Genomic DNA, 288,358 nt, shown 5'->3' on the forward strand with positions numbered 1-288,358 from the left:
CTGAATGCCCATTGCCCCAGGTGTATATAATAACTCAAAATACAATCTAACATGATTTTCCACCTACCTTGGCTGTGGTTGATTAAAGAATACAGTTTTGTTTTGTTTCCTTTCGACACTTAATAACCATATTTTGTTACTCTTAGCATTCTCACTAACGCTTATCATTAAACTGTTCTTGTGCCTGTATAATAAACTCTAATTACTTTTGGAGTAACATTTTATTATCATGTTGTTACATAATACTTTGGTAATTGCATCCTAATTGCATAGCAATGAGCTGAGAGTTTTTTTTAAACTACTGTACACGAGGAATAGTGACTGTTCCTTATTCCACTTCTGTAATAACACCATTATGATGCAATTATAAAGCAATTTCCAAAGTCCTATGCAACAACAATGTTGCTATTGTAATAATCAGAAAGTATAACATGTATAAGAACTTGATGTCAAGAGTTACAGTATTACCTTGTCACTCATTATGAACATATATTTGTCAGCCATTTTGAAGCTGCAGAAGGGATCTACTCTAATGCTGAGGGGATTCCATGTCCTTCATGTCATGTATTTAATTCAATCTACAGGCTATATTAAGATTACTATCTGAGAGCCCTCCAAACCATGTGCGTATGGTCATATATTTAGACTAATTCAACTAACTCTTCTAGTTTTTGTTCTCCATCAAATATTTGGCAGCCATCAAATAAATACTTTTTTGTTTTCAAATAACTTGCATATTGTTTTATAAAATACAATTATATTTGGTTTTCTGAGAGGTATTTAAAATACTTTCAAATATTATTAGTTTTTCTGAGTCCTGTATTTGAATATCAAAGAAACTAGTTTGAAACGCTTTATCAACTAAATTCGACTACCTTGAGTATTTGAAAAGTTGGTATTTTCAAATAAACTACAAAATACAACTGTTTTGTGCCCAGGTCTGCAACACATTACTGATGTCACTGAAATCACAATACTGATACAGACTGGGAAGAGGAAAGCCAAGACAGTCAGTGCCTGCATCTCAAATTGGAAATTACCAGAATTATGCAACCCTGTGAACAACACTACCTCCTGCTGTTACGACTATCCCCTCATATCTTCCTACCTCCTGCTGTTGCGACTATCCCCTCATATCTTCTTACTTCCTGCTGTTACGACTATCTCCTCATATCCTCCTACCTCCTGCTGTTACGACCATCCCCTCATATCCTCCTACCTCCTGCTGTTACGACTATCCCCTCATATCCTCCTACCTCCTGCTGTTACGACCATCCCCTGATATCTTCCTACCTCCTGCTGTTACGACTATCCCCTGATATCCTCCTACCTCCTGCTGTTACGACCATCCCCTGATATCCTCCTACCTCCTGCTGTTACGACCATCCCCTCATATCCTCCTACCTCCTGCTGTTACGACTATCCCCTCATATCCTCCTACCTCCTGCTGTTACAACTATCCCCTCATATCCTCCTACCTCCTGCTGTTACAACCATCCCCTCATATCCTCCTACCTCCTGCTGTTACGACCATCCCCTCATATCCTCCTACCTCCTGCTGTTACGACCATCCCCTCATATCCTCCTACCTCCTGCTGTTACGACTTTCCCCTCATATCCTCCTACCTCCTGCTGTTACCACCATCCCCTCATATTCTCCTACCTCCTGCTGTTATGACTATCCCCTCATATCCTCCTACTGTTACGACTATCCCCTCATATCCTCCTACCTCCTGCTGTTACAACTATCCCCTCATATCCTCCTACCTCCTGCTGTTACGACCATCCCCTCATATCCTCCTACCTCCTGCTGTTACGACTATCCCCTCATATCCTCCTGCCTCCTGCTGTTACGACCATCCCCTCAGATCCTCCTACCTCCTGCTGTTACAACTTTCCCCTCATATCCTCCTACCTCCTGCTGTTACGACCATCCCCTCATATCCTCCTACCTCCTGCTGTTACGACTATCCCCTCATATCCTCCTACTGTTACGACTATCCCCTCATATCCACCTACCTCCTGCTGTTACAACTATCCCCTCATATCCTCCTACCTCCTGCTGTTACAATTGTCCCCTCATATCCTCCTACCTCCTGCTGTTATGACTATCCCCTGATATCCTCCTACCTCCTGCTGTTACGACTATCCCCTCATATCCTCCTACCTCCTGCTGTTACAACTATCCCCTCATATCCTCCTACCTCCTGCTGTTACAACTATCCCCTCATATCCTCCTACCTCCTGCTGTTACAACTATCCCCTCATATCCTCCTACCTCCTGCTGTTACGACCATCCCCTCATATCCTCCTACCTCCTGCTGTTACGACCATCCCCTGATATCCTCCTACCTCCTGCTGTTACGACCATCCCCTGATATCCTCCTACCTCCTGCTGTTACGACCATCCCCTGATATCCTCCTACCTCCTGCTGTTACGACTATCCCCTCATATCCTCCTACTGTTACGACTATCCCCTCATATCCACCTACCTCCTGCTGTTACAACTATCCCCTCATATCCTCCTACCTCCTGCTGTTACAATTGTCCCCTCATATCCTCCTACCTCCTGCTGTTATGACTATCCCCTGATATCCTCCTACCTCCTGCTGTTACGACTATCCCCTCATATCCTCCTACCTCCTGCTGTTACAACTATCCCCTCATATCCTCCTACCTCCTGCTGTTACAACTATCCCCTCATATCCTCCTACCTCCTGCTGTTACAACTATCCCCTCATATCCTCCTACCTCCTGCTGTTACGACCATCCCCTCATATCCTCCTACCTCCTGCTGTTACGACCATCCCCTGATATCCTCCTACCTCCTGCTGTTACGACCATCCCCTGATATCCTCCTACCTCCTGCTGTTACGACCATCCCCTGATATCCTCCTACCTCCTGCTGTTACGACTATCCCATCATATCCTCCTACCTCCTGCTAAAATCCCCAGATCTCTGTCTATCTTTCTCTCTATTTCTCTCTCTCCCTCCTCCTCACATCCACAGGTCCTGACAAGGTAGTAAAAGAAGACAGTAAATCATGAAGCCTGAAGTCTACTTTAGTCCAGGGGGGTGGTCCCTACAGGACTGGCTGGATGGGGTTTCTGGCCTGAGAACAGGACTGTCAGTGTAACATCTTTATTCTGAATCATGTTTTATAGGTCAAACACACCATGATGACGAACAGCTAAAAGCAGAGCGGGGCCATCCAATCCCAGTCTTGGACTGTTTTTGCATTCAACAACAGCAAATGAGGAGGCTATAGGAAAAACACACTGGTACCCAGGCTATAGAAAGGTTGAAGAGAACTTAATATATCATCCATTTATCAAATTGTCAACCGCAAACTGACTGCTGTTAAAACCAGCTGACTGATCAATGCGTAGAGATGAATGTGTATTTCTTGGCTAAGGCAGTGTGTATCAGTTTCTAGAGTTACATAATATAGTTTTTCTCTAACTGGGTTTGTTAATCTTAGTTTATTCAACGTGAATAATAGAGTTAGATTGATTCTTCAGATGTGAACATAACTCATAACTCTCAGATGGTCCAAACTCAGTGAGACTATATCCTGTTTCCTACATCTATCAACACTTAACCTCTCTCTCTCTCTCTCTCTCTCTCTCTCTCTCTCATCTCATTTAGAGAGTAGAGGACCTTGTAGTCCCAAGATGTGTAAGCGAGTTTGGGATTAGGCAAATGTAATGCTTCAACTCCCCTCCTCCTCCAGACTGAATGGAAACACACAACAACGCCTTTAACAGATATGTGTGTGTGTGTGTGTCTTTCTGGTCTCTCGTGGCTCAGCAGATGTTGTTTACGGATGTAAAACACATCCATTTTAGTTCTAATGAAGTTGTTTCCTAAAATAAACTATTCTATGGGATGTTATTTAATGTCACGTTACACCACATTATGGGATATTATGGGATGTTATTTAATGTCACACCACATTACACCTCATTATGGGATACTATGGGATGTTATTTAATGTCACACCACATTACACCTCATTATGGGATACTATTGGATGTTATTTAATGTCACACCGCATTACACCTATCTATGGGATACTATGGGATGTTATTTAATGTCACACCACATTACACCATATTATGGGATACTATTGGATGTTATTTAATGTCACACCGCATTACACCTATCTATGGGATACTATGGGATGTTATTTAATGTCACACCGCATTACACCTATCTATGGGATACTACAGGATGTTATTTAACACCTCTCTATTTTATAGTTATTTAAATGGCACCTCATTACTGGATGCTGTGTTGTGTTGCTGACAGAGGGTTTCCAGAAATCCCAGTTTGAAGATTCCTGGAACCACAGGACATCTGGAATCCTTCAACCAGAATTTATGGAAAACCTGGGAATTTTGGGAAAGTTACTGGAGTTTTGCTATCTTATTATTGACATCTGGAGTTACTTACTGGTACCTTCTCTCCTGGGGATGTGCTGCAGAGGGATCTTATGTCTCACTGGAAGCTGAAGAAGGTTCTGGATTTGTGGTTCCTCTCCTTTCCTCTCCTCCTCTCCACTCCTCCTCTCCTCCTCTTCCTCCTCTCCCCTCCTCTCCCCTCCTCTCTGTCCGCTCTTCCTCTCCCCTCCTCCTCTCTATCCGCTCTTCCTCTCCCCTCCTCCTGTCTGTCCGCTCTTCCTCTCCCCTCCTCCTCTCTGTCCGCTCTTCCTCTCCACTCCTCCTCTCTGTCCGCTCTTCCTCTCCCCTCTTCCTCTCTGTCCGCTCTTCCTTTCCACTCCTCCTCTCTGTCCGCTCTTCCTCTCCCCTCCACCTCTCTGTCCGCTCTTCCTCTCCCCTCCTCCTCTCTGTCCGCTCTTCCTCTCCACTCCTCCTGTCTGTCCGCTTCTCTTCACTCCTCCTCCACACCTCGTCCCCCCTCCTCCTCTCCATCTCTCCCTCCTCTCTCCTCTCCTCCACAGACTGTGGTTTTGCCCCCTGTTGAGGACGACCAGGCCGGGGGCTATCCTGTCCTCTCTCCCCCAGCCTCCTCTTCTCCTCCTGGGACTGAGAAGGAGGCTGTGTGGGGTGGGGAGGTGGATGTGGAGGCTGTAGTCTTGTCCTCGTCCTCCTGTCTTTGGTGTGTTTTGGCTGAGAGTGGGGTTGGGGTTTGGGCTGGGACTGGGACTGGGGCTGGGGCTGAGAGAAGGTTTGGGGTTGGGGCTGAGGCTGAATGTTAGCCTGAGGCAGGGGCTGGTAATATGTCTGGGTGTGTCCGGGCTGGGTCTGGGTGTCCTGTCTTGGGCTCTGTCCTCTGGAGGCCTGGGTCCTCCGTGGGGGTACTGTATCCTGGGGCGTGAGGTTGGAGGTGAGAGGGTCTCCTGTCCTCTCTGATCCCCTGGAAGAGACTCCATTCCCCTGTAGTAGCTCCCCCAGCCTCCCTTCGAGCCGGCTCATCCGGAGATCCTGCTCCCTCAGGGACTCCTGGAGACCTCTCAGCCCGACCAGAAGCTCCTCTCGCTGGGCTTCCAGGGAGTGGAGACGCCCCTCCTGGCTGTGGAGCGCCAGGGTGAGGCTGGAGAGAGACTCTCCCTGCTCCTGACTCCGTCTCTGGGTCTGCCTGCTGCTCTGTGCAGAGGAGAGGAGAGAGAGGAGAGGAGATAGAGGTGAGAGAGGAGAGGAAAGAGAGGAGAAGAGAGAGAGAAGAGGAGAGAGTGGAGAGGAGAGGAGAGCGAGAAGAGAGGAGAGGAGAGGAGAGGAGAGGAGAGGAGAGGAGAGGAGAGGAGAGGAGAGGAGAGGAGAGGAGAGGAGAGGAGAGGAGAGGAGAGGAGAGGAGAGGAGAGGAGAGGAGAGGAGAGGAGGAGTGAGAGGAGAGAGAGGAGAGAGAGGACAGGAGAGAGAGGAGAGAGAGGAGCGAGAGGAGAGAGAGTGTACCTTGCCCTGTCTCTTGTTGTTTAGAGTACCTGTCCCTGTCTGCTGTTGTTTAGAGTACCTGTACCTGTTTGTTGTTGCATAGAGTACCTGTCCCTGTCTGTTGTTGTTTAGAGTACCTGTCCCTGTCTGTTGTTGTTTAGAGTACCTGTCCCTGTCTGTTGTTGGTTAGAGTACCTGTACCTGTTTGTTGTTGCTTAGAGTACCTGTCCCTGTCTGTTGTTGTTTAGAGTACCTGTCCCTGTCTGTTGTTGTTTAGAGTACCTGTCCCTGTCTGTTGTTGTTTAGAGTACCTGTCCTTGTCTGTTGTTGGTTAGAATACCTGTCCCTGACTGTTGATGTTAAGAGTACCTGTCCCTGTCTGTTGTTGGTTAGAATACCTGTCCCTGACTGTTGATGTTTAGAGTACCTGTCCCTGTCTGCGTCTCTCCAGCGAGGCCAATCTTCCCTCCATCCTCTTGTTCTTCTTCTGTAGTTTACTGCTCCAGTCTTTCAGGCCGTTCAGCTCCTGTTTTTTGGTAAGATTTTTTATAAATGTTCCCCCACACAAAAAAACTACAGAAAGTGTTTTAAACAAATCAGAACAGCAACAAGATAAACAACGACAAGACAGGACCCAAATTAAAACAAAATATAACCATAATAATAATATTACCATAATATACACTGCTCAAAAAAATAAAGGGAACACTAAAATAACACATCCTAGATCTGAATGAATGAAATCATCTTATTAAATACTTTTTTCTTTACATAGTTGAATGTGCTGACAACAAAATCACACAAAAATTATCAATGGAAATCAAATGTATCAACCCATGGAGGTCTGGATTTGGAGTCACCCTCAAAATTAAAGTGGAAAACCACACTACAGGCTGATCCAACTTTGATGTAATGTCCTTAAAACAAGTCAAAATGAGGCTCAGTAGTGTGTGTGGCCTCCACGTGCCTGTATGACCTCCCTACAACGCCTGGGCATGCTCCTGATGAGGTGGCGGATGGTCTCCTGAGGGATCTCCTCCCAGACCTGGACTAAAGCATCCGCCAACTTCTGGACAGTCTGTGGTGCAACGTGGCGTTGGTGGATGGAGCGAGACATGATGTCCCAGATGTGCTCAATTGAATTCAGGTCTGGGGAAAGGGCGGGCCAGTCCATAGCATCAATGCCTTCCTCTTGCAGGAACTGCTGACACACTCCAGCCACATGAGGTCTAGCATTGTCTTGCATTAGGAGGAACCCAGGGCCAACCACACCAGCATATGGTCTCACAAGGGGTCTGAGGATCTCATCTCGGTACCTAATGGCAGTCAGGCTACCTCTGGCGAGCACATGGAGGGCTGTGCGGCACCCCAAAGAAATGCCACCCCACACCATGACTGACCCACCGCCAAACCGGTCATGCTAGAGGATGTTGCAGGCAGCAGAACGTTCTCCACGGCGTCTCCAGACTGTCACGTCTGTCACATGTGCTCAGTGTGAACCTGCTTTCATCTGTGAAGGGCACAGGGAGCCAGTGGCGAATTTGCCAATCTTGGTGTTCTCTGGCAAATGCCAAATGTCCTGCACGGTGTTGGGCTGTAAGCACAACCCCCACCTGTGGACGTCGGGCCCTCATACCACCCACATGGAGTCTGTTTCTGACCGTTTGAGCAGACACATGCACATTTGTGGCCTGCTGGAGGTCATTTTGCAGGGCTCTGGCAGTGCTCCTCCTGCTCCTCCTTGCACAAAGGCGGAGGTAGCGGTCCTGCTGCTGGGTTGTTGCCCTCCTACGGCCTCCTCCACGTCTCCTGATGTACTGGCCTGTCTCCTGGTAGCGCCTCCATGCTCTGGACACTACGCTGACAGACACAGCAAACCTTCTTGCCACAGCTCGCATTGATGTGCCATCCTGGATGAGCTGCACTACCTGAGCCACTTGTGTGGGTTGTAGACTCCGTCTCATGCTACCACTAGAGTGAAAGCACCGCCAGCATTCAAAGGTGACCAAAACATCAGCCAGGAAGCATAGGAACTGAGAAGTGGTCTGTTGTCACCACCTGCAGAACCATTCCTTTATTGGGGGTGTCTTGCTAATTGCCTATAATTTCCACCTGTTGTCTATTCCATTTGCACAACAGCATGTGAAATGTATTGTCAATCAGTGTTGCTTCCTAAGTGGACAGTTTGATTTCACAGAAGTGTGATTGACTTGGAGTTACATTGTGTTGTTTAAGTGTTCCCTTTATTTTTTTGAGCAGTATATATATATGACATAATAATATAACATAAATATAAATATATATTTATATATTTTAAAATAAAATATAACATCATATATAACATACATGTAAATATAACATAATATATATATAACCAAAATGATATGAATAGTAACCTGTGTGGTGGTGTCTCTGAGTTGTGTTAGTTCCTGGGTGAGGTTTCTGTGTTGGTCGGACTGGGTCTGAACTCTGACCTCTAGGGAGGTCGACACGTTAGACATCTGGGACAGAAACTCTAACCGGCTCAGGGTCAGTTCCTGGAATCGACGGAACTGAGAAACACACACACGTACAACACAAGTTCTTGGACATACACTATATATACAAAAGTATGTGGACATCCCTTCAAATCAGTGGATTCGTTAATTTCAGCCACACCCGTTGCTGACAGGTGTATAAAATTGAGCATACAGCCATGCAATCTCCAAAGACAAACATTGGCAGTAGAATGGCCTTACTGAAGAGCTGTGATTTTAACGTGGCACCGTCATAGGATGCCACCTTTCCAACAAGTCAGTTCGTCACATTTCTGCCCTGCTAGAGCTGCCCCGGTCAACTGTAAGTGCTGTTATTGTGAAGTGGAAACGTCTAGGAGCAACAACGGCTCAGCCGCGAAGTGGTAGACCACAGAAGCTCACAGAACGGGACCGCCGAGTGTTGAAGTGCGTAGTCTGTAAAAATCGTCTGTCCTTGGTTTCAACACTCACTAGTGAGTTCCAAATGGCCTCTGGAAGCAACATCAGCACAATAACTGTTCGTCAGGATCTTCATGAAATGAGTTTCCATGGCCAAGCAGCCGCACACAAGCCTAAGATCACCATGCGTAATGCCAAGCGTCGGCTGGAGTGGTGTTGTAAAGTGGTTGTCCCACTGGCTATCATAAGGTGAATGCACCAATTTGTAAGTCGCTCTGGATAAGAGCGTCTGCTAAATGACGAAAATGTAAAAAATGTAAATGTAAATGTGTAAAGCTCACCGGCATTGGACTCTGGAGCAGTGGAAATGCGTTTTCTGGAGTGATGAATCACGCTTCACCATCTGGCAGTCTGACGGACGAATCTGGGTTTGGCGGATGTCAGGAGAACGCTACCTGCTCCAATGCATAGTGCCAACTGTAAAGTTTGGTGGAGGAGGAATAATGGTCTGGGGCTGTTTTTCATGGTTCGGGCTAGGCCCCTTAGTTCCAGTGAAGGGAAATATTGGCATTCTAGACGATTCTGTGTTTCCAACTTTGTGGAAACAGTTTGGGGAAGGCCCTTTCCTGTTTCAGCATGACAATGCCCCCGTGCACAAGGCGAGGTCATACAGAAATGGTTTGTCGAGATCGGTGTGGAAGGACTTGACTGGTCTGCAGAGAGCCGTGACCTCAACCCCATCGACTATGAGCCAGGCCTAATCGCCCAACATCAGTGCCCGACTTCACTAACGCTCTTGTGGCTGAATGGAAGCAAGTCCCCTCAGCAATGTTCCAACATCTAGTGGAAAGCCGTCCCAGAAGAGTGGAGGCTGTTATAGCAGCAAAGGGGGGACCAACTCCATATTAATGCCTATGATTTTGGAATGAGATGTTGGACGAGCAGGTGTCCACATACTTTTGGTCATGTAGTATACCTTACTTATGGATATATATTACTCTCTTGGAAACATTTACATTTCTTGGACATCTTTTAACTTCGAAAATGATATTCTATTTTTTTTGTTTTCTTGTAATAAAACAATAACACATCAAGGGTGACACACACAGACAGACAAACAGACAGACAGACAGACAGACACACACACACACAAACACCCAGCCACACACACAAATAGACACACACACACACACACACACAGACACACACACACACAGACACGAACAGACACACACACACAGACACGAACAGACACACACACACAGACACACACACACACACAGATACACACACATGAACACACACACACACAGACACACACACACACATGAACACACACACACACACAGACACACAGACACACACACAACCATACACACTGACCTGATCGTCTAGTCGTCTGAGTCTCTGGTAGATGGGCTTCCTGAGCTCAGCAGCACCCTGTCCCCTACAGGCCTGAAGCTGAAGGACAACCAGGAGAATCAGGGCCAGGGCCCTCCGGCCGGCTCTGAGGCTGGGCATAGCGCAGCGTGGCTGGGTTAGGGAAGGGCCGGGGTCTGGGTGTCTGGAGGTCCGGAGGTTGTTAGCTCTGAGAGCTACCGAGGCTAACTAATAGAGGTAAAAGAGAGAGAAGAGGTAAAAGAGAGAGAAGAGGGGCGGTGCAGGATGGGAAGCCCCCTCATTGCTGTACACACACATCTGTTTTTTTCCCACAATGCATCACTGGCAGGGAAGCATGATGTCTTTACCAGAGACCTCTCTCAGCCACACACAGACACAAACACACAAACACACAAACACACACACATGAAAACAAACACACGCATGAACACAAACACACCATTCAAAAAGACGTTAGTGAAATAAACTCAAAACAACAAAAGTACTAAGTAATTAATTAATTATATTTTACAAATCTAGGTCAGATTTTCTATTTTTCCATCGTAGTCGGTTTAGCTGTAGTTGTATGGATAGATATTTACATTTTAGTCATTTAGCAGACGCTCTTATCCAGAGCGACTTACAGTTAGTGAGTGCATATATTTTCATACTGGCCCCCCGTGGGAATCGAACCCACAACCCTGGCATTGCAAACGCCATGCTCTACCAAATGAGCTACACGGGACTACAATATTAGTCAGTTAGATATTAGTCAGTTTAGCTGTAGTTGTATGGATATATATTAGTCAGTTTAGCTGTAGTTGTATGGATATATATTAGTCAGTTAGCTGTAGTTGTATGGATATATATTAGTCAGTTTAGCTATAGTTGTATGGATATAAATTAGTCAGTTTAGCTGTAGTTGTACTGATATATATTAGTCAGTTTAGCTGTAGTTGAATGGATATATATTAGTCAGTTAGCTGTAGTTGTATGGATATATATTAGTCAGTTTAGCTGTAGTTGTATGGATATATATCAGTCAGTTTAGCTGTAGTTGGATGGATATATATTAGTCAGTTAGCTGTAGTTGTATATATATATATATATATATATATATATATATATATATATATATATATATATATTAGTCAGTTAGCTGTAGTTGTATGGATATATATTAGTCAGTTAGCTTTATGGATATATATTAGTCAGTTAGCTTTATGGATATATATTAGTCAATTTAGCTGTAGTTGTATGGATATATATTAGTCAGTTTAGCTGTAGTTGTATGGATATATATTAGTCAGTTTAGCTGTAGTTGTATGGATATATATTAGTCAGTTTAGCTGTAGTTGTATGGATATATATTAGTCAGTTTAGCTGTAGCTGTATGGATATATATTATTCAGTTTAGCTGTAGCTGTATGGATAAATATTAGTCAGTTTAGCTGTAGTTGTATGGATATATATTAGTCAGTTTAGCTGTAGTTGTATGGATATATATTAGTCCGCTTAGCTGTAGTTGTATGGATATATATTAGTCAGTTTAGCTGTAGTTGTATGGATATATATTAGTCAGTTTAGCTGTAGTTGTATGGATATATGAGAAAGAGTCTACAACCCACACAAGTGGCTCAGGTAGTGCAGCTCATCCAGGATGGCACATCAATGCGAGCTGTGGCAAGAAGGTTTGCTGTGTCTGTCAGCGTAGTGTCCAGAGCATGGAGGCGCTACCAGGAGACAGGCCAGTACATCAGGAGACGTGGAGGAGGCCGTAGGAGGGCAACAACCCAGCAGCAGGACCGCTACCTCTGCCTTTGTGCAAGGAGGAGCAGGAGGAGCACTGCCAGAGACCTGCAAAATGACCTCCAGCAGGCCACAAATGTGCATGTGTCTGCTCAAACGGTCAGAAACAGACTCCATGAGGGTGGTATGAGGGCCCGACGTCCACAGGTGGGGGTTGTGCTTACAGCCCAACACCGTGCAGGACGTTTGGCATTTGCCAGAGAACACCAAGATTGGCAAATTCGCCACTGGCGCCCTGTGCTCTTCACAGATGAAAGCAGGTTCACACTGAGCACGTGACAGACGTGACAGTCTGGAGACGCCGTGGAGAACGTTCTGCTGCCTGCAACATCCTCTAGCATGACCGGTTTGGCGGTGGTTCAGTCACGGTGTGGGATGGCATTTCTTTGGGGTGCCGCACAGCCCTCCATGTGCTCGCCAGAGGTAGCCTGACTGCCATTAGGTACCGAGATGAGATCCTCAGACCCCTTGTGAGACCATATGCTGGTGTGGTTGGCCCTGGGCTCCTCCTAATGCAAGACAATGCTAGACCTCATGTGGCTGGAGTGTGTCAGCAGTTCCTGCAAGAGGAAGGCATTGATGCTATGGACTGGCCCGCCCGTTCCCCAGACCTGAATCCAATTGAGCACATCTGGGACATCATGTCTCGCTCCATCCACCAACGCCACGTTGCACCACAGACTGTCCAGGAGTTGGCGGATGCTTTAGTCCAGGTCTGGGAGGAGATCCCTCAGGAGACCATCCACCACCTCATCAGGAGCATGCCCAGGCGTTGTAGGGAGGTCATACAGGCACGTGGAGGCCACACACACTACTGAGCCTCATTTTGACTTGTTTTAAGGACATTACATCAAAGTTGGATCAGCCTGTAGTGTGGTTTTCCACTTTAATTTTGAGGTGACTCCAAATCCAGACCTCCATGGGTTGATACATTTGATTTCCATTGATAATTTTTGTGTGATTTTGTTGTCAGCACATTCAACAATGTAAAGAAAAAAGTATTTAATAAGATTATTTCATTCATTCAGATCTAGAATGTGTTATTTTAGTGTTCCCTTTATTTTTTTGAGCAGTGTATATTAGTCAGTTTAGCTGTAGCTGTATGGATATATATTAGTCCGTTTAGCTGTAGTTGTATGGATATATATTAGTCCGTTTAGCTGTAGTTGTATGGATATATATTAGTCAGTTTAGCTGTAGTTGTATGGATATATATTAGTCAGTTTAGCTGTAGTTGTATGGATATATATATCAGTCAGTTAGCTGTAGTTGAATGGATATATAATTTAGTAATGTTGTGTGTAATGTTGTCTGAGTGGTACAGGCTACTTTGATGATGGCTATCGTACGGTAGATTTCCTGAACTTGCTTCGTCATTGGAAAAAACCTCAGAACACACACACAAATACGCATGCACACACGTATGCAAACACACACATAAAGAATGCTAATAGCCCTGTTGTGGAATGCAGAGAACATAAAACAAAGTTTGGTCTGGGCTTAGGAATGTAGTTGATCAGGCCGAACGGCAACACACACACACACACACACACACACACACACCTTGCCTGAGTATAGGACCACACCTGCAATGACAACCAGGTCAGAACAAACATCCTCCACGTCACTCACACAAACCTTCTGATGGACCTCACCCTGTTCCCTGGGAGTGGTTGGGGGCTGGTGGGGAGAAGGGGAGAGGAGGGGGAGGATGGGAAGAGGAGGGGGAGAAGGGGAGAGGAGGGGGAGGATGGGAAGAGGAGGAGGAGGGGGAGAAGGGGAGAGGAGGGGGAGGATGGGAAGAGGAGGGGGAGGAGGTGGAGAAGGGGGGAGGAGGGGGAGGTTGGGAAGAGGAGGGGAGGAGAAGGGGAGAGGAGGGGGAGGAGGAAAGAGGAGGGAAAGGGGGGAAGAGGGAAGAGGACGGGGGAGAAGGGGGAGGAGGGAAGAGGACGGGGGAGAAGGGAAGAGGAAGGGGAGGAGGGAAGAGGAGGGGGAGGTGGGAAGAGGAGGGAAGTGGAGGGGGAGGAGGATAGAGGAGGAAAGAGGAGGGAAGAGGAGGGAAGAGGAGGGGGAGGAGGGAAGAGGAGGGGGAGGAGGGAAGAGTTTTGGCCTGCCTGGTGACATCACCAATTAGTTACTAGACCAATAAGAAAGAGCTTTCCAAACCTTTCTCCCAATCACAGCTCGACACCACTCCCAGACAGTCCTAGCTAAAAAATTGCTTGTGTCATTTTAATTAAAAACAAATCACAGCAAGGTACTTCATTGTTGCCCAGAAATGATTTGATATTGAAATAAAAACAGCTGCATTGTACCTTGAATCTGATTCTGGGAGACAGTTTTGTAGAAATCCTCTTACTAGACTGGTCACTCTAAAGGTCTCTAGCTTGTCTTCCTACTATCTAACTAGACTGGCCACACTAAAGGTCTCTAGCTTGTCTTCCTACAATGCCACCGTCCAGGGGTCTTCTGAAACAACATAGCACCAAGGGTCAAATCTTTGTTCATAGACATTATGTAGAGAGAGAGTGAGAGAGAGAGAGAGAGAGAGACAGAGAGAGAGAGAGAGAGACGGAGAGAGAGAGACGGAGAGAGAGAGAGCGAGAGAGAGAGAGAGAGAGAGAGAGAGAGAGAGAGAGAGAGAGAGAGAGAGAGAGTGAGAGAGAGAGAGAGAGAGACGGAGAGAGAGAGAGAGAGACAGAGACAGAGACAGAGACAGAGAGAGACAGAGACAGAGACAGAGACAGAGACAGAGAGAGAGAGAGAGAGAGAGAGAGAGAGAGAGAGAGAGAGAGAGAGAGAGAGAGAGAGAGAGAGAGAGAGAGAGAAAGAGAGACAGAGAGAGATAGAGAGAGAGAGAGAGAGAGAGACAGAGAGAGAGAGAGAGACAGAGACAGAGAGAGAGAGAGAGAGAGACAGAAAGAGAGACAGAGAGACAGAGAGAGAGAGAGAGAGAGAGAGAGAGAGAGAGAGAGAGAGAGAGAGAGAGAGAGAGAAAGAAAGCATCTGTCATCCTGTCACATTCCAAGGTAAAGGGAAGTGTCTCGGTTGGGACGAGTAGTCAAGTAAGAATGTGTGTGTGTGTGTGTGTGTGTGTGTATACAGTGCATTCTGAAAGTATTCAGACCCCTTCCCTTTTTCCACATTTTGTTACATTACAGTCTTATTCTAAATTGGAATAAATTATTATTTTCCCTCATCAATCTACACACAATACCCCATAATGACAATGCGAAAACAGGTTTTTTTAAATGTTAGCAAATGTATTACAAATAAAAAACAGAAATACCTTATTTACATAAGTATTCAGACCCTTTGCTATGAGACTCGAAATTGAGCTCAGGTGCATCCTGTTTCCATTGATCATCCTTGAGATGTTTCTACAACTTGATTGGAGTCCACCTGTGGTAAATTCAATTGATTGGACATGATTTGGAAAGGCACACACCTGTCTATATTAGGTCCCACTGTTGACAGTGCATGTCAGAGCAAAAACCAAGCCATGTGGTTGAAGGAATTGTCCGTATAGCTCCCAGACAGGATTGTGTCAAGGCACAGATCTGGGGAAGGATACTAAAAAATGTCTGCAGCAGAGAAAGAATGGGAGAAACCAAGCATATAGCGTCATACCCAAGAAGACTCGAGGGGGGGGGGGGGTATATGTAAAGTTTTTACTTTGTCATTATGGGGTGTTGTGTGTAGATTGATGAGGGGAAACAACAACAATTTAATCCGTTTTAGAATAAGGCTGTAACGTAACAACAATTGGAAAAAATCAAGAGGTGTGCATACTTTCCAAATGCACTGGAAGTGTGTGTGTGAGAATGCCCTCTAAGTGTGGACTAGTAGTCAGAGTATGTTATGGGTGGCTAGAAACAGGTTATCATGAGAGTAGAGTACTGCTGAGAAACAGGTCCAGCCCTACTGACACAGCATGCCAACAAACACAAAACCCACAGAAACAAAGAACACACAGAGAAAACAGACTGATCTGTATCCCAAATGGCACCCTATTCCCTATATAGTGCACTACTTTTGACCAGGGCCCTGGATGGAAAAGGGATGGGCCCTGGTCAAACGTAGTGCACTATATAGGGAATAGGGTGCGATTTGGAACGCACTCTGAGACAGTATCATCCACCCAGGAAGATTCCTATGACATATTAATGAAGGGGTGGGGCTTGGGAGTGGGTAAGGGGGCGTGGCCTGGGAGTGGGTAAGGGGGCGGGGCCTGGGAGTGGGTAAGGGGAAGAGGGAAGCAGAGAGAGAGTTCTCAGTACTTTCAACAGCAGCTACAACACATATCTACACAGCTAGACAGGTAAGAATCTCTACTGAATTATGTTCATTATTATGGTTGTTAGACAGGTAAGAATCTCTACTGAATGACATTCATTATTATGGTTGTTAGACAGGTAAGAATCTCTACTGAATGACATTCATTATTATGGTTGTTAGACAGGTAAGAATCTCTACTGAATGACATTCATTATTATGGTCGTTAGGGTTGACCTGTGGCTTTCAGGTGATTTCAGGTGTAAGGTTCAGGAGATTTGATAACTTAGAACTTACCCACTGGGCAAAAACTGGTTGAACCAACGTTGTTTCCACGTAATTTCAACCCCAAAAAAACATTGTGATGACTGAATCAACGTGGAAAACTGATTGTATTCGCATAAAGTAATCAACATAAGGGCATTTCATATTTTTTTCACCCAACTTTTAACCTAAATCCAGTGACATTTGTTGTTGATTTCACGTTGAATTCCATTAGTTGACAACTCAACCAAATATAAATCAAAACTAGACGTTGAACTGTGTAGTTTCCATAGATTTCACTGAAACAGTTGTAATTGGTGTAATGTTGTTTCAAATCTGAGACAAGCTACAAATGTTGAAATACTAATCTTTCACTATCCACCTGTGAGACATAACAAGATAGAGATGAGGTGTCAAGGTGTGTGATGTCATTAGGGTTAGGGAGTTGTCTCTCTGTCATATGGAGTAGGTGTCTGGTCTAAGGGTTAAAGAGCGACTGCCTTTAAAAAGCAACAAATCCCTTTGAAAACGGCCTATGGGGCATCAATATGAGTCAGAACCAGTTATTCTAGTATCTACAAAGTGTAAATAAGATAATTTTGGTCATAAAGCCAGTCTTGTCTAAAACTGAGTTTGGAACATCCGTGCATCACAACGGGTAAATGAAGGTTGGGTTTTGATTTGATGATGTCCATTTGCCCACTAACATGGGGTGAACAGCTACGGTGATTGCTCTCTATCCAATTGCACAGACCTGCTCAGCAGCGCCGATGGCTTGCATGAGACAACACGTCACACCATTTTTTTACTTGAGAAATACTGCACCAAACACCTTAGTTCATGTAAAATTGCGCAACTAAAACATCCTCGACAAAAACGTCAAAATTATTTACAGATTTATTGAGTTATCTTAGATTCATTCTGGGGATTTTGAGGAAGTGAAATAGGCTACAGTGTCTCATTTGGACAAACATCATTAACCAAAAACAGAATCGGTCAGGAAACACACCTCTAAGACTAAAGTCTAGTTTTTCTAATAAGGAACAGAAAAACACACGTGATCAGTGGCTCTATAAGGGTTCATTATAAACTAGGTGGTTTGAGCCCTGATTCTGATTGTCTGAAAGCCATGGTATATCAGCCGTATAACACGGGCATGACAAAACATTTATTTTTACTGCTCTGATTATGTTGGTAACCAGTTTATAATAGCAATAAGGCTCCTCTGTGGTTTGTGATATATGGCCAATATACCACGGCTAAGGGCTGTGTCCAGGCACTCTGCGTTGCGTCGTGCATAAGAACAGCCCTTAGCCGTGGTATATTGGCCACATACCACACCTCCTCGGGCCTTATTGCTTAATTATAGTCTACCCTGACTTTCTCTGTTTCCTATTTCCATCATGTTAAATATTAGCCACTAACAGTATGGACCTTCAGTAGGCCTAATAACACTTATTCAACTGCCAATTTCCTATTAGTTCCCTTCAGTTGGTATAACCTACATTATCATTCCATTGTTTCATTTACCTTCATTTGCTTCCTCGTTAAACACACTCATTGCCATGTGGTTGTTGCTGAGGATCGTTAGTAACATTTACATTTATGTATTTTTTTTAACTAATATTGAGGCTAATAAAATCTGTCACGAGCAGAGCACAGGACGAAGTCGTAACAGTTTGAACCTGACGCAGGGCCCAATACTTGGCTGTGTCGTCAACACAATCTCACACTCAATTCGTGCAAATAAGTACAACAAGTTTTTCAGCAGATTTCGTGTGTTTCGTGCGTTTTTTGTGTGGCTTAAGTCGTGTGAAAATACACACATTTTCAGAAGAATCTTTTGAAAGTTATTGGAGCAATGCATTTTGGGCATTGGTGTTCTACACTGTCTTTTTGTGTCCCACATTTATTTATATATATTTTTTAAACGTGTTAACAACCCAATATTGTTAATCAACCAGGTTGTCACCGAAATATTTATAACATAATAGTAGCCTTACGTTTTTGTATTATTATTGTTCATGCCAATGCTGTTTTCTATGCTTGTTTTCACTTAATACTTTGGGATAATGGTGCTATGTCAGATTTTATGAGGGTTGCCAGATTGGAGTAAAAAAGCTGTGTTTGTCTTTTTTTTTGTGATATCAATTAAGATATTTGATTAGGGAATGGGAATACATTTTCATGATAGAAAATTAATTCATAAATAAATGTAGGGAAACAGAAGACCTGCAAAAGAAAATCTGTTTGGCTTAAATTCCCCTGTTGCAACTGCATGGTATTTGCAACTATAACAAGTCTGGACTATGATCAATTAAGCCATATCAATGCAGTTAAACAGGTTAATGTAAAATAATGAATTATGTTGGCTTACATTTATGTCACTACCAAGGCCGTTTTATGATGATTATTACGGTCGTGTCAATCATGTTATATATTTAGGCTATTGTAACAAGGCATATGCCAGCATTGTAGGCCTCTGCCCAGAGGCCTACTAGGCTTTCATGGCAACGGTCGTTGCAGCTTTCTTCCGCTACATCGGTGGCAGCGTTGGGATCACGTCCAGCTCACATCTAGTTATGTGATCTAGTGGTGGGAAGCATTCTGTTTTTTAATATTGGGTTGGGTGTAATTGTGTTGATATATGTAGTGAAGAATGGATATGCAACAATGGGCGTGACGGATAGAAGTAGTCACTACAGGTGTGATCAAGCCTTACATCAAAGTTGCCTGAAGCTGAATGGAAAGTGCCATGCCCTGACCAGTTATTCAGAAGAATATCCTCTGTGACTGTCTAATTTACATAAGTTAACTTACCAGTATGGACCCAAAACAAACACATTTACAAACGACCTGTTTAATGTATTATTACAACCACAGTGTTAATTTTGTTACTGAAGCTTATATATCAAATAACCTGACAACTATCCACAGCATAAGGGTAGACAAATAATGTAAGTGTGTTATGCAGCAAAACACAACTATCCTTTTTTTAGGATGCAAAACAGTAATATGTTGATCCATCCTGTTCTGATCTAATGAGATAATTTTTTATGATCTAATGAGATGGATGTAGGATTTTCTACGGCCTAGAATCGAGGCCTTTCCCAGTCCTGAAGGACAAAGCTAGGCCCCTCTTGGTTCTCATTGGCGAAGACTGAACTCTCCTATACTACAATGCCCAACATGTTATACTCCAGAGGTTGTAAATAAACGCTTTTTAAGGTGATATAACTTGTATCATTATTATAGGGTTGTGAAACCCATAGCCGAATGGCTTCAGACTGAGCATTTCTCACATTTATTTACGGAGAGCAATTTCCATTTTATAACAGCTAGTGTCCATTTATTTATAGTAGTGTGTTGATTAATTATTGCTTTCTTCAGTGGAAATACAGAATATGTATAAAAATGCCACATATACCAAAAGCTAAATCAAGCAGAGATTTACGACTATTTAACCATGTTAATCATTACTGAAACATGCAAACTACAAACATTTAACCAGTTAAAGATAATGAATACATGACAACTAGATACAAATACATGATTAAAAATAATTAATACAAATGTCAAAAGTTGGTTATAACATAATTACAAACAAAGTGAGTGTATGTATATATGTGTAAGTGTTTGTGTGCGTGTGTGTGTATTATGGTGTGTATTATAATTTTCCATCATAAAAATCTATCCCCATTCCCCAATGAAATACCTTCACCGATACCACAAAATAAATATATATATTTTTCCACCAATCTGGCAACCCTCATAAAATTCAACACACAGTAGCTTTGTATTAAATGCATTATGAAAGAAAAGGTGTAATGTAGGCTCCACGAAATATGAAAGGCGTTATGAGGAATATAGTGTAGGTCTACTGTTGGAGAATATAGTGTAGCCCTACTGTTGGAGAATATAGTGTAGGACTACTGTTGGAGAATATAGTGTAGGACTACTGTTGGAGAATATAGTGTAGCCCTACTGTTGGAGAATATAGTGTAGGTCTACTGTTGGAGAATATAGTGTAGCCCTACTGTTGGAGAATATAGTGTAGGACTACTGTTGGAGAATATAGTGTAGCCCTACTGTTGGAGAATATAGTGTAGGACTACTGTTGGAGAATATAGTGTAGGACTACTGTTGGAGAATATAGTGTAGGTCTACTGTTGGAGAATATAGTGTAGCCCTACTGTTGGAGAATATAGTGTAGGTCTACTGTTGGAGAATATAGTGTAGCCCTACTGTTGGAAAATATAGTGTAGGACTACTGTTGGAGAATATAATGTAGCCCTACTGTTGGAGAATATAGTGTAGGACTACTGTTGGAGAATATAGTGTAGGTCTACTGTTGGAGAATATAATGTAGCCCTACTGTTGGAGAATATAGTGTAGCCCTACTGTTGGAGAATATAGTGTAGGACTACTGTTGGAGAATATAGTGTAGGACTACTGTTGGAGAATATAGTGTAGCCCTACTGTTGGAGAATATAGTGTAGCCCTACTGTTGGAGAATATAGTGTAGCCCTACTGTTGGAGAATATAGTGTAGGACTACTGTTGGAGAATATAGTGTAGCCCTACTGTTGGAGAATATAGTGTAGGACTACTGTTGGAGAATATAATGTAGCCCTACTGTTGGAGAATATAATGTAGGATTACTGTTGGAGAATATAGTGTAGCCCTACTGTTGGAGAATATAGTGTAGCCCTACTGTTGGAGAATATAGTGTAGCCCTACCGTTGTAGAATATTGTGTAGGCCTACTGTTGGAGAATATTGTGTAGCCCTACTGTTGGAGAATATAGTGTAGGTCTACTGCTGGAGAATATAGTGTAGCCCTACTGTTGGAGAATATAGTGTAGCCCTACTGTTGGAGAATATTGTGTAGGCCTACTGTTGGAGAATATTGTGTAGGCCTACTGTTGGAGAATATAGTGTAGGTCTACTGTTGGAGAATATTGTGTAGGCCTACTGTTGGAGAATATAGTGTAGGTCTACTGTTGGAGAATATTGTGTAGCCCTACTGTTGTAGAATATTGTGTAGGCCTACTGTTGGAGAATATTGTGTAGGCCTACTGTTGGAGAATATTGTGTAGCCCTACTGTTGGAGAATATAGTGTAGGTCTACTGTTGGAGAATATAGTGTAGCCCTACTGTTGGAGAATATAGTGTAGCCCTACTGTTGGAGAATATAGTGTAGCCCTACTGTTGGAGAATATAGTGTAGCCCTACTGTTGGATAATATAGTGTAGGCCTACTGTTGGAGAATATTGTGTAGCCCTACTGTTGCCTACACGAAAAAAGGGCCTTTCTGACTACAAGAGTACCAGTATCCCAAAGTTTTAAGCAAAAACAAGCATGGAAAACAGCCCTGCTAGAGTTGCCCCGGTCAAATGGAAGTGCTGTTATTGTGTAGTGGAAATGTCTGGGAGCAACAATGGCTCAGCCATGAAGTGGTAGACCACACTAGCTCACAGAACGGGACCGGCAAGTGCTGAAGCGCATAGCGCGTAAAAATGGTCTGTCCTTGGTAGCAAAACACTCACTACCGAGTTTCAAACTGCCTCTGGAAGCAACATCGGCACAAGAACTGTTCATTGGGAGCTTAATGAAATGGGTTTCCATGGCCGAGCAGCCGCACACAAGCCTAAGATCACCATGCGCAATGCTAAGCGTTGACTGGAGTGGTGAAAGCTCGCCGCCATTGGACTCTGGAGCAGTGGAAAAGCGTTCTCTGGAGTGATGAATCACGCTTCACCATCTGGCAGTCCGACGGACGAATCTAGGTTTGGCGGATGCTAGGAGAATGCTACCTGCCCAAATGCATAGTGCCAACTGTAAAGTTTGGTGGAGGAGGAATAATGGTCTGGGGCAATTTTTCATGGTTCAGGCTCCTTAGTTCCAGTGAAGGGAAACATTAACGCTATAGCATACAATTACATTCTAGACGATTTTGTGCTTCCAATTTTGTGGCAACAGTTTGGGGAAGGCCCTTTCCTGTTTCAGCATGACAATGCTCCTGTGCACAAAGCGAGGTCCATACAGAAATGGTTTGTTGAGATCGGTGTGGAAGAACTTGACTGGCTTGCACAGAGCCCTGACCTCAACCCCATCGAACACCTTTGGGATGAATTGGAACGCCGACTGTGAGCCAGGCCTAATTGCCCAACATCAGTGCCAGACCTCACTAATGCTCTTGTGGCTGAATGGAAGCAAGTCCCCGCAGCAATGTTCCAACCTCTAGTGGAAAGCCTTCCCAGAAGAGTGGAGGCTGTTATAGCAGCAAAGGGGGGACCAAATCCATGTTAATGCCCATGATTTTGGAATGAGTTGTTTGACGAGCAGGTGTCCAAATACTTTTGGCCATGTAGTGTATTTAGATGGCTTTCTTCCATTGATCCCTAATATTCTGAACCACTTCTCTCGATATATTCTATTGAGTCTGTCTACAAAATTCGAACTAAAATGAACACAGTATTTAACCCTTAGCCTACCATGGTCGCGTCCCTGCGGAAATCGAATTAACCTCTTTTTTAAATCCCCGTCAAAATCCATCTGATTAAGATAGAGATATCTGTTTTTGCATGGGCTGCGTCTCAATTCACCACCGCATCCTCCTATATCTCCCTTACGCATCTGCGTGAAAGGTGGCAGAGCTAGAGTGGTGTTTGTCAGACCATGAGACATCCCGAAAATCGGTCTTCTCACGAAATCGTATGTGGCGTCCAAACAGTTTGGCCTAAAAATTATTATGACCACTCTATTGAAAGCTGAGACTCTCACAAAGGTTTTGCCCAAAAGCCTCACAAGACTAGTCTGAAGGTCCCCAGTACCAGTTGTAAAAATGTATGGAAGTGTATTATGGAGATAGCTTAGTGCCTAAAATAAGGGGATAAATACATGTAAAAAAAAAAATTGTTTCCTGATCTTTCTTATCTCTCAGTTATAGGACACATACTTCAGGACAAACTTCCTTTAGTTTTTTTTTGGGACTATGTTGTTCCATGTAGTGAATCTGTTATTCAATTAATAATATGCATGTCAATCTCTCCTGGCTCAAAGTGGAGGAAAGATTGACTTCATCACTACTTGTATTTGTGAGAAGTATTGACATGTTGAATGCACCGAGCTGTCTGTTAAAACGACTAGCACACAGCTCAGACACCCATGCATACCCCACAAGACATGTCACCAGAGGTCTCTTCACAGTTCCCAAGTCCAGAACAGACTGTGGGAGGCGCACAGTACTACATAGAGCCATGACTACATGGAACTCTATTCCACATCAAGTAACTGATGCAAGCAGTAGAATCAGATTTTAAAAACAGATACAAATACACCTTATGGAACAGTGGGGACTGTGAAGCAACACAAACATAGGCACATACACATGCATACACACACATGATAACATACGCACTATACACACACGTACACATGGATTTTGTGTTGTAGATATGTGGTAGTGGAGTAGGGGCCTGAGGGCACACACTTAGTGTGTTGGGAAATAATGTTTTTTAAATTGTATAACTGATCAAAAGTAACAAGCGCAATGTGATAATGTTTAACAATCAAAGCGTTAAAGCAAAGCTGTAGAGATGTACAGTATATGTTTACCTTGTACCTTGTACCTTCCTCGTTTAGGGCCTGATCCCGACTTTATCCTACGCACGCCTTTCCTACGCACACCTTTCCTACGCACTTCTCAGTATTTGGCATTCAGACTTCCCTTTTTTAGTTGTGTAACGCGTTCTGAATACATTTCATTCAACCGCTGAAAACCCTCCCACTTGCTGGCTAACACATTTTGTCATGGAGTTTTCAAAAAATTTGGTTTTTAGTACATTTATCTTAAGCCATCCCTTTAAATACGGGGAAGCATCCTGCAGGACACCAGAGGAGACCGACAGGAAAGGGAAGCATCCTGCAGGACACCAGAGGAGACAGACAGGGAAGCATCCTGTAGGGCACCAGAGGAGACAGACAGGGAAGCATCCTGCAGGACACCAGAGGAGACAGACAGGGAAACGTCCTGCAGAGCACCAGAGGAGACCAACAGGGAAGGGAAGCATCCTGCAGGGCACCAGAGGAGACAGACAGGGAAGCACCCTGCAGGGCACCAGAGGAGACACACAGGGAAGGGAAGCATCCTGCAGGGCACCAGAGGAGACAGACAGGGAAGCACCCTGCAGGGCACCAGAGGAGACACACAGGGAAGGGAAGCATGCTGCAGGGCACCAGAGGAGACAGACAAGGAAGGGAAGCATCCTGCAGGGCACCAGAGGAGACAGACAGGGATGGGAAGCATCCTGCAGGGCACCAGAGGAGACAGACAGGGAAGGGAAGCATCCTGCAGGGCACCAGAGGAGACAGACAGGGAAGCATCCTGCAGGGCACCAGAGGAGACAGACAGGGAAGGGAAGCATCCTGCAGGGCACCAGAGGAGACAGACATGGAAGGGAAGCATCCTGCAGGGCACCAGAGGAGACAGACAGGGAAGGGAAGCATCCTGCAGGGCACCAGAGGAGACAGACAGGGAAGCATCCTGCAGGGCACCAGAGGAGACCGACAGGGAAGGGAAGCATCCTGCAGGGCACCAGAGGAGACAGACAGGGAAGCATCCTACAGGGCACCAGAGGAGACAGACAGGGAAGCATCCTGCAGGGCATCAGAGGAGACAGACGGGTGTATCTGTTCTACGGGTGTATGCCTGTCTGTCTGTGTGTGTGTGTGTGTGTGTGTGTGTGTGTGTCTGTAAGCCTTTGGTCTCCACCCTATTTAAGATAGTCATCCCTCATGTTGCGTATAATCCCACTGACAGCAGATGACTGAGTGACTGACAGTCAAAGCTCTCTGTCTGTTCCTTGTATGATGGATGGGTGGGCAGTGTGTGTGTGTGTTTGCAGGTATATGAAAGGTTACAGGCAGGTTACAGTGAAGGCGTAGCTCAGCTCTAGAAAAGGAGCTTGTCCGTATGTCTCAGCCAGGGGTAGAATTAGATTTGGGTAGTTCCATCTCAGGTCAGGTTTAACAGGTATAGGATAGTCCAGCGTTTCCCAAACTCGGTCCTGGGGACCCCAAGAGGTGAACATCTTGGTTTTTGTCCTAGCACTACACAGCTGATTCAAATCGTCAAATCTTGATGATGAGTTGATTATTTTAATCAGCTGTGTAGTGCTAGGGCAAAAAACAAAATGTTCACCTCTTGGGGTCCCCAGGACCGAGTTTGGGAAACGCTGCGATAGTCCGTCTTCTGGCTTCCGAATGGAACCCTTAGGGTTACAACATTCTCAACATTTGTCTCAGAATTCCCTGCTTTGCAGAAGTCCTGGTTGCAGGATTCCAGATTTAGCAGCAACACAACACTGAGCCAGTATTGCGATGAGATTTGGTCGCTGTAGAATAAGAAAAGCTCATCTCACAATATAATGTTCTGGCATTTGTGGATTGGGATCTGATACAGTGAGCTCCAAAAGTATTTGGACAGTGACACATTTTTTGTTGTTTTGGCTCTGTACTCCAGCACTTCGAAATGATATAATGACTATGAGGTTAAAGTTAAGAGTGCAGACTGTCAGCTTTAATTTGAGGGTATTTTCATCCATATCAGGTGAACCGTTTAGAAATGACAGCACTTTTTGTACAAAGTCCCCCCCTCCCCATTTTAGGGGACCAAAAGTATTGGGACCAATTCATTTGTATGTGTATTAAAGTAGTCCAAAGTTTAGTATTTGGTCCCATATTCCTAGCATGCAATTATTTTGATGATTTTTCTGAAACAACACCCTGGACTGCAGTGACACATCCATAATGTTTGTCAATTAATGTTTCTTCTTTGTGGAATTCCAGAAGAGTAGCTGTTGCCATAGGAAACCAAATAAATGTGCATATAGACAACATAGTTCTCTAATTTACAGTGACTCATAACCAACACAGTGGAGCACTATTCTGGGTACCAGTCTATTTAGCTGTCATTCCACTCCTTGACACTCCTGTCATGCTAAACATCTGACATGGAATCCAAGGACTGGAATGTCAGCTAAACAGACTGGTACTGAGACGAGTGAAGCCCTGCCTGTAACCTTGAAAAGACACAAGACGACACTCCCTAATCAACTACAGGACAATAAGGTTCTCAGCTCATTCTTACCATGACTATTAGAATGTGGAGGATGCCGAATGACAGGTTTCAGCTGTAGTGTGTGTGTGTGTGTGTGTGTGTGTTCTCCGTAGCTGGGGTTATAGCACTTTCTAGTGACTGAATAGAGAACTATGTCAGAGTTGGACTTGCATAGTTTTAACAACGGCAGTGGCACACATTTGAGAGGGGCTGACTTCATATCTAAGGCCTCACTTCAGCACCACTTTAAACCAAGTACAACTTATAAAGGCTTTATACAGCCTACAGAGGCTTCATAAGCACTACATAAATGCTTCACAAATCATCTATATGTGTACGTAATCCTCTATAGATTGTGTTTAAACATAGCTCTTTGTCACATTTGGCAATTGAACTGTAGTGTCGAGTTAAATGTTGCTAGTCATTGCTGTAACAAAGGAGTCCGCTCATACTGAACCTTGATCATAAGTTTATTCATATCACAAGCTTTCAGCATGAGTTTACAGATGTCATGATCACCCGGAGAGCAACGTCCCAGATTGCAATGGCTGCTCTAACCTCTTCTTCGCTTTTTACCCAGTATATATAATCTTCCCAAGATGTGGGTGGCTCCCTCTACTGTCCAATCCCCTGTCTACAACACACTCCGTGTCTGTTGTATGTGGCATTACACTAAAACATTCCCTCTTGATACTAAAATAAACATCCTCAAAGGTTCCACTTAAACCCATTAAGAAAGTCATAATCTTAATACACTACAGAACCTATAATGGTAATTATGTCACTCTTTATATACAATTTATAGAGGTTGACATGCGCTTATAGATGATCTGTGAAGCATTTAGGTAGTGCTTATGAAACCTCTTCCTCCAGCCCTGCACTAACACACCTGATTCATGTCTTGATTGGAGATTATTTGTTGATTCAGTCCTTATGAGCCTGGCTTGCTCCAGAGGACGATGTTGATGTTATAGCGCGTATGGTAGACACACCTAACCCTTGACCCCTCTCACAGGAAGCCCAGCAGAGGAGAATGAGTGCAGATGGAAAAGACCCGCCCCCCTACATCATACCAGGTACGTCAACATTATGTTGTTCGCTGTAACATGCGGACAATAAAGTTGTATTGTACTGTACTATTACATCCCAGGTTGTAACTATACTGTACCTGTGTATCATATAGGTTACGTCCCAGGTTGTATCTATACTGTACCTGTGTATCATATAGGTTACGTCCCAGGTTGTAGCTATACTGTACCTGTGTATCATATAGGTTACGTCCCAGGTTGCAGCTATACTGTACCTGTGTATCATATAGGTTACGTCCCAGGTTGTAACTATACTGTACCTGTGTATCATATAGGTTACGTCCCAGGTTGTAGCTATACTGTACCTGTGTATCATATAGGTTACGTCCCAGGTTGTAGCTATACTGTACCTGTGTATCATATAGGTTACGTCCCAGGTTGTAGCTATACTCTACCTGTGTATCATATAGGTGCCAGGTGTCTCTCGCTATAGATTGTACTCAGTCTGTTTTACATATTGGAGCCATCTAATCAACTCTCTCTCTCTCTCCCTCCCTCCATCCCTCTCTTCCTCCTCCCCATCTCCCCCTCCATCCCTCTCTGACTCCCTCTCTCTTCCAGTTGAAGGGCAAGGTGAGGATGGGGTGAAGGTGTATCATGTCCATACCCCGTTCAACCCTCCTTCCTCCACCATCCCCTCCAATAGCTTCTCTATGTCTCAGTCTCAGGCCAAGACAGGTAAGCACTTCCTGTCTCAAGTCTAATTTATACCTTACGCAAGCACGCAACACCAGAACTGTAGCAACATCAGCTAGCTCATCTAGCTAGCTAAAATTACATCTCATTGGTTGAAGAATTGTTCTGACTTCAAAAGTACTTGAACACAATCATGGCGTATTTATAAGTGGTAAATTCCCAGGTTCCAAGGAGGCATCTGAAGGCATCACACGTCTCTCTCGTGTCTACCCATTAAACCATCTTTCTTTCCCTTGTTCCTACTATACCAGCAGTGTTGGAGCCAGCCAAAATATAACTTGTCCTCTCCCTCCCTCCCTCTCCCTAGTGTACACCAGTGGAGGTGGTGGTATTGGAGGAGGTGGTGGAGCTCCTACTCAGAAGTTTGTGAGTTATGAGACAGAACTGGGCCGTTCAGCGGGTATGACCACCTGTACTTCCTGTCAACAACAGGTGATGACTAACGTCACCTATAAAGTCGGGGCCTTCGCCTGGCTCATGTGCATCCTCTTCATCCTCTGTGGGTGAGTAAAGAAGGGGGGGCGGGGGAGAGAGAAAGGAAAGCTGGAGGAGTTATAGAATGTCTTGATTCTTTTACATTTACATCATTTAGCAGACGCTCTTATCCAAAGCGACTTACTTTTGAGGAAATTAGACATGTCTAAAATCAACTGAACACCGTGTCTCTCCCACCCCTCTCTCCCAGGTTGGTAGTGGGCTGCTGTCTGATCCCGTTCTTCGTGAAACACTTTAAGGATGCATACCACTCCTGTCCTCGCTGTAACCGCATTCTCCACGTGGACAAGAAACGCTGCTGCTGACCGCCTTAACCCCACCCACCACTAGGGGAGCTGCTGCTGACTGCCATACTACCAGCAGGAGTGCTGTGGCTCTGACCTGTCTGACCTGTCTGACCTGTCTGGCCACACTCTCAGTCTGGGCTGGATTCCATTAGACGTTTCAAGTTTTAATGTCACGTGCACTAGTACAGTGAAATGCCTTTCTCACAGAAAACATGCTCCTTTTCCTTCTTGCACCCACAGCTCTGTATATGAATTTGAGAGTGGTTATATTTATCCAGCCACGTACCAATGCAGTGGCGGAGTCAGGGTGACCGTTTCGTTGTTCTTTGAATTGCAGATTGCCCTTTTAAATTTCTGTCTCAGAAGGAGTTTCAATACTGCTCTTATCCACACTCTTTCAGAACAGCGAAGGAGAGGAAAGGGGGAATGTTTTCAGAATGGAATCCAGCCGAAAGGAGAGAACAGAGCAGCAGCCCCACAGAAACCTACAGGATTACACAGTCATAGTATGAATCCCAAATGGCACCCTATTCCCTATATAGTGCACTACTTTTAACCAGGGATATAGTACAAAAATAGCGCACTATATAGGGAATAGGGAACCATTTGGGACGTGACCTTAGTTTAAATGCAGATCTAACTTACTGTACCAGAGGGTTGTAAATAGTATGAATCTGAGAACTATTTTTATAAAAATTCACAAAGTTACAAATGCCGACAAGCGAGCAGATGAAGACGTGGTAGAGCTGATCCTGGGAGCAGGTTTGCACAATTCTAGTAACTTTCCCAGGTTTTCCACAAACCCAGGTCGGAATATTGGAATCAGGAGGGAAGAGGCTAGCCTGGGTACCAGTCTGTTTAGATATCGTTCCACTCTTTGTTATGCCAAACATGACTGGATTTCTCCAGGCTAGGAAGAGGCAGAAAATCTGGGAATCCGCCAACCGGGCATTCTGGTTGGTTACCGGACTATTGCAACCTGTTGAGCAACCTCATACAGAACATTCAGATAGAAATGTCTTGTGTAGCACAGACATGTATACATTACAATCTATATGTTTTACAATCTATATAAATTACAATCTACAGTCTCTTGAATAAGGCCCTGGGTTGACCAACTGGCAGACAATGAACCCAATATTCAGATCATTATAACTACGATTCCTACACCCACTGGAATGACTGTTGTTTTGAAAACAAACTAGCACTGCTGAAGTTCACCCCTGACCTCTAGTTTATATATATATATATATATATATATATATATATATATATATAAAATTCTATAAGTCAGTCAGAACCTAGGCTTGACTGTGGGTTTTGAGTTCCAAATAGCACCCTATTTCCTATATAGTACACTAGTCTTGACCAGGGCCAACAGTCCTGGTATAAAATAGACGTGCAGGGGACCATTGGGCTCTGGTCAAAAGTAGTGTACTATATAGGAACTAGGGTGTCATTTGGGACTCACACCCACGTCTTCCCCCTTTTCAGAAAGCTGTAATGGACACAAAGGACTGAACTGGGGGTGTTTTTACGTTATTTTCGAGTAAACCGAAGATGATTTTATTGACAACACTAATCTGTCTTAACTCTCAACTACAATGATGTGTAATACCTTACAGCTGACTAGACATGATGGAGTTCTGATATATTGCTTATATAGATTATTATATGCCTCTAATAAAATGATATATATTACATGTGTTGTGGTGTGGTTATTGTTGCATTAGACAAAGTTTGTTGTATTACATTTGTTGTGGTGTGGTTATTGTTGCATTAGACAGGAAGTTTGTTGTATTACATTTGTTGTGGTGTGGTTATTGTTGCATTAGACAGGAAGTTTGTTAAATAACATGTGGTGTGGTTATTGTTGCATTAGACAGGAAGTTTGTTATATTACATTTGGTGTGGTTATTGTTGCATTAGACAGGAAGTTTGTGGTTATTGTTGCATTAGACAGGAAGTTTGTTATATAACATGTGGTGTGGTTGTTGTTGCATTAGACAGGATGTTTGTTAAATAACATGTGTGGTTATTGTTGCGTTAGACATGAAGTTTGTGGTTATTGTTGCATTAGACAGGAAGTTCAGAGTAAATGAGTGGGTTCTTAACTGACCCTCCTGGTTAAAATAAATACGTTATTTGAGCTAAAGACAAAGGTATATTATATATACACACACATGCAATGCATTCGGAAACAGCTCAAGGATGTCGATAAATCAAGGATGATCAACGAAAACATGATGTCCATATAAACCTATGATGCCATATAACCAACATTCAGAAAGTATTCAGACCCCTTCACTTTTTCTATATTTCGTTACAGCCTGATTCTAAAATTGATGAAATTGGTATTTTCGCCCCTTCATCAAATCTAAACAAAATACCTCATAATGACAAAGCAAAAACAGGTTTTTAGAAAAGTTTGCAAATGTATTACAAATAAAAAAACAAAAATATACATTTACATAAGTATTCAGACCATTTACGCAGTACTTTGTTGAAAGACCTTTGGCAGCGATTACTGCCTCGAGTCTTCTTGGGTATGACACTACAAGCTTGGCACACTTGTATTTGGGGAGTTTCTCCCATTCTTCTTTGCAGATTCTCTCAAGCTCTGTCAGGTTGGATGGGGAGCGTCGCTGCACAACTATTTTTAGGTCTCTCCAGAGTTGTTAGATCGGGTTCAAGCCCAGGCTCTGGCTGGGCCACTCAAGGACATTCAGAGACCTGTCCCGAAGCCACTCCTGCGTTGTCTTGGCTGTGTACTTAGGGTCGTTGTCCTGTTGGAAGGTGAACCTTCGCCCCAGTCTGAGGTCCTGAGCGCTCTGGAGCAGGTTTTCATCAAGGATCGCTCTACTTTGCTCCGTTCATCTTTGCCTCGATCCTGACTAGTCTCCCAGTCCCTGCCGCTGAAAAACATCCCCACAGCATGATGCTGCCACCCCTATGCTTCACCGTAGGGATGGTGCCAGGTTTCTTCCAGGCGTGACGTTTGGCATTCAGGCCAAAGAGTTCAATCTCGGTTTCATCAGACCAGAGGATCTTGTTTCTCATGGTCTGAGAGTCTTTAGGTGCCTTTTGGCAAACTCCAAGCAGGCTGTCATTTGCCTTTTATTGAGGAGTGGCTTCCATCTGGCCACTCTACCATAAAAACATGATTGGTGGAGATCTGCAGAGATGGTTGTCCTTCTGTAAGGTTCTCCCATCTCCACAGAGGAACTCTGGAGTTCTGTCAGTGACCATCGGGTTCTTGATCACCTCCCTGACCCAAGGCCCTGTTCTTGGGGACTTTCAATGCTGCAGAAATGTTTTGGTACCCTTCCCCAGAGTTGTGCCGCGACACAATCCTGTCTCGGAGCTCTACGGACAATTCCTTCGACCTCATGGCTAGGTTTTTGCTCTGACATGCACTGTCAACTGTGGGACCTTATATAGACAGGTGTGTGCCTTTCCAAATAATGCCCAATCAATTGATTTGACCACAGGTGGATTCCAATCAAGTTGTAGAAACATCTCAAGGATGATCAATGGAAACAGGATGCACCTGAACTCAATTTCGAGTCTCATATCAAAGGGTCTGAATACTTATGTAAATAAGGTATAATTTTTTAAATTTGTAATACATTTGCAAACCTGTTATCGCTTTGTCATTATAGGGTATTGTGTGTAGATTGATGAGATTGTTTTTAATTTAATCAATTTTAGAATAAGGCTGTAACGTAACAAAATGTGGAAAAAGTCAAGGGGTCTGAATACTTTCCGAATGCACTGTACATGTCAGTACATACGCACAAGTAGGTCACATGGGGGAGAGGCATTGTGCCATGAGGTATTGATTTATTTGTTTTTTTTAAACCAGGTTTGCTGTTCACTTGCTCTATATAAGGTGGAAGGGAGTTCCATGCACTCATGGCTCTGTATAATAATGTACGTTTCCTTGAATTTGTTCTGGACCTGGGTACTGTGAAAATGCCCCTTGTCTGGCATGTCTGGTGAGGAAAGTGTGTGTGTCAGTGCTGTGTGTAAGTTGACTATGCAAACAATTTGGAATTTCCAACACAATGTTTCTTATAAAAAGAAGAAGTGATGCAGTCTTTCCAAATGTTTTGGTACCCTTCCCCAGAGTTGTGCCGCGACACAATCCTGTCTCGGAGCACTACGGACAATTCCTTCGACCTCATGGCTAGGTTTTTGCTCTGACATGCACTGTCAACTGTGGGACCTTATATTGACAGGTGTGTGCCTTTCCAAATAATGCCCAATCAATTGAATTGACCACAGGTGGATTCCAATCAAGTTGTAGAAACGTCTCAAGAATGTTCAACGGAAACAGGATGCACCTGAGCTCAATTTCGAGTCTCATAGCAAAGGGTATATATTACTTATATAAATAAACTATTTCTGTTTTTTATTTTTTATAAATTAGCAAACATTTCTAAAAACCTGTTTTCGCTTTGTCATTACGGGGCATTGTGTGTAGATTGTTGAGGATTTTTTATGTATTTATTTTAATCAATTTTAGAATAAGGCTGTAACGTAACAAAATGTGGAAAAAGGGAAGGGGTCTGAATACTTTCAGAAGGCACAGTATACAAACACCACAACTACATTATATTTTCTCTCCAAATATAATATAAACTGGTATATTTCTGGAAGTAGGCCTACAAGATGACTTGTTAGTCCTGATGCTGTCCATCTCAGCATTGTTTTAACACATACATATAGTATATACATAGACGCACACACTGAGTGTACAAAACATTAGGAACACTTGCCTAATATTGAGTTGTATCCCCACCCCCCCTTTTGCCCTCAGAACAGCCTCAATTCGTTGGGTATGGACCCTACAAGGTGTCGAAAGCATTCCACAGGTATGCTGGCCCATGTTGACTCCCAATGTTTCCCACAATTGTGTCAAGTTGGCTGGATGTCCATTGGGTGGTGGACCATTCTTGATACGCACAGTTAACTGTTTAGCATGAAAAACCCAGCAGCATTGCAGTTCTTGACACAAACCGGTGCACCTGGCACCTACTACCATACCCCGTTCAAAGGTACTTCAATCTTTTGTCTTGCCCATTCACTCTCTGAATGGCACACATACATAATCCATGTCTCAATTGTCTCAAGGCTTAAAAATCCTTCTTTAACCTGTCTCCTCCCCTTCATCTACACTGATTGAAGTGTATTTTTTAACAAGTGACATCAATAAGGGATCATAGAATTCACCTGGTCAGTCTATGTCATGGAAAGAGCAGGTGTTCTTAATGTTATGTCCGCTCAGTGTCTATATACTTGCTCCATATAATACAGGCCTGGTTTTAACTTTGATCAGATGGACTAGCAGCGAGTGGACAGGTTTTTATAGAAAATTTTATTCAACATACATTTCCCAGCAAAAAGGCAATATACAGGAGTAGTTTGTGGTACACTGCTGCTACACGGACGAGCATCAACTGGGAAAATACCAAATCAAGGAGGAGCAGGGGTGTGATCAGGACCGTATCCACAAAGTGTCTCAGAGGAGGAGTGCTGATCTAGCATCAGTTTAGACTTTTAGATCATAATGAATAAGCTTGTACGGACAGATCATAGGTCGGCACTCCTACCCAAGACCCTTTGTGGATACGAGCCCGGATCTCATCTAGGAATTCCAGTAACTTACCCAAAATTCACTTGTTTTCCAGAAATCCCTGTTGGAAGATTCCCGGAATCAGAGGAGAACAATCAGGTAGTCTGGAATCCTCCAACTGGGATTTCTGGAAAACCTGGGAATTTTGGGAAAGTTACCGGTCCGTACCGCAGCTCGTCATCTTAAACTGAACCTTAACATCACTATTAGAACCAACTGGTGCCATTAGTTCAAACAGAAAGGAGAAAAGAAAACTGAACTAAAAACAACAAGAATCTAAAGAATCAAGGAACCCTGAAAAAAAAATATAACAAGGAATATGAACACCTGAATCTTTTCAATTTGTAGCCAACCAATAACAAAAGTTCTGTGTTTTCCATTTTACATGTTTGTTTTTTTTAATGTTTTTTTTTTATATACAATTTCAAATCTCTTCACAAAGCCAACTATGATGGCCTTTAAGGGGGGGGGGGCATTCCACCTGTGCTTAAGAAAAATTCAGTGTGTTTGTTGTTCTAATAATAATAATTATAGCAACACTGGTTCTGCGTGTATATACGGTGAAACCAGATGGCTTGTTAATGGCCAAGGCTTCCTACTAAAGCAGCACTGCTCAGTCAAACTCACCCAGCACAAAACACCAGAGGATATACACCCCATCACAAACCCTCAGGGAGAGAGGGATGGAGGGAACGTAACAGGACAGGAAAACAGGAGGGAGAGGAACAGGAGGAGCAACGTAAATCAAAAAGTACAACCAAAGTTGACATTTACCAGTCCTGAGAAATGTCAAAGCTTTGATATGAAGTGTCAACGTGCAAGATGAAAGTACAGACGACTTACTCTTTTTACATTTATTTTAAACAGATGCTGTGGTTTTTTATTTTATTATACAAGAAGATATTGCAGAAAAAGACAAAAACGTATTTATTTTAAAGATGGAAACAGTTTGACTAGTTGACTAAAGGGGAGGGGGGGATATGAAGGGCACCACATCAGGACAACTAGTCTCAAGCCTCAACCCATCTGCGCTGGTTCTCTTCTTTAAAAAAAAAGACCTAATCACCCTTATTTTCTGCAAATGACAACTTCTATCTTTTCTTTGCCTCGTCACCCGCCACTATATGCAGCAGCGCTCTTTACTTTTCGTAACAACTCTTATTATTAAAAACAAAACAAACAAAACATAAGTCTAGTAGTTCATCATCCTGTCCAGTCCTTTTTCTCCAAAGTCATTTATTTCTCCCAGACAAAAACAGGCAGTCAGAGTTAGAGAAGCCAAAAACCTAACAACCTCAAAAAAAGTAGAAGGGGGGTGGTGGTGTGGGGGGAGAGAGAGGGGTTTGGGGGAAGGAGGGGTGGGTGTGGTGTGGGGGGAGAGAGAGTGGTTTGGGGGAAGGGGGGGTGGTGGTGGTGTGGGGGGATAGAGGTTCGGGAGGAAGGGGGGTGGTGGTGGTGTGGGGGGAGAGAGGTTTGGGAGGAAGTGGGGTGGTGGTGGTGTGGGGGGAGAGAGGTTTGGGAGGAAGTGGGGTGGTGGTGGTGTGGGGGGAGGGAGAGGGGTTTGGGAGAAAAGGGGAGTGGGGTGGTGTGGGGGAAGCGAGAGAGGTTTGGGAGGAAGTGGGGTGGTGGTGTTGTGGGGGAGAGATAGATTTGGGAGGAAGGGGGGGTGGTGGTGGTGTGGGGGGATAGAGGTTCGGGAGGAAGGGGGGTGGTGGTGGTGTGGGGGGATAGAGGTTTGGGAGGAAGGGGGGTGGTGGTGGTGTGGGGGGAGAGAGGTTTGGGAGGAAGTGGGGTGGTGGTGGTGTGGGGGGAGAGAGGTTTGGGAGGAAGTGGGGTGGTGGTGGTGTGGGGGGAGGGAGAGGGGTTTGGGAGAAAAGGGGAGTGGGGTGGTGTGGGGGAAGCGAGAGAGGTTTGGGAGGAAGTGGGGTGGTGGTGTTGTGGGGGAGAGATAGATTTGGGAGGAAGGGGGGTGGGGGTGATGTGGGGGGAGAGAGAGGGGTTTGGGAGGAAGAGGTGGTATAGTTTCATCATCATCATCAGCAGCCTGCTAATGGATGGATGGATCCATGTGACAGAGACATCACGGTGTCTGTCTGTAGGGAGGTTAGAGCTGGAGGACACACACTTGGTTGGTTACAGTCTGTGGTTATGGTGGGTTAAGGAGGAGGAAGAGGAGGGAGGAGAGAGAGGAGAGAGGGAGGGAGGGTTGCTCAGTTGTGGATCTTGATAGCTTTCTCCAGGTAGGTGTAGCGCCCTCTCTTCGGGGCTTTGTTGAAGTGGTCCAGGCCTAACCAGGGTCGAGGGTGGGACATGTTACCTAGAGGGGAGAGGAGGAATGGTAGAAAACCATAGAACATAGTTAATATTCTGAGAGAGAGAGAGAAAGCGTGGTGGTGGTAGTATTAGTAGTAGTAGTAGCTGTAGTAGTATTTAGTAGTAGTAGTTAGTAGTGGTAGTAGTAGTAGTTAGTAGCGGTAGTAGTAGTAGTAGTGGTGTTGTCACAATACCAGATGTTTTACTTTGATAGCGATACCAGGTTTAGTATTATAATATGCGATACCAAAACAATACTCAATACCAAAATGATACTCAATACCAAAATGACACCAAAACGATACGACACCAAAACGATACTCGATACCAAGTCACAGAATAACCACTGGGCTAATATGTTGATAACTGGTAGAACAAATAAAATAAGACATAGAATATCTTGTTATATATTAAATGCATTGCAAAAATAAAACACCATATTGAATAACAGAAAAATACCTTACATTTTCCTGATGCAAAACCATATCAGAAACTCAGCAGACAATTTTACAACTACATCTAAACTGTTTTAAAATGTAATTTGAGACATAGGGTTAATAATATTGGGTCAAATTACATTAATTAGATCTATAATTCATTATAGCTAAATAATTGAATGTATTCAATTAATAGTTTAGTGACAAAACACACATTGAAACTAATTTCTGAAGCTTCTATATTGCAATAATCTACTCTACATGTCATAGAACTACAATCTAATTTACACAGCATACTACGATTCCCAGGGTGCATTTCATTTCCCAGGGTGCAATGCTCTGCCCAGGGCTGCTGGCTGGCTAGTGGCTACTGCTAGGAAGTCCAGACAAACGTGAAGTAGTCTAAATATACTGCGGTCAAGTTATGAGTGCATTTCACCTTACTTTTGGGTTGGGTAATCATATTATAATGCTCACATGTTCATGTCATGCTGAATATATGTTCATGTCATTGTCACCAAAAGAAATCTTCAAATTTAGTAGAATAATGACAACGTTACAATGTGATGTGTAAAATATTTTTATGTTGTCATTTTGGAACTAAACCTCCCTTGCACTGCACTGCTTTGTTCCACCTTTTATTTAGGTGGGCTGGACCTCGTCATCTGCTCTGTAATCAAAGTATTCCCATAGTTCACTTCTGCAGACATTTTGTCAACAAGCTGCAGGCGTGGAGTTTATGTTTTCATTTGAAGAAGCCATGCTGTCTACTGCCCCCTTGAGAAGACAAGTAGCCTGGCTAGCTACTGCCCCCTTGAGATTCAAACAAATTACTAGACAGACTGGATCCTCTCAATCCGTACATGACACGAGACATTTGACAGAAGTGTAGTACCGAACCGTTTTTCATGTTCTAGTCTCAGTTTTGGTATAGTAGTACTCAGTAGGGTACCTGGCTGTGGCTGGAAGTCTTTCAGGTTGACCTCGTACTCATCCTCAGTGATGTACTGATGCCGGCCCATCATCACTATCGCAAACTTGAACTGCAGACAAAACAAAGAACACAGTGAGTATTCATAAAGCAGTTTATACTCAACCCTCCTGGTTATAACTGCTCATCAAACAGGTCATAAAGCAGTTTATACTCAACCCTCCTGGTTATAACGGCTCTTGTTATGAGGAACAAAGCAATACTGGGGCGGTATTCATTATGCCAAACAGTAGCAAAACATTTTAAAAGGGAAAACTAAAACGGAAAACTGAAACAAGCGGTCCAGGTAGTCTCTCCCCGCTTCAGTTCGTTAAGTATCTAATGAACAGGACCCAGGTGTAAAGAGAGGTGAGCGAGAGAGAGAGAGAGAGAGAATCTGCAGGTTCCATGAAGTTGAATTTAAGACTTTTTAATGCCACTTGGAATGCAATTTAAATGCGCCACACACCTGCTAATATTCCTCTCCAGAAGTCAGCTCATGTTGGTGAAAAGTAGTAGTTTAGTGCTGGCCCTTTCACCAAAAGGCTACAGCCTACATGGCTCATATTATAAGGCAGGTGTGTCGTTATAGCAATGAGCCTTCTCCTGTAGCCTAATGGATATAGTAGCATAGTGGCCAGGCTATGGATGGCTGATGGATGTAGTAGCATAGTGGATAAGCTATAGATGGCTGATGGATATTGTAGCATAGTGGATAGGCTATAGATGGCTGAAGCATGGGGTTGCCCATCTGCATTTCTTTAGGCTACCCCAATGGGCTAATCATTAGCTAGATCACACTCTTAAGTGTTCAGAATTTTGGAATCGATACCAATACCAGCTTAGTATAATGATAGTTAATACCATAACGATACCACTGGGAAAAAAATGCCTTAAAGCACTGCTCAAACACATCCGAGTCAGCTTAACAAGGTCCTGTTGAGCAGTTGATTTGCCCAAACACATCTGAGTCAGCTTAACAAGGTCCTGTTGAGCAGTTGATTTGCCCAAACACATCTGAGTCAGCTTAACAAGGTCCTGTTGAGCAGTTGATTTGTAGAATCTGGTGTTAAAGTAGGGCTGGAACAAAAGCCTACACACCAGGTAACTCTCCTGGAGATCTTATACTAGAACATTAGACTACAACCAAGAAGTCTAATAAAATAATTCCCTCATTCAGTGAATTAGGTATCAAATGGCTATACTTAGCAGCGAGGTAGCTAAGCAGGAAGGTTCTAGACTGACTTACCAGTGCCAAGTAAGACATTAAAGAAGTTAGCTATTTAATCTAACATGTTCTGGGAATGTATGATGGATATTTTGATGTGCAACATGTCAAAATAGGATCCCGGATAATCAGATATTTTTGGCTCTTTAGAGGTTAATGTGCCTGCATGTTTTTAGTGAATATTGTCCTAGCCTATATGCTACATCATTCACCACCTGAGGAACTGGGAAATCAAAACACATTAGCTGTATTGCTAACTGTAAATATGATATCGCAATTACATACTCCGCTAGTAAAGCGGTGTTATTTCCTTTATATTGACAGTTGAGAAATAAATTGTTATACTCACATAAAGCTGAAACTACTATTTTTTTAACAACACTAACAGTAGTCGTTTTAACAACGGTATTTCCTGCAATTACATTCCCAAATTTTTTTCTCAACTATCAGTATGCTTGCGTGTTTCAAAACGCTCCCTTCACTCCTTGTGCAAAGTGGGGAGAGGGAGTGAGAGCCAGCAGCATCCCAGCCTTAGCTGGTGGACACCATGGAAAGAGAGAGAGCAATGAAGAGGGAGGAAGGAGAGAAAGAGAGAGGGAGGGAAGGAGAGAAAGAGAGAGGGAGGAAAGGAGAGAAGGTGAGAGGGAGGGAGGGGAGAAGGAGAGAGGCAGCGAAAGAGAGAGAGAGAGAGACTGAGGAAGATGAGGGAAGAAAGTACTGACCTTCTCAAACTCTTTCTCCTGGATTTCCAGCATGCTCTGAATCCTCCTCATCACATCCCTGAACGGCTCACCCTGAGAACACAGAGTTAGTCAAAGACACACGTGAAAAACCCAGCAGCGTTGCAGTTCTTGACACAAACCGGTGCACCTGGCACCTACTACCATACCCTGTTCAAAGGCACTTAAATATGTTGTCTTGCCCATTCACCCTCTGAATGGCACACATACACAATCCATGTCTCAATTGTATCAAGGCTTAAAAATCCTTCTTTAACCTGTCTCCTCCCCTTCATCTACACGGATTGAAGTCGATTTAACAAGTGACATCAATAAGGGATCATAGCTTTCACCTGGTCAATATGTCATGGATAGAGCAGATGTTCTTAATGTTTTGTATACTTAGTGTATATCAGTGGTCACCAAAAAAATTTTAAGAGTCAAGATCAATTTGAGCCAAAAAGCAGAGATATTTTTTGTTTTCTCCCCAATTACGATCTTGTCTCATCGCTGCAACTCCCCAATGGGCTCGGGAGAGGCGAAGATGGAGTCATGCGTCCTATGAAACATGACCCGCCTAACCACGCTCCTTAACACCCGCCAGCTTGACCCGGAAGCCAGCAGCACCAATGTGTCGGAGGAAACACTGTTCAACTGGCGACCGGGTCAGCCTGCACGCACCTGGCCCACCACAAGGAGTCGCTAGAAGGCATGAGCCAAGTGAAGCCCCCCCCAGGCCAAACCCTCCCCTAACCCGGACGACGCTGGGCCAATTGTTCGCAGTCCTATGGGACTCCCGGCCACGGCCGGTTGTGGCACAGCCCGGGAATGAACCCGGGTCTGTAGTCAGAAATATTTTTAAACATGACTTATAAAAATGTAAGCCTATGCAACATTAACCTAATAAAAGAAAATCACAACATTACTAGGCTATGACCACTAGTATTATTATAGCTAGTAATATGATCATGTTTCTGATTCCCATTGTTCTTAGAATTATTACTATCATTAGTAGTATCATCATTATTAGTAGTAGTAATTGGTGAGGATCACAACCGAATAGTCGGTAAGATCCTAGTGGTGATTAAGGTGGCGAGGATGGTTATGGTCCTTACCAGCATTGGTATTTAGCCTATTTATTTTCCAACAGCAGTAACGGCAATCACTTGTCATTATTAACGTTATACTAATTATTCTTATTTTGTCTGTTATTTGGCTAATTTACAAATAGGAGCACCTCTCTTGGTCATGCCATAGGCTTAGGTTTTTGGCTGGGCAACAATGTAACAGGATTCATGGGACAGTCCATCTTTTTTTGGGCCTTGCCAAATCTGGGTTTTTAGGACGGTAAAGGAGCGTTACTGATAGTCTCAGGGACTACAGCCCTTTCTGGCATGGGGGAGGTTTTCACAGGAGGGATATTGGAAGACAATTGGAGTTTTACTTAGTCAGTTGCATCTACAGTGTGTTTAGAAGTGCATATATCATGGTACTGCTACTGGGAAAGAGGTCAGGTATTGATTCTGGGAAATATGGATAACAGCTTGGGCATCAAGGTGTTTTATTTTTGGTAGCAATTATACTGGCATGTATTATGGTAAGAATAACTGAAACGTACGTGTCTTTATGGTAAGTGGTGAAATAAGTATAGCTAGTTAGAATTGTAATGTTTAGCAGATTATAAAAAAGAATCAGTTACTTGGCTAAAAGAGGAATATCATATTTATTGTTTACACAGGAAACCCACTCCTAACCTAGTGAGATATACATGGAGGCTTAATCAAGCTAGTAGTCTTGACTACTTTCTTGTGTTCTTCTTTCTGGCACCAAAAGTTTAAAAGCGTTGATAGGAGACAGAACACGACCGGACCACCATCTAATTGGTATCAACATAAAACGTAAAGAATTTCCACGTTGGCGGGGAAATTTGAAATGCAATCAACTGGATGACAATCTGTTCTTAATAATTTCGAACTTACTTTTTCCCCACACGACATTGGTACAGCAGATCCCCTTATTGTATGGGACACGTTTAAAATGTTCTTTCAGAGGCCATTCAATACAATACCCATCATTAGGTCAAAAGAGATTAGACTATCAAACGAAAATAGAGGAGCCAACACCACAGGTAGATAGCAATAAAAACTGTCCCATAGAGGCACAAAACAAGCTAGAAGAAAATCTTATTCATGTTTAATTTATTACAAAAATAAAGGGAACAGGATGGAAAATCGTGAAAAATGCACCCATTTTCTTGAACATTCAACGTATAAATGCTACCAAAAAGAACTTGCAGAAACTCGTTACAAATGACAGAATCATCCATGATTCACCTAATTATATTATGAAAGAAGAAGCTAAATATTTTAGGCATATGTTTTCTTTTCAGATTCCTCTATGTCCGCTAAATTATGCTTCCTGTAAATATTTTTCCTAATAATAAAAATTTAAAATTAAAAACTGTACAGAAAGAATTGTGAAGGCCACATTACAGAGGAGGAACTTCTTGAGGCAATTAAATCCTTTCAGTCCGGAAAAACCCCTGGGCTTGATGGCATACCAGTAGAGGTATATCAAACCTTTGATCTACTCAAAATATCCATTATTAGCATGTTTTAACCACTCCTATTAAAATGGTAAGACTATCAGGTATTCAGCAAGAAGGTCTGATTTCACTATTACTGAAACAGGACCCAGGTGGTAAGTATAAAGTTCCAATCCTTAAAATAAAACTGGATTCCCCTTACACTTCAATGCTGTGATGCAAAAATCCTGGCAAAATGAATAGTGAATAGAATTAATAGCAGACGTCAAAAAGGCCTTTGATAAATCTTGGGGAATCTCTTGCACAATAGGTTAAAGTCATGTATAGCAACACCAGATGTAAAATAGTAAATAATGGTTACTTTTAAACTGCCCAGAGGAGTTAAACAAGGATGTCCATTGTCTCCATATTTATTTGTTATGGCCATTGAAATGCTCTCTTAAGATCAGATCGAACAATAACATCAAGGGTTTAGAAACCCATTGCCTAAAAACAAAAGTGTCAACGTATGCAGATGACTCAAGTTGATCTATTTATGAAAAATAAAATAAAAACACACTGATTAACTCCAATCATATCACAGTTTACGTATTTACTTACGGCGCTGCCTACTCCAGACGACGCGTCTTTCAAATTATATGAGCAAAACATATTTACATTTACTTGTAATGGTAAGCCATACTAAATTAAATGTGCTTATTTATATAATGAATATGTTTGGGGGACTGAAACGTAAATATTAAAGCATTTAACATCTCACTAAAAGCTTCACTAACACAAAAGTTATACTTGGTTCTCCAGCAGCAACATTTGTAGTTAATCCACAACACAAGACAGCATAACAGACATGCTTCAGTATTAGGCTGTCAGTCAACACACAGACACACATACGAAACACACCAGATCCAGTCAGACATAACAGTCACTCACACCAGATCCAGCCAGTCAGACAGAACAGTCACTCACACCAGATCCAGTCAGTCAGAACAGTCACTCACACCAGATCCAGCCAGTCAGTCAGAACAGTCACTCACACCAGATCCAGTCAGAACAGTCAGTCACACCAGATCCAGTCAGTCAGTCAGACAGAACAGTCACTCACACCAGATCCAGTCAGTCAGACAGAACAGTCACTCACACCAGATCCAGTCAGAACAGTCACTCACACCAGATCCAGTCAGAACAGTCACTCACACCAGATCCAGTCAGAACAGTCAGACACACCAGATCCAGTCAGTCAGAACAGTCACTCACACCAGATCCAGTCAGTCAGAACAGTCACTCACACCAGATCCAGTCAGAACAGTCACTCACACCAGATCCAGTCAGAACAGTCACTCACACCAGATCCAGTCAGTCAGTCAGACAGAACAGTCACTCACACCAGATCCAGTCAGTCAGACAGAACAGTCACTCACACCAGATCCAGTCAGTCAGAACAGTCACTCACACCAGATCCAGCCAGTCAGTCAGAACAGTCACTCACACCAGATCCAGTCAGAACAGTCAGTCACACCAGATCCAGTCAGTCAGTCAGACAGAACAGTCAGTCACACCAGATCCAGTCAGTCAGTCAGACAGAACAGTCACTCACACCAGATCCAGTCAGAACAGTCACTCACACCAGATCCAGTCAGAACAGTCACTCACACCAGATCCAGTCAGAACAGTCAGACACACCAGATCCAGTCAGTCAGAACAGTCACTCACACCAGATCCAGTCAGTCAGAACAGTCACTCACACCAGATCCAGTCAGAACAGTCACTCACACCAGATCCAGTCAGTCAGTCAGACAGAACAGTCACTCACACCAGATCCAGTCAGTCAGACAGAACAGTCACTCACACCAGATCCAGTCAGAACAGTCACTCACACCAGATCCAGCCAGTCAGTCAGAACAGTCACTCACACCAGATCCAGTCAGAACAGTCAGTCACACCAGATCCAGTCAGTCAGTCAGACAGAACAGTCACTCACACCAGATCCAGTCAGTCAGTCAGACAGAACAGTCACTCACACCAGATCCAGTCAGAACAGTCACTCACACCAGATCCAGTCAGAACAGTCAGACACACCAGATCCAGTCAGTCAGAACAGTCACTCACACCAGATCCAGTCAGTCAGAACAGTCACTCACACCAGATCCAGTCAGAACAGTCACTCACACCAGATCCAGTCAGAACAGTCACTCACACCAGATCCAGTCAGAACAGTCACTCACACCAGATCCAGTCAGAACAGTCACTCACACCAGATCCAGTCAGAACAGTCACTCACACCAGATCCAGTCAGTCAGTCAGTCAGACAGAACAGTCACTCACACCAGATCCAGTCAGTCAGACAGAACAGTCACTCACACCAGATCCAGTCAGAACAGTCACTCACACCAGATCCAGTCAGAACAGTCACTCACACCAGATCCAGTCAGTGAGACAAACATGAAACGGAGTAAGACAACACACACCTGTCTGATCTTCAGCAGGAAAGGGATACCGAACGTTCCAAAGACCTCCTTGTGGAAATGTGCGACGGGAATCAACATCTCAGTGTCTTTATCCAGGTCCACCTGGTCCAGAGGAAGTTCCTAGAGAGAGAGAGAGAGAGAGAGAGAGAGAGAGAGAGAGAGAGAGAGAGAGGAATCAACATCAGTGTCTTTATCCAGGTCCACCTGGTCCAGAGGAAGTTCCTAGAGAGAGTGAGCGAGCAAGAGGTTAGGAGGAGAGGAGGAACGTACCTCTATTCTGAAGGTACGGCTGGCGGCGGGAGATAAACATTCTAACAGCTCGTCCTCCTGGTGAACCCCAATGATCTTATAGCTTACTATCTCCAACAGCCTGGAGAGAGGGAGGGAGAGAGGGAGGGAGGGGGGAGAGAGAGGGAGGGAGGGGAGAGAGAGAGAGAGAGAGGGGGGAGAGAGAGAGAGGGGGGAGAGAGAGAGAGGGGGGAGAGAGAGAGAGGGGGGAGAGAGAGAGAGGGGGGAGAGAGAGAGAGGGGGGGAGAGAGAGAGAGGGGGGAGAGAGAGAGAGGGGGGAGGAAGGGGGAGAGGTTAGAGGCAGGGTGGAGAAAAGTAGAGAACAGCAGCAGTCTTGTATAATAATAGCATTGAATAACCACTGGATGTAATACAGGCCTGACCACCAGAGGGCAGCACTGTTGTGACACTGTCACTCGCACCCTCTCTCTGCTTACCGGAGCTTCTCTGATCCTTTGTCGGAGAGCTCCACAGCTTTTTTACATTCCTCCAGCAGGTCCCGGACACAGCCGTGTTTATCTGGGTAGAGAGTGATCTCCTGGAGGGAGAGGTAGTTATGAAAATCCTTTATTCACCATCACGGTCAAAGGTTAGAAAGCATGTGTGAGATCAAATTTTTCATACGAGGTAACAGTACAGAATGTCACCTTTTATTTGAGGGTATTTTCATACACATCTGTTTTTGAAATGAATGTACTTTATACATCTTGTCTCCCCATTTAAAGAAGTCATAAGTATTGGGTCAAATTCACTTGTGTATTAAAGCAGTCAAAGTGTAGTATTTGATGTATTAAAGCAGTCAAAGTGCAGAATTTGGTCCCATATTCCTAGCACGTAACGACTACATCAAGCTTGTGACTACCAACTTGTTGGATGAATTTGCTGCTTGTTTTGGTGAAACATAAAAGAAAAGATCATGCCCCGACCCCCACCTCTCACCATTACCAATAACAGGGGAGCATTTTGGGGGGGTATGTTCTTTACCCATGATTTTGGGGGTATGAGTGATCATTATTATTCATGATTCATTCATGATTATCCATAATCATGGTAGCATCCACATTAATGTAGTTTCGAAACATATAATATTGTTATTTACAATAAAAATGACACAATACATGATTTACTCTTCAGTTGCTATTGGGAAAACAAGCAGCAAATTCATCCAACAAGTTGGTAGTCACAAGCTTGATGTAGTCATCGCGTGCTAGGAATATGGGACCAAATACTACACTTTTGACTATTTTAATACACCAAATACTTGACACCTTCAAATGGGGGGACTAGATACATAAAGAGCTTTAATTTGTTAACGGTAAAACAGATATGTATGAAAATACCCTCAAATAAAAGGTGACATTATGTTCTGTTGCCTGAGAAAACATTTGATCTCAAATTCAAAATGCTGGAGTATATAGTCAACTTAAAAGTCTTAGCTTCACAGTCTATATAAATAGGGAGGAGAGTGTGTGTGTGTTACCTCTTCTCTGTATTGGCTGTTGAGCAGGGAGGGGAGTGTGTGTGTGTTACCTCTTCTCTGTATTGGCTGTTGAGCAGGGTTGAGCAGGGAGGGGAGTGTGTGTGTGTGTTACCTCCTCTCTGTATTGGCTGTTGAGCAGGCCGGGGAGTGTGTGTGTGTTACCTCCTCTCTGTATTGGCTGTTGAGCAGGGAGGGGAGTGTGTGTGTGTTACCTCCTCTGTATTGGCTGTTGAGCAGGGAGGGGAGTGTGTGTGTTACCTCCTCTCTGTATTGGCTGTTGAGCCATATGGACTTGAAGCTCCTCCTGTTCTCAAAGTCTGTGATCTTCATCTTCAACTGAGAGGAGAGACAACATTAACAGTCAGTACACACACAGACACAGGTACACACACGATGTCAACCTTTGTCCTATCATGATTATGTACCCAGAAAACATTGTGATATGCCATCGCCCCCTATTGGACAACCCAATTTATTTTTAATTTATTTTTTATATAGTAAAAGATTAAGCTAAAACAACAGTTGGGCTATAGCGCGAAATCGAATGCAACTGGACGAATCATGACGAAATATAATGTTGAATGACTGGACGAATCATGATGAAAGATAATGTTGTTGACAGCCTGGGCGAATCATGAGGAAAGACAATGTTGTTGACAGCCTGGGCGAATCATGAGGAAAGATAATGTTGTTGACAGCCTGGGCGAATCATGAGGAAAGAATGTTGTTGACAGCCTGGGCGAATCATAAGGAAAGAATGTTGTTGACAGCCTGGGCGAATCATGAGGAAAGATAATGTTGTTGACAGCCTGGACAGAGGCTGAGTGCAGCCACATCTTCTCTAATATCCCTTTCTGGTGGAGGAGCTTCAGCATGGAACAGGTGTGTGTGTGTGTGTGTGTGTGTGTGTGTGTGTGGCGCACTGTGATGGAGCAGTGATGAGGGACGGGCCATAAGCCATCAAGGAAATGCTTCTTTTGAAATCAATGAAAGCTGCTTTATTGCCCGTGTTGCGCTCGAGTTGCGTCACGTCCAGTGTCCAAGCTCAAGAATCGGCGAGGTTCAATTCTCGATGGCTGACGCACACATTCATTCCATCTTGTGAATTGAAGTGAGAAATAAAGTTGATTTTGGTTGCATATGGCCTCCACCAGCCACCACTGGCTATGGCCTCCACCAGCCACCACTGGCTATGGCCTCCACCAGCCACCACTGGCTATGGCCTCCACCAGCCACCACTGGCTATGGCCTCCACTGGCTATGGCCTCCACCAGCCACCACTGGCTATGGCCTCCACCAGCCACCACTGGCTATGGCCTCCACTGGCTATGGCCTCCACCAGCCACCACTGGCTATGGCCTCCACCAGCCACCACTGGCTATGGCCTCCACTGGCTATGGCCTCCACCAGCCACCACTGGCTATGGCCTCCACCAGCCACCACTGGCTATGGCCTCCACCAGCCACCACTGGCTATGGCCTCCACCAGCCACCACTGGCTATGGCCTCCACCAGCCACCACTGGCTATGGCCTCCACCAGCCACCACTGGCTATTGTACTACAATTTATGAAGTCAAGAAGCTACTACTACTAGCTAGATATATTGATCAGCTAGGTTCACATTGTAAACAAAAGCAACTTGTGTAATTAGAGGATAATTGAGTCCAACCACTAGCAACAATTTAATGAGTACCTGCTGAAAACTCTCCCCTTTGCTCCTCTCTCAAAACAACACGCTCTGTGTAGCAGGTAAAACACCCCACTACCACTATCAGATTAGAGCCATGAGGGAGACTAGGCATCTACCACTATCAGATTAGAGCATAAGGGAGACTAGGCATCTACCACTATCAGATTAGAGCATAAGGGAGACTAGGCATCTACCACTATCAGATTAGAGCCATAAGGGAGACTAGGCATCTACCACTATCAGATTAGCGCTATAAGGGAGACTAGGCATCTACCACTCTCAGATTAGAGCCATAAGGGAGACTAGGCATCTACCACTATTAGATTAGAGCATACCACTATCACTATCAGATTAGAGCCATAAAGGAGACTAGGCATCTACCACCCCACTACCACTATCAGATTAGAGCCATCAGGGAGACACAGCATCTACCACTATCAGATTAGAGCCATAAGGGAGTCTAGGTATCTACCACCCCACTACCACTATCAGATTAGAGCCATCAGGGAGACACAGCATCTACCACTATCAGATTAGAGCCATAAGGGAGACTAGGCATCTACCACCCCACTACCACTATCAGATTAGAGCCATAAAGGAGACTAGGCATCTACCACTATCAGATTAGAGCATAAGGGAGCCTAGGCATCTACCACTATCAGATTAGAGCATAAGGGAGTCTAGGCATCTACCACTATCAGATTAGAGCCATAAGGGAGACTAGGCATCTACCACCCCACTAACACTACCAGATTAGAGCCATAAGGGAGACTAGGCATCTACCACTATCAGATTAGAGCATAAGGGAGTCTAGGCATCTACCACTATCAGATTAGAGCCATAAGGGAGACTAGGCATCTACCACTATCAGATTAGAGCATAAGGGAGACTAGGCATCTACCACTATCAGATTAGAGCATAAGGGAGACTAGGCATCTACCACTATCAGATTAGAGCCATAAGGGAGACTAGGCATCTACCACTCTCAGATTAGAGCATAAGGGAGACTAGGCATCTACCACTATCAGATTAGAGCCATAAGGGAGACTAGGCATCTACCACTATTAGATTAGAGCATAAGGGAGACTAGGCATCTACCACCCCACTAACACTACCAGATTAGAGCCATAAGGGAGAATAGGCATCTGATAGCCACTATCAGATTAGAGCATAAGGGAGACTAGGCATCTACCACTATCAGATTAGAGCATAAGGGAGACTAGGCATCTACCACTATCAGATTAGAGCCATAAGGGAGACTAGGCATCTACCACTACCAGATTAGAGCCATAAGGGAGCCGAGGCATCTACCACCCCACTAACACTACCAGATTAGAGCCATAAGGGAGACTAGGCATCTACCACTATCAGATTAGAGCATAAGGGAGACTAGGCATCTACCACTATCAGATTAGAGCCATAAGGGAGACTAGGCATCTACCACTACCAGATTAGAGCCATAAGGGAGACTAGGCATCTACCACTACCAGATTAGAGCCATAAGGGAGACTAGGCATCTACCACTATCTGATTAGAGCCATAAGGGAGACTAGGCATATACCACTATCAGATTAGAGCATAAGGGAGACTAGGCATCTACCACTATCAGATTAGAGCATAAGGGAGACTAGGCATCTACCACTATCAGATTAGAGCCATAAGGGAGACTAGGCATCTACCACTATCAGATTAACTGATTGACTATGCTACCTCTCACTGGTCAGCGTGTGAAGCTGGGCTCAGTTTGACTAGGCTACCTCTCACTGGTCAGCGTGTGAAGCTGGGCTCAGTGCTCAGTTTGACTAGGCTACTGATATTGCCTAGGGGATGTTCTCCATGCAAAATAACTTGTAGATCAATGACGGTCAACACAGTGACAGGTTTAGTTCCACACTGAAGGACACATCAGCTGTCACAAAAGATGAGGTATAGAATGTAATATGAGCAAAAAGTATATATATGATTCGGAACGTTTGAATGGATTTTCTGACCGATGCATGCTACATTTGGACGGGTTTGGGGTCCGCAGAACGATTAACTTGTATCTTAAACATTTGAATGGGGACCGAAAGGGAATGTGACTTGTGTGCTGCTCTGCTGTGCACTGAGAGACGCCGTTCTACACTGTGACGCCCCAGTCAAGTTTAAATAGGCTCAACCATCCGCTGTCACATCACTATGTCATCACCATCGATGATGACTGTCAATCATATCGCCCTACAGGTACACACACACAGACCTGTTGGTAGTATAGTTTCTTGGGCTGACGTGGTTTGAAGAACTGCAGCAGATCTCGGAGAGTTCCTTCATAGTTGTGTCTGAGAGGATTCCCAGGTCCGTCTCTGTACCTGCCCAGAGAGGACAGGAGAGGGGGAGGAGAGAGGAGGAGTAGAGAAGGAGGGGAAGGAGAGAGGGAGGAGGAGTGGAGAAGGAGGAGGAGAGTGAGGGACAAGGGGAGGAGGAGGAGAGACAGAGGGGACAGGGGGAGGAGAGACAGAGGGGGACAGGGGGAGGAGAGACAGAGGGGGACAGGGGGAGGAGAGACAGAGGGGGACAGGGGGAGGAGAGACAGAGGGGGACAGGGGGAGGAGGAGGAGAGACAGAGGGGGACGGGGGAGGAGGAGGAGAGACAGAGGGGGACGGGGGAGGAGGAGGAGAGACAGAGGGGGACGGGGAGGAGGAGGAGAGACAGAGGGGGACAGGGGGAGGAGAGACAGAGGGGGACAGGGGGAGGAGGAGGAGAGACAGAGGGGGACAGGTTACTCAACAAGTCAACTTGGTGCTTCAAAGGTTTATACCTGTACTGACTCAGTCTGGCACAGGTGAAACAGGAGTGTGTGTCCGTGTTTGTCCGTCCATGTGTGTGTGACTGCAGTCCTACCCCTGGGATTTGAAGAACTGAAGGAGCATGGGATCTGTGTTCAACCTCTGAGCCACCGTCTTCGCCACCTGACAGACAGACACAATAAAGAGAATATCCAGTACTGTTGTATACTTTATAGCCAGTAGCTCTGAAAGTAGCACTCATGAGCCAGAAGTGGTCCCAGAAAACTACGTCACTACGTGCACCACGTCATTGCTCTCTCTCTCGCTACTGTGTCCACTGAGCCCGCCCTGCAACCGCATTGGATAACACTGGGCTGGCCTCTTGCTAGCTGTCACTCAAATGCGAGGGGCGGAAGCTCATTGGCTAGAACTCGAAATACTAGGGAACTGGCCCATGGGGTGGTAGGGAATATGGTGTGGCACAGCTTCAAGAAAACAGTCACTTTCAAACTAGGGATTTCGTGCCTAATTGAGGTAAGGCAGTAATTCTGCTCATAGATTATGCATGTATGAACTACACATTGACACATCCAGTCCAAAGCAGGAGGTAAAAAAAATACTTTCTTAGTTGCCAAAGTACCAGAGCATGTCTTTAACTCACACTAGCTCTGTTGAACAATACCCAAATATTGAAGGAACAGTCACGGGTAAACTAACGCAGATACAAGATAGTGCGACCTCTTGCTGACCTGGAAGTAGTTCATCCTGTTGGAGAGTGTGACGACGAAGCCGGGGTCGTTGTGGATGGTCTTGTCACAGAAGATGACGTCCACTCTGTGGTAGAGGTCTCGGAAGTAGTCTTTGGCTGTAGGCAGCTCACTGCTGTCGTTCTCTGGGTCATCTCTGCAGGGAGGGAGGGAGAGAGACACAAACAGACAGACATTAGCTGGGAGAGGCTCGTCAATACGGTACGGAATTCTCCAAACACAATTGATGGGTGTGACGAGCATTACATTTTCTACAACAGGGCTCTCCCAACCCTGTTCCTAGAGAGATACCCTCCTGTAGGTTTTAACTCAAACCCTGTTCCTGGAGAGATACCCTCCTGTAGGTTTTAACTCCAACCCTGTTCCTGAAGAGCTATCTACCCTCCTGTAGGTTTTTGTTAGATTCCCGGGACCACCCTTATGTAAAACATTTATGCACGCATGACTAAGTGGCTTCGGATAAAAGTGTCTGCTAAATGGCATCATTGTCAAGCCTTTTGATTCATGTGTGTGTTAGTGCTCTAAGGGGCTAGTGCTCTAAGGGGCTAGTGCTCTAAGGGGCTAGTGCTCTAAGGGGTTAGTAGTCTAAGGGGTTAGTAGTCTAAGGGGTTAGTGCTCAAACGGGTTGGCATGTTGGATGAACTTACTTCTGGAAGACTATGATATCTCCATCCATGAGTTCGTCCAGGGCCTTGTCCAGTGACACGTCGTAGTCCTGTATCCGCTCTGTTAAATTAGGCTTCACTTCCTGGAACACAGACACATGGGAGATAGAGGATGTTAGACCTGTGTGTGTGTGGATAAGTGTTAGACCTGTGTGTGTGTGTGGATAAGTGTTAGACCTGTGTGTGTTTCTCACCTCATAGAGGATAAGGTTAGTCTCCTGTTGAAACCCTGCTCTCTCACACATGACAGGCAACAGGTCTCCTGGTAGAGAAAACAGCATACATTTAACACTGCTTTACATACACACACACCCCATTTCAACACTCTGATGCTACTCCACATGCACCACAGGGTTCTCCCCAGAAGGAGGTGCTGCTGAGTAAGGAGGGGGAGGCCTGGAGGGACCCCTTTAGGAATCACATTAACCCCCCCTAACTGCCCTTTCCTGCAATCTAGAGCCTTAAATGATAACAGATTAAGTAGTTACATAGTGGCGCAACCAGTCCACAAGGTGGCACAGCACCCCACTTACGTATTGTTAGAGGAGGACCCTGCACCATTCAGCCCAGACACAGGAGGGTCCTGACATATTTTTAGGGGAGGACCCTGCACCATTCAGCCCAGACACAGGAGGGTCCTGACATATTTTTAGGGGAGGACCCTGCACCATTCAGCCCAGACACAGGAGGGTCCTGATATATTGTTAGGGGAGGACACTGCACCATTCAGCCCAGACACAGGAGGGTCCTTACGTATTGTTAGGGGAGGACCCTGCACCATTCAGCCCAGACACAGGAGGGTCCTGATATATTGTTAGGGGAGGACCCTGCACCATTCAGCCAACACACAGGAGGGTACTTACGAATTTTACAGGAGATAGCTGTGTAGATATGTCCACAATAATTTAAGCTTCTGCTTTTTGGATCATACATCTTCAAGAACAACATGACGTCGTCTGAAAGAGAAGAGAGAGATGGAGGATGATCATTAAAAATGACTATTTTTACTTGACCAAAGTTACGTGAAAAAAACATGTACATTTCTTTCACACGACTTCTGATTTCATCTACAAAAGCAAAACGTCTTTAACTAGCTGCTTGTACTGACTGAGGTGTTAGCCCCCAGTCAGAGGGAGGTGTTAGCCCCCAGTCAGAGGGAGGTGTTAGCCCCCAGTCAGAGGGAGGTGTTAGCCCCCAGTCAGAGGGAGGTGTTAGCCCCCAGTCAGAGGGAGGTGTTAGCCCCCAGTCAGAGGGAGGTGTTAGCCCCCAGACAGAGGGAGGTGTTAGCCCCCAGTCAGAGGGAGGTGTTAGCCCCCAGTCAGAGGGAGGTGTTAGCCCCCAGTCAGAGGGAGGTGTTAGCCCCCAGTCAGAGGGAGGTGTTAGCCCCCAGTCAGAGGGAGGTGTTAATCCCCAGTCAGAGGAAGTTAACCCCAGTGTCCTAAACAACCTGGGAATAAAGGAATATCAGAACAACAGTCTTTGATATCAGTAATAATCTGTAAAATAATGTCTAAACTCACGGTCTTTGTCAAACTTGGGTAACGTTGCGCCGCTGGCGGCCATCTCAGGATCCACCGTCTCCAGAAATATAGTCCAGGGGTTCTCATTGTCACTCAAGTCTATCATCTGGGGAGCACACACACACACACACACACACACAGGGTTACAAACACACACACCAGTCCCTCTATGGTCCACCAAGTTGAGACTATAGGACAGTTTCTAGGTCAACCCGATGGTTATGTTACTCACCGACTTGTTGCAGTCTGCCTCATAGTCCAGCATGGCAGGTCTCTTGGTGCCATTACTCCGGGCCTGCATGGGCCACAGCCTCATCTGGTCCTGTGGGAAACCCTGCAGAACATCAATACACACTGTCAGACTGGGCTACAGCCTCATCTGGTCCTGTGGGAAACCCTGCAGACATCAATACACACTGTCAGACTGGGCCACAGCCTCATCTGGTCCTGTGGGAAACCCTGCAGAACATCAATACACACTATTAGACTGGGGCGACACACACAAGCATGGTTCCTCTCAAGGTTTCTTCCTTTGGCATTCTATGGGAGAAGTAGAACAGTGGTCAAACACCAGGTTAAGGGTAACAGAACAGAAATGAGGAGAGGACAGCAACACACAAAGAGAGAGAGACTCACCATAGTCTGGGAGAGATTCTGGACAAACTCCTGCAGCGTGGAGCTCTTCAGGACCTTGAAGACAGTGTACTTCACCTTCTCCTCATCATACATGTCATTACCCTGGTGACCACAGAACTGGTCCTCTGTCACAATCTGGGAGGGGAAGACACAGAGAGAGGAAGAGTGAGAGAAAGAAAGAAACAGAGAAAGAAACAAAGACACAGAGAGAGAGATAAGTGATTCATAACACCAACATTCTCCAAAATATGTTCTATTAGCTGGACCTCTGACTGGGGGGGGGGCTCCAAGCCTTACCTGGACCTGCATGTAGAGATGGGCCTCCTGACGCTCCTTCCTCTTCTGCGCCTCCACCCTCTTCTCCTCCTGAAGCCTCTCCACCAGCTGCTGGGGGATGTCCACGTCGTTCACCGCCAGCAGCACCTCACCTGGGGGGAGACGGGTAAATACAGGCTTATCTAACAGTAGACAGTGTTAACTACCATGTGTTAAGGTAGTATAAGGCTTCATAGCATTGACCTACTGAGTTATAAGGCTTCATAGAGTTCTAAGTCATCATATCCTGACTTACTGAGTTTAGACTCGCGGATGTACACCAGCATGTAAGCGTTGGTACAGTGACGTACTGATAGGTCATCGTCATGGCCACCATAGTTGTGTTCGATGGCCTCCTCCTTGGTGCACCGTGATACCACGTCATCATCAAACTTACACCACTGGAGGGGGGAGGAGACAGAGAGAGAGAGGGAGAGAGAGGAGAGAGGAGAGAGGGGGGAGGGGGAGAGAGAGAGGGGGAAGGAAGAGGAGAGAGAGAGGGAGGAGAGAGAGACAGACACAGAGACAGAGAGAAGAGAGAGGGAGGAGGAGAGAGGGAGGTGGGAGGAGGAGAGAGGGAGGTGGGAGGAGGAGGAGAGAGAAAGAGGCACAGATGTACCTTATTAAGACAACAGTTTGTGTAGTCATTTTATAATTTCTCAGGACACACAGAGTGGCTGGGCAGTGTTGGCAGCATATTATGACATCACTTCCACTCACTACGTTAATAAAACTACAAAACACCTTTCAAGTTTACAATATAACAGTAGTTCTTACGCCACATTAATTATCAAATATACTACCACCACCAGTACATTTAACTGACTGACTGGTTGGTTGGTTGGTTGGGGGACTCACGATGGGTTCCTTGACGCTGACTTTGCCGTCTCCTTTGGGGTTGAGGTAGACGACATAGTGTCCTCCATGGTTGTCGCCGCTGTGTACCAGCACGGCATGCAGGATGTAGTTGGCCGGGTCCTTAGAGTCAGTCTTCTGGAGGAACTCATCCAGGGGAAGCTGCTCCGGAAACTCAAACCTGGAAGGGGGAGGAGAGGGGAGGGAGGAAAGAGGAGAGGGAGAGAGAGAGAAGGGGGGAGAGGAAGAAAGGCGTTTTTGTGATCAGTATTATTGTGCCCATGTTCTTCCGGTGTTGTAGCTTCAATGTGAGCTCCATTCAGGACATCAGACTCCCTGGTGAAGCAGACAGGTGTGTGCTGTGTTACCCCAGTGGGGCTTTCAGGAAAGTTACTATGACCTACACTGAGTGTACAAAACATGAAGAACAAGTGCTCTTTCCACAACATAGACTGACCAGGTGAATCTAGGTGAAAGCTATGATCCCTTATTGATGTCACTTGTTAAATCCACTTCAACCAGTGTAGATGAAGGGGAGGAGACAGGTTAAAGAAGGGTTTTTAAGCCTTGAGACAATTGAAACATGTATTGTGTATGTGTGCCATTCAGAGGGTGAATGGGCAAGACAAAATATTTAAGTGCCTTTGAACAGGGTATGGTAGTAGGTGCCAGGTGCACCGGTTTGTGTCAAGAACTGTAATGCTGCTGGGTTTTTCATGCTCAACAGTTTCCTGTGTGTATCAAGAATGGTCCACCACCCAAAGGACATCCAGCCAACTTGACACAATTGTGGGAAGCATTGGAGTCAACATGGGCCAGCATACCTGTGAAACGCTTTCGACACCTTGTAGAGTTCATGCCCCAATGAATTGAGGCTGTTCTGAGGGCAAATGGGGGTGGAACTCAATATTAGGAAGGTGTTCCTGATGTTTGGTATACTCAGTGTACTTTTGGAATCAACATGTTAAGACAGGTGTGTGTTACCGGTTGTGGATCTTAATGTTTTGGTCGGTCTGAGGGTTAGGGGTATGTTAGGGGCGTGTGTGTGTGAGCTCAGTGTGTTGGTGTGTTTCCAATGGTTGATATTTATGTTTAGTTCGGTCTGAGGGCTAGGGGTATGTTAGGGGTGTGTGTGTGTTACCTAGGTAGCTATCTGTGTGTTTGTATGCCAGGTGTGTGTGTTAGCATGTGTGTGTTACCTGTCGTTGATCTTGATGTTTTGGTCGGTCTGAGGGTCGTACATGAACCTCATCAGCTGCAGGTGCAGGATGGGAGGGAAAGTCAGGAACTTCACCCCCTTCTCCGCTTCCTGAAAACACACACGGTAAGAGTACTGACTCATCATCTATGTGCAGTACCGCTAACACAGGGCTGGTAAATGGTCCCACAGCGCCTCCCTGAGCACAGAGATAGAAACTACACTACCTCCAAACAGACCACTGGGTTTTGTGATAGAAAACACTCCAGGTCTAAATCTAGATAGAACGTATGTGTAGATTATAAATGGACCCAGAGATGTTCAAATAACTGGCCCTTTTCTGATCCACAAATTTATTTTGATGAACAAATCCGTCCGAAGAATTTTGAAATCCCGATGTGGCCCTCAAGCCAAAATGATTACCCACCCCTGTTCTAAAGCCTCACCTGTAGGCCATGTTCATAAAGCACATCTATACCCATCATGAAGCTGCTATCCAGCCTGAGTGTTTATAAAGCAGCTATAACTCCACATGCCCTTTATAAAGCCTGAATAAGGCCTCATCTGTAGTCTAATAAAGCATCTATAAACCCTATATAAGCCCTTTATAAAGGCTGAATAAGGCCTCACCTGCAGGCCGTGTTCTCCTGCGTCGTATTTGTTGTCTCCGTCAAGCTGCTCCACAGCTACATAATCCTTAAACGACTCAAAGACTAGAGAGAGAACAGAAAGAGTTCAGCTAAACACACAGTCACCAACTCAGTAGCCTTCTGGTTAGAGTGTCTGCCCTGAGATCAAAAGGTTGGGAGTTCGATCCCCGGCCGAGTCATACCAAAGACTGCAAAAATGCGACTTGAAGAGTCTCTGCTTGGCACTCAGCATTCTGGAAATTGGGAGTAAAGGTCTTCCGCATGCCCAACTCGGATAATCCCTTAACACTAGAACCGCCTGGCCTTTCAGCATACTAGTACCTGCTAGAGAACGTTGCCGGGCATCATAAATAGTGCATAAACTATTGTAAATTATTAATTACATTAAGAAATATATCAATAAAAAAAATATATCAATAATAGTTATTTGTTTAGCTAGTCAAGGATATGTTTTTCTATAATTCTACAAAGTCCTAGAATAATTGTAGGCCTGTAGCCTATTTTCGTTTTTCCCTTACAATAAAAATATTACAGTGTAATCCATTTTATCAACTTTATTCGTAGATTTGATTAGTAATACAGTTATAGTAATGAAAAGTCCAGTTACAGCTTCTAATGACAAAGTAGAAACTAAAAAGACAATAATAATAAACAACAACAACAACAATAATAATACCAATAATAATATAACCAGCCAGGTGCGCAGGTGAAATGATTTGATGTATTCCTAAACGAAAACCCCAGTGCATGAACAACTGTAAAGGATTAATAGTGGAAATATATTCATGACAAGATATAAAAACAGTCATTTGTTGATCGTATCAGACACTGTATTGCCTTTACACATGAATCATGCTTGGGGTCCACAGTCAGCACACAGCTTCAGTCTTCTCTTTATGATTGGGGTCAGCACACAGCTTCAGTCTTCTCTTTATGCTTTGGGTCCAGTCAGCATATTTTATTGTATTTTTTTTTATTTTACCTTTATTTAACTAGGCAAGGCAGTTAAGAACAATGACTTATTTACAATGACGGCCTACACCAGCCAAACCCGGACGATGCTGGGCCAATTGTGCGCCGCCCTATGGGACTCCCAATCAGGGCCGGTTGTGATACAGCCTGGAATCGAACCAGGGGGTCTGTAGTGACGCCTCAAGCTCTGAGATGCAGTGCCTTAGACCGCTGCGCCACTCGGGAGCCCCCATAACGTTGGGGCTTTGTGTGAGCAAGCCCCACAAACAAACCGGTTGCACTGCACACAGTTTTCATGGGCCTTGTTTCATGTGCACCTGCCCCCACTTGACATTGTGTCTTATTTTTCCTGAGTGGGAGCTGTGGTGCTTGGGGAAGAGGGAGAGCAGGACCTGCATGGTGGCTGTAGCTTCTTTCTTGGTGTTCATGTGGTTCTCATGAAGCTCACATACCAGACCCAGCGGGACGCATGGTGCTGAGGATGGAACACTTATTTATTTTACATCTGTACACCGTGAGTGTCGCTTTACCACTCTCCATCACACCGTGAGTGTCGCTTTACCACTCTCCATCACACCGTGAGTGTCGCTTTACCACTCTCCATCACACCGTGAGTGTCGCTTTACCACTCTCCATCACACCGTGAGTGTCGCTTTACCACTCTCCATCACACCGTGAGTGTCGCTTTACCACTCTCCATCACACCGTGAGTGTCGCTTTACCACTCTCCATCACACCGTGAGTGTCGCTTTACCACTCTCCATCACACCGTGAGTGTCGCTTTACCACTCTCCATCACACCGTGAGTGTCGCTTTACCACTCTCCATCACACCGTGAGTGTCGCTTTACCACTCTCCATCACACCGTGAGTGTCGCTTTACCACTCTCCATCACATCGTGAGTGTCGCTTTACAGATGTGGAGCACAGCTCTGCTGGTATGTTGTTTTGCACAGAGGGGGGAGCTTTACATTTTAGTCATTTAGCAGACGCTCTTATCCAGAGCGACTTACAGGAGCAATTAGGGTTAAGTGCCTTGCTCAAGGGCACATCAACAGATTTTTCACCTTTTTTTTTTATATATTTTTTTTATTTCACCTTTATTTAACCAGGTAAGCCAGTTGAGAACAGGTTCTCATTTACAACTGCGACCTGGCCAAGATAAAGCAAAGTAGTGCAATAAAAACAACACAGAGTTACATATGGGGTAAAAAAACATAAAGTCAGAAATACAACAGAAAATATATATACAGTGTGTGCAAATGTAGCAAGTTATGGAGGTAAGGCAATAAATAGGCTATAGTGCAGAATAATTACAATAGTATTAACACTGGAATGCTAGATGTGTAAGAGATGATGTGCAAATAGAGATACTGGGGTGCAAAAGAGCAAAATAAATAACAATATAGGGATGAGGTAGTTGGGTGGGCTAATTTCAGATGGGCTGTGTACAGGTGCAGTGATCGGTAAGGTGCTCTGACAACTGATGCTTAAAGTTATTGAGGGAGATAAGAGTCTCCAGCTTCAGAGATTTTTGCAATTCGTTCCAGTCATTGGCAGCAGAGAACTGGAAGGAATGGCGGCCAAAGGAGGTGTTGGCTTTGGGAATGACCAGTGAGATATACCTGCTGGAGCGCAGACTACGGGTGGGTGCTGCTATGGTGACCAATGAGCTTAGATAAGGCGGGGATTTGCCTAGCAGTGATTTATAGATGGCCTGGAGCCAGTGGGTTTGACGACGAACATGTAGTGAGGACCAGCCAACAAGAGCGTACAGGTCACAGTGGTGGGTAGTGTATGGGGCTTTGGAGACAAAACGGATGGCACTGTGATAGACTACATCCAATTTGCTGAGTAGAGTGTTGGAGGCTATTTTGTAAATGACATCGCCGAAGTCAAGGATCGGTAGGATAGTCAGTTTTACGAGGGCATGTTTGGCAGCATGAGTGAAGGAGGCTTTGTTGCGAAATAGGAAGCCGATTCTAGTTGGCTCGGGGATTAGAACCAGTGACCTTTCGGTTACTGGCACAACGCTCTTAACCACCAAGCTACCTGCCGCCCCAGTCTTCTCTTTATGCCCACCTTTGTTTGTTCACTGTTCCTAGCAGGCTAGTCTTCTTTGTTTGTTCACGGTTCCTGCCATAGCCAGTATACACTTCCTCAAAATAGTCCGAATTAAATCAAAGATAACTCAAGAAATCTGTCAAACGTTCACTTTTTTTAAACTAAGAGATCTTAGCAATTTGACATCCAACTAAGAGGTGTTTTTTGTAACATCAGAAAATATCATCATACTATATGCACAAACTGTTCCAAACTGTTTTGGACGGGAAGCATAGACTAGCATCCTGTCCGGGGGGGGGGTGTACTTGTACATCAAGCTGTCTAACACTGCTTAGGTGGCCTAGTGGTTAGAGTGTTGGGCCAGTAACCGAAAGGTTGCTAGTTTGAATTCCTAGGTGAACATTCTGTCGAAGCAGTTCACCCCCCGGCAACAACAGCTCCCTGGGCGCCCAATGTGGTTGAACCTTGTGCGCAATTGACGGAAAAAAAAGAAAAAAGTGTGACCTTTTAATATAATCCTTTATAGCTATAGTCTTAGCTGCCATTATAGTCTTAGCTGCCATTAATGCATTTTTTTTTCGCCCCACCTACAGTAAGTCCAAACATTTCGGGATGGAGAAACACTTTCAGTGTAAACTTAAGACTAAAACCATATTTATTTATAATAATCTTTGAGAACTAACAATCACCAAAATAAAAGCTAGACAGTCAGGGATAATTGAAAGTTCCAAAAACAATGAATTTAGCAGTAATGATTTAGTTATTATGTTTGAGCAAAATAACAGTATTAGCCATGGCAAAAATAACAGATTGAGAGAATTTGCTTTAAAATTGCAACTTTCTCTCTCAGCTCCATTGCAGAATCGCAGGAAATTAGCTGCAAAACTACAAAAATGTCTCTCAGCTACATGGAGCAAATTTGTAGAATTGCAGGAAATTGGCTTAAATTTGAACATTTGTCTACACCGCCAAGATACAGTGGGGAAAAAAAGTATTTAGTCAGCCACCAATTGTGCAAGTTCTCCCACTTAAAAAGATGAGAGAGGCCTGTAATTTTCATCATAGGTACACATCAACTATGACAGACAAAATTAGGGGAAAAAATCCAGAAAATCACATTGTAGGATTTTTAATGAATTTTCAAATTATGGTGGAAAATAAGTATTTGGTCAATAACAAAAGTTTCTCAATACTTTGTTATATACCCATTGTTGGCAATGACACAGGTCAAACGTTTTCTGTAAGTCTTCACAAGGTTTTCACACACTGTTGCTGGTATTTTGGCCCATTCCTCCATGCAGATCTCCTCTAGAGCAGTGATGTTTTGGGGCTGTCGCTGGGCAACACAGACTTTCAACTCCCTCCAAAGATTTTCTATGGGATTGAGATCTGGAGACTGGCTAGGCCACTCCAGGACCTTGAAATGCTTCTTACGAAGCCACTCCTTCGTTGCCCGGGCGGTGTGTTTGGGATCATTGTCATGCTGAAAGACCCAGCCACGTTTCATCTTCAATGCCCTTGCTGATGGAAGGAGGTTTTCACTCAAAATCTCACGATACATGGCCCCATTCATTCTTTCCTTTACACGGATCAGTCGTCCTGGTCCCTTTGCAGAAAAACAGCCCCAAAGCATGATGTTTCCACCCCCATGCTTCACAGTAGGTATGGTGTTCTTTGGATGCAACTCAGCATTCTTTGTCCTCCAAACACGACAAGTTGAGTTTTTACCAAAAAGTTCTATTTTGGTTTCATCTGACCATATGACATTCTCCCAATCCTCTTCTGGATCATCCAAATGCACTCTAGCAAACTTCAGACAGGCCTGGACATGTACTGGCTTAAGCAGGGGGACACGTCTGGCACTGCAGGATTTGAGTCCCTGGCGGCGTAGTGTGTTACTGATGGTAGGCTTTGTTACTTTGGTCCCAGCTCTCTGCAGGTCATTCACTACGTCCCCCCGTGTGGTTCTGGGATTTTTGCTCACCGTTCTTGTGATCATTTTGACCCCACGGGGTGAGATCTTGCGTGGAGCTCCAGATCGAGGGAGATTATCAGTGGTCTTGTATGGCTTCCATTTCCTAATAATTGCTCCCACAGTTGATTTCTTCAAACCAAGCTGCTTACCTATTGCAGATTCAGTCTTCCCAGCCTAGTGCAGGTCTACAATTTTGTTTCTGGTGTCCTTTGACAGCTCTTTGGTCTTGGCCATAGTGGAGTTTGGAGTGTGACTGTTTGAGGTTGTGGACAGGTGTCTTTTATACTGATAACAAGTTCAAACAGGTGCCATTAATACAGGTAACGAGTGGAGGACAGAGGAGCCTATTAAAGAAGAAGTTACAGGTCTGTGAGAGCCAGAAATCTTGCTTGTTTGTAGGTGACCAAATACTTATTTTCCACCATAATTTGCAAATAAATTCATAAAAAATCCTACAATGTGATTTTCTGGATTTTTTTTTCTCAATTTGTCTGTCATAGTTGACGTGTACCTATGATGAAAATTACAGGCCGCTCTCATTTTTTTAAGTGGGAGAACTTGCACAATTGGTGGTTGACTAAATACTTTTTTCCCCCAATGTAGGTGCCTCTAAATTTCTCTAAAATCCAGCCGCGCCGACAGGACGACTACACACACCACATAAGACCTTTTCAAAGCAGAAAACCTCTGCATTAAGGACAGACTGGAGCGATTAGACACACAGAAATCAAATAACCCAGAGAAGTAAAGGGATTGATACTCACTGTTTTTCTTTCCTTTGATACTGAGCTGGATATCGTAGTAATCCTCTATCCGCTCTGACCGGTAGTCAACGTGCTTACACTGGATATAGGACTGGAGAGCGAGAGATACAACACATAGTTACACTGGATATAGGACTGGAGAGAGAGAGACAGACTGTGACGGGAGAGAGACAGAAAGAGGGGGAGAGAGACAAAGAATAGAGAACGTGAACGTACCACCATCTTTCCTCTGAACAGTTTGGGGATGGTTCCCTCCACGCAGGTGCCTTTCATTTTGTTCTCAACGTTGTCCAGGAGCTGAAACACACACATTAAGAAACAAACACACACACACATTAACATTTTACATTTACATTTTAGTCATTTAGCAGACGCTCTTATCCAGAGCGACTTACAGTTAGTGAATACATATATATTTCTTTTTTATACTGGCCCCCCGTGGGAATCGAACCCACAACCCTGGCGTTGCAAACGCCATGCTCTATCAACTGAGCTACATCCCTGCCGGCCATTCCCTCCCCTACCCTGGACGACGCTGGGCCAATTGTGCGCCACCCATGAGTCTCCCGGTCGTGGCCGGCTGCGACAGAGCCTGGATTCGAACCAGGATCTCTAGTGGCACAGTTAGCACTGCGATGCAGTGCCTTAGACCACTGCGCCACTCAGGAGTATTAAGAAACAAACAAACACACACTCATATTAATAAACACACGCACATTATGGAAGGAACAGAGTGTGTGAGCGGAGCGAGGAGCGTGCCCAATTTGACTGGAGCGCAGATTCCCAAAGGCTGGAGTGTTGGCCTTCTCGCCCGCTCCAATTTGGCTCCAGTAGTGCTCCAGTGGCGCTCACTTCACAAGCTCAGGGCATGCCCGGCCCAGCATGCATTTGTAGTCTACTTGTGTGCTGCTATAGCCCCTTGCTTTAGCTACTGTCACGGAGTTCACTACATATTTTCATAAAGAAACTGATAAAACAAACAAGTGCTAAATCAAGGTGACTTACAAAGATGAGGACCAAGAGCAAGAGAGGGAGAGTGATGCTGTAGTGTCCACAACTAAATAATCATTGTGGAATCTAAAAAGACACGTATCCCCGAAAGCATGATGGTGTACTTACTACGTGCACATGCTAACAGAAAGGAACAAGGTGGATAGATAACTAAGTGTGTCATTGTAGCAAAGCATTTATAAACTAAACATCAGATCTATTAAATGATTGGTTCATTTTCATTCTATTATCTATACAAAAGGCCATAATTGATTTTGGCACAATAGGCCTGTCAGATTCCTACGTTCAAGGAGCTTTCCGTTTTGATTGGGTTATTTTGCCTAAAAACCTTTTGGGCCTACCTATAGAAAAATAACAAAATAAACTCTGCATCTCTGCCCAGCCTGGCAAGAGTGAGGAGAAGATATTCTCCGCTCCTGGCCTGCTCTCCAGGCATCATCTCATGAGCCTGAAGCCACAGACTGGTCAACCTTGTGTTTCTAAAAATGAATTCGAAAAGGCACTAATATGTAATTGTTCTTTTAATTTGTATTTAATTCTAAGTAAGTCACAGCCTATATGCGTAATTTATATACTATTTATTTGTTTATTTTTTATTTAACCTTTATTTAACTAGGCAAGTCAGTTAAGAACAAATTCTTATTTACAATGACGGCCTACCCCGGCCAAACCCGGACGACGCTGGGCCAATTGTGCGCCGCCCTATGGGACTCGCAATCACGGCCGGTTGTGATACAGCCTGGAATCGAACCAGGGTCTGTAGTGACGCCTCTAGCACTGAGATGCAGTGCCTTAGACCGCTGCGCCAGTCGGGAGTCCGATTTAACACAAGTTAATGTTTAAACGCTGAGTCCTTTACGTCCCTACCAACTGACTAGGTATCCCCCTTTCCCATGTGGGGGCACAGACAGAAAGGAAAAGGGATGTCTTCTTCAGGAGATCAATGATCACAGCAATGAATGAATAACTGATCTCTTTACAAACCTGACGCATCACAAACCTGACGCTTTTAAAGAGACAGTGTACAATTGAATGTAATGCATCTCAATGGGAAAATTGTTATTTCACACTATGTAAAAACCTAATATTCCATAAATGACTGTCATTTCAATGACAGGTATTTGTATCAACATTTTAGCTTTTATAATAAACTAATGTATTTACAGTAGTTTCTAGGGCACAGCATGTGCTTCAAAAGTAGCTAGAATTTGTATAGGCCCAACATAGGCTATATCTAAATCAACTTAAAAGTGCAATATGCAGAAATCGCTCCGCCATTTCTTGGTTGCTAAAATTCAAAAAGTTTGCCTAATTTCAGTTTGTGACAAAACAAGCAATGTATAGTGTAGAGAATCATTGTACCTCGTAAAACTGACTATCCTACCGATCCTTGACTTCGGCGATGTCATTTACAAAATAGCCTCCAACACTCTACTCAGCAAATTGGATGTAGTCTATCACAGTGCCATCCGTTTTGTCTCCAAAGTCCCATACACTACCCACCACTGTGACCTGTACGCTCTTGTTGGCTGGTCCTCACTACATGTTCGTCGTCAAACCCACTGGCTCCAGGCCATCTATAAATCACTGCTAGGCAAATCCCTGCCTTATCTTAGCTCATTGGTCACCATAGCAGCACCCACCCGTAGTCTGCGCTCCAGCAGGTATATCTCACTGGTCATTCCCAAAGCCAACACCTCCTTTGGCCGCCATTCCTTCCAGTTCTCTGCTGCCAATGACTGGAACGAATTGCAAAAATCTCTGAAGCTGGAGACTCTTATCTCCCTCAATAACTTTAAGCATCAGTTGTCAGAGCACCTTACCGATCACTGCACCTGTACACAGCCCATCTGAAATTAGCCCAACCAACTACCTCATCCCTATATTGTTATTTATTTTGCTCTTTTGCACCCCAGTATCTCTATTTGCACATAATCTCTTGCACATCTAGCATTCTAGTGTTAATACTAATTGTAATTATTTTGCACTATAGCCTATTTATTGCCATACCTCCATAACTTGCTACATTTGCACACACTGTATATATATTTTCTGTTGTATTTTTTGACTTTATGTTTTGTTTACCCCATATGTAACTTTGTGTTGTTGTTTTTATCGCACTGCTTTGCTTTATCTTGGCCAGGTCGCAGTTGTAAATGAGAACTTGTTCTCAACTGGCTTACCTGGTTAAATAAAGGTGAAATAAATAAATAAATACCATCTAAAAATCGCTTTGAAATATTTATTCAATAACCAAAAATATTGTATTTTCAGCTGGTGTACAAGACCTAAAGTAAAAGACGCAAAAAGTAAACCTAACACCTGGTCCGGTTGCCCAAAAAGTGACATATTGCTGCTTTTAAAAAATCGTATTTTCTGGTGCTCCTAAATGTAATGTCGTGCAACCTACCTTTTAAAAAAGTTAGGAATTTTTTTAATTTAGAGCCCTGCACACACATATTATGGAACGGACACACACACATTTATAAAACGAACACACACACACAGAAAAACGACTTACCACTCGGCAGAGCTCCTGAACGTCGTGTTGCATGAAGCTGTCTAATGTCTCCCACCTACACAGAAAACAACACGCTCACAATCACTGTCAACTACTGTCACATTTCCCACTATGTTTTAAACACTTTTACTGTCAACTACTGTCACAAAACCACCATGTTTTAAACACAATAACTGTCAACTACTGTCACAAAACCACCATGTTTAAAACACAATCACTGTCAACTACTGTCACAAAACCACCATGTTTTAAACACAATCACTGTCAACTACAGTCACAAAACCACCATGTTTTAAACACAATCACTGTCAACTACTGTCACAAAACCACCATGTTTTAAACACAATCACTGTCAACTACAGTCACAAAACCACCATGTTTTAAACACAATCACTGTCAACTACTGTCACAATACCACCATATTTTAAACACAATCACAGTCAACTACTGTCACAATACCACCATGTTTAAAACACAATCACTGTCAACTACTGTCACAAAACCACCATGTTTTAAACAACATGGCCACAATCACAAAACACTTCATTTCGGTCACAAAACCACCATGTTTAAATCATTGACCCATAATGGAACATGATGCAAAGCTTCACATGTTCAGGACAATGTGACTTATTACCAGTGTCCATCACATTATTCATTAGTGCACACCGTAGCAAAACATTTAGCAACGGAAAATGAAAATGAGTCAAGACAACATCAGGTAGTCCCTTCCAGTATCATCAATCAATCAGTTCCTTTCTCCAGTAGTGCTGCTAGCTGAACGGTCCTGGCACCTACCCAAAGGACTTGGTGAGTTTCTTGGTGCCGACGGGCTTGTCGCTGTGTTGCAGCTCATAGAAAACCCTCTGTAGAGCCAGCGGAACACTCTTAGACGAGTCGTCTCCCTCTGTAGGCATCATGTACACCGCCTGGTAGAGGAGAGGGGGGGGGGGGGGGGGGGGGGGGGGGGGTGGTTAGACACGCAAACACTCACTCCCTCTCTTAGAAGAGTCGTCTACCTCTGTAGGCGTTATATACACCGCCTGGCAGGCACAGAGGAGAGCGTAGTATGACAGAGTGGTAGTTAGTTGTCTCACTGACCCTCCGTAGCTGGTTGGTGAAGAACAGGGTCTGTAGGAGGCTGTTCATATAGCATGTAGCTCCCTGGTTCTTCAGGCCCACGTAGCCTGTGTGTTTCTTAGAGTCCCACCTGCACACACAGGACAGCAAGGGGTTAACCCAGCTACACTGGGGGGACAGGGGCAAGTTCACAACCACAGATTGATGTCAGGATCACAGGATCTATGCTCAGTTCACTAGAAGTTAAACATTCTTAAATGAAGCTTTAAAAAAAATGATAGTTGAAATTCAAGACACTGCCGAACAGAACTTGTTCAAGGTATTGTGTTAACTCATTGCAGCTGTTATTCCAAACATCTGGTGAACTGGCCAATGGTGCCAAAACACAGAGCTGAGAGAGGACAGAAGACAGAGACAGAGACAGAGACAGAGGATAAGGAGGGAGAGAGAAGAGAGAGAGGATAAGGAGGGAGAGAGAAGAGAGAGAGACCGGGGGTATAAAGACTTACGCCACTCCGTGGGGAGCATCCGCCTGTACGTAGACTTCAAAGGAGACTTTATCATCCTCCACAAAGCCTCTCTCTGGATCAGTCACATCCTGGAAACACACATGGTAAAATCATGTTGGGTGTGTCTGTACCGATGTGTGTGTATACACCGGTGTGTGTGTATATAATGGGGTGTGTGTGTGTATATATATCGGTGTGTGTGTATACCGGTGTGTGTGTGTGTATACCGGTGTGTGTATGTATGTATGTATACCGGTGTGTGTGTGTATGTGTATGTATACCGGTGTGTGTGTGTGTGTATACCGGTGTGTGTGTGTATGTGTGTGTATACCAGTGTGTGTGCGCGCTACTCACGCTCCAGGACATGAAGTTAGAGAAGCCCCAGTCGTTCTCCTTGTGGAAGAAGAGGTGGCTGATTCTGCGGCTGAACGACTTCTCATCGTCCTTATAGTTGATGATCTTTAGCATGGCCTGAGCATGGCATGACCACGACCTAGCAGGGGGACACATTTACACGTTACACCAGGAAACAACTTCAGCATGGCACGACCAGGACCTAGCAGGGGGGCACATTTACACGTTACACCAGGAAACAACTTCAGCATGGCACGATCTAGCAGGGGGACACATTTACACGTTACACCAGGAAACAACTTCAGCATGGCACGACCTAGCAGGGGGACACATTTACACGTTACACCAGGAAACAACTTCAGCATGGCACGACCTAGCAGGGGGGCACATTTACACGTTACACCAGGAAACAACTTCAGCATGGCACGATCTAGCAGGGGGACACATTTACACGTTACACCAGGAAACAACTTCAGCATGGCACGACCTAGCAGGGGGACACATTTACACGTTACACCAGGAAACAACTTCAGCATGGCACGACCTAGCAGGGGGACACATTTACACGTTACACCAGGAAACAACTTCAGCATGACACGACCAGGACCTAGCAGGGGGGCACATTTACACGTTACACCAGGAAACAACTTCAGCATGGCACGACCAGGACCTAGCAGGGGGACACATTTACACCAGGAAACAACTTCAGCATGGCACGACCAGGACCTAGCAGGGGGACACATTTACACATTACACCAGGGGGACACATTTAAACGTTACACCACGCACACACACACATCATGAGCGGAGGCAGTTTCCGCTTAAAAAGTCCAAATAAAAAGTCTGATGGGGAAAGTAATCGTGTGTGTGTTTGTAGTGGAGGGGAGTTCATCGCACCCTGCTTACAACTTCAAAAACAGTGTCACCCTCGGCCCAAGATGAAATGTCTTCTTGTCCTAATGAATGGTAAAGTTGGTTTCCCCAGGGGGAGACCGGGGTTCAGATCCCACCAACGACGTGTGTATGTATCATTTGACTTACATGGAGTCACCAGGATACAAATACCATGAGATAGGCCCCGTCTCTACCGACTAAGAGAAATGAAGCAATGCTGTGTTGCGCTCTCTCTCTATATGTGTGTGTGTGTGTGTGTGTGTGGATCAGCGTCTCTGCGTTAGGGGCCTAATGATTAAGGCATTGGTCCCGAGTGGGCTACCAGGGTTTAGATCCCACCTGTGATGTTTGTGTGTATCTGTGTGCATGTATCATGTGACTTACGTGGAGTCGGAGTCTGCGTTGCACTGCAGGAAGAAGCCAACACTCTTCTGGTGCGGCCGGTCCGGGTAGAAGCGAGGCATCACCATGATCTTCCAGGGCAGGTTCCTGACGAAGCAGGACGGGCTGAGAACAGACTCACTCAGCCGGCTGAACCTCTCCACCACAAAACGGCACGTCGCCTCCGACCGCCAGCTGGTGTCTGGATACACACATACACACGAGAGGTGGGTCAGTGTGTGTGTCCATCAGTGTGTGTGTGTCCATCAGTGTGTGTGTGTGACTGTAGGTGTCCATCAGTGTGTGTGTGTGTGTGTGTGTGTGTGTGTCCATCAGTGTGTGTGTGTGACGTGTTCTCCACACCGTCAGATGTGCGTCCATCAGTGTGTGTGTGTGACGGTGTGTGTGTGTGTGTCCATCAGTGTGTGTGTGTGTGTGACGTGTGTGTGTCCATCAGTGTGTGTGTGACGGTGTTCTCCACTCCGTCACATGTGCGTCCATGAGTGAGTGTGTCCATATCAGAGTGTGTGTGTGTGTGTCCATCAGTGAGTGTGTGTGAGATCCTCACCATCCTCCATATCCTCCTCTGTGTTGTGTCCGTCTGCCATGGCAACGTTCCCGTTGATCACCGGGTTGGCTGGGATTCTCGGGGGGTCGTCTGTGTCCCCAGCTGCACACACACAAGGATAAACAAAGAAATCAGGTCTGGAAGATACCAGGATGGAGATATTCCTTAGTATCGTGGCATGGAAACAAAACACCAAGCGGATTTCACTTCTTTAGGAAAACAGCCCTAATGTTGGAAACAAACATCATTATGTTGTCATCCAGGAGTCTTTTAATCTCTCTCACACACACACAGCAGGTTTTTAAAGGACCAACGAGTTTGGTCTGCTTCGTGTTTTCATTTTTGCCATGACAAAAATATTGCGATACTGGCATTTTCCCGGCCCGAACAGAAATGTTGTTTCTTACTGGTATCATGATGATCAAATGAATGGGAAGACACACAGTCCACTAGCTAGGAAATATCTCCCTCAAATAGAGGCTAAGCGTCTACCAGTATGTTATTTCCGCATGATGCCCAACAACGATACAGCGCAAACGTCCGTAACTAGAAAGAGGTGCACAGAGGAACATTTTGGTTCCTGAAACATCAGCGTCTTCTCATCATGGAAGTTATGATGACTGTGTAAAGTCATCCTGACTGGGTCACTTTAAAACACTGATCTGTATGGAGGTTTCATCGTGATGTCTGTGTTTCCTCTTTAGCAGGGAAATTAACTTCTGTTCCATCTAAAGACGCTGGTTGCGTCCCAAATCGCACCCTATTTCCTATATAGTGCACTACTTTTGACCAGGACACTATGGGAATAGGGTTCCATTTAGGATGCGGTACTGTCGTCACAATTTAACCATCAGGAAGAACACTTTAGTGCTGAGGCAGTGTTGCAGCAGCAGCAGCAGTCGACTACAGCAGTCTGGTCATTAGTAACAATGCAGGATTAAGCTGTGAGCTCCTCTGACACACAAGCTTGTGTAGCTGGTTTAAGAAGGGGACAGGAGAAAATCAGGCAGGTAATTACACAGACAAAAGAGCCTGGGACTAGTCTCATGAATCACAACATACCCAAAACAAAGAAGTCTACTGAAGAACACAGTAAGTCTGTGGCTCAAATGGAACCCTATTCCCTATGTAGTGCACTACTTTTAAACAGGGCTCATAGGGAAGGTGTATAGAATAGGGTGCCATTTGAGGGTCAGATTAAGAGTGTGAGAGTCAAGTGAACTATACCTTCTCTCCGTTAACAATTCTACAGTCAGTTTGAATGACAGAAAAGCATCAGTATGTGTGTGTGTGTATCCTTGCCTATCCTAGCAGTATGCGCATCATCTCTTCCCTGCTCATGCCCTCCTATGGCTGTGTGCGAGAGCCTGGTTGCATGTACGTGTGTGTGTGTACGTACGGAGCCCCAGTGAGCCACGCTCACGAGACTGACCTCATTTTCCCAAGTGGATTACAGGCAGCTAACGGCATGTGTCACTTCACTCAGCCTGCGTCCCAAATGACACCCAATTCCAGGGATCATCAACTAGATTCAGCCGCGGGGCCATTTTTTCCTTCAGCGGATGGTCAGTGGGGCCGGAACATACTTACAAATAATTTGTAGATTGCAAATTGACCGCAAGAAGCACAAACAGATATATTGTTTGATGAAAACAATCATTTCAAACCTTGCTTATACATTTGTATACCATCACGTGTCTCTCTGTTATGCGTGGGAATACTTGGGAACAGATGTCTTAAAGTAAAATTTACTTGGAGCTGACTTCCTGGTGTTTTTACAGTATTTTATGTCCAACAATGAAAATAAAAAATATATATAAAATAAAAATATCTGGAAACTTGGGAGGCCAAATAAAACCAGCAGTTGGGGAACCTAGGGCAATACTTATGCCCACGTCACATGGTCCAATGGGCCAATAGATTTTGCTACGAAAAGATAATCATTCGATCATTTATTTTGGTATTGCCCCCATGTAGCTTGTTTCTGGTCACAGATTCAGGAATGGCTGAAAATCACAACATTTATCTAAAATTAACCCTACAAATAGCACTGTTGGGAGATTCGGAAAACCATAATCAACTAACAATATAATAATTTTAGTAAAAATATTTATCTTTAACTTACAATCTGTAGATACTATGTGATTAAAAAAATGTAATGATTAGACAGGTTCAGAATTTATATATATGAAACATCACAGCACAATTGAAAAATATATGGCACATGGAAATCACAAGAGGGCGGTTTACGGATAGGTGGGATGGGGAATAAATGCAACTTTTTGGACCACCAGCCACCTTGGCAGGTAGATTAAAAATTACGCGATTAATTTAATAGCTATGAAACAAAACAGCAGAAATACTTTGAAAACAGCTACTGCAGCATTTATTTTTCTACAGTGAGGGGGAAAAGTATTTGATCCCCTGCTGATTTTGTACGTTTTCCCACTGACCAAGACATGATCAGTCTATAATTTTAAATGGTAGGTTTATTTGTACAGTGAGAGACAGAATAACAACAACAAAATCCAGAAAAATGCATGTCAAAAATGTTATAAATTGATTTGCATTTTAATGAGGGAAATAAGTATTTGACCCATCTGCAAAACTTGATTTAGTACTTGGTGGCAAAAGCCTTGTTGGCAATCACAGAGGTCAGACGTTTCTTGTAGTTGGCCACCAGGTTTGCACACATCTCAGGAGGGATTTTGTCCCACTCCTCTTTGCAGATCTTCTCCAAGTCATTAAGGTTTCGAGGCTGACGTTTGGCAACTCGAACCTTCAGCTCCCTCCACAGATTTTCTATGGGATTAAGATCTGAAGACTGGCTAGGCCACCCCAGGACCTTAATGTGCTTCTTCTTGAGCCACTCCTTTGTTGCCTTGGCCGTGTGTTTTGGGCCATTGTCATGCTGGAATACCCATCCACAACCCATTTTCAATGCCCTGGCTGAGGGAAGGAGGTTCTCACCCAAGATGACGGTACATGGCCCCGTCCATCGTCCCTTTGATGCGGTGAAGTTGTCCTGTCCCCTTAGCAGAAAAACACCCCCAAAGCATAATGTTTCCACCTCCATGTTTGAGGGTGGGGATGGTGTTCTTGGGGTCATAGGCAGCATTCCTCCTCCTCCAAACACGGCGAGGTGAGTTGATGCCAAAGAGCTTGATTTTGGTCTCATCTGACCACAACACTTTCACCCAGTTCTTCTCTGAATCATTCAGATGTTCATTGGCAAACTTCAGACTGGCATGTATATGTGCTTTCTTGAGCAGGGGGACCTTGCGGGCGCTGCAGGATTTCAGTCCTTCACGGCGTAGTGTGTTACCAATTGTTTTCTTGGTGACTATGGTCCCAGCTGCCTTGAGATCATTGACAAGATCCTCCAGTGTAGTTCTGGGCTGATTCCTCACCGTTCTCATGATCATTGCAACTCCACGAGGTGAGATCTTGCATGGAGCCCCAGGCCGAGGGAGATTGACAGTTGTTTTGTGTTTCTTCCATTTGCGAATAATCGCACCAACTGTTGTCACCTTCTCACCAAGGTGCTTGGCGATGGTCTTGTAGCCCATTCCAGCCTTGTGTAGGTCTACAATCTTGTCCCTGACATCCTTGGAGAGCTCTTTGGTCTTGGCCATGGTGGAGAGTTTGGAATCTGATTGATTGATTGCTTCTGTGGACAGGTGTCTTTTATACAGGTAACAAGCTGAGATTAGGAGCACTCCCTTTAAGAGTGTGCTCCTAATCTCAGCTCGTTACCTGTATAAAAGACACCTGGAAGCCAGAAATCTTTCTGATTGAGAGGGGGTCAAATACTTCTTTCCCTCATTAAAATGCAAATCAATTTATAACATTTTTGACATGCGTTTTTCTGGATTTTTGTTGTTGTTATTCTGTCTCTCACTGTTCAAATAAACCTACCATTAAAATTATAGACTGATCATGTCTTTGTCAGTGGGCAAACGTACAAAATCAGCAGGGGATCAAATACTTTTTTCCCCTCACTGTATAAATGTGATCATAATTGACTATTTTTACTCACAAATGCAAGTGAAATGCTCACACTGTGGAGCCTTGACCTCCCGACAACGTGGCTGGTGAAATAGACATCTTACCTGCCAATGCCAAAATCTACCCGCATTTGGCAGGTGTTAATTTTAGGCCCTGGACGGGATGGACAGAGTAGCTGGGGGGGCGTTCTATAACAGTTATGACTGAAAACACAATGTATAACGTATAAGTACTATCTATCTAGATGTAATGTATATCAAAATACTTTATTCTTGCTATGTAATTACTGAAAAAATAAAGTGCCATGTATGTAAAATGTGTGTAGAATGTACGTGACAACAAAATAAAAAAACTGTAATAAAGTTTATATTGTCCTCCGAAAAGATTTTGTTTTTGCCATTTGGGACTCAGCCGTAGCTAGAGCTAGTAGACCACTTCCTGTCCCGCATCTCAGAGTAGGAATGCTGATCTAGGATCAGGTTGGCATGCATCTCAGAGTAGGAATGCTAACCACCGGTGTTAAGTTAAGTACATTTAGTAAGATGGATGCAATTAAAATGTTATACGAATGACAAGGTGCCAATGTAAACCACCTGGTTGTAATGTATGGCTATTACAGTGAAAGGCCTCTTGTCCATGCACCTCAGCTAGACTTGAATCTGCTGATCCAAACATCAGTTGTGTAAATAAATCAAACAAAGAATCTATCAATTGGTCTGATGCACCTGTGGTAATGATGAATTATGTGTAATCTCAATTTTATCATATGCATTACAATTTATCATAATGCTAAAGAGCATGCTATTGACGAAAATATTGCTAAACGGTCAGACATGTTGTTGACTGTCCCAACAAATGGGGATAATTAAAAATGGCGAGCCACGCGCGTTGTGTCTTCAAACAATGAAGCAGCAAATCCACGCGCGCTGGCTGTGTCGATGCAACATAAACCCTGCACTGCCACCAGCCTCGAGTTCCCATGTTGGCTAAATCCTAAACGTGGCTAAACACAACATAGCTAGCTGTGCTCCAATAAATATTTCCGGCCATCTTTTGGGCACTGGTGCTTATTTCACTAACTTTCGTTCGCTATCTAGCTTAGACTATAGTTGATGTGTGGCAAAACAAATTGACGCATCTGTGTTGATTAACTGAATTGTTAGCTAGCTAGTACCTCTATGCTAGCTAATGAAATAGGTATTTGAGCTTGCTATCACCACTGCTAAATTAGTTATCCATCTAGTTAGCTACATTATTATTTCCTGTATCGCTAGCTCGTTTGATCATCACAGAAATGACATGCGAGTCTAAATAACGATGATGCAAACCCTTCCTTTATAAAACGTAAACAAACATGTAAGGCCTTGCTTCAAATTGATCGCTGCAAAATACTAGCTAGCTAAGTATCCACCATCTTGGAATATAATCGCCACACACCCCCGTCCACCGAGAGGCCTATGACGTTAGCTAAGATCTAGCTAACGCGAACAATTTTCAGTTAACAATGATAATAAAGTAAAACAATATTACCAATAAAAGTTATTAAATTATACATATATTTTTTACAACAAAACTGAGTTACGCGATTAATGTGGACCACTGACTGATCTCATCTTGCTAGTTAGCTACTGTAGCATGGCTAACGTTAGCTGATTCGCGGCTAAGTAGAGCTGACGTTAGTTAGCTAATTACAAATACATTACCTACTCGGGTTGACTAGCTAGCAAGCAAAATAGTAAATGCACAGTAGCCATGAGAACTGTCAAATACCTAACTATCAATTGGTCAGTCGAAAGTGTAAGTAAATAGCAGCAACATTTGCCTAATACTGCTGGGTCATTAATTGTCATTGTTAAAACTGCATGCGTAGGCTCAAGAGTCAAGTGAAACAAGCTAACTTTAGCTAGGTGGGCTAGTGTTTACAAACATGAACGGGGGATGTAACATCCAGACTAAAATTGTGATAACGTAACCCTTGTGACCGTGCACAAACGATCGATTTTGTAGCGGGAGTGAGCTATTGAGTCGGTTTATTTGGCAACTAGCAGGTTGGCTAGCTAACCGAGATGAATGAATGATAAATGCTACTGCAAACTAGCCAACTGATCAAAATATAATCAATGTATCTTGTTAGCTTGTTAGGTGACAGTCAATATATGGCGGTCGTAAATATACTGTACAATATGTGGTGAATGTAATCTTTCACTCAAAAGTTGGATTACGTTAAACCAAAACGGATGTTTTGACCATCGGTAGCCACCAAGTTGACTGCGCCACGTTTATCACGCTAACTTGGCTAGCTAGCTAACGTCAGACAGTGAGAGTGCAATAAATCAGACATTGTTAATGCGCTAACCTGCCAGTTGCATGTGGGATGTAGCTAGCAAGCCTCAGCTAGTTACCGGGTTGTACAACGTTACCTAACTAGCTACATCAATGACGCTTGTAGTTGTCAACAACACTAGCTAGCTAACGTTGGCTACTGGCTAAACGAGCGAACGAGGTCAGCAGTACCGATGATGCTGCAATGGACGCATCATCAGCAAAATTACAGTTATGAACAGACTGGCAGGCCTTGATGTTTACAGTAACGATAGATCAGTTCACGCTAGCTAGATTACCACGGCCATGCACTTTGCCAACTATATAAAAAAAAAAAAAAGATTAAATTGTTTTTTTCGTCTCTGCCCGTGGCTTTTTTCTTACCTTCCATCTCCATATCCTCGGGCTCGCTAAGTTGTTGCTCGCCGGCTTTCTGCTGCTGTTGCTGAGTGTGGTGGTGGTTCATGTTGGCAACTGTTGTGATGGGATGATGCCTGTTGTCTTTGTTCCCCTCGAACGTGTCTGTTGCTGGTTCCGTGGGGAGCCGGTTTCTGGGTTGTTGGTGAGGTGTTTGAAGGTGAGGAGGTGGGATAGACAGGTCGAGCCTTGGCGGCTGGGCCTGTTCTAAAACAACCTCGGCCTTTTCTCTCGTCAGCGCCGGGGATTGAGGGGGAGAGTTCGGAGGGGGCGCAGGCAGAGAAACGCGGACGTATTTGCTTGCTATTCGCCCAATCTCGGCGCCTTGATGGGTGCAAGTCGCTGACTGTGGTGGTGACTACGGCTCCAAAAAGGGAGACCCGTTGAATTAAATAAATCCGACTTTACCCCAGGTAACTGTTAACATGGAGCAATTGGCGAAGTGAGAAAGACAACTCACGACCTAGAGCCGGAGAAACAAATACTGTTGCCCTGTTTTAAAGCCAACTGGCACAATGCAGCCAACTAACGAAATTAGGGAAAACAAAGGTTCATAAACTATCGATACACACTGAAATACAACTTTCTCTTAGATATTCCCAGTCCGTGTGTTCCTCCGATTGTCCCTCGTCTGGGGGAGAGTAGAGAAAAAAGCTATCCATTCAAACCTGCTTCTAATTTGGAATCGCACTAATTTAGAAGTTTAGGGTGATAGCGATGCCACAGCCCGATATCGACTTTCCAACACATTAAACCACCGTATTACTATTAGCAACAAAATTCTGCACCTTGTCGCATTTCAAACGTGTGTTCAATTAAGAAATGTGCCCGGTCACAGCCAGAGCTTCTCACCCGCTCCCTTGGTTTGTGATGTTGAGTTTGAGGTAAAACTCAAAATGGCGGTCGCGCTCTTCTCTGAAATGTCACATCCGCATGGAGATCTAAACACTCCGCACACAGCACAATGCTCTCTAGCTGGGTCGCTCGCTGATTGACTGTGGATATTCATTCATCAAAATACTGCTCAGCAATCATAGGCTACAACTCATGGCAGCAAAAAATAGAATTCTAGCTAATATTATACGTTAGTTGGTATAACGGGTTATAGCAGAGGTGTCAAACTCTATTTGCTCCGGGAGCCGCATTCGGTCTTCAACGAGGTCGGGAGGGCCGCACTGAAAATTGGTTATATTTCCTCGCCATCAAAATGTGCAAAAAAATTGTCCTCTATCCATCGTTTTTGGAATTTTCGATGCTCCCTGACTGTCTAGCTTCCATTTAGCTGGACACAGTCAAGAAACTGTATGAATGTAGGTCCATTACAATTTACACAAAGTTTCGATTTGGTTTTAGTAATTTTAAAGTAAGCCTATATTGAGCCCCCCCCCCCAAAAAAAAGCACACATAGGCCGGATTTTGACCCCCCATGGTTATAGCATTTGCCAGAAATAGGAGTGAACTGGACGCACTTAAAGGGACCATTTTATTTTCTAAAATGTGCAACAAGACACTGCAAACACAACATTAATTTTATTCTCCAGTGCTGTGGATATGAGTTGTGTAAATTGTATTATTTTCCCCAGCTTTGGAGTATATTCTGTTTTAAGGATATATGATGAGGCAATAACGCAGTGTAATACTGAGTGAAAGGGCCCAACATCATTTTTGTCTCTAAACTTCAATTTTCCAATCCAAAGAAATTCTCTGGTACATAACTGGACAACTGAACATTGCAACATTCTGACACAATAGGCTGATACAAAACTGGTGTTCGCTGCACCGTTTACTGCATTATTATGTGACTGTTGTAAAATGCAGTGAACTTGAAAGGTTCACAGGAATGAAATTATATCTCAAGCCTCGTAGTGGACCCACACACTCATACTGAATTTGTTTAGGAAGTTTTGAATACATAGCTATTATGTTTATTATTGTTGGAGCTATTAGCTACAATATGAAGAATATCCTTCCCTCCTATCCTGGATGAAGCAAAATGAACTGAGTGATGAGAGATGTGCTGTTTGTAGGAAAATAGTGCCCTCTAGTGGAAAGATATGAGAAGGGCTTGTCCTGCGCTGAAAGTTGCTGTGGTTTGGTCCCACAGCTTTTCAGCTGACTCATCCGAAGCTATTGGAACGTCTTGTTCACCCCCCTCCACCCTCCACCCCGGCCGCCCCCACACATGAACACACACACACACACACTGGCCTAAACCAGTCTTGACCAACAAGCTGCCATGATTACCATAGACATCATACCAGACACATCACTGGTAATGTCCTGCTGTTTAAGGAAAGTGGCCTGTTAAATTACTCTATAGCCACGTTGTGAAGAAGTTCCTTAAACTTTTTCTTGTTAACATAGCTGAGCTCCTAAAGGTTTTAATTAATTCACTTAACACTCGGTCCATGTTGTTACACAAACTGGGGTTTCCTTTACTTGAGGACAGGTCCCCTAGCAGTTCCTGAGTGGCGCAGTGGTCTAAGGCACTGCATCGCAGTGCTAACTGTGCCACTAGAGATCTTGGTTCGAATCCAGGCTCTGTCGCAGCCGGCCGCGACCGGGAGACTCATGGGCGGCGCACAATTGGCCCAGCGTCGTCCAGGGTAGGGGAGGGAATGGCCGGCAGGGATGTAGCTCAGTTGATAGAGCATGGCGTTTGCAACGCCAGGGTTGTGGGTTCGATTCCCACGGGGGGGCAGTATAAAAAAATTATGTATTCACTAACTGTAAGTCGCTCTGGATAAGAGTGTCTGCTAAATGACTAAAATGTCAAATGTAAATGTAGTAGCTCAATTGGTAGAGCATGGCGCTTGTAACGCCAGGGTAGTTGGTTCGATCCCTGGGACCACCATACGTAAAAATGTATGCACACATGACTGTAAGTCGCTTTGGATAAAAGCATCTGCTAAATGGCATATTAACATATTATTCACACCTGTCTGTCTCCAGCCTTGAAGGTGGTCAATCAGCAATGAGCTCAGCCCTGGGTCATGTTCATTACACACCAAACAGAAGGAAACAGGGAGTGCAGAGAAAATGTTTTAACCCCTTAGGATTTTCACATTTCAAACCTAAAATGTTATTAGATCTTAATCTAATAATAGATAAAGATTTAACAAATTGCACAAAAACATGATACTTTTAAAACATTTATTTATCCACAAATAATTCAACGTTCAATATCCCTGTGTGAAAAAGTATGTGAACCTTTAGATTCAGTAACTGGTGGCACCCCCTAAGTGTTTCCTGTAACTGCTGGCTGGTGTGTTTACGGACATATTCAATCTCTCCCTTTCCCAGTCTGCTGTTCCCACATGCTTCAAGATGGCCACCATTGTTCCTGTACCCAAGAAAGCAAAGGTAACTGAACTAAATGACTATCGCCCCGTAGCACTCACCTCTGTCATCATGAAGTGCTTTGAGAGACTAGTCAAGGATCATATCACCTCTACCTTACCTGTCACCCTAGACCCACTTCAATTAGCTTACCGCCCCAATAGATCCACAGACGATGCAATTGCCATCACACTGCACACTGCCCTATCCCATCTGGACAAGAGGAATACCATGTAAGAATGCTGTTCATTGACTATAGCTCAGCATTCAACACCATAGTACCCTCCAAGCACGGGACCGCAGTGGAGAAGATGGAAAGCTTCAAGTTTCTTGGCGTACACATCACTGACAAACTGAACACATCACTGAAATGGTCCACCCACACAGACAGTGTGGTGAAGAAGGCGCAACAGAGCCTCTTCAACCTCAGGAGGCTGAAGAAATTTGGCTTGGCACCTAAAACCCTCACAAACTTTTACAGATGCACAATTGAGAGCATCCTGTCGGGCTGTATCACCGCCTGGTACGGCAACTGCACCGCCCGCAACCGCAGGGCTCTCCAGAGGGTGGTGCGGTCTGCCGAACGCATTACTGGGGGCAAACTACCCGCCCTCCAAGACACCTACAGCACCTGATGTCACAGGAAGGCCAAAAAGATCATCAAGGACATCAACCACCCGAGCCACTGCATGTTCACCCCGCTATCATCCAGAAGGCGAGGTCAGTACAGGTGCATCAAAGCTGGGACCGAGAGAATGAAAAACAGCTTCTATCTAATTTTATTTGAACTGGTGGCACCTCCTAAGCGTTTCCTGTAACTGGTGGCAGCCCCTAAGAGTTTCCTGTAACTGGTGGCACCCCCTAAGCGTTTCCTGTAACTGTTGGCACCCCCAAAGCGTTTCCTGTAACTCGTGGCACGCCCTAAGCGTTTCCTGTAACTGGTGGCACCCCCTAAGTGTTTCCTGTAACAGGTGGCACCCCCTAAGTGTTTCCTGTAACTTGTGGCACCCCCTAAGTGTTTCCTGTAACTAGTGGCACCCCCTAAGCGTTTCCTGTAACTGTTGGCACCCCCAAAGCGTTTCCTGTAACTTGTGGCACCCCCTAAGCGTTTCCTGTAACTGGTGGCACCCCCTAAGCGTTTCCTGTAACTGGTGGCACCCCCTAAGCGTTTCCTCTAACTGGTGGCACCCCCTAAGCGTTCCCTGTAACTGTTGGCACCCCTTAAGCGTTTCCTGTAACTGTTGGCACCCCCTAAGCGTTTCCTGTAACTGGTGGCACCCCCTAAGTGTTTCCTGTAACTGGTGGCACCCCCTAAGCGTTTCCTGTAACAGGTGGCACCCCCTTAGAATTTCCTGTAACTGGTGGCACCCCCTAAGCGTTTCCTGTAACTGTTGGCACCCCCTAAGCGTTTCCTGTAACTGGTGGCACCCCCTAAGTGTTTCCTGTAACTGGTGGAACCCCCTAAGTGCTTCCTGTAACTGGTGGCACCCCCTTAGAATTTCCTGTAACTGGTGGCACCCCCTAAGCGTTTCCTGTAACTGTCAGTCACATCGGTTTTGAGGAATTTTGCCCCATTCCTCCTTACAGAACTGCTTCAACTCTGTGACATTTGGGGGCTTCCCTGCATGGATAGCTCGCTTCAGGTCAGGTCCTGCCACAACATTTCCATGGGGTTTAGGTCCAGACTTTGAATATAGGCCCTGATAGAGAAAACCTACAAGAGTTTGGAAATGAGGCCTACTTCTCCAGAGAAGCACACCTATATCGAGGAGTGATGTGAGCAGATTCCTTCTATGAAAAACCTTTAGGAAATAAAAAGCAAAAGGTCGCAAAAGTGAGAATGAAGTTAGAGAGTGACTTTTAACTCAAATTGTTTTTGTTTTACATGCATTCAGTAGCAATGACTTGCAGTAGCATAGCAAAAATGGTGCCAGGTGTTTCTCTCTCTATCAAACTCCCAAAATAATTGTAATCATTATTTAAATCATTGTATTTTTGTTATGTTACACTACTATACTGAACTGGCACATCATTATATAGCTAGCTATGTGAATATGACTGCTTTGAACAGTAAGAGCTTGGTCGTCACTAGCTTCTATAGCCACAAAGTCACAATTATGGCTAAACCCCGCCTGTTTCTACAATTTATCTTATTAAAATGTGATTTTAAATCTAACCCTAACCTTACCCCTAACCTTAACCACACTGCTAACCTTATGCCTAACCCGAAACTTAAATTAAGACCAAAAAGCTAACTTTTGCTTTCATGAATTTTTAAGATATAGCCCATTTTTATGGAAGCCAATTCCCGCCACCCCAAATAAATGTCAATGTTGATACAATCTAAAAAAATTGAGATACTATCACTTTTTTTTTTACATAGTAATAAATCAGCTGTAAAATAGTTTTATATGGGCTATGATGGGACCAGAGTTTTTCTAATCATGGTTAAACGAAAACTAGACAACAACTGTGATTGGACAATAGAACTAACAGGGCTGAGCTGGCTGTATGCAGGGTTGCATCATGTAGGCCTTTGCATCTGTAATTAAAAAGTCACTCACATTGTATGTCATCACTGTGTTGATTGATTAATTGATAAGGGATTGATAAGGTCTAGGTAGCCTACCCACCCGAAGTTTGAATATAATTTTTTTTCTCTTAACACAAATAAATAGGCCTATTTTAGGCTATAAATACATGACGTTACCGCTTTCTTTCCCCTGGCCACAGGGAATCAGAGCTCATAGGCTTCTCCAGGCTACCCGGAGCTGTGGTTGTAGCTTCTCTAACATCAGATATGTACAGTGCGGTGTCCCTCCGGGCAGTTGCCTTGGGCCGTTACTCTTCTCAATTTTTACAAATGATTTAGAGCATGGCGCTTGCAACGCCAGGGTTGTGGGTTCGATTCCCACGGGGGGCCAGTATGAAGAAAAAAAATATGTATGCACTCACTAACTGGAAGTCGCTCTGGATAAGAGCGTCTGCTAAATGACTAAAATGTAAAATGTTGTTATCAGTAGGCTACAGTTGATCAGACTTTAGCACAGATTTATTGTGCACGAGTTGACAAATCATGAGGCAAATTAGTCTAAACAACAGTACTTTGTCCCTCTTTTCAACACTTTTCTGTTAATATTTTTTTATCCCATATTTTGGGGCAAAGGCCAGTTTACTACACATTTGCCAGCAGCCCTGCAGTGCTGATCTCTGCAACGTGGGTATATGGAAACCGCCATATAATGCTACAAATGAAGAAACATATCCTATATGTATGTTCTACTATCTCGAAATGTCGAGTTAGTATCTCGAATTATTTTGAGTTAGTATCTCGAAATGTTGACTTACGTATCTGGAAATGTTGACTTAGGTATCTAGAAATGTTGACTTAGTGTCTTTAAATGTTGAGATAGCATCAAAAAAAAATTTGATAGCATCGAAAGAAATGTAGCTAGTTTTTATTTTATTTTTTATTTTACATTTATTTAACTAGGCAAGTCAGTTAAGAACATATTCTTATTTACAATGACGGCCTACACCGGCCAAACCCGGACGACGCTGGGCCAATTGTGCGCCGCCCTATGGGACTCCCAATCACAGCCGGTTGTGATACAGCCTGGTATCGAACCAGGGGGTCTGTAGTGACGCCTCAAGCACTGAGATGCAGTGCCTAGTAGCTCGAAATGTTTCGAAAGTATCAACATTTTAAAATGTTTTTGGTGGCGGGAATGGGCTTCCATAAATTTTGACTGGCTATAAATTCTAGTGGAAACCTAACATGCTGACCAAACTGCAAAATAAATGTACACATACATGTTTTTCAATCATTGTACCCACAGCGGTCGCGCACGTCATTGAGCGTCTGTGTAGCCAGGCGCTAAAATAGAACTTGGTTCTAAAAGAGGGAGATGGTTTGTTAAAGAAGAATGGTAGAAAGTATAAGCAGAGTGAGCTGAAGACAGGAGGAGAAATGGAAGTGAATGAGGGCGAATTATCGGAGGAGGTAGGTGTGGTAAAGTTCTTGGAGCCCGAGGCTAGCACCGAGGGTCAGGATAAAGATGAGTCTGTGACAGTTGGAGTGAAGTTTTTGGAAAAGGTGGAACCTTGTCTTTTGGCTGATCCATTTTTGGTTTCAGGGTGGGTGAAAACAGAGTTGGGTGCTGTGGAATCGTTGAGGGTAACCAGAAGTGGTCTTGTGATAATTGTTTGTGTTTCTACTCGTCAGAGGGAGCAGGCGCTCCGCTTTAAACGAATGGGGGCAAGACATGTGAATTGTTTTGCGCTCAAGAAAAGGCTGCCATTGAAAGGAGTGTTTACTGGGGTAGCAGTAAATGTAAAAGTTGACCAACTGAAGGGGAAGATTCCCGGTGTTTGTGATGCTCGTCGTTTGTTGCGACGCAGACAGGGCGGCGTGAGTGGTGAAACAGAAGAGTCATTGTCTGTTCTTTTGAGTTTTGATGTTGAGTCTTTGCCCGACAAAGTAATGTTAGGATATATAAGTTATCCTGTAAGAGCTTTTGTGCCGAATACATTACGTTGTTACAGGTGTCAAGCTTATGGGCATGTGGCAGCAGTGTGTAGGAGGGAGGTTCCTAGGTGTGAGAAGTACGCAGAAGGGCATGAGACAAAGGAATGTGTAGCATTGGTGAAAGTAGTGGTATGTGTTAATTGTAGGGGTGCCCATGGGGCTGGGGATCAGAAATGTCCTGTGTGAGAGAGGCAGGTTGAGGTTTACAGGGTAAGAGTAGTGCAGAAGTTGTCATATGCTGAGGCAGTGAAGAAAGTAGAGGAAGATGGGTCAAGGGGGAGGAGTGGTGTGAGTAGTAGATCTGTACCAGTACCAACAAACCAACAAGTGATATATGTTTCAGTAAGATTGGATGTTTAGCATTTATAGCAGTGGGTATCAACTGTACTGCAGGGATGGAACGTAAGTCGCAGCAAATTGAGGTTGTGGTGGCAGCTGCAGAGAGGTATTTGAGTGTGCGAGACTTGACATCATAAGAGTTACAGGGTGTGTAAGTGGTGGTGTCCAATCCTTTCAGGTTGTTGGCCTGAGGTAGGACTAAATAGATTTAAATAGTGGAGTAGGGTGGTGTTATTTCATTATTATTATTATGACTTTTTTTGTGAGTGTAGTGTTAGATGGTAGGGTATTTTTTTAGTAAAAGTATAAGGGAGTTTAGTGTCAAAGTATACCCCAAGGAACCTGAAGGACCCCAACCCCTCCAAGTTTCTCCCATATAACCTCAAGCATACCTCATCTCCCACCTTCCTCCTGGTAAAGAACACTGTTTGAGTTTTCTCTACAGAGAACCTGAAACCCCATATTAATGCCCACCGCTCTACCTCATCAATTGCTTCCTGTACCTTCCTGACTATGTATGGCACATTTCTTCCCCTCTTCCATAAGGCCCCATCATCTGCAAATAACGACCTCCCTATATCCTGCTGTACCTGAGAGTAAACATCCCTGATCATGATTGAGAACAACAGAGGACTAATCACGCTCCCCTGTGGTGTACAGTTATCCACCAAGTAGCTGCCTGATAAAGACTTCCCCACCCTCACCTGGATAGACCTTCCAAACAGGAAATCCTTTATCCAGTTGTATGTTCTTCCTCCTACCCCCATAATCAAACTTGATTAACAACCCCTCCTTCCACATCATATCATACGCCTTCTCCACATCAAAAAAGACAGCTACAACAATGTACTTGTTCACCTGAGCCTTCCTGACCTCTGCTTCTAAGCAGAGCACTGGATCCATAGTTCCCCTACCCTTCCTGAACCCACTCTGATGTGGCGTTACTAGCCCTCTGCTCTCCAGGAAGTAAGTTAGCCTCTCGGTAATGATACGTTCCATAATCTTACATACATGTGATGTTAAAGCTATTGGCCACAGCTTTTTACTTCTCACACAAGCTTAAGTTGCTAAGAATTTTCGTGGCGTTCCTTTGTGTCATTTCTGTGACAGATGTTTCTGTGGTCCACTGACATTTTCAGCACAAAACCGAAGCCACGCCCCATCGCCATACTAGCCAATCACTGCTGACTATTTCAAATAGAGGCGGAGTAGAAACGACAACACGGTAGTATGACTTTTATATAGGCGGACGTCGGCAACGTCAAAAAAATAGTTGCAGAGTCTTTTCAGACTGGAGTAGTTGGTTTGAGAAACAGCTACCAAGTAATAACAAAATTAATGAATTTACTAACGGATATTTATTCGCATCGCGAAGTAATTTATTAATCGGCATACTAAAGCTGTAATCTACCTGAGGTTTTAGCGTGGTAAATGGAGGAGAAGAAGAAAGACGGAGACCCAGAGATTCAGGAACACGGACCCGAACATTGGTTCTCAAAATGGGAGCGGCAGTGTTTGGCCGAAGCCGAGCAAAGGGAGTCAAACGAGGAGGAGGCCGATAATGACCAGGATAAATTGTGGCATCTCTTCCAGAATTCCGCCACTGCTGTGGCTCAGCTCTACAAAGGTCCGAGACAAGACCAGAACTAGCTACCTAACTTACGTTAGTCGGCTGCCACCCCTGCGCCTTGTTACTTAGCTTGCTATGTTAGTCAGTCACTTAGTGGCGGTGGGAACTAGCTAATGTTAGCTACCTAGCTAGTAGCTAACTTAGCTAACTAGCTAGTTTACCAGCTCAGCTGATCAGCTGGTTAGCTAGCTACTGTTGCGTTGCCACTGTTTGCCATCTAAGTCAAGACAATCCGTAATTATAGATAGTTTGCTCGTTTTTTGTGTTAGTAAAACAGATCATCTAAATGTATATTTATGAAAATAAATGATTGCTTAACGTTACAGTAGTTTGCTTTGGCTGTTGTTCGCCGACGTTTACCTCTTAGCTACTACCGTTAGCTAACGATAGCTGCCAACCAACAAAACCAGCCAACAAACTTTTGGTAGATAAGTTAGTTGAATAGCTAACTAACGTTAATCCAGTCTTTAAACTAATATGGTTTATGGTGTTAGTAAGTTAGTTAACCATCTGGTTAGAGAAACTGCGAGTCCGACAATGTCAGTGAACAAGTAGCTAACGTTAAACGCTGTTGAGTGCATGTATTAAAGAAACAAAATGGCGATGGAAACAACAATCATCGCTACGCGACATTACCCTGTGACAGATTGCATCTTTCAGTGTTTTATTTTTGTTAGGTCTGTGGGGCTAATATTACTTTCCATAGATATACATTAAAGTTATATAATACATTTCGTTGCAGTTTTGGTTTAAGTCTACAATCAACGAATAGTCCGAGTTGTTTTATCAATGCATACTGAAAATTTAACAAAATGGCGAAGATTTACTATATTGGCTTTGGGGTTATTGAGAATTCTTACCTGCTACTGTAATACTTCTCATAGATATACTGAACTATCGTAACAATTTCTTTAGCCAGTGTTTCTAATTTACGACTGCAACGTTCCTGCTGAAAGGGCAATTTAGTTGGTGCGTTATGCACTCGTGCTTCTAAACTGTCGAGTTGGCCATCTAGCGCTGGCTGACAGTTATTTATATTCCAAAGCCCGCCTGCAGCTCTAGATGCAAGACAAAATGGCGAATGAAAGTATCCTGTAATCAAGAAGCTTTCAGTCTCAGATGTGTTGCCATATTACCATATAACGTGCCTTGTATCATGTACTAAAGTGTACTACAAAAGTGGGAATACTGTTTGAATTGGGGTCTAACTTGCTATTTATGTAAACTGTTGTCAACCAGGCTATCTATTCCAACAAACCTGTAATGTTTTTGGTGGTGTGTGTTGTCTCGACAGACCGAGTATGTCACCAACAGGGGGGGCTTTCTTTGTGGGTGCCGTTTCAAAACGCTGCCACAGCCGTAACCAACCTGTACAAAGGTAGGTGTCAGGGATACTCGAAGTGTTTTCAGTTTCTTCTGTCTTCTCACCTGCTTTCACAACAATATAAGATCGGACAGTATAGGATCATCATAACAGTCCATAGGCTTTTTCTTTATCATTCTGCTGTAGTCTAAATGTGTATTGGTTTGCACAGTAGCTGTCAAGGTACTTGGCCTATCCACAGGGGGTAGGGTACTTGAGAAGACTCATTAGAGGATAGTCCGGACAGAGCAAAATGTACAGTAACCAAAAAAGGTTGAGAACCAAAGGCTCATCATAAAAGTCCAAAGGATTTCCTTTGTCATTCTGCTGTAAATGGGACATGTATTGATTAGTAGATCGATAGAAACTTGTAAACAATCATGGGCCTCTTCTAGTCACATGAATATTGACAATCTCACAGTTTACAGCCATCCTCTCCAGTTCTGGTCCTGGAGTGCACAGCAGGGTTTGACTCTCAAACTCTAGGCAGCATTCTGCCTTCTCCCTACAATTTTCAGCCGTCAGCTTCGCCAACGACTGGCTCATGTGAACTACAATCCTGACACTGTTTTAAGGTTTAGAAATGTCAATAATCATCGCTTGGGTACGGCTTTCAGAAACATATGGCCCTTTTCATCAGCGAGGGGAAAAAAATAAACACTTACTGTAGCAGTTACAGATCCACACAGCTATGGGTGCCTCATCAAATGAAACTACACTTCCACTGCACTTCCCGAGTTACGCTTACACACAGGTGTTCGGAGCACATAGCTAATTAGCACAGGTGATTGCCCTTGTTTTCCCTTAACAAGCGCTGTAACATGGAGATATGGCTGTGTGGGAACACTAAACCTATAAAGGTGTGTATCAATTTAACCGTTTTGTTTTTTGAAAGTTATTTCTTGCTGTTTTGAAAGAAGGTACTTATGTTTCCAAAACTTTACCACAATTGATGCGTGTTAATGTTCAGAACGGGGGGGGGGGCTATAGTTCTGTAGTGAACTGTCAGCTGTTAGTCACACATTTCACTCAGGCTACACAAAGGAACCTTCAACCAAGTCTCCATCACACGTTTCTCTCTCTCTCTCTCACACACACACACACTTTCTCTCTCACACGTACTCACTCACTGTCAGACGTACAGACTCTCTCACACACACTTTCTCTCTCCCACGTTCTCACTCACTGTCAGACGTACACACTCTCCTTCCTCTCTTTCTGCCCCCAGAGTCTGTGGAGGCTCACCAGCGTAGCTACGACCTGGGTTTACAGATCAGCCACCAGCGTCGCAACAAGGATGTGCTGGCCTGGGTGAAGAAAAGGAGGAGAACCATCCGGCGGGAGGACCTCATCAGCTTCCTGTGTGGCCGGGCCCCACCCCCCCGGAGCTCCAGAGCCACCCTCACCCCAGGACACAGACTGACCATGGTTTCCCCTAACCGGCCTCCCCCGGCCCCAGAGACTGACTCCTCTGTGGAGGCTGACCTCCAGCCCTTCAGAGAGGCCATCGCACTGCATGGTAAATACACAGATATACAGTGGTTTCCAAAATTGACAACCTTGATAAAGGTGAGAAAAAATGACTGTATAAAATCAACAATTTGAATACTGAGCTATATTATATGGTTTAGGAAATTATATAATTTTATTCTAATACAATTGTGCAGAGAGATTTTATTCAACAAGTAATTGTTTTCTCTCAGGGGTCAAAATTTGACACCCCTGTTTTCTATACCTTTCAATACCTCGCCTTGCGAGGATAACGAAACTGAGCCTTTTCCTGATATGTTTTATGAGTTGGGGTACACATTGGGAGGGATCTTAGACCATTCCTCCATACAGAATCCTTCCAGATCCTTTATCCTTCATCTGCAATTATGGACTGCCCTCTTCAATTCAAAGCACAGGTTTTCAATGGGTTTCATATCCGGTGACTGAGATGGCCATTGCAAAATGTTGTTGATGTGGCCATTCAACCATTTCTTTGTGGATTTAGATGTGTGCTTGGGCTGTAACTTGGCTGCAAGTCAAATCAGTCAAATACAATTTTATTCATCACATGCCTAAAGTCACTATGCATACAGTGGGGAGAACAAGTATTTGATACACTGCAGATTTTGCAGGTTTTCCTACTTACAAAGCATGTAGAGGTCTGTACTTTTTTATCATAGGTACACTTCAACTGTGAGAGACGGAATCTAAAACAAAAATCCAGAAAATCACATTGTATGATTTTTAAGTAAAACATTTGCATTTTTTATTTCATGACATAAGTATTTGATACATCAGAAAAGCAGAACTTAATATTTGGTACAGAAACCTTTGTTTGCAATTACAGAGATCATACGTTTCCTGTAGGTCTTGACCAGGTTTGCGCACACTGCAGCAGGGATTTTGGCCCACTCCTCCATACAGACCTTCTCCAGATCCTTCAGGTTTCGGGGCTGTCGCTGGGCAATATGGACTTTCAGCTCCCTCCAAAGATTTTCTATTGGGTTCAGGTCTGGAGACTGGCTAGGCCACTCCAGGACCTTAAGATGCTTCTTACGGAGCCACTCCTTAGTTGCCCTGGCTGTGTGTTTCGGGTCGTTGTCATGCTCCTGAGTGGCGCAGTGGTCTAAGGCACTGCATCGCAGTGCTAACTGTGCCACTAGAGATCCTGGTTCGAATCCAGGCTCTGTCGCAGCCGGCCGCGACCGGGAGACTCATGGGCGGCGCACAATTGGCCCAGGGTAGGGGAGGGAATGGCCGGCAGGGATGTAGCTCAGTTGATAGAGCATGGCGTTTGCAACGCCAGGGTTATGGGTTCGATTCCCACGGGGGGGCAGTATAAAAACAAATATGTATTCACTAACTGTAAGTCGCTCTGGATAAGAGCGTCTGCTAAATGACTAAAATGTAAATGTAATGCTGGAAGACCCAGCCACGACCCATCTTCAATGCTCTTACTGAGGGAAGGAGGTTGTTGGCCAAGATCTCGCGATACATGGCCCCATCCATCCTCCCCTCAATACGGTGCAGTCGTTCTGTCCCCTTTGCAGAAAAGCATCCCCAAAGAATGATGTTTCCACCTCCATGCTTCACGGTTGGGATGGTGTTCTTGGGGTTGTACTCATCCTTCTTCTTCCTCCAAACACGGCGAGTGGAGTTTAGACCAAAAAGCTCTATTTTTGTCTCATCAGACCACATTACCTTCTCCCATTCCTCCTCTGGATCATCCAGATGGTCATTGGCAAACTTCAGACGGGCCTGGACATGCGCTGGCTTGAGCAGGGGGACCTTGCGTGCGCTGCAGGATTTTAATCCATGACGGCGTAGTGTGTTACTAATGGTTATCTTTGAGACTGGGGTCCCAGCTTCTTTGCACCCGGACAATGCAAATAGTCCGGGTAGCCATGATTAGCTGTTCAGGAGTCTTATGGCTTGGGGGTAGAAGCTGTTTCTAACAGCTAATCATGGCTACCCGGACTATTGGACCTAGACTGTTGGACCTAGACTTGGCGCTCTGGTACTGCTTGCCGTGCGGTAGCAGAGAGAACAGTCTATGACTTGGGTGAAGTCTTTGACAATATTTAGGGCCTTCCTCTGACACCGCCTGGTATAGAGGTCCTGGATAGCAGGAAGCTTGGCCCCAGTGATGTACTGGGCCGTACGCACTACCCTCTGTAGTGCCTTGGGGTCGGAGGCCAAGCAGTTGCCATACCAAGCGTTGATGCAGCCAGTCAAGATGCTCTCAATGGTGCACCTGTAGAAGATCTGAGGGCCCATGCCAAATCTTTTCAGCCTCCTGAGGGACCATCATCGTGTTGTCGGCAAACTTAATGATTGCTTTGGAGTCGTGCCAGGCAACGCAGTCGTGGGTGAACAGGGAGTACAGGAGGGGACTAAGTTTTGAGGGTCAGTGTGGCAGATGATGTTGGCTACCCTCACCACCTGGGGACGGCCCAGCAGGAAGTCCAGGATGCAGTTGCAGAGGGAGGTGTTTAGTCCCAGGGCCCTTTGCGATGAGTTTGGAGGGCACTATTGCATTGAATGCTGAGCTTTAGTCAATGAACGGCATTCTCACATAGGTGTTCCTCTTGTATAGGTGGGAAAGGGCAGTGTGGAGTGCAGTAGAGATTGTGTCATCTGTGAATCTGTTGGGGTGGTATGTGAATTGGAGTTGGTCCAGGGTGTCTGGGATGATGGTATTGATGTTAGCCATAACCAGCCTTTTCAAAGCATTCCTTAGCTACAGATGTGGGTGCTACAGGGCGATAGTCGTTTAGACAGGTTACCTTGGCATTCTTGGGCACAGGGACTATGGTGGTTTTTATTTTTATTTTTTATTTCACCTTTATTTCACCTTTATTTAACCAGGTAAACCAGTTGAGAACAAGTTCTCATTTACAACTGCGACCTGGCCAAGATAAAGCAAAGCAGTGCGATAAAAACAACAACACAGAGTTACATATGGGGTAAAACAAAACAAAGTCAAAAATACAACATAATATATATATATATATATATATATATATATATATATATACACATACAGTGTGTGCAAATGTAGCAAGTTATGGAGGTAAGGCAATAAATAGGCTATAGTGCAAAATAATTACAATTAGTATTAACACTGGAATGATAGATGTGCAAGAGATGATGTGCAAATAGAGATACTGGGGTACAAATGAGCAAAATAAATAACAATATAGGGATGAGGTAGTTGGGCGGGCTAATTTCAGATGGGCTGTGTACAGGTGCAGTGATCGGTAAGGTGCTCTGACAACTGATGCTTAAAGTTAGTGAGGGAGATAAGAGTCTCCAGCTTCAGAGATTTTTGCAATTTGTTCCAGTCATTGGCAGCAGAGAACTGGAAGGAATTGCGGCCAAAGAAGGTGTTGGCTTTGGGGATGACCAGTGAAATATACCTGCTGGAGCGCAGACTACGGGTGGGTGTTGCTATGGTGACCAATGAGCTAAGATAAGGCGGGGATTTGCCTAGCAGTGATTTATAGATGGCCTGGAGCCAGTGGGTTTGGCGACGAATATGTAGTGAGGACCAGCCAACAAGAGCGTACAGGTCACAGTGGTGGGTATTATATGGGGCTTTGGAGACAAAACGGATGGCACTGTGATAGACTACATCCAATTTGCTGAGTAGAGTGTTGGAGGCTATTTTGTAAATGACATTGCCGAAGTCAAGGATCGGTAGGATAGTCAGTTTTACGAGGGCATGTTTGGCAGCATGAGTGAAGGAGGCTTTGTTGCGAAATAGGAAACCGATTCTAGATTTAACTTTGGATTGGAGATTCTTAATGTGAGTCTGGAAGGAGAGTTTACAGTCTAACCAGACACCTAGATATTTGTAGTTGTCCACATACTCTAGGTCAGACCCGTCGAGAGTAGTGATTCTAGTCGGGTGGGCGGGTGCAAGCAGCGTTCGGTTGAAGAGCATGCATTTAGTTTTACTAGTGTTCAAGAGCAGTTGGAGGCTACTGAAGGAGTGTTGTATGGCATTGAAGCTCGTTTGGAGGTTTGTTAACACAGTGTCCAATGAAGGGCCAGATGTATACAAAATGGTGTTGTCTGCGTAGAGGTGGATCTGAGAGTCACCAGCAGCAAGAGCGACGTCATTGATATACACAGAGAGAAGAGTCGGCCCAAGAATTGAACCCTGTGGCACCCCCATAGAGACTGCCATAGGTCCAGACAACAGGCCCTCCGATTTGACACATTGAACTCTATCTGAGAAGTAGTTGGTGAACCAGGCGAGGCAGTCATTTGAGAAACCAAGGCTATTTAGTCTGCCAATAAGAATGCGGTGGTTGACAGAGTCGAAAGCCTTGGCCAGGTCAATGAAAACGGCTGCACAGTACTGTCTATTATCGATCGCGGTTATAATATCGTTTAGTACCTTGAGCGTGGCTTAAGTGCACCCATGACCAGCTCGGAAACCGGATTGCATAGCGGAGAAGGTACGGTGGGATTCGAAATGGTCGGTGATCTGTTTGTTGACTTGGCTTTCAAAAACTTTTGAAAGGCAGGGCAGGATGGATATGGGTCTGTAACAGTTTGGATCTAGAGTGTCACCCCCTTTGAAGAGGGGGATGACCGCGGCAGCTTTCCAATCTCTGGGGATCTCAGACGTTACGAAAGAGAGGTTGAACAGGCTAGTAATAGGGGTTGCGACAATTTCGGCGGCTAGTTTTAGAAAGAAAGGGTCCAGATTGTCTAGCCCAGAAGATTTGTAGGGGTCCAGATTTTGCAGCTTTTTCAGAACATCAGCTGTCTGGATTTGTGTGAAGGAGAAGCGGGGGGGGCATGGGCAAGTTGCAGCGGAGGGTGCAGAGCTGGTGGCCAGGGTAGTGGTAGCCAGGTGGAAAGCATGGCCAGCCGTAGCAAAATGCTTGTTGAAATTCTCGATTATTGTAGATTTATCGGTGGTGATAGTGTTTCCTAGCCTCAGTGCAGTGGGCAGCTGGGAGGAAGTGCTCTTATTTTCCATGGACTTTACAGTGTCCCAAAACTTTTTGGAGTTAGTGCTACAGGAAGCAAATTTCTGTTTGAAAAAGTTAGCCTTTGCTTTCCTAACTGCTTGTGTATATTGGTTCCGAACTTCCCTGAAAAGTTGCATATCGCGGGGGCTATTTGATGCTAATGCAGTACGCCACAGGATATTTTTGTGCTGGTCAAGGGCAGTCAAGTCTGAGGAGAACCAGGGGCTATATCTGTTCTTAGTTCTGTATTTTTTGAATGGGGCATGTTTATTTAAGATTGAGAGGAAATTACTTTTAAAGAACAACCAGGCATCCTCTACTGACGGAATGAGATCTATATCCATCCAGGATACCTGGGCCAGGTCAATTAGGAAGGCCTGCTCGCTGAAGTGTTTTTGGGAGCGTTTGACAGTGATGAGGGGTGGTCGTTTGACCGCGGACCCGTTACGGACGCAGGCAATAAGGCAGTGATCGCTGAGATCCTGGTTGAAGACAGCGGAGGTGTATTTAGAGGGTAAGTTAGTCAGGATGATATCTATGAGGGTACCCATGTTTACGGATTTAGGGTTGTACCTGGTAGGTTCGTTGATAATTTGTGTGAGATTGAGGGCATCTAGTTTAGATTGTAGGATGGCCGGGGTGTTAAGCATATCCCAGTTTAGGTCACCAAGCAGTACGAACTCTGAGGATAGATGGGGGGCAATTAATTCACATATGGTGTCCAGGGCACAGCTGGGGGCTGAGGGGGGTCTGTAGCAAGCGGCAACAGTGAGAGATTTATTTCTGGAAAGGTGGATTTTTAGAAGTAGAAGCTCAAACTGTTTGGGCACAGACCTGGATAGTATGATAGAGCTCTGCAGGCTATCTCTACAGTAGATTGCAACTCCACCCCCTTTGGCAGTTCTATCTAGACGGAAAATGTTATAGTTGGGGATGGACATTTCAGAATTTTTGGTGGCCTTCCTAAGCCAGGATTCAGACACTGCTAGAACATCAGGGTTGGCGGAGTGTGCTAACGCAGTGAATAACTGTGCAAGGTCTGCTTGAAACATGTAGGTATTACAGACTGGGTCAGGGAGAGTTTGAAAATCTTAGTGGAGACACTTGCCAGCTGGTCAGCGCATACTCTGAGTCCAAAACAGCTGGTGCTCTCATGCATGGTTCAGTGTTGCTTGCCTCGAAGCGAGCATAGAAGGCATTTAGCTCGTCTGGTAGGCTTGAGTCACTGGGAAGCTCGCGCCCGTGTTTCCCTTTTGTAATCTGTGATGGTTTGCAAGCCCTGCCACAACCAACAAGCGTCAGAGCTAGTGTAGTAGGATTCGATCATAGTCCTGTATTGATGCTTTGCCTGTTTTGATGGTTAATTATGCGAGAAATGGTGGTGAAACGCCTTAATGCGCAAATATTTATATAATAACCATCATATCGAAGTTAACTTGGAGTCACGCGATGATATGATACTCCGGAAAAGCATTCAGTTTATTAGGCTACCAATGAAATACGTGATGAATTTCACAGGGTGGTGAAAGTGCACGGTGATGAGCTTGATGCTCCTTTCCAATAAATATTGAGGTTCTTATTCTGGTGACATGATGATCGATGCTTGACTGCCATTCGACAAAAAACAACAACCGCACTCTTATCCATAAGAATCTCATGTAGACGAGCCTCACAGCCTAACTGCACTGTATCTACAGAACCAAAACAACAACAAATGTGTCGCTGTCCAAGTACTTCTGGACCTCACCATATGTTTTACATGTAGAGGCCATTGCACTGCAAAGTAAATACACAGCTATATCTGTAGTTCTAATGGTTAGGGTCAGAGAGGACAAAGCACTGCACAGTAAATACACAGCTATATCTGTAGTTCTAATGGTTAGGGTCAGAGAGGCCATAGCTCTTCATAGTAAATACACAGCTATATCTGTAGTTCTAACGGTTAGGGTCAAAGGCCATAGCACTGCACAGTAAATACACAGATACAGTGCATTCGGAAAGTATTCAGACCCTTTGACTTTTTCCATATTTTGTTACGTTACAGCCTTATTCTAAAATGGATTAAATAATAAAATGTCCTTATCAATCTACACACAATACCCCATAATGACAAAGCGAAAACAAGTTTTTATATAAATGTTATTTTATTTATTTATTTAAAATAAAAAACATACCTTTATTTACATAGCCTAAGTATTCAGACCTTTTGATATGACTCAAAATTGATCTCCAGTGCATCCTGTTTCCATTGATCATCCTTGAGATGTGTCTACAACTTGATTGGAGTCCACCTGTGTTAAATTCAATTGATTGGACATGATTTGGAAAGGCACACACCTGTCTATATAAGGTTCCACAGTTGTCAGAGCAAAAACCAAGCCATGAGGTCGAAGGAATTGTCTGTAGAGCTCAGAGAGAAAGGGTACCAAAACGTTTCTGCAGCATTGAAGGTCCCCAAGAACAAAGTGGCCTCCATCATTCTTAAATGGAAGAAGTTTGGAATCACCAAGACTCTTCCTAGAGCTGGCCGCCTGGCCAAACTGAGCAATCTGGGGAGAAGGGCCTTGGTCAGGGAGGTGACCAAGAACCCGATGGTCACTCTGACAGTGCTCCATAGTTCCTCTGTGGAGATTGGAGAACCTTCCAGAAGGACAACCATCTCTGCAGCACTCGACCAATCAGGCCTTTATGGTGGAGTGGCCAGACGGAAGCCACTCCTCAGTAAAAGGCACATGACAGCCCGCTTGGAGTTTGCTAAAAGGCACCTAAAGGACTCAGACCATGAGAAACAAGATTCTCTGGCCTGATGAAACCAAGATTGAACTCTTTGGCCTGAATGCCAAGCGTCACGTCTGGAGGAAACCTGGCACCATCCCTATGGTGAAGCATGGGGGTGGCAGCATCATGCTGTGGGGATGTTTTTCAGCGGCAGGGACTGGGAGACTAGTCAGGATCGAGGGAAAGATGAACGGAGAAAAGTTCAGAGATCCTTGATGAAAACCTGCTCCAGAGTGCTCAGGACCTCAGACTGGGGCGAAGGTTCACCTTCCAACAGGACAATGACCCTAAGCACACAGCCAAGACAACGCAGGAGTGGCTTCGGGACAAGTCTCTGTATGTCCTTGAGTGGCCCAGCCAGAGCCTGGACTTGAACCCAATCAAACATCTCTGGAGAGACCTGAAAATAGCTGTGCAGCGACACTCCCCATCCAACCTGACAGAGCTTGAGAGGATCTGCAGAGAAGAATGGGAGAAACTCCCCAAAAACAGGTGTGCCAAGCTTGTAGCTTCATACCCAAGAAGACTCGAGGCTGAAATCGCTGCCAAAGGTGCTTCAAGAAAGTACTGAGTAAAGGGTCTGAATACTTATGTAAATGCGATTTTATTTCTAATACATTTCCCCAAAAAATTTAAAACTTGTTTTTACTTTGTCATTATGGGGTATTGTGTGTAGATTGAGGGGGGAAAAACAACATTTAATCCATTGTAGAATAAGGCTGTAACGTAACAAAGTGGAAAAAGTCAAGGGGTCTGAATACTTTCCGAATGCACTGTAATAATAATAATATGCCCTTTAGCAGACGCTTTTATCCAAAGCGACTTACAGTCATGCGTGCATAAATGTTTTGTGTATGGGTGGTCCTGGGGATCGAACCCACTACCTTGGCGTTACAAGCACCGTGCTCTACCAGCTGAGCTACAGAGGACCACCTGTAGATACACACCTGTCCTCTGGCAGAGCAGCTCTGCAAAATAGGCGTGTGTATGTTTGCGTTTTTCTTTGTGTGTGTGAGGGCCTCTGAGCTTTGTTAGTGGACCACATTATGTTGAAAACCATACTTCCCAAATGCCACGATGCTGGTATCGTCACAGCCCTACTTTTGACTAGACCCCTACGAACCCTGCTCAAAAGGATCAGCATTCGTCATTCAGAGGCCGTGTCCTAAATTGCACCTTATTCCCTACATCAGGGTGGGGGCCAAAACAAATCTGAACTCGTCATGAGGGGCCGCAGTTTCTCGCTGGTCTTCGTACCCACATCAATATCCCCTCACACACACAATTCTATACTTTGCCCATGGGGGTGTAGAATTTTTTTTGTCTTTTTAAAGCAAGTTTACTGCAGTTCTACACATTTTGCCATGGGGTTTTCATAATATATTTTGAGTAATTCGACCATGATAAGTTTAGGTAGCTGGCTGCAAACTAGCTTAGCAATAAATAAATAAATAAAAATTGTAGCTGACATGGTCTAATTGACTCAGTGACTTACATAGCAAGAGAAAAATGGCTGATGCACAATCACATTTTGAAATTGCACGTTGTGTATTCTACTATTCTAAGTTGAGATCCTTAATTTGTTGTTGATCCGAGGGCCTTCATGTGGCCGGAGGGCCGCCTGTTGCCCATCCCTGCCCTACATGGTTCACTACTTTTGACTAGAGCCCTATGGATCCTGCTCTAAAGTAGTGCACTATATAGGGAATAGGGTGACGTTTGGGGGATGCACAATTGTGCCCCATGGCCTAAATGAGTCTGGGGGGGAGACGACTTGTCTTCTGAGTTGAGTCTGGGGGGGAGACGACTTGTCTTCTGAGTTGAGTCTGGGGGGAGACGACTTGTCTTCTGAGTTGAGTCTGGGGGGAGACGACTTGTCTTCTGTTTGACCTTGTGGTGATCTTTTTCTTTCCTCCCCCCCCTCTCCAATCTGTCCCCTCCTCCTCCTCTCCAATCTGTCCTCTCTCCAGGTCTAAGTGGGGCTATGGCCAGCATCAGTGTCCGTTCCGGTACCCCAGGCTCTCCTACCCACGTGGGGGGTGCTGGTGGGGGTGGGTCGACCCCGGTGGGGCGTCGGCGTAACGGCCTCAACGATGTGGACCTGAACACTTTCATCGCTGACGAAATGGCCCTGCACCTGGACGCTAACCCCAGGAAACGCAGCTCCGCCCAGTGCAATGACGTCATAACAGACTCCCCCACCCATAAACGCAACCGGATGATCTGATTGGCTTGCGGCCCAGCCCCAGGGAGGGCTAAGAGCCTTTTGTGGGAGGGGGTGTGTTCTTGAGACAGACTGACTGAAGGATTTATGGCTGTGGAGTGAACCGGCGTTGAGGACTGAGGAGGCCTTCCATTTAGTTGAGTGGGTGGTGTTCTCCTGTCCTTGCCTCCTTTCGTAGTTGAGAGCACTGGTCTAAAATGAAAGCATGCGTGTTGGAAACCTGTCATCAATCCTTCACAACCCCATTAGGCTGCATTTACACAGGCAGCCTAATTCAGATATTTTTCCACTAATTAGTCTTTTGACCAATCAGATCAGTTCTTTTGCCAATAATTGGGCAAAAGAACAGAATTGGGCTGCCTGTGTAAATGCAGCCTTAGTGATCAGCGCTCGTGACCGAGAGGATGCGAGGACAGAAAGGCATCAAGGAGGTTGGGACGCAGCCCCCTTTCAGAGGAGAAATGCACTGTGCTGATTTTGAAATCAATAAAAAAAGCCACTTGATCCTCTACACTTGTCGCCCCACCCTCTCTCCTCTCCCATCCTCACCCATCCTCCCTTCCTAATGAAACGAGGGTCATGGAAAACATCTGTCTTACTCAGTGAACTAGAGAATGGTTGATGCCGGAAGTAGTTCTGTTGGAGAGACTACAACTCATTTCTTTCTGTTATTCATCCTGCTCAGTGGACATTGATGCTGTCTGTGATGAAGATGAGGAGGAGGACATCCCTCACTGGAGCTTCCCCGTCTGTGTCCCAAATGGCACCCTACTATATTACCACATAGGGCCCTGTTCAAAAGTGGTGCACTATATAGGGGATAGGGTGTTATCTGGGAGCAGCCCCGCTGTCTCCTGTGTCTAGTTCCATGGCTGTGGGTCTGATGGTTGATTCCCCCCAATAGCAGGCTGTTGATGTTTGATTATGTAGGCTACCTTCTGTCTGACAACTGTGCTTCAACGGTCATTTTAAGTTTGAGTTGCAAGTGCAACCACCCCGCAGGGTTAGCGTCCCAAATCGCACACTATTCCCTATATAGAGTGCCCTAATAGGGCACTCTGGTCAAAAGTAGTGCACCATGTAGGGAAGAGGGTGCGATTTGGAGCACTAACCCCAGTGTTCATTTTCAGGTTACAATGCCTCTGCTACAGTTAGTTCATTTATTCACCACCTTGCTTTTTGTGTTGGGCTATTTAAAAGTTCAGGAACCACTCAGTGATACCAACTGCTTGGTTAATATCTGACTGTTGCCAGACTGACCCCCCCCAGTCAGTGATGTAGTGTGAAAACAAATAGGAAGGTGAACTCTGATCCCAGTGAGTAAAGTAACACTCCCTGTACTTTCAATGCGTATTTCTGCAGAAGGTGTGACAGGTAAACGCTCAAGCAACATAAAGTGTGAACGGCGTTAACCTGCGTTTCTCGTCTTCTATTCTGTATCTGCTGCTGTTCTGTGGGGTTGTGTGATGACCATATTACCAGAGTTGCAATAAGGATGTTGCACTTAAGCTTCTTTCACATCTAAACTCATGCAAGTTGATCTTCCATCAGAACCAACTAGGCAGTCGATCCTCCACCTAAGGTATTCAATCAAACACCACCACCTTCACCTCCCCACCCCCTGGAAACTGGGTGGTGTTAATCCGCCACCAAACGGAAGAGGAACATACTTTAATGTTTTGCTACGGTGTGCCGTAATGAACGTGCCCCAAACCAGAAGAGAAACTTTGTTTTGTTTGTTTTAAGTTGCCAAATGTTTTGCTATGCTGTGCCGTACTGAACACCACCCAGATGAAGAGACGTGGGAGGAGCGAAGGTGGACCTCCCGGAAACAAACTATCACAGAATTGTTCTTTCAGTTGCCGAGGGCCTAACATCCCAATGTCCACACGACTGTTTAGTATGCCGTATGCATGGCCAATCCAGTGCATCGCTCCATACTAACAGGTGATATTGTGACGTAGCCTCAGTCTTCTAATGGGTGTGCGTTAATGAGTTGATGTGAAAAGCTGCAGTTGGCTGACTATTAAAACTGAAACGGGATAGTTTACCCAAATTATAAAATGCCATTGGTTTCTGTACCCTGTATAGACAAGGAATACAGCAATCCATGCTTTGGTTTAGTTTACCTGTGCTGCGTTTTAGTACATAACGTAATAGAATGTTCAATTGAACTGAGACAGTGCTGTACCAGTTTCCAGTTGAAAAACAGGGAGTGTTTTGGTTGTGGGTTCAAAATCCCCTGCTGCCCTTTAAATACGTGACTCATTGCTTCAAGCCACACCCCGGCACACCCAACGAACACAGTAAACCTATCGCAAAGTCTGTTCAAGAACGTAAAAGTACAGTACAAACCGTTCCACAACACCGGAAACGTTCAAGTGAACTGAACTCCCCACTGGCCGTGGTCTCCAAATGCTAACTTTTGTAGCATTTTTGTCCAAACCCAATGCAAGCAAGTCATTATCCCTGATATTAGCATTTTTTACATTTCATGTCGGACAGATTTAGTAATTTGGGTGAACTATCCTTTTAATGACACAGATTGAGGTTGTACCAACGCTCTGATCTAGGATCAGCTAACATTAACCACAGTTTTAACCCTAATACAGGGCTCTACAGTGCCACCATTTTACTCGCATATGCGCCTATATATTTTGCTGTGCGACCTGGATTTTTTTTATTTAGGAGCACCAGTGAGCATTAAAAAAAAAAAGATTCTAGCTTCATTACCTAAAATATTTTTGATTGTGCTCCTAAATTTCTTTGTGTTCGCCTACATTTTTCAACTTAAGCGCATATGTGCTCCTTGTAAAAAAAGGTCAGCTTAGAGCCCTGGCTTAACCAATAGGAGGTCAGAAAGCAGGACCTGTATTCACAAAGTCAGAGTAGGAGTGCTGATCTAGGATCAGTTTGACCTTTCAGATCATAATGGATACGATTCTAGAGACTGGGGGGCGTCTGATCGTAGATCAACACTCATGCTCTGAGACACGTTGTGAATACAGAACCTGGTCAGAGATCAGTTCTTAGGGCCACTTCATCCTATCCTGGTTGCTTATTCAAACCAAGAGGGAGCACAGTTAGTGTGTATCCCAAATGTCACACTATTCTCTTTGACCAGGGCCCATGGGGAGGTAGATATGGTCGAAGAACTACCTTTTGACCAGAGCAAATGGGGAGGTAGATATGGTCTTAGAGACATTTTGGACGTAGGTATGGGGTGGTCGCGCCCCAATAATATCTCCTTTCTCTTGAAGTGTACGCTCGTTCACTCCCTTCCCACAAATATAAAAGCATTGTACTGGTGGAGACATCGGCTAGTGGGAGATTCCACCATATTTCTTATACCAGTCATTTCCTTTCAAATCAGTGAAGTGAACAAGTGCACACTGGGAGGAAGGAGAGATAATTGGGACATAACCATGGGCAGAATCTCAATTGTTTTTCCTTAATTCTTCGTATCCTCCCCTCTCGCCGCCTTCTCGAACCCCATTTGGATGAGGAATCAAGGAAATGCAATTGAGATTGTCCCCATGTTCTCCTGCCATGCAGACTAGGAGGTCCTTCTGTACAGCTCTGTACGTTACAGTTCTCCCTGCGGCGTTCAGCCCGCTGAGTAGACCTCTTGACATTAGAATGTAGACCGGTTGACGTCAGAGCCCAGTACACTAACGTCCCACATAGCACCCTATCCCCTAAGTAGTGCCGTATATAGTGAATAGGGTGTAATACTTTGAGGGCTCTGGTCAAAAAGCCTTATGTAGGGAGCAGCGTGCCATTTGGGACAGGTCTTATTCCCGGAGGCATTTCTTGTAGAGCTGAAAGAATGTGATCGGTAATACATTTACAGCATATTGCTTACACCTATCCAATCCATTCAGCTCAACACAAGTGTTTTAGAGGTGGGGTGTATTCAGTGAAGGGGAAACGCTCTAAATGGTTCAGATAGAAATAGAATGAATAGAGCTGACACGATTCCCTATTTCTATCTGACAGAATCAATCCTATCCGAACGCGCCGTTTTACGTCCTCCTGAACTGCTGTCTGGGCGGGGGGCCGAAGTTCTGTCAATCTACCAATGAACGGCATCCATCCTTACACCCCGCATCACGTGACTAGAGAACCCTATGGCTGCGTCCCAGATGGAATCCTATTCCCTGTGTAGTGCAGTATGTAGGGTGCCATCTGGGATGCAGGTCCCCCAAGTCGGCTGCCTCTTGTGGTCCATCTCTATAGAGCCAACACTACTATCAAATGTTTCCTGATACTTGATGAATGGCTACTCTATATAGTTAACATGTAGGTGTTGGTATGATCCCTGTGGTTCACATGACTCTATATAGTTAACATGTAGGTGTTGGTATGATCCCTGTGGTTCACATGACTCTATATAGTTAACATGTAGGTGTTGGTATGATGCCTGTGGTTCACATGACTCTATATAGTTAACATGTAGGTGTTGGTATGATGCCTGTGGTTCACATTGGAAAAGGAATACAATAAATCTTTCAAATGCAATTGATGTACTACGTTTCATAAAAATAAATAAACACACATGCTTTTACATTTTGGGTATTCTCTCTTTCTCAAGGTATCCTTCAAGTTTAATGTATTTCCCATTTCTAAGTCTTAGATGAGCTCAATTGTGAAAAGGTTACATTTGGAAAACTCCAAGCGGGCTGTCATGTGCCATTTACTGAGGAGTGGCTTCCGTCTGGCCACTACCATAAAGGCCTGATTGGTGGAGTGCTGCAGAGAAGGTTGTCCTTCTGGAAGTTTCTTCCATCTCCACAGAGGAACTCTAGAGCTCTGTCAGAGTGACCATTGTGTTCTTGGTCACCTCCCTGACCAAGGCCCTTCTCCCCCGATTGCCCAGTTTGGCTGGGCGGCCAGCTCTAGGAAAGTATTCAGACCCCTTGACTTTTTCCACATTTTGTTACATTACAGCCTTATTCTAAAATGGATTAAATTAAAACAATTCCTCAGCAATGTACTGAAACGGAAATACCTTATTTACATAAGTATTCAGACCCTTTGCTATGAGACTTTAATTGAGCTCTGGTGCATCCTGTTTCCATTGATCATCCTTGAGATGTTTCTACAAATTGATTGGACATGATTTGGAAAGGAACACACCTGTCTATATCAGGTCCCACAGTTGACCGTGTATGTCAGAGCAAAAACCAAGACATGAGGTCGAAGGAATTGTCCGTAGAGCTCCGAGACAGGATTGTGTCGCGGCACAGATCTGGGGAAGGGTACTAAAAAATGTCTGCAGCATTGAAGGTCCCCAAGAACACAGTAGCCTCCACCATTCTTAAATGGAAGAAGTTTGGAACCGCCAAGACTCTTCCTAGAGCTGGCCGCCCGGCCAAACTGAGCAATCTGGGGAGAAGGGCCTTGGTCAGGGAGGTGACCAAGAACCCAATGGTCACTCTGACAGAGCTCTAGAGTTCCTCTGTGGAGATGGAAGAAACTTCCAGAAGGACAACCATCTCTGCAGCACTCCACCAATCAGGCCTTTATGGTAGTGGCCAGACGGAAGCCACTCCTCAGTAAAAGGCCATGACAGCCTGCTTGGAGTTTTCCAAAAGGCACCTAAATGACTCTCGGACCATGAGAAACAAGATTCTCTGGTCTGATGAAACCAAAATTGAACACTTTGGCCTGAATGCCAAGCGTCACGTCTGGAGGAAACCTGGCACCATCCCTACGGTGAAGCATGGTGGTGGCAGCATCATGCTATGGGGATGTTTTTCAGGGACTGGGAGACTAGTCAGGACCAAGGGAAAGATGAACGGAGCAAAGTACAGAGAGATCCTTGATGAAAACCTGCTCCAGAGCGCTCAGGACCTCAGACTGGGGCGAAGGTTCACCTTCCAACAACACAATGACCCTACGCACACAGCCAAGACAACGCAGGAGTGGCTTTCGGGACAAGTCTCTGAATGTCCTTTGTGGCCCAACCAGAGCCCGGACTTGAACCCGATCTACCATCTCTGGAGAGACCTGAAAAGAGCTGTGCAGCGACGCTCCCCATCCAACCTGACGGATCTTGAGAGGATCTGCAGAGAAGAATGGGAGAAACTCCACAAATACAGGTGTGCCAAGCTTGTAGCGTCATACCCAAGAAGACCTGAGGCTGTAATCGCTGCCAAAGGTGCTTCAACAAAGTACTGAGTAAAGGGTCTGAATACTTACATTTCCTTTTTTTTTTTTATACATTTGCAAACATTTCTAAAAACCTGTTTTTGCTTTGTCATTATGGGGTATTGTGTGTAGATTGATGAGGAAAAAAATAATTGAATCAATTTTAGAATAAGGCTGTAACGTAACAAAATGTGGACAAAGTCAAGGGGTCTGAATACTTTCCGAATATTCTGTATACTAAATAAATACAGTATCTGATAGTAGGCAACGTCAATATATACTACATAAATACTTTTTCCCTGACAACCAAAAGTACTCGTTCAATTTTGAGTGCTTAGCAGGACAGGAATATTGTCAAATTCATGCACTTATCAAGAGAACACGTGGTCATCCCTACTGCATCTGGCCTGGCGAACTCACTAAACACAAATGCATCTTTTCTAAATAATGTCTGAGTGTTGGAGTGTGCCCCTGGCTATCCATACATTTTAAAAACAAGAAAATGATGCCATCTGCTTTGCTCAATATAAAGAATTTTAAATGATTTTTACTTTTACCTTTGATACTTAAGTATATTTTAGCAATTAGTTACTTTTGATACTTAAGTATATTTAAAACCAAATACTTTTAGACTTTTACTCAAGTAGTATTTTACTGGCTGATTTACACTTTTACTTGAGTAACTTTCTATTAAGGTATCTATACTTTTACTCAAGTATGACAGTTGGGTACTTTTTCCACCACTGCCTTTAGCCTTTATCCTGAATTTGGCATAACAGTTAAGGTGATGGCTTGACAGTCTTTGAACCCGGGTTCTAGTCCCGGTCGGGGATACCCACCAAATTCGCTACAATATAAATAACTTCCATGGGGGGTGCCGCTATCATTGTATCTCCCCTTTAAAGCTGGAATCCTTAATTGAAACAACAACAAAGCGGCCACCCCACCTGTGTTTTGGTAAAAAGCTGAGGGATGGGCCTGGAGAAATGTAGCCACTCTTAATAAATTCAAAGCAAGAGCTATGTATGCATGATATAGGATCTCCCGAGTGGCGCAGTGGTCTAAGAGATCCTGGTTCGAATCCAGGCTCTGTCGTAGCCGGCCGCGACCGGGAGACCCATGGGGCGGCGCACAATTGGCCCAGCGTCGTCCAGGGTAGGGGAGGGAATGGCTGGCAGGGAGGTAGCTCAGTTAGTAGAGCATGGCGTTTGCAACGCCAGGGTTGTGGGTTCGATTCCCACGGGGGGCCAGTATAAAAAATAAAAAAAAATATGTATGCACTCACTAACTGTAAGTCGCTCTGGATAAGAGCGTCTGCTAAATGACTAAAATGTAATGATATCAAAATGATAGTTTTAACCATGTTTTTAGGATATACAGTGTTTGTTTCCATTGACTTTTTGACAAACATTGGAGTATAACAAGCTGATATTTGGGGTTCAGATGGGGAACGACAGTTGAACCAATAGTCAAACATACATTAGTATCTAACTATGTACAACGACTGACCTTAACAAATACAACAAGTCATCAGTCCTTGACCCTTTAGGACAGTGTCCTCGAAGTAACCTGTAACCAATCCCTGTCAAGCAACCCCCAGTTTGTCAGTGGGCAAGTTCGTTTTGCATGGCCCGGTGCCCCGGGTTGGTAGAGGTTTTTTAAGGACTAATGGAATGGTCTAAAATGTGCAAACTCCGCACCCAGGGCACCGGGCCTTGTTAAACGAACTCGCCCAGTGTGGTTGATAGTCCGGCAGTCTGATAGGGGGAAACACGTTTTTAACACCCACAATCCACCTACAGTCACGGCGTTCAGATCCAATCAGATACAAATACTGATATGTTGGCCACGCCTCCTTTGTAATGCCTCATCCAAGGCAGAAGACAAGCTGCAGTGTGACGTGTGTGTCAACTTGACGAGACGAGATGGCAAATGCGTTGAGAAATTCCGCAAAATTCGGCTTTTCAGGTATGTGAACTTAACTGCCATTGAATAAGAACAGCAGGAAGAGTTCAATGGCTAATTCTCATGAGTGCTGATGGCCCATTTCGCGAACAAACAAGAATATCAGTGGTTAGCTTGCATGGCTAAGTAGTTACCTAGCTAGCTAGCCTGCCCTTCGCTGGCCAAAACTTTCAGAAACTAGAGCAAAGTTCACGGAACGCTTGAGTCTGTCCTTATGTCGCGTAATGACACCTTATGTCAGTTTGCGTGGGCTATCTAGGAACTATCAAGTAGCTAACAATATCAACTAACTAATATATCGTAGAGCGGTGTTGTTGTATAAGAACATCTCTAACAATGATTACAGAAGCACAAATATCATACCACCCACCCAAGAAAAATGCTAACCTACCCTGTTATTGTAATGGTGAGAGCATGTCTTGGGGGTGTGATATTTGTGTCTAACTTTCTCACTCATTATTCACGCTTCATTCAGGACTATCCATAATCATGGTAGCATCCACATGAATGTAGAAGTGTTTAAAAACAATATATTATTATTTACAGTAAAAGTGACTCCAAAATGTCTCAATACATTTTTTAAACTTTTATTTAACTAGGCAAGTCAGTTAAGAACAAATTCTTATTTACAATGACGGCCAAACCTGGACGACGCTGGGCCAATTGTGCGCCGCCCTATGGGACTCCTGATCACGGCCGGTTGTGATACAGCCTGGAATCGAACCAGGGGGTCTGTAGTGACACCTCAAGCACTGAGATGCAGTGCCTTAGACCGCTGACTCGGGAGCCCAAGTATTTACCATTCATTTCTATTGGGCACAAAATAATCTGAAACACAACCTAAACAAACAGCAAATGCATCCAACAAGCTTGATTTGGTCCTTGCGTGCTATGAATATGGGACCAAATACTTTTCACATATAAGTGAATTTGTACCAATACTTTTGGTCCCCTAAAATGGGGGGGACAGTGTACAAAAAGTGCTGTAACTTCTAAATGGTTCACCCAATATGGATGAAAATACCCTCAAATTAAAGCTGACAGTCTGCACTTTAACCCCAAAGTAATTGTATAATTTCAAATCCAAAGTGCTGGAGTACAGATACAAAACATAAACTGCCACAATACTTTTGGAGCTCACTGTATATAGTGAGTAGGGTGCCATATCAGACACAGCCGTCTTCTTATAATACAGGGTCACAATGTCAACTCAGGGGTGTAATCATTAGTCCAAAACGTTTTGCAACGGAAACCGTTTACTCCAAACGGAAAGAGTTTTGCACAGAAAACAAGAGTTTATTAGGACAAATTCAGGTAGGTCCCTCCCTGTTTCATTCCGTTTTTGGTTCAGTTTGGTTCCTAGTGAGGCTGAAAGTAGGTTTCATTTCTTCCCGGTATCGGGACCTCCTATGTGTGTATGTGCTTTTTAAAAAATGTGCCTAATCATAGAATTACATATAGAATCCCTATTAATTTAATAGGATCTCTATGTGCCTAATCATAGAATTACATATAGAATCCCTATTAATTTAATAGGATCTCTATGTGCCTAATCATAGAATTACATATAGAATCCCTATTAATTTAATAGGATCTCTATGTGCCTAATCATAGAATTACATATAGAATCCCTATTAATTTAATAGGGTCTCTAGGTGCCTAATTATAGAATTACATATAGAATCCCTATTCATTTAATAGGATTTCTATAATAATAATAATAATAATAATAATATGCCATTTAGCAGATGCTCTTATCCAAAGCGACTTACAGTCATGTGTGCATACATTTTTACGTATGGGTGGTCCCCGGGATCGAACCCACTACCCTGGCGTTACAAGCGCCATGCTCTACCAATTGAGCTACAGAGAACCACATGGGCCTAATATTAAAGATTTGTCGTTTAACTTTACATTTATTAGCCTACATTTTAATGTGGTATAAATACAACCAGTCATGATGTTTATCTGATTGTTAAATAATTACTTCAAAATGCTAATGTAGGCTACCTGTGCATGTTACTCAGGGATGGCTGAACGATGGGCAACAAAAAAAAAAAACGTTTTTAACACTCATTTAGATATTTTTCTGCTTATAATTTCTGACATTTAGTAGGCTAGTCAACTTATCTATAATTAAAAACATGCAGCTGATCTGTCATTGCTTGATGCTTGTCTAGAATATTAGATAAAGCCTAGCTCACCAGAATGATGTCATAAATTGATAGAATGAATGCATCATCAACAATCTAGTTGACATTGGTAAAGTCTACATTTCTGCTTCGGTCATAGAGCGAGGACGTTTAGGGACCAGGGAGATTTCCAAATGACATCAGTTTGACCAGTTTAAAGGAAATGAAAAGCTGTGAAAACAATCCAACATGTTTCTGATAGTATTTCAGTTTGTCTTGGATGCATATTTTATGTGGTTGAAAATTAAATACTGTCAGCTTTTATGTCGCTGTCAGAAATTGCGCATTTAGGCTACACAACAGGTCCCTAAGCGTGCAATCGCATTCTCTCAAGATGCTGAAAGAAAAATAAATCCTATTTCTCCACACCTGTTCCCGAGACCTGCGGTCAGTGTTCAGACTTCAGTTAATATTCCAACTATTATGCTACTCCGGCATCCATACAATGACATTTGATACAGTTGTTAGCAAACTATATTTTCGGCAAGTCGGTTAGACCATTACTAATTATCACTTGTTAACCATCAGTTATTCACATTACTTTAATACAATATTTTAGTTGTTGGGGCGGCAGGTAGCTTAGTGGTTAAGAGCATTGTGCCAGTAACCGAAAGGTTGCTGGTTCTAATCCCCGAACCGACTAGGTGAAAAATCTGTCAATGTGCCCTTGAGCAAGGCACTTAACCCTAATTGCTCATGTGAGTGGCTCTGGATAAGAGCGTCTGCTAAATGACGTAAATGTTGTGTATATTCCATTAGTTTTATTTGATCATCTCATCTCTATAGAGCAGCTGCCTATGCTGTCTGAAGTAAATAAGGCATACTTTTATGACTGCTGAATACCAATACCTCACGAAGCAACTTCTTTCTATGTATCCCCTCTTGATCACGCATTCTTCTCTCTTCTGTAGCAGGCGTAAAAGAAACACAGAGCGGACAAGTAGCTGCGCAATGGATTATGGTCATTGTAGTTAATTATCACGTTTTTCTGCGCTAAACTATGTAGAAAGTCTGTTGGAAACTACAAGTCCCTACTACATTGCACAGTTCGGGCATGATCTGATTTATCTCTAGAGAAACTGCCGCTCAATGACAGAACGAAAATGGAATTCAAATAATTGAACCGACGTCGGTCAATTCGTTTTTTTAAAGCTGAAAAATAACCGATATTTCGGTTAATCGCTGTAGACATGAGTGTGTTATATTGTTATATATTGTTATATTATATTTTTATTGTTTTATACCATAGGTCACTAACAGGCGGACCGCGGTCCGGATCCGGACCCAGAAGCCGTCCCATACGGACCCGGACCAAAACAAAAGATTATGAATTAAAACCTGACGGGGCGCTTCTATTTTAATATGCACAGCTTTTGTAGTCTTTACGGTACTCGTTTTGTGAATGAGGAAACTCACCGACCAATTGCATGTGAGTTAAGCGATCCCACGTGATACCACTCAGCCAATGAAGTCTTTGCATTCCTGGCGGTAAACATTGGGACTCTACAGTGCAGACAGATGAGAGTTTTAGAGGCAAGTTACCAAGGAAAAGAAAGTCGGATTAAAAAGATAGCGATATATGTAGAAAACAAAGGGAGCGAAAACAGACGAATGAGACGGAGAAAGGGAACGAAACAGACGAGTGAGAAACAGACGAATGAGACGGAGAAAGGGAGAGATACAGACGAGTGTGCCGGAGAAAGCTGAGGAAAATACGAGTGAGACGGAGAAAGTTGACGAAAATATGAGTGAGACGGAGAAAGGGAGCGAAACAGACGAGTGAGGCAGAAAAAGGGTAACAGTTAGAGAAAATAAGGAACAAATGGCACTCTCCAAAAAAAGAAAAGTGGACAATGAAAACAGCATTTAATCCAGAATGGACAGACTCATTTCTGTTCATACTTCCCAATGGGAGCACTAAACCAGTGTGTCTCATATGTGCAGAAACCGTGGCACTTATTTAAAGTGGCAATGTGAAACGCCATTATGAGACAAAACATAAAGGTTTTGAACAAACGTACCCACTCAAATCTGAATTGAGATCACAGAAAGTAAGTAGTCTCAGAGAGCCCAATATGACCAGTCCACCAGGATCCTGAGCAACACATTCACTGCCCAACAACGTGCTCTTGAGTGTTCCCTCAGAGTTTCTTGGATTTTGGGTAAACACAAAAAGCCATTTACACAAAAGCCATTTACAGATGGAGGGGTTGTCAAAGAATGCATGAGTGCAGTAGCTGAAACACTACTTGAGGGAAAACAAAAAAATGAGCTTTGTGATAAAATAAAGCAAATTCCCATGTCAGCATCATCTGCCACAAAGAAAAGTGAAATATTAACTCAGGATGTGCTAACCCAGCTAGATGAAGCCATGCATAAGGCACCATGTGTAGGCTTAGCTGTGGATGAGTCCACTGACATATGTGACAATGCTCAGCTGTTAGTGTTTGCCAGGTTTTTCAACACAGCCCAGAAAACATTCTGTGAAGACATGTTAGGTGTCACTCCCCTTCAGACCAGTACAAGAGGAGAGGATATCTACCTGGCCATTAAGGAGATGTTAACAAAAAGAGGAATAGAGCCAAAACAAGTGGTTTCAATAACCACAGATGGAGCCCCTTCTATGATAGGGAAAGAAAAAGGAGCTGTAGCAAGACTGAAAGGGGACAATCCTGAGCTTTTATCTTACCATTGCATCATTCATCAATCTGTCCTCTGTGCCTCCCTGTCAGATGAGCATGCTGAGGTGATGAATACAATGATGAAAATGATAAATTTTCTCAGGGCATCCTCTTCCTACCAGCATCGCATGCTTAGGGAATTCCTCAGAGAAGTTGATGCCAATGCTGATGATCTTTTGCTGCACAACAATGTGAGATGGCTCAGCAAAGGCAGGGTGCTAGAGCGCTTTTGGTCCATCAGGAGGGAATTAGCATCTTTTTTGGCAGAGCTAAGCAGTCAGAAGGCAACACAGTTTTCTCTCTTTTTAGAAAATGAGAAATGGATGGATAATGTGGCCTTTTTGGTTGACATCACGTCACATCTGAATGAACTGAATTTGAGGCTACAGGGCAAGGACAATTCAATTTGTGAACTGATGACAGCTGTTCGCTCCTTTCAGAGGAAACTTGAAGTGTTCAAGGAAGACCTGCAGGGAGACTGTGTACACTTCCCAGCAGTGCAGGAACCGGTTCAGGGACAGAGAGATTTGTCTTCTTTTGTTGATTTTATTGATAAGCTGATTGTAAACTTCAGCAACCGTTTTGACAGCTTCAGCTTTGGAGAGCAGCTCACCATGTTCATTCAGAACCCATTTCTGATCACAGATGTCAGGGGGTTCTCAAAGGAAGTCACACAGCACTTTAAATGGGTAAATGCTGGGTCTCTCCAGATGCAATTGGTTGATCTCCAAGCAGATGTGGCCCTGAAAGAGCAGTTTGTAAGAACTGACCCTTCCACTTTCTGGTTCCAAATGGTCCCTGAGACTGCTTTCCCGGGTCTGAGGAAAGTAGCCCTATACATCTTGACCATGTTTGGCTCCACATACAACTGCGAGGCAGCTTTCTCCACAATGAACATAATTAAAACTAAATATCGTTCCAGGCTCACCAATGAGCACCTTCACATGTGTATGAGAATGGCCCTGACTCCATTCAAGCCCAGGTTTAAAATTCTGGCAAGACAGGCTAAAGCTCAATTCTCTCACTGAGCAAAAACATGGTGGAGTGGGATATGAGGGGAAGAAAGTGATACTCTAAAACTGTTCAATTGTTAAGATCTGTTGAGATTTATTATTTGTAAAATTGGTTGAGACTGTTGAGTCAAGATGTGAAACAGAAAAGGGGAAATTCAAACTTTTCCTCCCTTTATATTATTTTTCTGAAGTTAAGCACTTTTTTTGAAAATGCACAATTTTCACATTTTATTTATTTTCTCTTATTTTGACATGCAGCCCTAGTTTTATTTAGTTAATTAATGAGAGCACATTGTACATATCTACAGTCATACATATATGTTCAGTAGGGCTGCCCCTCTTAGTCGATTAGTCGACTAATCGGTCGTTTTGGTCTTAGTCGACTAAGGTTTCTTTAGTCGATAAGTCATTTTTTATGCTTATTCATGCTTAATTACTCATTTCCAAGTAACTTATGAGAACATTTCTGGTGAACACGAGATTTAAAGTGGTGCTTTTGCAGGATTAATTTCGGAGAAACTCAGTTTTACAGATGGTTAATTAACTACATTTATATTGCGCTTTTCTAGTCTTGCACAGCTCTGTCGATTAAATCAACTAATCGATTAGTCGACAAACTCATATAAGTGTTAGTCGACTAAGAATTTCTTTAGTCGAGGACAACCCTAATGTTCAGTTCTATGTTTCGTGATAATAAATATTGTCAACAAGTTTTTGAATTGTACTGAATTAATTTGATTAGACGGTCAGTTATTGATTACATTCAGAACTACTAGGCTACTTAAATATATATACCACTAAATTGTTAGACATTATGATCTTCTGGACCTTTGCTTCAAAACATTTTCTCTAACTGGACCTTTTTTAAATTTTGTTGAATACCCCTGTTTTATACCATGGCATTGTTGAATACTCCTTTCTGATTGGCTTGAAGGGCATTCTAGAGTGTGCATTATTCCCTATAACGCACTTTATATTGTTATGTTATATTATAATATTGTTAGTGTTATAATATGATATTGTTATAATATGATATTGTATTGTTATATTATTAAATGGTTGTTCTTGGCAGGTGTGTTGTCCCAGTTGTCCAGCCACAGTAGAAATGGGAGAGTGTGTGTGTCACCGTGCTTCTCTCTGCAGCGGAGGAACAACTCTACCTCACCTAAGATCAAGGTGGATCTGGACAGCAGTACAGGTAAACCCCTGCAGAGCGTCTTTCACCTGTCCCAAATGGCACCCTATCCACTACATAAGGGGAAGACAACCCTGGTCCTGGAGGGCAACAGGTACTGTCTACATCAGGGGTAGATAGCCCTGGTCCTGGAGGACAACAGGTACTGTCTACATCAGGGGTAGATAGCCCTGGTCCTGGAGGACAACAGGTACTGTCTACATCAGGGGTAGATAGCCCTGGTCCTGGAGGGCAACAGGTACTGTCTACATCAGGGGTAGATAGCCCTGGTCCTGGAGGGCAACAGGTACTGTCTACATCAGGGGTAGATAGCCCTGGTCCCGGAGGACAACAGGTACTGTCTACATTTTACATTTACATTTACGTCATTTAGCAGACGCTCTTATCCAGAGTGACTTACAAATTGGTGCATTCACCCTATAACCAGTGGGATAACCACTTTACAATTATTATTATTATTATTATTTTTTTTTTTAAGAGGGGGGGGGGGGGGTAGAAGGATTACTTTATCCTATCCCAGGTATTCCTTAAAGAGGTGGGGTTTCAAATGTCTCCGGAAGGTGGTGAGTGACTCCGCTGTCCTGGCGTCGTGAGGGAGCTTGTTCCACCATTGGGGTGCCAGAGCAGCGAACAGTTTTGACTGGGCTGAGCGGGAACTATGCTTCCGCAGAGGAAGGGGAGCCAGCAGGCCAGAGGTGGATGAACGCAATGCCCTCGTTTGGGTGTAGGGACTGATCAGAGACTGAAGGTACGGAGGTGCCGTTCCCCTCACAGCTCCATAGGCAAGCACCATGGTCTTGTAACAGATGCGAGCTTCAACTGGAAGCCAGTGGAGTGTGCGGAGGAGCGGGGTGACGTGAGAGAACTTGGGAAGGTTGAACACCAGACGGGCTGCGGCATTCTGGATGAGTTGTAGGGGTTTAATGGCACAGGCAGGGAGCCCAGCCAACGGCGAGTTGCAGTAATCCAGACGGGAGATGACAAGTGCCTGGATTAGGACCTGTGCTGCTTCCTGTGTAAGGCAGGGTCGTACTCTCCGAATGTTGTAGAGCATGAACCTGCAGGATCGGGTCACCGCCTTGATGTTAGCGGAGAACGACAGGGTATTGTCCAGGGTCACGCCAAGGCTCTTCGCACTCTGGGAGGAGGACACAACGGAGTACATCATCAGGGGTAGATAGACCTGGTCCTGGAGGACAACAGGTACTGTCTACATCATCAGGGGTAGATAGCCCTGGTCCTGGAGGACAACAGGTACTTCATGGTTTTGATTTAACCGACCTGGAAGACCAGGGGTGTGGAATTTAGGCAATCACTGAACTGATCAATTATTTATATTGTTGTGCACTTGCATTAAAGGGTAACTACACCCATAAATCTACATTTCTTAGATTTTTCCCAGACCTCAAAAGTGGTCTCCTGATGTTGTTTAAGCATTGTGGACTTCCAATTGTGTTGTTTTTCTATAAAAATAAAAATAAAGTGATTTTAAGAGTGAAAACCTGAAAAGACGGAAACCTGGAAAAACAAAAATGGAATCAGTCAAAAAATAAAACCTATTTTTATAGGGCCCTACACCCTATTCCCCACATAGTGTACTATTTTTGACCAGAGCCCTATGACCAAGTCTGCATCCTAAATGTCAGCCTGTTCTCTATGTAGTGCAGGACATTGAGAACAGGCTGCCATTCGTTGTCTCTCTCTCCCTCTCCCCTCATCCCCCTCTCCCTCCCCTGCATCTCCCCCACCACCTCCTCCCTCTCTCTCCCCTGCATCTCCCCCACCACCTCCTCCCTCTCTAGGTGTAGCAGTGTTGAAGATGCAGAGTCCCCCTGTCAACAGTCTGAGTCTGGAATTCCTCACTGAGTTCTGTATCAATCTGGAAAAACTAGAGATGGACAAGAGTTGTAGAGGCCTAATCCTCACCTCGGTCAGTACACACACACACACACACGTCCTGTCACAAAAACATGATCGACACCATAAATGTGTAACTCACCCCGTGTGTGTCTTTGTGGCGTTCCAGACCCTCTCCAAGGTGTTCTCTGCAGGGCTGGACATCATGGAGATGTATGGGACAAGTCCGGAGCGCTGTGGAGAGTTCTGGAAGGCTGTTCAGGAGATGTGGCTCAAACTCTACGGATCCAACATGGTTACCATAGCTGCCATCAACGTGAGTCAGCACACCCAGCCGTGTGTGTGGTTCCATGTGGCTCAAACTCTACGGTTCCAACATGGTAGCTGTCCTGTCTATTGGACGTTACTATAGGATCATGGTTGATAACCACCTCTATCTCTCTCTATATATATAGGGCTCTAGTCCAGCAGGTGGTTGTCTCATGTCTATTGGATGTGACTATAGGATCATGGCTGATAACCCTCGCTACAGCATCGGACTCAACGAGACTCAGCTCGGCATCGTAGCTCCCTTCTGGTGAGAGACACACACACACACACACACACACACACACACACACACACATACTGTATATACACACTAATACATACACACACTAATACACACCGCTTTTATGTTGTACTGGTCTGAGTGTCGATGTGTTGAATCTGCGTGTGAGAGGTGCTGAATGTGGTTCTGTTATGGTCATGTTGCGGTCCAGGTTTAAGGACACGTTGGTGAACACGGTTGGTAACCGGACAGCGGAGCTGTCGTTGGAGCTGGGTCAGTTGTACAGCGCTCCTGAGGCCCTGAAGATCGGACTGGTGGACCAGCTCGTACCTCAGGACCAGGTCCTCTCCACTGCACAGGACACCATGTCCAAGTGGCTGGCTATACCAGGTCAGAACACTGTGTCTCTCACACACACACACACACAGTTGTACAATATACATTATAGTTTATCATCCTAGATATCTTTCTCCTGCCCCCAGACCATGCTAGACAGATCACTAAGTATCTTATAGAACATAACTATCTATATACATTATCCTAGATCTCTCTTCCAGTCCATGATGTGAAAAGATCTATCTCACTGTCCATACATTATCCTATATGTTATCCTGTATTTAAACTAATATATACATTATCGTATATGTATAAACTAACCTATAGATTATCCTACATATACACTGACATATACATTATCGTGTGTATGTGTATATATATATATATATATATATATATATATATATATATATGGGGGGAAAAAAGTATTTAGTCAGCCACCAATTGTGCAAGTTCTCCCACTTAAAAGGATGAGGCCTGTAATTTTCATCATAGGTACACGTCAACTATGACAGACAAAATGAGAAAAAAAATCCAGAAAATCACATTGTAGGATTTTTTATGAATTTATTTGCAAATTATGGTGGAAAATAAGTATTTGGTCAATAACAAAAGTTTCTCAATACTTTGTTATATACCCTTTGTTGGCAATGACACAGGTCAAACGTTTTCTGTAAGTCTTCACAAGGTTTTCACACACTGTTGCTGGTATTTTGGCCCATTCCTCCATGCAGATCTCCTTTAGAGCAGTGATGTTTTGGGGCTTTCAACTCCCTCCAAAGATTTTCTATGGGGTTGAGATCTGGAGACTTGCTAGGCCACTCCAGGACCTTGAAATGCTTCTTACGAAGCCACTCCTTCATTGCCCGGGCGGTGTGTTTGGGATCATTGTCATGCTGAAAGACCCAGCCACGTTTCATCTTCAATGCCCTTGCTGATGGAAGGAGGTTTTCACTCAAAATCTCACGACACATGGCCCCATTCATTCTTTCCTTTACACGGATCAGTCGTCCTGGTCCCTTTGCAGAAAAACAGCCCCAAAGCATGATGTTTCCACCCCCATGCTTCACAGTAGGTATGGTGTTCTTTGGATGCAACTCAGCATTCTTTGTCCTCCAAACACGACGAGTTGAGTTTTTACCAAAAAGTTCTATTTTGGTTTCATCTGACCATATGACATTCTCCCAATCCTTTGAGTCCCTGGCGGCGTAGTGTGTTACTGATGGTAGGCTTTGTTACTTTGGTCCCAGCTCTCTGCAGGTCATTCACTAGGTCCCCCTGTGTGGTTCTGGGATTTTTGCTCACCGTTCTTGTGATCATTTTGACCCCACGGGGTGAGATCTTGCGTGGAGCCCCAGATCGAGGGAGATTATCAGTGGTCTTGTATGTCTTCCATTTCCTAATAATTGCTCCCACAGTTGATTTCTTCAAACCAAGCTGCGTACCTATTGCAGATTCAGTCTTCCCAGCCTGGTGCAGGTCTACCATTTTGTTTCTGGTGTCCTTTGACAGCTCTTTGGTCTTGGCCATAGTGGAGTTTGGAGTGTGACTGTTTGAGGTTGTGGACAGGTGTCTTTTATACTGATAACAAGTTCAAACAGGTGCCATTAATACAGGTAACGAGTGGAGGACAGAGGAGCCTCTTAAAGACGAAGTTACAGGTCTGTGAGAGCCAAAAATCTTGCTTGTTTGTAGGTGACCAAATACTTATTTTCCACCATAATTTGCAAATAAATTCATTAAAAATCCTACAATGTGATTTTCTGGATTTTTTTCTCTCAATTTGTCTGTCATAGTTGACGTGTACCTATGATGAAAATTACAGGCCTCTCTCATCTTTTTAAGTGGGAGAACTTGCACAATTGGTGGCTGACTAAATACTTTTTTCCCCCACTGTATATGGGAGAACAAGTATTTGATACACTGCCGATTTTGCAGGTTTTCCTACTTACAAAGCATGTAGAGGTCTGTACATTTTATCATAGGTACACTTCAACTGTGAGAGACAGAATCTAAAACAAAAATCCAGAAAATCACATTGTATGATTTTTAAGTAATTAATTTGCATTTTATTGCATGACATAAGTATTTGATCACCTACCAACCAGTAAGAATTCCGGCTCTCACAGACCTGTTAGTTTTTGTTTAAGAAGCCCTCCTGTTCTCTACTCATTACCTGTATTAACTGCACCTGTTTGAACTCGTTACCTGTATAAAAGACACCTGTCCACACACACACTCAATCAAACAGACTCCAACCTCTCCACAATGGCCAAGACCAGAGAGCTGTGTAAGGACATCAGGGATAAAATTGTAGACCTGCACAAAGCTGGGATGGGCTACAGGACAATAGGCAAGCAGCTTGGTGATAAGGCAACAACTGTTGGCGCAATTATTTGAAAATGGAAGAAATGCAAGATGACGGTCAATCACCCTCGGTCTGGGGCTCCATGCAAGATCTCACCTCGTAGGGCATCAATGATCATGAGGAAGGTGAGGGATCAGCCCAGAACTACACGGCAGGACCTGGTCAATGACCTGAAGAGAGCTGGGACCACAGTCTCAAAGAAAACCATTAGTAACACACTACGCCGTCATGGATTAAAATCCTGCAGCGCACGCAAGGTCCCCCTGCTCAAGCCAGCGCATGTCCAGGCCCGTCTGAAGTTTGCCAATGACCATCTGGATCAGGGGTGTCAAAGTCAAATGGACGGAGGGCCAAATAAAAAATTTAGCTACAAGCCGAGGGCCGGACTGTTCGAATGTTCATTGAAATTTTTTTAAATGACGCATATAGTCTAGTGAACCTAATTGAACCTACTGAAAACCTAACAAATATATTCCAATATGATCAGATAAATAAAGCAATATTTTCTTATGGCTCTGTCAGTAATCTTTAATTTTCAACAGACACAAAAGACAAATTTCCTTTATATAAAAATCCCCATAACATGAACATTAAATGAAAGAAACCGGTATTCAAGGCACCATCAGTAGCCTATATTTTCTATTTTAGCAAAAGTGGGCTAAATTTACTTCAAAGAAAAAAACAATAATAGCAATTTTCTATCATCCACTCAACTGAAATATTTTTAAAATATAATTGGATTGAAATACAATAAAATAAAGTGCAAAAATCTATTAATCAAAAACAACACTTTGTTTAAGGAGAAGTAACATGCAGTGAAAACAAATATTAAACTTTAACTTTTAAACTTGAACTGAGTAAAAACTCTAAATATGTGATTGCACAGTAATGTTCACTTGTTTGAGGTTGAGGGTGATACTTGGTGGTGTCCCATCTTTTCCACAAGTTCATCAATGTTCGGGGTAAGGCTCTGAGCTGAGGAAATCCTCAGAATTGAGTGGAGGTGTTCAGCAGTAAGTCGACTTCTGTGTGATGTTTTGTTCAGGTTCATCAAAGAAAACAGTTGTTCACACAGGTATGTGCTGCCAAACATAGACAACGTTTGAGCAGCCTGGATGCGCAGCTGGGGCATTGTGTCGGGGAGGAAACGGGCGAACTCCGCAGCACCCACTGCCGCATATTTTGCCCTCAGTGCATCATTGCATTGGAGGTCAATCAACTCCATTTGGAGGTTTGGTGGTGAGCTTTCCACGTCAACAGCAAATGGGTTACCGAGCAGTTCCAACCTGCTTTTTTGTGCTTCAAAGTCAGCAAATCGGCGTCGAAAGTCAGCGGCAAGCATACCTATTTTATCAGCCAACTGTGCGCTCGGGAACGCACTGGTAGAGAGCTTCTCTTTCATGGTCTGGCAGCTGGGAAAGTGGCTCAAATTTTCTTTCCGCATCTGCGTCTCCCACAGAGTCAGTTTGGTTTTAAATGCCTTCACTGTACTGTACATATCAGAGATGACATGATCCCGACCCTGCAGCTGCAAGTTCATTGCATTCAGATGACTCGTAATGTCACACAGAAAAGCCATTTCACACAGAAACATTTCGTCTCGGAGTTGTGTTGTGTCTTTCCCTTTGCTGTCCAAGAACAGACAAATCTCCTCACGAAGCTCGAAACATCTTTGAAGCACCTTTCCCTGGCTTAGCCATCGCACCTCTGTGTGATAAGGCAAATCACCATGCTCCGTTTCTAACTCCGTCAGAAATGCCTTGAACTGGCGGTGATTCAAACCTTTGGCTCTGATAAAGTTAACTGTGCGCGTGATGATGCTCATTACATGCTCCATTTTCAAGGCTTTACCGCACAACGCTTCCTGGTGTATGATACAATGATAAGCTGTCAGCTCACCTGTCGCGTTTTCCTCTTGCATCTTTTCCCGTATCTTCGCCACCAGTCCGCTCCTGTGTCCACACATCGCAGGTGCTCCGTCGGTTGTCAAACCCACGAGTTTTTCCCAAGGCAGCTCCATCTCATTTACACATCTTGACACCTCTTCATACAAATCATGCCCCGTAGTTGTGCCATGCATAGGACGTAAAGCCAAAAACTCCTCTGTCACGCTTAGGCTGGAGTCCACTCCGCGGATGAAAATTGACAACTGGGCAATGTCAGAAATGTCGGTGCTCTCATCCACAGCCAAGGAATATGCAATGAAATCTTTTCCCTTTTTCACAAGCTGCTCTTTTAGATTGATGGACAACTGGTCTACTCTCTCGGCAATGGTGTTTCTGCTCAGACTCACATTTAAAAAGAGTTGCCTTTTTTCTGGGCAAACTTCGTCACAAACTTTAATCATGCAGTTTTTGATGAAATCCCCCTCCGTAAATGGCCGGGCTGATTTAGCGATCTCTTCTGCCAAAATAAAACTGGCCTTGACAGCAGCCTGGCCTTGTGATTTGGCTTTTTTGAACAGAGCCTGTCGAGATTTGAGGCCTCGTTTTAATTCCTCTGCCTTTTGTAGCCTTTGTTCCATGTCCATATTCTTGTTTTTGTCCGCGTGTTTCGTTTCATAATGTCGTCTCAGATTATACTCTTTCAGTACCGCCACACTTTCTCCACACAGAAGACACACAGGTTTTCCAGCTACCTCCGTGAACATATACTCCGACTCCCACCTTGTTTGAAACCCCCGGTTCTCAGTGTCCACCTTCCGTTTTGCCATTTTTGATGGGTATCTGAAAGTTAATTTTACTGTGATGCTGACGACTGCTGTGCCAATAAATATTGAAATGAAGCAGCCTACTGCTCGGTGCGTCACCGTTGCATTGTGGGAAATGTAGTATTGGTGCGTGTAAAAGATCTGCGGGCTGCCGGCTTGCTGCGGTCTGCGGGCCGGTTCTAATAATAAATCAAGATCATCCCAGGGGCCGTAAAAAACCTTCTCGCGGGCCGGATGTGGCCCGCGGGCCTTGACTCTGACATATGTGATCTGGATGATCCAGAGGAGGAATGGGAGAAGGTCATGTGGTCTGATGAGACAAAAATAGAGCTTTTTGGTCTAAACTCCACTCACCGTGTTTGGAGGAAGAAGAAGGATGAGTACAACCCCAAGAACACCATCCCAGCCGTGAAGCATGGAGGTGGAAACATCATTCTTTGGGGATGCTTTTCTGCAAAGGGGACAGGACGACTGCACCGTATTGAGGGGAGGATGGATGGGGCCATGTATCGCGAGATCTTGGCCAACAACCTCCTTCCCTCAGTAAGAGCATTGAAGATGGGTCGTGGCTGGGTCTTCCAGCATGACAACGACCCGAAACACACAGCCAGGGCAATTAAGCCGTAAGAAGCATCTCAAGGTCCTGGAGTGGCCTAGCCAGTCTCCAGACCTGAACCCAATAGAAAATCTTTGGAGGGAGCTGAAAGTCCGTATTGCCCAGCGACAGCCCCAAAACCTGAAGGATCTGGAGAAGGTCTGTATGGAGGAGTGGGCCAAAATCCCTGCTGCAGTGTGTGCAAACCTGGTCAAGACCTACAGGAAACATATGATCTCTGTAATTGCAAACAAAGGTTTCTGTACCAAATATTAAGTTCTGCTTTTCTGATGTATCAAATACTTATGTCATGCAATAAAATGCTAATTAATTACTTACAAATCATACAATGTGATTTTCTGGATTTTTGTTTTAATTCCGTCTCTCACAGTTGAAGTGTACCTATGATTAAAAATGACAGACCTCTACATGCTTTGTAAGTAGGAAACACTGCCGATGCAGATTGTTCTCCCCACTGTGTATATATATATATATATATATATATATATATATATATATATATATATATATATATATATGTGTGTGTGTGTACGGTACCGGTCAAAAGTTTGGACACCTACTCATTCAAGGGTTTTTCTTAATTTTAATATTGTAGAATAATAGTGAAGACATCAAAACTATGAAATAACACATATGGAATCATGTAGTAACCAAAAAAGTGTTAAACAAATCAAATATATTTGAGATTCTTCAAAGTAGCCACCCTTTGCCTTGATGACAGCTTTGCACACTCTTGGCATTCTCTCAACCAGCTTCATGAGTTAGTCACCTGAATTGCATTTCAATTAACAGGTGTGCCGCCTTAAGTTAATTTTGTGGAATTTCTTTCCTTCTTAATGCGTTTGAGCCAATCAGTTGTGTTGTGACAAGGTTGGGGGAGTATAAAGAAGATAGCCCTATTTGGGAAAACACCAAGTTCATATTATGTCAAGAACAGCTCAAATAAGCAAAGAGAAACGACAGTCCATCATTACTTTAAGACATGAAGGTCAGTCAATCCGGAACATTTCAAAGTTTCTTCAAGTGCGGTCGCAAAAATCATCAAGCGCTATGATGAAACTGTCTCTCATGAGGACAGCCACAGGAATGGAAGACCCAGAGTTACCTCTACTGCAGAGGATAAGTTCATTAGAGTTACCAGCCTCAGAAATTGCGGCCCAAATAAATGCTTCACAGAGTTCAAGTAACAAACACATCTCAACATCAACTGTGTGAATCAGGCCTTCATGGTCGAATTGCTGCAAAGAAACCATTACTAAAGGACACCCATAAGAAGAAGAGACTTGCTTGGGCCAAGAAACACGAGCAATGGACATTAGACCGGTGGAAATGTGTCCTTTGGTCTGGAGTCCAAATTGGAGATTTTTGGTTCCAACCGGCGTGTCTTTGTGAGACGCGGTGTGGGTGAATGGATGATCTCCACATGTGTATTTCCCACCGTAAAGCATGGAGGAGGAGGTGTTATGGTGTGTGTGTGCTTTGCTGTTGACTCTGTGATTTATTTAGAATTCAAGGCAGACTTAACCAGCATGGATACCACAGTATTCTGCAGCGATATGCCATCCCATCTGGTTTGGGCTTAGTGGGACTATCATTTGTTTTTCAACAGGACAATGAACTAACACACTTCCAGGCTGTGTAAGGGCTATTTTACCAAGAAGGAGAGTGATGGAGTGCTGCATCAGATGACCTGGCCTCCACAATCCCCTGACCTCAACCCAATTGAGATGGTTTGGGATGAGTCGGACCGCAGAGTGAAGGAAAAGCAGCCAACAAGTGCTCAGAATATGTGGGAACTCCTTCAAGACTGTTGGAAAAGCATTCCAGGTGAAGCTGGTTGAGAGAATGCCAAGAGAGTGCAAAGCTGTCATCAAGGCTGTCATCAATGTATGTAGTTCTGTCCTTGAGCTGTTCTTGTCTATTAATGTTCTGTATTATGTCATGTTCCATGTTCTGTGTGGACCCCAGGAAGAGTATCTGCTGCTTTTGCAACAGCTAATGGGATCCTAATAAAATACCAATACCAAGGCAAAGGGGGGCTACATTGAAGAATCTCAAATGTAAAATATTTTGTTTTGTTTAACACTTTTTTTGGTTACTACATGATTCCATGTGTTATTTCATAGTTTTGTTGTCTTCACTATTATTCTTCGATGTAGAAAATAGTGAAAAATAAAGAAAAACCCTGGAATGAGTAGGTGTGTCCAAACTTTTGACTGGTACTGTATGTAAATGTTATATTTCAGTTTATTTTTATTTTATAAATTTGCAAGAGTTTCTAAAAACCTGTTTTTGCTTTGTCATTATGGGGTATTGTGTGTAGATTGAGGAGGGGGAAAAAACAATTAAATCAATTTTAGAATAAGGCTGTAACGTAACAATGTGGAAAAAGTCAAGGGGTCTGAATAGTTTCCAAATGCACTGTGTATACACTGACCTATACATTATCCTATATATACACGGACCTATACATTATCATATATACACTAACCTATACATTATTGTATGTATACACTGGCCTATACATTGTCCTATATATACAGTGACCTTTACATTATCCTGTATATACGCTAACCTATACATGATCCTGACCTATATATTATCCTATATACATTAACTTATACACTATCCTATATATACACTAACCTATACATGATCCTGTATATAACCTATATCTCTGCTCTCCTTCCAGACCATGCCAGACAGACAGACCATTGTGTTATATCTGTATGTTTATATATACAGTGGGGAGAACAAGTATTTGATACACTTTCAATTTTGCAGGTTTTCCTACTTACAAAGCATGTAGAGGTCTGTAATTTTTATCATAGGTACACTTCAACTGTGAGAGACGGAATCTAAAACAAAAATCCAGAAAATCACATTGTATGATTAAGTAATTAATTTGCATTTTATTGCATGACATAAGTATTTGATACATCAGAAAAGCAGAACTTAATATTTGGTACAGAAACCTTTGTTTGCAATTACAGAGATCATATGTTTCCTGTAGGTCTTGACCAGGTTTGCACACACTGCAGCAGGGATTTTGGCCCACTCCTCCATACAGACCTTCTCCAGATCCTTCAGGTTTCGGGGCTGTCGCTGGGCAATACGGACTTTCAGCTCCCTCCAAAGATTTTCTATTGGGTTCTGGTCTGGAGACTGGCTAGGCCACTCCAGGACCTTGAGATGCTTCTTACGGAGCCACTCCTTAGTTGCCCTGGCTGTGCGTTTCGGGTCGTTGTCATGCTGGAAGACCCAGCCACGACCCATCTTCAATGCTCTTACTGAGGGAAGGAGGTTGTTGGCCAAGATCTCGCGATACATGGCCCCATCCATCCTCCCCTCAATACGGTGCAGTCGTCCTGTCCCCTTTGCAGAAAAGCATCCCCAAAGAATGATGTTTCCACCTCCATGCTTCACGGTTGGGATGGTGTTCTTGGGGTTGTACTCATCCTTCTTCTTCCTCCAAACACGGCGAGTGGAGTTTAGACCAAAAAGCTCTATTTTTGTCTCATCAGACCACATGACCTTCTCCAATTCCTCCTCTGGATCATCCAGATGGTCATTGGCAAACTTCAAACGGGCCTGGACATGCGCTGGCTTGAGCAGGGGGACCTTGCGTGCGCTGCAGGATTTTAATCCATGACGGCATAGTGTGTTACTAATGGTTTTCTTTGAGACTGTGGTCCCAGCTCTCTTCAGGTCATTGACCAGGTCCTGCCGTGTAGTTCTGGGCTGATCCCTCACCTTCCTCATGATCATTGATGCCCCACGAGGTGAGATCTTGCATGGAGCCCCAGACCGAGGGTGATTGACCGTCATCTTGAACTTCTTCCATTTTCTAATAATTGCGCCAACAGTTGTTACCTTCTCACCAAGCTGCTTGCTTATTGTCCTGTAGCCCATCCCAGCCTTGTGCAGGTCTACAATTTTATCCCTGATGTCCTTACACAGCTCTCTGGTCTTGGCCATTGTGGAGATGTTGGAGTCTGTTTGATTGAGTGTGTGGACAGGTGTCTTTTATACAGGTAACGAGTTCAAACAGGTGAAGTTAATACAGGTAATGAGTGGAGAACAGGAGGGCTTCTTAAAGAAAAACTAACAGGTCTGTGAGAGCCGGAATTCTTACTGGTTGGTAGGTGATCAAATACTTATGTCATGCAATAAAATGCAAATTAATTACTTAAAAATCATACAATGTGATTTTCTGGATTTTTGTTTTAGATTCCGTCTCTCACAGTTGAAGTGTACCTATGATAAAAATTACAGACCTCTACATGCTTTGTAAGTAGGAAAACCTGCAAAATCGGCAGTGTATCAAATACTTGTTCTCCCCACTGTATATATATATATTATATTAACTCTAACCTATACACCTCTCCCCTCCCTCCAGACCATGCCAGGCAGATCACCAAGTCCATGATGAGGAAACAGACCATTGACAAGCTGCTGTCCAACAGGGAAGCTGACATCACCAACTTTGTGAGCTTCATCACTAAAGACTCCATCCAGAGGTCCCTCCGCATGTACCTGGAGATGCTCAAGAGTAGAAAAGTCTGAGACCCAAACTGCACCCTATTCCCCACAGGGCTTCTAACTGCACCCTATTCCCCACAGGGCTTCTAACTGCACCCTATTCCCCACAGGGCTTCTAACTGCACCCTATTCCCCACAGGGCTTCTAACTGCACCCTATTCCCCACAGGGCTTCTAACTGCACCCTATTCCCCACAGGGCTTCTAACTGCACCCTATTCCCCACAGGGCTTCTAACTGCACCCTATTCCCCACAGGGCTTCTAACTGCACCCTATTCCCCACAGGGCTTCTAACTGCACCCTATTCCCCACAGGGCTTCTAACTGCACTGCTATTGATCAGGGTTCTGTATAGGGAATAGGGTGCTACGTCCCAATTATCTCTCCTTTCTCCCGTGTGAACTTGTTCACTTCCCTTCATAGATTTGAAAGGACATTTGTGGGGAGTGCACGCTTCAGGAGTTAAGGAGAGGTTATTGGAACGCAGCCATCCTTGAAGAGGATGCCTTCTGATGCCCAGGCACACATGTGAAAGTAACCTGAGGGTGAGTCTCAATAGTCTGAAGTGGATCCCTCGTCTCCAGCCACTATTGAGAGACACCCCCCGGTTGCATCCCAACTGGCACCCTTTTCCCTATAGAGGTCTATGGGTCCTGGTCTAAAGTAGTGCACTACGTAGGGAATAGGGTGCCAGTTGGGACACTACCCAGCCTCAAGCCATTAATTATGGGGGAAGTGAACCAGCCTTGTCACTCTTACAGTGGGTGGGAACAGTGACTGGATCCACCCAATGACAGCTCACTCCCCTCCACTTTTAAAGAGTTTCCATTGGTCAGCTCAGTGTGTGATTGACAGTATATGGTTTTCCCACCCATTGCTGGATTAAACACGGGGTCTGTTCAGGAGGATATAACGTTACAGGACGTTGAAATAGAAATGTAATGTGTAGAAAATAAATTATTTCTGTCATATATAATAGGACATTTTGTCGCTATTTCATTCTATTTCTGTCTGCAACCTTCAGAACGTTTCATGTCACTGAATACACCACAGGGGTGTGTTCGTTAGTGCAGACTGTAGCGAAACATAGTGCAACAGAAAACGAAAACAAGCGTTTCTTAATGGACAAAATCAGGTAGTCTGCTCCCAGTTTTGGCCCGTTTGGTTCCTAATGAACACACCCCCGGCCTTATTCCCCCTGCCACAACTTTTGACTGAAACACACAGCGCTGTTACGATGTCGGCGATTGTACAGTTATCGTGCTCTTGCCTTTGTCTGTGAACATAATGTTTGTTTTCGTATGATCTTTTCCTGTACTGTTGGTTTGCAAGTAAACATCTTTAAAATACCTTCCGTGGAATGTGTGTGTTGAGTTTCATGTTCCATGATGTCACTGGTTTAGGGCAGGATTTCCCAAACTCTCTTTTTTTAAATATACTGTATATTTGTAAGTCTTTGTTTATTGGATAGAGAGAGGAGAGTGATGGAAGAGCGCTAGGCTGGATTCCAACCCATGCTGGCAGCGGTACATTGTTCATGTGCTCCAGAGGCAGCGGTACATTGTACATGTGCTCCAGAGGCAGCAGCTTGGACCGCTAGATCACCCCAAGCCACCTTTTTAGATTGTTGGGACAGACAAAACCTGTAGAGAAGAAATCTTATAACCTTCAAATGGTGGTCTGGGTTTAATTGATCAAACTGTAGCCATACGTGTTTAATATGTGTATCTGGTTGGATTTGACGTCATTCCACTGATATCTCAGCTGTTACTGAGGGGCTTACAGAACGAAACTCCAAAAGGAATATAGAATTCATTGCAAATCATATGCGCTCTTCCATCTCTTATAAAGCACTTGTTTCAGCTTGGATGTTGGACACAAACAATAAACAGGAGCACAGTTTGAGTTTTATTGAAACAGGTCATGTTGATGATACTCAACTGGCACCCTATTCCCTATATAGTGCACTACTTTTGACCAGTGCACTATAAAGCGAATAGGGTGCAATTTGAGTGTCTGAACCGTCTGAACACTTCCTGGAGGCGTGGTCAGGCAGCAGGGGCGTGACCAATCAGCTTCACCTCAACAGGGTAGTGGTCGCTGACAGCCAATGCCTGAGAGAGTAGAGATGTACCAGTAAGACACTATTACTCAGGGGTGTCAATTGGGTATGGCGACTCTACCTAGGTCAACACCAACAATTTAAAATAGGCTACTAAAATCATTCCAATCCCGATTAGAAGGCAAATGCAGTTTAGCGGATTAAAGGGCAGACTTTAGGACCATGCGGACGCCTGGTAGTGGGAGGGAAGGCTGTTTGTATGGCTGGCTGGCTTTATGAAGAGCAGAGATCTGTATATAATGACGAGATATTCATGTCTCCACCCTGACAACGGGAGTCGTCCCAAAGGTGGGAAGGCTGGCGACAAAATAAACCCAAATTAAGCCCATTACACGCATTGGTTTCTTTTGGACAGATTGTGGTGACAGTGAAACCTCATTTTTTATAATAACGCTGTGTTCAAAACAACTGGGAACTCGGAAATCTCCAACTTCCGACTTCAGTGCGTTCAAGACAACTGGGAACTTGGAAAAAACTTGTTCTGACTGGTAAAAATATTTTTGAATGGTCATCCGACATGGAATTCCAAGTCGGGAACTCTGGCATCATTTTCGAGCTCTGACTTTACGACCTGAAGATCACTGACGTCATGATTTGACCTCGTTTTTTTAAGGGCGGCAGGTAGCTTAGTGGTTAAGAGCGTTGTGCCAGTAACCGAAAGGTCGCTGGTTCTAATCCCCGAGCCGACTAGGTGAAAAATCTGTCGATGTGCCCTTGAGCAAGGCACTTAACCCTAATTGCTCCTGTAAGTCGCTCTGGATAAGAGCGTCTGCTAAATGACCAATTATTTAATTATTATTATTTTGTTGTTGTTCCCAGTTGTCTTGAAAGCACCATGACCATCAGATGCAGGTACCATCAGTTCAGTAAAATTAAAAAGCTAATTATTTGCAAATTACCTACACCAACTGATCTATTTTGTTATCAAAGCTCGAGTTTTGAAATATAATATGGTCTGAGAATAACAATATTGTCAGGCCAGGCATATAGCCAATATGCTGTGATAATGTATTAGGCCTACGGCACAAACCTCATTACTACACAACTGTTTTTATTAGGTTAACGTTACATTTTATAAGTCATGTTTAAAAAAAAAAAAAAAAATCTGAGCGGTATATCTCCGCTTGCTTTTTAACTGCGAATGTGATCTTGACTCAGAAAAGGTTGGTGATAACTGGGTTAGAGTGTTGGACCGGTAACCGAAATGTTGCTGGTTCGAATACCTGAGCTGACAAGGTGAAAAATCTGTCGATGTGCCCTTGAGCAAGGCTTTTTTAACTTAATACCTTTTTTATTTTACTTTTTTATTTAAAAAACTGCATTGTTGGTTAAGGGCTTGTAAGTAAGCATTTCACTGTAATGTCTACACCTGTTGTATTCGGCGCATGTGGCAAATAAAATATGATTTGATTTGACATACATACATATAAATACATAAATATATATACATATCCTTTTTTAATTTCCCTTTATTACTTTCCAACCCCACCACCTCTTCCCTAATTTGAGTAAACTAGTGAACAACAATGCTTAGGCCTCTACTTCCAGCTTATACATACTCTATATACATCTTTAAGGGTTAAGAGTCGTTACCATGCTGTGGCTGAGCTTCAGTTGTGTCATGTAGTTGAACACCTCAGCCGACCCAGGGACCACTGCTCTCATCATCTCAGTGGTAGCCACAATCCTTCACAACCAGACCAACAGTTAGTCTGCGTGCGTGTGAGTGTGTTTGTGTGTGAGTGTGTGAGCGTGTGTCTGCTAGGTCTGACCTGTCGTGGGGGCAGTTGGTGTGTGTGTGTTGAACATGTGTGCGTAAATGTGTGTGTGGATGCATGGGTATACGTGCATGTGTGTCTCTGACCTGTCGTAGGGACAGTTGGTGCTAGAGACGGTGGTGTCAGCGTGGTCAGGTATCAGCCAGTGGTATCTGCTGTCTGTGAAGAGGCGTATCTGCTGCCAGTCTGATCTACTCACATAGCTACAGCCTGCGTTGAAGTCCCCCAGCAGCACTATGTCCTGCCAATCAATTCATCAATCAACCAATCAATCAATCAAGTTTTAATGTTATGTGCACAAGTACAGTGAAATGCCTTTTTTGTAAGCTCTAAACCCAACAATGCAATAATCAATATCAATGTAGCACTATACTGAACAAAAATATAAACGCAACTTGCAACAATTTCAAGTTCATATAAGGAAATCAGTCAATTGAAATAAATGAACCTGTACCTCTGCACATTGACTAGGTACCGGTACCCCCTGTATATAGCCTCGTTATTGTTATTTTTACTTTTTATTTAATTTTTTACTTTAGTTTATTTAGTAAATATTTTCTTAACTCTATTTCTTGAACTGTATTGTTGGTTAAGGGCTTGTAAGCAAGCATTTCATGGTAAGGTCTACACCTGTTGTATTCAGAGCATGTGACAAATAAAATTTGATTTGAAATTCATTAGGCACTAATCTATGGATTTCACATGACTGGGAATACAGTTATGCATCTGTTGGTCACAGATACCTTAATAAAAAAGGTAGGGGCGTGGATCAGAAAACCAGTCAGTATCTGGTGTGACCACCATTTGCCTCATGCAGCACGACACATCTCCTTCGCATAGAGTTGATCAGGCTGTTGATTGTGGCCTGTGGAACGTTGTCCCACTCCTCTTCAATGGCTGCGCGAAGTTGCTGGATTTTGGCGGGAACTGGAACACGCTGTCGTACACGTCGATCCAGAGAATCCCAAACATGCTCAATGGGTGACATGTCTGGTGAGTATGCAGGCCATGGAAGAACTCTGTCATTTTCAGCTTCCAGGAATTATGTGCAGATCTTTGAGACATGGGGCAGTGTATTATGGAGACACTCAAGTTTTTTAATCCTGTATCTCTCGACACATTCATGAAAATAGTAATGGCCTCTAAACCTTCAAGCTGCATACTGGACCCTATTCCAACTAAACTACTGAAAGAGCTACTTCCTGTGCTTGGCCCTCCTATGTTGAACATAATAAATGGCTCCCTATCCACCGGATGTGTACCAAACTCACTAAAAGTGGCAGAAATAAAGCCTCTCTTGAAAAAGCCAAACCTTGACCCAGAAAATGTAAAAAACGATTGGCCTATATCGAATCTCCCATTCCTCTCAAAAATTGTTTTTAAAGCTGTTGCGCAGCAACTCACTGCCTTCCTGAAGACAAATAATGTATATGAAATGCTTCAGTCTGGTTTTAGACCCCATCATAGCACTGAGACTGCACTCGTGAAGGTGGTAAATTACCTTTTAATGGCGTCAGACCAAGGCTTTGCCTCTGTCCTCGTGCTCCTAGATCTTAGTGCTGTGACAGAGCCTGGACTCGAACCAGGATCTCTAGTGGCACTGCGATTCCTTAGACCACCACTCAGGAGGCCCTCTGACAATTAATCTTGATGGTTCGTCTCAAATAAAACTGGGAAGGACCTCGGCGTTACTCTGGACCCTGATCTCTCTTTTGACGAACATATGAAGAATATTTAAAGGACAGCTTTTTTCCATCTTCGTAACATTGCAAAAACGCAGGTCTCCTTATTGTCCCTAGAATTTCTAAGCAAACAGCTGGAGGCAGGGCTTTCTCCTATAGAGCTCAATTTTTATGGAATGGTCTGCCTATCCATGTGAGAGACGCAGAGACGACCTTTAAGTCTTTATTGAAGACTCATCTCTTCAGTAGGTCCTATGATTGAGTGTAGTCTGGCCCAGGGGTGCGAAGGTGAACGGCAAGGAACTGGAGCGACGAACCACCCTTGCTGTCTCTGTCTGGCCGGCTCCCCTCTCTCCATTGGGATTCTCTGCCTCTGACCCTATTACGGGGGCTGAGTCACTGGCTTACTAGTGCTCTTCCATGCCGTCTCCAGGAGAGGTGCGTCACTTGAGTGGGTTGAGCCACAGACATGATCTTCCTGTCCGGTTTTGCGCCCCCTCAGGGTGTGCGGTGGAGGAGATCTTTGTGGGCTATACTCAGCCTTGTCTCACGGTAGTAAGTTGGTGGTCTGTTGATATCCCTCTAGTGGTGTGGGGGCTGTGCTTTGGCAAAGTGGTGGGGTTATATACTGCCTGGTTGACCCTGTCCGGGGGTATCGTCGGACGGGGCCACAGTGTCCCCCGACCCACCCATGTCTCAGCCTCCAGTATCTATGCTGCAATAGTCTATGTGCCGGGGGGTAGGGTCAGTCTGTTATATCTGGTGTAATTCTCCTGTCTTATCTGGTGTCCTGTGTGAATGTAAGTATGCTCCCTCTAATTCTCTCTCTCTCCCTCTCCCTCCCCTCCCGGAGGACCTGAACCCTAGGACCATGCCTCAGGACTACCTGGCCTGATGACTCCTGGCTGTCCCCAGTCCACCTGGTCGTGCTGCTGCTCCAGTTTCAACTGTTCTGCCTGCGGCTATGGAACCCTGACCTGTTCACCGGACGTGCTACCTTGTCCCGGACCTACTGTTTTCCACTCTCTCTCTCTACCACACCTGCTGTCTCGACCTCTGAATGCTCGGCTATGAAAAGCCAACTGACATTTACTCCTGAGGTACTGACCTGTTGCACCCTCTACAACCACTGTGATTATTATTTGACCCTGCTGGTCATCTATGAACGTTTGAACATCTTGAAGAACAATCTGGCCTTAATGGCCATGTACTGTTATAATCTCCACCCAGCACAGCCAGAAGAGGACTGGTCACCCCTCAGAGCCTGGTTCCTCTCTAGGTTTCTTCCTAGGTTCCTGCCTTTCTAGCCACCGTGCTTCTACATCTGCATTGCTTGCTGTTTGGTGTTTTAGGCTGGGTTTCTTTATAGCACTTTGTGACATCTGCTGATGTAAAAAGGGCTTTATAATGAAATTTGATTGATTGATATTATCATGCTGAAACATGAGGTGATGGCAGCGAACGAATGGCACAACAATGGGCCTAAGGATCTCGTCACGGTATCTCTGTGCATTCAAATTGCCATTGATAAAATGCAATTGTGTTCATTGTCAGTAGCCTATGCCTGCCCATACCATAACCCCACCGCCACCATGGGGCACTCTGTTCACAACGTTGACATCAGCAAACCGCTCACCCACACAACACCATACACGCTGTCTGCCTTCTGCCCAGTACAGTTGAAACCGTGATTCATCCATGAAGAGCACTTCTCCAGCATGCCAGTGTCCATCAAAGGTGAGCATTTGCCCACTGAAGTTGGTTACGACGGCGAACTGCAGTCAGGTCAAGACCCTGGAGAGGACGACGAGCATGCAGACGAACTTCTCTGAGACGGTTTCTGACAGTTTGTGCAGAAATTCTTCGGTTGTGCAAACCCACAGTTTCATCACCTGTCCGGGTGGCTGGTCTCAGACGATTCTGTAGGTGAAGAAGCCTGATGTGGAGGTCCTGGGCTGCGGTTGTGAGGCCGGTTGGACGTACTCCCAAATTTTCTAAAACGACGTTGGAGGCGGCTTATGGTAGAGAAATTAACATTAAATTATCTGGCAACAGCTCTGGTGGACATTCCTGCAGGCAGCATGCCAATTGCATGGTCCCTCAAAACTTGAGACATCTGTGGAATTATGTTGTGTGACAAAACTGCACATTTTAGAGTGGCCTTTTATTGTCCCCAGCACAAGGTGCACCTGTGTAATGATCATGCTGTTTAATCAGCTTCTTGATATGCTACACCTGTCAGGTGGATGGATTATCTTGACAAAGGAGAAATGCTCACAAACAGGGATGTAAACAAATGTGTGCACATAATTTTAGAGAAACATGCTTTTTGTGCCTATGGAACATTTCTGGGATCTTTTATTTCAGCTCATGAAACATGGAACCAACACTTTACATGTTGCGTTTATATTGTTGTTCAGTCTGATTTCCTTATATGAACTGTAACTCAGTATAATCTGTGAAATTGTTGCCAGTTGCGTTTATATTTTTGGGTCAGTTCTAATACCATATTTACAATGTGCAGGGACACTGGAGTGATAGAGGTAGATACTGTATGTATATGGGTAAGGTGACTAGGCATCAGGATATATGATAAACAGAGTAGCAGCAGTGAGTGTACAAAACATTTCCATGACAGACTGACCAGGTGAATCCAGCTATGATCCCTTAATGATGTCAATATTAGGAAGGTTCTCTTAATGTTTTGTACACTCATTGTATATGATGGTGTGTGCGTGTGCGCACGTGTATCTACGTGTGTGTGAGTGCACGTGCGTGCCTGTGTGTGTGTGTGTGTGTGTGGTATAGTCACATTGGTGTTCCAGCGAGCTCTGACGTCAGTGGCCACATCGAACAGAGCGTCAACCTCCTTCACTGCCGAGTCTGGAGACGTGTGTTGAGGAATCAGAACAAAGTTTCTCACAGCTATAAGAAGAGAGGGAGAGAGAGAGGGGAGGGAGGGAGAGAGGGGAGGGAGGGAGAGAGAGAGAGAGAGAGAGAGAGAGAGAGAGAGAGAGAGAGAGAGAGAGAGAGAGAGAGAGAGAGAGAGAGAGAGAGAGAGAGAGAGAGAGAGAGAGAGAGAGAGAGAGAAGAGAGAGAGAGAGAGAGAGAGAGAGAGAGAGAGAGAGAGAGAGAGAGAGAGAGAGAGAGAGAGAGAGAGAGAGAGAGAGAGAGAGAGAGAGAGAGAGAGTTTGCTTCTTGAAATTCCAATATCTTGAAAACTTGCCTGCTGACATGCAAAACTATCAACAGAGGACTAATGAAAAAAAATACACAAATATGTTTTTTGAGTGAATTATTTTTTTATGTAAAGGAACCACATATTTTCTCTCACACACACACACACACACACACACACGGAATCTCTCTCTCACTCTCATTCCCCCTCTCCCTCCCCCCTCTCTCACACCTCTCCCCATTACCCTCTCTCCCCCATCACCCCCCTCCCTCTCTACCTGTGTAGTTAGAGGAGAACATGACAATGAAGGGTTCTCTGATGAAGGCATCTGTACCGCAGGGCTCACAGCCGTCATCGTACGTGTAGTTCTTAGCCACAGAGACCGTCTCCTCTCTATCATATAACAGCAGAAACAAGCTTTAGGAGATGGTTTCAGTGTTTAGTACAGAACAGAGCAGAACCGAACAGAACCTGTACAGGTAGAGGTATCTCTCTGTATATTACCTGTACAGGTAGAGGTATCTCTCTGTATATTACCTGTACAGGTAGAGGTATCTCGCTGTATATTGCCTGTACAGGTAGAGGTATCGCTCTGTGTATTACCTGTACAGGTAGAGGTATCTCTGTATATTGCCTGTACAGGTAGAGGTATCTCTCTGTATATTACCTGTACAGGTAGAGGTATCTCTCTGTATATTACCTGTACAGGTAGAGGTATCTCTCTGTATATTGCCTGTACAGGTAGAGGTATCTCTCTGTGTATTACCTGTACAGGTAGAGGTATCTCTCTGTATATTACCTGTACAGGTAGAGGTATCTCTCTGTGTATTACCTGTACAGGTAGAGGTATCTCTCTGTATATTACCTGTACAGGTAGAGGTATCTCTCTGTATATTACCTGTACAGGTAGAGGTATCTCTCTGTATATTGCCTGTACAGGTAGAGGTATCTCTCTGTGTATTACCTGTAGAGGTATCTCTCTGTATATTACCTGTACAGGTAGAGGTATCGCTCTGTGTATTACCTGTACAGATAGAGGTATCTCTCTGTATATTACCTGTACCGGTAGAGGTATCTCTCTGTGTATTACCTGTACAGGTAGAGGTATCTCTCTGTATATTACCTGTACAGGTAGAGGTATCTCTCTTTATATTACCTGTACAGGTAGAGGTATCTCTCTGTATATTACCTGTACAGGTAGAGGTATCTCTCTGTATATTACCTGTACAGGTAGAGGTATCTCTCTTTATATTACCTGTACAGGTAGAGGTATCTCTCTGTATATTACCTGTACAGGTAGAGGTATCTCTCTTTATATTACCTGTACAGGTAGAGGTATCTCTCTGTGTAGGTACTGCGGCCCAGTTCCTCACTGACAATGTGACGGTACCTATAGGGAGACAAGCCTCTGACAACGAACAAAACATACATTACAATATCATTATATAGTTATTAGAAAACACACATTACAAAGTCTTCACATTGGGAGGGCTGTCATTGGTTAGTGGATGTAATATTGTTTCAGGGCTGTGATTGGTCTTACTTGTTGACGTGTTGCATCAGTTTGTTGGTTGCTGATAGGTCGGTGTCTCTCACTTCCTGGATCAACACGATATCATAACGGTGCACTATCTAATACATAAAAAAATCATAATATAATTTAATAACAATTAAGCATTTATTGTGGCTGGTTTCCCGGACACAGGCTATTCTTGGACGAAGAAGTACTTTCAAATGGAGAATCTACAAACGCTTTTAGGCCCAGGACTAGTGTTTACTAAGACCATCTGATGCTATGAGACATATTATAGATGATGATGCTATGAGACATAGTTTCAAAGACCATATCATGTTATGAGATAAAGCTTTATTGTTACACACCGGATAGGTGCAGTGAAATGTGTTGTTTTAGAGGGTCAGTCATAATAGTATGATAGGTGCAGTGTAATGTGTTGTTTTACAGGGTCAGTCATAGTAGTATGTTAGGTGCAGTGTAATGTGTTGTTTTACAGGGTCAGCCATAGTAGTATGATAGGTGCAGTGAAATGTGTTGTTTTAGAGGGTCAGTCATAGTAGTATGATAGGTGCAGTGTAATGTGCTGTTTTACAGGGTCAGTCATAGTAGTATGATAGGTGTATTGTAATGTGTTGTTTTACAGGGTCAGTCATAGTAGTATGATAGGTGTAGTGTAATGTGTTGTTTTACAGAGTCAGTCATAGTAGTATGATAGGTGTAGTGTAATGTGTTGTTTTACAGGGTCAGTCATAGTAGTATGATAGGTGTAGTGTAATGTGTTGTTTTACAGAGTCAGTCATAGTAGTATGATAGGTGTAGTGTAATGTGTTGTTTTACAGGGTCAGTCATTGTTACGCCCTGATCGAGAGAACTCTCGTTGGTTGGGTCAGGGTGTACGTTTTCTGTTGAGATCTATGTTAGTGTATTTCTATGTGGTAGATCTAGGTTGTATTTCTATGTTTGGCCGGGTGTGATTTCCAATCAGAGACAGCTGTCGCTCGTTGTCTCTGATTGGGGATCATACTTAGGTAGCCTGGTTGCCTACCTTAGTTGTGGGATCTTGTTCCGTTTAGGCTTGTATGTGTATAGCCTGAGGACTTCATGTTACGTCTTGTTTTGTTTTATGTTTATTGAGTTAATAAACATGTACGCTTTTCACGCTGCACCTTGGTCCGACCCGTCTCTCAACGATCGTGACAGTCATAGTAGTATGATGGTGTAGTGTAATGTTTGTTTTACAGGGTCAGCCACAGTAGTATGATAGGTGCAGTGAAATGTGTTGTTTTACAGGGTCAGTCATAGTAGTACGGCGCCTCTGGATCAAATGAGGGTTAAGTGCTTTGCTCAAGGGCACATTGACAGGTTTTTCACCTTCTCGGCTCGGGTATTCAAACCAGCGACCTTTCGGTTACTGGCTCAATGCGCTAACCGCTAGGCTACCTGCTTCCCCCTACCTGCTACCTACCTACCTGCTTCCCCCTACCTGCTACCTACCTACCTGCTACCTACCACCTGCTATCTATCTACTTGCTTCCCTCTACTTGCTACCAACCTACCTGCTACCTACCTACCTGCCGCCGTTGCATTATGATGTTATGAGGTAAAGCGTTGCATTACGATGTTATGAGGTAAAGCGTTGCATTATGATGTTATGAGATAAAGCATTACATTATGATGTTATGAGATAAAGCATTACATTATGATGCTATGAGATAAAGCATTACCTGAGTGATGATGTCCATGAGGGTCGAGTTGGAGGACTTCTTGTCTCCGAATGACTTGATGTTGAAGGCTCCTAGCAGCAGACAACCTCCCAGCTGCACCAGGGCCAATAGGAACAGCACTAACGGACAGGCCACACGCATCCTGGAGGTCAGGGGTTAGAGGTCGGGGGTTAGAGGTCAGGGGTTAGAGGTAAGATATTACAGGCCACACGCATCCTGGAGGTCAGGTGTTAGAGGTCAGAGGTTAAACTTCACCAGGGCCAATAGGAACAGCCCTAACGCACTGGCCACACGCATCCTGGAGGTCAAGGGTTAGCGGATTAGAGGTCAGGGGTTATAGGAACAATCTAAAGATACATTGAAACAGCACTGACTGATATCCAGACAGCTGAGTTCTCCTTATTCTATCTGTGGAGATCTGTAGAGAGAACTTCAGCTTTCTACTCTCCCTCTAGTGACAAATTAACCCAGTAACACCTCTCTATCTCACAATTCAAGGAGAATCTAGCTGGTGCCAAATCACTCCCTACCCTTCACTCTTGTCCCTAGCCCTTGGTTCAGGCCCGGCTCCAGGCATAAACAACATAAGTGGTCGCTCGGCCAGGGGCCCCCGACCAAAAAAAAGGAGCTCAGTTCTCTGGGAACTCAGAAGTGGTCTCAACTTACAGTACTGTTGAGAGTTAGAATAGTAGAATACACAAGGTGCAAGTTCAACATTTGGTTGTGCACAAAGCAGTTTTTCTCTTGTTTTGTCATTCACTGACAATCACTCAATTTGCCATGTCAGATATCTATTTTTAAGTTAGTCTAACCTGTTATCTAAATTCGTTGTAATCATGGCCGAATACAGACTGGCATGCAGGGTGATAGGCGGAGTCAGGACTTCCACTACTTCCTGCTGGTTATCTGGTGTTAGGCGGAGTCAGGACTTCCACTACTTCCTGCTGGTTATCTGGTGTTAGGCGGAGTCAGGACATCCACTACTTCCTGCTGGTTATCTGGTGTTAGGCGGAGTCAGGACTTCCACTACTTCCTGCTGGTTATCTGGTGTTAGGCGGAGTCAGGACTTCCACTACTTCCTGCTGGTTATCTGTTGTTAGGCGGAGTCAGGACGTCCACTACTTCCTGCTGGTTATCTGGTGTTAGGCGGAGTCAGGACTTTCACTACTTCTTGCTGGTTATCTGGTGTTAGGTGGAGTCAGGACATCCACTACTTCCTGCTGGTTATCTGGTGTTAGGCGGAGTCAGGACTTCCACTACTTCCTGCTGGTTATCTGGTGTTAGGTGGAGTCAGGACATCCACTACTTCCTGCTGGTTATCTGGTGTTAGGCGGAGTCAGGACATCCACTACTTCCTGCTGGTTATCTGGTGTTAGGCGGAGTCAGGACTTCCACTACTTCCTGCTGGTTATCTGGTGTTAGGCGGAGTCAGGACTTCCACTACTTCCTGCTGGTTATCTGGTGTTAGGTGGAGTCAGGACGTCCACTACTTCCTGCTGGTTATCTGGTGTTAGGTGGAGTCAGGACATCCACTACTTCCTGCATAACATGTCACGGTGGAGGGTTCTTTCTGGCCCATTGGCGCTCTTGGACTTCACCACAAACATTGGGATGTCATCTGATATCTTCCGCACCACAATGTGCACTTCAGACTCCAAGCTTTCAGATAACTTGAGTTTCCCTCGAATGCACTTGTTCCTGACCAGCACTCTGTCACCTTCAGTGATTGTAGAAGCTGTCACTTTTGAGTCCCATTTGTATTTGTTGGCCATCTGACTCTTCTCTGCAGATTTCACAGCCAACTCGTAAGCGTACTTCAGTCGTCTTCTTAGCTGTTTAGTGTAGTTCTGATGCGTGGTTGCATTATTGCCAGCAGGACTCACATAATACCTCCACTCCACTAGGGGTTTCACATAATGCCTCCACTCCACTAGGGGTTTCACATAATGCCTCCACTCCACTAGGGGTTTCACATAATACCTCCACTCCACTAGGGGTTTCACATAATGCCTCCACTCCATTAGGGATTTTACATAATAACTCCAATCCATTAGGGGTTTCACATAATACCTCCACTCCATTAGGGGTTTCACATAATACCTCCACTCCATTAGGGGTTTCACATAATACCTCCACTCCATTAGGGGTTTCACATAATGCCTCCACTCCACTAGGGGTTTTACATAATATCTCCACTCCACTAGGGGTTTCACATAATCCCTCCACTCCATTAGGGATTTTACATAATAACTCCACTCCACTAGGGGTTTTACATAATATCTCCACTCCACTAGGGGTTTCACATAATCCCTCCACTCCATTAGGGATTTTACATAATAACTCCACTCCATTAGGGGTTTCACATAATGCCTCCACTCCATTAGGGGTTTCACATAATGCCTCCACTAGGGGTTTCACATAATGCCTCCACTCCACTAGGGGTTTCACATAATGCCTCCACTCCATTAGGGGTTTCACATAATACCTCCACTAGGGGTTTCACATAATACCTCCACTCCACTAGGGGTTTCACATAATGCCTCCACTCCACTAGGGGTTTCACATAATGCCTCCACTCCACTAGGGGTTTCACATAATGCCTCCACTCCACTAGGGGTTTCACATAATACCTCCACTCCACTAGGGGTTTTACATAATACCTCCACTCCATTAGGGGTTTTACATAATACCTCCACTCCATTAGGGGTTTCACATAATGCTTCCACTAGGGGTTTCACATAATACCTCCACTCCACTAGAGGTTTCACATAATACCTCCACTCCATTAGGGGTTTTACATAATACCTCCACTCCACTAGGGGTTTCACATAATGCCTCCACTCCACTAGGGGTTTCACATAATGCCTCCACTCCACTAGGGGTTTCACATAATGCCTCCACTCCACTAGGGGTTTCACATAATACCTCCACTCCACTAGGGGTTTTACATAATACCTCCACTCCATTAGGGGTTTTACATAATACCTCCACTCCATTAGGGGTTTCACATAATGCTTCCACTAGGGTTTCACATAATACCTCCACTCCACTAGAGGTTTCACATAATACCTCCACTCCATTAGGGGTTTTACATAATACCTCCACTCCACTAGGGGTTTCACATAATGCCTCCACTCCACTAGGGGTTTCACATAATACCTCCACTCCACTAGGGGTTTTACATAATACCTCCACTCCATTAGGGGTTTTACATAATACCTCCACTCCATTAGGGGTTTCACATAATGCTTCCACTAGGGGTTTCACATAATACCTCCACTCCACTAGAGGTTTCACATAATACCTCCACTCCATTAGGGGTTTTACATAATACCTCCACTCCACTAGGGGTTTCACATAATGCCTCCACTCCACTAGGGGTTTCACATAATGCCTCCACTCCACTAGGGGTTTCACATAATGCCTCCACTCCACTAGGGGTTTCACATAATACCTCCACTCCACTAGGGGTTTTACATAATACCTCCACTCCATTAGGGGTTTTACATAATACCTCCACTCCATTAGGGGTTTCACATAATGCTTCCACTAGGGTTTCACATAATACCTCCACTCCACTAGAGGTTTCACATAATACCTCCACTCCATTAGGGGTTTTACATAATACCTCCACTCCACTAGGGGTTTCACATAATGCCTCCACTCCACTAGGGGTTTCACATAATACCTCCACTCCACTAGAGGTTTCACATAATACCTCCACTCCATTAGGGGTTTTACATAATACCTCCACTCCACTAGGGGTTTCACATAATGCCTCCACTCCACTAGGGGTTTCACATAATGCCTCCACTCCACTAGGGGTTTCACATAATGCCTCCACTCCACTAGGGGTTTTACATAATACCTCCACTCCATTAGGGGTTTTACATAATACCTCCACTCCATTAGGGGTTTTACATAATACCTCCACTCCATTAGGGGTTTCACATAATGCTTCCACTCCACTAGGGGTTTCACATAATACCTCCACTCCACTAGAGGTTTCACATAATACCTCCACTCCATTAGGGGTTTTACATAATACCTCCACTCCATTAGGGGTTTCACATAATACCTCCACTCCATTAGGGTTTCACATAATACCTCCACTACATTAGGGGTTTCACGTAATACCTCCACTAGGTGTTTCACATAATGCCTCCACTCCACTAGGGGTTTCACATAATATCTCCACTCCACTAGGGGTTTCACATAATGCCTCCACTCCATTAGGGGTTTTACATAATACCTCCACTCCACTAGGGGTTTCACATAATACCTCCACTCCACTAGGGGTTTCACATAATACCTCCACTCCACTAGGGGCTCCACTGTTCTTTTCTCTTGACACTCAGTATGCCTAACATGTCCTATGGAAGCGCTCAACAGGATTACCATGAGGGTGGTAAGGGGGTTATTCGTGATTTGACACCAGTAATGGAGCATATTTCCGCTATCAACAGACTTAACGTTGACCACTTGGTCATTATGCATCCTCTCAGGAAATCCATAATGTACAATCCAGTTGTCCCAAAGTGCTCTGGCTACTGTCTTTGCGGTTTGGTCTTTAGTCCGGATAGCTAAAGAGTATTTTGTCAAGTGATCTGACATTTTTGTTGTGTCTGAACTGTTAGGTTCAAGTGAGATCAAATCTATACAGACTAGCTCTGGTGGACGGTTTGATATTCACGAGGTCAACACAATACTCTACCCTTGTAGAGTTACAACACAACAGTCTACCCTTGTAGAGTTACAACACAACACTCTACCCTTGTAGAGTTACAACACAACACTCTACCCTTGTAGAGTTACAACACACTACCCTTGTAAAGTTACAACACAACACTCTACCCTTGTAGAGTTACAACACAACACTCTACTCTTGTAGAGTTACAACATAACACTCTACCCTTGTACATCACCTCAGACATTCTCTACACTTCTTGTTCACTTGGAACGCCATTCTAGGCCAGTAGAAGAGGGCCCTTGCCAGGCCATTCTAGGCCAGTAGAAGAGGGCCCTTGCCAGGCCATTCTGGGCCAGTGAAAGAGGGCCCTTGCCAGGTCATTCTAGGCCAGTAGAAGAGGGGCCATGCCACATCTGATACAGGGCTGCACCAAGGCCTGAGGTGCTGGCTTCAGTATGGAGCATATATGGAATCCTCCAACCTGCAAATGCAAGAACAGGTGCAGAGGTGAGCCTCTCAAGGACGGTCTCAAAAGTGATCTGGCAACAATCACCACATTGTCCTGCAAGTAGTGGGCTCCTCAGGGGCCTCTTCAGTTTCCCTTTCTTCTTCACGGAGGAATCTCAGACTAGAAGATAATTCAGTGGCCTGACAATCCTTGAATAATTCTGAACAAACCTTCTGTAATATCCAGAAAAACCAAGGAACGCCCTAACTTCCTTTGTAGTCCTTGGATTATCAGATTCCTCGATGATGTTGGCTTCAATTAGCTCATAAAAGTGCTGCTTCAGATCGTTGAAATCGGCCGGGGACACACGACGAGTGTGCTCCTTGAAAGGCACATCAGTTGACACTTTGATCCTATGTTTCACTCCAGATATACACTGAGTGTACAAAACATTATGAACACCTGCTCTTTCCACTACATAGACTGACCAGGTGAATCTAGGTGAAAGCTATGATCCCTTATTGATGTCACTTGTTAAATCCACTTCAACCAGTGTAGATGAAGGGGAGGAGACAGGTTAAAGAAGGGTTTTTAAGCCTTGAGACAATTGAGATATGGATTGTGTATGTGTGCCATTCAGAGGGTGAATGGGCAAGACAACATATTTAAGTGCCTTTGAACAGGGTATGGTAGTAGGTGCCAGGTGCACCGGTTTGTGTCAAGAACTGTAACGCTGCTGGGTTTTTCATGCTCAACAGTTTCCTGTGTGTATCAAGAATGGTCCACCACCCAAAGGACATCCAGCCAACTTGACACAACTGTGGGAAGCATTGGAGTCAACATGGGCCAGCATTCCTGTGGAATGCTTTCGACACCTTGTAGAGTCCATGCCCCGACAAATTGAGGCTGTTCTGAGGGCAAAATGGGGGGTGAAACTCAACATTAGAATTCACCGGAGACTTCAACAGGTTTCCCTTTGAGAACAGAGACAAGCTTGCTGTTGTTCACTAGTAACTGCCCTATCGGTTCATCCATGAAAGAAGCAGTGACTCAATGACAAACAGCTCACAGTACATGGGCAAAGTCTTCTTGAATAGTGAGTTGGTGACAATCACTTTCACACTTGGAAACCCCTGCTTTAGCAGTTTGATCACTGACAGTTAGCTTGCCAGATTATGCAAATGCTCTTCTTTTTTTTTAAAGAAGCCTGCTAGTAAAATAGATGCTGGTGTAAAAGAAGCCTGCTAGTAAAATAGATGCTGGTGTAAAAGAAGCCTGCTAGTAAAATAGATGCTGGTGTAAAAGAAGCCTGCTAGTAAAATAGATGCTGGTATAAAAGAAGCCTGCTAGTAAAATAGATGCTGGTGTAAAAGAAGTGTCATGGGCCTCTCACTCCACCGGGTTACCACCTTAATTTTCTTCCACTCTGCTCACCACTCTCTCTACTCAGCCTAACTAGCTCCACCTGTCCCTGCTCTGCTCTGCTCTAATTACTCTGCCAGCTGCGCTGCATTACCCACTACCTCTCCCAGTATTTAAGGCCCTGTCTTTCAGCTCTCCGGTGTCAGATCGTCTGCAAAGCTCACACCCGGAACCTGTTTGCTCGCGCTTCTGGCTCACCCTGGTTTTGTGACCCCGGACCTGCCTGTTTTTTGGATACTCTTCTGCCTCAGGAGATCCAGACCTGCTTCTGCCATTACGACTCCTGACTACTCTTCAATCCCGGTAACTCTGACCAGCCTTCTGCCTTGCTACTACGTATTTTGGATTTCCCTTGAACTGTACTGCTGCCTGGTTTCATTCCGCCCTGTTGTGTCTGTGTCTCCCCCCCCAGGACTTCTGGACCACCCACCACCGGCTTCATAGGACGCATCGCTGCCACTGGGGGGGGCACAGACCCAGCGCATTGGACGGGATCCCTGTTACCCCTGGAGCCTTCATTCACTCCCTACTTCCCTTTTCCCTTAAGTTTAATAAACTTTCTGGTGTGACGCAATTGTGGTCCTCTGGTCGTCTGTCTGAACCGTGACAGTACGATCTGACCATTATGGACTCAGCGCACACTTTCCCCGACATGGAAACCGATGAGCATGAGCAGCAGTTCCAGCAGCAGCAACAACAACTCGCCATGATCATTCAACTCCTCACCAACCTTACCCCAGCCAGTCTGCCCACCAGCCCAGCCCCCGAGTTACCTGCCCCGGTCATTGCAGCCGCTGCTCCGGAACCCAAGATTGGAAACCCCGAGCGGTTCAACGGCGATTCAACCCAGGTCCGGCCATTCCTGACTAGCTGCCGACTTCAGTTCTCCTTGCAGCCAAGGACCTTCGCCACGGAGGGGGCTAAAGTTGGGTATGCCATCACTCACCTGACGGGCCGAGCTCGACTCTGGGGAACAGCAGAGTTCGAACGTCAAACCCCCGCATGTGCAACCTTCGACCTGTTTGCTGAGGAGATGCTGAAGGTGTTTGACCTGGATTCACCCACCGCAGAGGCGTCTCGTGAACTGTTCAGTATTCGACAAGGCAGACGTACAGTCGCAGACCATTCCATCGACTTCCGAACCCTGGCTAGACGAAGTTCTTGGAACACACCATCGTTGGTGGACGCGTTCTTCCATAGTTTGGCTGACTATATCAAGGACGAGTTGGTCTCCCATGAACTGCCTTCCACTCTTGATGAAGCCATCGCACTGACTGTCAGGATCGACAGAAGGATACAGACCCGTCGTCGTGAGAGGGGGCGCCAAGGTCCACCTACTACCGGCATTCGGAGAGATCCGACTGGGCTCCTGTCATCTACTGCCACTCACCCAGGTCAGCTTGATCAGTCTGAGCCTATGGAGATTGGGCGAGCCTCCCTCACTCCTGCAGAGCGCCAGCGCCGCTTCACCTCAAACCTCTGCCTCTATTGTGGAGGTGAGGGACATCGTGTGGTAACCTGCCCTTTAAAGGGCCGAAGCTCACCGGGCATAGGGGGAGTCCGGTTGAGTTCAATGACCATCCAGTCCTCCGACCGCAAACCCCTGCTGCAAGTTCACCTCCGCCTCTCTGACTCAACTCACACCCTGGCTGCTCTGGTGGATTCTGGCGCCGAAGCCAACATAATGGACATCAAGCTGGCACGCCAACTGGGACTGGAGAACCTCCGTTTGACACCTCCTATTCCTGCCCGGGCACTGGACGGACACTTACTCGGATCGGTCACTCATGTCACGGCCCCGGTCTCGATGGGTCTGTCCGGAAACCATCAAGAAACTATCCAGTTTCACCTGCTCCCCTCTCCAGGCCAACCCCTCATCCTGGGTTACCCATGGCTCCGCCGGCACAACCCTCAGCTCGACTGGGTGACCGGGGTGATCAGGGAGTGGGGAGAGGACTGCCACCGAACCTGCCTGCTTGCTGCCGCACTACCCCCTCGGCCAGTACCTACTAACTCCGCTCCTGACCTCTCCAATGTCCCAGAATGCTACCATGGTCTCAGAGAGGTGTTTAACAAAGCAAGAGCCACATCTCTGCCCCCTCACCGTCCGTACGACTGTGCCATCGACCTCCTCCCTGGAACAGCTCCTCCAAAGGGTCGTCTTTATTCGTTGTCTGCTCCTGAAAGAAAGTCCATGGAGGACTACATCAATGGCTCTCTGTCCGCAGGATTAATCCGTTCATCTTCATCTCCTGCTGGTGCTGGCTTCTTCTTTGTGGGGAAGAAGGACGGATCTCTTCGCCCCTGCATCGACTACAGGGGACTCAACGACATCACAGTGAAAAACCGTTACCCTCTGCCTCTGCTCACCTCTGCTTTTGAGTTGCTCCAGGGAGCCACTGTTTTTACCAAGTTGGATCTCAGAAACGCTTACCACCTAGTGCGGATCCGGGAGGGAGATGAATGGAAAACCGCATTCAATACACCAACAGGCCACTACGAGTATCTGGTTATGCCTTTTGGCCTCACCAATGCTCCTGCTGTGTTCCAGGCTCTAGTGAATGATGTACTGCGGGACATGTTAAACAAGTTTGTCTTCGTTTACCTGGATGACATCTTAATCTACTCCAGAAACCTGTCTGAACACACCCGCCATGTCCAGCAAGTCCTTCATCGTCTTCTGGAGAATTCCCTCTACGCCAAGGCAGAGAAATGTGAGTTTCACGTCAAGACAGTGGCCTTCCTGGGGTACATAGTGGCAGAGGGAAGTATCCAAATGGATCCTGCCAAAGTATCAGCAGTCACTTCATGGCCTGTTCCGGAGAACAGAAAGAAGCTGCAACAGTTTCTGGGGTTTGCTAACTTCTATAGGAAGTTTATCCGGAACTACAGTACCGTTGCTGCCCCTCTCACTGCTCTAACCAGCACCAAGCAACCCTTCACCTGGACCCCAGCAGCCGACAAAGCCTTCAGTACCCTCAAGGTGAGGTTCACCTCCGCTCCCATCCTCCAGATGCCTGATGTGGACCGGCAATTCATTGTGGAGGTGGACGCCTCGGATGTGGGAGTTGGTGCTGTGATTTCTCAGTGGGCTGCGGAGGATAGGAAGCTCCATCCCTGTGCCTTTTTCTCACGTCGGTTGTCCCCCACTCCTGGTCGCAGCAATTGACATGGGTGGAGTACGCACACAATTCTCTGACCTGCTCTGCCATCGGTATGTCCCCTTTCCAATGTGTTTATGGATACCAGCCTCCTCTATTTGCCAGCCAGGAAGAGGAGGTTACTTGCCCATCTGCACTTGCTTTTGCCCGTCGATGTCGCCGCACCTGGTCCCAAGCCCGAGCCACACTCCTCAGATCCGTTGCCAGCTACACTACCGGGGCCAACCGTCGGAGAATTCCTGCTCCCACCTACCATGTTGGTCAAAGGGTGTGGTTGTCATCGAAGAACCTGCCACTCAGGGTGGAGTCGCAGAAGCTGGCACCTCGGTTCATTGGCCCATTCCCTATCATAAGAGTGATTAGCCCAACTGCTGTCCGGCTCCAACTGCCTAATTCCCTGAGGGTGCACCCCACTTTCCATGTGTCTAAGATTAAGCCCATCCATGAGAGTCCGCTGGTCCCTGCTGCGCCTGGTCCTCCTCCTCCACGGCTCGTCGATGGTGGTCTGGTTTACACCGTCCGCCGCCTGCTTCGGTCCAGACGGAGGGGTAGGGGTCTCCAGTACCTCATTGACTGGGAGGGCTATGGACCTGAGGAGAGGACCTGGGTGCCAGCTAGTCGGATTGTGGATAGGACTCTCATCACCGCTTTCCACCAACGGCATCCTGATCAACCTGCAATCCGTAGGGGCCGCCCCAGAGGGGTCCCTAACCGTCCGGCCCGCTCGGCTTCCTGTCCTGTGCCTGATCCTGTCTCGGGACCTGTCCCATCTCCCGACCACGGCCCTCCGGCTTCCTCCGAGGATGAGGACGTTCACTCGGACCGTTCGGAGGAGTTCTAGCCCTCCTCCGGCTCCCCTCCTCCCGCCCGGCGTGGTGTTGCTCTTGGGACTTCTGGGGCCGTCCCTTGGGGGGGGGGTTCTGTCATGGGCCTCTCACTCCACCGGGTTACCACCTTAATTTTCTTCCACTCTGCTCACCACTCTCTCTACTCAGCCTAACTAGCTCCACCTGTCCCTGCTCTGCTCTGCTCTAATTACTCTGCCAGCTGCGCTGCATTACCCACTACCTCTCCCAGTATTTAAGGCCCTGTCTTTCAGCTCTCCGGTGTCAGATCGTCTGCAAAGCTCACACCCGGAACCTGTTTGCTCGCGCTTCTGGCTCACCCTGGTTTTGTGACCCCGGACCTGCCTGTTTTTTGGATACTCTTCTGCCTCAGGAGATCCAGACCTGCTTCTGCCATTACGACTCCTGACTACTCTTCAATCCCGGTAACTCTGACCAGCCTTCTGCCTTGCTACTACGTATTTTGGATTTCCCTTGAACTGTACTGCTGCCTGGTTTCATTCCGCCCTGTTGTGTCTGTGTCTCCCCCCCCAGGACTTCTGGACCACCCACCACCGGCTTCATAGGACGCATCGCTGCCACTGGGGGGGGCACAGACCCAGCGCATTGGACGGGATCCCTGTTACCCCTGGAGCCTTCATTCACTCCCTACTTCCCTTTTCCCTTAAGTTTAATAAACTTTCTGGTGTGACGCAATTGTGGTCCTCTGGTCGTCTGTCTGAACCGTGACAAGAAGCCTGCTAGTAAAATAGATGCTGGTGTAAAAGAAGCCTGCTAGTAAAATAGATGCTGGTGTAAAAGAAGCCTGCTAGTAAAATAGATGGTGGTGTAAAAGAAGCCTGCTAGTAAAATAGATGGTGGTGTAAAAGAAGCCTGCTAGGAAAATAGATGCTGGTGTAAAAGAAGCCTGCTAGTAAAATAGATGGTGGTGTAAAAGAAGCCTGCTAGTAAAATAGATGGTGGTGTAAAATAAGCCTGCTAATAAAATAGATGGTGGTGGGGCGCTGGTCTAAAGTAGTGCACTATGTAGGGAATTGGGTGCCATTGTATTTGGGACAAATCATTCACTAAACCCTAAACCTCAATTAAATCTTGTAATAAATAATGTGGAAATTGAGCAAGTTGAGGTGACTAAACTGCTTGGAGTAACCCTGGATTGTAAACTGTCATGGTCAAAACATGTTGATACAACATTAGCTTAGATGGGGGGGGGGGGAGTCTGTCCATAATAAAATGCTGCTCTGCCTTCTTAACAACACTATCAATAAGGCAGGTCCTACAGGCCCTAGTTTTGTCGCACCTGGACTTCTGTTCAGTCGTGTTGTCAAGTGCCACAAAGAGGGACTTAAGAAAATTGCAATTGGTTCAGAACAGGGCAGCATGGCTGGCCCTTAAATGTAAACAGAGAGCTAACGTTAATAATATGCATGTAAATCTCATATGGCTCAAAGTGGAGGAGAGATTGACTTCATCACTACTTGTTTTTGTAAGAAGTGTTGACAATCTGAATGCACCGAGGTGTCTGTTTAACCTACTAGCACACAGCTCGGACACCCATGCATACCGCACAAGACATGCCACCAGAACAGACTATGGGAGGCGCACAGTTCTACATAGAGCCATGACTACATGGAACTCTATTCCACATCAGGTAACTGATGCAAGCAGGGAATCAGATTTGAAATAAACTGATAAAAATACACCTTATGGAACAGCGGGGACTGTGAAGAGTCACACACACAGGTACATACACACGCATACGCACACAAGCGCTAGCACACACACTCTACACACACATACATTGTAATATTGTTGTATGGTGGTATTATACATTTTGCATTGTAGATATGTAGTGGTGTAATAATGTTATATGATGTACTGTCTTATCTTTTGTTTTATGTGTGATGTAAGTGCTTTAATGTGTTTGGTCCCCAGGAAGAGTAGCTGCTGCCTTGGTAGGAAGTAATGAGGATCCATAATAAACCCCAGGAAGAGTAGCTGCTGCCTTGGCATGAACTAATGGGGATCCATAATAAATACTAATGTGGGACGTAACCATAGTGAAACATGCTAGGGTAGAAGAAGAGTAACTTACCTGCTAGTGTTGGTTGGTTCAATATAGTGTGGGTCCCCTGCCTCAGTCTGAAGGGAGAGGAAGCCTGCTATTATAGAGAGAGGACAGAGCTCTCTGTGTGTCCGATCTCACAGTCTACTGTAGTACCTTTGATACAGAAGCCACTATCTGGTCCCCCACCCCCAGCTTATATTCACCTGGGCTGGAGGCTGGGACTGTGGGAAAACATCACGTTTAACCAGTTAGGTCCACGGAGGGAGGAGGGGGAGGGGGAGGGAGGGAGGGAGGGGGGAGGGGGAGGGGGAGGGAGGGAGGGGGGGAGGGGGGAGGGAGGGAGGGGTGAGGGAGGGAGAGGGAGAGGGAGGGGGGGTGGAGGGGTGAACCCATATTACCTCATGATGTTGTCACCACATGTACTCTACTGTAGGCTACAAGACACACATACAGACGACTATAACTGAGATCAGTTGAACCGTACAGGACACATACAGACTACTATAACTGAGATCAGTTGAACCGTACAGGACACATACAGACTACTATAACTGAGATCAGTTGAACCGTACAGGACACATACAGACTACCATAACTGAGATCAGTTGAACCGTACAGGACACATACAGACTACTATAACTGAGATCAGTTGAACCGTACAGGACACATACAGACTACTATAACTGAGATCAGTTGAACCGTACAGGACACATATAGACTACTATAACTGAGATCAGTTGAACCGTACAGGACACATATAGACGACTATAACTGAGATCAGTTGAACCGTACAGGACACATATAGACGACTATAACTGAGATCAGTTGAACCGTACAGGACACATATAGACTACTATAACTGAAATCAGTTGAACCGTACAGGACACATATAGACTACTATAACTGAGATCAGTTGAACCGTACAGGACACATATAGACGACTATAACTGAGATCAGTTGAACCGTACAGGACACATATAGACGACTATAACTGAGATCAGTTGAACCGTACAGGACACATATAGACTACTATAACTGAGATCAGTTGAACCGTACAGGACACATATAGACGACTATAACTGAGATCAGTTGAACCGTACAGGACACATATAGACGACTATAACTGAGATCAGTTGAACCGTACAGGACACATATTGACGACTATAACTGAGATCAGTTGAACCGTACAGGACACACATAGACTACTATAACTGAGATCAGTTGACCCGTACAGGACACATACAGACTACTATAACTGAGATCAGTTGAACCGTACAGGACACATATAGACGACTATAACTGAGATCAGTTGAACCGTACAGGACACATACAGACGACTATAACTGAGATCAGTTGAACTGTACAGGACACATACAGACTACTATAACTGAGATCAGTTGAACCGTACAGGACACATATAGACTACTATAACTGAGATCAGTTGAACCGTACAGGACACATACAGACGACTATAACTGAGATCAGTTGAACTGTACAGGACACATACAGACGACTATAACTGAGATCAGTTGAACTGTACAGGTCACATATAGATTACTATAACTGAGATCAGTTGAATTGTACAGGACACATATAGACTACTATAACTGAGATCAGTTGAACTGTACAGGACACATATAGACGACTATAACTGAGATCAGTTGAACCGTACAGGACACATATAGACTACTATAACTGAGATCAGTTGAACTGTACAGGACACATATAGACTACTATGCTACAGATGAGATTTTATATTTTACATTTTAGTTATTTAGCAGACGCTCTTATCCAGAGCGACTTACAGTTAGTGAGTGCATACATTTTCATACTGGCCCCCCGTGGGAAACGAACCCACAACCCTGGCGATGCAAGCGCCATGCTCTACCAACTGAGCTACACGGGGCATATATAAATCAAATCAAATCACATTTTATTAGTCACAATCTTCGTAAACAACAGGTGTAGACGTTCAGTGAAATGCTGATGGGCCATTCCCGCCTGGTATAGAGGTCCTGGATGGCAGGGAGGTTTTCAGTCCCAGGGTCCTTAGCTTAGTGATGAGCTCGAGGGCACTATGGTGTTGAACGCTGAGCTGTAGTCAATGAACAGCATTCTCACGTAGGTAGTCCTCTTGTCCAGGTGGGAAGGGCAGTGTGGAGTGTAATAGAGATTGCGTCATCTGTGGATCTGTTGGGGCGGTATGCGAATTGGAGTGGGTCCATGGTGTCTGGGATGATGGTGTTGATGTGAGCCATGACCAGCCTTTCAAAGCATTTCATGGCTACAGATGTGAGTGCTATGGGGCGATAGTCATTTAGACAGGTTACCTTGCATGGAGTTATATTAGTATAACTCCAGATATAATATACTAGCTGTTTTTCACACCTGACATGGCCCCGCCCATCTTAGAATTAAGCCTTCAGAACATTCCCACCTAGCCTACTGGTCAATCAGCTCACAGATGTCTGAACACATTCCTATGTGCAGTGCAGGTCAGTCATATTTCCTTCTCATTTTCATATCGAAAAAATTCAACTTATCATATGCCTACATTTATTATATTGATAATTCGATTCTATAGAGCAAATTGAAAGAAACATAATTATTGCAAGGTTGAAATAACTTTTCTTTATATGTTAACGTTTTTAATTGATTAGTTAATGTATTAGTAGGCTTAGGCCTATGGATGACATTTTTGAAGTTATTCGCCCAACCTTGTTGTGTTTATTCTGTCGAAAAGGAAAGCAACTAATGCTGCACATTTGTATTTATTTATTTTATACAATATTCTGCCCATATGAATGAATGTATATACAATATTTTGCCCATATGAACACATTTATTTCAGGGCATAAGTGAACCAATAATGAGAGCCTTCAGGTTTAAAGGAGTTTCCTCACGGAGCCTCCAGTCAGTCGTCTTTCCACAGCTAATCGCGGACACGAATTGTTTCCCAGACTATATCACGCACACGCAGGCGTACACGCGGACGAAAGAGTTGCAGACAAAGGAGTCCACTTCTGCTGCGGCCTTCGCTGTAAAATATAAAGTGTTGAGGAGGTGCTTCGCAGACCAGATAAGCGGTCCTGTAGTGTTAGTTAGTGTTTGTACTGGGTGTGAGAAGGGACCAGGTGTCTTCAGTGAGGTGATAAGACAAGGTTAAACCTGAACTAGGTAGAGCGACGGAGCAACGTGTTTGACTGGTGCTTCCATATAACTTCATTATGGGGAGGGGGTAACTTTCCATGCCTGTGAGTCTCAGGAATGACACAGCATATCTGTATCCACATGATCAATACATGCGTCCTAAATGGCACATGTGACCATATTCCCTATATAGTGCACCACTTTTGACCAGAAAAAGTTATGTTGATGATTATATATCATTTGTTATGGGAATAGGGCTTAAGCCTTCAGAAAATATTCACACACCCTTGACTTTTTCCACATTTTATTATGTTACAAAATTGATTTACATTTTTTGTCAAGGCTAAAAGGTGAATTAATCTCCCAGTGTCTGTTGGAAAGCAGACTGAACCAGGTTTTCCTCTAGGATTTTGTCTGTGCTCAGTGCCATTCCATTTATTTTTTATCCTGAAAAACTCCCCAGTCCTTAATAATTACAAGCATACCCATAACATGATGCAGCCACCACTATGCTTGAAAATATGGAGAGTGGTAGTCAGTAATGTGTTGTATTGGATTTGCCCCAAACATAACACTTTGTATTCAGGACAAAAAGTTATTGCTTTGCCACATTTTTAGCAGTATTACTTTAGTGCCTTGTTGCAAACAGGATGCATGTTTTTGGAATATTTGTATTCTGTACAGGTTTCCTTCTTTTCACTCTGTGAATTAGGTTAGTATTGTGGAGTAACTACAATGATATGTGATTGTTTATCTACCTTAGTTAAATGCACTGACTGTAAGTCACTCTGGATAAGAGTGTCTTTTAAATGACCAAAATGTAAATGTGAAAATGATCAATTGCAAAGCACACTGGGTATTATTATTGGCCTTGTATCGGGTGTGGAGCTCATTAGAATAATACTCAGTGTTCATTTTACATTGACATTTTGGTCATTTAGCAGACACTCTTATCACACCATAGTGCCATCAGACTTCTGATACCAATGCAGGGTGAAAGGTGGCCATAGAATTGTGACCCACTATAAAAAAAATAAACGGTATAAATACAAATGAAAGGTATGTATGGGGCGGCGCACAATTGGCCCAGCGTCGTCCAGGGTAGGGTAGGGTAGGGGAGGGAATGGCCGGCGGGGAGGGAATGGCCGGCGGGGAGGGAATGGCCAGCAGGGATGTAGCTCAGTTGGTAGAGCATGGCGTTTGTGGGTTCGATTCCCACGGGGGCCAGTATGAAAAAAAAAAATGTATGCACTCACTAACTGTATGTCGCTCTAGATAAGAGCGTCTGTTAAAATGACTAAAATGTAAAAATGTAAAATGATGTATCTCGTTACAAAATTCATTGGATTGTAGTTCGGGACAGTGTCAAAAAAAATACAAACATACTCAAAAGTAATTAAATACGTATTTCAAAGACATGTAACAGAAATACTGCCGATCTCTAATTGTATAGTATGTATGTTACAATAATTTGGGGGAAATTAAACTACAAAGCCAAATCCCCGAGAAACTACATTTCCGCACACAAAACTGAGAATAAGGCTGAATGACTTCTGGACTGTGACACACACACAGGACGAAGCCGATTCGGCTAGTTGTCAAATTAGCAAAGCTGACTAGCCAGCTAATGTATTGGTGGGAGACCAGTGTCAGTGGTTTTCTGAATAGAGAGCAAATTTGGGTTTTATCATGGTGTTTCCACTGTAGAAAACACTTCAAACGACACCCAAGGAATTTCCCCCCGCACGTTCCTCTTGCTCGAGCGCATAAACAAGGTAGGTTACAAAATATTCGAGCTAGCTACCAAGCTAGGTTAGCTTGTCGGTCAGCTAGCAAGAGACCTTGCTAGCTACCCAGCTAATTGTATCCATTCTCCTCTACTAACTTTTGAGCTGACATAGCTAGCGAAGTGTTGTCCAGTTATACTTATATTTCGTTTAGTTATTTTGCCTAGAATCGTAGCTAACTAGGTCGCTACATCAGCTAGCTAACCCACTTAGAAATAGAAAGCAAGCAAGCTAGCTAACTACCTAACTCTCTTGTTTTGACAACCAGTCAAGTCTAAATATCTAGCTGAAGGGGGAAGGAATTGGCTAATAATGAATCTTGTTTAGCTGAATTTACTGTGGTATGTCAACCAAACAACAGAGATGTCAGCTTGCTTGCGGTGTTAGCTAGCTTGATAACATAGCACCTTACTAGGGCAGCTGACTAGGTTGTTTTGGCATTTAACTTAGCTAGCTACCTAACGTTAGCCAACTAACTAGTTAGCGTCATAAAGCATGTTCTCTTCATAGAGCACAGCAATTCTGTCCAAATGTAAAGCTCTGGTTTTGTCCTCAGCGATGACAGTTGCTACAGCCACCAGGGGCAGACTAGAGAGGTATTGAGAAGTTTGTTTGCCTGTCTAGCTATCATTCCCCGTCCCTCTCCATCCATGCAGCATCCCAAATGGCACTCCATTCCCTTTATAGTGCACTACTTTTGACCAGGGCCCAGGTCGAAAGTAGTGCCATTTGGGTCCCTTTATAGTGCACTACTTTTGACCAGGGCCCATGTCGAAAGTAGTGCCATTTGGGACGCACACCATCTCTCATATCAAGGACAGTTGACCTGGCAGTTTATTAACCAGCTGACTAAACATTTTAAAAGTTGTGTATAAATATGTAGATTGATCAGTGTGATTGGTGTGTGTGATCTCCTGTGATTGGTGGGTTGTAAGTGGGAATGACTACCTCTCCTCTCATTGGTGGGTTGTAGGAGTGAATAACTGTATCTCTCCTGGCATTGGTGGTTTTCTAGGTGTGAATGACCGACGTGGTGCCCCCCACTGCGCTCAGCGAAGTCCAGCTCCGCCTCCTCTGCCACGATGACATAGACAGCGTCAAGCTGCTGTGCGGCGATTGGTTTCCCATCGAGTGAGTAGTGCGCTACGCGGCCAATAGCAACACAGGATCGTATTGTGTTTAGTAGGGAGAAAACTGTGTGAAACTGTAGTGGTACTTTCAGATTTTCGCTTTCGGTTTCAAAAACTTTTGCTATGTTGTGCCCCAGTGAACACGACCCAGGGCACCTGTCCTCACCTATCCCCTGTCACCTTAATACAGCTGAAGTCTACATCACCTGTCCTCACCTATCCTCTGTCACCTTAATACAGCGGAAGTCTACATCACCTGTCCTCACCTATCCCCTGTCACCTTAATACAGCTGAAGTATACATCACCTGTCCTCACCTATCACCTGTCAAATCAAATCAAATCAAATCAAATTTTATTGGTCACATGCGCCGAATACAACAGGTGCAGACATTACAGTGAAATGCTTACTTACAGCCCTTAACCAACAGTGCATTTATTTTTAACAAAAAAAGTAAAAATAAAACAACAACAAAAAAAAGTGTTGAGAAAAAAAAATGCAGAAGTAAAATAAAGTGACAGTAGGGAGGCTATATATACAGGGGGGTACCGTTGCAGAGTCAATATGCGGGGGCACCGGCTAGTTGAGGTAATGTGTACATGTGGGTAGAGTTAAAGTGACTATGCATAAATAATTAACAGAGTAGCAGCAGCGTAAAAAGGATGGGGTGGGGGGGCAGTGCAAATAGTCCGGGTAGCCATGATTAGCTGTTCAGGAGTCTTATGGCTTGGGGGTAGAAGCTGTTGAGAAGTCTTTTGGACCTAGACTTGGCACTCCGGTACCGCTTGCCGTGCGGTAGCAGAGAGAACAGTCTATGACTAGGGTGGCTAGAGTCTTTGACAATTTTGAGGGCCTTCCTCTGACACCGCCTGGTATAGAGGTCCTGGATGGCAGGAAGCTTGTCACCTTAATACAGCGGAAGTCTACATCACCTGTCCTCACCTATCCCCTGTCACCTTAATACAGCGGAAGTCTACATCACCTGTCCTCACCTATCCCCTGTCAGCTTAATACAGCGGAAGTCTACATCACCTGTACTCACCTATCTCCTGTCAGCTTAATACAGCTGAAGTCTACTCATTCTATTTGCCACCTGTCCCTACCTTATAACATATTAGGCCTATAAGCCATTTAGCAAACGCCTTTATCTGAAGTGACTTAGTCATGCATGCATTTTCCGTATGAGTGGCCCCAGCAGGAATCTAACCTCCGACCCTTACCTGTCTCCCTGCAGGTACCCAGACTCATGGTATAATGACATCACATCCAACAAGAAGTTCTTCTCCCTAGCCGCTATCTTCAAGGGAGGCATCGTAGGAATGATCGTAGCTGAGATCAAGGGCCGGACCAAAGTACACAGAGAGGTACGGGTGCTGGGGTAGAAATGGTCCTGATTGACTGACTGACAGACAGTTCACAGAGGGGTACGGGTGCTGGGGTAGAGATGGTCCTGACTGACTGACAGACAGTACACAGAGAGGTAAGGGTGCTGGGGTATAGATTGTCCTGACTGATTGACAGTACACAGAAAGGTGCGGATGCTGGGGTAGAGATGGTACTGACTGACTGACTGACTGACTGACAGACTGACTGACAGACAGTACACAGAGAGGTACGGGTGCAGGGGTAGAGATGGTCCTGACTGACAAGACAGTACACAGAGGTACGGGTGCTGGTGTAGAGAATGGTCCTGACTGACTGACAGTACACAGAAAGGTGCGGGTGCTGGGGTAGAGATGGTCCTGACTGACTGACAGTACACAGAGAGGTATGGGTGCTGGGGTAGAGATGGTCCTGACTGACTGACTGACTGACAGTACAGAGGAAGGTACGGTTGCTGGGGTAGATATGGTCCTGACTGACTGACAGTACACAGAGAAGTACGGATACTGGGGAGAGATGGTCCTGACTGACTGACAGACAGTACACAGAAAGGTATTGGTGCAGGGTAGAGATGGTCCTGACTGACTGACTGACAGTACACAGAAAGGTATTGGTGCAGGGTAGAGATGGTCCTGACTGACTGACTGACTGACAGTACACAGAAAGGTACGGGTGCTGGGTAGAGATGGTCCTGACTGACTGACTGACAGTACACAGAAAGGTATTGGTGCAGGGGAGAGATGGTCCTGACTGACTGACTGACAGTACACAGAAAGGTACGGGTGCTGGGTAGAGATGGTCCTGACTGACTGACTGACAGTACACAGAAAGGCATTGGTGCAGGGGTAGAGATGGTCCTGACTGACTGACAGACAGTACACAGAGAGGTAAGGGTGCAGGGGAGAGATGGTCCTGACTGACTGACTGACAGTACACAGAAAGGTATTGGTGCAGGGTAGAGATGGTTCTGACTGACTGACTGACTGACAGTACACAGAGAGGTAAGGGTGCTGGGGTAGAGATGGTCCTGACTGACTGACTGACTGACAGTACACAGAGAGGTAAGGGTGCTGGGGTAGAGATGGTCCTGACTGACTGACTGACAGACAGTACACAGAGAGGTAAGGGTGCTGGGGTAGAGATGGTCCTGACTGACTGACTGACAGACAGTACACAGAGAGGTAAGGGTGCTGGGGTAGAGATGGTCCTGACTGACTGACTGACAGACAGTACACAGAGAGGTAAGGGTGCAGGGTAGAGATGGTCCTGACTGACTGACACGACGATTAAACATGTTTTCAGAAAATATGTCCATTATAGACTGAATATACCCCATATTGAACATGTTGTTGGAAGCTGAATGTTTTGACTGAATATACCCCATATTGAACATGTTGTTGGAAGCTGAATGTTTTGACTGAATATACCCCATATTGAACATGTTGTTGGAAGCTGAATGTTTTGACTGAATATACCCCATATTGAACATGTTGTTGGAAGCTGAATGTTTTGACTGAATATACCCCATATAGAACATGTTATTGGAAGCTGAATGTTTTGACTGAATATACCCCATATTGAACATGTTGTTGGAAGCTGAATGTTTTGACTGAATATACCCCATATTGAACATGTTGTTGGAAGCTGAATGTTTTGACTGAATATACCCCATATTGAACATGTTGTTGGAAGCTGAATGTTTTGACTGAATATACCCCATATTGAACATGTTGTTGGAAGCTGAATGTTTTGACTGAATATACCCCATATTTAACATGTTGTTGGAAGCTGAATGTTTTGACTGAATATACCCCATATTGAACATGTTGTTGGAAGCTGAATGTTTTGACTGAATATACCCCATATTGAACATGTTGTTGGAAGCTGAATGTTTTGACTGAATATACCCCATATTGAACATGTTGTTGGAAGCTGAATGTTTTGACTGAATATACCCCATATTGAACATGTTGTTGGAAGCTGAATGTTTTGACTGAATATACCCCATATTGAACATGTTGTTGGAAGCTGAATGTTTTGACTGAATATACCCCATATTGAACATGTTGTTGGAAGCTGAATGTTTTGACTGAATATACCCCATATAGAACATGTTGTTGGAAGCTGAATGTTTTGACTGAATATACCCCATATTGAAGATGTTGTTGGAAGCTGAATGTTTTTACTGAATATACCCCATATAGAACATGTTGTTGGAAGCTGAATGTTTTGACTGAATATACCCCATATTGAACATGTTGTTGGAAGCTGAATGTTTTGACTGAATATACCCCATATTGAACATGTTGTTGGAAGCTGAATGTTTTGACTGAATATACCCCATATAGAACATGTTGTTGGAAGCTGAATGTTTTGACTGAATATACCCCATATTGAAGATGTTGTTGGAAGCTGAATGTTTTGACTGAATATACCCCATATTGAACATGTTGTTGGAAGCTGAATGTTTTGACTGAATATACCCCATATTGAACATGTTGTTGGAAGCTGAATGTTTTGACTGAATATACCCCATATAGAACATGTTGTTGGAAGCTGAATGTTTTGACTGAATATACCCCATATTGAAGATGTTGTTGGAAGCTGAATGTTTTTACTGAATATACCCCATATAGAACATGTTGTTGGAAGCTGAATGTTTTGACTGAATATACCCCATATTGAACATGTTGTTGGAAGCTGAATGTTTTGACAGACAGTAGTTGTCAGTGGGGTCATTTTATTGTCATGGTTGGAGTCAATTCCATTAAAATGTTGGTCAATTCAGGAAGAACACTGAAATTGGAATTTGTATTACTATCTGAATTGACAGGGATTTAAATGGAATAGTGCCCAACCCTGATTATAGTAGGTATGTTTCCAGTAGTGTAGTTAGTTCAATATCCCTGTCAGTCAGAGTCGTTAGGAACAGTCTGAAATGGAACACACTGACATTCTACATTCTGTTTATAGTCTCCTACTAATTAGACCTGAAGCAGCCAGAGGGAAGAGGAGGGTGGAGGGGAGGAGGGATGGAGGGGAGGAGGTGGGTGGGGACAAGGGGGGACGAGGGGTGGAGGAGGGGAGATGTGGAGGGGGGACGAGAGGAGGAGGAGGAGGGGGGTGGAGGAGGAGGGGGGTGGAGGAGGAGGGGGGTGGGGTGGAGAGGAGGAGGGGGTGGAGGAGGAGGGGGGTGGGGTGGAGAGGAGGAGGGGGGTGGGGTGGAGAGGAGAGGGGGTGGAGAGGAGGGGGTGGAGAGGAGGGGGGAGGAGGGGGGTGGAGAGTAGGGGAGGAGTGGGGTGGAGAGGAGAGGAGGGGAGGAGTGGGGTGGAGAGGAGGAGAGGAGGGGGGAGGAGAGGAGGGAGGTGGAGAGGAGAGGAGGGAGGTGGGGAGGAGGGGGGAGGAGAGGAGGGAGGTGGGGAGGAGGGGGTGGAGAGGAGGTGGGGAGGAGGGGGGAGGAGAGGAGAGGGGGTGGAGAGGAGGGGGTGGAGAGGAGGAGGGGGGTGGAGAGTAGGGGAGGAGTGAGGAGGAGGGGGTGGAGAGGAGGAGGGGGGGAGAGGAGAGGAGGGGGGAGGAGAGGAGAGGGGGTGGAGAGTAGGGGTGGAGAGTAGGGGAGGAGTGGGGTGGAGAGGAGAGGAGGGGAGGAGTGGGGTGGAGAGGAGGAGAGGAGAGGAGGGAGGTGGGGAGGAGGGGAGAGGAGGGAGGTGGGGAGGAGGTGGGGAGGAGGGAGGTGGAGAGGAGGGGGGTGGAGAGGAGAGGAGGGAGGTGGAGAGGAGAGGAGGGGGGTGGAGAGGAGGGGGGTGGAGAGGAGAGGAGGGGGGTGGAGAGGAGAGGAGGGAGGTGGGGAGGAGGAGGAGGGGGGTGGAGAGGAGAGGAGGGGGGTGGAGAGGAGAGGAGGGAGGTGGAGAGGAGAGGAGGGAGGTGGGGAGGAGGAGGGGGTGGAGAGGAGGAGGGGGGGGTGGAGAGGAGGTAACTATAAGCAGTAGAATCAAATTTAAAAAAAAAGATAAAAATACACCTTATGGAATAGCTACTTCTTTGCAAATGTTGTTGATCAGTACAATAAAATAAGTCCCAAATGGAAGGGAAACAGATTGTTTGTCATCTGTAGCCACATTAAATCAGCCAAAAACAAGCTGAATAACTCAACGCATGACACACTCCTAATGAATATGCATTCCCCTGTATTACAGATAGGCGGAGACTGCATCTTTCTTTACCCAGTTTATCAATAGACATTTACCTTTCAAATAAATGATTACCATTACGTTGTTGTGTGGTTAGATTGGTTAAAACAATGTCAGATTGATTGTATTATTGATTCATTAAAAACGTTGACGTAAAACATTTCAAATGTATTGATATTGGTACTCAAAAGATGGCCAACCATTGAACAGAGCAGTAGCTTGTCTGGATCAAGTGGCATTCTGGGACTTGGGCTGATATGCTTTATTTGACAAGGCTTTTCTTTTGTAATTGTTCAGGTGTCCGGTATCTTTGTACTGAACCTGGTATCGATATCGAAGTCACAATTCTGGTGTCCTGACAACGCTAGGAGGGGGGATACAGGGAGGAGGAGAGGAGGAGGGGGTGCAGAAGAGATGAGGGGGACGGGGGAAAGGAGAGAGGTGGAGGGGGTGATGAAGGAATGGAGGAGAGGAGATGGAGGGTAACTCATTTCCCTGATGAGTATTTGTGTTAATAATACCACCCTGTTGTTAATCAGTGTTTTATAGCTGTGTATAACCTCTCCCCTCTGCAGGATGGAGACATCCTTGCCTCTAGATTTCCTGTGGACACCCAGGTGGCTTACATCCTCAGTCTGGGGGTGGTGAAGGACTTCAGGAAACTTGGAATAGGTAGGTACACTCACTCACTCACTCACTCACTCACTCACTCACTCACTCACTCACTCACTCACTCACTCACTCACTCACTGTCTTCTGCTGCTCCTCCCTCCCTCCCTCCCTCCCTCCCTCCCTCCCTCCCTCCCTCCCTCCCTCCCTCCCTCCCTCTCCTGCTACTCTTCCTTCCCCCCCTCCCAGGCTCCTTGCTGCTGGACAGTCTGAAGGAACACATCTCCACCACGGCCCAGGACCACTGCAAGGCCATCTACCTCCACGTGCTGACCACCAACACCACGGCTATACACTTCTACCACAACAGGTAGGTTGGGACCACTGTGGAAATAAGTCATTGACTTTATTGTGTTATCCTGAGGAAAAATGTACTTTATGACTGTGATGTCTGTATTTTGTAAAACTGTATTTTTTTTAAAATGTAGGTACTGGGTGTATATGTATTTTTTAATTGTCATAAAATGAAGGAATGAATCTCAACAGAGACTTCAGGCAGCATCACTACCTACCTTACTACTACTCAATACGAGGGGTGCTGAAAGACGGCTTCACATACGTACTGTACATCAACGGAGGGCATCCGCCCTGGACGCTCTTATATCCTTTATTACAAGGGGGGTGGGAGGGGTCGGGATTGGTGGGAGGGGTCGGGATTGGTGGGGGGGGGGAATTTACTTGCAATTGAATTGGAATTGCAGCAATCTTTAAAAGTTTAATTGTAAAAGAAAATCATTCCTGGAATTGAACAAGAACCATCCTTAAAATATACTTCAAATGTAACCCTTTATGCCAATACATTCCATATCATAAGGCTATACCTCAACAGCCTAGTTTTACCCCAACACAGTGGTCTGAAACTCCTGGTTTGCAGGCCACATCAGGCAAGTCACATTATGCTGGCTTGTAAAGTGATATGTAATTCCTATATGAATGTAGGTAGGGGTAAAGTGACTATGCATAGATAATAAACAGCGAGTAGCAGCAGTGTAAAAACAAAGGGCGGGGGGGTCAATGTAAATTGTCCGGGTGGCCATTTGATTAATTGTTCAGCAGTCTTATGGCTTGGGGGTAGAAGCTGTTAAGGAGCCTTTTGGTCCTAGACTTGGCGCTCCGGTACCGCTTGCCGTGCGGTAGCAGAGAGAACAGTCTATGTCTTGGGTGACTGGAATCTTGGACAATTTTTTGGGCCTTCCTCTGACACTGCTTAGTATATAGGTCCTGGAAGGATCTGGGGACCCATGCCAAATCTTTTCAGTCTCCAGAACCTTCTTCACGACTGTCTTGGTGTGTTTGGACCATGATCGTTTTTTGGTGATGTGGACACCAAGGAACTTGAAACTCTCGACCCGCTCCACTACAGTGCGACTACATAAGTCACACTTTAACATTTCCACATATTCGAAGTCTCTGCGGCCTACTGTCCGACCGTGTATTGGGCTTGCATCTGTCCTATGTCTGGTGGCTGATGGAATGAAACTTACCTTGCTCCTATTCTTGCTGAACTTAATCTACTTCCGGAGGCCAGCAGCTCAAAATATTGGGCCAGATTGTGTGTTGGGTCCTCTATGATGCGTTTGGCCTTGTCCCTTGCCCGTTTATCATAGAGGTCCTGAAGCACCCTGCACTGCAGCCCGCAGAGCTTTGACCCACTGACAGCCCACCGTACCAGGCCACTGACAGCCCAACGTACCAGGCCACTGACAGCCCAACGTACCAGGCCACTGACTGCCCACCGTACCAGGCCAGGAAACAGAAAGTCTGCACACTCTCCAAATGGCCGGTGTAGTAGTTGGATACTATCCTGGTGTTGACATTCAGTTGTCTCATTCTGGTGTAGTAGTTGGACAGTATCCTGGTGTTGACATTCAGTTGTCTCAGTCTGGTGTAGTAGTTGGACAGTATCCTGGTGTTGACATTCAGTTGTCTCAGTCTGGTGTAGTAGTTGGAGACTATCCGGGTGTTGACATTCAGTTGTCTCAGTCTGGTGTAGTAGTAGTTCTGAGGGTTGGCGTTATAAAAAACATGAGCTGGAGCGTGCGTAGAGGTGCTGACTATCGGCGAATTAACTGTAAGCTATCAAAATAAATAAAGAAGTCCCAGTGATGCCGAAACGTTGGTGTTTTACCCAATAAATTACTGGGAGTTTATATATACTGAGTGTTGGCATTAAAAGAGTGTGCTGTCCATGATGGTTCCCAGGTACTTAAAACTCCCCACTCTACCTGTTCACCACCCAGGACTATGTGGCTCACTGGGTCTGCCTTCCTCTGGAAATCAATGAGCTGTTATTTTATTTTGTTGATGTTGAGTGTGAGGTAATTGTTATTGCACCAGTCATGAACCCTGTTTACTTCTGGTTGGAAATGCGGTGTGTCATCTGAGAGGTCAACAAGGTGGCGTCATCTGCATATTTCACTGCCAAGCAGTCTCTGTCGTAACGTCTCAAGTCATTGGTGTATATGGAGAATAGTACTGGAGAGATGACAGTTCCTTGGGGGGATCCGGTAGATGAACACAGAGGAAGGGATGTTGTGTTGTTGAACTTGACGTACTGCCCCCTGTTCAGCAGGAAGTCCACAAGGTGATGCTGAGTCCACCTGCAGGTGGGAGAGTTAGTCACAGACAAGGTAATGCTGGGTCCCCCTGTAGGTGGGAGAGTTAGTCACAGACAAGGTGATGCTGAGTCCATCTGCAGGTGGGAAAGTTAGTCACAGACAAGGTGAGGCTGGGTCCACCTGTAGGTGGGAGAGTTAGTCACAGACAAGGTGAGGCTGGGTCCACCTGTAGGTGGGAGAGTTAGTCACAGACAAGGTGAGGCTGGGTCCACCTGTAGGTGGGAGAGTTAGTCACAGACAAGGTGAGGCTGGGTCCACCTGTAGGTGGGAAAGTTAGTCACAGACAAGGTGAGGCTGGGTCCACCTGTAGGTGGGAGAGTTAGTCACAGACAAGGTGAGGCTGGGTCCACCTGTAGGTGGGAGAGTTAGTCACAGACAAGGTGAGGCTGGGTCCACCTGTAGGTGGGAGAGTTAGTCACAGACAAGGTGAGGCTGCATGCAGTTAAAAGCAGAGGAGAAGTCCAGGAAAAGGATGCACACATAAGAGTGAGGCCTCTCCAGGTGTGTCGCGGCACTGTGCAAACCTGTCAGGACTGCATCCTCCACTGATCTGTTCTTCCTGTATGCAAACTGCATTGGGTCAAGGGCGCCATCCACATGAGACGTGTGAGTATCAAGCGCTCAAGGCAACTTCACAATGACTGATGTTAAGGCCACTGGACAATAGTCATTCAGCTCCACTGGGGTGTTCTTCTTTGGAACTGGTTGGATCTCAGAGCTCTTCCAGAGAGGGAACCATGTGTTCTGATAGGGAGGATCTGAGCTCTTCCAGAGAAGGAACCATGTGTTCTGAAAGGGAGGATCTCAGAGCTCTTCCAGAGAGGGAACCATGTGCTCTGATAGGGAGGGTCAGAGCTCTTCCAGAGGGGGAACCATGTGTTCTGATAGGGAGGATCTGAGGTCTTCCAGAGGGGGAACCATGTGTTCTGATAGGGAGGATCTCAGAGCCCTTCCAGAGAGGGAACCATGTGTTCTGATAGGGAGGATCTCGGAGCTCTTCCAGAGAGGGAACCATGTGTTCTGATAGGGAGGATCTCAGAGCTCTTCCAGAGAGGGAACCATGTGTTCTGATAGGGAGGATCTCAGAGCTCTTCCAGAGAAGGAACCATGTGTTCTGATAGGGAGGATCTCAGAGCTCTTCCAGAGAGGGAACCATGTGTTCTGATAGGGAGGATCTCTGAGCTCTTCCAGAGAGGGAACCATGTGTTCTGATAGGGAGGATCTCTGAGCTCTTCCAGAGAGGGAACCATGTGTTCTGATAGGGAGGATTTCAGAGCTCTTCCAGATAGGGAACCATGTGTTCTGATAGGGAGGATCTCAGAGCTCTTCCAGAGAGGGAACCATGTGTTCTGATAGGGAGGATCTCTGAGCTTTTCCAGAGAGGGAACCATGTGTTCTGATAGGGAGGATCTCAGAGCTCTTCCAGAGAGGGAACCATGTGTTCTGATAGGGATTATCTCAGAGCTCTTCCAGAGAGGGAACCATGTGTTCTGATAGGGAGGATCTGAGCTCTTCCAGAGAAGGAACCATGTGTTCTGAAAGGGAGGATCAGAGCTCTTCCAGAGGGGGAACCATGTGTTCTGACAGGGAGGATCTGAGGTCTTCCAGAGGGGGAACCATGTGTTCTGATAGGGAGGATCTCGGAGCTCTTCCAGAGAGGGAACCATGTGTTCTGATAGGGAGGATCTCAGAGCTCTTCCAGAGAGGGAACCATGTGTTCTGATGGGGAGGATCTCAGAGCTCTTCCAGAGAGGGAACCATGTGTTCTGAAAGGGAGGATCTCAGAGCTCTTCCAGAGAGGGAACCATGTGTTCTGATAGGGAGGATCTCAGAGCTCTTCCAGAGAGGGAACCATGTGTTCTGATTGGAGGATCTCTGAGCTCTTCCAGAGAGGGAACCATGTGTTCTGATAGGGAGGATCTCAGAGCTCTTCCAGAGAGGGAACCATGTGTTCTGATAGGGAGGATCTCAGAGCTCTTCCAGAGAGGGAACCATGTGTTCTGATAGGGAGGATCTCGGAGCTCTTCCAGAGAGGGAACCATGTGTTCTGATGGGGGAGGATCTCAGAGCTCTTCCAGAGAGGGGACCATGTGTTCTAATGGGGAGCTGTTAAAGAGAGTGCAGAAGATGTCTGCCAGCTCATTATTCCTTCAGTAGCCGTCCCTTGATGTTGTCTGGTTCAAGTGCTATGTTGGACGTGACTCTCTTGAAGACCCGCCTCGTGCTCCATGGTTGGCTCCTCCCCTCCTGCTCCATGGTTGGCTCCTCCCCTCCATCCAGGGCCTGGCGCTCCAGTTGTTCCCTCAGGCTTTCTGTTACAGTGGAGAAGTCTGAATGATCAAAACCGCAGTAAAAAGTGTAAATTGACCAACTGTTCCTCCTTCTTTATGTTTATCCCTTGGGTTTTCTTCTTGGCTTGCCCGGTGAGGGTTGCCAGCATAAGATATATCAATCAGTCAATGTGCATGCAAAATCACAGATGCATAAACACAAATATTGAAATAAACAATTTTTAAAATCAACCTGCAGTAAAGCATGCTGGGAAATATGATAATGATGGGCGGGGTTTTGAGTCTGAGTGTTTTACTCTACACAGTCAAAATGACACAATCACCTCTGGTTATTAACGCCAACACTCAGGTCTTTACAACGCTGAGTGTTCATTTAACTCCTAAATTAATAAACCTCTCATACATTTTATGGAGAGTGGAATTCCACTCTACCTTTTATAGTATTTTTGCGTTAGACAGACACAGCATGATCGGTGGAGACGGGAGTCGAACCCTGGTCTCCGGTGGGGAAGCACATATTTGCTTGTTGCTGGCAGTGTTGCCCACATGACCACGGCTCTGGACCATCCTCTAATTTCTATCATGGATGTTGTTTCGAACAATGCATTTAAGCAATTGACAACGTGTAAGTGTTACAATTATTTTTGTTGAAATATAAAAATTGTATAGCAAATGTGTTTAGGTGTTTCCCAATCTCATAAAAAAAGGTTTTGGGATTATTGTAATTGTTTTTAGAGCATGAAGCTTTGTTCCCCACAATGTGCCAAACCAATTGGAAAAAAACGGAATAACGCAATAATGGATAGAGTACAGTACAGTAGTCACTACAGAGTGGAATTAGAGTATTGAGCATTTTCAGAATTATTTCATGCTGTTCATATTTAACAGCTTCAGCAGCTATGATATTCACTAATTTGATTGGTTATATTTAGGATAATGTTTTACATATTTGATTGTATGTTTTAATATGAAAAGCTAATTCCCCAAATTCCTGAAAGTTTTCAGAATTCAGGGTACATTTAGAGGTTTACCAAGAATATTCCCTCTTAAGAGGTTGAGTTTGTCTGGAATTCGAGATTAGTTGAATTGACTCTAAATTGAAGAACCGCTATAGAATATTAAATTGACAGAATTTATAGGGAGAGGGAATTGAATTGGAATTGAATTTGTGTAATTGACCCCAACCTTGCTACATCAAGCCTATAGTCCTTGACGGTCCCCCTGCACTGACTACATCCAACACATTGGCTCGACCCTGGCCAGCCTCAGTCCCTGCTCCATCCCCCAGAGACTCTACAGACAGGCCCAGTCTCTGCTCCGCAGCCTAATACCCTGGTCCGGCATCGCATCCAAGACTGGTATACAGTACAGCAGGACCATGTGACAGTAGAGGTGTGTATATGGGAGAGGGGGGAGGTGTGTGTGTGTTAGGGGGAGGTGTTTGTGTGTGTTAGGGGGGAGGTGTGTGTTAGGGGGGAGGTGTGTGTGTGTTAGGGGGGAGGTGTGTGTGTGTTAGGGGGGAGGTGTGTGTGTGTTAGGGGGGAGGTGTGTGTGTGTTAGGGGGAGGTGTGTGTGTTAGGTGGGGTGTGTGTGTGTGTGTTAGGGGGAGGTGTGTGTGTGTGTGTGTTAGGGGGAGGTGTGTGTGTGTTAGGTGGGGGTGTGTGTGTGTTAGGTGGGAGGTGTGTGTGTGTTAGGGGGAGGTGTGTGTGTGTTAGGGGGAGGTGTGTGTGTGTTAGGGGGAGGTGTGTGTGTGTACAGTATGTGTTTGGCCTATCTGTTGTTGATTGACTTTGATTTAACTCCATACTCTCTCCCCCCTCTCTGTCTATCTCTCCGCTCTCTGTCTCTGTCTCTCTCTCTCTCTCCCCCCTCTCTTTCTCCCCCCTCTCTGTCTCTCCCCTCTCTGTCTCTCCCTTCTCGGTTTCTCTCTCTCTCCCCTCTGTTTCTCTCTCTCCCCTCTGTTTCTCTCTCTCCCCTCTGTTTCTCTCTCTCCCCTCTGTTTCTCTCTCGCCCCTCTGTTTCTCTCTCTCTCCCCTCTCTGTTTCTCTCTCTTTCCCCTCTCTGTTTCTCTCTCTCTCCCTTCTCGGTTTCTCTCCCCCCTCTGTCTCTCTGTCTCTCTGTCTCTCTCTCCGCTCTCTGTCTCTCCCCCCTCTCTTTCTCCCCCCTCTCTGTCTCTCCCTTCTCGGTTTCTCTCTCTCTCCCCTCTGTTTCTTTCTCCCCTCTCTGTTTCTCTTTCCCTTCTCTGTTTCTCTCTCTCTCCCCTCTCGGTTTCTCTCTCTCTCCCGTCTCGGTTTCTCTCTGCCATCTCTGTTTCTCTCTCTCCCCTCTCTGTTTCTCTCTCTCTCCCCTCTCTGTTTCTCTCGCTCTCCCCTCTGTTTCTCTCTCTCTGCCATCTCTGTTTCTCTCTCTCTGCCATCTCTGTTTCTCTCTCTCTCCCCTCTCTGTTTCTCTCTCTCCCCTCTCTGTTTCTCTCTCTCTCTCCTCTCTGTTTCTCTCTCTCTCCCCTCTCTGTTTCTCTCTCTCCCCTCTCTGTTTCTCCCTCTCTCTCTCCCCTCTCTGTTTCTCTCTCTCTCCCCTCTGTTTCTTTCTCTCTCCCCTCTCTGTTTCTCTCTCTCCCCTCTCTGTTTCTCTCTCTCTCCCCTCTGTTTCTCTCTCTCTCCCCTCTCTGTTTATCTCTCTATCCTCTCTCTGTTTCTCTCTCTCCCCCCTCTCTGCTTCTCTCTCTCTCCCCTCTCTGTTTCTCTCTCTCACCCCCCTCTGTTTCTCTCTCTCTCCCCCCTCTGTTTCTCTCTCTCCCCCTTCTCTGTTTCTCTCGCTCTCCCTTCTCTGTTTCTCTCTCTCTCCCCTCTGTTTCTCTCTCCCTCCCCTCTGTTTTTCTCTCTCTCCCCTCTGTTTCTCTGTCTCGCTCTCTCTCTCTCTCTCTCTCTCTCTCTCTCTCTCTCTCTCTCTCTCTCTCTCTCTCTCTCTCTCTCTCTCTCTCTCTCTCTCTGTCTCTCTCTCTCTCCCCTCTCTGTTTCTCTCTGTCCCCCTCTCTCTCTCTCTCTCTCTCTCTCTCTCTCTCTCTCTCTCTCTCTCTCTCTCTCTCTGTCCCCCCTCTCTGTTTCTCTCTGTCTCTCTCTCCCCTCTGTCTCCCTATCTTTCCCCATCTCTCTCTTTTCTCTCCCTCATCTCTCTCTCGCTCCCCCTCTCTTTTTTCCTCCAGGGTCTTCCCCTGTGTTCTTCAGGACCCTCTGACCCCACCTGAATACCAAACCAAACCACCCAGCCCACCAAACCAAACCACCCAGCCCACCAAACCAAACCACCCAGCCCACCAAACCAAACCACCCAGCCCACCAAACCACCCACCAAACCAAGCCACCCACCAAACCACCCAGCAAGCTACACACCAAGCGTCTCGTCTCTCCCTGGCTGTCCTACAGCTCTTACAGAGACTATGTATTATAGCTGTACATTATATATATCCTCTAATATATAAATACATATATACTGTATATACAGTGGGGAGAACAAGTATTTGATACACTGCCGATTTTGCAGGTTTTCCTACTTACAAAGCATGTAGAGGTCTGTAATTTTTATCATAGGTACACTTCAACTGTGAGAGACGGAATCTAAAACAAAAATCCAGAAAATCACATTGTATGATTTTTAAGTAATTAATTTGCATTTTATTGCATGACATAAGTATTTGATCACCTACCAACCAGTAAGAATTCCGGCTCTCACAGACATGTTCGTTTTTCTTTAAGAAGCCCTCCTATTCTCCACTCATTACCTGTATTAACTGCACCTGTTTGAACTCGTTACCTGTATAAAAGACACCTGTCCACACACTCAATCAAACAGACTCCAACCTCTCCACAATGGCCAAGACCAGAGAGCTGTGTAAGGACATCAGGGATAAAATTGTAGACCTGCACAAGGCTGGGATGGGCTACAGGACAATAGGCAAGCAGCTTGGTGAGAAGGCAACAACTGTTGGCGCAATTATTAGAAAATGGAAGAAGTTCAAGATGACGGTCAATCACCCTCGGTCTGGGGATGCTTTTCTGCAAAGGGGACAGGACGACTACACCGTATTGAGGGGAGGATGGATGGGGCCATGTATCGCGAGATCTTGGCCAACAACCTCCTTCCCTCAGTAAGAGCATTGAAGATGGGTCGTGGCTGGGTCTTCCAGCATGACAACGACCCGAAACATACAGCCAGGGCAACTAAGGAGTGGCTCCGTAAGAAGCATCTCAAGGTCCTGGAGTGGCCTAGCCAGTCTCCAGACCTGAACCCAATAGAAAATCTTTGGAGGGAGCTGAAAGTCCGTATTGCCCAGCGACAGCCCCGAAACCTGAAGGATCTGGAGAAGGTCTGTATGGAGGAGTGGGCCAAAATCCCTGCTGCAGTGTGTGCAAACCTGGTCAAGACCTACAGGAAACGTATGATCTCTGTAATTGCAAACAAAGGTTTCTGTACCAAATATTAAGTTCTGCTTTTCTGATGTATCAAATACTTATGTCATGCAATAAAATGCAAATTAATTACTTAAAAATCATACAATGTGATTTTCTGGATTTTTGTTTTAGATTCCGTCTCTCACAGTTGAAGTGTACCTATGATAAAAATTACAGACCTCTACATGCTTTGTAAGTAGGAAAACCTGCAAAATCGGCAGTGTATCAAATACTTGTTCTCCCCACTGTGTATATATATATATATATATATATATATATACCCTGTCAGTAGCTGCCCTGTCTTCCACTCTACTGTCTGAGCCAGTGGTGTAGTGGAGGGTCAACACGTGGACGCTGTTCACGCACCTTTTTTTTTACTATTGTGGAAAAATGCATTGGGAGTGAGCATTACCTTATTCACTAGAATGGTGTGGACCGGGTTGGGGTCAACTCTGCTTTCAACTGGACCAGGGTGAGATTCAGTAGGGTTGGGGTCAACTCTGGTTTCAACTGGACCGGGGTGAGATTCAGTAGGGTTGGGGTCAACTCTGGTTTCAACTGGACCGGGGTGAGATTCAGTAGGGTTGGGGTCAACTCTGGTTTCAACTGGACCGGGGTGAGATTCAGTAGGGTTGGGGTCAACTCTGGTTTCAACTGGACCGGGGTGAGATTCAGTAGGGTTGGGGTCAACTCTGGTTTCAACTGGACCGGGGTGAGATTCAGTAGGGTTGGGCTCATCTCTGGTTTAAACTGGACCGGGGTGAGATTCAGTAGGGTTGGGGTCAACTCTGGTTTCAACTGGACCGGGGTGAGATTCAGTAGGGTTGGGGTCAACTCTGGTTTCAACTGGACCGGGGTGAGATTCAGTAGGGTTGGGGTCAACTCTGGTTTCAACTGGACCGGGGTGAGATTCAGTAGGGTTGGGGTCAACTCTGGTTTCAACTGGACCGGGGTGAGATTCAGTAGGGTTGGGGTCAACTCTGGTTTCAACTGGACCGGGGTGAGATTCAGTAGGGTTGGGGTCAACTCTGGTTTCAACTGGACTGGGGTGAGATTCAGTAGGGTTGGGCTCAACTCTGGTTTCAATTTAGACAATTCAGGAAGACAATTTGAAATGCTATTTGTGAATAATCGGACGAATCCACATAGAAGAATAATTTGTTATTTCAATACAATCATTGAAGTCCTGAATCCTGAGTTGAGATCGGCACATGAACTCACATTTTTGCACAAATCTTCCATTGACATCAACGTATGATTTACACGGAAGTCTAATTTAATTGTGCACGGAGATCTCTAGGATTAGGATTCCTCCCAGATTGAGTTTCAGTTCACTTTGGGTCTGATTCAGATTTGAGATAAGTACACTTACAGTAAATCAAATCCACGTTTAGTCAACTTATCTCAAGTCTGAATTGTGCTGTTCCTGACCTAATTTGATCTGAAATGGGATTTGACCTGAAACCTGCTGTCTGTCTGTCCCCTTCATGGCTGTCTGTCATTCTGCTACTCACGTAGACAACCAGACAGTCTGGTTTTAATCCAGATGTTTAACATAGCTGACATTAGATTTGTATGTCCGCCTGTTTTTTATTACGAGATTAAAAATATAACGTGGTAGAAGTTGCTCCCTCTGTGAGATTCCCCCAGTACCCCCAATATCTCTCTCTCTCTCTGTGTGTGTGTGTGTGTGTGTGTGTGTGTGTGTGTGAATGGTTGCGTGTAAAAGTTGTCCCTAAGCACTGATGTAAAGTCTGCTTTGCTTTCAACCCCCTTACAGTCAAGGGGGCTCTAGTCAAAAGTAGTGTACTATGTAGGAATAGGGTGCTATTTGGAATGCAGCCAAGGTGTTGCTAAATTAAAGAAGCGTTTCTAGATATTGTTTTAAAGAGGAGAAGTATGTATAGGGTTGCAGTATTCCGGTAACTTTCCCAAGTTTTCCAGAAATCCTGGTTGGACGATTCCTGGAATTACGATGGAATAAGCAGGAAATACAGGAATCCTCCAACTAGGATTTCTTAAATACTAGTTGGGAAGGTTACCAGAGTTTTGCAACTCTTAAGTGTGTAGATAAAAGTTTTTTTTAAAGAGGAGGGTGTATTGAAGTAATACTGAATGTAGTGTTGATGACACCAGTTAACTGATTGACCAGTCTGATCTTAGGAAGAAACAACTCACTCTGGAGCCAGATCCTAAATTGAGATGTATTCACATCAATACAGCATTAGGGTCACATTTTTCTAGTGCAAAAGCAATGTGCAAAATTGACTGTAAAACTTGTTATAATCTGGAAGTGGGATTTCATTTGAAACTTTTCTTCAACAATGTGTTATAAAGAGAGGTCTATTCATGCATTGCTCCGTTTACTAAACTCTAGTTAGGTAATCACCTCTTTATAGCGCACATTTTTGAAGAAAAGTTTCAAATTAAATCACACTGCCAGATTATAATGAGGTTTATGGTTAATTTTAGCATTTTGCACAATGAAAATGGGAAACCCTAAATCTGGGTCTGGGAACCCTCTGCTATAGATGTTGATGAAATGGAACGGAGTGGGTCTCGTAGAAACTGTCTTGCACCCCAAATGGCACCCAATTCCCTATTTAGTGCACTACTTTTTTGACCACGAACCAATGTAAGGCTCTGGTCAAAAAGTAGTGCACTAAATAGGGAATTCCATGCCGCTTGGGGACCCAGGCACTTTTATTTGGTCAGGTGTTTTTATTTTTATTTTTTTGTGTTTGACAGCCTTCATCCAAAACGGGGACGCAGGTCACGTTTGTGTCTTAAAAGACTGTGTGCATGTCCCAGATGGCACCCTATTCCCTAGGTAGGGCACTACTTTAGACCTTAACCACGGAGGGTTAGCCACTATGTGCTCTGGTTAAAAGTAGTACACTACGTAGGGAATAGGGTGCTATTTGGGGTTGTACTTCATCTGGTTGTAGGGTAGTTTCAATACAAAATATATAATGTCATTTTTTTCAACAGCAGAAGAATTGATGTTAAAAAAAAAAACGAATGTCTGTGATTGCGACTTGAGCTGGTTTTCCAATTTTGTTATAAAAATGTTTTTTGCCCTCATTACTTCCTGTTGATCTGTTGTCTTTTATATGGACAGGGACAGGCTCATTACTTCCTGTTGATCTGTTGTGTTTTATGTGTACAGGGACAGGCTCATTACTTCCTGTTGATCTGTTGTGTTTTATGTGGACAGGGACAGGGACAGGTTCATTACTTCCTGTTGATCTGTTGCGTTTTATGTGGACAGGGACAGGCTCATTACTTCCTGTTGATCTGTTGTGTTTTATGTGGACAGGGACAGGCTCATTACTTCCTGTTGATCTGTTGTGTTTTATGTGGACAGGGACCGGCTCATTACTTCATGTTGATCTGTTGCGTTTTATGTGGACAGGGACTGGCTCATTACTTCCTGTTGATCTGTTGTGTTTTATGTGGACAGGGACAGGAAATATACCTTTTGATTTGGTTTGCTAAAGAAGTATTTTCACTACATTGTCTTGTCTGTCTTCAGATTTTCAATACGTTTTGTTTTTCAATAAGGGACAACCTTGTAACGTTATAGCTGATTTGACTATAACTTCAAATAGATACTTTTCTCCATTGTGAATGAGAAACCACTTTTTCAAGTTGACCTGCAGCCTCGGTTCCAATACACCTTTATACAGACCAAATTATAACAATTCAGATGGGGACTACTAGTTAGAGATTATGACACAGTATACACATTACATGCATCCAGTATGAAATGTATGTTTTATTCTGTGTTACAGAAATTAATCACTTTTCTATACTGTGGAGGTTACCAGGGTTGGGGTCAGTTCCCTTTAAATTCCAGTTCCAATTCTCTTCAATGCATTTCAATAAGGAACATTTTGAATTTGGTTTACTTTGTGAATTGAAATGGGATTGACCTCCACCCTGATATCTAATTTATATTACTGTGTTTACTGATAGGTAGACTATGCTGTACAATCCTTTCCCCAACCAATGTAAAAATTGTTGTGGTGCCCTCTGCTGTTTAATTGAATTAGTGCAGCCTAATGTCCCACTTCATATTTTCACACACCTGGGTCGTGCTCATTAGTAGCACACCGTAGCAAAAAGCTTTACAACAGAAAACGAGCATTTCTTATTGGAAATGTTCAGGTAGTCCCTCCCCGTTTCAGCCTGTTTGCTTCTGTTTGATTCCTAATGAATATGACCCTGTCCTGTGGTGTATTCATTCTGTTTGATTCCTAATGAATATGACCCTGTCCTGTGGTGTATTCATTCTGTTTGATTCCTAATGAATATGACCCTGTCCTGTGGTGTATTCATTCTGTTTGATTCCTAATGAATATGACCCTGTCCTGTGGTGTATTCATTCTGTTTGATTCCTAATGAATATGACCCTGTCCTGTGGTGTATTCATTCTGTTTGATTCCTAATGAATATGACCCTGTCCTGTGGTGTATTCATTCTGTTTGATTCCTAATGAATATGACCCTGTCCTGTGGTATATTAATTATGTTTGATTCCTAGTGAATATGACTATGTCCAGTGGTGTATTCATTCTGTTTGATTCCTAATGAACATGATCCTGTCCTGTGGTATATTCATTTGTGCACACTAGCAAACCGTAGCAAAGTGTTTTGCAACAGAAAACGCTTTGCAATGAAATTGAGCGTTTCCTAGTGGACAAGTTCAGGTAGTCCTTCCCCGTTTGCTTCTGTTTGGTGCCTAATTAATACAACCGTGTCCTGTTTCCTGCATCTGGTTGAGTTTGATTACAGCTGTGTTCAGTTTCCTGCATCTGGTTTAGTTTGAATATGACCGTGTTCTGTTTCCTGCATCTGGTTTAGTTTGAATACAACCGTGTCCTGTTTCCTGCATCTGGTTTAGTTTTTTATTTCATACATCCAGTACCAGGGCTGTTCCTTACTTGTGTTGATTTCAGAACATGTCTTCACGGCTCCTGTTCCTCGGGTTTATAATCATCACTTATACTATCAACAGACATGCATTCACACACACACACCCCAATGTTCAACATGTTTGTACCAACAGCTCAGATGAAAATAAATGAATTTACAATGTCATGCTGTGGGGTCCCTTGATTGAGTGTTTTGTTTGTTAGGACATGTTTGAGTGTTTTGTTTGTTAGGGCATGTTTGAGTGTTTTGTTTGTTAGGGCATGTTTGAGTGTTTTGTTTGTTAGGGCATGTTTGAGTGTTTTGTTTGTTAGGGCATGTTTGTGTTTTGTACAGATATCATGCTTGCAAACAAATTCTAGAGTTCAAAAACCATATTAATACTAGATTGCTTTTCATGAATATTGTTTTGTTATATTTAACTGCCGAAAATGCTGTTATCAAGGTTATTTCCTTAGTAGGTGATATCAGAGGTCAGCATGTGGGGGCTCAGGATGATAGACTAGTTTCCCACTAGTAATTACCAGGATGTCCCTCCAGTCCTATGTGGTAAATTCCCACTTCCCAAACGGAAGCAAACAGGAGGGAACGGGGAGTGACCTCTGTGAATTTCCCCAATAGAAACTCATTGTCGTTGCAAGACATGCACTAATGGATACACCCCAGGTTAGTCCCTCCCCGTTTGGTTCCTAGTGAATACCACCCACTTGTAGACCACAGGATAACAGTTTGTCCATTCCCCTAATGGTATTTCTATGGTTGTAGCCCTGTCACAGTTTGTCCATTCCCCTGATGGTAGGTTAAATCAGGGTTTCCCAAAGTCAGATTGCTATATCATATGATGTGATTTGCTGATATAAATACCTAACCAGACATTGTAAGATCTGGCATGCGTCTGCAATGTAGTGAGGCAGGAACTCGACCAATGGCCTGGTAGTCTGAGCCTAGATCTGTGGTTAAGGTCAACCCTTTACTGTAGGCTCATGTTGACATTTGAACTTGGGGACTATTTTTTGGCGTTCTAACCCGCCCGCATGGAGAGAGCTGGACGATCAATATCGAGTGCCACTGAAAACATGGAGCTCCGTGGTGGGAGTTTAGAATCAGATCTCTTAGGGGTGTTACGGTAATGACAACTCCGTGATGATGTCATCATTAGATGAAAGCCAGTTGGTCACGCCCATCGAGACTCGCACTGAAACGAACCGAGAAACGAACCCACCTTCACTGCTGTCGTGTACTTTACATTTCCTATCTATTCCAAAAAAAGTATTTAGTTGTGAGAAAAGGTTACGAATTGATTGATTCCTATCTCAAACTGTAGGGAGTTAGTTTCATCCATTGCCTGCTGCTCGACCTCAAAAGGAAAGTGTTTTTTTTCTCCCCAGAAAAGTTCGGAAAAGGTGAGTGGTGACGCAATTCACTTCAATGCTTTGCGCAAACATGATTGATTCATAAACACGATTCATATAATGCTTACACCATTCATATCATACACCAGTTATAAACATTATTGACACAGTTGAATGAAAATCAGTGCAGTCGCTCCATACAATCAAAATAACTGTGTAGTTGGCTATTTTACTATAGATTTTTCATAATTAAGACTAAATCATACCCATTCATGATTGATTAACTGATGGGGATTCAAAACGAAGTGAAGCATATTTTTAATTTCAATATTTGTAGTTTTTGACGTTGGGGCGGGAGTGGGTTGCGTGGGGGCGGGGTAGTTTAGGGGGGCGAATGGGTGGGTTTGTTAAGAGTCAAAGACTGTTGTAAATCCACGTTTTATTCTGTTGAGTGTTGTCAATATGAATGGTTGTAGGCGGCTAGTGGTGTTGTCAATATGAATGGTTGTAGAAGGCTAGTGGTGTTGTCAATATGAATGGTTGTAGAAGGCTAGTGTTCTGTTGTTGTACAACATGATCTGTGCTAATGGTCCCTAGTGGGCAATAATACGATAATAGGAGGGGAGAGAGATGGGGGAGGGAGGTATGGGAGAAAATAACATGATAATAGAAGTGGAGAGAGAGGACGGATAGAAAAGGGAGAATGAGGGAGGGAGAGAGAAAAGATGGAGAGGGGTGGGAGGGAGACAGAGAAGAGGTGAAGAGAGTAAGGTTGAATGGGGAAGTAGCTGTGTGTCTCTACCACTCCAAGGTCTGGGAATGGGGAAGTAGCTGTGTGTCTCTACCACTCCAGGCTCTGTCGTAGCCGGCCGCGACTGGGAGACCCATGGGGCGGTGCACAATTGGCCCAGCGTTGTCCAGGGTAGGGGAGGGAATGGCCGGCAGGGATGTAGCTCAGTTGGTTCGATTCCCACGGGGGGCCAGTATTTAAAAAAATAAAATAATGTACAGTGGGGAAAAAAAGTATTTAGTCAGCCACCAATTGTGCAAGTTCTCCCACTTAAAAAGATGAGAGAGGCCTGTAATTTTCATCATAGGTACACGTCAACTATGACAGACAAATTGAGAAAAAAAAATCCAGAAAATCACATTGTAGGATTTTTTATGAATTTATTTGCAAATTATGGTGGAAAATAAGTATTTGGTCACCTACAAACAAGCAAGATTTCTGGCTCTCACAGACCTGTAACTTCTTCTTTAAGAGCCTCCTCTGTCCTCCACTCGTTACCTGTATTAATGGCACCTGTTTGAACTTGTTATCAGTATAAAAGACACCTGTCCACAACCTCAAACAGTCACACTCCAAACTCCACTATGGCCAAGACCAAAGAGCTGTCAAAGGACACCAGAAACAAAATTGTAGACCTGCACCAGGCTGGGAAGACTGAATCTGCAATAGGTAAGCAGCTTGGTTTGAAGAAATCAACTGTGGGAGCAATTATTAGGAAATGGAAGACATACAAGACCACTGATAATCTCCCTCGATCTGGGGCTCCACGCAAGATCTCACCCCGTGGGGTCAAAATGATCACAAGAACGGTGAGCAAAAATCCCAGAACCACACAGGGGGACCTAGTGAATGACCTGCAGAGAGCTGGGACCAAAGTAACAAAGCCTACCATCAGTAACACACTACGCCGCCAGGGACTCAAATCCTGCAGTGCCAGACGTGTCCCCCTGCTTAAGCCAGTACATGTCCAGGCCCGTCTGAAGTTTGCTAGAGTGCATTTGGATGATCCAGAAGAGGATTGGGAGAATGTCATATGGTCAGATGAAACCAAAATAGTAAAAACTCAACTTGTCGTGTTTGGAGGACAAAGAATGCTGAGTTGCATCCAAAGAACACCATACCTACTGTGAAGCATGGGGGTGGAAACATCATGCTTTGGGGCTGATTTTCTGCAAAGGGACCAGGACGACTGATCCGTGTAAAGGAAAGAATGAATGGGGCCATGTATCGTGAGATTTTGAGTGAAAACCTCCTTCCATCAGCAAGGGCATTGAAGATGAAACGTGGCTGGGTCTTTCAGCTTGACAATGATCCCAAACACACCGCCCGGGCAACGAAGGAGTGGCTTCGTAAGAAGCATTTCAAGGTCCTGGAGTGGCCTAGCCAGTCTCCAGATCTCAACCCCATAGAAAATCTTTGGAGGGAGTTGAAAGTCTGTGTTGCCCAGCGACAGCCCCAAAACATCACTGCTCTAGAGGAGATCTGCATGGAGGAATGGGCCAAAATACCAGCAACAGTGTGTGAAAACCTTGTGAAGACATACAGAAAACGTTTGACCTGTGTCATTGCCAACAAAGGGTATATAACAAAGTATTGAGAAACTTTTGTTATTGACCAAATACTTATTTTCCACTATAATTTGCAAATAAATTCATTAAAAATCCTACAATGTGATTTTCTGGATTTTTTTTCCTCAATTTGTCTGTCATAGTTGACGTGTACCTATGATGAAAATTACAGGCCTCTCTCATCTTTTTAAGTGGGAGAACTTGCACAATTGGTGGCTGACTAAATACTTTTTTCCCCCATTGTATGCACTCACTAACTGTAAGTCGCTCTGGATAAGGGCGCCTGCTAAATGACTCAAATGTAAAATGTTAAATGTAAAGGTCTGGGAATGGGGAAGTAGCTGTGTGTCTCTACCACTCCAAGATCTGGGAATGGGGAAGTAGCTGTGTGTCTCTACCACTCCAAGGTCTGGGAATGGGGAAGTAGCTGTGTGTCTCTACCACTCCAAGGTCTGGGAATGGGGAAGTATCTGTGTGTCTCTACCACTCCAAGGTCTGGGAATGGGGAAGTATCTGTGTGTCTCTACCACTCCAAGGTCTGGGAATGGGGAAGTAGCTGTGTGTCTCTACCACTCCAAGGTCTGGGAATGGGGAAGTAGCTGTGTGTCTCTACCACTCCAAGGTATGGGAATGGGGAAGTAGCTGTGTGTCTCTACCACTCCAAGGTCTGGGAATGGGGAAGTAGCTGTGTGTCTCTACCACTCCAAGGTCTGGGAATGGGGAAGTAGCTGTGTGTCTCTACCACTCCAAGGTCTGGGAATGGGGAAGTAGCTGTGTGTCTCTACCACTCCAAGGTCTGGGAATGGGGAAGTAGCTGTGTGTCTCTACCACTCCAAGGTATGGGAATGGGGAAGTAGCTGTGTGTCTCTACCACTCCAAGGTATGGGAATGGGGAAGTAGCTGTGTGTCTCTACCACTCCAAGGTCTGGGAATGGGGAAGTAGCTGTGTGTCTCTACCACTCCAAGGTCTGGGAATGGGGAAGTAGCTGTGTGTCTCTACCACTCCAAGGTCTGGGAATGGGGAAGTATCTGTGTGTCTCTACCACTCCAAGGTCTGGGAATGGGGAAGTATCTGTGTGTCTCTACCACTCCAAGGTCTGGGAATGGGGAAGTAGCTGTGTGTCTCTACCACTCCAAGGTCTGGGAATGGGGAAGTAGCTGTGTGTCTCTACCACTCCAAGGTCTGGGAATGGGGAAGTAGCTGTGTGTCTCTACCACTCCAAGGTCTGGGAATGGGGAAGTATCTGTGTGTCTCTACCACTCCAAGGTCTGGGAATGGGGAAGTAGCTGTGTGTCTCTACCACTCCAAGGTCTGGGAATGGGGAAGTAGCTGTGTGTCTCTACCACTCCAAGGTCTGGGAATGGGGAAGTATCTGTGTGTCTCTACCACTCCAAGGTCTGGGAATGGGGAAGTATCTGTGTGTCTCTACCACTCCAAGCTTCCTGCCATCCAGGACCTCTATACCAGGCGGTGTCAGAGGAAGGCCCTCAAAATTGTCAAAGACTCCAGCCACCCTAGTCATAGACTGTTCTCCCTGCTACCGCACGGCAAGCAGTACCGGAGTGCCAAGTCTAGGTCCAAAAGACTTCTCAACAGCTTCTACCCCCAAGCCATAAGACTCCTGAACAGCTAATCATGGCTACCCGGACTATTTGCACTGCCCCCCCACCCCATCCTTTTTACGCTGCTGCTACTCTGTTAATTATTTATGCATAGTCACTTTAACTCTACCCACATGTACATATTACTTCAACTATCTCAACTAGCCGGTGCCCCCGCACATTGACTCTGCACCGGTACCCCCCTGTATATATTGCCTCCCTACTGTTATTTTATTTTACTTCTGCTCTTTTTTTCTCAACACTTTTTTTGTTGTTGTTTTATTTAATAAATGCACTGTTGGTTAAGGGCTGTAAGTAAGCATTTCACTGTAATGTCTGCACCTGTTGTATTCGGCGCATGTGACCAATAAAATTTGATTTGATTTGAATGGGGAAGTAGCTGGGAATGGGGAAGTAGCTGTGTGTCTCTACCACTCCAAGGTCTGGGAATGGGGAAGTAGCTGGGAATGGGGAAGTAGCTGTGTGTCTCTACCACTCCAAGGTCTGGGGAATGGGGAAGTAGCTGTGTCATCATAGAAATTGCTTAACTAGATCCGTACAGTAGATCCTGTGTGTTTCTCAGTGTCCGGGTAAACGTGTACAGTCCTGTTGTTTTGGACTGTGTCCCAAATGGCACCCTAATCCCTCCATAGTGACTGGAGCCTTATAGGCCTTGGTCAAAGTAGTGCAAAACATAGGGTGCCATTTGGGACGCAATCCTGGGACCCTTGCCTTTGTCCTGTAATTATTATGACCGCTCACTCACACTAAGCGTGTGTGTATATAAAACACACTTGCTGTATTATCATGTCATTTCTGCTGTTGGTGAATATGATGTCAGGACCCATAATGTTTAGAATGATCTTGACAGACAGAGCTGTTTGAATATGATGTCAGGATCCATAATGTTTAGAATGTTCTTGACAGACAGAGCTGTTGGTGAATATGATGTCAGGAGCCATAATGTTTAGAATGATCTTGACAGACAGAGCTGTTGGTGAATATGTTGTCAGGACCCATAATGTTTAGAAGGATCTTGACAGACAGAGCTGTTTGAATATGATGTCAGGACCCATAATGTTTAGAATGATCTTGACAGACAGAGCTGTTTGAATATCATATTCAGGACCCATAATGTTTAGAATGATCTTGACAGACAGAGTAGAAGTTTTGTGTTACAATGTGGATGGATGGGAGGGCAGGCAGTCAGACAGAGAGACAGGCGGTCTGAGTGTTAGTGTGTCTGCATGTCTTTCTGTGTTTTCTTAGAGAGCACTGTGAGTTGGCTACTTCCTTCCAGACTCCCCTCTGTGTGTTGTTGAACAGGCACAAAGACATGGACACACCTGCTGCCCCCTCTGTTGTTGAACAGGCACAAAGACATGGACACACACCTGCTCCTAGCTATTAGCCGCTAGCCATTAGCTGTTAGCCTCTCGCTCCTGTTAGCCTGACAGTGGTGTTATGAAACTGTTAGCATTAGCGTTGTTAGCTGTTAGCCGCTAGCTCAGATCAGTCTGACCCACAGCATTGTAACCCACAATATTTCTGAGTCTGTGCCCCATGCTTTTAAATCAAATGTAATTTTTCACATGCTTCGTAAACAACGGATGTAGACTAACAGTGTAATGCTTAAAGCCCCTTCCCAACAATGCAGAGATAAAGAAAATTGAGAAATAATAGATAAGTAAAACACGTAATCATAAATACACAATGAGTAACGATAACTTGGCTATATACACGAGGGGAGGGGCTGAAGTGGGGGGAGGGGTGGAAGAGAAGGGGGGAATGGGAGGGGTGGAAGAGGAGGGGAGGGGCTTGAGGAGGGGAGGAGGGGTGGAGAGAGTATATGAAAATACAACATCTGATTCAAAGGGGGTGTGGCAGATATCAAAACTCTTCCTGGTAGGATACGCTTGTGCTTCCTCGCCAAAAGGAGGCTATCGAAGAGGGGAGGACTACTCTCAGTCATATATATATATATATTCAAATAAAAGTGTTTTATATACCCTAAAAAACATGTTTGAATCCAGCGATAGAAAGATGTTTTTGATATTTTTGTTTTAAGCCTATCCCAAACCTTAACCATTTCAGAGTTAATGCCTAAACTTAACCTTAAACACAAAATGTGACATTTGGAACAACTTCTAAATGTTACGTTTGAGAAACATGGATGGATGTGTAATTCTGACGTGAGACTGAGAGAGCTGGTAGGACAAACACAGACCAGAAAGAAAGGGAAGGCTTCAGTGTCCACTACTAGAACCAACTGGATCTTCTCCATTATGTCAACCTGTTGTTGTTGTGTGTTGCCAGAGCCAGTTATTGTGAAGAAGAGAGGAACATTCTCTCGCTTTGAAGTTCACCAACGTTTCGGCTGCAAGCTTCATCAGGCTTTTAAAAAACTGAGCTGTAGTGTTTGCTGCAGGTTAGCGGCTACCAGTGGTGCGCGGGTCAGCTGTTTGTTCACCCGCACCCTCCCGACTACTGTATATGTGATAAAGTGAAGACCTGAGGCCTGTACCCGACCCTAACCCGCAAATATAGAAAATGCGCTGCAGGCTACAGTCAAAGATGGCAGAATGATTTTTTTACAGGGGGTGCATGATTTTTTTGGGGCCTGATTTTAGATATGTTTCTGCTTATAATTTCCGACATTTTGGTAGGCTATTTGTTAGTCAACTTGTCTATAATTTAGATACATGCAGCTTCTCTTCTGTCATTATATGTTGCCCTTGAAGACTAAATAAACCCTTACTCACCAGAATAATGTAAAAGATTGATAGAATGAATGCTTCAATCTAGTTGACATCAGTAAAGTTTTCTCTGTCATCTTTCACAGAGCGAAGACGTTGAGGGACTGGGGAGAAAATACAATAAAGCAAAAAAAATAACTAAAATGTCCAAATGGCATCAGTTTGACCGGTTGTAAGGAAAAAGAAAGCTTCGAAAACGACCCAACGTGTTTCTGATAAGATTTTAGTTCTGCTTCGATGCATATTTTATGTGTTTGAAATACTATCAGCTTTTATGATGAAGACAGCACCTCTACAGATGGTATCTAACTGAGCATTGCATTCTCTCAGAAAGAATGCAGAAAGAAAGAAATCATATTTCTCCACTTCTGTTCCCGAGTATACATTTAGCCTGCATTTGGTATATAATTTTACTGCAAGAAATGCTTTATTCTGCAGGAGTTTATTATTAAGGCTATGTGAGAGGTTATAGACCTATGACTCGATCACACCGACAGCTTTATTGCGCAAAATGGTACCCAGCATCATCTAGATAGGTGTGCAACAAAAGTTCAACATTCACCTTCTGCTACCGTTTCTGTCAAGCCGTCTACACATACAGTTTGACGCATACGTTCGATAAATCCAACGTATGCACCACACAGAACACACTGCAACTGCCTCTTCAACACGATGCTGCAGGGCAAACACAGCGTTCCATTGGAAATGAATGTACTTCTGGTGTACCAAAACGCAATGATGCTGTCGGTGTGATCGAGGCGTAGTCAGTGTCCAGATTTCAACACCAGCACCAATCTCAACAGTAGGCTACAGTTCCCTTGACGTGCCATAGACCTATTTGAAGTCCCGTCTTATGACTGTGGAATTTTGTATAGAGCCTCTCAATCATCACACATAACATAGCCGGCTATCATCCTCTACCACTTCACCAAATCTTTCCCAAACATGACTTTTCTGGTCCTCCCTTCTCTTTTATCTTCAACTCTCCTTTCACAGTTTTTCTCTTATTGAATTAAACATCGACATTGTCCTTTTTGCCTCCGTGGAGTGACATGAACTTTTTTCTGGATTGACGTTAACTTTTTCTGCCCGTTCCCAAAAGCATTATTTGGTGATTGGCTGTGTAGGCTATTTGGCGCGTTTCTAGTTAAGTCCCAAAGTTTAGGCTTATGTAGTAATACCAGATAGCCTCAAATAATGAGAGAAAAACCTCCATGCAGCCTATAGATAGAAATTGCACAATAATTATACATTTATGGATTTTCTAAGGTATTGTTTTCTCTTTATTCAAACCGCCCGCCTCCCACCTGCCCTTCGTCCTTACAATATTTAATGGCCCCTAAACCCACCCGCCCCGTGGATATAACCGCGGCGACTGCGGGTTAGGAGTCAACCCGCGCATCACTAGTGGCTACATACTATTAAACAGTGATTCACTGGTACTGGACCGTAATTCAGCCTCTCAAGTGGATACACTGCATTTAGAATCATGGAGGATAACAACAACAACAAAAAGTGTTTCAACGTATTTCCATTGTAGTGTATAAAAAATATAAATATTTTTATTTATTTTATTAGGGGACACACACACACAATGAAGTCAATGAGGCTGGGTAGTGTTTGGGGTGGTTAGAGACCTTTGTATAGAGATCAGCGTTGGTCTCTGGTGGAATATTCCATGGGTCTGATCACTACTGAAACCAGCCAGTGTCAGCAGGTGTGTGTGTGTGTGTTGTGTAATATCCACACACGACAACCAGATGAACTCAATGGAACCATCTCCATTGCAGCCAGAGGAAGAGTGTCAGTTTATACAGGGAATGTATCCCAAATGGTACCCTATTCCCTATATAGAGATCCCTGTGGCACCCTATTCCCTATGTAGGGAACCATATAGTACCCTATTCCCTATGTAGAGAACCATATAGTACCCTATTCCCTATGTAGGGAACCATATAGTACCCTATTCCCTATGTAGGAAACCATATAGTACCTCTATTCCCTATGTAGGGAACCATATAGTACCTCTATTCCCTATGTAGGGAACCATTTAGTACCCTATTCACTATGTAGGGAACCATATAGTACCATATTCCCTATGTAGAGAACCATATAGTACCCTATTCCCTATGTAGGGAACCATATAGTACCCTATTCACTATGTAGGGAACCATATAGTACCCTATTCACTATGTAGGGAACCATATAGTACCCTATTCACTATGTAGGGAACCATATAGTACCCTATTCACTATGTAGGGAACCATATAGTAGCCTATTCCCTATATAGAGAGCCCTGTGGCACCCTATTCCCTATATAGAGAGCCCTGTGGCACCCTATTCACTATGTAGGGAACCATATAGTACCCTATTCACTATGTAGGGAACCATATAGTACCCTATTCACTATGTAGGGAACCATATAGTAGCCTATTCCCTATATAGAGAGCCCTGTGGCACCCTATTCCCTATATAGAGAGCCCTGTGGCACCCTATTCACTATGTAGGGAACCATATAGTACCCTATTCACTATGTAGGGAACCATATAGTACCCTATTCACTATGTAGGGAACCATATAGTACCTCTATTCCCTATGTAGGGAACCATATAGTACCCTATTCACTATGTAGGGAACCATATAGTACCATATTCACTATGTAGGGAACCATATAGTACCATATTCACTATGTAGGGAACCATATAGTACCCTATTCCCTATGTAGGGAACCATATAGTATCCTATTCCCTATTGAGCCTGGTCAAAAGTAGTGCACTATATGAGTGATTCCTCACGAAAGGCAAAAATAGTTTGGGGATTTTCAGGAAACCCAGACCCCAAAAATAGGGCAGGGTTTTGTTATTGATAGCAGTCAAATACAGACCGTCTGGTGTATAGAGGAAGTACCCTCACTGTTGTGTGTGTGTGTGTGTGTGTGTGTGTGTGTGTGTGTGGTGTGTGTGTGTGTGTGTGTGTGTGTGTGTGAGTGAATCAACAAAGTTAGTGCTGGTAGGAAAAGACAAGTGCACGTTTGTTTTGAGAAATAAGACTGACTGAGATGTCTTATTTAAGATACTCTTTGAAGTGGTTGAAGTTCAACATGTTTTCGGAAGATGGTCAGGGACTCTGCATCAGGGGGAAAGGATCACATAATTCCATCCAGGTCATCAGGAGCAGTATTGGGGGGTAACGCGTATTTTAATGAGTAATATATCAGAGTACTGTTACAATTTGAGTAATAACATTACAGTTACTGATCAAAGCAAGTCCCTGCAGCAATGTTCCAACATCTGGGGGATTAGGCCTGGCTCGCTGTTGGCATTCCAGTTCATCCAAAAGGTGTTCGATGGGGTTGAGGTCAGGGCTCTGTGCAGGCCAGTCAAGTTCTTCCACACCGATCTCGACAAACCATTTCTGTATGGACCTCGCTTTGTGCACGGGGGCATTGTCATGCTGAAAGAGGAAAGAGCCTTCCCCAAACTGTTGCCATAAATTTGGAAGCACGGAATCGTCTAGAATGTAATTGTATGCTGTAGCGTTAAGATCTCCCTTCACTGGAACTAAGGAGCCTGAACCATGAAAAACAGCCCCAGACCATTATTCCTCCTCCACCAAACTTTACAGTTGGCACTATGCATTGGGGCAGGTAGCGTTCTCCTGGTATCTGCCAAACCCAGATGGTGAAGCGTGATTCATCACTCCAGAGAATGCGTTTCCACTACTCCAGAGTCCAATGGCAGCGAGCGTTACACCACTGCAGCCGACACTTGACATTAAGCATGGTGATCTTAGGCTTGTGTGCGGCTGCTCGGCCATGGAAACCCATTTCATGAAGCTCCCGACGAACAGTTCTTGTGCTGACGTTGCTTCCAGAGGCCAGTTTGGAACTCGGTAGTCAGTGTTGCAACCGAGGACAGATGATTTTTACGCACTTCAGCACTCGGCGGTCCCGTTCGGTGAGCTTGTGTGGCCTACCACTTCGCAGCTGAGCCGTTGTTGCTCCTAAACATTTCCACTTCACAATAACAGCACTTACAGTTGACCGGGGCAGCTCTAGCTGGGCAGAAATTTGACTAACTGATTTATTGGAAAGGTGGCATCCTATGACGGTGCCACGTTGAAAGTCACTGAGCTCTTCAGTAAGGCCATTCTATTGCCAATGTTTCCTATGGAGATTGCATGGTGGTGTGCTCGATTTTATACACCTGTCAGCAACGGTGTGGCTGAAATAGCCGAATCCACTCATTTGAAAGGGGTGTACATCAATACATTAAAATATACAATAATACTAAATGTAATACAACAACAAAATAAATACTAAATGTGATTCTCTGGAGCTCGGTTGGTAGAGCATGGCGCTAGCAACGCCAGGATATTGGGTTCGATTCCCGGGACCACCCATACGTGAAATGTAGGCACGCATGGCTAAGTTGCTTTGGATAAAAGCGTCTGCTGAATGGCAGATATAAAATGTGTTCTACACGTTGCATTTATATCTGAACGTTCTGTAACGTTAAACCCTCCTGAACAGGCCCCATGGGCTAGAACCTGGCAGCTCTCTGATTGGTGTTGCCATGGTGAAGAGGGTTCTTAGAATGTCCTAGGGAGGGCACTGATTGGACAGCCAGGGTTTGGAGTGGGTGTGGGTGTGTATGCAGTCAGGCTAGTGCCTATGTAGCTGAGTGACAGTTTTCAGTTTGAGTCTAGGGAAGAAATAGCCTGGTCCCAGATCTACTGATCTATCACAGGAGAGTGGAAATAGCCTGGTCACGTCCCAGATCTGTTTGTGTATCATGCTAATACTTTTTGTCATGTCAAACAGTGGCATGATGGCACAAACAGACTGGTACTCAGGCTAGAGAAGAAACATACTGGTACCCAGGCTAGAGAAGAAACAGACTGGTACCCAGGCTAGAGAAGAAACAGGCTGGTACCCAGGCTAGAGAAGAAACAGGCTGGTACCCAGGCTAGAGAAGAAACAGACTGGTACCCAGGCTAGAGAAGAAACAGACTGGTACCCAGGCTAGAGAAGAAACAGACTGGTACCCAGGGTAGAGAAGAAACAAAATAAATCTCCTAGACAGTGGAAAGGAAATGAAAGAGATGGACGGGCTAAGAGAGGGAGAGATAGGAGGGAAGGACAAAAATGATCCCTATCTCTTATTATTCTCTGTAGTCACGACAACCACCTCTCCTCTCTCTCCTGTCTATTGTAAACTGTTTAGAGGGTCCCCTCCTCTCTCCTGTCTATTGTAAACTGTTTAGAGGGTCCTCTCCTCTCTCCTGTCTATTGTAAACTGTTTAGAGGGTCCTCTCCTCTCTCCTGTCTATTGTAAACTGTTTAGAGGGTCCCCTCCTCTCCTCTCTCTCATGTCTATTGTAAACTGTTTAGAGGGTCCTCTCCTCTCTCCTGTCTATTGTAAACTGTTTAGAGGGTCCTATCCTCTCTCCTGTCTATTGTAAACTGTTTAGAGGTCCCCTCCTCTCTCCTGTCTATTGTAAACTGTTTAGAGGGTCCCCTCCTCTCTCCTGTCTATTGTAAACTGTTTAGAGGGTCCCCTCCTCTCTCCTGTCTATTGTAAACTGTTTAGAGGGTCCCCTCCTCTCCTCTCTCTTCTGTCTATTGTAAACTGTTTAGAGGGTCCTCTCCTCTCTCCTGTCTATTGTAAACTGTTTAGAGGGTCCTCTCCTCTCTCCTGTCTATTGTAAACTGTTTAGAGGGTCCCCTCCTCTCCTCTCTCTCATGTCTATTGTAAACTGTTTAGAGGGTCCTCTCCTCTCTCCTGTCTATTGTAAACTGTTTAGAGGGTCCCCTCCTCTCTCCTGTCTATTGTAAACTGTTTAGAGGGTCCTCTCCTCTCTCCTGTCTATTGTAAACTGTTTAGAGGGTCCTCTCTCTCCTGTCTATTGTAAACTGTTTAGAGGGTCCCCTCCTCTCTCCTGTCTATTGTAAACTGTTTAGAGGGTCCCCTCCTCTCTCCTGTCTATTGTAAACTGTTTAGAGGGTCCCCTCCTCTCCTCTCTCTCATGTCTATTGTAAACTGTTTAGAGGTCCCCTCCTCTCTCCTGTCTATTGTAAACTGTTTAGAGGGTCCCCTCTCTCCTGTCTATTGTAAACTGTTTAGAGGGTCCCCTCCTCTCTCCTGTCTATTGTAAACTGTTTAGAGGGTCCCCTCTCTCCTGTCTATTGTAAACTGTTTAGAGGGTCCCCTCCTCTCCTCTCTCTCATGTCTATTGTAAACTGTTTAGAGGTCCCCTCCTCTCTCCTGTCTATTGTAAACTGTTTAGAGGGTCCCCTCTCTCCTGTCTATTGTAAACTGTTTAGAGGGTCCCCTCCTCTCTCCTGTCTATTGTAAACTGTTTAGAGGGTCCCCTCCTCTCCTCTCTCTTCTGTCTATTGTAAACTGTTTAGAGGGTCCCCTCCTCTCTCCTGTCTATTGTAAACTGTTTAGAGGGTCCTCTCCTCTCTCCTGTCTATTGTAAACTGTTTAGAGGGTCCTCTCTCTCCTGTCTATTGTAAACTGTTTAGAGGGTCCCCTCCTCTCTCCTGTCTATTGTAAACTGTTTAGAGGGTCCCCTCCTCTCTCCTGTCTATTGTAAACTGTTTAGAGGGTCCCCTCTCTCCTGTCTATTGTAAACTGTTTAGAGGGTCCCCTCCTCTCTCCTGTCTATTGTAAACTGTTTAGAGGGTCCCCTCTCTCCTGTCTATTGTAAACTGTTTAGAGGGTCCCCTCCTCTCCTCTCTCTCATGTCTATTGTAAACTGTTTAGAGGTCCCCTCCTCTCTCCTGTCTATTGTAAACTGTTTAGAGGGTCCCCTCTCTCCTGTCTATTGTAAACTGTTTAGAGGGTCCCCTCCTCTCTCCTGTCTATTGTAAACTGTTTAGAGGGTCCCCTCCTCTCCTCTCTCTTCTGTCTATTGTAAACTGTTTAGAGGGTCCTCTCCTCTCTCCTGTCTATTGTAAACTGTTTAGAGGGTCCCCTACTCTCCTCTCTCTCATGTCTATTGTAAACTGTTTAGAGGGTCCCCTCCTCTCCTCTCTCCTGTCTATTGTAAACTGTTTAGAGGGTCCCCTCCTCTCCTCTCTCTCCTGTCTATTGTAAACTGTTTAGAGGGTCCCCTCCTCTCCTCTCTCCTGTCTATTGTAAACTGTTTAGAGGGTCCCCTCCTCTCCTCTCTCTCATGTCTATTGTAAACTGTTTAGAGGTCCCCTCCTCTCTCCTGTCTATTGTAAACTGTTTAGAGGGTCCCCTCTCTCCTGTCTATTGTAAACTGTTTAGAGGGTCCCCTCCTCTCTCCTGTCTATTGTAAACTGTTTAGAGGGTCCCCTCCTCTCTCCTGTCTATTGTAAACTGTTTAGAGGGTCCCCTCCTCTCCTCTCTCTTCTGTCTATTGTAAACTGTTTAGAGGGTCCTCTCCCCTCTCCTGTCTATTGTAAACTGTTTAGAGGGTCCCCTCCTCTCCTCTCTCCTGTCTATTGTAAACTGTTTAGAGGGTCCCCTACTCTCCTCTCTCTCATGTCTATTGTAAACTGTTTAGAGGGTCCCCTCCTCTCCTCTCTCCTGTCTATTGTAAACTGTTTAGAGGGTCCCCTCCTCTCCTCTCTCTCCTGTCTATTGTAAACTGTTTAGAGGGTCCCCTCCTCTCCTCTCTCCTGTCTATTGTAAACTGTTTAGAGGGTCCCCTCCTCTCTCCTGTCTATTGTAAACTGTTTAGAGGGTCCCCTCCTCTCCTCTCTCCTGTCTATTGTAAACTGTTTAGAGGGTCACCGCCTCTCCTCTCTCTCCTGTCTATTGTAAACTGTTTAGAGGGTCCCCTCCTCTCTTCTGTCTATTGTAAACTGTTTAGAGGGTCCCCTCTCTCCTGTCTATTGTAAACTGTTTAGAGGGTCCCCTCCTCTCTCCTGTCTATTGTAAACTGTTTAGAGGGTCCCCTCCTCTCCTCTCTCTTCTGTCTATTGTAAACTGTTTAGAGGGTCCTCTCCCCTCTCCTGTCTATTGTAAACTGTTTAGAGGGTCCCCTCCTCTCCTCTCTCCTGTCTATTGTAAACTGTTTAGAGGGTCCCCTACTCTCCTCTCTCTCATGTCTATTGTAAACTGTTTAGAGGGTCCCCTCCTCTCCTCTCTCCTGTCTATTGTAAACTGTTTAGAGGGTCCCCTCCTCTCCTCTCTCTCCTGTCTATTGTAAACTGTTTAGAGGGTCCCCTCCTCTCCTCTCTCCTGTCTATTGTAAACTGTTTAGAGGGTCCTCTCCTCTCTCCTGTCTATTGTAAACTGCTTAGAGGGTCCCCTCCTCTCCTCTCTCTCCTGTCTATTGTAAACTGTTTAGAGGGTCCCCTCCTCTCTCCTGTCTATTGTAAACTGTTTAGAGGGTCTCCTCTCTCCTGTCTATTGTAAACTGTTTAGAGGGTCACCGCCTCTCCTCTCTCTCCTGTCTATTGTAAACTGTTTAGAGGGTCCCCTCCTCTCTCCTGTCTATTGTAAACTGTTTAGAGGGTCCCCTCTCTCCTGTCTATTGTAAACTGTTTAGAGGGTCCCCTCCTCTCCTCTCTCTCATGTCTATTGTAAACTGTTTAGAGGTCCCCTCCTCTCTCCTGTCTATTGTAAACTGTTTAGAGGGTCCCCTCTCTCCTGTCTATTGTAAACTGTTTAGAGGGTCCCCTCCTCTCTCCTGTCTATTGTAAACTGTTTAGAGGGTCCCCTCCTCTCCTCTCTCTTCTGTCTATTGTAAACTGTTTAGAGGGTCCTCTCCTCTCTCCTGTCTATTGTAAACTGTTTAGAGGGTCCCCTACTCTCCTCTCTCTCATGTCTATTGTAAACTGTTTAGAGGGTCCCCTCCTCTCCTCTCTCCTGTCTATTGTAAACTGTTTAGAGGGTCCCCTCCTCTCCTCTCTCTCCTGTCTATTGTAAACTGTTTAGAGGGTCCCCTCCTCTCCTCTCTCCTGTCTATTGTAAACTGTTTAGAGGGTCCCCTCCTCTCCTCTCTCTCATGTCTATTGTAAACTGTTTAGAGGTCCCCTCCTCTCTCCTGTCTATTGTAAACTGTTTAGAGGGTCCCCTCTCTCCTGTCTATTGTAAACTGTTTAGAGGGTCCCCTCCTCTCTCCTGTCTATTGTAAACTGTTTAGAGGGTCCCCTCCTCTCTCCTGTCTATTGTAAACTGTTTAGAGGGTCCCCTCCTCTCCTCTCTCTTCTGTCTATTGTAAACTGTTTAGAGGGTCCTCTCCCCTCTCCTGTCTATTGTAAACTGTTTAGAGGGTCCCCTACTCTCCTCTCTCTCATGTCTATTGTAAACTGTTTAGAGGGTCCCCTCCTCTCCTCTCTCCTGTCTATTGTAAACTGTTTAGAGGGTCCCCTACTCTCCTCTCTCTCATGTCTATTGTAAACTGTTTAGAGGGTCCCCTCCTCTCCTCTCTCCTGTCTATTGTAAACTGTTTAGAGGGTCCCCTCCTCTCCTCTCTCTCCTGTCTATTGTAAACTGTTTAGAGGGTCCCCTCCTCTCCTCTCTCCTGTCTATTGTAAACTGTTTAGAGGGTCCTCTCCTCTCTCCTGTCTATTGTAAACTGCTTAGAGGGTCCCCTCCTCTCCTCTCTCTCCTGTCTATTGTAAACTGTTTAGAGGGTCCCCTCCTCTCTCCTGTCTATTGTAAACTGTTTAGAGGGTCTCCTCTCTCCTGTCTATTGTAAACTGTTTAGAGGGTCACCGCCTCTCCTCTCTCTCCTGTCTATTGTAAACTGTTTAGAGGGTCCCCTCCTCTCCTCTCTCCTGTCTATTGTAAACTGTTTAGAGGGTCCTCTCCTCTCTCCTGTCTATTGTAAACTGTTTAGAGGGTCCCCTCCTCTCCTCTCTCTCCTGTCTATTGTAAACTGTTTAGAGGGTCCCCTCCTCTCTCCTGTCTATTGTAAACGGTTTAGAGGGTCCTCTCCTCTCTCCTGTCTATTGTAAACTGTTTAGAGGGTCCTCTCCTCTCTCCTGTCTATTGTAAACTGTTTAGAGGGTCCCCTCCTCTCTCCTGTCTATTGTAAACGGTTTAGAGGGTCATTTGGAACTGTGATGCTGATGCCATTATCAGGTGTATTAGTATAACGACTAAACTGGGTTTCTCCTCTTCTCTCCTGTCTGTCTGTCTGTCTCTCTTTCTATCCGTCCGTCTGTCTACTCTAGGTGTTTGTCACGACTACCCTTCCTCCCCCAATGTCTTCCGAAGCCACGCCCATCCAGGGGTCAGTATCCCCATGCTCTATGACCCCTCCCCTGACCTCTAGGTCGCCTGGCTTCCCGGTCTCCCCGGTCTCTCCGGTGTCCCCTGGGTCCCTGCGCCCGCCAGGCTCCCAGCACCGAGACCGCTCCCCCTCCCCCATGAGAGGTTACCTCATACCCAGCCCCCTGCCCACCAGACGTACTAGGACCTGCTCAGCGTGAGTACTGCGCACACACATACACACACACACACACGTAAATACATTCAGCCTGTACACACAGATGTTCAGACACACATACAGACTTATACACACACGCATAGCCTGTACACACACACACACCTAGTTAAACTTGTTATAATGCAACAGTTATGAAACTGCTTAACTAGCCTGCTGATATTGTTGCACGTGTTATGTCTAGGGGTCTTAGTCCTAGTTACATGGTCTGTAACCTGACTCATTATGTCTAGGGGTCTTAGTCCTGGTTACATGGTCTTTAACCTGACTCATTATCTCTAGGGGTCTTAGTCCTGGTTACATGGTCTGTAACCTGACTCATTATGTCTAGGGGTCTTAGGCCTAGCTATGCCGTGACCATTTGTGGTAGATGGTGGCAGATTGTGGTAAATTGCGTCATTCTGTCATTGCACCACACTATCACAAGGGGGAGATAGAACGCTGATCTACCGGGAGTGTAAACTGTTGCACAAATTGGGGGATTTTTTACACCTAGCCGAGCTATTAGACCAGGGTTCCCCAACTGGCGGCCCGCGGGTGGTTTTATTTGCCCCACCCCCTGCAAGTACTGAGCAAAAAAAAAAAAGTGTTGAATTTTCATTGTTGGACATAAAAGACTATAAAAAAAACACCAGGAAATCAGCTCCAAGTGATTTTAATTTAAGAAATCTATTCCCACGCATAATAGAGTCACGACGTGATCGTATACAAATGGAAGCAAGGTTTGAAATGATTTTGTTTTGGTCAAACATTATTCAAGTGGGTATCATAACACTATATACCATATTTCGGCTTCTTGCGGTCAATTTGCAATCTACAAATTATATGTAATTATGTTCCGGCCCCCCTGAGCATCCGCTGAAGAATTAATCGGCCCGCGGCTGAATCTAGTTGATGATCCTTGTATTAGACTATCCTTGTGTAAGTTAATGGAGGTGTGAATGTTTTAGTCTGAGTCTCTCTTCAATGGCACTAGAGTCCTGCATCAGGCAACAACAACAAAAATAGCTGGCGGGTGGTCCTGGAGTTGAGAGAGAACTTTGGTAAATACAATGGCGCAATTACACTTGACATGTGGACTGACGAATTTGGAAAAATAAGCACAGTGGGCTTTTGGTTTCTCTCCCTCTAAAAACAGAAATAAATAATTCTAAATAACAAACTGGCTTTATTTACCACAGTGTGAAAGAGTGATAAGCCCCTCTATATAAAGTGAGTTTGTGAAACACGGAGTCCTTCTTTGCTGATGTGAAGAAGAAACGTAATGAAAGAGTCCAGCGAGGAGAGGGAAGGGTGAAAGGTTGCCCATATTTTCAAGACCTGAGCTACTTCATTTATTTATGAAATGTACTAGTTTATTTAGGCATTTTAATATATTTGTTTAGGCTTGGCCTATTTAATAGGCTATTTGTCAGCATAAAGCTGAGTGACTCACTCATTCCTGGCTTTGGATCAAAATAAATAAGTACCAACATTCTTTCTGATCGTCTTTAATAAATAAATGTTTTGACCAAGTTATTCTGCTCATGTTGTGTGTGTTCAATTATTTGTGACGTGGTTACAATGGAGAATGAAAAAACGAAATAAATCAAATACATCCTGTTCATAATTAATAATCTTATGTGTGTTGCAGTCATCTTTCCTTTTTAACATGTTGCCTGCCTTTATTGTGTGTGTGTGTGTGCCTGTTTTATGTATGTATGTGTGTGTGTGCGTGCGTGTGTGTGTGTGCCTGTTTTATGTATGTATGTGTGTGTGTGTGTGCGTGCGTGTGTGTGTGTGTGCCTGTTTTGTGTGTGTGTGTTTAGGGCGGAGCGTGCAGCGGAGGGTCCGTCGTTCAGCGGCGTATGTAAGTGTTTCTCTCGCACTAAAGGACACGGCTTCATCACACCAGCCGACGGAGGCAGCGACATCTTTGTCCACATCTCAGAGTAAGTGTGTGTGTGTGTGTGTGTGTGTGTGTGTGTGTGTGTGTGTGTGTGTGTGTCACAGCCTCAACACACATTAAAATAATGCCAGCTCCCACTCACCCAGTCACACAAGCAAGCACCCAAGTTTCACTATGTGTGATGAGGGCGGTGACGAGGGGGTACGGTCTGCAGTTCACTGTGCGTCCTCCTCCTTTTCGTGGCGTCATTAGTCCCTGAGGTCCTAGTGCCTGTCTTTAGAGAGGGGATTTCCTCTCTCCTTCAAAAGCAGGCTATTCAAGTGGTCCCCGTATCAGAAGTACAGAGAGTATTGTCCTATCGGGATGATTGGCAGGTTGTTAGCAGAGTCGAGGGAACAGGTGGAGCTCCACGCTGGTTTCCCATATTCAGTCTCTGGGTTCATAGTGAATCTCTGGGGTTCATAGTGAATCACAAAAAAAGTTGTTTGACTCCGGCTCAGTGCGTTCAGTTTCTGGGTCTCGTTTTGGACTCGGTTCTGAATCATGCGATTTTGTCCCAACAGAGCATTGCATCTCTCTATGGCATGGGTTCAGCAGGGACACACTTTTTTCACTTGTGCTTGCTGTTATTGTGTCTGACGGTCTCTATGATAGCTGTGGTGCCTCTGGGACTTCTGTTAATGCATCTGTTTCAGCCTGTGTTTGTGTATGACGGTCTCTATGATAGCTGTGGTGCCTCTGGGACTTCTGTTAATGCATCTGTTTCAGCTCTGGGTGATTGCTACGCGTCTGGACGCATCTCGCAACTGCCATCGGTTGCTAACGGTATCCCCGTTGTGCCTGAGGGCGTTGACTCCTTGAAGAGACTGCTGTTGCAGGGTGTTCCCATAGGCCGGGTAGTGTCCTGCAGGGTGGTCACGACAGACTCATCCTTACTGGGATGAGAGTGCTGTGTGTGGGCTACTCAGAAAGAGGGATTTGGTCAACAGCGCAACGGGTGCTGCATGTCAATTACCTAGAGCTACAGACTGTTTTGCTGAGGCGTTTCCTTCCGATGCTGTAGGGCCAGCATGTGTTGGTAAGGTCCGACAACAGGACGGTGTTGGCTACTTCAACAGGCAAGGAGGTACTCAGTCTCTCTCTCTCCTAAACCTGTTCCGGTATATGCTCGTATGGAGCAGTGCACATTTCTTGTCGCTCAGGGCGACGTATCTCTACGGAGTGCAGACAGATGTCTCAAAGTGGGTGCTGATCTACTTTCCAGGTGGGGTTCTATCTCTACGGAGTGCAGACTGCACGCCTCGGTGGTGGCCCAGATATGGGATCAGTTCAGCAGGGCAAACGTAGATCTTACGCATCGCAAGAAAACGCGCATTGTCATCAATTCTTCTCAATGAGGGATCTGGGCGCTCCGTTGGGAATGGATGCTTTGGCATATCAGTGGCCTCGGACCCTGCTTTATGCATTTCCTCCGGTGGACATGATTTAGGCCACCATGGAGAGGGTCCGTCAGGAGGTTACATCCTAATGCAGTTGCTCCCAAGGTTATGTCTGTCTTACAGGGTTAGGGTTCGGTTATGTCTGTCTTACAGGTCTAGGGTTAGGGTTAGGTTATGTCTGTCTTACAGGGTTAGGGTTAGGTTATGTCTGTCTTACAGGTTTAGGGTTAGGTTATGTCTGTCTTTTAGGGTTAGGTTATGTCTGTCTTACAGGTCTAGGGTTAGGGTTAGTGTTAGGTTATGTCTGTCTTACAGGGTTAGGGTAAGGTTATGTCTGTCTTACAGGTCAGGGTTAGAGTTAGGTTATGTCTGTCTTACAGGGTTAGGGTTAGGTTATGTCTGTTTTACAGGGTTAGGGTTAGGTTATGCCTGTCTTACAGGGTTAGGGTTAGGTTATGTCTGTCTTACAGGTCTAGGGTTAGGGTTAGGTTATGTCTGTCTTACAGGGTTAGGGTTAGGTTATGTCTGTCTTACAGGTCAGGGTTAGGGTTAGGTTATGTCTGTTTTACAGGGTTAGGGTTAAGTTATGTCTGTCTTACAGGGTTAGGGTTAGGTTATGTCTGTCTTACAGGTCAGGGTTAGGGTTAGGTTATGTCTGTCTTACAGGGTTAGGGTTAGGTTATGTCTGTCTTACAGGGTTAGGGTTAGGTTATGTCTGTCTTACAGGTCTCTGGCTTTCAAGCTTTCCCTTTCTCACCTCCTCCGTTTGCTTCCAGTGAACACAGAGGTTGAATGGCCTGTGTTATGCATGTATATGGACAGGAACAAGGATGTCCACGTTGTGACCGGTCTTTTGTCTGTTTTCGCTAATCCAGCTCGGGGTTTCTAAGCAGAGTCTTTCCCATTGGCGTATGACAGCAGAGGACAAGGGTAGCCAAGCGGTGGGTTTAGATTAAGCTGAGGACAACCCTATTTCTCTGTCTGCTGGGTTCTATAAGAAAATAAAGGGAAGCCTGGATGTTGAGGTCAGTAGACTGGTAAAATGTGGGATGGATGTTGAGGTCAGAAGACTGGTAAAAGGTGGGATGGATGTTGAGGTCAGAAGACGGGTAAAAGGTGGGATGGATGTTCAGGTCAAGGTACTGTAGATAGAGAACACTCATGTTTCAAGTTGTAGTAGTCGTATGTACAGGATACACATGGTATACACCGTCCAACAAAATTCTTACTTGCAGGTTCCCTCTTGATAATGCAACAACAATAAGAAATAACACAACATTAGAATGAAACATTAAATGGCTCAGTATAATAGAATAAAACTGTTAGCATCAGTATAAATACAGGAGGCACAACAATTTATATTACAATATTTACACGTGTCGGGCGGAACACGAGAGCAAGTGTTTAAATTGTGTAGTATTTAGTAGTGATGACGGCAAAAAATCAATACAGTTACATATCGCAATATTATTTTGGATTATATTATATTGATACTTTCACTCCAAGTAGCGATATTTATTTTAATTTTTTTTGTAAAATGTAATCGCTAGGTAGCGTTCATTAGCGCTAATCGGCTTTACCTGCGCCAAAACGCCAGTATTTTTTATCCTATAGCTTGTTTTTCCATTTCTTTTTAAATAGTGAGCCAACATGTTTTCAGCGTTTATGCCCATGAAAAAAAATCACAATAAATTGAATCGCAATAAATATAAAATCATGAAAATCACAATACATAAAGAATCGGCACCTAGGTATCGTGATAATATCGTATTGTGAGGTCCCTGGCAATTCCTAGCCCTAGTGTTTAGCAAATATAGATAAAGGTCTAGTAGCAGCAGTCATAGTGTAGGTGTGTAGCAGCATGAACGTATATGGGTGTGTGTGTGAGTGAGTGCATAAGGTGTGGAGAGTCAATGCAGGTGGTGGTTATTCCAGTTGAAGTGTTCAGCAGTTTGATGGATAGAAACTGTCTCTGAGAATGTTGGTCCGAGACCCGATGCACCGATACCGTCTGCCCGACGGTAAGGGAGTGAACAGTCCGTGTGTGTGGGGTCCTTGATGATGCTGTGGTACTTCATCAGCCACCGTTTCGTTTCGATGTCCTGAAAGGGTGGAAGCAGTCTTCACCACCCACTGGAGGGCCTTGCGGTCGTGGGCGGAGCAATTCCCTTACCAGGCTGTGATGCAGCTGATCAGGACGCTCTCGATGGTGCAGCTTTAGCATTTGGAGAGGACCTGGAGTGGCATGTTGAATTTCTTCAGCCTCTTTAGGAAGTAGAAGCGCTGTTGGAGCGGCATGTTGAATTTCTTCAGCCTCTTTAGGAAGTAGAAGCGCTGTTGGAGCGGCATGTTGAATTCCTTCAGTCTCTTTAGGAAGTAGAAGCGATGTTGGAGCGGCATGTTGAATTCCTTCAGTCTCTTTAGGAAGTAGAGGTGCTGTTGGAGCGGCATGTTGAATTCCTTCAGTCTCTTTAGGAAGTAGAAGCGCTGTTGGAGCGGCATGTTGAATTTCTTTAGTCTCTTTAGGAAGTAGAAGCGCTGTTGGAGCGGCATGTTGAATTTCTTCAGTCTCTTTAGGAAGTAGAAGCGCTGTTGGAGCGGCATGTTGAATTTCTTCAGTCTCTTTAGGAAGTAGAAGCGCTGTTGGAGCGGCATGTTGAATTTCTTCAGTCTCTTTAGGAAGTAGAAGCGCTGTTGCGCTCTCTTGACAAGAGTGGTGGTGGTGTTGTTGGGCCATCTCAGGTTCTTGGTGATGCGGAGGAACTTAAAACTGCTGACACTCTCCCTGTCAATGTGGATCGGCGTGTCCTCTCCTCTGATTCCTGAAGTCAACAATCAACTCCTTTGTTTTGCTGGCATTAAGGTAGAGGTTGTTGTCCTGGCACCACACTGCCAGTTCACTTACCTCCTCCCTGTAGACTGACTCATCGTTGTTAGTGATCAGGCATACGACGTGGTGTCATCAGCAAACTTGATGATAGAGTTGGAGTCATACTTAGCCATGCAGTCGTGGGTGAACAGGGAGTACAGCAGAGGACTGAGGACACACCCCTGGGGGGGCCCCCTCTGTTAAGAGTCAGTGTGGAGGAGGTGTTGTTACCAATCCTCACAGCCTGTGGTCTGCCTGTCAGGAAGTCCAGGATCCAGTTGCAGAGGCTGGTGTCCAGACCCAGGGCTCTGAGGGTGTCGAGCTTGGAGGGAACAATAGTGTTGAATGCTGAACTGTAGTCAATGAACAGCATTCTCACATAGGTGTTCCTCTTGTCCAGATGTGTTAAGGCTCTGTGAATAGAGATGGAAATGTCATCTTCAATGGATCTGTTGGACCGGAAGGCAGATGGGAGTGGGTCCAGTGTCCCTGGAATGCTAGCCTTGATGTGGGCCATGACCAGCCTCTCTAAGTACTTCATGATGACAGGGGTGAGTGCAACGGGGCGATAGTCATTTGGGTATGTCACCTTGGTTTTCCTGGGTACTGGGACGATGGTGGTCTCCTTGAAACAAGTGGGGACTACAGCCTGGGACAGGTTGAAGATGTCAGAGAAGACGCCCGCCAGCTGGTCAGCGCACACTTTGAGGACGCTGCCAGGGATGACATCTGGGTCGGCGGCTTTGTGAGTTTTTCTCACGTCAGCCTCTGAGAGCGAAAACACCTGGTCGTCCTGATCAGCGAGAGCTCTCCTGGATGGCTCAGTGTTGTTTGCCTCGAAGCGAGCATCGAATATGTTAAGCTCGTCTGGGAGGAAGGCTTCAGTGGGCACCACACAGCTGGATTTGCCTTTGTAGTATGTGATGGCCTGTAATCCGTGATGGCCTGTAGTCCGGGATGGCCTGTGGTCCGGGATGGCCTGTGGTCCGTGATGGCCTGTAATCCGTGATGGCCTGTAGTCCGGGATGGCCTGTGGTCCGGGATGGCCTGTGGTCCGTGATGGCCTGTGGTCCGTGATGGCCTGTGGTCCGTGATGGCCTGAGGTCCGTGATGGCCTGTAGTCCTAGCTACATGGGTCACCAGTGATTGATTCAAGTTTGAGTCTGTATTTTATTTTTTTCCTAATGGATTTGCGGAGCTCGTACCTGCTGGCCTTGTACAGCTCGTACCTGCTGGCCTTGTACCTTGGGTAGGTCATCAGGGCTCGTTCTGCAGACATTGAATGCTGCGGTACGGGCTCTCAGCATGTTACGAATTTCTCCGTTCATCCAGGGTTTTTGGTTGGGGTTTGTCCAGATTGTTATTGTGGGTACAACATTAACACATTTCCTAATGAAGCCTGTGACTGTTGATGTATATTGCTCAATGTTGATGGATGAGTCCTGGGTGGATGAGTCTTTAAACATATTCCAATCAGTATTCTCAAAACAATCCTGCAGCATTGAGTCTGCCTCCTCTGTCCAGCGCCTCACTATTCTCTGTGTTGGAGGCTCCCTCTTGAGTTGCTGCTTGTAGGCGGGGAGTAGGAACAGAGAGACGTGATCTGATTGGACGAAGTGAGGGTGGGAGATGGTTATTTACGCGTTCACTCTCCCCTCCTATCCTCTACAGTATCTCTCTCTCCCCTCCTCTCCTCTACAGTATCTCTCTCTCTCCCCTCCTCCCTCTATAGTATATCTCTCTCACTCCTCCTCACTCTACAGTATCTCGCTCTCACTCTCCCCTCCTCCCTCTACAGTATCGAGGGGGAATACGTGCCAATGGAAGGAGATGAGGTGAGCTATAAGGTGTGCTCCATCCCTCCCAAGTACCAGAAGATCCAGGCGGTGGATGTCACCATCACCCACCTCAACCCAGGATCGAAGCACGAGACCTGGGGTGGGGCGCTGCTCAGCTCCTCCTGAATCCTGGAGGTTCCTAGAGGGGAGAAATGTCAACAGGGAGAAAAGTTGTGGTTTTTGTCCCTTTTTTTTTTTTAAGGGACATATGGGTTCATGCTTGTTGTGGGAGGAAATGGAAAGGTTGGTATTTGAATGGGAAGACATGTATCATTAGACAGGAAGGTTTATCAAATAAATCTGTATTACTGCAACAATATATGGTTCTCTAGTTTTTATTCATGGTTTGAACTAATATCACTGAGATCTGGTGTTCAATTGGATTAAATTCCATAGCGCCTGTCGACAATGTGACATTTCAAGCATCTGCAGCGTTGTAGAGTTAATGCAATCTCTGCGAACATGGTAACATTGCCTTTAAAAGCTGCATCGTCGACAACGCCTGATCAGATTGAATCTCGGCCTACTTGTCAGTGTGACTGTTGAGTAAAACATCGCCTGATCAGATTGAATATCGGCCTACTTGTCAGTGTGACTGTTGAGTAAAACAACGCCTGATCAGATTGAATCTCGGCCTACTTGTCAGTGTGACTGTTGAGTAAAACAACGCCTGATCAGATTGAATCTCGGCCTACTTGTCAGTGTGACTGTTGAGTAAAACAACGCCTGATCAGATTGAATCTCGGCCTACTTGTCAGTGTGACTGTTGAGTAAAACAACGCCTGATCAGATTAATTTATTTTGCCTGGATTTTATTTGTAGTTGAGCAATATAAATAAATATGTAATTTTCTTGTGTATCGTCTTATCACCTGAAAGACATAATCAGTAGGGGATGTTTTGGCTCCACCTGCTAACTGTTAGTGGGTTTCAATTTCAAGTCTCATAGCAAAGGGTCTGAATACTTATGTAAATAAGTTATTTCAGTTTTTTATTTTTTATAAATTTACAAACATTTCAAAAAAACAGTTTTTGCTTTGTCATTTTGGGGTATTGTGTGTAGATTTAGAATAAGGCTGTAACGTAACAAAATGTGGAAAATGTCAAGGGGTCTGAATGCTTTCCGAATGCAGTCAAGGGGTCTGAATACTTTCCGAATACACTGTAGCCCTAAAGGCCGAGACAATAAGAAGACACAGTGGCAGAATAAATTCAACCACACATTCTTGTTTTATCACAAAACTGGAGAGAAACCTCTATCCGGTAAAGTCCACAAAGCATATTGCATGTAACAAACAGTTACATGACCTACAGCATGGTCAAGCAAGTTGAAGTTTCAGAAATGTTCAGACTACTAAACAACTATTGATTTAGAACACTGGAGTTACTGAAAGTCGCTAAGAAAACAGGAGCTGCCTCCACTATTCCAGCACCATTTCAACTTCAACATCATCAAATCACCTATGCTCAGTCTCATGCAGTGACAACTAAAAGATACCAAAAACAATTTAGTCCAATCAACATAAGCTAAATATGATGTGGCTGTCCATGGTTCTGATTTCTGTGTGCGTAAGTAGAAAAAACATGTTGACTCACCCTACTCTCATACATGTTGTCTAAACAGACTTTCACTCTGTCATACAGTACATGCTTTTAGTTTTTGTTGTCCTAGGCTACCTGGCTAAAAAGCTTCCTCCCTACTACATCTAGCTACATGTTGAACTTCCATCCTCTCAGGCCAGGGGCACAATGTATGAATTTATGGTTGGATCAGAATCGCAGTTATAATGATTGGCCAGTACGGAGAATTACGTAAAACAAACAAGTCCAAATCCCCTTCTCCGTCCATGGCTAGTTTAGGAAAGGGGCAATTTTAGCTAGCTAGCTACCGGAGGTGACGTTTGGCTTTTGATGCGTTGTGATTGGTGTGAAGCCAAATCCCAAATCCCTTGACACTTTTTTTTGGTGCACCAGGACCAGTCACACAGTTCAGGTCAACGCTGATTGGCTATTAAATAATGATATATCCTTTTTTTTATCAAGGGAGGGCGAATGCTCGCTGACTTCTCCTGCATTCAATGTCCCGTGTAGCTCAGTTGGTAGTGCATGGCGTTTGCAACGCCAGGGTTGTGGGTTCGATTCCCACAGGGGGCCAGTATGAAAAAAAATAATGTATACACTCACTAACTGTAAGTCGCTCTGGATAAGAGCGTCTGCTAAATGACTAAAATGTAATGGGCGGCAACAATATCATACAGACAGCAACAGATAGATGGGCCACACATACTGAGGGGTGTGGTTTCGCTGGCTTGGATTGCTTTCTCCAGTGAATTTAAGGAAAATAATGAAACACAGAGCTTTATTAGTACATTTTTGGGGGAAGCCTGGCTTCCCTTGGCCTCCATGAATAATCGCCGCAACTTAATTTCAACGTACTTGCAGCCTATATACATGGATGCAGTATAACAAATTGGTCTATGAACAATTGTATTAACAATCACTCCAGTATTTACACACAGTGTTTCTTTACAACATTCAAGTGCTAATTGTCTTTATTCCACTACTGAAGAAGCATGACTCAAATCACCACCTACTCATATTTCAAACATCCAGCATGACAAAACATGCATGGAATAATTTAAAATGTCTCACCATTTAAGTGAATTATTGCCAATACATATTAAAAGGGGTTTCCATTCAGTTTTGATATTTCATATTTACATTTCATGTGACATTTAGTAGTCATCATTATTTATGCAACCAACAGAGTTTATTTGTACAATTATATTGTTTACAAACAATGGAGTAAAAACAGCTTATATTTTGGGTTGGACAATGCATCCTATTCTTAGTCTTTTAATCAATGGCATCAACATATTGGAACAAATATGTGCAAAAGCAACACATCTTGGTCCATCTTAGTATGAGTAACAGTATAAATTCAGTATGTATATTCTACTATTTAAAAATTGTGCATGGTATGTAAATTAAGTATACCTTTTTAACCAATCCAGTGCATTTTTGTCATTTATTTGTATATTTCTCAAGAATATCTCAAACTACTGCTAACTGAAACAAACCAATGGATCAAACAAAGACCAACCGATCCATCCCACTTTTCAGCCTGCTGAAGCCATGGTAGGTTACAATGGTAAACATATCGTAGGGGGTGAGCGAATCATCACTGGTTCATACACACACAGGACAGGGACGTAGAGCCTAGTTAATACATCACTACTATACCATGTCTTCTGACAGGGACGTAGAGCCTAGTTAATATATCACTACTACTATACCATGTCTTCTGACAGGGACGTAGAGCCTAGTAAATACATCACTACAATACACTCTTCTGACAGGGACGTAGAGCCTAGTTAATACATCACTACTATACCATGTCTTCTGACAGGGACATAGAGCCTAGTTGATACATCACTACTATACCATGTCTTCTGACAGGGACATAGAGCCTAGTTAATACATCACTACTATACACTGTCTTCTGACAGGGACGTAGAGCCTAGTTAATACATCAGTACTATACACTGTCTTCTGACAGGGACGTAGAGCCTAGTTAATACATCACTACTATACCAATATCTTCTGACAGGGACATAGAGCCTAGTTAATACATCACTACTATACCATGTCTTCTGACAGGGACATAGAGCCTAGTTAATACATCACTACTATACCCTGTCTTCTGACAGGGACGTAGAGCCTAGTTAATACATCACTACTATACCATGTCTTCTGACAGGGACATAGAGCCTAGTTAATACATCACTACTATACCATGTCCTCTGACAGGGACATAGAGCCTAGTTAATACATCACTACTACTATACCATGTCTTCTGACAGGGACATAGAGCCTAGTTAATACATAACTACTACTATACCATGTCTTCTGACAGGGACATAGAGCCTAGTTAATACATCACTACTATACCATGTCTTCTGACAGGGACACAGAGCCTAGTTAATACATCACTACTACTATACCAAGTCTTCTGACAGGGACATAGAGCCTAGTTAATACATCACTACTACTATACCATGTCTTCTGACAGGGACATAGAGACTAGTTAATACATCACTACTATACCAGGTCTTCTGACAGGGACGTAGAGCCTAGTTAATACATCACTACTATACCATGTCATCTGACAGGGACGTAAAGCCTAGTTAATACATCACTACTACTATACCATGTCTTCTGACAGGGACATAGAGCCTAGTTAATACATCACTACTATACCAAGTCTTCTGACAGGGACACAGAGCCTAGTTAATACATCACTACTACTATACAATGTCTTCTGACAGGGACATAGAGCCTAGTTAATACATCACTACTACTATACCATGTCTTCTGACAGGGACATAGAGCCTAGTTAATACATCACTACTATACCAGGTCTTCTGACAGGGACGTAGAGCCTAGTTAATATATCACCACTATACCATGTCATCTGACAGGGACGTAGAGCCTAGTTAATACATCACTACTATACCATGTCTTCTGAAAGGGACGTAGAGCCTAGTTAATACATTACTACTACTATAACATGTCTTCTGACAGGGATGTAGAGCCTAGTAAATACATCACTACAATACACTGTCTTCTGACAGGGACGTAGAGCCTAGTTAATACATCACTACTATACCATGTCTTCTGACAGGGACGTAGAGCCTAGTTAATACATCACTACTGTACCATGTCTTCTGACAGGGACATAGAGCCTAGTTAATACATCACTACTATACCATGTCTTCTGACAGGGGCATAGAGCCTAGTTAATACATCACTACTATACCATGTCTTCTGACAGGGGCATAGAGCCTAGTTAATATATCACTACTGCACCATGTCTTCTGACAGGGACGTAAAGCCTAGTTAATACATCACTACTATACCATGTCTTCTGACAGGGACATAGAGCCTAGTTAATACATCACTACTATACCATGTCCTCTGACAGGGACATGGAGCCTAGTTAATACATCACTACTACTATACCATGTCTTCTGACAGGGACGTAGAGCCTAGTTAATACATCACTACTATACCATGTCTTCTGACAGGGACTTAGAGACTAGTTAATACCTCACTACTATACCAGGTCTTCTGACAGGGACGTAGAGCCTAGTTAATACATCACTACTATACCATGTCATCTGAAAGGGACGTAGAGCCTAGTTAATACATCACTACTACTATACCATGTCTTCTTACAGGGACGTAGAGCCTAGTTAATACATCACTACTATACCATGTCTTCTGACAGGGACATAGAGCCTAGTTAATACATCACTACTATACACTATCTTCTGACAGGGACTTAGAGCCTAGTTAATACATCAATACTATACACTGTCTATTGACAGGGACGTAGAGCCTAGTTAATACATCACTACTATACCATGTCTTCTGACTGGGACATAGAGCCTAGTTAATACATCACTACTACTATACCATCTCTTCTGACAGGGACATAGAGCCTAGTTAATACATCACTACTATACCAGGTCTTCTGACAGGGATGTAGAGCCTAGTTAATACATAACTATTATACCATGTCTTCTGACAGGGACATAGAGCCTAGTTAATACATCACTACTACTATACCATGTCTTCTGACAGGGACGTAGAGCCTAGTAAATACATCACTACAATACACTGTCTTTTGACAGGGACGTAGAGCCTAGTTAATACATCACTACTATACCATGTCTTCTGACAGGGACATAGAGCCTAATTAATACATCACTACTATACCATGTCTTCTGACAGGGACATAGAGCCTAGTTAATACATCACTACTATACACTGTCTTCTGACAGGGACGTAGATCCTAGTTAATACATCACTAGTATACCATGTCTTCTGACAGGGACTTAGAGCCTAGTAAATACATCACTACAATACACTGTCTTTTGACAGGGACGTAGAGCCTAGTTAATACATCACTACTATACCATGTCTTCTGACAGGGACATAGAGCCTAGTTAATACATCACTACTACTATACCATGTCTTCTGACAGGGACATAGAGCCTAGTTAATACATCACTAATACTATACCATGTCTTCTTACAGGGACGTAGATTCTAGTTAATACATCACTACTATACACTGTCTTCTGACAGGGACGTAGAGCCTAGTAAATACATCACTACAATACACTGTCTTCTGACAGGGACGTAGAGCCTAGTTAATACATCACTACTATACCATGTCTTCTGACAGGGACATAGAGCCTAGTTAATACATCACTACTATACACTGTCTTCTGACAGGGACGTAGAGCCTAGTTAATACATCAGTAATATACACTGTCTTCTGACAGGGACGTAGAGCCTAGTTAATACATCACTACTATACCATGTCTTCTGACAGGGACATAGAGCCTAGTTAAAACATCACTACTATACCATGTCTTCTGACAGGGACGTAGAGCCTAGTTAACACATCACTACTATACCATGTCTTCCGACAGGGACGTAGAGCCTAGTTAATACATCACTACTATACCATATCTTACGACAGGGACGTAGAACCTAGTTAATACATCACTACTACTATACCATGTCTTCTGACAGGGACGTAGAGCCTAGTTAATACATCACTACTATACCATGTCTTCTGACTGGGACATAGAGCCTAGTTAATACATCACTACTACTATACCATGTCTTCTGACAGGGATATAGAGACTAGTTAATACATCACTACTATACCAGGTCTTCTGACAGGGACGTAGAGCCTAGTTAATACATCACTACTATACCATGTCATCTGACAGGGACGTAGAGCCTAGTTAATACATCACTACTACTATACCATGTCTTCTGACAGGGACGTAGAGCCTAGTTAATACATCACTACTATACACTGTCTTTTGACAGGGACTTAGAGCCTAGTTAATACATCACTACTATACCATGTCTTCTGACAGGGACATAGAGCCTAATTAATACATCACTACTATACCATGTCTTCTGACAGGGACGTAGAGCCTAGTTAATACATCTCTACTACTATACCATGTCTTCTGACAGGGACATAGAGCCTAGTTAATACATCACTACTATACCATGTCTTCTGACAGGGACGTAGAGCCTACTTAATACATCACTGCTAAACCATGTCTTCTGACAGGGACATAGAGCCTAGTTCATACATCACTACTGCACCATGTCTTCTGACAGGGACGTAAAGCCTAGTTAATACATCATTACTATACCATGTCTTCTGACAGGGACATAGAGCCTAGTTAATACATCACTACTATACCATGTCCTCTGGCAGGGACATAGTGCCTAGTTAATACATCACTACTATACCATGTCTTCTGACAGGGACATAGAGCCTAGTTAATACATCACTACTATACCATGTCTTCTGACAGGGACTTAGAGACGAGTTAATACCTCACTACTATACCATGTCTTCTGACAGGGACATAGAGCCTAGTTAATACATCACTACTAAACCAAGTCTTCTGACAGGGACACAGAGCCTAGTTAATACATCACTACTACTATACCATGTCTTCTGACAGGGACATAGAGCCTAGTTAATACATCACTACTACTATACCATGTCTTCTGACAGGGACCTAGAGCCTAGTTAATACATAACTACTATACCATGTCATCTGACAGGGACGTAGAGCCTAGTTAATACATCACTACTTTACACTGTCTTCTGACAGGGACGTAGAGCCTAGTTAATACATCAGTACTATACACTGTCTTCTGACAGGGACGTAGAGCCTAGTTAATACATCACTAATATACCATGTCTTCTGACAGGGACATAGAGCCTAGTTAATACATCACTACTATACACTATCTTCTGACAGGGACTTAGAGCCTAGTTAATACATCAATACTATACACTGTCTATTGACAGGGACGTAGAGCCTAGTTAATACATCACTACTATACCATGTCTTCTGACTGGGACATAGAGCCTAGTTAATACATCACTACTATACCAGGTCTTCTGACAGGGATGTAGAGCCTAGTTAATACATAACTATTATACCATGTCTTCTGACAGGGACATAGAGCCTAGTTAATACATCACTACTACTATACCATGTCTTCTGACAGGGACGTAGAGCCTAGTAAATACATCACTACAATACACTGTCTTTTGACAGGGACGTAGAGCCTAGTTAATACATCACTACTATACCATGTCTTCTGACAGGGACATAGAGCCTAATTAATACATCACTACTATACCATGTCTTCTGACAGGGACATAGAGCCTAGTTAATACATCACTACTATACACTGTCTTCTGACAGGGACGTAGATCCTAGTTAATACATCACTAGTATACCATGTCTTCTGACAGGGACTTAGAGCCTAGTAAATACATCACTACAATACACTGTCTTTTGACAGGGACGTAGAGCCTAGTTAATACATCACTACTATACCATGTCTTCTGACAGGGACATAGAGCCTAGTTAATACATCACTACTACTATACCATGTCTTCTGACAGGGACATAGAGCCTAGTTAATACATCACTACTACTATACCATGTCTTCTTACAGGGACGTAGATTCTAGTTAATACATCACTACTATACACTGTCTTCTGACAGGGACGTAGAGCCTAGTAAATACATCACTACAATACACTGTCTTCTGACAGGGACGTAGAGCCTAGTTAATACATCACTACTATACCATGTCTTCTGACAGGGACATAGAGCCTAGTTAATACATCACTACTATACACTGTCTTCTGACAGGGACGTAGAGCCTAGTTAATACATCAGTACTATACACTGTCTTCTGACAGGGACGTAGAGCCTAGTTAATACATCACTACTATACCATGTCTTCTGACAGGGACATAGAGCCTAGTTAAAACATCACTACTATACCATGTCTTCTGACAGGGACGTAGAGCCTAGTTAACACATCACTACTATACCATGTCTTCCGACAGGGACGTAGAGCCTAGTTAATACATCACTACTATACCATATCTTACGACAGGGACGTAGAACCTAGTTAATACATCACTACTACTATACCATGTCTTCTGACAGGGACGTAGAGCCTAGTTAATACATCACTACTATACCATGTCTTCTGACTGGGACATAGAGCCTAGTTAATACATCACTACCACTATACCATGTCTTCTGACAGGGATATAGAGACTAGTTAATACATCACTACTATACCAGGTCTTCTGACAGGGACGTAGAGCCTAGTTAATACATCACTACTATACCATGTCATCTGACAGGGACGTAGAGCCTAGTTAATACATCACTACTACTATACCATGTCTTCTGACAGGGACGTAGAGCCTAGTTAATACATCACTACTATACACTGTCTTTTGACAGGGACGTAGAGCCTAGTTAATACATCACTACTATACCATGTCTTCTGACAGGGACATAGAGCCTAATTAATACATCACTACTATACCATGTCTTCTGACAGGGACGTAGAGCCTAGTTAATACATCTCTACTACTATACCATGTCTTCTGACAGGGACATAGAGCCTAGTTAATACATCACTACTATACCATGTCTTCTGACAGGGACATAGAGCCTAATGAATACATCACTACTATACCATGTCTTCTGACAGGGACGTAGAGCCTAGTTAATACATCTCTACTACTATACCATGTCTTCTGACAGGGACGTAGAGCCTAGTTAATACATCACTACTATACCATGTCTTCTGACAGGGACGTAGAGCCTACTTAATACATCACTGCTAAACCATGTCTTCTGACAGGGACATAGAGCCTAGTTAATACATCACTACTGCACCATGTCTTCTGACAGGGACGTAAAGCCTAGTTAATACATCATTACTATACCATGTCTTCTGACAGGGACATAGAGCCTAGTTAATACATCACTACTATACCATGTCCTCTGACAGGGACATAGAGCCTAGTTAAAACATCACTACTATACCATGTCTTCTGACAGGGACGTAGAGCCTAGTTAACACATCACTACTATACCATGTCTTCCGACAGGGACGTAGAGCCTAGTTAATACATCACTACTATACCATATCTTACGACAGGGACGTAGAACCTAGTTAATACATCACTACTACTATACCATGTCTTCTGACAGGGACGTAGAGCCTAGTTAATACATCACTACTATACCATGTCTTCTGACTGGGACATAGAGCCTAGTTAATACATCACTACTACTATACCATGTCTTCTGACAGGGATATAGAGACTAGTTAATACATCACTACTATACCAGGTCTTCTGACAGGGACGTAGAGCCTAGTTAATACATCACTACTATACCATGTCATCTGACAGGGACGTAGAGCCTAGTTAATACATCACTACTACTATACCATGTCTTCTGACAGGGACGTAGAGCCTAGTTAATACATCACTACTATACACTGTCTTTTGACAGGGACTTAGAGCCTAGTTAATACATCACTACTATACCATGTCTTCTTACAGGGACATAGAGCCTAATTAATACATCACTACTATACCATGTCTTCTGACAGGGACGTAGAGCCTAGTTAATACATCTCTACTACTATACCATGTCTTCTGACAGGGACGTAGAGCCTAGTTAATACATCACTACTATACCATGTCTTCTGACAGGGACGTAGAGCCTACTTAATACATCACTGCTAAACCATGTCTTCTGACAGGGACATAGAGCCTAGTTAATACATCACTACTGCACCATGTCTTCTGACAGGGACGTAAAGCCTAGTTAATACATCATTACTATACCATGTCTTCTGACAGGGACATAGAGCCTAGTTAATACATCACTACTATACCATGTCCTCTGACAGGGACATAGAGCCTAGTTAATACATCACTACTATACCATGTCTTCTGACAGGGACTTAGAGACGAGTTAATACCTCACTACTATACCATGTCTTCTGACAGGGACATAGAGCCTAGTTAATACATCACTACTAAACCAAGTCTTCTGACAGGGACACAGAGCCTAGTTAATACATCACTACTACTATACCATGTCTTCTGACAGGGACATAGAGCCTAGTTAATACATCACTACTACTATACCATGTCTTCTGACAGGGACATAGAGACTAGTTAATACATCACTACTATACCAGGTCTTCTGACAGGGATGTAGAGCCTAGTTAATACATAACTATTATACCATGTCTTCTGACAGGGACATAGAGCCTAGTTAATACATCACTACTACTATACCATGTCTTCTGACAGGGACGTAGAGCCTAGTAAATACATCACTACAATACACTGTCTTTTGACAGGGACGTAGAGCCTAGTTAATACATCACTACTATACCATGTCTTCTGACAGGGACATAGAGCCTAATTAATACATCACTACTATACCATGTCTTCTGACAGGGACATAGAGCCTAGTTAATACATCACTACTATACACTGTCTTCTGACAGGGACGTAGATCCTAGTTAATACATCACTAGTATACCATGTCTTCTGACAGGGACTTAGAGCCTAGTAAATACATCACTACAATACACTGTCTTTTGACAGGGACGTAGAGCCTAGTTAATACATCACTACTATACCATGTCTTCTGACAGGGACATAGAGCCTAGTTAATACATCACTACTACTATACCATGTCTTCTGACAGGGACATAGAGCCTAGTTAATACATCACTACTACTATACCATGTCTTCTTACAGGGACGTAGATTCTAGTTAATACATCACTACTATACACTGTCTTCTGACAGGGACGTAGAGCCTAGTAAATACATCACTACAATACACTGTCTTCTGACAGGGACGTAGAGCCTAGTTAATACATCACTACTATACCATGTCTTCTGACAGGGACATAGAGCCTAGTTAATACATCACTACTATACACTGTCTTCTGACAGGGACGTAGAGCCTAGTTAATACATCAGTACTATACACTGTCTTCTGACAGGTACGTAGAGCCTAGTTAATACATCACTACTATACCATGTCTTCTGACAGGGACATAGAGCCTAGTTAAAACATCACTACTATACCATGTCTTCTGACAGGGACGTAGAGCCTAGTTAACACATCACTACTATACCATGTCTTCCGACAGGGACGTAGAGCCTAGTTAATACATCACTACTATACCATATCTTACGACAGGGACGTAGAACCTAGTTAATACATCACTACTACTATACCATGTCTTCTGACAGGGACGTACAGCCTAGTTAATACATCACTACTATACCATGTCTTCTGACTGGGACATAGAGCCTAGTTAATACATCACTACTACTATACCATGTCTTCTGACAGGGATATAGAGACTAGTTAATACATCACTACTATACCAGGTCTTCTGACAGGGACGTAGAGCCTAGTTAATACATCACTACTATACCATGTCATCTGACAGGGACGTAGAGCCTAGTTAATACATCACTACTACTATACCATGTCTTCTGACAGGGACGTAGAGCCTAGTTAATACATCACTACTATACACTGTCTTTTGACAGGGACGTAGAGCCTAGTTAATACATCACTACTATACCATGTCTTCTGACAGGGACATAGAGCCTAATTAATACATCACTACTATACCATGTCTTCTGACAGGGACGTAGAGCCTAGTTAATACATCTCTACTACTATACCATGTCTTCTGACAGGGACATAGAGCCTAGTTAATACATCACTACTATACCATGTCTTCTGACAGGGACATAGAGCCTAATTAATACATCACTACTATACCATGTCTTCTGACAGGGACGTAGAGCCTAGTTAATACATCTCTACTACTATACCATGTCTTCTGACAGGGACGTAGAGCCTAGTTAATACATCACTACTATACCATGTCTTCTGACAGGGACGTAGAGCCTACTTAATACATCACTGCTAAAACATGTCTTCTGACAGGGACATAGAGCCTAGTTAATACATCACTACTGCACCATGTCTTCTGACAGGGACGTAAAGCCTAGTTAATACATCATTACTATACCATGTCTTCTGACAGGGACATAGAGCCTAGTTAATACATCACTACTATACCATGTCCTCTGACAGGGACATAGAGCCTAGTTAAAACATCACTACTATACCATGTCTTCTGACAGGGACGTAGAGCCTAGTTAACACATCACTACTATACCATGTCTTCCGACAGGGACGTAGAGCCTAGTTAATACATCACTACTATACCATATCTTACGACAGGGACGTAGAACCTAGTTAATACATCACTACTACTATACCATGTCTTCTGACAGGGACGTAGAGCCTAGTTAATACATCACTACTATACCATGTCTTCTGACTGGGACATAGAGCCTAGTTAATACATCACTACTACTATACCATGTCTTCTGACAGGGATATAGAGACTAGTTAATACATCACTACTATACCAGGTCTTCTGACAGGGACGTAGAGCCTAGTTAATACATCACTACTATACCATGTCATCTGACAGGGACGTAGAGCCTAGTTAATACATCACTACTACTATACCATGTCTTCTGACAGGGACGTAGAGCCTAGTTAATACATCACTACTATACACTGTCTTTTGACAGGGACTTAGAGCCTAGTTAATACATCACTACTATACCATGTCTTCTGACAGGGACATAGAGCCTAATTAATACATCACTACTATACCATGTCTTCTGACAGGGACGTAGAGCCTAGTTAATACATCTCTACTACTATACCATGTCTTCTGACAGGGACGTAGAGCCTAGTTAATACATCACTACTATACCATGTCTTCTGACAGGGACGTAGAGCCTACTTAATACATCACTGCTAAACCATGTCTTCTGACAGGGACATAGAGCCTAGTTAATACATCACTACTGCACCATGTCTTCTGACAGGGACGTAAAGCCTAGTTAATACATCATTACTATACCATGTCTTCTGACAGGGACATAGAGCCTAGTTAATACATCACTACTATACCATGTCCTCTGACAGGGACATAGAGCCTAGTTAATACATCACTACTATACCATGTCTTCTGACAGGGACTTAGAGACGAGTTAATACCTCACTACTATACCATGTCTTCTGACAGGGACATAGAGCCTAGTTAATACATCACTACTAAACCAAGTCTTCTGACAGGGACACAGAGCCTAGTTAATACATCACTACTACTATACCATGTCTTCTGACAGGGACATAGAGCCTAGTTAATACATCACTACTACTATACCATGTCTTCTGACAGGGACATAGAGACTAGTTAATACATCACTACTATACCAGGTCTTCTGACAGGGACGTAGAGCCTAGTTAATACATCACTACTATACCATGTCATCTGACAGGGACGTAGAGCCTAGTTAATACATCACTACTACTATACCATGTCTTCTTACAGGGACGTAGAGCCTAGTTAATACATCACTACTATACCATGTCTTCTGACAGGGACATAGAGCCTAGTTAATACATCACTACTATACCATGTCTTCTGACAGGGACACAGAGCCTAGTTAATACATCACTACTACTATACCATGTCTTCTGACAGGGACATAGAGCCTAGTTAATACATCACTACTATACCATGTCTTCTGACTGGGACGTAGAGCCTAGTTAATACATAACTACTATTCCATGTCTTCTGACAGGGACATAGAGCCTAGTTAATACATCACTACTATACACTGTCTTCTGACAGGGACGTAGAGCCTAGTTAATACATCAGTACTATACACTGTCTTCTGACAGGGGCGTAGAGCCTAGTTAATACATCACTACTATACCATGTCTTCTGACAGGGACATAGAGCCTAGTTAATACATCACTACTATACACTATCTTCTGACAGGGACGTAGAGCCTAGTTAATACATCACTACTATACCATGTCTTCTGACAGGGACGTAGAGCCTAGTTAATACATCACTACTATACCATATCTTCCGACAGGGACGTAGAACCTAGTTAATACATCACTACTACTATACCATGTCTTCTGACAGGGACGTAGAGCCTACTTAATACATCACTACTATACCATGTCTTCTGACTGGGACATATAGCCTAATTAATACATCACTACTACTATACCATGTCTTCTGACAGGGACATAGAGCCTAGTTAATACATCACTACTATACCAAGTCTTCTGACAGGGACACAGAGCCTAGTTAATACATCACTACTACTATACCATGTCTTCTGACAGGGACAGAGAGCCTAGTTTATACATCACTACTACTATACCATGTCTTCTGACAGGGATATAGAGACTAGTTAATACATCACTACTATACCAGGTCTTCTGACAGGGACGTAGAGCCTAGTTAATACATAACTACTATACCATGTCATCTGACAGGGACGTAGAGCCTAGTTAATACATCACTACTATACACTGTCTTCTGACAGGGACGTAGAGCCTAGTTAATACATCAGTACTATACACTGTCTTCTGACAGGGACGTAGAGCCTAGTTAATACATCACTACTATACCATGTCTTCTGACAGGGACATAGAGCCTAGTTAATACATCTCTACTATACACTATCTTCTGACAGGGACGTAGAGCCTAGTTAATACATCACTACTATACACTGTCTTCTGACAGGGACTTAGAGCCTAGTTAATACATCAGTACTATACACTGTCTTCTGACAGGGACGTAGAGCCTAGTTAATACATCACTACTATACCATGTCTTCTGACAGGGACATAGAGCCTAGTTAATACATCACTACTATACAATATCTTATAACAGGGACGTAGAGCCTAGTTAATACATCACTACTATACACTGTCTTTTGACAGGGACGTAGAGCCTAGTTAATACATCACTACTATACCATGTCTTCTGACAGGGACGTAGAGCCTAGTTAATACATCACTACTATACAATGTCTTCTGACAGGGACATAGAGCCTAGTTAATACATCACTACTATACACTGTCTTCTGACAGGGACGTAGAGCCTAGTTAATACATCAGTACTATACACTGTCTTCTGACAGGGACGTAGAGCCTAGTTAATACATCACTACTATACCATGTCTTCTGACAAAAACATAGAGCCTAGTTAATACATCACTACTACTATACCATGTCTTCTGACAGGGACATAGAGCCTAGTTAATACATCACAACTATACCAGGTCTTCTGACAGGGACGTACAGCCTAGTTAATACATCACCACTATACCATGTCTGACAGGGATGTAGATCCTAGTTAATACATCACTACTATACCATGTCTTCTGACAGGGACATAGAGCCTAGTTAATACATCACTACTACTATACCATGTCTTCTGACAGGGACGTAGAGCCTAGTAAATACATCACTACAATACACTGTCTTTTGACAGGGACGTAGAGCCTAGTTAATACATCACTACTATACCATGTCTTCTGACAGGGACATAGAGCCTAATTAATACATCACTACTATACCATGTCTTCTGACAGGGACATATAGCCTAGTTAATACATCACTACTATACACTGTCTTCTGACAGGGACGTAGAGCCTAGTTAATACATCACTAGTATACCATGTCTTCTGACAGGGACGTAGAGCCTAGTTAATACATCTCTACTATACCATGTCTTCTGACAGGGACATAGAGCCTAGTTAATACATCACTACTACTATACCATGTCTTCTGACAGGGACGTAGAGCCTAGTTAATACATCACTACTACTATACCATGTCTTCTGACAGGGACGTAGATTCTAGTTAATACATCACTACTATACACTGTCTTCTGACAGGGACGTAGAGCCTAGTTGATACATCACTACTATACCCTGTCTTCTGACAGGGACATAGAGCCTAGTTAATACATCACTACTATACCATGTCTTCTGACAGGGACATAGAGCCTAGTTAATACATCACTACTATACCATGTCTTCTGACAGGGACGTAGAGCCTAGTTAATACATTACTACTACTATACCATGTCTTCTGACAGGGACGTAGAGCCTAGTAAATACATCACTACAATACACTGTCTTCTGACAGGGACGTAGAGCCTAGTTAATACATCACTACTATACCATGTCTTCTGACAGGGACATAGAACCTAGTTAATACAGTGGGGAAAAAAAGTATTTAGTCAGCCACCAATTGTGCAAGTTCTCCCACTTAAAAAGATGAGAGAGGCCTGTAATTTTCATCATAGGTACACGTCAACTATGACAGACAAATTGAGGAAAAAAAATCCAGAAAATCACATTGTAGGATTTTTAATGAATTTATTTGCAAAATATGGTGGAAAATAAGTATTTGGTCAATAACAAAAGTTTCTCAATACTTTGTTATATACCCTTTGTTGGCAATGACACAGGTCAAACGTTTTCTGTAAGTCTTCACAAGGTTTTCACACACTGTTGCTGGTATTTTGGCCCATTCCTCCATGCAGATCTCCTCTAGAGCAGTGATGTTTTGGGGCTGTCGCTGGGCAACACAGACTTTCAACTCCCTCCAAAGATTTTCTATGGGGTTGAGATCTGGAGACTGGCTAGGCTACTCCAGGACCTTGAAATGCTTCTTACGAAGCCACTCCTTCGTTGCCCGGGCGGTGTGTTTGGGATCATTGTCATGCTGAAAGACCCAGCCACGTTTCATCTTCAATTCCCTTGCTGATGGAAGGAGGTTTTCACTCAAAATCTCACGATACATGGCCCCATTCATTCTTTCCTTTACACGGATCAGTCGTCCTGGTCCCTTTGCAGAAAAACAGCCCCAAAGCATGATGTTTCCACCCCCATGCTTCACAGTAGGTATGGTGTTCTTCGGATGCAACTCAGCATTCTTTGTCCTCCAAACACGACAAGTTGAGTTTTTACCAAAAAGTTCTATTTTGGTTTCATCTGACCATATGACATTCTCCCAATCCTCTTCTCGATCATCCAAATGCACTCTAGCAAACTTCAGACGGGCCTGGACACGTACTGGCTTAAGCAGGGGGACACGTCTGGCACTGCAGGATTTGATTCCCTGGCAGCGTAGTGTGTTACTGATGGTAGGCTTTGTTACTTTGGTCCCAGCTCTCTGCAGGTCATTCACTAGGTCCCCCCGTGTGGTTCTGGGATTTTTGCTCACCGTTCTTGTGATCATTTTGACCCCACGGGGTGAGATCTTGCGTGGAGCCCCAGATCGAGGGAGATTATCAGTGGTCTTGTATGTCTTCCATTTCCTAATAATTGCTCCCACAGTTGATTTCTTCAAACCAAACTGCTTACCTATTGCAGATTCAGTCTTCCCAGCCTGGTGCAGGTCTACAATTTTGTTTCTGGTGTCCTTTGACAGCTCTTTGGTCTTGGCCATAGTGGAGTTTGGAGTGTAACTGTTTGAGGTTGTGGACAGGTGTCTTTTATGCTGATAACAAGTTCAAACAGGTGCCATTAATACAGGTAACGAGTGGAGGACAGAGGAGCCTCTTAAAGAAGAAGTTACAGGTCTGTGAGAGCCAGAAATCTTGCTTGTTTGTAGGTGACCAAATACTTATTTTCCACCATAATTTGCAAATAAATTCATTAAATATCCTACAATGTGATTTTCTGGATTTTTTTCCTCAATTTGTCTGTCATTGTTGACCTGTACCTATGATGAAAATTACAGGCCTCTCTCATCTTTTTAAGTGGGAGAACTTGCACAATTGGTGGCTGACTAAATACTTTTTTCCCCCACTGTACATCACTACTATACACTGTCTTCTGACAGGGACGTAGAGCCTAGTTAATACATCAGTACTATACACTGTCTTCTGACAGGGACGTAGAGCCTAGTTAATACATCACTACTATACCATGTCTTCTGACAGGGACATAGAGCCTAGTTAAAACATCACTACTATACCATGTCTTCTGACAGGGACGTAGAGCCTAGTTAACACATCACTACTATACCATGTCTTCCGACAGGGACGTAGAGCCTAGTTAATACATCACTACTATACCATATCTTCCGACAGGGACGTAGAACCTAGTTAATACATCACTACTACTATACCATGTCTTCTGACAGGGACGTAGAGCCTAGTTAATACATCACTACTATACCATGTCTTCTGACTGGGACATAGAGCCTAGTTAATACATCACTACTACTATACCATGTCTTCTGACAGGGATATAGAGACTAGTTAATACATCACTACTATACCAGGTCTTCTGACAGGGACGTAGAGCCTAGTTAATATATCACTACTATACCATGTCATCTGACAGGGACGTAGAGCCTAGTTAATACATCACTACTACTATACCATGTATTCTGACAGGGACGTAGAGCCTAGTTAATACATCACTACTATACCATGTCTTCTGACTGGGACATAGAGCCTAGTTAATACATCACTACTACTATACCATGTCTTCTGACAGGGATATAGAGACTAGTTAATACATCACTACTATACCAGGTCTTCTGACAGGGACGTAGAACCTAGTTAATACATCACTACTATACCATGTCATCTGACAGGGACGTAGAGCCTAGTTAATACATCACTACTACTATACCATGTCTTCTGACAGGGACGTAGAGCCTAGTTAATACATCACTACTATACACTGTCTTTGACAGGGACGTAGAGCCTAGTTAATACATCACTACTATACCATGTCTTCTGACAGGGACATAGAGCCTAATTAATACATCACTACTATACCATGTCTTCTGACAGGGACGTAGAGCCTAGTTAATACATCTCTACTACTATACCATGTCTTCTGACAGGGACGTAGAGCCTAGTTAATACATCACTACTATACCATGTCTTCTGACAGGGACGTAGAGCCTAGTTAATACATCACTGCTAAACCATGTCTTCTGACAGGGACATAGAGCCTAGTTAATACATCACTACTGCACCAAGTCTTCTGACAGGGACGTAGAGCCTAGTTAATACATCACTACTATACCATGTCTTCTGACTGGGACATAGAGCCTAGTTAATACATCACTACTACTATACCATGTCTTCTGACAGGGATATAGAGACTAGTTAATACATCACTACTATACCAGGTCTTCTGACAGGGACATAGAGCCTAGTTAATACATCACTACTATACCATGTCTTCTGACAGGGACATAGAGCCTAGTTAATACATCACTACTACTATACCATGTCTTCTGACAGGGACGTAGAGCCTAGTTAATACATCACTACTACTATACCATGTCTTCTGACAGGGACGTAGATTCTAGTTAATACATCACTACTATACACTGTCTTCTGACAGGGACGTAGAGCCTAGTTAATACATCACTACTATACCCTGTCTTCTGACAGGGACATAGAGCCTAGTTAATACATCACTACTATACCATGTCTTCTGACAGGGACGTAGAGCCTAGTTAATACATCACTACTATACCATATCTTCCGACAGGGACGTAGAACCTAGTTAATACATCACTACTACTATACCATGTCTTCTGACAGGGACGTAGAGCCTAGTTAATACATCACTACTATACCATGTCTTCTGACTGGGACATAGAGCCTAGTTAATACATCACTACTACTATACCATGTCTTCTGACAGGGATATAGAGACTAGTTAATACATCACTACTATACCAGGTCTTCTGACAGGGACGTAGAGCCTAGTTAATACATCACTACTATACCATGTCATCTGACAGGGACGTAGAGCCTAGTTAATACATCACTACTACTATACCATGTCTTCTGACAGGGACGTAGAGCCTAGTTAATACATCACTACTATACCATGTCTTCTGACAGGGACATAGAGCCTAATTAATACATCACTACTATACCATGTCTTCTGACAGGGACGTAGAGCCTAGTTAATACATCTCTACTACTATACCATGTCTTCTGACAGGGACGTAGAGCCTAGTTAATACATCACTACTGCACCATGTCTTCTGACAGGGACCTAAAGCCTAGTTAATACATCATTACTATACCATGTCTTCTGACAGGGACATAGAGCCTAGTTAATACATCACTACTATACACTGTCTTCTGACAGAGACGTAGAGCCTAGTTAATACATCACTAGTATACCATGTCTTCTGACAGGGACGTAGAGCCTAGTTAATACATCTCTACTATACCATGTCTTCTGACAGGGACATAGAGCCTAGTTAATACATCACTACTACTATACCATGTCTTCTGACAGGGACGTAGAGCCTAGTTAATACATCACTACTACTATACCATGTCTTCTGACAGGGACGTAGATTCTAGTTAATACATCACTACTATACACTGTCTTCTGACAGGGACATAGAGCCTAGTTAATACATCACTACTATACCCTGTCTTCTGACAGGGACATAGAGCCTAGTTAATACATCACTACTATACCATGTCTTCTGACAGGGACATAGAGCCTAGTTAATACATCACTACTATACCATGTCTTCTGACAGGGACGTAGAGCCTAGTTAATACATTACTACTACTATACCATGTCTTCTGACAGGGACATAGAGCCTAGTAAATACATCACTACAATACACTGTCTTCTGACAGGGACGTAGAGCCTAGTTAATACATCACTACTATACCATGTCTTCTGACAGGGACATAGAGCCTAGTTAATACATCACTACTATACCATGTCTTCTGACAGGGACGTAGAGCCTAGTTAACACATCACTACTATACCATGTCTTCCGACAGGGACATAGAGCCTAGTTAATACATCACTACTATACCATATCTTCCGACAGGGACGTAGAACCTAGTTAATAAATCACTACTACTATACCATGTCTTCTGACTGGGATGTAGAGCCTAGTTAATACATCACTACTATACCATGTCTTCTGACTGGGACATAGAGCCTAGTTAATACATCACTACTACTATACCATGTCTTCTGATAGGGATATAGAGACTAGTTAATACATCACTACTATACCAGGTCTTCTGACAGGGACGTAGAACCTAGTTAATACATCACTACTATACCATGTCATCTGACAGGGACGTAGAGCCTAGTTAATACATCACTACTACTATACCATGTCTTCTGACAGGGACGTAGAGCCTAGTTAATACATCACTACTATACACTGTCTTTTGACAGGGACGTAGAGCCTAGTTAATACATCACTACTATACCATGTCTTCTGACAGGGACATAGAGCCTAATTAATACATCACTACTATACCATGTCTTCTGACTGGGACATAGAGCCTAGTTAATACATCACTACTACTATACCATGTCTTCTGACAGGGACGTAGAGCCTAGTTAATACATCACTACTATACCATGTCTTCTGACAGGGACGTAGAGCCTAGTTAATACATCACTGCTAAACCATGTCTTCTGACAGGGACATAGAGCCTAGTTAATACATCACTACTGCACCAAGTCTTCTGACAGGGACGTAGAGCCTAGTTAATACATCACTACTATACCATGTCTTCTGACTGGGACATAGAGCCTAGTTAATACATCACTACTACTATACCATGTCTTCTGACAGGGATATAGAGACTAGTTAATAAATCACTACTATACCATGTCTTCCGACAGGGACATAGAGCCTAGTTAATACATCACTACTATACCATATCTTCCGACAGGGACGTAGAACCTAGTTAATAAATCACTACTACTATACCATGTCTTCTGACTGGGACCTAGAGCCTAGTTAATACATCACTACTATACCATGTCTTCTGACTGGGACATAGAGCCTAGTTAATACATCACTACTATACCATGTCTTCTGACAGGGACATAGAGCCTTGTTAATACATCACTACTATACCATGTCTTCTGACAGGGACGTAGAGCCTAGTTAACACATCACTACTATACCATGTCTTCCGACAGGGACATAGAGCCTAGTTAATACATCACTACTATACAATATCTTCCGACAGGGACGTAGAACCTAGTTAATAAATCACTACTATACCAGGGTTGTGGGTTCGATAAAATAATGTATGCGCTAACTGTAAGTCGCTCTGGATAAGAGCGTCTGCTAAATGACTAAAATGTAAATGTAAATGTAGTTAATACATCACTACTACTATACCATGTCTTCTGATAGGGATATGGAGACTAGTTAATACATCACTACTATACCAGGTCTTCTGACAGGGACGTAGAACCTAGTTAATACATCACTACTATACCATGTCATCTGACAGGGACGTAGAGCCTAGTTAATACATCACTACTACTATACCATGTCTTCTGACAGGGACGTAGAGCCTAGTTAATACATCACTACTATACACTGTCTTTTGACAGGGACGTAGAGCCTAGTTAATACATCACTACTATACCATGTCTTCTGACAGGGACATAGAGCCTAATTAATACATCACTACTATACCATGTCTTCTGACAGGGACGTAGAGCCTAGTTAATACATCTCTACTACTATACCATGTCTTCTGACAGGGACGTAGAGCCTAGTTAATACATCACTACTATACCATGTCTTCTGACAGGGACGTAGAGCCTAGTTAATACATCACTGCTAAACCATGTCTTCTGACAGGGACATAGAGCCTAGTTAATACATCACTACTGCACCAAGTCTTCTGACAGGGACGTAGAGCCTAGTTAATACATCACTACTATACCATGTCTTCTGACTGGGACATAGAGCCTAGTTAATACATCACTACTACTATACCATGTCTTCTGACAGGGATATAGAGACTAGTTAATATATCACTACTATACCAGGTCTTCTGACAGGGACATAGAGCCTAGTTAATACATCACTACTATACCATGTCATCTGACAGGGACGTAGAGCCTAGTTAATACATCACTACTAATATACCATGTCTTCTGACAGGGACGTAGAGCCTAGTTAATACATCACTACTATACACTGTCTTTTGACAGGGACGTAGAGCCTATTTAATACATCACTACTATACCATGTCTTCTGACAGGGACATAGAGCCTAATTAATACATCACTACTATACCATGTCTTCTGACAGGGACGTAGAGCCTAGTTAATACATCTCTACTACTATACCATGTCTTCTGACAGGGACGTAGAGCCTAGTTAATACATAACTACTATACCATGTCTTCTGACAGGGACGTAGAGCCTAGTTAATACATCACTGCTAAACCATGTCTTCTGACAGGGACATAGAGCCTAGTTAATACATCACTACTGCACCATGTCTTCTGACAGGGACGTAAAGCCTAGTTAATACATCATTACTATACCATGTCTTCTGACAGGGACATAGAGCCTAGTTAATACATCACTACTATACCATGTCCTCTGACAGGGACATAGAGCCTAGTTAATACATCACTACTACTATACCATGTCTTCTGACAGGGACATAGAGCCTAGTTAATACATTACTACTATACCATGTCTTCTGACAGGGACTTAGAGACGAGTTAATACCTCACTACTATACCATGTCTTCTGACAGGGACATAGAGCCTAGTTAATACATCACTACTAAACCAAGTCTTCTGACAGGGCCACAGAGCCTAGTTAATACATCACTACTACTATACCATGTCTTCTGACAGGGACATAGAGCCTAGTTAATACATCACTACTACTATACCATGTCTTCTGAGAGGGACATAGAGACTAGTTAATACATCACTACTATACCAGGTCTTCTGATAGGGACGTAGAGCCTAGTTAATACATCACTACTATACCATGTCATCTGACAGGGACGTAGAGCCTAGTTAATACATCACTACTACTATACCATGTCTTCTTACTGGGACGTAGAGCCTAGTTAATACATCACTACTATACCATGTCTTCTGACAGGGACATAGAGCCTAGTTAATACATCACTACTATACCATGTCTTCTGACAGGGACACAGGGCCTAGTTAATACATCACTACTACTATACCATGTCTTCTGACAGGGACATAGAGCCTAGTTAATACATCACTACTACTATACCATGTCTTCTGACAGGGACATAGATCCTAGTTAATACATCACTACTATAACATGTCTTCTGACAGGGACATAGAGCCTAGTTAATACATCACTACTATACACTGTCTTCTGACAGGGACGTAGAGCCTAGTTAATACATCAGTACTATACACTGTCTTCTGACAGGGACGTAGAGCCTAGTTAATACATCACTACTATACCAATATCTTCTGACAGGGACATAGAACCTAGTTAATACATCACTACTATACCATGTCTTCTGACAGGGACGTAGAGCCTAGTTAATACATCACTACTATACCATGTCTTCTGACAGGGACGTAGAGCCTAGGTAATACATCACTACTATACCATATCTTCCGACAGGGACGTAGAACCTAGTTAATACATCACTACTACTATACCATGTATTCTGACAGGGACGTAGAGCCTAGTTAATACATCACTACTATACCATGTCTTCTGACTGGGACGTAGAGCCTAGTTAATACATCACTACTATACCATGTCTTCTGACAGGGACGTAGAGCCTAGTTAATACATTACTACTACTATACCATGTCTTCTGACAGGGACGTAGAGCCTAGTAAATACATCACTACAATACACTGTCTTCTGACAGGGACGTAGAGCCTAGTTAATACATCACTACTATACACTGTCTTCTGACAGGGACGTAGAGCCTAGTTAATACATCAGTACTATACACTGTCTTCTGACAGGGTCGTAGAGCCTAGTTAATACATCACTACTAAACCATGTCTTCTGACAGGGACATAGAGCCTAGTTAAAACATCACTACTATACCATGTCTTCTGACAGGGACGTAGAGCCTAGTTAACACATCACTACTATACCATGTCATCTGACAGGGACGTAGAGCCTAGTTAATACATCACTACTACTATACCATGTCTTCTTACAGGGACGTAGAGCCTAGTTAATACATCACTACTACTATACCATGTCTTCTTACAGGGATGTAGAGCCTAGTTAATACATCACTACTATACCATGTCTTCTGACAAGGACATAGAGCCTAGTTAATACATCAATACTATACACTGTCTTCTGACAGGGACGTAGAGCCTAGTTAATACATCAGTACTATACCATGTCTTCTGACAGGGACGTAGAGCCTAGTTAATACATCACTACTACTATACCATGTCTTCTGACAGGGACATAGAGCCTAGTTTATACATCACTACTACTATACCATGTCTTCTGACAGGGATATAGAGACTAGTTAATACATCACTACTATACCAGGTCTTCTGACAGGGACGTAGAGCCTAGTTAATACATAACTACTATACCATGTCATCTGACAGGGACGTAGAGCCTAGTTAATACATCACTACTATACACTGTCTTCTGACAGGGACGTAGAGCCTAGTTAATATATCAGTACTATACACTGTCTTCTGACAGGGACGTAGAGCCTAGTTAATACATCACTACTATACCATGTCTTCTGACAGGGACATAGAGCCTAGTTAATACATCTCTACTATACACTATCTTCTGACAGGGACATAGAGCCTAGTTAATACATCACTACTATACACTGTCTTCTGACAGGGACTTAGAGCCTAGTTAATACATCAGTACTATACACTGTCTTCTGACAGGGACGTAGAGCCTAGTTAATACATCACTACTATACCATGTCTTCTGACAGGGACATAGAGCCTAGTTAATACATCACTACTATACACTATCTTCTAACAGGGACGTAGAGCCTAGTTAATACATCACTACTATACACTGTCTTTTGACAGGGACGTAGAGCCTAGTTAATACATCACTACTATACCATGTCTTCTGACAGGGACGTAGAGCCTAGTTAATACATCACTACTACTATACCATGTCTTCTGACAGGGACGTAGATTCTAGTTAATACATCACTACTATACACTGTCTTCTGACAGGGACGTAGAGCCTAGTTAATACATCACTACTATACCCTGTCTTCTGACAGGGACATAGAGCCTAGTTAATACATCACTACTATACCATGTCTTCTGACAGGGACGTAGAGCCTAGTTAATACATCACTACTATACCATATCTTCCGACAGGGACGTAGAACCTAGTTAATACATCACTACTACTATACCATGTCTTCTGACAGGGACGTAGAGCCTAGTTAATACATCACTACTATACCATGTCTTCTGACTGGGACATAGAGCCTAGTTAATACATCACTACTACTATACCATGTCTTCTGACAGGGATATAGAGACTAGTTAATACATCACTACTATACCAGGTCTTCTGACAGGGACGTAGAGCCTAGTTAATACATCACTACTATACCATGTCATCTGACAGGGACGTAGAGCCTAGTTAATACATCACTACTACTATACCATGTCTTCTGACAGGGACGTAGAGCCTAGTTAATACATCACTACTATACACTGTCTTTTGACAGGGACGTAGAGCCTAGTTAATACATCACTACTATACCATGTCTCCTGACAGGGACATAGAGCCTAATTAATACATCACTACTATACCATGTCTTCTGACAGGGACGTAGAGCCTAGTTAATACATCTCTACTACTATACCATGTCTTCTGACAGGGACGTAGAGCCTAGTTAATACATCACTACTGCACCATGTCTTCTGACAGGGACCTAAAGCCTAGTTAATACATCATTACTATACCATGTCTTCTGACAGGGACATCGAGCCTAGTTAATACATCACTACTATACACTGTCTTCTGACAGAGACGTAGAGCCTAGTTAATACATCACTAGTATACCATGTCTTCTGACAGGGACATAGAGCCTAGTTAATACATCTCTACTATACCATGTCTTCTGACAGGGACATAGAGCCTAGTTAATACATCACAACTACTATACCATGTCTTCTGACAGGGACGTAGAGCCTAGTTAATACATCACTACTACTATACCATGTCTTCTGACAGGGACGTAGATTCTAGTTAATACATCACTACTATACACTGTCTTCTGACAGGGACGTAGAGCCTAGTTAATACATCACTACTATACCCTGTCTTCTGACAGGGACATAGAGCCTAGTTAATACATCACTACTATACCATGTCTTCTGACAGGGACATAGAGCCTAGTTAATACATCACTACTATACCATGTCTTCTGACAGGGACGTAGAGCCTAGTTAATACATTACTACTACTATACCATGTCTTCTGACAGGGACATAGAGCCTAGTAAATACATCACTACAATACACTGTCTTCTGACAGGGACGTAGAGCCTAGTTAATACATCACTACTATACCATGTCTTCTGACAGGGACATAGAGCCTAGTTAATACATCACTACTATACCATGTCTTCTGACAGGGACGTAGAGCCTAGTTAACACATCACTACTATACCATGTCTTCCGACAGGGACATAGAGCCTAGTTAATACATCACTACTATACCATATCTTCCGACAGGGACGTAGAACCTAGTTAATACATGACTACTATACCAGGTCTTCTGACAGGGACGTAGAACCTAGTTAATACATCACTACTATACCATGTCATCTGACAGGGACGTAGAGCCTAGTTAATACATCACTACTACTATACCATGTCTTCTGACAGGGACGTAGAGCCTAGTTAATACATCAGTACTATACACTTTCTTTTGACAGGGACGTAGAGCCTAGTTAATATATCACTACTATACCATGTCTTCTGACAGGGACATAGAGCCTAATTAATACATCACTACTATACCATGTCTTCTGACAGGGACGTAGAGCCTAGTTAATACATCTCTACTACTATACCATGTCTTCTGACAGGGACGTAGAGCCTAGTTAATACATCACTACTATACCATGTCTTCTGACAGGGACGTAGAGCCTAGTTAATACATCACTGCTAAACCATGTCTTCTGACACGGACATAGAGCCTAGTTAATACATCACTACTGCACCATGTCTTCTGACAGGGACGTAAAGCCTAGTTAATACATCATTACTATACCATGTATTCTGACAGGGACATAGAGCCTAGTTAATACATCAATACTATACACTGTCTTCTGACAGGGACGTAGAGCCTAGTTAATACATCAGTACTATACCATGTCTTCTGACAGGGACGTAGAGCCTAGTTAATACATCACTACTACTATACCATGTCTTCTGACAGGGACATAGAGCCTAGTTTATACATAACTACTACTATACCATGTCTTCTGACAGGGATATAGAGACTAGTTAATACATCACTACTATACCAGGTCTTCTGACAGGGACGTAGAGCCTAGTTAATACATAACTACTATACCATGTCATCTGACAGGGACGTAGAGCCTAGTTAATACATCACTACTATACACTGTCTTCTGACAGGGACGTAGAGCCTAGTTAATACATCAGTACTATACACTGTCTTCTGACAGGGACGTAGAGCCTAGTTAATACATCACTACTATACCATGTCTTCTGACAGGGACATAGAGCCTAGTTAATACATCTCTACTATACACTATCTTCTGACAGGGACGTAGAGCCTAGTTAATACATCACTACTATACACTGTCTTCTGACAGGGACTTAGAGCCTAGTTAATACATCACTACTATACACTGTCTTTTGACAGGGACGTAGAGCCTAGTTAATACATCACTACTATACCATGTCTTCTGACAGGGACGTAGAGCCTAGTTAATACATCACTACTACTATACCATGTCTTCTGACAGGGACGTAGATTCTAGTTAATACATCACTACTATACCATGTCTTCTGACAGGGACGTAGAGCCTAGTTAATACATCACTGCTAAACCATGTCTTCTGACAGGGACATAGAGCCTAGTTAATACATCACTACTGCACCAAGTCTTCTGACAGGGACGTAGAGCCTAATTAATACATCACTACTATACCATGTCTTCTGACTGGGACATAGAGCCTAGTTAATACATCACTACTACTATACCATGTCTTCTGACAGGGATATAAAGACTAGTTAATATATCACTACTATACCAGGTCTTCTGACAGGGACATAGAGCCTAGTTAATACATCACTACTATACCATGTCATCTGACAGGGACGTAGAGCCTAGTTAATACATCACTACTAATATACCATGTCTTCTGACAGGGACGTAGAGCCTAGTTAATACATCACTACTATACACTGTCTTTTGACAGGGACGTAGAGCCTATTTAATACATCACTACTATACCATGTCTTCTGACAGGGACATAGAGCCTAATTAATACATCACTACTATACCATGTCTTCTGACAGGGACGTAGAGCCTAGTTAATACATCTCTACTACTATACCATGTCTTCTGACAGGGACGTAGAGCCTAGTTAATACATAACTACTATACCATGTCTTCTGACAGGGACGTAGAGCCTAGTTAATACATCACTGCTAAACCATGTCTTCTGACAGGGACATAGAGCCTAGTTAATACATCACTACTGCACCATGTCTTCTGACAGGGACGTAAAGCCTAGTTAATACATCATTACTATACCATGTCTTCTGACAGGGACATAGAGCCTAGTTAATACATCACTACTATACCATGTCCTCTGACAGGGACATAGAGCCTAGTTAATACATCACTACTACTATACCATGTCTTCTGACAGGGACATAGAGCCTAGTTAATACATTACTACTATACCATGTCTTCTGACAGGGACTTAGAGACGAGTTAATACCTCACTACTATACCATGTCTTCTGACAGGGACATAGAGCCTAGTTAATACATCACTACTAAACCAAGTCTTCTGACAGGGCCACAGAGCCTAGTTAATACATCACTACTACTATACCATGTCTTCTGACAGGGACATAGAGCCTAGTTAATACATCACTACTACTATACCATGTCTTCTGAGAGGGACATAGAGACTAGTTAATACATCACTACTATACCAGGTCTTCTGATAGGGACGTAGAGCCTAGTTAATACATCACTACTATACCATGTCATCTGACAGGGACGTAGAGCCTAGTTAATACATCACTACTACTATACCATGTCTTCTTACTGGGACGTAGAGCCTAGTTAATACATCACTACTATACCATGTCTTCTGACAGGGACATAGAGCCTAGTTAATACATCACTACTATACCATGTCTTCTGACAGGGACACAGGGCCTAGTTAATACATCACTACTACTATACCATGTCTTCTGACAGGGACATAGAGCCTAGTTAATACATCACTACTACTATACCATGTCTTCTGACAGGGACATAGATCCTAGTTAATACATCACTACTATAACATGTCTTCTGACAGGGACATAGAGCCTAGTTAATACATCACTACTATACACTGTCTTCTGACAGGGACGTAGAGCCTAGTTAATACATCAGTACTATACACTGTCTTCTGACAGGGACGTAGAGCCTAGTTAATACATCACTACTATACCAATATCTTCTGACAGGGACATAGAGCCTAGTTAATACATCACTACTATACCATGTCTTCTGACAGGGACGTAGAGCCTAGTTAATACATCACTACTATACCATGTCTTCTGACAGGGACGTAGAGCCTAGGTAATACATCACTACTATACCATATCTTCCGACAGGGACGTAGAACCTAGTTAATACATCACTACTACTATACCATGTATTCTGACAGGGACGTAGAGCCTAGTTAATACATCACTAGTATATCATGTCTTCTGACTGGGACGTAGAGCCTAGTTAATACATCACTACTATACCATGTCTTCTGACAGGGACGTAGAGCCTAGTTAATACATTACTACTACTATACCATGTCTTCTGACAGGGACGTAGAGCCTAGTAAATACATCACTACAATACACTGTCTTCTGACAGGGACGTAGAGCCTAGTTAATACATCACTACTATACACTGTCTTCTGACAGGGACGTAGAGCCTAGTTAATACATCAGTACTATACACTGTCTTCTGACAGGGTCGTAGAGCCTAGTTAATACATCACTACTAAACCATGTCTTCTGACAGGGACATAGAGCCTAGTTAAAACATCACTACTATACCATGTCTTCTGACAGGGACGTAGAGCCTAGTTAACACATCACTACTATACCATGTCTTCTGACAGGGACGTAGAGCCTAGTTAATACATCACTACTACTATACCATGTCTTCTTACAGGGACGTAGAGCCTAGTTAATACATCACTACTACTATACCATGTCTTCTTACAGGGATGTAGAGCCTAGTTAATACATCACTACTATACCATGTCTTCTGACAAGGACATAGAGCCTAGTTAATACATCAATACTATACACTGTCTTCTGACAGGGACGTAGAGCCTAGTTAATACATAAGTACTATACCATGTCTTCTGACAGGGACGTAGAGCCTAGTTAATACATCACTACTACTATACCATGTCTTCTGACAGGGACATAGAGCCTAGTTTATACATCACTACTACTATACCATGTCTTCTGACAGGGATATAGAGACTAGTTAATACATCACTACTATACCAGGTCTTCTGACAGGGACGTAGAGCCTAGTTAATACATAACTACTATACCATGTCATCTGACAGGGACGTAGAGCCTAGTTAATACATCACTACTATACACTGTCTTCTGACAGGGACGTAGAGCCTAGTTAATACATCAGTACTATACACTTTCTTTTGACAGGGACGTAGAGCCTAGTTAATACATCACTACTATACCATGTCTTCTGACAGGGACATAGAGCCTAATTAATACATCACTACTATACCATGTCTTCTGACAGGGACGTAGAGCCTAGTTAATACATCTCTACTACTATACCATGTCTTCTGACAGGGACGTAGAGCCTAGTTAATACATCACTACTATACCATGTCTTCTGACAGGGACGTAGAGCCTAGTTAATACATCACTGCTAAACCATGTCTTCTGACAGGGACATAGAGCCTAGTTAATACATCACTACTGCACCATGTCTTCTGACAGGGACGTAAAGCCTAGTTAATACATCATTACTATACCATGTATTCTGACAGGGACATAGAGCCTAGTTAATACATCAATACTATACACTGTCTTCTGACAGGGACGTAGAGCCTAGTTAATACATCAGTACTATACCATGTCTTCTGACAGGGACGTAGAGCCTAGTTAATACATCACTACTACTATACCATGTCTTCTGACAGGGACATAGAGCCTAGTTTATACATCACTACTACTATACCATGTCTTCTGACAGGGATATAGAGACTAGTTAATACATCACTACTATACCAGGTCTTCTGACAGGGACGTAGAGCCTAGTTAATACATAACTACTATACCATGTCATCTGACAGGGACGTAGAGCCTAGTTAATACATCACTACTATACACTGTCTTCTGACAGGGACGTAGAGCCTAGTTAATACATCAGTACTATACACTGTCTTCTGACAGGGACGTAGAGCCTAGTTAATACATCACTACTATACCATGTCTTCTGACAGGGACATAGAGCCTAGTTAATACATCTCTACTATACACTATCTTCTGACAGGGACGTAGAGCCTAGTTAATACATCACTACTATACACTGTCTTCTGACAGGGACTTAGAGCCTAGTTAATACATCAGTACTATACACCGTCTTCTGACAGGGACGTAGAGCCTAGTTAATACATCACTACTATACCATGTCTTCTGACAGGGACATAGAGCCTAGTTAATACATCACTACTATACACTATCTTCTAACAGGGACGTAGAGCCTAGTTAATACATCACTACTATACACTGTCTTTTGACAGGGACGTAGAGCCTAGTTAATACATCACTACTATACCATGTCTTCTGACAGGGACGTAGAGCCTAGTTAATACATCACTACTACTATACCATGTCTTCTGACAGGGACGTAGATTCTAGTTAATACATCACTACTATACCATGTCTTCTGACAGGGACGTAGAGCCTAGTTAATACATCACTGCTAAACCATGTCTTCTGACAGGGACATAGAGCCTAGTTAATACATCACTACTGCACCAAGTCTTCTGACAGGGACGTAGAGCCTAGTTAATACATCACTACTATACCATGTCTTCTGACTGGGACATAGAGCCTAGTTAATACATCACTACTACTATACCATGTCTTCTGACAGGGATATAGAGACTAGTTAATATATCACTACTATACCAGGTCTTCTGACAGGGACATAGAGCCTAGTTAATACATCACTACTATACCATGTCATCTGACAGGGACGTAGAGCCTAGTTAATACATCACTACTAATATACCATGTCTTCTGACAGGGACGTAGAGCCTAGTTAATACATCACTACTATACACTGTCTTTTGACAGGGACGTAGAGCCTATTTAATACATCACTACTATACCATGTCTTCTGACAGGGACATAGAGCCTAATTAATACATCACTACTATACCATGTCTTCTGACAGGGACGTAGAGCCTAGTTAATACATCTCTACTACTATACCATGTCTTCTGACAGGGACGTAGAGCCTAGTTAATACATAACTACTATACCATGTCTTCTGACAGGGACGTAGAGCCTAGTTAATACATCACTGCTAAACCATGTCTTCTGACAGGGACATAGAGCCTAGTTAATACATCACTACTGCACCATGTCTTCTGACAGGGACGTAAAGCCTAGTTAATACATCATTACTATACCATGTCTTCTGACAGGGACATAGAGCCTAGTTAATACATCACTACTATACCATGTCCTCTGACAGGGACATAGAGCCTAGTTAATACATCACTACTACTATACCATGTCTTCTGACAGGGACATAGAGCCTAGTTAATACATTACTACTATACCATGTCTTCTGACAGGGACTTAGAGACGAGTTAATACCTCACTACTATACCATGTCTTCTGACAGGGACATAGAGCCTAGTTAATACATCACTACTAAACCAAGTCTTCTGACAGGGCCACAGAGCCTAGTTAATACATCACTACTACTATACCATGTCTTCTGACAGGGACATAGAGCCTAGTTAATACATCACTACTACTATACCATGTCTTCTGAGAGGGACATAGAGCCTAGTTAATACATCACTACTATACCATGTCATCTGACAGGGACGTAGAGCCTAGTTAATACATCACTACTACTATACCATGTCTTCTTAATGGGACGTAGAGCCTAGTTAATACATCACTACTATACCATGTCTTCTGACAGGGACATAGAGCCTAGTTAATACATCACTACTATACCATGTCTTCTGACAGGGACACAGGGCCTAGTTAATACATCACTACTACTATACCATGTCTTCTGACAGGGACATAGAGCCTAGTTAATACATCACTACTACTATACCATGTCTTCTGACAGGGACATAGATCCTAGTTAATACATCACTACTATAACATGTCTTCTGACAGGGACATAGAGCCTAGTTAATACATCACTACTATACACTGTCTTCTGACAGGGACGTAGAGCCTAGTTAATACATCAGTACTATACACTGTCTTCTGACAGGGACGTAGAGCCTAGTTAATACATCACTACTATACCAATATCTTCTGACAGGGACATAGAGCCTAGTTAATACATCACTACTATACCATGTCTTCTGACAGGGACGTAGAGCCTAGTTAATACATCACTACTATACCATGTCTTCTGACAGGGACGTAGAGCCTAGGTAATACATCACTACTATACCATATCTTCCGACAGGGACGTAGAACCTAGTTAATACATCACTACTACTATACCATGTATTCTGACAGGGACGTAGAGCCTAGTTAATACATCACTAGTATATCATGTCTTCTGACTGGGACGTAGAGCCTAGTTAATACATCACTACTATACCATGTCTTCTGACAGGGACGTAGAGCCTAGTTAATACATTACTACTACTATACCATGTCTTCTGACAGGGACGTAGAGCCTAGTAAATACATCACTACAATACACTGTCTTCTGACAGGGACGTAGAGCCTAGTTAATACATCACTACTATACACTGTCTTCTGACAGGGACGTAGAGCCTAGTTAATACATCAGTACTATACACTGTCTTCTGACAGGGTCGTAGAGCCTAGTTAATACATCACTACTAAACCATGTCTTCTGACAGGGACATAGAGCCTAGTTAAAACATCACTACTATACCATGTCTTCTGACAGGGACGTAGAGCCTAGTTAACACATCACTACTATACCATGTCATCTGACAGGGACGTAGAGCCTAGTTAATACATCACTACTACTATACCATGTCTTCTTACAGGGACGTAGAGCCTAGTTAATACATCACTACTACTATACCATGTCTTCTTACAGGGATGTAGAGCCTAGTTAATACATCACTACTATACCATGTCTTCTGACAAGGACATAGAGCCTAGTTAATACATCAATACTATACACTGTCTTCTGACAGGGACGTAGAGCCTAGTTAATACATCAGTACTATACCATGTCTTCTGACAGGGACGTAGAGCCTAGTTAATACATCACTACTACTATACCATGTCTTCTGACAGGGACATAGAGCCTAGTTTATACATCACTACTACTATACCATGTCTTCTGACAGGGATATAGAGACTAGTTAATACATCACTACTATACCAGGTCTTCTGACAGGGACGTAGAGCCTAGTTAATACATAACTACTATACCATGTCATCTGACAGGGACGTAGAGCCTAGTTAATACATCACTACTATACACTGTCTTCTGACAGGGACATAGAGCCTAGTTAATATATCAGTACTATACACTGTCTTCTGACAGGGACGTAGAGCCTAGTTAATACATCACTACTATACCATGTCTTCTGACAGGGACATAGAGCCTAGTTAATACATCTCTACTATACACTATCTTCTGACAGGGACGTAGAGCCTAGTTAATACATCACTACTATACACTGTCTTCTGACAGGGACTTAGAGCCTAGTTAATACATCAGTACTATACACTGTCTTCTGACAGGGACGTAGAGCCTAGTTAATACATCACTACTATACCATGTCTTCTGACAGGGACATAGAGCCTAGTTAATACATCACTACTATACACTATCTTCTAACAGGGACGTAGAGCCTAGTTAATACATCACTACTATACACTGTCTTTTGACAGGGACGTAGAGCCTAGTTAATACATCACTACTATACCATGTCTTCTGACAGGGACGTAGAGCCTAGTTAATACATCACTACTACTATACCATGTCTTCTGACAGGGACGTAGATTCTAGTTAATACATCACTACTATACACTGTCTTCTGACAGGGACGTAGAGCCTAGTTAATACATCACTACTATACCCTGTCTTCTGACAGGGACATAGAGCCTAGTTAATACATCACTACTATACCATGTCTTCTGACAGGGACGTAGAGCCTAGTTAATACATCACTACTATACCATATCTTCCGACAGGGACGTAGAACCTAGTTAATACATCACTACTACTATACCATGTCTTCTGACAGGGACGTAGAGCCTAGTTAATACATCACTACTATACCATGTCTTCTGACTGGGACATAGAGCCTAGTTAATACATCACTACTACTATACCATGTCTTCTGACAGGGATATAGAGACTAGTTAATACATCACTACTATACCAGGTCTTCTGACAGGGACGTAGAGCCTAGTTAATACATCACTACTATACCATGTCATCTGACAGGGACGTAGAGCCTAGTTAATACATCACTACTACTATACCATGTCTTCTGACAGGGACGTAGAGCCTAGTTAATACATCACTACTATACACTGTCTTTTGACAGGGACGTAGAGCCTAGTTAATACATCACTACTATACCATGTCTCCTGACAGGGACATAGAGCCTAATTAATACATCACTACTATACCATGTCTTCTGACAGGGACGTAGAGCCTAGTTAATACATCTCTACTACTATACCATGTCTTCTGACAGGGACGTAGAGCCTAGTTAATACATCACTACTGCACCATGTCTTCTGACAGGGACCTAAAGCCTAGTTAATACATCATTACTATACCATGTCTTCTGACAGGGACATCGAGCCTAGTTAATACATCACTACTATACACTGTCTTCTGACAGAGACGTTGAGCCTAGTTAATACATCACTAGTATACCATGTCTTCTGACAGGGACATAGAGCCTAGTTAATACATCTCTACTATACCATGTCTTCTGACAGGGACATAGAGCCTAGTTAATACATCACAACTACTATACCATGTCTTCTGACAGGGACGTAGAGCCTAGTTAATACATCACTACTACTATACCATGTCTTCTGACAGGGACGTAGATTCTAGTTAATACATCACTACTATACACTGTCTTCTGACAGGGACGTAGAGCCTAGTTAATACATCACTACTATACCCTGTCTTCTGACAGGGACATAGAGCCTAGTTAATACATCACTACTATACCATGTCTTCTGACAGGGACATAGAGCCTAGTTAATACATCACTACTATACCATGTCTTCTGACAGGGACGTAGAGCCTAGTTAATACATTACTACTACTATACCATGTCTTCTGACAGGGACATAGAGCCTAGTAAATACATCACTACAATACACTGTCTTCTGACAGGGACGTAGAGCCTAGTTAATACATCACTACTATACCATGTCTTCTGACAGGGACATAGAGCCTAGTTAATACATCACTACTATACCATGTCTTCTGACAGGGACGTAGAGCCTAGTTAACACATCACTACTATACCATGTCTTCCGACAGGGACATAGAGCCTAGTTAATACATCACTACTATACCATATCTTCCGACAGGGACGTAGAACCTAGTTAATACATGACTACTATACCAGGTCTTCTGACAGGGACGTAGAACCTAGTTAATACATCACTACTATACCATGTCATCTGACAGGGACGTAGAGCCTAGTTAATACATCACTACTACTATACCATGTCTTCTGACAGGGACGTAGAGCCTAGTTAATACATCAGTACTATACACTTTCTTTTGACAGGGACGTAGAGCCTAGTTAATACATCACTACTATACCATGTCTTCTGACAGGGACATAGAGCCTAATTAATACATCACTACTATACCATGTCTTCTGACAGGGACGTAGAGCCTAGTTAATACATCTCTACTACTATACCATGTCTTCTGACAGGGACGTAGAGCCTAGTTAATACATCACTACTATACCATGTCTTCTGACAGGGACGTAGAGCCTAGTTAATACATCACTGCTAAACCATGTCTTCTGACAGGGACATAGAGCCTAGTTAATACATCACTACTGCACCATGTCTTCTGACAGGGACGTAAAGCCTAGTTAATACATCATTACTATACCATGTATTCTGACAGGGACATAGAGCCTAGTTAATACATCAATACTATACACTGTCTTCTGACAGGGACGTAGAGCCTAGTTAATACATCAGTACTATACCATGTCTTCTGACAGGGACGTAGAGCCTAGTTAATACATCACTACTACTATACCATGTCTTCTGACAGGGACATAGAGCCTAGTTTATACATCACTACTACTATACCATGTCTTCTGACAGGGATATAGAGACTAGTTAATACATCACTACTATACCAGGTCTTCTGACAGGGACGTAGAGCCTAGTTAATACATAACTACTATACCATGTCATCTGACAGGGACGTAGAGCCTAGTTAATACATCACTACTATACACTGTCTTCTGACAGGGACGTAGAGCCTAGTTAATACATCAGTACTATACACTGTCTTCTGACAGGGACGTAGAGCCTAGTTAATACATCACTACTATACCATGTCTTCTGACAGGGACATAGAGCCTAGTTAATACATCTCTACTATACACTATCTTCTGACAGGGACGTAGAGCCTAGTTAATACATCACTACTATACACTGTCTTCTGACAGGGACTTAGAGCCTAGTTAATACATCAGTACTATACACTGTCTTCTGACAGGGACGTAGAGCCTAGTTAATACATCACTACTATACCATGTCTTCTGACAGGGACATAGAGCCTAGTTAATACATCACTACTATACACTATCTTCTAACAGGGACGTAGAGCCTAGTTAATACATCACTACTATACACTGTCTTTTGACAGGGACGTAGAGCCTAGTTAATACATCACTACTATACCATGTCTTCTGACAGGGACGTAGAGCCTAGTTAATACATCACTACTACTATACCATGTCTTCTGACAGGGACGTAGATTCTAGTTAATACATCACTACTATACACTGTCTTCTGACAGGGACGTAGAGCCTAGTTAATACATCACTACTATACCCTGTCTTCTGACAGGGACATAGAGCCTAGTTAATACATCACTACTATACCATGTCTTCTGACAGGGACGTAGAGCCTAGTTAATACATCACTACTATACCATATCTTCCGACAGGGACGTAGAACCTAGTTAATACATCACTACTACTATACCATGTCTTCTGACAGGGACGTAGAGCCTAGTTAATACATCACTACTATACCTTGTCTTCTGACTGGGACATAGAGCCTAGTTAATACATCACTACTACTATACCATGTCTTCTGACAGGGATATAGAGACTAGTTAATACATCACTACTATACCAGGTCTTCTGACAGGGACGTAGAGCCTAGTTAATACATCACTACTATACCATGTCATCTGACAGGGACGTAGATCCTAGTTAATACATCACTACTACTATACCATGTCTTCTGACAGGGACGTAGAGCCTAGTTAATACATCACTACTATACACTGTCTTTTGACAGGGACGTAGAGCCTAGTTAATACATCACTACTATACCATGTCTTCTGACAGGGACATAGAGCCTAATTAATACATCACTACTATACCATGTCTTCTGACAGGGACGTAGAGCCTAGTTAATACATCAGTACTATACACTGTCTTCTGACAGGGACGTAGAGCCTAGTTAATACATCACTACTATACCATGTCTTCTGACAGGGACATAGAGCCTAGTTAATACATCACTACTATACCATGTCTTCTGACAGGGACATAGAGCCTAGTTAATACATCACTACTATACACTATCTTCTAACAGGGACGTAGAGCCTAGTTAATACATCACTACTATACACTGTCTTTTGACAGGGACGTAGAGCCTAGTTAATACATCACTACTATACCATGTCTTCTGACAGGGACGTAGAGCCTAGTTAATACATCACTACTACTATACCATGTCTTCTGACAGGGACGTAGATTCGAGTTAATACATCACTACTATACACTGTCTTCTGACAGGGACGTAGAGCCTAGTTAATACATCACTACTATACCCTGTCTTCTGACAGGGACATAGAGCCTAGTTAATACATCACTACTATACCATGTCTTCTGACAGGGACGTAGAGCCTAGTTAATACATCACTACTATACCATATCTTCCGACAGGGACGTAGAACCTAGTTAATACATAACTACTACTATACCATGTCTTCTGACAGGGACGTAGAGCCTAGTTAATACATCACTACTATACCATGTCTTCTGACTGGGACATAGAGCCTAGTTAATACATCACTACTACTATACCATGTCTTCTGACAGGGATATAGAGACTAGTTAATACATCACTACTATACCAGGTCTTCTGACAGGGACGTAGAGCCTAGTTAATACATCACTACTATACCATGTCATCTGACAGGGACGTAGAGCCTAGTTAATACATCACTACTACTATACCATGTCTTCTGACAGGGACGTAGAGCCTAGTTAATACATCACTACTATACACTGTCTTTTGACAGGGACGTAGAGCCTAGTTAATACATCACTACTATACCATGTCTTCTGACAGGGACATAGAGCCTAATTAATACATCACTACTATACCATGTCTTCTGACAGGGACGTAGAGCCTAGTTAATACATCTCTACTACTATACCATGTCTTCTGACAGGGACATAGAGCCTAGTTAATACATCACTACTATACACTATCTTCTAACAGGGACGTAGAGCCTAGTTAATACATCACTACTATACACTGTCTTTTGACAGGGACGTAGAGCCTAGTTAATACATCACTACTATACCATGTCTTCTGACAGGGACGTAGAGCCTAGTTAATACATCACTACTACTATACCATGTCTTCTGACAGGGACGTAGATTCTAGTTAATACATCACTACTATACACTGTCTTCTGACAGGGACGTAGAGCCTAGTTAATACATCACTACTATACCCTGTCTTCTGACAGGGACATAGAGCCTAGTTAATACATCACTACTATACCATGTCTTCTGACAGGGACGTACAGCCTAGTTAATACATCACTACTATACCATATCTTCCGACAGGGACGTAGAACCTAGTTAATACATCACTACTACTATACCATGTCTTCTGACAGGGACGTAGAGCCTAGTTAATACATCACTACTATACCATGTCTTCTGACTGGGACATAGAGCCTAGTTAATACATCACTACTACTATACCATGTCTTCTGACAGGGATATAGAGACTAGTTAATACATCACTACTATACCAGGTCTTCTGACAGGGACGTAGAGCCTAGTTAATACATCACTACTATACCATGTCATCTGACAGGGACGTAGAGCCTAGTTAATACATCACTACTACTATACCATGTCTTCTGACAGGGACGTAGAGCCTAGTTAATACATCACTACTATACACTGTCTTTTGACAGGGACGTAGAGCCTAGTTAATACATCACTACTATACCATGTCTTCTGACAGGGACATAGAGCCTAATTAATACATCACTACTATACCATGTCTTCTGACAGGGACGTAGAGCCTAGTTAATACATCTCTACTACTATACCATGTCTTCTGACAGGGACGTAGAGCCTAGTTAATACATCACTACTATACCATGTCTTCTGACAGGGACGTAGAGCCTAGTTAATACATCACTGCTAAACCATGTCTTCTGACAGGGACATAGAGCCTAGTTAATACATCACTACTGCACCATGTCTTCTGACAGGGACGTAAAGCCTAGTTAATACATCATTACTATACCATGTATTCTGACAGGGACATAGAGCCTAGTTAATACATCAATACTATACACTGTCTTCTGACAGGGACGTAGAGCCTAGTTAATACATCAGTACTATACCATGTCTTCTGACAGGGACGTAGAGCCTAGTTAATACATCACTACTACTATACCATGTCTTCTGACAGGGACATAGAGCCTAGTTTATACATCACTACTACTATACCATGTCTTCTGACAGGGATATAGAGACTAGTTAATACATCACTACTATACCAGGTCTTCTGACAGGGACGTAGAGCCTAGTTAATACATAACTACTATACCATGTCATCTGACAGGGACGTAGAGCCTAGTTAATACATCACTACTATACACTGTCTTCTGACAGGGACGTAGAGCCTAGTTAATACATCAGTACTATACACTGTCTTCTGACAGGGACGTAGAGCCTAGTTAATACATCACTACTATACCATGTCTTCTGACAGGGACATAGAGCCTAGTTAATACATCTCTACTATACACTATCTTCTGACAGGGACGTAGAGCCTAGTTAATACATCACTACTATACACTGTCTTCTGACAGGGACTTAGAGCCTAGTTAATACATCAGTACTATACACTGTCTTCTGACAGGGACGTAGTGCCTAGTTAATACATCACTACTATACCATGTCTTCTGACAGGGACATAGAGCCTAGTTAATACATCACTACTATACACTATCTTCTAACAGGGACGTAGAGCCTAGTTAATACATCACTACTATACACTGTCTTTTGACAGGGACGTAGAGCCTAGTTAATACATCACTACTATACCATGTCTTCTGACAGGGACGTAGAGCCTAGTTAATACATCACTACTACTATACCATGTCTTCTGACAGGGACGTAGATTCTAGTTAATACATCACTACTATACACTGTCTTCTGACAGGGACATAGAGCCTAGTTAATACATCACTACTATACCATGTCTTCTGACAGGGACGTAGAGCCTAGTTAATACATCACTACTATACCATATCTTCCGACAGGGACGTAGAACCTAGTTAATACATCACTACTACTATACCATGTCTTCTGACAGGGACGTAGAGCCTAGTTAATACATCACTACTATACCTTGTCTTCTGACTGGGACATAGAGCCTAGTTAATACATCACTACTACTATACCATGTCTTCTGACAGGGATATAGAGACTAGTTAATACATCACTACTATACCAGGTCTTCTGACAGGGACGTAGAGCCTAGTTAATACATCACTACTATACCATGTCATCTGACAGGGACGTAGAGCCTAGTTAATACATCACTACTACTATACCATGTCTTCTGACAGGGACGTAGAGCCTAGTTAATACATCACTACTATACACTGTCTTTTGACAGGGACGTAGAGCCTAGTTAATACATCACTACTATACCATGTCTTCTGACAGGGACATAGAGCCTAATTAATACATCACTACTATACCATGTCTTCTGACAGGGACGTAGAGCCTAGTTAATACATCAGTACTATACACTGTCTTCTGACAGGGACGTAGAGCCTAGTTAATACATCACTACTATACCATGTCTTCTGACAGGGACATAGAGCCTAGTTAATACATCACTACTATACCATGTCTTCTGACAGGGACATAGGGCCTAGTTAATACATCACTACTATACACTATCTTCTAACAGGGACGTAGAGCCTAGTTAATACATCACTACTATACACTGTCTTTTGACAGGGACGTAGAGCCTAGTTAATACATCACTACTATACCATGTCTTCTGACAGGGACGTAGAGCCTAGTTAATACATCACTACTACTATACCATGTCTTCTGACAGGGACGTAGATTCTAGTTAATACATCACTACTATACACTGTCTTCTGACAGGGACGTAGAGCCTAGTTAATACATCACTACTATACCCTGTCTTCTGACAGGGACATAGAGCCTAGTTAATACATCACTACTATACCATGTCTTCTGACAGGGACGTAGAGCCTAGTTAATACATCACTACTATACCATATCTTCCGACAGGGACGTAGAACCTAGTTAATACATCACTACTACTATACCATGTCTTCTGACAGGGACGTAGAGCCTAGTTAATACATCACTACTATACCATGTCTTCTGACTGGGACATAGAGCCTAGTTAATACATCACTACTACTATACCATGTCTTCTGACAGGGATATAGAGACTAGTTAATACATCACTACTATACCAGGTCTTCTGACAGGGACGTAGAGCCTAGTTAATACATCACTACTATACCATGTCATCTGACAGGGACGTAGAGCCTAGTTAATACATCACTACTACTATACCATGTCTTCTGACAGGGACGTAGAGCCTAGTTAATACATCACTACTATACACTGTCTTTTGACAGGGACGTAGAGCCTAGTTAATACATCACTACTATGCCATGTCTTCTGACAGGGACATAGAGCCTAATTAATACATCACTACTATACCATGTCTTCTGACAGGGACGTAGAGCCTAGTTAATACATCTCTACTACTATACCATGTCTTCTGACAGGGACATAGAGCCTAGTTAATACATCACTACTATACACTATCTTCTAACAGGGACGTAGAGCCTAGTTAATACATCACTACTATACACTGTCTTTTGACAGGGACGTAGAGCCTAGTTAATACATCACTACTATACCATGTCTTCTGACAGGGACGTAGAGCCTAGTTAATACATCACTACTACTATACCATGTCTTCTGACAGGGACGTAGATTCTAGTTAATACATCACTACTATACACTGTCTTCTGACAGGGACGTAGAGCCTAGTTAATACATCACTACTATACCCTGTCTTCTGACAGGGACATAGAGCCTAGTTAATACATCACTACTATACCATGTCTTCTGACAGGGACGTAGAGCCTAGTTAATACATCACTACTATATCATATCTTCCGACAGGGACGTAGAACCTAGTTAATACATCACTACTACTATACCATGTCTTCTGACAGGGACGTAGAGCCTAGTTAATACATCACTACTATACCATGTCTTCTGACTGGGACATAGAGCCTAGTTAATACATCACTACTACTATACCATGTCTTCTGACAGGGATATAGAGACTAGTTAATACATCACTACTATACCAGGTCTTCTGACAGGGACGTAGAGCCTAGTTAATACATCACTACTATACCTTGTCTTCTGACTGGGACATAGAGCCTAGTTAATACATCACTACTACTATACCATGTCTTCTGACAGGGATATAGAGACTAGTTAATACATCACTACTATACCAGGTCTTCTGACAGGGACGTAGAGCCTAGTTAATACATCACTACTATACCATGTCATCTGACAGGGACGTAGAGCCTAGTTAATACATCACTACTACTATACCATGTCTTCTGACAGGGACGTAGAGCCTAGTTAATACATCACTACTATACACTGTCTTTTGACAGGGACGTAGAGCCTAGTTAATACATCACTACTATACCATGTCTTCTGACAGGGACATAGAGCCTAATTAATACATCACTACTATACCATGTCTTCTGACAGGGACGTAGAGCCTAGTTAATACATCAGTACTATACACTGTCTTCTGACAGGGACGTAGAGCCTAGTTAATACATCACTACTATACCATGTCTTCTGACAGGGACATAGAGCCTAGTTAATACATCACTACTATAACATGTCTTCTGACAGGGACATAGGGCCTAGTTAATACATCACTACTATACACTATCTTCTAACAGGGACGTAGAGCCTAGTTAATACATCACTACTATACACTGTCTTTTGACAGGGACGTAGAGCCTAGTTAATACATCACTACTATACCATGTCTTCTGACAGGGACGTAGAGCCTAGTTAATACATCACTACTACTATACCATGTCTTCTGACAGGGACGTAGATTCTAGTTAATACATCACTACTATACACTGTCTTCTGACAGGGACGTAGAGCCTAGTTAATACATCACTACTATACCCTGTCTTCTGACAGGGACATAGAGCCTAGTTAATACATCACTACTATACCATGTCTTCTGACAGGGACGTAGAGCCTAGTTAATACATCACTACTATACCATATCTTCCGACAGGGACGTAGAACCTAGTTAATACATCACTACTACTATACCATGTCTTCTGACAGGGACGTAGAGCCTAGTTAATACATCACTACTATACCATGTCTTCTGACTGGGACATAGAGCCTAGTTAATACATCACTACTACTATACCATGTCTTCTGACAGGGATATAGAGACTAGTTAATACATCACTACTATACCAGGTCTTCTGACAGGGACGTAGAGCCTAGTTAATACATCACTACTATACCATGTCATCTGACAGGGACGTAGAGCCTAGTTAATACATCACTACTACTATACCATGTCTTCTGACAGGGACGTAGAGCCTAGTTAATACATCACTACTATACACTGTCTTTTGACAGGGACGTAGAGCCTAGTTAATACATCACTACTATGCCATGTCTTCTGACAGGGACATAGAGCCTAATTAATACATCACTACTATACCATGTCTTCTGACAGGGACGTAGAGCCTAGTTAATACATCTCTACTACTATACCATGTCTTCTGACAGGGACATAGAGCCTAGTTAATACATCACTACTATACACTATCTTCTAACAGGGACGTAGAGCCTAGTTAATACATCACTACTATACACTGTCTTTTGACAGGGACGTAGAGCCTAGTTAATACATCACTACTATACCATGTCTTCTGACAGGGACGTAGAGCCTAGTTAATACATCACTACTACTATACCATGTCTTCTGACAGGGACGTAGATTCTAGTTAATACATAACTACTATACACTGTCTTCTGACAGGGACGTAGAGCCTAGTTAATACATCACTACTATACCCTGTCTTCTGACAGGGACATAGAGCCTAGTTAATACATCACTACTATACCATGTCTTCTGACAGGGACGTAGAGCCTAGTTAATACATCACTACTATATCATATCTTCCGACAGGGACGTAGAACCTAGTTAATACATCACTACTACTATACCATGTCTTCTGACAGGGACGTAGAGCCTAGTTAATACATCACTACTATACAATGTCTTCTGACTGGGACATAGAGCCTAGTTAATACATCACTACTACTATACCATGTCTTCTGACAGGGATATAGAGACTAGTTAATACATCACTACTATACCAGGTCTTCTGACAGGGACGTAGAGCCTAGTTAATACATCACTACTATACCATGTCATCTGACAGGGACGTAGAGCCTAGTTAATACATCACTACTACTATACCATGTCTTCTGACAGGGACGTAGAGCCTAGTTAATACATCACTACTATACACTGTCTTTTGACAGGGACGTAGAGCCTAGTTAATACATCACTACTATACCATGTCTTCTGACAGGGACATAGAGCCTAATTAATACATCACTACTATACCATGTCTTCTGACAGGGACGTAGAGCCTAGTTAATACATCTCTACTACTATACCATGTCTTCTGACAGGGACGTAGAGCCTAGTTAATACATCAATACTGCACCATGTCTTCTGACAGGGACCTAAAGCCTAGTTAATACATCATTACTATACCATGTCTTCTGACAGGGACATAGAGCCTAGTTAATACATCACTACTATACACTGTCTTCTGACAGAGACGTAGAGCCTAGTTAATACATCACTAGTATACCATGTCTTCTGACAGGGACATAGAGCCTAGTTAATACATCTCTACTACTATACCATGTCTTCTGACAGGGACATAGAGCCTAGTAAATACATCACTACAATACACTGTCTTCTGGCAGGGACGTAGAGCCTAGTTAATACATCAATACTATACCATGTCTTCTGACAGGGACATAGAGCCTAGTTAATACATCACTACTATACCATGTCTTCTGACAGGGACGTAGAGCCTAGTTAACACATCACTACTATACCATGTCTTCCGACAGGGACATAGAGCCTAGTTAATACATCACTACTATACCATATCTTCCGACAGGGACGTAGAACCTAGTTAATACATCACTACTATACCAGGTCTTCTGACAGGGACGTAGAACCTAGTTAATACATCACTACTATACCATGTCATCTGACAGGGACGTAGAGCCTAGTTAATACATCACTACTACTATACCATGTCTTCTGACAGGGACGTAGATTCTAGTTAATACATCACTACTATACACTGTCTTCTGACAGGGACGTAGAGCCTAGTTAATACATCACTACTATACCCTGTCTTCTGACAGGGACATAGAGCCTAGTTAATACATCACTACTATACCATGTCTTCTGACAGGGACGTAGAGCCTAGTTAATACATCACTACTATACCATATCTTCCGACAGGGACGTAGAACCTAGTTAATACATCACTACTACTATACCATGTCTTCTGACAGGGACGTAGAGCCTAGTTAATACATCACTACTATACCTTGTCTTCTGACTGGGACATAGAGCCTAGTTAATACATCACTACTACTATACCATGTCTTCTGACAGGGATATAGAGACTAGTTAATACATCACTACTATACCAGGTCTTCTGACAGGGACGTAGAGCCTAGTTAATACATCACTACTATACCATGTCATCTGACAGGGACGTAGAGCCTAGTTAATACATCACTACTACTATACCATGTCTTCTGACAGGGACGTAGAGCCTAGTTAATACATCACTACTATACACTGTCTTTTGACAGGGACGTAGAGCCTAGTTAATACATCACTACTATACCATGTCTTCTGACAGGGACATAGAGCCTAATTAATACATCACTACTATACCATGTCTTCTGACAGGGACGTAGAGCCTAGTTAATACATCAGTACTATACACTGTCTTCTGACAGGGACGTAGAGCCTAGTTAATACATCACTACTATACCATGTCTTCTGACAGGGACATAGAGCCTAGTTAATACATCACTACTATACCATGTCTTCTGACAGGGACATAGAGCCTAGTTAATACATCACTACTATACACTATCTTCTAACAGGGACGTAGAGCCTAGTTAATACATCACTACTATACACTGTCTTCTGACAGGGACGTAGAGCCTAGTTAATACATCACTACTATACCATGTCTTTTGACAGGGACGTAGAGCCTAGTTAATACATCACTACTACTATACCATGTCTTCTGACAGGGACGTAGATTCTAGTTAATACATCACTACTATACACTGTCTTCTGACAGGGACGTAGAGCCTAGTTAATACATCACTACTATACCCTGTCTTCTGACAGGGACATAGAGCCTAGTTAATACATCACTACTATACCATGTCTTCTGACAGGGACGTAGAGCCTAGTTAATACATCACTACTATACCATATCTTCCGACAGGGACGTAGAACCTAGTTAATACATAACTACTACTATACCATGTCTTCTGACAGGGACGTAGAGCCTAGTTAATACATCACTACTATACCATGTCTTCTGACTGGGACATAGAGCCTAGTTAATACATCACTACTACTATACCATGTCTTCTGACAGGGATATAGAGACTAGTTAATACATCACTACTATACCAGGTCTTCTGACAGGGACGTAGAGCCTAGTTAATACATCACTACTATACCATGTCATCTGACAGGGACGTAGAGCCTAGTTAATACATCACTACTACTATACCATGTCTTCTGACAGGGACGTAGAGCCTAGTTAATACATCACTACTATACACTGTCTTTTGACAGGGACGTAGAGCCTAGTTAATACATCACTACTATACCATGTCTTCTGACAGGGACATAGAGCCTAATTAATACATCACTACTATACCATGTCTTCTGACAGGGACGTAGAGCCTAGTTAATACATCTCTACTACTATACCATGTCTTCTGACAGGGACATAGAGCCTAGTTAATACATCACTACTATACACTATCTTCTAACAGGGACGTAGAGCCTAGTTAATACATCACTACTATACACTGTCTTTTGACAGGGACGTAGAGCCTAGTTAATACATCACTACTATACCATGTCTTCTGACAGGGACGTAGAGCCTAGTTAATACATCACTACTACTATACCATGTCTTCTGACAGGGACGTAGATTCTAGTTAATACATCACTACTATACACTGTCTTCTGACAGGGACGTAGAGCCTAGTTAATACATCACTACTATACCCTGTCTTCTGACAGGGACATAGAGCCTAGTTAATACATCACTACTATACCATGTCTTCTGACAGGGACGTACAGCCTAGTTAATACATCACTACTATACCATATCTTCCGACAGGGACGTAGAACCTAGTTAATACATCACTACTACTATACCATGTCTTCTGACAGGGACGTAGAGCCTAGTTAATACATCACTACTATACCATGTCTTCTGACTGGGACATAGAGCCTAGTTAATACATCACTACTACTATACCATGTCTTCTGACAGGGATATAGAGACTAGTTAATACATCACTACTATACCAGGTCTTCTGACAGGGACGTAGAGCCTAGTTAATACATCACTACTATACCATGTCATCTGACAGGGACGTAGAGCCTAGTTAATACATCACTACTACTATACCATGTCTTCTGACAGGGACGTAGAGCCTAGTTAATACATCACTACTATACACTGTCTTTTGACAGGGACGTAGAGCCTAGTTAATACATCACTACTATACCATGTCTTCTGACAGGGACATAGAGCCTAATTAATACATCACTACTATACCATGTCTTCTGACAGGGACGTAGAGCCTAGTTAATACATCTCTACTACTATACCATGTCTTCTGACAGGGACGTAGAGCCTAGTTAATACATCACTACTATACCATGTCTTCTGACAGGGACGTAGAGCCTAGTTAATACATCACTGCTAAACCATGTCTTCTGACAGGGACATAGAGCCTAGTTAATACATCACTACTGCACCATGTCTTCTGACAGGGACGTAAAGCCTAGTTAATACATCATTACTATACCATGTATTCTGACAGGGACATAGAGCCTAGTTAATACATCAATACTATACACTGTCTTCTGACAGGGACGTAGAGCCTAGTTAATACATCAGTACTATACCATGTCTTCTGACAGGGACGTAGAGCCTAGTTAATACATCACTACTACTATACCATGTCTTCTGACAGGGACATAGAGCCTAGTTTATACATCACTACTACTATACCATGTCTTCTGACAGGGATATAGAGACTAGTTAATACATCACTACTATACCAGGTCTTCTGACAGGGACGTAGAGCCTAGTTAATACATAACTACTATACCATGTCATCTGACAGGGACGTAGAGCCTAGTTAATACATCACTACTATACACTGTCTTCTGACAGGGACGTAGAGCCTAGTTAATACATCAGTACTATACACTGTCTTCTGACAGGGACGTAGAGCCTAGTTAATACATCACTACTATACCATGTCTTCTGACAGGGACATAGAGCCTAGTTAATACATCTCTACTATACACTATCTTCTGACAGGGACGTAGAGCCTAGTTAATACATCACTACTATACACTGTCTTCTGACAGGGACTTAGAGCCTAGTTAATACATCAGTACTATACACTGTCTTCTGACAGGGACGTAGTGCCTAGTTAATACATCACTACTATACCATGTCTTCTGACAGGGACATAGAGCCTAGTTAATACATCACTACTATACACTATCTTCTAACAGGGACGTAGAGCCTAGTTAATACATCACTACTATACACTGTCTTTTGACAGGGACGTAGAGCCTAGTTAATACATCACTACTATACCATGTCTTCTGACAGGGACGTAGAGCCTAGTTAATACATCACTACTACTATACCATGTCTTCTGACAGGGACGTAGATTCTAGTTAATACATCACTACTATACACTGTCTTCTGACAGGGACATAGAGCCTAGTTAATACATCACTACTATACCATGTCTTCTGACAGGGACGTAGAGCCTAGTTAATACATCACTACTATACCATATCTTCCGACAGGGACGTAGAACCTAGTTAATACATCACTACTACTATACCATGTCTTCTGACAGGGACGTAGAGCCTAGTTAATACATCACTACTATACCTTGTCTTCTGACTGGGACATAGAGCCTAGTTAATACATCACTACTACTATACCATGTCTTCTGACAGGGATATAGAGACTAGTTAATACATCACTACTATACCAGGTCTTCTGACAGGGACGTAGAGCCTAGTTAATACATCACTACTATACCATGTCATCTGACAGGGACGTAGAGCCTAGTTAATACATCACTACTACTATACCATGTCTTCTGACAGGGACGTAGAGCCTAGTTAATACATCACTACTATACACTGTCTTTTGACAGGGACGTAGAGCCTAGTTAATACATCACTACTATACCATGTCTTCTGACAGGGACATAGAGCCTAATTAATACATCACTACTATACCATGTCTTCTGACAGGGACGTAGAGCCTAGTTAATACATCAGTACTATACACTGTCTTCTGACAGGGACGTAGAGCCTAGTTAATACATCACTACTATACCATGTCTTCTGACAGGGACATAGAGCCTAGTTAATACATCACTACTATACCATGTCTTCTGACAGGGACATAGGGCCTAGTTAATACATCACTACTATACACTATCTTCTAACAGGGACGTAGAGCCTAGTTAATACATCACTACTATACACTGTCTTTTGACAGGGACGTAGAGCCTAGTTAATACATCACTACTATACCATGTCTTCTGACAGGGACGTAGAGCCTAGTTAATACATCACTACTACTATACCATGTCTTCTGACAGGGACGTAGATTCTAGTTAATACATCACTACTATACACTGTCTTCTGACAGGGACGTAGAGCCTAGTTAATACATCACTACTATACCCTGTCTTCTGACAGGGACATAGAGCCTAGTTAATACATCACTACTATACCATGTCTTCTGACAGGGACGTAGAGCCTAGTTAATACATCACTACTATACCATATCTTCCGACAGGGACGTAGAACCTAGTTAATACATCACTACTACTATACCATGTCTTCTGACAGGGACGTAGAGCCTAGTTAATACATCACTACTATACCATGTCTTCTGACTGGGACATAGAGCCTAGTTAATACATCACTACTACTATACCATGTCTTCTGACAGGGATATAGAGACTAGTTAATACATCACTACTATACCAGGTCTTCTGACAGGGACGTAGAGCCTAGTTAATACATCACTACTATACCATGTCATCTGACAGGGACGTAGAGCCTAGTTAATACATCACTACTACTATACCATGTCTTCTGACAGGGACGTAGAGCCTAGTTAATACATCACTACTATACACTGTCTTTTGACAGGGACGTAGAGCCTAGTTAATACATCACTACTATGCCATGTCTTCTGACAGGGACATAGAGCCTAATTAATACATCACTACTATACCATGTCTTCTGACAGGGACGTAGAGCCTAGTTAATACATCTCTACTACTATACCATGTCTTCTGACAGGGACATAGAGCCTAGTTAATACATCACTACTATACACTATCTTCTAACAGGGACGTAGAGCCTAGTTAATACATCACTACTATACACTGTCTTTTGACAGGGACGTAGAGCCTAGTTAATACATCACTACTATACCATGTCTTCTGACAGGGACGTAGAGCCTAGTTAATACATCACTACTACTATACCATGTCTTCTGACAGGGACGTAGATTCTAGTTAATACATCACTACTATACACTGTCTTCTGACAGGGACGTAGAGCCTAGTTAATACATCACTACTATACCCTGTCTTCTGACAGGGACATAGAGCCTAGTTAATACATCACTACTATACCATGTCTTCTGACAGGGACGTAGAGCCTAGTTAATACATCACTACTATATCATATCTTCCGACAGGGACGTAGAACCTAGTTAATACATCACTACTACTATACCATGTCTTCTGACAGGGACGTAGAGCCTAGTTAATACATCACTACTATACCATGTCTTCTGACTGGGACATAGAGCCTAGTTAATACATCACTACTACTATACCATGTCTTCTGACAGGGATATAGAGACTAGTTAATACATCACTACTATACCAGGTCTTCTGACAGGGACGTAGAGCCTAGTTAATACATCACTACTATACCTTGTCTTCTGACTGGGACATAGAGCCTAGTTAATACATCACTACTACTATACCATGTCTTCTGACAGGGATATAGAGACTAGTTAATACATCACTACTATACCAGGTCTTCTGACAGGGACGTAGAGCCTAGTTAATACATCACTACTATACCATGTCATCTGACAGGGACGTAGAGCCTAGTTAATACATCACTACTACTATACCATGTCTTCTGACAGGGACGTAGAGCCTAGTTAATACATCACTACTATACACTGTCTTTTGACAGGGACGTAGAGCCTAGTTAATACATCACTACTATACCATGTCTTCTGACAGGGACATAGAGCCTAATTAATACATCACTACTATACCATGTCTTCTGACAGGGACGTAGAGCCTAGTTAATACATCAGTACTATACACTGTCTTCTGACAGGGACGTAGAGCCTAGTTAATACATCACTACTATACCATGTCTTCTGACAGGGACATAGAGCCTAGTTAATACATCACTACTATAACATGTCTTCTGACAGGGACATAGGGCCTAGTTAATACATCACTACTATACACTATCTTCTAACAGGGACGTAGAGCCTAGTTAATACATCACTACTATACACTGTCTTTTGACAGGGACGTAGAGCCTAGTTAATACATCACTACTATACCATGTCTTCTGACAGGGACGTAGAGCCTAGTTAATACATCACTACTACTATACCATGTCTTCTGACAGGGACGTAGATTCTAGTTAATACATCACTACTATACACTGTCTTCTGACAGGGACGTAGAGCCTAGTTAATACATCACTACTATACCCTGTCTTCTGACAGGGACATAGAGCCTAGTTAATACATCACTACTATACCATGTCTTCTGACAGGGACGTAGAGCCTAGTTAATACATCACTACTATACCATATCTTCCGACAGGGACGTAGAACCTAGTTAATACATCACTACTACTATACCATGTCTTCTGACAGGGACGTAGAGCCTAGTTAATACATCACTACTATACCATGTCTTCTGACTGGGACATAGAGCCTAGTTAATACATCACTACTACTATACCATGTCTTCTGACAGGGATATAGAGACTAGTTAATACATCACTACTATACCAGGTCTTCTGACAGGGACGTAGAGCCTAGTTAATACATCACTACTATACCATGTCATCTGACAGGGACGTAGAGCCTAGTTAATACATCACTACTACTATACCATGTCTTCTGACAGGGACGTAGAGCCTAGTTAATACATCACTACTATACACTGTCTTTTGACAGGGACGTAGAGCCTAGTTAATACATCACTACTATGCCATGTCTTCTGACAGGGACATAGAGCCTAATTAATACATCACTACTATACCATGTCTTCTGACAGGGACGTAGAGCCTAGTTAATACATCTCTACTACTATACCATGTCTTCTGACAGGGACATAGAGCCTAGTTAATACATCACTACTATACACTATCTTCTAACAGGGACGTAGAGCCTAGTTAATACATCACTACTATACACTGTCTTTTGACAGGGACGTAGAGCCTAGTTAATACATCACTACTATACCATGTCTTCTGACAGGGACGTAGAGCCTAGTTAATACATCACTACTACTATACCATGTCTTCTGACAGGGACGTAGATTCTAGTTAATACATAACTACTATACACTGTCTTCTGACAGGGACGTAGAGCCTAGTTAATACATCACTACTATACCCTGTCTTCTGACAGGGACATAGAGCCTAGTTAATACATCACTACTATACCATGTCTTCTGACAGGGACGTAGAGCCTAGTTAATACATCACTACTATATCATATCTTCCGACAGGGACGTAGAACCTAGTTAATACATCACTACTACTATACCATGTCTTCTGACAGGGACGTAGAGCCTAGTTAATACATCACTACTATACAATGTCTTCTGACTGGGACATAGAGCCTAGTTAATACATCACTACTACTATACCATGTCTTCTGACAGGGATATAGAGACTAGTTAATACATCACTACTATACCAGGTCTTCTGACAGGGACGTAGAGCCTAGTTAATACATCACTACTATACCATGTCATCTGACAGGGACGTAGAGCCTAGTTAATACATCACTACTACTATACCATGTCTTCTGACAGGGACGTAGAGCCTAGTTAATACATCACTACTATACACTGTCTTTTGACAGGGACGTAGAGCCTAGTTAATACATCACTACTATACCATGTCTTCTGACAGGGACATAGAGCCTAATTAATACATCACTACTATACCATGTCTTCTGACAGGGACGTAGAGCCTAGTTAATACATCTCTACTACTATACCATGTCTTCTGACAGGGACGTAGAGCCTAGTTAATACATCAATACTGCACCATGTCTTCTGACAGGGACCTAAAGCCTAGTTAATACATCATTACTATACCATGTCTTCTGACAGGGACATAGAGCCTAGTTAATACATCACTACTATACACTGTCTTCTGACAGAGACGTAGAGCCTAGTTAATACATCACTAGTATACCATGTCTTCTGACAGGGACATAGAGCCTAGTTAATACATCTCTACTACTATACCATGTCTTCTGACAGGGACATAGAGCCTAGTAAATACATCACTACAATACACTGTCTTCTGGCAGGGACGTAGAGCCTAGTTAATACATCAATACTATACCATGTCTTCTGACAGGGACATAGAGCCTAGTTAATACATCACTACTATACCATGTCTTCTGACAGGGACGTAGAGCCTAGTTAACACATCACTACTATACCATGTCTTCCGACAGGGACATAGAGCCTAGTTAATACATCACTACTATACCATATCTTCCGACAGGGACGTAGAACCTAGTTAATACATCACTACTATACCAGGTCTTCTGACAGGGACGTAGAACCTAGTTAATACATCACTACTATACCATGTCATCTGACAGGGACGTAGAGCCTAGTTAATACATCACTACTACTATACCATGTCTTCTGACAGGGACGTAGATTCTAGTTAATACATCACTACTATACACTGTCTTCTGACAGGGACGTAGAGCCTAGTTAATACATCACTACTATACCCTGTCTTCTGACAGGGACATAGAGCCTAGTTAATACATCACTACTATACCATGTCTTCTGACAGGGACGTAGAGCCTAGTTAATACATCACTACTATACCATATCTTCCGACAGGGACGTAGAACCTAGTTAATACATCACTACTACTATACCATGTCTTCTGACAGGGACGTAGAGCCTAGTTAATACATCACTACTATACCTTGTCTTCTGACTGGGACATAGAGCCTAGTTAATACATCACTACTACTATACCATGTCTTCTGACAGGGATATAGAGACTAGTTAATACATCACTACTATACCAGGTCTTCTGACAGGGACGTAGAGCCTAGTTAATACATCACTACTATACCATGTCATCTGACAGGGACGTAGAGCCTAGTTAATACATCACTACTACTATACCATGTCTTCTGACAGGGACGTAGAGCCTAGTTAATACATCACTACTATACACTGTCTTTTGACAGGGACGTAGAGCCTAGTTAATACATCACTACTATACCATGTCTTCTGACAGGGACATAGAGCCTAATTAATACATCACTACTATACCATGTCTTCTGACAGGGACGTAGAGCCTAGTTAATACATCAGTACTATACACTGTCTTCTGACAGGGACGTAGAGCCTAGTTAATACATCACTACTATACCATGTCTTCTGACAGGGACATAGAGCCTAGTTAATACATCACTACTATACCATGTCTTCTGACAGGGACATAGAGCCTAGTTAATACATCACTACTATACACTATCTTCTAACAGGGACGTAGAGCCTAGTTAATACATCACTACTATACACTGTCTTCTGACAGGGACGTAGAGCCTAGTTAATACATCACTACTATACCATGTCTTTTGACAGGGACGTAGAGCCTAGTTAATACATCACTACTACTATACCATGTCTTCTGACAGGGACGTAGATTCTAGTTAATACATCACTACTATACACTGTCTTCTGACAGGGACGTAGAGCCTAGTTAATACATCACTACTATACCCTGTCTTCTGACAGGGACATAGAGCCTAGTTAATACATCACTACTATACCATGTCTTCTGACAGGGACGTAGAGCCTAGTTAATACATCACTACTATACCATATCTTCCGACAGGGACGTAGAACCTAGTTAATACATCACTACTACTATACCATGTCTTCTGACAGGGACGTAGAGCCTAGTTAATACATCACTACTATACCATGTCTTCTGACTGGGACATAGAGCCTAGTTAATACATCACTACTACTATACCATGTCTTCTGACAGGGATATAGAGACTAGTTAATACATCACTACTATACCAGGTCTTCTGACAGGGACGTAGAGCCTAGTTAATACATCACTACTATACCATGTCATCTGACAGGGACGTAGAGCCTAGTTAATACATCACTACTACTATACCATGTCTTCTGACAGGGACGTAGAGCCTAGTTAATACATCACTACTATACACTGTCTTTTGACAGGGACGTAGAGCCTAGTTAATACATCACTACTATGCCATGTCTTCTGACAGGGACATAGAGCCTAATTAATACATCACTACTATACCATGTCTTCTGATAGGGACGTAGAGCCTAGTTAATACATCTCTACTACTATACCATGTCTTCTGACAGGGACATAGAGCCTAGTTAATACATCACTACTATACACTATCTTCTAACAGGGACGTAGAGCCTAGTTAATACATCACTACTATACACTGTCTTTTGACAGGGACGTAGAGCCTAGTTAATACATCACTACTATACCATGTCTTCTGACAGGGACGTAGAGCCTAGTTAATACATCACTACTACTATACCATGTCTTCTGACAGGGACGTAGATTCTAGTTAATACATCACTACTATACACTGTCTTCTGACAGGGACGTAGAGCCTAGTTAATACATCACTACTATACCCTGTCTTCTGACAGGGACATAGAGCCTAGTTAATACATCACTACTATACCATGTCTTCTGACAGGGACGTAGAGCCTAGTTAATACATCACTACTATATCATATCTTCCGACAGGGACGTAGAACCTAGTTAATACATCACTACTACTATACCATGTCTTCTGACAGGGACGTAGAGCCTAGTTAATACATCACTACTATACCATGTCTTCTGACTGGGACATAGAGCCTAGTTAATACATCACTACTACTATACCATGTCTTCTGACAGGGATATAGAGACTAGTTAATACATCACTACTATACCAGGTCTTCTGACAGGGACGTAGAGCCTAGTTAATACATCACTACTATACCATGTCATCTGACAGGGACGTAGAGCCTAGTTAATACATCACTACTACTATACCATGTCTTCTGACAGGGACGTAGAGCCTAGTTAATACATCACTACTATACACTGTCTTTTGACAGGGACGTAGAGCCTAGTTAATACATCACTACTATACCATGTCTTCTGACAGGGACATAGAGCCTAATTAATACATCACTACTATACCATGTCTTCTGACAGGGACGTAGAGCCTAGTTAATACATCTCTACTACTATACCATGTCTTCTGACAGGGACGTAGAGCCTAGTTAATACATCAATACTGCACCATGTCTTCTGACAGGGACCTAAAGCCTAGTTAATACATCATTACTATACCATGTCTTCTGACAGGGACATAGAGCCTAGTTAATACATCACTACTATACACTGTCTTCTGACAGAGACGTAGAGCCTAGTTAATACATCACTAGTATACCATGTCTTCTGACAGGGACATAGAGCCTAGTTAATACATCTCTACTACTATACCATGTCTTCTGACAGGGACATAGAGCCTAGTAAATACATCACTACAATACACTGTCTTCTGGCAGGGACGTAGAGCCTAGTTAATACATCAATACTATACCATGTCTTCTGACAGGGACATAGAGCCTAGTTAATACATCACTACTATACCATGTCTTCTGACAGGGACGTAGAGCCTAGTTAACACATCACTACTATACCATGTCTTCCGACAGGGACATAGAGCCTAGTTAATACATCACTACTATACCATATCTTCCGACAGGGACGTAGAACCTAGTTAATACATCACTACTATACCAGGTCTTCTGACAGGGACGTAGAACCTAGTTAATACATCACTACTATACCATGTCATCTGACAGGGACGTAGAGCCTAGTTAATACATCACTACTACTATACCATGTCTTCTGACAGGGACGTAGATTCTAGTTAATACATCACTACTATACACTGTCTTCTGACAGGGACGTAGAGCCTAGTTAATACATCACTACTATACCCTGTCTTCTGACAGGGACATAGAGCCTAGTTAATACATCACTACTATACCATGTCTTCTGACAGGGACGTAGAGCCTAGTTAATACATCACTACTATACCATATCTTCCGACAGGGACGTAGAACCTAGTTAATACATCACTACTACTATACCATGTCTTCTGACAGGGACGTAGAGCCTAGTTAATACATCACTACTATACCTTGTCTTCTGACTGGGACATAGAGCCTAGTTAATACATCACTACTACTATACCATGTCTTCTGACAGGGATATAGAGACTAGTTAATACATCACTACTATACCAGGTCTTCTGACAGGGACGTAGAGCCTAGTTAATACATCACTACTATACCATGTCATCTGACAGGGACGTAGAGCCTAGTTAATACATCACTACTACTATACCATGTCTTCTGACAGGGACGTAGAGCCTAGTTAATACATCACTACTATACACTGTCTTTTGACAGGGACGTAGAGCCTAGTTAATACATCACTACTATACCATGTCTTCTGACAGGGACATAGAGCCTAATTAATACATCACTACTATACCATGTCTTCTGACAGGGACGTAGAGCCTAGTTAATACATCAGTACTATACACTGTCTTCTGACAGGGACGTAGAGCCTAGTTAATACATCACTACTATACCATGTCTTCTGACAGGGACATAGAGCCTAGTTAATACATCACTACTATACCATGTCTTCTGACAGGGACATAGAGCCTAGTTAATACATCACTACTATACACTATCTTCTAACAGGGACGTAGAGCCTAGTTAATACATCACTACTATACACTGTCTTCTGACAGGGACGTAGAGCCTAGTTAATACATCACTACTATACCATGTCTTTTGACAGGGACGTAGATCCTAGTTAATACATCACTACTACTATACCATGTCTTCTGACAGGGACGTAGATTCTAGTTAATACATCACTACTATACACTGTCTTCTGACAGGGACGTAGAGCCTAGTTAATACATCACTACTATACCCTGTCTTCTGACAGGGACATAGAGCCTAGTTAATACATCACTACTATACCATGTCTTCTGACAGGGACGTAGAGCCTAGTTAATACATCACTACTATACCATATCTTCCGACAGGGACGTATAACCTAGTTAATACATCACTACTACTATACCATGTCTTCTGACAGGGACGTAGAGCCTAGTTAATACATCACTACTATACCATGTCTTCTGACTGGGACATAGAGCCTAGTTAATACATCACTACTACTATACCATGTCTTCTGACAGGGATATAGAGACTAGTTAATACATCACTACTATACCAGGTCTTCTGACAGGGACGTAGAGCCTAGTTAATACATCACTACTATACCATGTCATCTGACAGGGACGTAGAGCCTAGTTAATACATCACTACTACTATACCATGTCTTCTGACAGGGACGTAGAGCCTAGTTAATACATCACTACTATACACTGTCTTTTGACAGGGACGTAGAGCCTAGTTAATACATCACTACTATGCCATGTCTTCTGACAGGGACATAGAGCCTAATTAATACATCACTACTATACCATGTCTTCTGACAGGGACGTAGAGCCTAGTTAATACATCTCTACTACTATACCATGTCTTCTGACAGGGACATAGAGCCTAGTTAATACATCACTACTATACACTATCTTCTAACAGGGACGTAGAGCCTAGTTAATACATCACTACTATACACTGTCTTTTGACAGGGACGTAGAGCCTAGTTAATACATCACTACTATACCATGTCTTCTGACAGGGACGTAGAGCCTAGTTAATACATCACTACTACTATACCATGTCTTCTGACAGGGACGTAGATTCTAGTTAATACATCACTACTATACACTGTCTTCTGACAGGGACGTAGAGCCTAGTTAATACATCACTACTATACCCTGTCTTCTGACAGGGACATAGAGCCTAGTTAATACATCACTACTATACCATGTCTTCTGACAGGGACGTAGAGCCTAGTTAATACATCACTACTATACCATATCTTCCGACAGGGACGTAGAACCTAGTTAATACATCACTACTACTATACCATGTCTTCTGACAGGGACGTAGAGCCTAGTTAATACATCACTACTATACCATGTCTTCTGACTGGGACATAGAGCCTAGTTAATACATCACTACTACTATACCATGTCTTCTGACAGGGATATAGAGACTAGTTAATACATCACTACTATACCAGGTCTTCTGACAGGGACGTAGAGCCTAGTTAATACATCACTACTATACCATGTCATCTGACAGGGACGTAGAGCCTAGTTAATACATCACTACTACTATACCATGTCTTCTGACAGGGACGTAGAGCCTAGTTAATACATCACTACTATACACTGTCTTTTGACAGGGACGTAGAGCCTAGTTAATACATCACTACTATACCATGTCTTCTGACAGGGACATAGAGCCTAATTAATACATCACTACTATACCATGTCTTCTGACAGGGACGTAGAGCCTAGTTAATACATCTCTACTACTATACCATGTCTTCTGACAGGGACGTAGAGCCTAGTTAATACATCAATACTGCACCATGTCTTCTGACAGGGACCTAAAGCCTAGTTAATACATCATTACTATACCATGTCTTCTGACAGGGACATAGAGCCTAGTTAATACATCACTACTATACACTGTCTTCTGACAGAGACGTAGAGCCTAGTTAATACATCACTAGTATACCATGTCTTCTGACAGGGACATAGAGCCTAGTTAATACATCTCTACTACTATACCATGTCTTCTGACAGGGACATAGAGCCTAGTAAATACATCACTACAATACACTGTCTTCTGGCAGGGACGTAGAGCCTAGTTAATACATCAATACTATACCATGTCTTCTGACAGGGACATAGAGCCTAGTTAATACATCACTACTATACGATGTCTTCTGACAGGGACGTAGAGCCTAGTTAACACATCACTACTATACCATGTCTTCCGACAGGGACATAGAGCCTAGTTAATACATCACTACTATACCATATCTTCCGACAGGGACGTAGAACCTAGTTAATGCATCACTACTATACCAGGTCTTCTGACAGGGACGTAGAACCTAGTTAATACATCACTACTATACCATGTCATCTGACAGGGACGTAGAGCCTAGTTAATACATCACTACTACTATTCCATGTCTTCTGACAGGGACGTAGAGCCTAGTTAATACATCAGTACTATACACTTTCTTTTGACAGGGACGTAGAGCCTAGTTAATACATCACTACTATACCATGTCTTCTGACAGGGACATAGAGCCTAATTAATACATCACTACTATACCATGTCTTCTGACAGGGACGTAGAGCCTAGTTAATACATCTCTACTACTATACCATGTCTTCTGACAGGGACGTAGAGCCTAGTTAATACATCACTACTATACCATGTCTTCTGACAGGGACGTAGAGACTAGTTAATACATCACTGCTAAACCATGTCTTCTGACAGGGACATAGAGCCTAGTTAATACATCACTACTGCACCATGTCTTCTGACAGGGACGTAAAGCCTAGTTAATACATCATTACTATACCATGTCTTCTGACAGGGACATAGAGCCTAGTTAATACATCACTACTATACCATGTCCTCTGACAGGGACATAGAGCCTAGTTAATACATCACTACTACTATACCATGTCTTCTGACAGGGACATAGAGCCTAGTTAATACATCACTACTATACCATGTCTTCTGACAGGGACGTAGAGCCTAGTTAATACATCTCTACTACTATACCATGTCTTCTGACAGGGACGTAGAGCCTAGTTAATACATCACTACTATACCATGTCTTCTGACAGGGACGTAGAGCCTAGTTAATACATCACTGCTAAACCATGTCTTCTGACAGGGACATAGAGCCTAGTTAATACATCACTACTGCACCATGTCTTCTGACAGGGACGTAAAGCCTAGTTAATACATCACTACTACTATACCATGTCTTCTGACAGGGACGTAGAGCCTAGTTAATACATCACTACTATACACTGTCTTTTGACAGGGACGTAGAGCCTAGTTAATACATCACTACTATACACTGTCTTCTGACAGAGACATAGAGCCTAGTTAATACATCACTAGTATACCATGTCTTCTGACAGGGACATAGAGCCTAGTTAATACATCTCTACTATACCATGTCTTCTGACAGTGACATAGAGCCTAGTTAATACATCACTACTACTATACCATGTCTTCTGACAGGGACGTAGAGCCTAGTTAATACATCACTACTACTATACCATGTTTTCTGACAGGGACGTAGATTCTAGTTAATAGATCACTACTATACACTGTCTTCTGACAGGGACGTAGAGCCTAGTTAATACATCACTACTATACCCTGTCTACTGACAGGGACATAGAGCCTAGTTAATACATCACTACTATACCATGTCTTCTGACAGGGACGTAGAGCCTAGTTAATACATTACTACTACTATACCATGTCTTCTGACAGGGACATAGAGCCTAGTAAATACATCACTACAATACACTGTCTTCTGACAGGGACGTAGAGCCTAGTTAATACATCACTACTATACCATGTCTTCTGACAGGGACATAGAGCCTAGTTAATACATCACTACTATACCATGTCTTCTGACAGGGACGTAGAGCCTAGTTAACACATCACTACTATACCATGTCTTCCGACAGGGACATAGAGCCTAGTTAATACATCACTACTATACCATATCTTCCGACAGGGACGTATAACCTAGTTAATACATCACTACTATACCAGGTCTTCTGACAGGGACGTAGAACCTAGTTAATACATCACTACTATACCATGTCATCTGACAGGGACGTAGAGCCTAGTTAATACAGCACTACTACTATACCATGTCTTCTGACAGGGACGTAGAGCCTAGTTAATACATCAGTACTATACACTTTCTTTTGACAGGGACGTAGAGCCTAGTTAATACATCACTACTATACCATGTCTTCTGACAGGGACATAGAGCCTAATTAATACATCACTACTATACCATGTCTTCTGACAGGGACGTAGAGCCTAGTTAATACATCTCTACTACTATACCATGTCTTCTGACAGGGACGTAGAGCCTAGTTAATACATCACTACTACTATACCATGTCTTCTGACAGGGACATAGAGCCTAGTTAATACATCACTACTACTATACCATGTCTTCTGACAGGGACATAGAGACTAGTTAATACATCACTACTATACACTGTCTTCTGACAGGGACGTAGAGCCTAGTTAATACATCAGTACTATGCACTGTCTTCTGACAGGGACGTAGAGCCTAGTTAATACATCACTACTATACCAATATCTTCTGACAGGGACATAGAGCCTAGTTAATACATCACTACTATACCATGTCTTCTGACAGGGACGTAGAGCCTAGTTAATACATCACTATTATACCATGTCTTCTGACAGGGACGTAGAGCCTAGGTAATACATCACTACTATACCATATCTTCCGACAGGGACGTAGAGCCTAGTTAATACATCTCTACTACTATACCATGTCTTCTGACAGGGACGTAGAGCCTAGTTAATACATCACTACTATACCATGTCTTCTGACAGGGACGTAGAGCCTAGTTAATACATCACTGCTAAACCATGTCTTCTGACAGGGACATAGAGCCTAGTTAATACATCACTACTGCACCATGTCTTCTGACAGGGACGTAAAGCCTAGTTAATACATCATTACTATACCATGTCTTCTGACAGGGACATAGAGCCTAGTTAATACATCACTACTATACCATGTCCTCTGACAGGGACATAGAGCCTAGTTAATACATCACTACTACTATACCATGTCTTCTGACAGGGACATAGAGCCTAGTTAATACATCACTACTATACCATGTCTTCTGACAGGGACTTAGAGACGAGTTAATACCTCACTACTATACCATGTCTTCTGACAGGGACATAGAGCCTAGTTAATACATCACTACTAAACCAAGTCTTCTGACAGGGCCACAGAGCCTAGTTAATACATCACTACTACTATACCATGTCTTCTGACAGGGACATAGAGCCTAGTTAATACATCACTACTACTATACCATGTCTTCTGACAGGGACATAGAGACTAGTTAATACATCACTACTATACACTGTCTTCTGACAGGGACGTAGAGCCTAGTTAATACATCAGTACTATGCACTGTCTTCTGACAGGGACGTAGAGCCTAGTTAATACATCACTACTATACCAATATCTTCTGACAGGGACATAGAGCCTAGTTAATACATCACTACTATACCATGTCTTCTGACAGGGACGTAGAGCCTAGTTAATACATCACTATTATACCATGTCTTCTGACAGGGACGTAGAGCCTAGGTAATACATCACTACTATACCATATCTTCCGACAGGGACGTAGAACCTAGTTAATACATCACTACTACTATACCATGTATTCTGACAGGGACGTAGAGCCTAGTTAATACATCACTACTATACCATGTCTTCTGACTGGGAAGTAGAGCCTAGTTAATACATCACTACTATACCATGTCTTCTGACAGGGACGTAGAGCCTAGTTGATACATCACTACTACTATACCATGTCTTCTGACAGGGACGTAGAGCCTAGTAAATACATCACTACAATACACTGTCTTCTGACAGGGACGTAGAGCCTAGTTAATACATCACTACTATATCACTTCCGTCTCGCTTCCGCATTGTCTCCGTGCTGCTGTGCTGTTTGTTGCTACTTGGCTACCTGCCAAACTATTCACGTTTTACTTTTAATAAACGTTTAATCAATCTCTGTGTTCAACAAATTTACCAACTTTTTAGTTTTGTCCTCACTCATCTTTTTTCGTTAAACTTTTTCACCCCGGACGTTTATCCCGAGACAGAAGAGTCATTTTCCTGTGCGTTTTAGCTGCCAACTTTACGTTATTTTCCTTTTTTCCATCGCAACTTTTTTCCCTTATTCAACTTTTTCACTCCGGACGCTTTATCTGGACATGGTTCATCAACATCTTCAACAGCCGAAGCTAAGTAGTAACATTAACATGATGTCTTCTAATTGCAGTCGCTGTACTCATAATATACAGGAGAACGATCGCCTTACGGCGAGAATAGCTGTGCTACAAGCCCAGCTTCAGACGCAATCGTTAGGCAAGGGTAATCTCAGTGTAGGAAAGGAAGAAACAGCGTCTGTGCCACCAGTAAGTACAGACAGTAACGTTAGTATAAATCCCCCCGCACAGTCCCCGCAGCCGGACAACTTTCTCATGGCTTCTGGAGGGAAATACTGTTGGAATGCTCAACCGGTGTCGCTCATTCAGCCGACAGAAACCTTCAACCGGTTTTCCCCATTATGTAGCGAGTCGGAGTCTGAGTCTGAGTCTTCTCTAGTCTCTACTCCTCCCGTTACGGGGTCTGAGACGCCGAAGGCTCCCACCATTAGCTCTGACAAATTGAAAACCCTAGTCATTGGCGACTCCATTACCCGCAGTATTAGACTTAAAACGAATCACCCAGCGATCATACACTGTTTACCAGGGGGCAGGGCTACCGACGTTAAGGCTAATCTAAAGATGGTGCTGGCTAAAGCTAAAACTGGCGAGTGTAGAGAGTATAGAGATATTGTTATCCACGTCGGCACCAACGATGTTAGGATGAAACAGTCAGAGGTCACCAAGTGCAACATAGCTTCAGCGTGTAAATCAGCTAGAAAGATGTGTCGGCATCGAGTAATTGTCTCTGGCCCCCTCCCAGTTAGGGGAAGTGACGAGCTCTACAGCAGAGTCTCAGCACTTAATCGCTGGTTGAAAACTGTTTTCTGCCCCTCCCAAAATATAACATTTGTGGATAATTGGCCCTCTTTCTGGGACTCACCCACAAACAGGACCAAGCCTGACCTGCTGAGGAGTGACGGACTCCATCCTAGCTGGAGGGGTGCTCTCCTCTTATCTACCAACATAGATAGGGCTCTAACTCCTCTAGCCCCACAGTGAAATAGGGTGCAGGCCAGGCAGCAGGCTGTTAGCCAACCTGCCAGCTTAGTGGAGTCTGCCAATAGCACAGTCAGTGTAGTCAGCTCAGCCATACCCATTGAGACTGTGTCTGTGCCTCGACCTAGGTTGGGCAAAACTAAACATGGCGGTGTTCACCCTAGCAATCTTATTAGGATAAAGACCTCCTCCATTCCTGCCATTATTGAAAGAGATCGTGATACCTCACATCTCAAAATAGGGTTACTTAATGTTAGATCCCTCACTTCAAAGGCAGTCATAGTCAATGAACTAATCACTGATCATAATCTTGATGTGATTGGCCTGACTGAAACATGGCTTAAGCCTGATGAATTTGCTGTGTTAAATGAGGCCTCACCTCCTGGTTACACTAGTGACCATATTCCCCGTGCATCCCGCAAAGGCGGAGGTGTTGCTAACATTTACGATAGCAAATTTCAATTTACAAAAAAAAAAATGGCGTTTTCATCTTTTGAGCTTCTAGTCATGAAATCTATGCAGCCTACTCAATCACTTTTTATAGCTACTGTTTACAGGCCTCCTGGGCCATATACAGCGTTCCTCTCTGAGTTTCCTGAATTCCTATCAGACCTTGTAGTCATAGCAGATCATATTCTAATTTTTGGTGATTTTAATATTCACATGGAGAAGTCCACAGACCCACTCCAAAAGTCTTTCGGAGCCATTATCGACTCAGTGGGTTTTGTCCAACATGTCTCTGGACCTACTCACTGCCACAGTCATACTCTGGACCTAGTTTTGTCCCATGGAATAAATGTTGTAGATCTTAATGTTTTTCCACAAAATCCTGGACTATCGGACCACCATTTTATTACATTTGCAATCGCAACAAATAATCTGCTCAGACCCCAACCAAGGAGCATCAAAAGTCGTGCTATAAATTCTCAAACAACACAAAAATTCATTGATGCCCTTCCAGACTCCTTCTGCCTACCCAAGGACGTCAGAGGACAAAAATCAGTTAACCACTTAACTGAGGAACTCAATTTAACCTTGCGCAATACCCTAGATGCAGTTGCACCCCTAAAAACGAAAAACATTTGTCATAAGAAACTAGCTCCCTGGTATACAGAAAATACCCGAGCTTTGAAGCAAGCTTCCAGGAAATTGGAACGGAAATGGCGCCACACCAAACTGGAAGTCTTCCGACTAGCTTGGAAAGACAGTACCGTGCAGTACCGAAGAGCCCTCACTGCTGCTCGATCATCCTACTTTTCCAACTTAATCGAGGAAAATAAGAACAATCCAAAATTTCTTTTTGATACTGTTGCAAAGCTAACTAAAAAGCAGCATTCCCCAAGAGAGGATGGCTTTCACTTCAGCAGTGATAAATTCATGAACTTCTTTGAGGAAAAGATCATGACCATTAGAAAGCAAATTACGGACTCCTCTTTGAATCTGCGTATTCCTCCAAGGCTTAGCTGTCCTGGATCTGCACAGCTCTGTGAGGGCCTGGGATCGGGAGAGACACTTAAGTGTTTTAGTACTATATCTCTTGACACAATGATGAAAATAATCATGGCCTCTAAACCTTCAAGCTGCATACTGGATCCTATTCCTACTAAACTGCTGAAGGAGCTGCTTCCTGTGCTTGGCCCTCCTATGTTGAACATAATAAACAGCTCTCTATCCACCGGATGTGTACCAAACTCACTAAAAGTGGCAGTGATAAAGCCTCTCTTGAAAAAGCCAAACCTTGACCCGGAAAATATAAAAAACTATCGGCCTATATCGAATCTTCCATTCCTCTCAAAAATTTTAGAAAAAGCTGTTGCGCAGCAACTCACTGCCTTTCTGAAGACAAACAATGTATACGAAATGCTTCAGTCTGGTTTTAGACCCCATCATAGCACTGAGACTGCACTTGTGAAGGTGGTAAATGACCTTTTAATGGCGTCAGACCGAGGCTCTGCATCTGTCCTCGTGCTACTAGACCTTAGTGCTGCCTTTGACACCATCGATCACCACATTCTTTTGGAGAGACTGGAAACCCAAATTGGTCTACACGGACAAGTTCTGGCCTGGTTTAGATCCTACCTGTCGGAAAGATATCAGTTTGTCTCTGTGAATGGTCTGTCCTCCGACAAATCAACTGTACATTTCGGTGTTCCTCAAGGTTCCGTTTTAGGACCACTATTGTTTTCACTATATATTTTACCTCTTGGGGATGTTATTCGAAAACATAATGTTAACTTTCACTGCTATGCGGATGACACACAGCTGTACATTTCAATGAAACATGGTGAAGCCCCAAAATTGCCCTCGCTAGAAGCCTGTGTTTCAGACATAAGGAAGTGGATGGCTGAAAACTTTTTACTTTTAAACTCGGACAAAACAGAGATGCTTGTTCTAGGTCCCAAGAAACAAAGAGATCTTCTGTTAAATCTGACAATTCATCTTGATGGTTGTAAAGTCGTCTCAAATAAAACTGTGAAGGACCTCGGCGTTACTCTTGACCCTGATCTCTCTTTTGACGAACATATCAAGACTGTTTCAAGGACAGCTTTTTTCCATCTACGTAACATTGCAAAAATCAGAAATTTTCTGTCCAAAAATGATGCAGAAAAATTAATCCATGCATTTGTTACTTCTAGGTTAGACTACTGCAATGCTCTATTTTCCGGCTACCCGGATAAAGCACTAAATAAACTTCAGTTAGTGCTAAATACGGCTGCTAGAATCCTGACTGGAACCAAGAAATTTGATCATATTACTCCAGTGCTAGCTTCCCTACACTGGCTTCCTGTTAAGGCAAGGGCTGATTTCAAGGTTTTACTGTTAACCTATAAAGCGTTACATGGGCTTGCTCCTACCTATCTTTCCGAGTTGGTCCTGCCGTACATACCAATACGTACGCTACGGTCACAAGACGCAGGCCTCCTAATTGTCCCTACAATTTCTAAGCAAACAGCGGGAGGCAGGGCTTTCTCCTATAGATCTCCATTTTTATGGAACAGTCTGCCTACCCATGTGAGAGACGCAGACTCGGTCTCAACCTTTAAGTCTTTACTGAAGACTTATCTCTTCAGTAGGTCATATGATTGAGTGTAGTCTGGCCCAGGAGTGTGAAGGTGAACGGAAAGGCTGGAGCAACGAACAGCCCTTGCTGTCTCTGCCAGGCCGGTTCCCCTCTCCACTGGGGTTCTCTGCCTCTAACCCTGTTGCAGGGGCTGAGTCACTGGCTTGCTGGTGCTCTTTCATGCCGTCCCTGGGAGGGGTGCGTCACTTGAGTGGGTTGAGTTACTGACGTGATCTTCCTGTCTGGGTTGGCGCCCCCCCCTTGGTTTGTGCTGTGGTGGAGACCTCTGTGGGCTATACTCGGCCTTGTCTCAGGATTGTAAGTTGGTGGTTGGGGATATCCCTCTAGTGGTGCGGGGGCTGTGCTTTGGCGGAGTGGGTGGGGTTATATCCTTCCTGTTTGGCCCTGTCCGGGGGTTTCTTCGGATGGGGCCACAGTGTCTCCGGACCGCTCCTGTCTCAGCCTCCAGTATTTATGCTGCAGTAGTTTATGTGTCGGGGGGCTGGGGTTAGTTGGTTATACCTGGAGTACTTCTCCTGTCTTATCCAGTGTCCTGTGTGAATTTAAGTATGCTCTCTCTAATTCTCTCGTTCTCTCTTTCTCTCTGAGAACCTGAGCCCTAGGACCATACGTCAGGACTACCGGGCATGATGACACCTTGCTGTCCCCAGTCCGCCTGGCCTTGCTGCTATTCCAGTTTCAACTGTTCTGCCTGCGGCTACGAAACCCCTACCTGTCCCAGACCTGCTGTTTTCAACTCTTAATGATCGGCTATGAAAAGCCAACTGAGAGACCTGAGCCCTAGGACCATACGTCGGGACTACCGGCCGTGGTGACTCCTTGCTGTCCCCAGTCCGCCTGGCCTTGCTGCTATTCCAGTTTCAACTGTTCTGCCTGCGGTTATGGAACCCCTACCTGTCCCAGACCTGCTGTTTTCAACTCTTAATGATCGGCTATGAAAAGCCAACTGAGATTTATTCCTGATTATTATTTGACCATGCTTGTCACTTATGAACATTTTTGAACATCTTGGCATGGTTCTGTTATAATCTCCACCCGGCACAGCCAGAAGAGGACTGGCCACCCCTCATAGCCTGGTTCCTCTCTAGGTTTCTTCCTAGGTTTTCGCCTTTCTAGGGAGTTTTTCCTAGCCACCGTGCTTCTACACCTGCATTACTAGCTGTTTGGGGTTTTAGGCTGGGTTTCTGTACAGCACTTCGAGATATTAGCTGATGTAAGAAGGGCTATATAAAATAAAATTGATTGATTGATTGATATCATGTCTTCTGACAGGGACATAGAGCCTAGTTAATACATCATTACTATACACTGTCTTCTGACAGGGACGTAGAGCCTAGTTAATACATCACTACTACTATACCATGTCTTCTGACAGGGACGTAGATTCTAGTTAATACATCACTACTATACACTGTCTTCTGACAGGGACGTAGAGCCTAGTTAATACATCACTACTATACCCTGTCTTCTGACAGGGACATAGAGCCTAGTTAATACATCACTACTATACCATGTCTTCTGACAGGGACGTAGAGCCTAGTTAATACATCACTACTATACCATATCTTCCGACAGGGACGTAGAACCTAGTTAATACATCACTACAACTATACCATGTCTTCTGACAGGGACGTAGAGCCTAGTTAATACATCAATACTATACCATGTCTTCTGACTGGGACATAGAGCCTAGTTAATACATCACTACTACTATACCATGTCTTCTGACAGGGATATAGAGACTAGTTAATACATCACTACTATACCAGGTTTTCTGACAGGGACGTAGAGCCTAGTTAATACATCACTACTATACCATGTCATCTGACAGGGACGTAGAGCCTAGTTAATACATCACTACTACTATACCATGTCTTCTGACAAGGACGTAGAGCCTAGTTAATACATCACTACTATACACTGTCTTTTGACAGGGACGTAGAGCCTAGTTAATACATCACTACTACTATACCATGTCTTCTGACAGGGACGTAGAGCCTAGTTAATACATCACTACTATACCATGTCTTCTGACAGGGACATAGAGCCTAGTTAATACATCACTACTATACCATGTCCTCTGACAGGGACATAGAGCCTAGTTAATACATCACTACTACTATACCATGTCTTCTGACTGGGACATAGAGCCTAGTTAATACATCACTACTATACCATGTCTTCTGACAGGGACTTAGAGACGAGTTAATACCTCACTACTATACCATGTCTTCTGACAGGGACATAGAGCCTAGTTAATACATCACTACTAAACCAAGTCTTCTGACAGGGCCACAGAGCCTAGTTAATACATCACTACTACTATACCATGTCTTCTGACAGGGACATAGAGCCTAGTTAATACATCACTACTACTATACCATGTCTTCTGACAGGGACATAGAGACTAGTTAATACATCACTACTATACCAGGTCTTCTGACAGGGACGTAGAGCCTAGTTAATACATCACTACTATACCATGTCATCTGACAGGGACGTAGAGCCTAGTTAATACATCACTACTACTATACCATGTATTCTTACAGGGACGTAGAGCCTAGTTAATACATCACTACTATACCATGTCTTCTGACAGGGACATAGAGCCTAGTTAATACATCACTACTATACCATGTCTTCTGACAGGGACACAGAGCCTAGTTAATACATCACTACTACTATACCATGTCTTCTGACAGGGACATAGAGCCTAGTTAATACATCACTACTACTATACCATGTCTTCTGACAGGGACATAGAGCCTAGTTAATACATCACTACTATACCATGTCTTCTGACAGGGACATAGAGCCTAGTTAATACATCACTACTATACACTGTCTTCTGACAGGGACGTAGAGCCTAGTTAATACATCAGTACTATGCACTGTCTTCTGACAGGGACGTAGAGCCTAGTTAATACATCACTACTATACCAATATCTTCTGACAGGGACATAGATCCTAGTTAATACATCACTACTATACCATGTCTTCTGACAGGGACGTAGAGCCTAGTTAATACATCACTATTATACCATGTCTTCTGACAGGGACGTAGAGCCTAGGTAATACATCACTACTATACCATATCTTCCGACAGGGACGTAGAACCTAGTTAATACATCACTACTACTATACCATGTATTCTGACAGGGATGTAGAGCCAAGTTAATACATCATTACTATACCATGTCTTCTGACTGGGAAGTAGAGCCTAGTTGATACATCACTACTACTATACCATGTCTTCTGACAGGGACGTAGAGCCTAGTAAATACATCACTACAATACACTGTCTTCTGACAGGGACGTAGAGCCTAGTTAATACATCACTACTATACCATGTCTTCTGACAGGGACATAGAGCCTAGTTAATACATCATTACTATACACTGTCTTCTGACAGGGACGTAGAGCCTAGTTAATACATCACTACTACTATACCATGTCTTCTGACAGGGACGTAGATTCTAGTTAATACATCACTACTATACACTGTCTTCTGACAGGGACGTAGAGCCTAGTTAATACATCACTACTATACCCTGTCTTCTGACAGGGACATAGAGCCTTGTTAATACATCACTACTATACCATGTCTTCTGACAGGGACGTAGAGCCTAGTTAATACATCACTACTATACCATATCTTCCGACAGGGACGTAGAACCTAGTTAATACATCACTACTACTATACCATGTCTTCTGACAGGGACGTAGAGCCTAGTTAATACATCACTACTATACCATGTCTTCTGACTGGGACATAGAGCCTAGTTAATACATCACTACTACTATACCATGTCTTCTGACAGGGATATAGAGACTAGTTAATACATCACTACTATACCAGGTCTTCTGACAGGGACGTAGAGCCTAGTTAATACATCACTACTATACCATGTCATCTGACAGGGACGTAGAGCCTAGTTAATACATCACTACTACTATACCATGTCTTCTGACAGGGATGTAGAGCCTAGTTAATACATCACTACTACTATACCATGTCTTCTTACAGGGACGTAGAGCCTAGTTAATACATCACTACTATACCATGTCTTCTGACAGGGACATAGAGCCTAGTTAATACATCACTACTATACCATGTCTTCTGACAGGGACACAGAGCCTAGTTAATACATCACTACTACTATACCATGTCTTCTGACAGGGACATAGAGCCTAGTTAATACATCATTACTACTATACCATGTCTTCTGACAGGGACATAGAGCCTAGTTAATACATCACTACTGTACCATGTCTTCTGACAGGGACATAGAGCCTAGTTAATACATCACTACTATACACTGTCTTCTGACAGGGACGTAGAGCCTAGTTAATACATCAGTACTATGCACTGTCTTCTGACAGGGACGTAGAGCCTAGTTAATACATCACTACTATACCAATATCTTCTGACAGGGACATAGATCCTAGTTAATACATCACTACTATACCATGTCTTCTGACAGGGACGTAGAGCCTAGTTAATACATCACTATTATACCATGTCTTCTGACAGGGACGTAGAGCCTAGGTAATACATCACTACTATACCATATCTTCCGACAGGGACGTAGAACCTAGTTAATACATCACTACTACTATACCATGTATTCTGACAGGGATGTAGAGCCAAGTTAATACATCATTACTATACCATGTCTTCTGACTGGGAAGTAGAGCCTAGTTAATACATCACTACTATACCATGTCTTCTGACAGGGACGTAGAGCCTAGTTGATACATCACTACTACTATACCATGTCTTCTGACAGGGACGTAGAGCCTAGTAAATACATCACTACAATACACTGTCTTCTGACAGGGACGTAGAGCCTAGTTAATACATCACTACTATACCATGTCTTCTGACAGGGACATAGAGCCTAGTTAATACATCATTACTATACACTGTCTTCTGACAGGGACGTAGAGCCTAGTTAATACATCACTACTACTATACCATGTCTTCTGACAGGGACGTAGATTCTAGTTAATACATCACTACTATACACTGTCTTCTGACAGGGACGTAGAGCCTAGTTAATACATCACTACTATACCCTGTCTTCTGACAGGGACATAGAGCCTAGTTAATAAATCACTACTATACCATGTCTTCTGACAGGGACGTAGAGCCTAGTTAATACATCACTACTATACCATATCTTCCGACAGGGACGTAGAACCTAGTTAATACATCACTACTACTATACCATGTCTTCTGACAGGGACGTAGAGCCTAGTTAATACATCACTACTATACCATGTCTTCTGACTGGGACATAGAGCCTAGTTAATACATCACTACTACTATACCATGTCTTCTTACAGGGATATAGAGACTAGTTAATACATCACTACTATACCAGGTCTTCTGACAGGGACGTAGAGCCTAGTTAATACATCACTACTATACCATGTCATCTGACAGGGACGTAGAGCCTAGTTAATACATCACTACTACTATACCATGTCTTCTGACAGGGATGTAGAGCCTAGTTAATACATCACTACTATACACTGTCTTTTGACAGGGACGTAGAGCCTAGTTAATACATCACTACTATACCATGTCTTCTGACAGGGACATAGAGCCTAATTAATACATCACTACTATACCATGTCTTCTGACAGGGACGTAGAGACTAGTTAATACATCTCTACTACTATACCATGTCTTCTGACAGGGACGTAGAGCCTAGTTAATACATCACTACTGCACCATGTCTTCTGACAGGGACCTAAAGCCTCGTTAATACATCATTACTATACCATGTCTTCTGACAGGGACATAGAGCCTAGTTAATACATCACTACTGTACACTGTCTTCTGACAGAGACGTAGAGCCTAGTTAATACATCACTAGTATACCATGTCTTCTGACAGGGACATAGAGCCTAGTTAATACATCTCTACTATACCATGTCTTCTGACAGGGACATAGAGCCTAGTTAATACATCACTACTACTATACCATGTCTTCTGACAGGGACGTAGAGCCTAGTTAATACATCACTACTACTATACCATGTCTTCTGACAGGGACGTAGATTCTAGTTAATACATCACTACTATACACTGTCTTCTGACAGGGACGTAGAGCCTAGTTAATACATCACTACTATACCCTGTCTTCTGACAGGGACATAGAGCCTAGTTAATACATCACTACTATACCATGTCTTCTGACAGGGACATAGAGCCTAGTTAATACATCACTACTATACCATGTCTTCTGACAGGGACGTAGAGCCTAGTTAATACATTACTACTACTATACCATGTCTTCTGACAGGGACATAGAGCCTAGTAAATACATCACTACAATACACTGTCTTCTGACAGGGACGTAGAGCCTAGTTAATACATCACTACTATACCATGTCTTCTGACAGGGACATAGAGCCTAGTTAATACATCACTACTATACCATGTCTTCTGACAGGGACGTAGAGCCTAGTTAACACATCACTACTATACCATGTCTTCCGACAGGGACATAGAGCCTAGTTAATACATCTCTACTATACCATGTCTTCTGACAGGGACATAGAGCCTAGTTAATACATCACTACTACTATACCATGTCTTCTGACAGGGACGTAGAGCCTAGTTAATACATCACTACTACTATACCATGTCTTCTGACAGGGACGTAGATTCTAGTTAATACATCACTACTATACACTGTCTTCTGACAGGGACGTAGAGCCTAGTTAACACATCACTACTATACCATGTCTTCCGACAGGGACATAGAGCCTAGTTAATACATCACTACTATACCATATCTTCCGACAGGGACGTAGAACCTAGTTAATACATCACTACTATACCAGGTCTTCTGACAGGGACGTAGAACCTAGTTAATACATCACTACTATACCATGTCTTCTGACAGGGACTTAGAGACGAGTTAATACCTCACTACTATACCATGTCTTCTGACAGGGACATAGAGCCTAGTTAATACATCACTACTAAACCAAGTCTTCTGACAGGGCCACAGAGCCTAGTTAATACATCACTACTACTATACCATGTCTTCTGACAGGGACATAGAGCCTAGTTAATACATCACTACTACTATACCATGTCTTCTGACAGGGACATAGAGACTAGTTAATACATCACTACTATACACTGTCTTCTGACAGGGACGTAGAGCCTAGTTAATACATCAGTACTATGCACTGTCTTCTGACAGGGACGTAGAGCCTAGTTAATACATCACTACTATACCAATATCTTCTGACAGGGACATAGAGCCTAGTTAATACATCACTACTATACCATGTCTTCTGACAGGGACGTAGAGCCTAGTTAATACATCACTATTATACCATGTCTTCTGACAGGGACGTAGAGCCTAGGTAATACATCACTACTATACCATATCTTCCGACAGGGACGTAGAACCTAGTTAATACATCACTACTACTATACCATGTATTCTGACAGGGACGTAGAGCCTAGTTAATACATCACTACTATACCATGTCTTCTGACTGGGAAGTAGAGCCTAGTTAATACATCACTACTATACCATGTCTTCTGACAGGGACGTAGAGCCTAGTTGATACATCACTACTACTATACCATGTCTTCTGACAGGGACGTAGAGCCTAGTAAATACATCACTACAATACACTGTCTTCTGACAGGGACGTAGAGCCTAGTTAATACATCACTACTATATCATGTCTTCTGACAGGGACATAGAGCCTAGTTAATACATCATTACTATACACTGTCTTCTGACAGGGACGTAGAGCCTAGTTAATACATCACTACTACTATACCATGTCTTCTGACAGGGACGTAGATTCTAGTTAATACATCACTACTATACACTGTCTTCTGACAGGGACGTAGAGCCTAGTTAATACATCACTACTATACCCTGTCTTCTGACAGGGACATAGAGCCTAGTTAATACATCACTACTATACCATGTCTTCTGACAGGGACGTAGAGCATAGTTAATACATCACTACTATACCATATCTTCCGACAGGGACGTAGAACCTAGTTAATACATCACTACTACTATACCATGTCTTCTGACAGGGACGTAGAGCCTAGTTAATACATCACTACTATACCATGTCTTCTGACTGGGACATAGAGCCTAGTTAATACATCACTACTACTATACCATGTCTTCTGACAGGGATATAGAGACTAGTTAATACATCACTACTATACCAGGTTTTCTGACAGGGACGTAGAGCCTAGTTAATACATCACTACTATACCATGCCATCTGACAGGGACGTAGAGCCTAGTTAATACATCACTACTACTATACCATGTCTTCTGACAGGGACATAGAGCCTAGTTAATACATCACTACTATACACTGTCTTTTGACAGGGACGTAGAGCCTAGTTAATACATCACTACTATACCATGTCTTCTGACAGGGACATAGAGCCTAGTTAATACATCACTACTATACCATGTCCTCTGACAGGGACATAGAGCCTAGTTAATACATCACTACTACTATACCATGTCTTCTGACTGGGACATAGAGCCTAGTTAATACATCACTACTATACCATGTCTTCTGACAGGGACTTAGAGACGAGTTAATACCTCACTACTATACCATGTCTTCTGACAGGGACATAGAGCCTAGTTAATACATCACTACTAAACCAAGTCTTCTGACAGGGCTACAGAGCCTAGTTAATACATCACTACTACTATACCATGTCTTCTGACAGGGACATAGAGCCTAGTTAATACATCACTACTACTATACCATGTCTTCTGACAGGGACA

At 43.7% G+C, this 288,358-nt stretch overlaps 8 protein-coding genes across 12 annotated transcripts in view; 5 read left to right on the forward strand and 3 right to left on the reverse strand.

The window, feature by feature from the left end:
* Positions 1-10,332, reverse strand: part of LOC311123832 (uncharacterized protein) — a gene marked incomplete at both ends in the record, with an annotated part of 11,859 nt that extends 1,527 nt beyond the window's left edge. Inside the window, 5 exons of the mRNA XM_084198058.1 lie at positions 4,458-4,580; positions 4,723-5,611; positions 6,324-6,422; positions 8,293-8,448; positions 10,195-10,332. Of these exons, the coding sequence (XP_084054184.1) occupies positions 4,458-4,580; positions 4,723-5,611; positions 6,324-6,422; positions 8,293-8,448; positions 10,195-10,332 (1,405 nt within the window). The remainder of the gene's footprint in view (positions 1-4,457; positions 4,581-4,722; positions 5,612-6,323; positions 6,423-8,292; positions 8,449-10,194) is intronic.
* Positions 10,333-16,273: 5,941 nt separating this feature from the next.
* litafd (LITAF domain containing) lies at positions 16,274-30,062 on the forward strand. The gene is made up of 5 exons (XM_084198063.1): positions 16,274-16,321; positions 27,676-27,736; positions 28,310-28,426; positions 28,752-28,947; positions 29,130-30,062. The coding sequence occupies exons 2-5, from the start codon at positions 27,694-27,696 to the stop codon at positions 29,242-29,244; spliced, it is 471 nt and encodes a 156-aa protein (XP_084054189.1). The 5' UTR covers positions 16,274-16,321; positions 27,676-27,693; the 3' UTR covers positions 29,245-30,062.
* A 4,525-nt stretch (positions 30,063-34,587) lies between these two features.
* On the reverse strand, positions 34,588-79,535 carry usp7 (ubiquitin specific peptidase 7 (herpes virus-associated)). 3 transcript variants are annotated; one of them, XM_084198056.1, is made up of 31 exons: positions 78,178-79,535; positions 71,464-71,565; positions 70,899-71,097; positions 69,621-69,759; positions 69,267-69,355; positions 68,779-68,887; positions 68,476-68,606; positions 67,678-67,732; positions 64,362-64,442; positions 64,146-64,236; positions 58,352-58,434; positions 57,723-57,832; positions 56,527-56,704; positions 55,925-56,069; positions 55,651-55,781; positions 55,354-55,488; positions 54,950-55,051; positions 54,718-54,823; positions 54,061-54,153; positions 53,392-53,459; positions 53,180-53,280; positions 52,515-52,668; positions 51,881-51,948; positions 51,239-51,341; positions 47,568-47,645; positions 46,267-46,367; positions 45,812-45,911; positions 45,542-45,661; positions 40,535-40,606; positions 38,567-38,657; positions 34,588-37,181 (listed from the first exon to the last, which is right to left on the reverse strand). In XM_084198056.1, the coding sequence occupies exons 1-31, from the start codon at positions 78,257-78,259 to the stop codon at positions 37,075-37,077; spliced, it is 3,324 nt and encodes a 1,107-aa protein (XP_084054182.1). In that variant the 5' UTR covers positions 78,260-79,535; the 3' UTR covers positions 34,588-37,074. The 3 variants fall into 3 exon arrangements, with proteins under 3 accessions (XP_084054182.1, XP_084054181.1, XP_084054183.1); XM_084198055.1 differs by having other exon boundaries at positions 51,239-51,347; XM_084198057.1 differs by lacking the exon at positions 78,178-79,535 and adding an exon at positions 77,828-77,920 and having other exon boundaries at positions 51,239-51,347.
* Positions 79,536-87,678: 8,143 nt separating this feature from the next.
* LOC311123837 (HUWE1-associated protein modifying stress responses-like) lies at positions 87,679-105,457 on the forward strand. Its single transcript, XM_084198062.1, has 4 exons — positions 87,679-88,043; positions 89,341-89,424; positions 90,638-90,928; positions 100,637-105,457. The coding sequence occupies exons 1-4, from the start codon at positions 87,848-87,850 to the stop codon at positions 100,891-100,893; spliced, it is 828 nt and encodes a 275-aa protein (XP_084054188.1). The 5' UTR covers positions 87,679-87,847; the 3' UTR covers positions 100,894-105,457.
* Positions 105,458-108,912: 3,455 nt separating this feature from the next.
* Positions 108,913-130,417, forward strand: LOC311123845 (enoyl-CoA delta isomerase 1, mitochondrial-like). Of its 3 annotated transcripts, XR_014612655.1 has the most exons (8): positions 108,913-109,011; positions 115,967-116,092; positions 117,892-118,019; positions 118,116-118,262; positions 118,402-118,523; positions 118,708-118,886; positions 128,926-129,586; positions 129,761-130,417. XR_014612655.1 is itself a non-coding variant. In XM_084198067.1 (7 exons), exons 1-7 carry the CDS (start codon positions 108,969-108,971, stop codon positions 129,090-129,092), a joined length of 912 nt encoding a protein of 303 aa, XP_084054193.1. In that variant the 5' UTR covers positions 108,913-108,968; the 3' UTR covers positions 129,093-130,417. The 3 variants fall into 3 exon arrangements, 2 of the variants coding, with proteins under 2 accessions (XP_084054193.1, XP_084054192.1); XM_084198067.1 differs by having other exon boundaries at positions 128,926-130,417; XM_084198066.1 differs by having other exon boundaries at positions 108,944-109,011; positions 117,892-118,262; positions 128,926-130,417.
* Positions 130,418-130,961: 544 nt separating this feature from the next.
* On the reverse strand, positions 130,962-153,832 carry dnase1 (deoxyribonuclease I). The gene is made up of 9 exons (XM_084198068.1): positions 153,728-153,832; positions 141,067-141,208; positions 139,370-139,458; positions 139,148-139,234; positions 138,104-138,219; positions 137,461-137,573; positions 133,053-133,207; positions 132,782-132,875; positions 130,962-131,180 (listed from the first exon to the last, which is right to left on the reverse strand). The coding sequence occupies exons 2-9, from the start codon at positions 141,205-141,207 to the stop codon at positions 131,115-131,117; spliced, it is 861 nt and encodes a 286-aa protein (XP_084054194.1). The 5' UTR covers position 141,208; positions 153,728-153,832; the 3' UTR covers positions 130,962-131,114.
* Positions 153,833-158,437: 4,605 nt separating this feature from the next.
* Positions 158,438-174,441, forward strand: naa60 (N-alpha-acetyltransferase 60, NatF catalytic subunit). Its single transcript, XM_084198060.1, has 8 exons — positions 158,438-158,625; positions 159,653-159,768; positions 161,001-161,130; positions 165,912-166,008; positions 166,195-166,315; positions 166,492-166,605; positions 172,142-172,306; positions 174,117-174,441. Exons 2-7 carry the CDS (start codon positions 159,659-159,661, stop codon positions 172,296-172,298), a joined length of 729 nt encoding a protein of 242 aa, XP_084054186.1. The 5' UTR covers positions 158,438-158,625; positions 159,653-159,658; the 3' UTR covers positions 172,299-172,306; positions 174,117-174,441.
* A 7,009-nt stretch (positions 174,442-181,450) lies between these two features.
* On the forward strand, positions 181,451-207,151 carry LOC311123839 (calcium-regulated heat stable protein 1-like). Its single transcript, XM_084198064.1, has 4 exons — positions 181,451-181,699; positions 198,527-198,780; positions 200,607-200,729; positions 206,793-207,151. Exons 2-4 carry the CDS (start codon positions 198,557-198,559, stop codon positions 206,956-206,958), a joined length of 513 nt encoding a protein of 170 aa, XP_084054190.1. The 5' UTR covers positions 181,451-181,699; positions 198,527-198,556; the 3' UTR covers positions 206,959-207,151.
* Positions 207,152-288,358: the final 81,207 nt, after the last annotated feature.

This window comes from Coregonus lavaretus (assembly GCF_964263955.1).
Source record: "Coregonus lavaretus genome assembly, contig: HAP1_SCAFFOLD_134, whole genome shotgun sequence".
Classification (NCBI taxonomy): Eukaryota; Metazoa; Chordata; class Actinopteri; order Salmoniformes; family Salmonidae; genus Coregonus; species Coregonus lavaretus.

Excerpts from the sequence above, each read along its gene's own strand:
- litafd (XM_084198063.1), top strand. The coding sequence starts at position 27,694 with ATGAGTGCAGATGGAAAAGACCCGCCCCCCTACATCATACCAG. Across the intron at positions 28,427-28,751 it reads TCAGTCTCAGGCCAAGACAG|TGTACACCAGTGGAGGTGGT; the intron begins GTAAGCACTTCC and ends CCCTCTCCCTAG. Across the intron at positions 28,948-29,129 it reads ATCCTCTTCATCCTCTGTGG|GTTGGTAGTGGGCTGCTGTC; the intron begins GTGAGTAAAGAA and ends CCTCTCTCCCAG.
- usp7 (XM_084198055.1), bottom strand. The coding sequence starts at position 78,259 with ATGAACCACCACCACACTCAGCAACAGCAGCAGAAAGCCGGCGAGCAA. Across the intron at positions 58,435-64,145 it reads TATCAAAGGAAAGAAAAACA|TCTTTGAGTCGTTTAAGGAT; the intron begins GTGAGTATCAAT and ends TTCTCTCTCTAG. Across the intron at positions 54,154-54,717 it reads ACCCAAGTTTGACAAAGACC|ACGACGTCATGTTGTTCTTG; the intron begins GTGAGTTTAGAC and ends CTTCTCTTTCAG.
- LOC311123837 (XM_084198062.1), top strand. The coding sequence starts at position 87,848 with ATGGAGGAGAAGAAGAAAGACGGAGACCCAGAGATTCAGGAACACGGA. Across the intron at positions 89,425-90,637 it reads CGTAACCAACCTGTACAAAG|AGTCTGTGGAGGCTCACCAG; the intron begins GTAGGTGTCAGG and ends TTCTGCCCCCAG. Across the intron at positions 90,929-100,636 it reads AGAGGCCATCGCACTGCATG|GTCTAAGTGGGGCTATGGCC; the intron begins GTAAATACACAG and ends TCCTCTCTCCAG.
- LOC311123845 (XM_084198066.1), top strand. The coding sequence starts at position 108,969 with ATGGCAAATGCGTTGAGAAATTCCGCAAAATTCGGCTTTTCAG. Across the intron at positions 109,012-115,966 it reads CGCAAAATTCGGCTTTTCAG|GTGTGTTGTCCCAGTTGTCC; the intron begins GTATGTGAACTT and ends TGTTCTTGGCAG. Across the intron at positions 118,524-118,707 it reads GGCATCGTAGCTCCCTTCTG|GTTTAAGGACACGTTGGTGA; the intron begins GTGAGAGACACA and ends GTTGCGGTCCAG.
- dnase1 (XM_084198068.1), bottom strand. The coding sequence starts at position 141,207 with ATGCGTGTGGCCTGTCCGTTAGTGCTGTTCCTATTGGCCCTGGTGCAG. Across the intron at positions 139,235-139,369 it reads CTGATGCAACACGTCAACAA|AGGCTTGTCTCCCTATAGGT; the intron begins GTAAGACCAATC and ends GTTCGTTGTCAG. Across the intron at positions 138,220-139,147 it reads AGATACCTCTACCTGTACAG|AGAGGAGACGGTCTCTGTGG; the intron begins GTAATATAAAGA and ends GTTATATGATAG.
- naa60 (XM_084198060.1), top strand. The coding sequence starts at position 159,659 with ATGACCGACGTGGTGCCCCCCACTGCGCTCAGCGAAGTCCAGCTCCGC. Across the intron at positions 159,769-161,000 it reads GGCGATTGGTTTCCCATCGA|GTACCCAGACTCATGGTATA; the intron begins GTGAGTAGTGCG and ends GTCTCCCTGCAG. Across the intron at positions 166,009-166,194 it reads CTTCAGGAAACTTGGAATAG|GCTCCTTGCTGCTGGACAGT; the intron begins GTAGGTACACTC and ends CCCCCCTCCCAG.
- LOC311123839 (XM_084198064.1), top strand. The coding sequence starts at position 198,557 with ATGTCTTCCGAAGCCACGCCCATCCAGGGGTCAGTATCCCCATGCTCT. Across the intron at positions 198,781-200,606 it reads CGTACTAGGACCTGCTCAGC|GGCGGAGCGTGCAGCGGAGG; the intron begins GTGAGTACTGCG and ends GTGTGTGTTTAG. Across the intron at positions 200,730-206,792 it reads ATCTTTGTCCACATCTCAGA|TATCGAGGGGGAATACGTGC; the intron begins GTAAGTGTGTGT and ends CTCCCTCTACAG.